Genomic DNA, 243,793 nt, shown 5'->3' on the forward strand with positions numbered 1-243,793 from the left:
AAATCCATACATAAGTTTTGGGGAGTTGCCTTTTCTCTGATCTATATAAGTACAGATGATTCACATCGTGATTTCGATTAAATACACAGAACAGATAATAAATAGTATTCCGATAGGCTATATACCAATACAGTAAATTTTGACACAGGGTTTTGTATGTGTGAGTGTCCTACGAAAATGAACCACTCATTATAAACGTGAAATAGTGTGTATAATATACCAATATTAAATTAGTGATAAACCGAGAGCATTTGTCAGTATTCGACGTATGACGTATTCTTGACACCTGTTTAAATTTATCCCGTATTGTTCCTTACTCGAGATCGGTTGCCTGCTTCTCCTTACCCGTTAGGTATTTTAGTTCCCATTATTTCTGAGTTTCCTGATCGAGTATAATTAAGTGGAGGGGTGGTTGGTAGGCATTATTTAATTTTTAATTATTGACGATTTTAGTAGTAAGTAATATGTATAAATACTCTTATTTTTTATTCATTATATTCGTCTGTGCGATGTTTGTCCGAAACGACTTCGTTCAACAAAAATTCACCTTACAAGGGAAACAACTCAAAATTTCAAGGTTTTGAGTTAATAATACCATTCGAAGTAGAAGTGTATTTTATTTATAGCTATTCAACAAAAAAAATAATCAAACTTTTTTTCAAAGGGTCATAAAATCGAATAACCTTTTCTGGGATTAATCATTAACCAATTATAAACGGGAATGCATGGGTTGATTATTTGTTAAACTGTACAGTTTCATTGTAAATTGCACAAGTTAATTTGAACAAAATAAAAAATAAACATATTTACCTCAAAAATTAAGGCTTTACTGAAATAAGAATTTGTGCAACATTTTCAAATGGCATTTTCAAAGGTATTTTGAATTGTTTCCCTATATAACTAAGATGTCGATTAATGTTTATTAAATTTACATAATTACATTAAAAAAACCTCTGAAACACATATATTAGAAAAATCCTAGAAAATATCTTGGACCGAACAAACAGAAACACATATATATCCCTCTACTAGATAAGTTCTCTTACCATCTACCTACATATCGACCCATATTCTCAATATATATATATATATATATTATATAGCTTAATAATTAATATTTTTTCACGTTTTTTTTATTATTTTAATAGATTGAATAAACCGGGAACTCAATTGACAATTTGTATTAAAAGTAATTTAATAATAAAACGTATACGTTTCACAACTATTTAGGTTAAAAGCTTTCAGTTAGTTTCTGAGTAAATTGTTATTAATATAAAATGAAATGGTCGCTCGTAATAACAATCCGTGACCATCGATCAATGAAAAGATAACGGTTCTTGAATATTGGATCCACTCTAGAATATTATTTTATATATGTAACGAAAGATACCTATAGGATGCCGTAACCGGGGAACTGTTTGCGAATCGTGATTGCCCAATTGAGGCCTATTTTCTTGTTACATTATGGCGACGAACAACTAAGGTGATAAATGAACTTTCAGAGTAATTCGTAACAAATGAAAACGCATGTTATACTATGATGACTATATTCAATTACGTCAAAAACAGTTAGCGAATAAAACTAGCATTTATATAAAAAAAATACTTATAATACAATGGAATACACTTAAGTGTAATGTGCCTAATAAATAATATTGATTAATTATTAGTTGTGTAATATTACGTACTTAACTGTATTCATTTTAAAACTGTAAGTTTATCTTTGAATCCAAAAACATAATTATTTATATTTTTAATATTTTAGATAGCTACGTATTGATAAATTGAAAAACTTTAAAATGTAAATAATTATCAGTTTTTAATATTCAATTGTATCTTTCGTATTGTATCAATAGATGTCTCTACTTTCACATCACGTTCCTTTAAAGTTTTGAAGTGGAATTTTATAGACTAGTTTTCTTCGAACGATCTGATAAAAATGGGAGTAATAAAACGAATAAAAAACTCATGTCGATAGAATCAGTGTTTTATAAAATGTATATATCCCTAAACTTTATCAGTTACAGCTATTACATACACAATTTTTATGTTTGAGTTTACATCAATGTCAATATTATTATTATGAGTGAGAAAATAATTATATAATGTGTTAAAGAGACAAATAAATCAGAAGACTTGACAGATCAGATGAAAATAATATGAGTGGGGGAGATTTAGGATTTCAAACGATATTTATTCGTGTGTTAATTTAATACCGTTAATAAATCATTTATTTAATTGAGCTAACTGTCAATTCATGGTAGAAATGCATTTTATTATTAATTGTAATAAAACCGCAAAATTTTTTATTAAATAATTGGACCGGTTTCGTCCGTGGAAATAGTAAAATAAAATTTGTGTTTTTATTAAAATTATATAGGTATATAATTTATTTATAGATATTCTTAACCGACAAAATTCGTGTGATGAAGGGTAGAAAAAATGTGTGAAATTTTTTTTTTATATATGTATATAGTGAGTGAAAGATTAGGTAATAGATCCATCTAATGAAGTTATTTTGAGCTAACGTAAATTAATTAAAAGTGAAACTATTAAAGTATCTACTCCAACTTCAGTGCATAATCTTAATATTGGCGTATATTTTCAATGCTCGTGATAAAATATCCGAATTTAATTATGTCTTTATCACGTTATTGATATAATAGTCACCGTTATATCACGTTGTATTTTCATCTTTATCACCAAAATTGAGTTGTTCACGTAATTCGGACCAAGGTTGGAGATAATTTAAATATTTTACAGGCATTTCAACGGCTAAGTCAAAAAATAAATTGACTCTACGTGTGATTTTCTCATTTTGCAAAGGCTAATCGTGCTTTTACATCAAGGTAAAATGCTTTTATTGTTAAAAAAATAAATAATGTAGAAGTGTCATTTATCAAATTTGAATAAGTGGGTAATATTACTTGTTATGGTTTGGTTTAAGCAAGGTTTAATTGAATTTTAAAAATTAGCACCATCTCCAATATTATATTCTTAGTTCAATGAAAGAAATAAGTAAGACTGACAAACTTTAGTATGCACTATGTATGTCGGATCTCCATAGACTATCTCCACCTTTCTCTACTGATTCAAAGTGAATTTATATTTTCAATACTGTCGCTATCTGTAACGCCTTTATGGTAAAGTTATATTTTATTTACTGTATATCCCTTTTTTCAGTTGGTTTGTACAAATTATTTAAAAAAAAAAACATCTTACTTAAGATATAGATTTAAGCGCATGGGAAAGAACGAAACCCAAATTCTTTTTCTCAATTTCATTATAGTTGCACTTAGGCACCCCACCATTAAATTTCAATAATGATTATGAAATAAGCTCCACTATATTATATAATATTTATTTAATACGTGGTTTGTGAAATATAAGGGAATAGCATAAACTATCCAGTGTTGCCAAGTCATTGGCAAAGTACCTACTTCATTTATAGATAATGTTATATTACCATCATAAAGCGTCCGGTATTCGATTTTAAACATTTTTTCATCTACGTACAACTTTATATTAAGTTTACCTACCAATCAATTTTACTTAGTGTTACAGTATGTGTATTAAATATATAAAAAGTAAGAAACACTCATAATAATTAATAACATAAAATATCCATGTTAAATAATAAATGTTTTTTAAAATGCGTAGTTTCTGAGGTAAAAAGGCAACGCTACATACTCAGATGAATGCGTAATAATTTGAAGAAAAAAAACCGTCATGAACAACGTCTACGACATAAATCAGCTCGGTCGAACGTGATTTTTGATTCATAGTATGTAGATATTATTATGAAATCTTTGCAATTTCAAGGTAAATAACCTCATTTAAAATTATGAAATGTTAAAGGCATTTAAGGGCTTCATAGCGGCAGAGAAGATTCCTTCAGAACACTTTAAGGTCCGCCAATGAATAATATTAAGTAAATTTATAATTAATAGGAATTGTATTACTGTTTTTTTATGTATTATGAGTCTTTAGAGATATTTCAAGTTTATGCAAATCGGCCTTATTTCATTTTCAAAACTATTGTTGGATCAATAAATAATATTTATACCTATATATCGAGTAAACAACCCCCGGAAAAATGCTGTCATATGTTGCTACCCGACGAGATTAGAACCTGTAACCACTGGATTCGTACAAATGTGCTTTTACAATAAAGCTACGGGCATCCTAATTAATTACGACGATTTTAACTAGTAGGTCTTACATGAAATGCTTATTTTAAATTTATATTTCTTCCCACCCACTTTTATTTGTAAATTTTTGACAGAAATTTCTTCATTATAATAATATATAAAATAAAACATGAAATAAGTGTGATATGTAATTAGCCATATTTAATAATGATAATGACTGCTTTCATCCATTTAGAAACATTTTTAACTGGTGATAATATCCATCCAAGCGGTGAAACTTTTTTAAGTACGGTAGATGAAAATTAAAAAGAGTGAATCTAGCTGACCTGTGATCAAAGATATAAGAAATAAAAGATAAAGGAGACTTTTTCATAGACCATAGACTTCTCAATTAGGATGCGCGTACGACAATGATTGCGCTATTCCGGCCATCGGACTTGTGATATAGTTAATACTCGTATTATAATAATATATAGAAAAAACCACAATTGTAGATGAAGGCAATTAAAATGTAATTTTTTAAAGTATTAATTAGTTTGTGTTTGCATTATTAGTTTGCAATATAACAATATGTAATATGTAACAGTACCTATAAATTCCAGTTCATTGACATTCCAGTATAAATTAGGTTAGCCGCACAACCCTACTCATTTTTAAATTTCGTGGGCACTGAGTTTTATTTTAATTAATCAAATATATTCAGCTAACTTTGAGTTATTTAATTAATTTCATTACTATTTATATCTCATGTATATTAACTCAACTGGCATTTACATCGTAGAATTTCATTGTAATGGTTTTGAAACAAAGTTATTTTTGTTAATTCTACTTTAATTGACTCATTAACGTTGGCAACTATTTCAGGCTATAAACCCATTTTTGAAACAGTAGTATAGTCGACCTTTTCAAAACCACTATATTTGTACCAACCGGGAATAAGTAGGTAACTACGTAACATGACAAGGAATTTTTCAAGGGAACGATTTAAGCTTTGTTAATTTATATTTAACTAGCTGAGCCAGCTGGCGGTCGCCAGTCTGTCTTGCTAGGTCTTGCAGACGGCTTGGCGGTGTTGGATTTTAATATAATTGTGAAGTATGCATAGATGGCGCCATATTTTCTCCTTCGGGATGGGCTACCACTGACATTTTAATTTTAATACAATATATTATGTGTAAGTATGTGCAGTTAATATGATAAACAATTATACATCTCAATCATTGGAATATAAAGCAATATATTATGTGATTATCATAAATAGCGATCCAATATAACGTGATATTATTCTCTTTCGGGTCCCATTGAGATAATAGAAGAAGGTTAGCAGTGTAAAAAATGAATTTAAACATTATTTTGTTTCATTGTCTATAAAAAATAAATGCTTGCAGCCTTAGAATAATATTTAAAAAAAACAAAATTTGAATTAAAAATTAACCTTAAACAATATAGTTTCCCGGTGCGGGACATTCATATCGAGACAAATGTTGATAAATAATGAAGCAATACATATTATATATCTGATAAGAATAGGAATTTATAAGACCTAAAGATGTGGAATCAGCTTAAAGAGGCCTTCATCCAGCAGTGGATTGATACAGGTTGATGACGATAATGACGATATAAATAGGTAGGTATAGAAAATCACAAATTTAAAAAAATATATCAATTTATTTGAACAAGAAGAGTAGAATTAGGTTGGGATAACCTTCATCCAGCAGTGGATTAATCTTGGTTGATGATGATAATGACGATATTATGAATGGGTAAATATAATATCAGCAATTTTGATAAATACAGCAATTTATATGACCGACAGAAATTCAAACAACTTAGAGAGGCCTTCATCCACCGGTGGATTGATTCAGGCTCATAATGATAATGGAAATATAAAGAGATATAAAATAATATCACCGATTTTGATAAATACAGCAATTAAAATGACAGAAAAGAGTATAATCAGGCATGGGAGGCCTTTATCCAGCAGTAGATGGGTTTAGGTCAATGATGATAAGGACGATAAAAATAGGTATAAAATAGTAGTAGAATCAGGTTGCGGAACCCTTCATCCAGCAGTGGATTGATCCTGGTTGATGATGATCACGATATGAATATGTAGATAAATGTAATATCACCGATTTTGATAAATACAGAAATTCATATCACAGAAAGGAGTAGAATCAGGCTAAGAAGGTCTTTATTAAGCAGTCGATTGGTTCAGGTCGATGATGATGATGATGACGATATGAATATGTATATAAATATAATATCACCGATTTTGATAAATACAGAAATTCATATGACAGAAAGGAGTAGAATCAGGCTAGCGAGGTCTTTATTAAGCAGTGGATTGGTTCAGGTCGATGATGACGATGATGATAATGACGATGATGATAATGACGATATGAATATGTAGATAAATATAATATCACAGATTTTGATAACTACAGCAATTCATATGACAGAAAGGAGTAGAATCAGGCTAGGGAGGTCTTTATTAAGCAGTGGATTGGTTCAAGTCGATAATGATGATGATGACGATATGAATATGTAGATTAATATAATATCACCGATTTTGATAAATAAAGCAATTCATATGACAGAAAGGAGTAGAATCAGGTTAGGGAGGTCTTTATTAAGCAGTGGATTAGTTCAGGTCGATGATGATGATAATGATAATGACGATATGAATATGTAGATAAATATTATATCACCGATTTTGATAAATACAGAAATTCATATGACAGAAAGGAGTAGAATCAGGCTAGGGAAGTCTTTATTAAGCAGTGGATTAATCATGGTTGATGATGATGATGATTTTGATATGAATATGCAGATAAATATAATATCACCGATTTTTATAAATATATGGATTCATATGAAAGAACGGAGTAAAATAAGGCTAGGTAGGTCTTTATTAAGCAGTGGATTGATCCTGGTTGATGATGATGATGATGACAATATGAATATGTAGATAAATATAATATCACCGATTTTGATAAATACAGCAATTCATACGATAGAAAGGAGTAGATTCGGGCTAGGGAGGCCATTATCCAGCAGTGGATTGGTTCAAGGATGATAAGATGGATAGAAATATGTATAATATCACAAATTCGTTAAACCAATAGTAGTAGAATCAGGTTGCGGAACTCTTCATCCAGCAGTGGATTGATCCTGGTTGATGATGATGATGATTATGATGACGATATGAACATGTAGATAAATAACATTAGAAATTCAATACGGTCAAGAATACAATCAACGTAGAGAGGCCTTCATCCAGCAGTGGGTTTATTGAGGCTCGTGATAATAATGGCATTATATATAGATAAATAGATAATAATATAATATCACTGATTTTGATAAATATAACAATTCATGTGTAAGTAAGGAGTCGAATAACGCTGAGTAGGCCTTCATCCAGCAGTGGATAGGTCAAGATTGATGATGATAGGGACGATAAAAATAGGTAGATATTATACAATATGACTCATTTTGATAACTATAACAATTCGTATTAATTTCTTTCATTGTTTGCAATGGCAACTTTGTTAGTTTAATATGACTATATTGTGATCTATGAAAATTAGTAGCCTAGGTAATTATCCAATAAAAAAAGTGCGTAACAGCCACAAAGAAGTATTTAAAAAAATCAAATTTGGAATATCATGTTATCTATGAAATGGCGGACAGTGGCGCACGCTGCTGTTAAAAGATATTATACGTAGTGAATTGTACCAAGATTATGGTTTTTTCATCGGAAAAAAGTGCGTCAATGCCTACATTACGATATTTGAATAAAAATAATCGAATTCGTTTGTCAAATAAAGGATTAGAAGGTCTTAAGCGACGAAGACGTCATTCTGTGAGGCGTAAACAGTAAATATGGCGATTGTATACGGTGTGTAAGAAAATATCGGATATAAACGTCACGTACATGTAAAATCATGGAAAATTTTTGAAATGTGTTCAATTCAATCGGTGGATGAATCGGTAGCGCACATTTTGAAGTGAAGATGTAAAAATAACAATAAAATGTCGCTCAAATGAGCTGTTAGTGCGTTTTCCAAAATTTCTTAGGATAATAATATATAGGAGATTATACAATAATCTATTTATTTAATTATACAAACAAACTATAACAAAATAATTTTATAATTTAGTTATATTTTCCCTATTTTGATACATAATTAATAACTTATTTAATTTAGAAGTTATGATTTATGAAAGTGTGAAAACAAAACTTACTTACTTATTCCCGGTTGGTACAGTTATTTTCTATACCTAATACTTTTTAACACATAAAAATTTATGTAAAGCTAGGTATATAATAAATATACTTATATGGAAATATTAAGGCTATACCTCAGTTGAGGCATGGTCTAAAAAGATCGTGGCTAGGCGATGCGCGGATTGCGGGTGCAAATGACGCATGCCGAACGAAATATAATTTGTCATATAAATCCAACATGCGTCCATTTAATGTTCTGTTTATTGTTCTATTAATAACAATAATAATATATTCATTGACATGTTTTCTTTTTCAAGTAAATGGGTGATGTTTTTAGTCATCTTTACACGATTTAAGAATTAATACCCCCGTCGCCATCACGAAACAAATTGACGTGTTCCCAGCTTGACGTTCTCTCTCCGAATGCCAGAGCGTCCAAAATTTCGTCGCGCCTATAGTTGAAAATTATTTGCCGTTTCACTGATGTATCGTCTTAATATAATGTATACTTATATAAAAGGTTTAAATATAATTAAGCTGAGTTAATCAATTATCTCAGTGTGAAAGCTCAGTTACCAGATATAACTAATTAAATTGCAGTAAATTTGTCTAGGGTTAAAAGGTGTTGAAGAGGTTGTACCAGGTAGCGATTGGTAGACGATGAACCGCGAACTACAGGCTCGAGAGCGTAGATGATGTCGGCGTGATAGGAAGGGATAATAATGTGAACATCTCCCGCGCGGTCCTTCGCAGGACGACAATAATCGTAAAATTTTACGATTTCCCAGCCGGCGCACTCTGTTCCGCGGCTTTCGCGCTAATGTTTAATGCTTTTACGTGAGTTTTCACTGCCAGCCCTTTGCCAGAGGGACGAATCGACCAAAGGCTGCCCGTAAAAAACATATATTTTATAATCGCTATAGTAACTTAAAATAAATTTATACTATAATAGGAGACAAATTGCTTATCCGTCACATCAGTTAAACTTATAAATTCAGTTATCTCCATAAATATGTATTCCAAGTTATAAATTGATTGTAAATGCGATTAAAATAATATAAAATACATTTCAATTATATTAGAAAACTATATTTTCATATCCATTAATATCGGTAAATAAATGTTACCGACTTTGCGACTAATTTTCAATTTATTAACGGAAGAAGCTATACTATACAAGTATTTTAATTAATAAAACAAATATTAAAAAAAAACATATTCCTAGAAGTAACTAACTTTAAAACTAAGTATTGTTTGAAACTAAGGATATTGTTTTAAAAAAATTTAATCCTTCATTTTTTTGAATTTCCCTAATATTTATTGATAAAAAATAATATTTAAGATTTAGTCAAAACTAATTTAATATGCTTACAAGTAGGTATTATGCGTACTGGTTATTATTGAAGTAGTAGTAGCTATATTAAACAGATGTCCTGATTGCAGGTTTATCTAAATATTGAATAAAATAAAACATACCAATTAGTAAATAATCCACGAAATCAGGACTGGGTTCAAGCGGACATTATCAATTGATATAAAATCGATTTATACATAAATAATAATAATACTAAGGTATTTAACAGTTTTTTTTACTAAGTTTTTACTAAATGCCAACTGGTTTTTAAATCAAAAATTTCACGTGTATTGTTTTGTTTTAATTGTTATTTACCATGTATACCTATTTTAATATACAAATATGATCTGGGTATTTTGTTTATTATGTTGATAATTAAATTATTGTATATGTAATATCGATTCAAAATACATTATATTTAAAAAAAAAAATGTATTATAAAATCTAATTTAGATTATTCTACTCTACTGAAAAATATTATTTATGAAGTTGAAACATGCAGTGAATGTATTTTTGTTGCAGATATATGTAAATTAATAACAAAATAATTGTAGAGTACGGTCTCTTATGTAATGTGCACTTTAGCAATGAAAATGGTCGTTAAAGATTACAATCTTAGAACCCAAACAGTTTTCACGATATTTAAAAGTAATGTCTTGCGTGCGTGCTGAAATGTATAACAATAAAATATTTAACGTAAATTGAATATGTGAGATTTTATTGCATTTACGCAAATGTTATCACAATATTAAATAATCGTTCTAGTTGTAAAGTCAGTTATCTTATAAACTTGGATTTAGAGTTATTCACATAAATCTCTTGTAGTGAAAAAGATTGTAAGTAATAAATAATATATACATGTAAATGGTAAAATATAGTCGCCCATCGCGCCCTATCGGCGCCAATTTGGCGCCGGTGTTACAGGATGCAGGACACGATGAAAATCAAAAAAAATTAATCATATTTTGATTTTTGTTGAAAAAGTTGAAATTACTTAATAATATATGTAGCTATAATTTTATGATGTTAGTTATATACAGTCCTATATATTTTTCAACAAATATTTGATTTATAAAATCTATTTTTATTTAAATTTATCAAAATAATGATCAGTTCGCTAGGTATGAGGTGTTTGAGACAGTAAAAAACATAAAATGGCCCTCCATCTTCTAAATATCTTGAAGAGTATTATATTTAGCTCCAGTTTTAGTATATTCTCCTTTTATTATTTACTTCTATCATGGACTTTTTATCCATGTCATTTTGTATAAAAAAAGGCTAAAAAAACCCAAAAAACTATATTTGACATGTTTTTTTCATTCCACTTATACACAAAGTTTACTTAGAATGTAAATATTTAATAGAAAAATTCAAAACCTATAAATATTTAAAAGATTTATTTGAATTGAACGAATAATACATGAGTTATATCAATTTTAGTAATCAGTGTGCCTTTTTAAGTGATCCTGAAAATTTAATTCTATCTGGAATGGGTTAAAGCACATTCAAAATATTAGAAGACCGTGATTTAATTTGATATCTCTATTAAATAATATATTATTACCGATCTGTGGACAAGTATTACTGACTTCTGGCTTGAACATTATTTTTATGGGAAAATGAGATGGATTAATTATCTCATTAAAACCGTTCGTAAATATACCAACTTATTAGCGCCTGTCCACGTGCATGGATTTATTTGCACCAATAGTGTGTATTTTAAACTATCGCGATAATAACTGTTTACACGTTAAAGTGCTGACTGTCTCGCTATTCTCATTTTTCAAGAGTTGTCATTTTATGGTATTATTTGACATGTCGTGAAAATTTGTTAACCTCAAAATGAGTCTCTGCGTGGTGTAGTTCATTTTGTTATCGGCAGGGTCGCTACTATTGTTAAAGGCATGTTAGTATAACCTCCATTCTGTGATTGAAGGCTACACTAACACACACACGTAAAGTTAATTATTACCTTAATTTAATCTATTTATTATAATAAATAATAATACTTTTTTTATAAATCAAATGCATTGTGAAAAATAATAAATCTTATTCCAAATAAATGTTTATTTGTGTTGAGTATATTTTTAAATCGTGAAATATAGATGTCAGTATATTATCAGTGTATTTGTCTATACAAAAGAAAAAACAGAAGCGAATGTTCATATATATTAGTAAAAATAATCTAATGCTGGTTTTAATATATTTCTTAAATTATTCTTTCAGCTCTTCACGGCCGGAGTCCTGCTATATTCGGCCCTCGCTGCCGTTTACTATGCAAAGTTCAACCCAATCCAACCAGATTACGACACCACATACGACGACTACTTCTTCGGCAGATCGTTGGAAGGAGATGCACCACAGGCCGACTCGACTACCGCTACTCCTGCTCCAGGATGGCTCAGTGGACTCACAGGAACGACATTTCAAAGGATCATGGATACTATTTCGTCAATGGAAGAGAAATATTCATCCAAAGAATGAACGAAATCATTATACGTATAATATGGTGTTCAGTATATTTTTTTTCAAGCATTATAAGTATTATTTTTTTAGGAACGTATAAATATATATACAAAAAACCATGCGCACTATGTGCTCGTTTTTATATATTTAAAAATATTTGACTTACGATATAACAGATTTTTGTACTTTGGTTAAAAGACTTGAAGTGAATATTTTAACTAGTAGTAGGAAGGATAATATTATAACCATTATTTAATTAATACTATCATCTGTTTTAACTAAGAGCACCTGTTAATTTACAATACCTATCGCATAGTATTGTAAATTAACAGTTTCAAAAAAAATATTTTTTAGCTTAAAATAATATTCTATTTAAAAATTAGTTTATAAAATACTACAGCTGTCGCTTATTTGCATTAAAATGATACACTTTGTTATGTATTGGGCATTTTTAATAACTATTTAATACGTTATCAGATTAGAATATTTATTGATTTTTCAATTGCATCTAATAAATAAATTTAGAATTTATTATTATACGTGTTCGAAAATGATGATGAATTAAATAGTTATTTGAATCACACACTATTTAAATATATGTAATGCTTAGAAACTGGTAGTTATCATTTTTTGAATTAAATTACACACAAGAATAATAATATTCTTACTTAAGTGTTACCAGTTAAAGTGCGCATGTTAGGTTTTTACCCAACGCAGCAAGTAGGCAGATAATGTATCTATTGTCTATGATCACAATCACCAACAGCGTTTAGATTACGCCTGTCGTATTGCCTTGTATCACTCGGCGCTTTTCTTACTCGTTCTTGTTTCCTGCCCAAACTATCGAAACTTAGATAGGTACATTAATACTTACGTACTATTTACCTACTTGCCTTATAAACTAAAGACATTTATTTTGTTAACGACTTGCTAAATACTATTTACTGTTTAATATATATGCTTAATTACTGACTATTAAAAATTATAATGATTTTTTTTTTTATATAAAACACATCTAAAACTCTAAGGTTTTTAAGGTTTCTATTGAAAAGTACATATTTCATTTGTGTAATGGTTTGATAAACAAAAAACATTAAAATGAAACAAAAATTTGAAAAAAAGTAATATACAAGTATTATTTTTATATGTTATATACAGAGCAAGGTTTATTGGTAAATTTTAAGAGATCATGGAAGTTATGTGAAGGATTTACCTAATTTAGATTTAATATAATGTTAAGCAATGTTATAAACTTGTACATTGTAAAATAATATGTCTTATTTCGTACCTATATTTATGACAAGGTTAGCGACAAGAGTCAGCGAGTAATTTATTTATTTTTCATATAATTAATATATTTAAAGAATAGAATTATAGAATACAAATTTCCTATATAACTTATATTATATTTATGTAGGTACTTATGTTCGACAAGGTTTTTCCTTTACGCCAGTATTTTTATGAAAACTTGGTACAGCAAGTAGAAAAGCTTTGTTGAACGTATTTTTCAAAAATAATTTAATTAAAAACTAATTTAAACATTGTACATAATTTATTATATGACGTATTAAGATATATTTATTTCCACACATTAAATTAGTAAGTTTTTGGAGAAATTATTATATTATGATGAATCTGACATAAAATTAAATTCAAAAATAAATTTATTTTTTACTTATTTTTTGCCCTTATTTTCCTTTTATATTTTATAATCCACAAAGAATTTTTTGAAGAATTTATTGTTCTTTTATATAATTTGATATAATATTTATTTAATTAAACGAGGAATCGATAATATATTAAGATGTGAAGTGGTGCCGATAGTAGGGTGCCTATCTCTAAAATGATTAGTGTGCCCTCAATTCACGCATCTGACAACAAAATCACATAACGTCACTGTCCAAGCCAATTGTCGTAACCCTCAAATATCAAATTGTTCGGAAAGTGAAAAACTCAGGGCATTGGATTTACTTTACTATTTATTTAATATTTTATATATATTATTTTATTGCAAATAAATAATTTACTTTATTGATTTTCCTTTTATTCACACTAGTGGCTTACATTTAGAAGGTTACAGCATTAGGCTGGAATATTTTTTGTCAAGTTACAAATGGCTTAAAAATAGTTTTGAAATATTTTATGGGATTTATGATACTTAGCCAGTTCGTGTAAGAGTTTGCAATAAGTCCATTGCCATCAAAATATCACTTCACTGGCCTGTACAGTGACGATAATATTATTTTTGCAATATGTGTTTGATCCAGAAAAAAATCTATGAATATGTTGCATAAATGGCTTACAATATTCGAATAAACAGTATTATTTTATATACATTTAGATAACTATATAAATACATATTGTGATAATTGTGTAACCTACAGTTCACTAATTAAAAATAATATAATAAAAAATATGGTATTAATTCCTTTTATTGTGTTAACTGTCAATTCATGGTGGAACTGCATTGTATTATTGATTAATTTAATGAAACGCATTTTTTTAGTACTTATTCCACTTTTAATAATAAAAGTGGAACAAGTACTATATTTTTTTATATTTTATTTAATGAATCAATAATATGGTATTATAGAAGAAATTTTCAATTTCAAACTGAGAGAAAATCTTAACAGAGAACGTTCTTATTGATTCAAAAAAAAAAACATAAACATGAATATAATCCTAACACACTAACTACAGATGTGGTGTGTTATTCTTCTTATATACGGTAGAAAGTTACAAAAAGCAAATACATACATCGAAAGAGTTTAATTTATTTTCTCAAATTCTGTAATCGTAGAATTGAAATTACATATCCGTCAACGGTTTAGTACTAATATAATAAATATAAACCGTATTCGTACAAAAGTTTAACGTATAAGTACAACAATATTCGTCTATCTATATAAAAACATTTTCATATGACTAATATAATATATTATATTATGTCACTTCATTTTAGCGCAGGTACTTGAGAAATCGAGTATATTACGACGTGAGTTAAGTAGAAAAACACAGCATGCGATGGTAAAAAGTTTATTTGACGATCGACAAAAAATGGGTGACCTCGAAAATTCGTCTCATATAAAAAAGGAAGATAACATTATTTCGACACAATGAAAACGTATGTCATTCGGATGATTTATTTTTTGGTCTAAATTTGAAGGCGATTTGTCTATTTTTGGAGGATTCTATCGGCACAAAAACTGTGCCATTTACATTTCGCGTGCAGGTTGGTAATTGACAGGAATACAATGCAAAGTAATATTGTGATATTTTTTAAAATATTATTTTTTGATAAAAAAAACCTCTCGCAGAATAACTATAATTAAAAAATATTTTATAATAATGGAATAACAATACTTTAATTTTAATATATTAGAAGATTTTTATGTTTATTTATAGTAAATATTTATATGTTACATATATTATAATATATTCTTTTTAATACTATAAAAGGCCATGAGGCCCAATGACATAAGTGTAGTGAAACAGTGGTATAATTAGTAATATAAGAGAAAAAAATAATTAAAAGAAAAACAATCACCGACGTTTTGACACAGTGGCGAAGGGTGGAGGTAGGCTGTTAATATGCGCTATAAATATGTTAGTCATACGTGTTTGATTTTAATGAACTAATACTACAATTAACAGATGGTGCTGGTTAGTTTTTAAAATTCACTTAAACCCTGCCTAACCAAACCATAATAGTTTTCGTATACTTTGGGCGATACGACAAAATTGTGCACACTTTTTCATTAATATTTATTGTATTAAAAATACATATTACACATATTGTTGGTTCAGGTTTTAAAGTCATTAAGCCCTGCCTAACCAAACTATAATAGATAAAAAAATATTATTCTATGTATAAAATATCCAATATTATGTATGATTTAATCCATTGTTTTAGATATTTTATAGATAGACGAGTAGTTTTTTTTACTATTATCTAATAATGGCTTGGTCTACGCAGGTTTTAATTAATTTTAAAAACTAATCAATACGATCTGTATATTGTAGTTTTAGTTCAATGAAAACAAATATGTATGACTAACAAAGTTTAGTATGCACTATTAATGGCGGATTTTAATAACCTACCTCCATCCTTGTATTGATATGTAATTTATATATATATAACACAATATAATATATACATATTTATTCTTAACAATATAACAGGTCATCAGGCCCAATGACATAAGTGTCGTGAAACAGTGGTGTAATTAGTAATATAAGTGAAAAAATCACAACACCTAGGCTTTGAGAAAATCACATAAATATTATGACCTCACGGTACTCGAACCCGGAGCCCCCGGATGAAAAGATATAATCTTTCGCACTAGACTACGATTAGCTGTTTATTGTGAAGCACAAATTAGAATGCGTGTATCTTGTTACATGGTTTAGGGGGTACTATTCAGTATTCGCTTATTGTCACGTAAAATACATTTAATTTGTTATATAAAAACCATAAATTTATAAAGCAACGCTTTACGCACTGGACTATGAGGGTTGATCGTAATATCATTGCATTTGATTAAATATATGAAACAAGGTTTATTATCATTAAGAACAGAAAAAAAGTCCAAAGAGTCAAACATATGAAGATGTTGAACTAAAAGTAACCAATGGTCATTAAATAAATTGGTACTTCAATAATTATTATAACCATATTATACTTTGAATTAAGATTAATATATATTTACAATGTAATCCATTATAAAAACATCATCGTCATGGATTATGGATTATTTTTATGCCATTCGTCAGTGTCACGTACCATAATAATAATATGAAGTTGTAAGATTTTTATTAAATTCAGAATTTATTAAAAGTGATCAATCGATAGCATGAATGTTTCTTTAGAAAAATGTTTTGTGTCTGAAGCACCAGACCACCTCCAATTTAAAATATCAACTGTCACAGAATTTACAACCGTGTACTCAATTATTTAATGTTTGTGTTTACGTGCAAATTATAATATATAACGTTCAAGTGAATACTCAGTCTACCAGAGACACCTAACGGAAAGTAAGAATTTTGCACTTTGAGATAATTTTCTTTTTATTGTTTCTGAAATATTCAAATGAAAAATATTATTTGTAAAGTAAAAAAGGTTATAAAATGTGAATTCATTAAAGGATCGCAGTCTTATTATTAGGTACCTACTTATAATTTTATGGTTATGTTCGTCATCAAAATTTAGTTTCTAAAGCTTTTTAATATTCTCGGTTGGAAGACATTATATTAAATAAAATGAAACACAATAATATAAAAGTATAATATACTTATTCCACATATTTTAATAATGATCAGGACCGTTTTTGTCTTATTAAATTTAGTGAAGAAGAAAAAACTGTGCTGGACAATAATTTGATACATTCGACTTGACATCATTGACAGATGTCGTTAGTTTTCACATGATTATTTCGATACATACGAACTATTTGTGGTAATAATTATAATATAATTATATAAAACATTAATAATAACTTATATTCCATACGCATCGATTTTTTTCTCATTATAATATATTGATTTGTATAATATATCAACATTGTTTATCTATACTCATCATTTTGCCTTCAACTATTACTGTTTTGTATTTATTTAATTTAAAAACAAAAAATTATGGACACAATAAAAAATCACGAGATGTACTGGTTCTAATCAAACAAGTTAAATAAAAATACATAGCAAATACAGACTCTTAGAAGAGAGAAGAAAATTAAAAACATAAATAATGTTAAACGATAAAATAAAATTTGAAAAACAAAATACACAGCATATCAATGAAAATGTCTATATCTTCGGGGTGCATACTGAATACATGAAAAAAAAGTTCTGATCTGATCCATAGCAGTCATGGCTGCAACCACGTAGGTAATGTACGTTATTATCATAATTAAAAGATACGTTTCGAGTCAAGCTACACGTTCAATAACCATTTAGTATCGCCTCTTCGCAACTGCTTGTAAGCACATGTATCTTATGGAGGATTATTGTCATATGTATAAATTAAAATCCAATTTTAAACGTAACGATGGAATAATGTACCTACGGCGAGAATGATGTATGAAATAAATAAATATGATTTTACTATTTATATTAGTATCGCATACCGAGTGGTCGAGCGAAGATCCCCCGCTGGGTAAGTAAATGTTACCATAGTAAATAGTATAATCATTCTCTGGCTAACTGGATAATCGAACCTTATTTCTTGCTAGACCCTACACAACACTTCAGCATCAGTTATTAATTTATTGAGATTCTGATTCAATCATAGTAACACGGATTTTTTAAAATTCGAATTTTTCTTTAATTATTCTTCGTGTCTGATCTATATAAATTCAATCTGTAACTGTGATCTATTTATTTATAATATTTTCTGATAAAACTACAAACATAATATATATAAACTTTTTCAATTCATATAAAGTGTATAATCACAAATTATCAATATATTAATTTAGTACCACAGAACAGAAATTGATTGATAAGATAGAAATCTAAATGCCATCGTCATGGACCGAGGTTTTGAAGTAAAATGGTTTATAACGGTGAGGCCATACAACTCAAATAAAATAAAGCGCGCCGATTTGCTTCAATTATTGAAAGCGCGTTACATTTATGTGACAAACCTTATTGCATAAATTATGTTTAAGTTTATCACACTCGAGATAGCATGTAATTTCTCGCTCAGTAGGGTAATGTTGTGGTCCCTGTTTAGTATTAATAGTAGCAGTGAGTACTTATTTTTCACAGGTAAATATGAATGGTATTTGAAGATACTGAAAGGCGAAAGTCAGGTAGCTAAAATGATTCTAATGAATGAGGAAAAAACTTAAAATAAAAAGGAATTAATATTTTATTTTTACTTTACCACTTATATGCGTCAGTCCAAATTTTCTAATGATTTCTTATACTAAAATACTAAACTTTTATGATCATTGCCATAGTAAATATATTATTGTTTAATACATTTTCGATTTGATTATCGAGACCCTGTCAGACAAGCAGTTAAGTTCGACTATACGATAGGCTTCGCTGAAATGAAAAGTAATATTTTTTGCTAAATACCTCAAATGGGAATGAATTGGACACATAGTTCAAATAAATATCAATCTCTGGATAATATAATCACATAGGACCGAGAGGAGTGTAATCAACTCGAAAAGACCTCTATATAGCAGTGGATAGATTCAGGCTGATGTTACCGAAATAATATTACACTTACATTTTTTTGAAACTTTGATTTATAAAAAAAATCGCATAATACGAGTATATTTATTTTCTGTTGACACAATCACTGTGATGAGAAATACTTAACTTTCAAATCTTGCTTATATTCAATTTTATTAAAAGATGGGTATTTTTAAAATATACATTTATATTAATTTCATTGAATTCAAGTATTGGTATACACTAAGGCCTGAACAAAATCAAACCATAAGTGCGAGTGAGTAAGCATTCGGCACGCTTACATCTCATCTCTATGCGTCAGAGTAAGATAGAATTTCTACGGCTGAATTAAATATTGTCAGTAAACGTAACCGGTAAATATGGATTTGACTGATTTGATTCATTTAAAAACTGCGAGCACGAGTTGCTGAAATTTATTGTTTTTGTGTTAAATATAAAGTTAGGTTAAAATATTGTTAACTAAGTTGTGTTTAAATTTGGTAGCCGTAGTGAGAAGCAACACGATGGTATTACATTTCATAATTAAGTTGATAATAATACACTTGAGGTTCTACTGTGCGTCATACGCAAGAAACACGGATTCATTTTGCCGGAAAACAGGCGCTCTCTATATATCACTACTCTGAGGTATACATACTTTTATAATGACTAGGGTCGGTTTAAAAAATAGTTTAAAATAAACATTATCGGTTGATTACATAGTATGTCAAAATAAATTAAGATTCTAACTCAGCGTAGAAGTCGACTCTGATTTTATTTTTAATTTATGTGAATGCCATACTATACAATTTGTTTTATAATAATCTAGGTACTTATACATGATTTTATGCTGAAGAAAATACGAATTATTGTACCGGATCAAGTTCATCAAAAAGTCTACTGTATGTAAAATGTATGTACTAAGAATATTGGTAGCTCGTAGCTAAGAATTAACATAAGGTACCCATCTGTGATTAAATAGGATTGTTAATGTAAGTAGAGTTTAGTGCTTGTGTTATTTAGCTCTAAGCACGAAAAGATAGTAATATTATTCTGCGAATAAATACAGGCTAGTAAGTATATTAAAGGAAACACTGTGCATATAGTACCTACCTAAGTAAGAATTCAAGTGGCCTGGTTTAAAATATGAGATTTCAATTGAAGCATTAATTACATTACGATTAGTAGGTTTCTAAACGTGCAACGTGTTCTGTTATATGCCCATGATGGCCGAGTGGCTCCAAGATCTGGCTCAAGTTCTAAATTTTTCAATTTCTGTTTGAAGTCAGAGTATGTACTTAATAGGTTCAATAAGTAGCTAACACACATTTTTCGTAAAAACTAAAAAAAATCTGCTAATAGGTACAAACCTCTACTTTGTAGAAGCCCATTATGATTTTATTATTAATAAAAACGTGCAACTATAGCGTAGTAGCTAGAATGGTTGTTATTGGTTTTAATGCCTTTGGTGGGTCTGGGTTAATATGGTGACCCTCGTGGTCCAGTGTGTAAAGCACTGGGCTCCCATCCGGAGACTCCCGGTGAGGTTATAATGGTTTATGTGAGTATTTCACTTTTACTATTGCACTACTGTTTGACTACTTATGTTGTTAAAAAGAATACATATTTAGGAATATATATTTCCAACAACTGCATGTTAATAGCTGAAAAGCGATAGTTCGCGACTTCGTAGTACTCGTAATAGACTGATTAAATTCATTTTTTTTTTTAATTCAATGTGATAGATCAAATGTACACAATATCATCTATATAAGAAGTATTATTTGGTGAAATTTATCATACGATTAAAAAATAAATACATGCCTACTATTATTATATACATATTATAATTTTATTTATTGAGTATTCAATATGCTCCGCATTTACAGCATATATATACCGTACGCCACTAGCGTGTAAGGAAATGGTGATGGAAGTAATTATTGAACCTGTAAATGTGCATGGATTTACTTACACTAATTGTGTGTATTGTCTTGCCAATCTCATTCTTCAAGAGTAAGCGAAACACGATGTTGTCATTTTATGGTACTATTTGACAGGTCATGAAAATCGGGTAACCTCAAAATGAGTCTCTGCGCGATGTAGTTCGTTTTTTCCCCGGCAGGTTCGCTACTACCGTTCTACTGCGCAGGCGCAAATATCCAAGAAATCCCAACTGTCGCGTGAAAATATAGAAGCATCCGAACTTTTTTGGTTCATGCATGCAATCTTGCAACTTGCAGATTAATAGAGTATCCGTTTTATAACACTGATACGCCTCTTTCCCTGATTACCTCGCATAAAATTAAATCAAATGATGTACATTTGTATCAATATAATTATGGAGTAATACAATAATAAATGTAAAAAAATATTTAAAAAATATAAACATCCAAACGATGCATAAGTGCGAATGAGAAAGTATTCGGTACCCTTATAATCTCTGCGACACGCGCTAGAGTAAGATAACAGATCTGGGAGATGGTTTGCTACGATGTAGCTGGCAAATCTTAGCTTATTGCATAACTAAGCGTCGATAACCGTGTTGCTAAAATTGCTATTTTTTGTGTTAAACATAAAATCAGTGGTAAATATTTTTAGTTAATTAAGTAGAAAAGATGGTTCTGTGTGTTGTATTAAAATATGGTAGCCGTACTGATAAGCATGAAGATGGTATTACGTTTCATAGGTAAGTTGATACATGTCCGTGATAATTTATTTGTATATTATTATATATTTTATTATCAGTGACCTAGTGTTTCTTTAAAATAACTTAAATTATGAATATTTTTACCTAATGGTTGCATTTTGATCGCATAAAAATACTATATAACGTAAAAAAATAGAAAATTATATTTAAATTTTGAGCGTCCAGTGCGAGCACTTTGGGCGAGCACTAGCGAAATGGTCTATGGTCTCGAACATTTGTAGACGAGTGCGTTCGCTCGCCCACAAACCAAACGCACGGCACGCGGCTTCATTTAACAATGCAACGGGTGGCGTCTAGATGTATCTATAGTCTATGATTACATCGTTTTCTATACATGTTTACAGATGCATTTTCTTATTATGGCCACGATAATACGTACTGTTAGCAGTAAATCCATGCACAGGTAAACGGGGTATTACACTAAAAATATATGTTACGTATGTGGATGGGTCAATAATAATATGATGCTAACCTTTATTATCTGATTTCAGTATCGTTAATAATAATAATAATTTTACTATATAGGTAAATATTATCCATCACACGGCTTTGACGGCTCTTGTAGTCCAATTTTAAAGGTACTTACTTTACTTTACCTACTTCACTTTTCATACCGGGTTTGTCTAAAGTCTGTGTATTTTTGTGATGTGTTTCACTGGGTACTGTAATTGGGTGTTGTGGCATGTTGTCATGTTAATAATAACAAAAAAACACGCCGAGAAGACGAAATCACCGCTCAGTCAACAGATAAGAAGTGTTCCAGAATCAATTGAGCTAATATGGTATCTCTTTGGCAAGTCATCCATCTGTTTTGAATAGATTTCTTATGATGATATACATTGTAAAGCAATTTATTCGGAGAGATGTAAATTGCTTTGCGATATTTGAGCTTGGGAGTGATTCCGGTTTTTTATCGGATTAGATCCGGTGTCATTTACCGAGAAAAAATATCCAGTGATGACATATCTATTCTGATACATCAATTACTTATCTGTATACGTATATATTAGTATTTTTTTTTAATTTTAAATCGATTTTGATCCAGACAGCGGTTAAAATAACATCTTATATTTATAGGTTTCCATAAATATGAAACCCGAAATATGCACAGGTCTTATGCACTGTTTTAATTAAAAAAAAAACATTTATAATTTGCTACTATCGACCGAAGGTATTTGAATTTAAATTCTAATGGATTTGAGTTTTGTACTATTCCATTTTAGTAATTTTTTCCGACCCAATACGTTGCCATTGTTTTCTCAATAGGTATTGACAATTTTACACATCTTGAATGTAGTATTATTATTGATTATTATTTAATGATATATTATTAGGGTTTTGACGATTTATACGCTTATTGATTATATTATTAGTGATAGGGATTTTTTTACAAACACTTCAACTATGTTTTGTTTATATCTTCTTGATTCTAATTCTCTAAGTACTTTTCTATCCTGCTATGTTTGTTAAATAAATAAGATTGAACCGAAAGTTGATTGCAACGTCATTTATATTATTTGTTCGCTATTAATTTTACTTTATGATTAAACTTGATTTCGTATTAATTTTAAGGGGGGACATGCTCAGCGTAGGTCAAAATGGAGCTTTTATTGCATTTTCAATGCATGATCCTGGACATTCTTTAAACGTTGTAGATAATCTATTTAAATAATTTTGAAGCCTTATTATCCTTTATATTTATTTTAAACATTTGATGACTGCATAAAGTATTTTTATTACTTACATAAAATAGTATTCTTTTAAACCTCTCGCTCTAATATTTTAGATTATAGTCATATTTCAGTACATGCATGTGCAGTGGTGTTAAGATTTTTGATATTTATTAATTTTAAAAAGCATTTATAAAACTATTAGTAAAATTTATGTTGAAAATATTATAGTGAAATATTCACAATAAAAAAATATATTAATCGATTATCTACAACGTTTAAGGAATGTCTAGGATCATGCTTTGAAAATACAATAAAGGCTCCATTTCGACCTACGTTGAGCATGTCCGCCCTTAATTGCGTAAAGGATATTTTAATGGTTTTTTGCGATTACCTTGACATGGCAGAAAATGGAGGCTACTGACTTTGAAACTAACAGCCTCATATGCAAGCGTGTGACATTACCTATAGACGAGACCTAGAGTGATTTTTAAATATTTTAGTAATAACACTCTTTTAAAAAAATATTGACCATTAAGACAAAGAATTACATCAAAACATTGGAAACAAAAGTGATTGGCTGTATAATTTTTATTATGATAATTTTGAAATTTTTATAACTTTTATCGAAATAAAAAAAACAACTATTTAAGTTAGTGTGTGTTTTGACCGTATCCATGAGTAAATAACCCTATTATGCATGCTGAATCAGAAAATTTGAGACGTGCTAAAAAAAAAACAAACAAATAAATAAATAAGGCTTTAGCGGTAAACCCAAAGGCTTTGGATGCAAGACCACCTTTTAAAGGTTAATGGATATAATGCTATTGCTATAAAAACACACATTAAAAAAATGAAACAAAAACACATTTGTAATGTTTACAAACACACTTCACGTATTTAGAGGAACATTAATATTATATTCCTTCAATATAATATTCTATCTGTTGTCAGCTCTTATTTATTAATATATTATAATATTCTCAATACCGTTTTAGGCTTGGGGATTCCGTATTTATTTCTACATATTCCAATTACCGTGATTTGATATCGCGTAAAATCAGGTTAATTGTTTTTTGGGGAATACTTAGAGATATAATGAAATGTTTTATCTTCATTTATCAAGTTATCAAGCAGATTAAGCAAGTGGCTAATATCCATGTATAGTTAACAAAATATTAAAATACTTTTTGTGAGGTGACCACGATACACATGATATTAACACGTAGAGTAAAAAAAACATTAGAAAGATCACAATATTGAAACACTATTATCTAAAAAATAAAAACTTTCAGTTAACAACGTATTGTCAGTGTATAACAATATTGTAGAATACCTTTTTATAATAAATTGTCACGAAGTTCAAAATATTTGGTATGATTTTTTTAAATTATTATGGTAATTATTAATACGAGAAATTAGGCTGTGAAGAAGAAAAAGATCCTATGGGACTAATTTATATTATCCTCCTTGCCCCCCCCCAATAATAAATTCTAGGTGCGCCACTGATCGCCACTATAGGATAGTCTAAGTTTTCATACATTTAGATTATTGCGTTATAATACGTTTTATTTATTCAATGGGGGAAGATCCCATTAGATTGAAAAAATGTAAAAACTATTTCTCATAATGTCTTTTAAGATACTCGTAATTACCACCCTGAAGCGGTGTGTCCATATGCTTTGCTTTGGAACAAAAATGGTATTTTATTTTAAAATTCTTTAAAGTACTTAATATACTAATGAATAAATTTCAACATGCAAAATTAATTATTTAACAAATTATCTGGGTGGGAAAATAAAAAAAAGTATTATTTCTATCATGTACAAAAGTGGAAAAAGTAGCAGTACATATTGTACCTAATTGTGTAATAAATGTCATAATTGACTATATTTCACTATACGTATATTATATTTCACTTATAAGTGATGAATGATAAAATAGCAAAGAACATGCATAATAAGAAACATTATTGGAATTTTATTTTTATTGAGTAGGTATTAATAGTTACTAATGATATAAAAGAAGAAGAATGGTTACTGTAATTTTAAATACAATAATTATTATCATAAAATATATAAACATCATTAATTTTTAATTACCTACTTGTATTAAACGTCATATCAATTTCATTTACCTACCTAAATGTAAAAATAATACAATTATTACTGAATCACGATAACTACCTATCTATTATATATGGAAGTATGTGATACTTCGACGTTGATCTGAAAATAGTATCTATCAGACATTTATAGCCATTTTTTTAGGGGGCTTAAAAAACTGTTTTTGTCGGTATCAGTGTTATTTTTATTTTTCAAGTAAAATGATTTAATATTAGTACTAAAACAGTCGTTTAAAGATGTACGGAAATTGTAATATCATAATAAAATAAATCAAGCAGATAGATAATATTTCTTTTTAGTTTCTAGACACTTCGATGCAGATAGACACCATTGTCCACGTCAAATTTGAGCATTTTAGGATTTTTTCCGTAGAACAATAATATTTCTATTTGATCCGTCACCATGTTGTACAAAATACACCAATAACCTAGAATTCGCCAAAACTGCAGATAGATACTATTGTCAGATCAACGTCGACTTACTATAATATTGAGAAGAGCGTAATATGTACCTATATAATGTAGTTTCTTATTTATTAAGTCTGAAATTATTCAATTTATTGATATAAGTATTACAATTATCTTCATCTTACAATAAATGTCTTGATTGAAATTGATTATTTATGGGTGCTAATAGAAATGTCACATTTTTTCGATTATTCCTGCATATTCTAAATTTGAATTCTGATACGTCAAATGAAAACGTTCGCAAAAGAAAACAAATGACAATCAATAGTGTATTAGTTTGACAGATAAAAAACAGTGACGTCGTTTTAGATTATAGTTTTGTAGTAATTAGTGAGGAAATATACATTTATTTTTTGTAGCACGCCAATGTGCCGTTTACAGATTTGAATAGTTTTGTGGAATATTAATTTAGATTTGTGAAATATCGATTACATAGAAAGTATTAAGCGACATTATAATCAATTTGCCGTAGATAGCCGGCAAGATGCGAAAATGTATGGTGACGGATATAAAACGCTATTTAAAAACGATTTTATCTGTGATTGTGTCGAGTTTTATCAGATTGTGCCGGATTCAAATGGAAGTAGATTCGGGACGCCAAAAATTGAAGTGAATTCCTTTAATAATCAACAAAATGGTATTTAAATAAAAAAGTTGGTGGTTTTCCAAAATCTCTTAGGATAATAAAATATAAGAGATTACATGCGCTCACGCTGTCCAAAATCGTGTCAAAGCGGCAGTCTTTGCATTCATTCAAAACGAGACTCGAGGTTTCGAAACCTCAGCTAGTATAAAAAATGTAGGTATGTTGTTTCTTCAATATGTATTCGATCCAGTGAACTGACTTAAAGAGTTGAGAAAATAGCTGACAACTATTCTTCTTAAAAACATTTTTTTCCATAACAACGTGTAAGCCCATAATATTTACTAACTACTTCATGAAAAAAGATGGTAATTTACCTTTTCTATAATATAAGTGAATGATTTACCACAACTCATAGAGCATAGGGTAATAGAACCTCATGTAAAAGGAGAATCTCTTGGCAACGCAACCTCCGTAAGTGGTTTAATTTCCAAGGCACAAAATAGATCAATACATATATGTAATTCAGATACGCTATACCCCCCAATACAGTACATTTTGAAGTTGAGGATTGAATGTATGTATGTCCTAAAAAAATGAAACACTACAATAGTGTGTTGCGACGTTCAAATACACCAATATTGAATGATCTCCAGTACATAAACCGAGTGTAGTTGTCAGAACGAAGGACGGAGAGGTATACTTACTGCAAGTTGGTCGCCAATTTTGAAGAGTTTTTCTGGAGTTAATCTAGAACTGCGCTAAAATACGAAGCGATTATGTTGAATAACACGCAAGTACATAATATTTAAATTTACGGAATTGAGTGATATTAATCTGTATCTTGAGTAAGCTAATACAGTACTATTATTATAACTTATTTTTATTATCGGATTACAAATTGAATAGTAAGCCACTTAAATATATGAAAAAATATGTGAAAAACAAAGAGAATGATTAAAATAACAATATTTTATTAAGAAACACTGCCAATCATAATGGTTGTTAATTTATTATTTATTCAAGTTCAAGAATGTTGTTAATTAGATTTTTAATCTATTTTAATCTCCGAAAATTAGTGTAACTTCGTAATATTGCAGTTGCGAAGACTTCATACTAGGCGATTATTTAAAGCCTACCTTCTTAAGAAAAATATTTTTTAATTGCATATTGACATATTTATATAATCATTTGATTATTCTATATTATATAACAAATGATTTAATTTGCCAGCAACATCTGTTGTATATGTAGGTATGAATAAATACAGATTATAGAACAATCTGTTAAAGGTTTTAAAAAAATATGCCACAGCGCGCCATCTGTCTTTAACGTATTTATCGGATTATTCGTCTACTAATGATGATGTTTTCTGTATGGATTTTACGTCACGTGACCTCAATCTGTCTATCGCATTATATGCAATATGGTAGGCTCTGAACCTAACCTAACCTGCGCATAATTTATATGGCATTTAATCACATATAAATAAATATAGCTATTTATAAATTAAAAATATTTTTATGATGTGTATAAAAATACGTAATTTTAACTCATCGATCAATTTTATGTCATCAATGAGCTATTGAATTAGTGTGTCGTTGTCATTATTATGTACCTATTCATTAGTAGTAATATCGTATTATCTTCTTATTTTCCGTAAGTATACCTGACAAGTGTGCTCTTTTTCGCAGATCTCCACAGACTACCTTTTTACAAAAGTCACCCTTCGCCACTACGAGTTAACTCGTCAAAGCATGTATGTCACGTCAGGTGAACTCTGAATAAACTGTTTGTGTATATTTTCTAAACAAAATTCATCATTTTAGGTTAAAATATTCACGAAAAACTCGAGAAACATGTTGATTTGGTAAGTTTTCACAAATATTTATCATTCTGTTCCTATTACATATTTTTTAAGGGATTTATTTTTATCCAACAATAGCTGGCAGACAATATTTTCTAGGTGGACACTTGTACCACCTATAAAATATTGTCTGGCAGTGATAAGGTTAGTAATTGAGTATTAAATTACAAAAAAATAACTTTAATGGAAGGATTCATAAATAATAGGGTTTCATTCATCACATTTTTCGTTTGGCGGGTTTGTTCTTAAAATGTAATTAAAATACCTACAAATGTCTATTAAAATTCCAACTTATTAAAAAGGTACTGCACTATTAAAGTTATATACATGTAATATCAACCTATATAATGCACCTACTAAATAGAACGAGTTTTAAATATTGCCAGCACAGGATTGATCGTATAGTGTTACCAGAGTAGAAACAGAATGTCACGGCATCGCATGGGTATGTAGAATATGTCATACGTAGATTACTGCATTTAAACTTGAGTTACTTACTTTGTGATCTCAATCGAAACAGAATAATTATTACAGCATATACTTAAACATTACATAATGTGGAACGTCAGATGTCATTTCCTATTAGTGAACACAATTACTATTATCTGTCTGCGTTTGTAGAACACTTTACAATCTCGGAGAACAATACCACAATATTCATAGTGCGTAAGTAAATATCTTATTATTTATTATATTTGTATATGCAATAACAACAGAGGTAGGCATATTGTGTGTATTTAACCATACTAGCTAAATGTTAAAGCAGTTTAAAACGATCAAAATACATAATATTATGTGCATATTCATCAAACATATTCAAAACTTCCATTTAAAAATCTCTTAAATCATTTAATTATTCTGTTTGAAAAAACGTGATTTCAATTAAACTTTTATTAACACATTAGATAATAATATGACGATATTTAAATACTATAATTATTGATGCAATAAACGTTATAATACTAATTCGAAAAAATTACATATTGAGTTAGTTATACCAAAATGTTCCTTATTTGAAACTTTACCGTCTGGAAACCTTCTTAATAAATAAACAGTCTTTATTTTAAAGTCATCCTTTTTACGGTTACTTAATAAACTCACATGATAGACCATTTCAAACATTTTAACAACTTCAAAGTCAAATTACTCAAATTAGTATTCTCCAGTTAGTGTGTTCTGCCAGAACAGGACGATATTAAGTACTAATAATTATTTTTTAAATAAGTAATTAAACTTTTTTGGTGTCAGCATCACCGTCTTTCTTGTTATCTATTTATGAATTGGTAAATATTGCATGCTACAAGTCCTGTATTTCGTACACCCAGAACGCATTCAGTCATATCATGCTTTGTGCTAGAATAAAAAAATAACAATATGACTTAATAATGTTTTTATTTTCAAAATTATACATCATATTACTTAATGCGTTTTTACCAGGACGTAGAGCGTAAAATTCTATATATTTTGGCAGTTAAAACAGACAACCATCAAAAACTGACTTAATGCGTTTTGTCAGTATACTATCGATATGCATACTCATTTTTTTCTTCCAAACACGTAGAAGTAGTTAGCCCACTGCACTTCTTATCGGTATGTCATAATATACACTTTCGATAGTTAAATAAAGTTTGTAAGTAGATTTCTTTAAATCAAACATATTCGTATGAGTATTAGTAAATCCAGGTTATAGGCTTGACCGACTGAATATTTGATACACAATAATTGTAAGAAGTATATTGAGATTATACAATCTACGCTGTTTAAAGCTGAATTATTTTAAATTGTACGTGGTGGAAATAGTGAGATTCTGGATGTAAAACCGAGTGTTACGGCTTTGAATCATGTGTATGACGAATTTACATGTTGATATTTTTACAAATTGTATTTTTTCTACTTTGGATTAAGAAGTTAAGCAATCATTTAATCAGTCGAGTAAATTATTAATAATAAATACTCGAAAACAGCCTGTTAATATAATATCCATTTTCTGGTCTATGTATACTCTGTAAAATGGTAATTTATATTATTTATATTATCCGATCAGATTCATCTTCTTTCCAATTATTTTCTGCGTAAAATGTATGACTAATCATTTGGCTAAAGATTATTGCTGGTAAAAACAATCACAGGTATAATGATATTAGTTGATAATTAATCTATTTAACAAACGGTTACGATAATACAGTTTGCGATTTATTTAAACAAAAAGAAAAATGATTATTACCATTCCTAGTCTACTAAAATACATGAAAATCTTCGTTTAATAATAACAGGTATTACAAACTAACACTTAATACAAGTTTTACATGCAGTAAGTTAGTAAACATTTATTGACTAAATTTAAATTAAATCAGAGCTTTCGTCCGGCAAGCGAAAAGCGTCTATTTGAATCACACTCGGTCGAATATTTCTTCTATTTTTTCACACTTTACTAAGTTTTATTTTATCATTCATTTGGTCATCACAAATATATATATATCAGGCTATGGATATCGAGTGTGGAAAAATGTGTGATAAATACACGTGTTAAAAAATATATTGTTATTTTCAATAGTTAAGGCCGTTTAATATTAATTTGCACTACGTAAATGTAACGTGTATTCAACATTGAGAGGGCAGTCGGTAAACCTTGGTACATAGCGATGGCTTTTATATGTATTTTTTTTATAAATCTCTTATGTGTTACAAAAATTGTGGTAGCTACTCTCCAACAAGAAGATTTAGGCAAAAGCCGGAAGGCGCTGTTGTCGACTAAATGGGAGGACGTTGTTAGTTTATAATGGAAATGCGGTTAAAAATGGGAGGAGCTTGTTAGTTCACAGTTTTAACACATAGCTAAGAAAATGTTGTTCGAGTATAGTGATAAAGTATTACAGAATAACACTGTATAATTAGTACGTCTTAATTTAATAATCCTCCAATTATTATAGTCTCTTTAATACATTTATTACCACCCTCGAGCCAGATTACTTTATGAGACAAAATAAATGTTAGATACGTGTTAAGTGGAGACGATAGATGTTGATGATAAAGTTTACGAGTTACTTTGATATAGCGAGTCTAGTTATACGGCGGGAAAAGTTCGATTACACAATTTTATTTCTTTCATGGCTAGTTGCACTTGCTCCGTAAACTTGAAAAGTCAACTGAACGTATTCTGTCGCGTAACTTCAGCGCAGCCGCGAGTTACATCCAGCTTTGAATTCAAAACAAAACAACTTCTACTTTAATCAAACACCTATTTTACAGTAGAGATGCCGTATTTATATCTCTGATATTTCGTCAAGTGTAAAACTGTAATTTTTCAGTAAACAGCTTAAACTTTTAATATCTCTCGGTAAACCGTTAAATTAAAATACAATTACTCAATTTAATGATATTAACCGTAAATTATTAGTGGAAGGACTATTGTATTAATTTAAATAAATGACAATATTACGTAAACCCAGCGATGATATTCTTTGATGCAGGTAACGCAATCTATCCGTCAGAAGATTCAAAATGGGGCTTCGAAACAGTTATTATTACCCAACGTATAATAAAATCCCTGCAACTAACATCAAAAGAGCATTATAACAAAACCGCACAAACGGATACGTACCTATTTAGACACAAAACAATAAATCTTTAATATTATTATGTGTTATTAATACTGTTATGTTTGATAATAACTGGATAGAAAAGAGATACATTGATATTTTATTTAGGTATGTTGGTAGTTGGAATTTATGGTTTTTATTTCATTTTTTTTATTGTGGGGACCTCAAAAGTCAGTCAGTGTTTCAGGCCTCCAAGTTCCTAAACCCACCACTTAAATGATATATTGTCAAGAGGCCAAAACTGATCCTGATCATTATTAAATTATATGGACTACATAAATTAATATTGTACTACTTTTATTAATAATAAAAATTGTAATGCTAAATTTTATGAAAATATCTATCGCATTAAAAAAAACTTTTATGTCAGAGACGAATTCATTTATCTGAAATCAAATATGGCCGTACACAAGCAACATATATAAATTGTATGTACATTATTGTGTAAATGAATGAAAACAATAAAATGAAAACTTTTTGTTAATTTTACAGTATACCAACCGTTTAATGACTGCTTTTTGTTGGAAAACATATTATGAATATTTGGTTGCAGTATAGTAAACAGCAGTTTCAATTGAATCTCTAAATGGCTATCTGTCAATAATTGTTACCTTAATTGTGTCTTATTTTGGGTTAGATAAGATAATGTAGATTCACAGCAATAAATAACTCAAAATCAGGAAAGCATTTTACGGGCATCTACGGGATTTTACATATTTCAATTGGATCTTTCTTAGCACCAAATAGTGACTAGATGCCTTAGATGGTTGCACTAATTCATGAGATCCACTGACTCATACTTTGAGTATTGTAGATTGTCAAAGAGAGAGGGGGCAACTCATTGAGAAAGCTGATTAACAGTCAAGTTATCCGGGTCACGATCCTCAGTTATCAGGTCCTGGCGAAGAAGAAAAAGTTATATTTCATTTAGCATATATACCGCACCTGTTTTAACTTAATAATTGTTAATTCTTTCGACTGTCATATTTGTCCATAGACAGAATAGTAAACTAATAAGACTTTTTTTTACAGAAGTCTTCTTTTATAACCAATTCACTTTTTTAGTTACTCGCAGATTTGTGACGAGTATTCCATCGTAACATGTTACGTATTCTACGGTCATTAAAATTTTATATTCATAGACATGTTTAGATAGTTTAATTATTTAATTACAACAATAAAATAAAGGATTATTAAGTTTAATTAATACAACATTATCAAGGAAACCAATATGATGATATCATAAATCTAAACTGGTCTTTGGATTGTATAAACTGTGGAAACGTTATAAAAAGTAAAAATAGTTACCTAACTCTAACATAATTAAATTGTATTTTATTTTTAATTATAATGTTTTTTCACTAAGAAATTACGGTAAATAGTATTTTCTAGGGAATATCCCATATATTATCAAAACTAATCAAGCGCTGTATTAAGTAATAAAATAGTTTCTTTTTTCCTTTATATGGATTAATAGAATATCATTAAACGTGAACTTTAAATAATGTAATAAACATTTTCTGAATATAAATAATATGATTGATTACTACCCTAAATCTCTTTTAAATTCACCAGCTGGTAAAATATGTGGAGATTAATTTAAAGTCACTAAAATAAAGATACTTATTGATTTATGTCGAATTTTTAGTTTGGTAGGGCAACATGTTCCATTGGGTTTTATCAAATTTGGCTTCCAAGTTCAAACTAACCGCTCAATCTTTTGTTTTATGGGTCGGTGGATGTAATCATTCCATTGTTCGGTTGTTGCGCTCGCGGCGAAGACGGCATCTTGGTCGTCATTCGCGCACGGCCTGGCCTGCGCAGCGGACGTAAGTCGAAGTCGAGCGTCCTCACCCAAGCCGGCGATTCGGTGCACCATTGATCGCGTAAAGTTGACACGAATTGCCCATCATCATCATCAGCTACGATGATTTCGCATCGGAAGTCGCGTACGAGTTATGTTGGACACCCGAATGTATTATGAACTGTTCGTGCGGAGTTTATTAATTTACGGCGATAGTGCGTTTCTTGGTTTAGTGGGTAACGAAAGACTTTTTATTTGTTATTATAAATGTGCAGTTAAATAATTATGTATTCGTTTATTTTTCTAGATTATTGATAAATTTATAGATTACTATTATTTAATAGAAATCGGTCGATACCTACGATGATACACTATATTTTAAATTTTTATTTAGTGATATTAGGAGTATTAGGGGCTATTTTTAGATATTTTCTATTCATTAAGTGCTTTCAGTATATATTCGATATTATAAAAATATCATAGTTATAAAGCTCTACTGAACTAAATCTAATTTGTCATAAAAATGAGTTAGTGGTAAATTAAAAAAATCATAGATTATTTACCTAAAGTAATGTAAAGTTTAATACGATTTTCGAAATATATATTTCATAGAAAGTTAATATTATTGAATATAATTACATTATAAATCAGCAAAAAAAATTAAACCAGGGAACACAATCTGTTTTCTGTTTAAATTTGAGAAAGCTCAAAATATCCGCAAATATAGTATCAATTGATATTTCTAACTTTTATAATATTATTTTATAAACAAATTAAAAATAACCATGAACTTTTTTCACTTATATTACGATTTATACTAGTTATTTTTTATGTCAGTTATAAAATAACAATTTCACTACCGTTTATATTTAATTCCATCTAATAGTGATTTCTGAATGACTCATAAATAAACTTGTAATAAAACATCTTGAACTGGATATTTTTTCTCACTATTACTTTGCAAAATATATTGTTGTTATCTCGACCATTGTTTGAACCATGATTATATATTTTAAAAACCTGATAATATGAATCATTTATTGCATTGTTGAACAGTAAAAAAACAATAAGACAAACATTAATGAAATTAACAAAATAAATAAATCATAATACTATTGATAGATTTGTTTATATTGTTCATTGAATTGAATATAAGTATCAGGCAACTAGCAAATTTAACGGAGCAAGGTGACATTGACTTTGATGCAGCATTTTCAGTTCAAGACGCTAACGTAACTCACATTCCATTTATTATTACGAAACCATCGTGGTGCTTCGCTTCGAGTTACCTTCGCTCTGATTAATTGGTCGCGAATAAAATTGAACACTGTATTAGGGATACAGAAAACGATTCAGGTAGATGAAACCTTTCGTTGAACCTTAGATAGTTAATTATTATTTTAACTGGTAACTTTCTTTTCATTTAATATGAAACCTAAATTTTAATTATTGTTATAATTATGATGGCAGTGTTTATATACTTTAAAGCTATTTTTCATTCAATTTGTTCAATAAGTAGATGGTTATATATGAAAAGATTATATATTTATATTTCTCAGTTTCCTGGCAATATGTTTTTTTAATGAATAACGTATTCTCTAGCGTTTTAGTACAGTAGTTATACTATATTTTTTCTTAAATATTATTCAAATATAAATTAATTAGACGTGGCATAATATTATTGGACAAACTGGAATAAAAAATTCACATAGATGTGTCTATAATATGGTAAATTGTTTTTTTTTGAGAGATTATGTTGCTATGTATTTATTAAATTTGACAAATTTAAGTAACCGATTGAAAATTACAAACAATATTTAGGACATAAACAAAATAAAACCTTCAATCTACAAAGAATGTTTCGTTTTCACTGTTAATCATATTTATAATTTTGTTTCAAATACATGATTTTTGCTTTTCTCCTATCAACATTAATATTACATTGATAATAACATTGTTTACTTTTATTTTTTGTATGTCATATTAAATGAAATGAGTCGATTCATATTTTTTTAACAATTGAGTATTTATTTAATTGCAGTAGGTAGATTTTTATCAATTATGTATATATATACGGATAAGTAGTGTTTAAAACGTAACCTATGCATATAATTAATTATAATACTGAGAATCGTTAGTGTTAAATCAAAATGATAATATATTGTTAATGTTTATTTATTCCACTAGAACCAGAAATACAGCAATAGTGAATTACGCGTGTACTGGAGATAACATTTGAGAAGACAATAAATATTGAGTACATTTGACTCATGACGTGAAAGTGCTTCAATTGCTATCGTGTTTACCGACCTTTGTGTTTGCTTGGATTCATTTTCAAATGTGCCTTTGACCTAATAAGATAGCCAGAGTGGATCGTGGATAATAAATTTAACAGTGACTACAAAATGAAGACAATGGAGTCGATTTGTGCGGGGCAAAAGAAATTTCGGCCGATGCTGACGAATAACAGCTTCTACCAGCCTCCTCTTCCGCATCATTCCAGAGGGGCAACATTAAGACCTCAGGTAAGAGAAGTTAACTTTATATCCAATATCTTACCGCCTTAGCGTTTTCCCTAGATACATACGTGCATCTATACAAAGGACATGCATATTATAAACCTAATAATTTAAGTATGAAAACCTTAGTGAAATAGCAGGTATCAAATTTTTTTATACTTTCGAAGTCATTTCGATTTTTTAGTTTTAAATCTTAATAAATGCATAAATATTTAAATGATACTTTAAACGTCAACAATGAAAAAATAAATAAAAACAATAATAATAGATTAAAATTAAAATACGGTTTATGTATCACTCTGTTTGTCTTCTTGATTAATGTGACACGTGTTTTTGGTATTTTCATTAACCAAATTATCTACATCAGTTTTAAGTCCTGAAGTACAAATTAAAGTATAAATATGTTTATCAGGCAGTCTAAAAGAAACTTTATTATTTCTTTACCTATATCTATTCTATAAGTAACTATTTTTATCTCTAAAAACGTGTGTTTGCAAATAGACGTGTATTAAAAATGCGACCATCACCATCTTTGCAAAACTAATTAATTTTTCAACTTATTTAGGTAATAATCGATGTCTTTCAATTAATATATCTAACTATACTTTTCATTTTTCTATAAAATTTATTATGTATATGAATATGTTATGTAGGTATGGTTAATTATTTATGGGCCGCAAAGATGCACGTCTGCATCAAAACGTAGATTTATCACTATTATGGAACAATGCACCAATCTATTTAAAATCAACTTTAATGTTGAAATTCCTAAAGGTTTGAGTCTGAGATTTATATTCTGATAGTGTGGGTAGACATTCTATTCTGCAATAATACTATTATAATATAGAAAATTTCATGTAATAAGTATAATGGGATGTCGGCGAAAAAGAAACATCAACGCACCGGCACACGCGAAACTCCGCAACAGTATAATACTAGCAATTTCTTTTACTGCCTGTTTTATTGACCGTCAATGATCGCAAACCTTAGAAAATATAATACGTATATAAAAATAACATTATTGTCTGAAAGCGATTATTTATAGTACCTATTTCTTGCTATCTCACGCTCATGTGAAAACCATACGTTTTAAGTTAGTGGTAATAATCGCTACCTGCTAGCGATGTAGCGAAATGTAAATTAACTTAGAACCCAAACATTCAAAAACATGATAAACAGATGCTTTGATAAATGAAAATAAGAGACTTAAATAAATAATTAAATCATATTAATTGAGTTTCCATTATTAACTATCATTGGTGTAAAAGATTGTAAGTAGGTACCTACCCAAACACTTGCATGAATAAATAACTACCAAACCCGGTTTACTTATAAGCTTATTATCTAATGAGTTAATGATATCTATCGTAGCTTATTAAATTATATGCATTAAGCACTATGTATTTGGATTGTGCGTTACTTTAAATAAACTTATTATAATAGAGTAAGGTATGTAAGATGTAAACTAAGAATAGAGTTAAGTATTAGTGTGATTATCTTGGTTATTGTCTTTTACAATCTAGCATTTAATTGAATCGAAGAAAGATCTATTAATTTGATTATAGTAACAATAAATACTTGCGTACTATAACATACTGTATTATCCAAGTAAACTTCAATAAATAAAAATAACATAGTTTTGAGATATTTGTAATAATATAATATTTCTAAATAAATAAGCAATATCATAACTTCTGAGAAATTAAATATTAAGATAGTTAGTGCATCATGTCATTTTAATAGTGAAAACAAAACTTAAAACCTTACTCAAGAATCCAGTCTATTAGTATGAAACTCGGTAACATCAGTTTTTGTGTGAAATGTTAACAAATCGAACTGAATCTAACCTAATAATGCTGATTTAAATAATTATGAAATTTAACAAATCGTACTTGTTACCATATAACTTGATTATTACAACGTTTTTATTAGCTCGTATTCTTGTTTGTCCGGTGGTTGTTTGTCCAGTGTATAAATCTTGCAATCGTTTTTTAACTAATTTCCCGACTAGCTAGACATTTGAAACTTTTAGAATATATCAGAACACGATGCCAATGCATTCTTTTAATACTTTTAGCCATCATTAAGTAGAATTGAATTCATTTTCAGTTAATTCTGTTTTGTATGGAAAGTTATTTCAGAAAAATTCATAAAAAGTAAAAGACTATTATTGGTTGCTAAGGGGGTGGTCCTAGCAACTAATTTATTAATATATACGTGCATTACCATGGAAATCATAATGACATTTCAGTATTCTATATTAAATATAGACGGGCCCTAGAAAAACGGTTGTAAGTCTGAAAATAGCGTTTTAGGTTTTATTCGCTTTTTATAATATTTAATTTTTTATGCATGTCCTGTAAAAATTTCAGGTCTCTAGCATAAAAATTGACGAAGTTAGGTTTTTGACAATGGTGCTCTATAGGTATCTACATATCGCATCGACCAAATTTGTGTTCACAGAAATATCCGAGGAGTATAGTCATACCTCGATAATAAAAGTGCACTGCGCTTTATTTTACGAATAAGAAGATTGTTATACTTACTTTAACATTCTTTTACGGAGATCTTAATATACTGCATGGTTTATATTGACGTATTACATTAATTTAAAAAAAACATATTGGTTTATCTCCGAAAAATATTGGTATTTGCAGTAAGTATTTGCATCATTAGTTTAAAAGTTAGTCAATATTATTGTGTCAGAATGTTAAATTACTATATTATTTAATATAAAACAAATACCGAAAAGAAACGGAATTAATTTTCACTTACATAGCTACGTTAAAAAACTACTCAGTAATTAATATTACCTTAAACTTACTTATATTAATTTTGATTCGCTTATTTAAATTGATTCACTGCATGATAAAGACCTCTTCAAGCGCTCTCTAACTCTTTTCGGTTGATTACTCTCCCACATAGATACCCAACAAAACAATGAAGTAAAGTTTAAATTTGAAAATATTATATTATTTAATAGAAAACAAATATCATATATAAAACGTTATTTATATATAATTATATTTAATTACTTTGCAGTTACTTACTTAATTTAAAATTACTTTGTAATATTCTAATATATAAATTTAATTTACATAAATACCCAGTAGAAAAAGACATTTTAAATTAAATATTACTATGACTATAAAAACAAATATTTTGCACCTAAAAAGGTAACTACCTACAATATTATGTTTTAACTACAAAATGTTATTTTATCATTAGTAGAAAATGACATTACATATTTTGGTTAAATTAATCTTGCACAAAGATAATAAAAAATCACTATTATCATGGTTCAGTTTGAAAACATTACTAATTGCAGACTAATTTTTTATGATCCAACCAAGTTAAACAATCGTTTTCATTGCACTTTGAAATGGAATTATTTATGAATGGCTTGCTTTGGAAATAGTATAATAATAATGAACTTCGTCTAAATATCATTAGCACGTATCTACGTGTTCTGAGTATTTTTGAAAATATAAAAGGGTACACATTAAGTATACTATGCATAATTTTGTATTTTGAATATTCCACAAAGATAGAAATTACCCAAGGAATTATATTATTTTATTAAATGCAGTTCGCCGAAAGGGATTAAGCGGCTGGGATTTTTGAAGACGTGAAGTTATCCATAATTGTTAACAATACAATTTGAAAGTAAAAATAAAATTTTAATGGTCAATAATTGCTAAAGCATTTTATGCTTATCTAAGTAGATATATTTTGGAAAAAGGATGAAATAAAGTAAACATAATGGTGTTTAGGTATTCAAACCCATTGCTGGTGATTGAGAATTTTTAATATTACCTACCAAATAAAGACATATATTATAATCTTAGCATTGGTGAGCATAATTTTTGATGTTAGTTAAATTTGTTCAAAATAAATATACAGTGTTGCTTTTAACTAACAATAACATTTCTATAATATTTTCATCACAATTTGACATGGCTAATTTGAGTTTTAACACTATATATACATAAATATTATGTATCTATAGTTTGTGAAAAACTCAAATAAACCATGTCAAATGGTGATATCGTACACGGTATTTCGTAGATTTTAATTAAAATATCAATTGGATTTGATAAGTCTGTAATGGTAAGTAGATACTTAAATTCATATGCTTACCTCCTATTCACCTATTGACTATGATTTTTATAAATTATGAAAACCACTTTAAATAGTAACTACCTAAGTATTTACTATTTCATCCAATTTAAATCGGTCTGAATTCTACATTTTGTAAAACTATCAAAATAAATAAAATAAATAGTTATGAATGGACAACTGATATAATAAACTGTGTTTCCTTGAGAAAATTTATATTAAAACTCTACGCAATCGATTAAATAACAATATAACATTTCAAGAATATGCTACTTGAATGCAAATTATTTAATTTTTTTCCGTATATAAAAAAAATGCAAATCCACACCAACAAAATAAATTTAATTAAGTATTTAAATTTGAGAGCGTTGGTACACATTTATTTAAACTTTTTAAATAAATAATAAAAATCATAAAACCTCACATTAATTAACGTAACTGAGCTCAATTAAGAAATATACTTACTGATGTTTCATGATTTATGTTGACAATAGAATATAATCAATCTATATTTAATTATAATTGGCAATAACATTCATATCAACGATAGAGATTAAAAAATACAAACGATAATTATTATGGTCGGAATTTATATGAAATTTGATAATCTAATAAGTAAGTGTCCCTACTTGTTTAATTATAGAAAGGTATTATAAAATTAGATGCACAAATAAGGATACTCTTAAAAAATAGAAGGTAGGTACTGACAAAAAAAATTTCTCTTGTTTATACAGATACTGTATGAATATCATTTTAGATAGGAACCTAATCATAATTATCGAATGGGCTTGTAACTTGTAATACAAGCCTAATAATAATATTGATTATATTTTTTTATAAAGATTTCTGATGATGAACAGTTGACTGCGGTCTCATCTGAGAACAAAGGTAATAAATCTCTCTTTTATTAATAATTGTTAGGTATACATAACATTAGTTATTTTGTTAATACGTAGTCATAATTTTCAAACTATAAAATTTATATTTTTGCAAATAGTATGATGCTTAGATAGGTATATCTGTGCCAATTGTTCAAGAATATATTCCAGTAGTTGTTTACTACCTACATTATTATGTTCAAATAAGCAAAGGGGTTAGTAATTTATATTATTGTATTAAACCGTACATATTATGTTTTTTTCTAAAATGGTAATTACTATTTAAATAAAATTCATTCCCTCAGAAATACAATGATGCAGTTAATATAATAAGTATATAAGTAATTATTTCCCTAGTTTTCATAATTAAGTCAATTACTATTTTTACATTAAAATTGCCTGTGTGACTGAAGTGATTTACATGGCGATTGACATTATGTTTTTTCAACAGTTTAAATGAAAATTGTGTTGTAAAGAATAAAAGAACATTTCATTTAGCTATTTTTTAAATCTAATAGTTACCAGTGTTATGTACTAATTTCTTATATAACTTCTTTATTATTCCATTATTAACATTTTTCCTGAATGTGTATTGTTTCGTAATGTACATGTTATCATTATTTATAAAAATATCAATAATAATTTACAAAAAAATAAAACAAATCATACTTAAATACTTTTAAATTATAAAAACTCAGTATAAAAAAATATATATGTCAATATATCCCCATACTCTTTGTTAAAACTTTATAGACACGCTGTATTATTTCGAGTTAAACATTGCGCAATGATGGTTCTTCCGTAGAAGAGCATTATAAATATAGGAGTACTGAATAAAATCGTATAGAGTAAGAAAAACGCGACGTAAAAGAAGGTTCAATCTCAGAGTATGAGTCTGTTATGCGGAGTCTGTAATCTATTTCGTCCGCGCAAAAGCATGTTGAATCAAGTCAAAACACCAAGCGCGTAATATTATTCCAAATAAAAACGATTTTTTGACATTATCTCAGCTGTTTATTAATTAATCACCATTAAATTTTGATAGTAATATAGACCATAAAATGTTCTATCTGATTTATTTAAATAAGATAAGAATAAACTCAATCATTTTATATGATGAATTTAATAGCGTAAATGTTTTAGTTTTTTCGCTCTCCTGAACAATTGTGATTTTAGACTTACACCGGTTTTTCCTGGGGCCGTCGATTAAAAAATGTTTGTTTGTTTTTATTTACTTCATATCAAGTACAAGTTTGAGCATATTGAGCATGATAATTCAACAGAAAATTTAAAAACGTTATATGTAAAAAGTTCTTTTTATCTTGTAATTATTTTATTTATTATTTTTATAATTTTAAATACTTTTAAAGCTATAAAAACATTGAATTGTATAATCTAGGTTGATGCTGTACTGATACTATGGTAACCTAATGAACACAAAATATATAATAGTTATAATAAAAAGATCAGACGTTATAAAACACTGTAAAACTGTTAATATATTAGATATTTTAAAAATTGTAATCTAAATTTAATTGTATTAAATAATCAATTACCTGCTATACATTGTATTAAAAAATTGATTTTGTACCAAACTGAAATCATTAGTCGTTTCGGTTAGAAAAATACACTGATGGATTAACTGCACACCATATTATTAACATATTATCTGTAAATCAAATATGAAATAAGTACTACATACTATATATGCCTAATAACTACATTGGCAATGGCAACATTTGGCGTATTGCGCTGCAAACAAGAAACAGTTATTTAATTAGACGGTTGGTTACAGGAGACGATATAAAAAAAGTTCTGCCACAATCACAAGTGGAAACGGGATTATCATAACTTCCGAGATTATTTCTCACAGATTTCGGCTTATGTGATGTACGCCATTGTTTTTGAACCATACAACAATGGTGCTTCATTTCAGGTGATGTCACTTTTAAAAGTTCAAAATGATAATGAAACGGAGTCAAGATTTGTTAACATCTCGAGTAAACTAAATATCTTCTAAGGTGTTGGAAGACTCATGCTCATTTTTTTAAGTTGTCACAAAAGTAGTTTATTAAGTTTTGTCGAATTTGTGTTTTACGCACACTTAAGTGAATTATTGTCAATTTTTTAAAATAAAAGTTAAATATACAGTTTTCATAAAAAGTTTCTTGGTTTCAGTAATAACATGAGACCGACATTCAAATGAAAATTTCAATTTTTTAAAAATTACTTTTTTACCATGTCCGATCTTAAGAATATGGACCTCCATAGAGTATAGGTTGTATTAACTGATTTTTTTAGGAGGAATGGATGAATAGCCACTTGTTTAACCTATTAAGTCTATAGTAAAGTTGACACGACAAGCTGACGTGGTCGGCCATCGTGGGTAAAAATAGTACACATCTATAAATCATCAATAAAAAAATATATGAAAAGTATACTTTCTTTGATATATTATTAAACATATCGTTTAGTATCTGCGTATTTCAATGAACAAATTAACTGACTCGTGAAGAAATAATTTTGATTTTAGTATTTTATTGAAAATAATATAATATATACCGACAAACTGTAAACGTTAATACAAACGAATATGTAGTATATATTTTGTTATTTATCGTGGTTTTAAATACATACAAAATTATTATTGAACGTGTTATTGGCAATGACATATTGGTCGTGTATGCGACTGAAAGCCTTTAGAACTAATATTTTTTATTTCGTTAGATTAGATGTGGACAAAAAATATGATACTGATGTGTAGGTTCTGCTAATAAACGTCATAAATGAAGCACATTTCAAAGTAAGGTTTAATAGCTCGGACAGGTGTAAGAGTAGAAGGGGCAAATCGAGAGTACTTATTGTATTTTTTTTCACAAATAAAGGTTTAATAATATTTCTAAATAATATATTCTTCTATTCAACCAATCGATCTGATTATTTAAAAATAGTATGTATTTATCTAAGTATCTAGTAGTATACGAGCAGAAATTATTTTTGAACGAATAACATTTATACATCGAGAATAATACTAGAAAATAATATGTCGTTAATAAACGCATTAAAAATAATTGATTGCTTGTTTGGTTTTCTCGTCTTGTAGAATTGATTTTTTGTTAAACCATATTGTTCTAACAGTAAGTAGTTGTATAAGGCGATTAAAAGTATAGGCGTATGATTCTCAAAGTAATTTAACGGAATTTAAACAAGAAATTACGACTTGCAAGAAAAAGAACGGATGTCGTTAGCGTTACAGTAACACAGAGTGTCTTTTTAAGAATAGAATGTATGAAATAATCAAAAGGTAGATATTATATTCTGCTCAAAAACTGACAACCCAAGAATTTTTATTAGCAAGCTAACAGAATTGACAGAGGATAATTAAATTACGTGAAATCTGTTATTAATTTACTAAGGCGCTAATAAAAAATATATCACCCAATTATTATAGTGAAGGACCTGGTAACTAACATAAATACTATATATATAAAACAATAAATTTATGTAATACAGGACACACTTCATAATCATTTTAATAATCTTATTTCCTTGATCAAGTAATTACAAAGGACGGGATTTGAAATACCTCGGCCAACGTTTTTGCATGGTAATTTAAATATTTAAAGGATATAGCACATACCTTGACAATATGTGAGTTCCAAGCCCACTGGATCCAACGAGTTTTAGTGGGTATTTTGTTGAGGTTTTTCAAATTGTATTTTTATAATATGTTCAGTTCATCATACGTTAATCATTTTGATTGTTATGATTATATTTTTAAAATCTTAACGTTGATTACATTTTGAATCTACCGTTATGTTATGATGATATAATATTACGATCACCCAACACGTAATTAAAAATATTATTATTTTATTTATCATATTAATTTAATAGGTAATCAATCAATAAAAATAACATTTACTTATTACGGCGGTTCTTATTATTGCCTATTTACCGTTATATTACGCATCATTAATATGAAAATCATTATCAATTTTGTCTATGGCTGATTTAATTGTTTTAATAATTTAAAAATTGTAATACAATAATATTTTCATTATAATATAATTATCTCACTACCTACCTCTATATAATTTATTGTGAAGTATGTGATAATGCTATCTTTAAGATGTTATGTATTATTATATAACCATTAGTACAATAGATAAAATCTAATTATGTGACTGATAAATTGAGCGAATACATGATAAAATAAATTCCAGAAATTAATAATATGGTGTCATCATTCATTACGGTAACAATTTATTTTTCTAAGCAATGCACAGAATTGTTTAATTAAAAATTTATCATCATTATCATCAGGGGCGCCACAGCCCGGTGTGGGTCTTGGCCTCCTCCAACAGCTCCCTCCACCTGTCCCTATCCAGTGTGGCCGCTTTCCAATTCGGTACCCCTAGGATACGGCAGTCACTGGCAGCTCCATCCAACCAGCGAATCTTTGGCCAGCCTCTTCTTCTACGCCCTATTGGATTGCTGGACATCACTCTTTTTACCGGTTCATTGTCATTCATACGGTGCACATGACCTAGCCATCGCAGTCTCCCAATCTTAATTGATTGAACTGCGCTGCAATCTTCGTACAGCCCGTAGAGCTCAGCATTATATCTTCCCCTCCAATTGGTGCCGTCCCTGATCGGTCCATATATACGGCGGAGATTTTTTCTTTCAAAAATGTTTAGGGCTCATTCATTTCGCAGAGTTAATGTCCAAGTTTCCGATGCGTAGGTGAGCACTGGCTTTACAAGTGTTTAAAAAAATGTATAATAACTGTTTATTATGAGCTAGCTACGTAATTTACGTATATTGATAAGGTTTTAATAGTAATTGGTTCATAATATTGATAATATTATTATTATATAATCAGCCGGGTTCCATCTACCACAAGACGAAGGCTGCTCAAGTTCTCTTTAATCATTCATCTTAATAATATGTACTTAGTTTTGCGTTTCAATATATTTCTTCAAACTTAATTATTCAATTTATTTATTATTTAATCCAGCAGTTTTTCGGACGAGTTTTTAGCCGTTGTTACCTCTTATGTATGACTCAATGATTACAATTGTACACGATCAATGTACCCATTCCATTTCAATATCTTGAATTAGATGACTTTTATTATATAATATAGTCTTTTAAGTTCTCTCACACATTTCGTACTTTTCCTATCCTCACCTGCTTTGCCAAACATATGCAACTATTCTCATTTGCACATATATTCTATACACAAGGCTGCTATGGGCGGGGTAGTTTATCATATTTATGTATTGAGGTATTACAATTAGTTAGCCGTCTAAACTGTCAAAATAGTCCACCTCGCTATAAAAGTTAACACAGCCAAGAGAAGTGTTTTGTGGTTTAATTTAATAAAACGATTTTTTTTTGTAGTACTTATTCCATTTTTAATCCATAAATTAGGACCGGTTTCGTCCGCCTCAGAGGGACATTTTCAACAGTTGAATAGTCCACCTTGTAATAGTCATTGCAATAGTCCACCTCGCTATAAAAGTTAACACAGTCAAGAAAGGTGTTTTGTGGTTTAATTTAATAAAACGCATTTTTTGTAGTACTTATTCCACTTTTAATCCATAAATTAGGACCGGTTTCGTCCGCCTCAGAGAGACATTTTCAACAGTTGAAAATGTCCCTCTGAGGCAGACAAAACCGGTCCTAATTTATGGATTATAAGTGGAATAAGTACTTTAAAAAAATTGCGTCTTATTGAATTAAACAACAATACAATGCAGTTCCATCATGAATTGACAGTTAACAAAATAAAAAAATATGGTGTTGTTAAAACATATAGGGATAACTTATTGTAACAATTAACTGCTTCAATACAAACATTTGATAAATTACCTTTGATAGCCGCCGATAGCAGTCGTGTGTATAAAAAAATATGCGTTGAGATGTATTGAGGATTCATGATGTATCGCATGGATTCGTAAAGCACAAGGTATCGTTTATATATTATTATCATTCAATATTATAGTTAAAATGTATTAAGCAAAAATAATTACCTATGTTATAAGTTATAATCACATATACACGAGTTCAAAAACATATATTATAATACATATTATATTATTCCTATGCGTACTAACTGATTGTTATGTCAGTAGGTGGACACTTAATTCTATGTACGTATTTCTTCCGTAAATATATCTAATTTCATGACAAAGTTTTTATTTGTTATTTTGTGTTTATACTCAACGTATCACTTAGCTAGTAGATAATTACAATGTTTTATGAGTTTAAAATCCAAAGACAAAGTAAACCTGCTTTTTATGACTCTATAAAATATATCGTCTATTATACAACATATTTATAATTATTAATGACAACGGCACATCTTTATCTACAATTTTGAATATAAACTATCGATTTACTAGAAAAATAATACAATATTTTAATGTGTTTTGAAGTATTTACTATTTAGATATATATATATATATATATATTTTGAATTTTATTTACACCATGTTTTTATACTTTAAAATTATTAATTAAATTCAAACTATAATTTGCAAGAGAGGTGGGTGAAATTAATTAATTGATTAGTTAATTAAAGTTACCCGTTCATGTTAATTAACTAATCGCTAGTTTCCTTGGTGAATAATGTAGTATTAAATTAATAAAACTCTTGAAAATGAATCGGGTCTTGTGTGAACCCATAAACCGGTTTTTTAATCTGATATATATATATATATATATATATATATATATATATAAATAAATGAGAAATATACATATGTCAAAATTTATTTTAATTTGTTATAAAAATCATTTTTATCCGAAATCGGTTTAATGTTATTTATTTACACACAGGTTCACAGGCTAATAACCTGAATTGTTTAACTAACCGCTTATCCCACTGTAAATTTTATTACATAAGCCATGTGGAGCGTACTTGTAAATCATATTTAATTTCAGATAATATACTGTATCTTGTAGTTTTTTTTATGAACCGAAATAAAACATATGAATTCTATAATAAAATTTGTAGATCGTTTAGCAAAAATACCGCCAATGAATTTCCCACTCAGACGGTGTGATGCTATTCAAATACCAAGGAACTCAGAAATAATGGAAACTGAAATACCTAACGGATAATGAGAACCGGGCAACCGATCTTGGGTAAGGAAGAGTCAAGAATACGTTATACGTCGAATACTGACAACTGCTCTTGGTTTATGCGTTGACGTTCATTTAATATTGGTATATTACACACACTATTACACGTCTATAATGCCTTGTTCACTTTCGCAGGACACTCACACTTACTGTATTAGTATTATAGCCTATAGAAATGCTATTTATTATCTGTTCTATGTCAAATACTAACATAAGAAATATTGAAAAATATTTACTGAAGTATTGAAGTTTTTCTCAATAATTGCCAAAAGGTTACTGCTGAGAATATTTTTAAGTATAGTTTATTTATACGGAAGTTGGTATGCTTAAATTTAACACAATTTCATGGTTATTTTTATTGGCGATTGGTTATAGGGTTGCCCACCTCAGGTTTAAATAATTCTTGAAGTACCTCCTTCTCTTTGTGTGTCACAGAAAAGCTAATGATTGTGCGATGTCGTGACTCGCGACCGGTCAGGCGCTAGTTACGTCGCGTGTGAAAACGGGACACGACCGCGAAAATTTTCTGTAAAATGCCAAATAAAATTAAAATAAACTTACCTACATACCTCATCATTGGTAGCACAACATTGACAATAGTCGCACGATATAACATTTTTTGTATCGTTTTTTCACCTTGTTAACAACAACATTGAGTTTATCAAATTAGCACGGAATATTTCATTTTTGTGATGGCAATACATTTAAAATACAATATGTCAATTTGTGAAATCTTTTTGTAATTCATTTATCAAGTTATAATACCAATTACACAGTTATCATAAAAGGTTAAAAAGTGACCTGTAACCATAATTCAACACGCACGGTGCACTGCTATATATTATATTATTCTATTTTGATCGTAAACGTCTTTACGCATGATACACAAAATTTCCCACTATTTTTTATATTCTAAAAACAAAAAATATATTTTAAGACAGTTTTATTCAATTTAAATTAGAAGAAATTATATATATATTATATACGGCGCTAGTGTCAAATTAATTTTGTTTCAAATGATCAATATTTAAAATATAATAGTTTTTAATATTAATATTAATATTATCGACCGAAGGTACTTGATGGAATATGAATTTCAATTCTAACGGATTTAAGTTTTGTACTATTTCATTTGAGCAGTTTTTTGCGACTCGGGTTTCGCCTTTCGGCATCTTCAGGCGCTGTGTACACTCACCAAAAGGCAAACAGACACCGTATATTGAGAAATGAGAAATACTTTTAATTAGTAGCGATATTTCAATCTCAAAGTATTTTAAATCAAATTTGAATAATATTATTTCAAATAGTAAGCAGAAATAATTGAATTAAAAAATATCAAGACTGTAAGTAGGTAAAGAATGCGATATTGACTGCATACTAAAAATAACCAACCAAATGAAATATTAAGCCCGGGTCAAATCACTGACGTAATACCGTAATGATTACACCAAAAGAACTGTGGGAACGTATTAAGTAAAAAGATACATATCTTAATTTCACTTGTCAGTTCATAGAAGACGGTATAAAACGGATAAAATACTGAAAAGAATTAATTACATTTTTTATGCTTGCCAAAATGACAAACAATAATTGCGTCTTTTCCCGTATCGTAAATATTCCCGTATCGTTCAAATAAGTGATGTGTAGTTATAATAAGTCTTTCAGCAAATTTGTATTCTTTTTGATTTATTTATAAATATTGATTGAATAAATTATGATTGTTTAATGACGGTATTACGGAAGGTAGGTATGTATCAAATACCGTTGTGAAGTCCAAAGTATTGTATTAAATGAGTTGAATTTGATTTAATTTTGAAGCGTAGTAGAGTTGCTACTTCATAACTTTGCACTTCGGCTCTAAGATGAAAATGATGTTATATATTCTAAAAAGATTTTTTTACATATAATTATTATCTATTTATTTTCTTATTACTACATATATTTATACAGGTGAATATTATTGATCTAATTTTATGCGAGACAATCAGGCAAAAAGGCGTATTAGTGTAGTAAAAAGTGCAAATAAAGTTTAAGTTATAAAACGTATACACTAACAGCAGATTTCTATGAGCTTATCTTGGAAAAACATTGTATCATTGATTAAATTCCAAATTCATAAAACATCATCTTCGGCACAATAAGCAGTAGGTATTTTAATAAAAATGTAATCATAAGACTTACTTAGTATATTTTTGAATATATTTTGTCATTATTGAACTAATTCATAAACTGTATAGAAAATTTAAATAAACAAGAATAATGTGATTTTAAAATACATAATAAAGACTTCAAAGTTCTTGGTCTAAACAAATGTGTAAAAATGAATTCGCTAGATTATTATAAAATGTAATTCTACCTAATCGTTGGTAAATTAATTAACACTTTTAAGGCACATAAGTGCATATATTCTTTTTTCATAAATTATTGTGGTCAATGGGTCCGTTAGTTTAGATCCAAAATCTCCTCTTGTGTGATAGGGTACTAATGAATCAGGAACTTCGGTGTTATGTACTTTACTAAAGTGCCTTCAAGTTGAATACCTAAATTAAACCATTCGTGATTAAATCTATAAAGCTATTAAAAAATACATAAGTAATCATGATATCACGCCTTACGCGTTCGCATTAATTTAAGTGTAATGTTTTTTACTTTGGGTGTTTTTTAAGTTCGCTAACCCCGTCGAGTTGTAGGCAGTTCGTTTGTAGGCTTTCCATTGGCACCTGTTGTCGTCTTCTCTACGAGCATCATTTTATGAACCGACTGACCGCGAAATGTTACTTAGTGGGTAAGCCATTACGCTGACAACTGCGTGAATCGTTATTAAGTAGCAGTAGTAAGTTTTTGCGGAAATACGTAATCATAAAAAAGAAGCCAAAAAAATATGCTGTATTTGTACGAAATCAAAAGTAGAGCATCGCGAATTTGAACAGTTCTGTACTAACTTTTTACTACGGACAACTCGCGTGCTATTTCTTGCGGATATACATAATTCAAAGCACGGAATTTAATTTTAAATAAATAATATGGTAGGTAAATAAATAGGTATTTACAGTTTTTACCGGGGCGATTGAGTTTTGCATGTCATTTTTCTTACATATGACTCCAAAGACCCTTCTCAGTATCTTCCTTTTTAAAATGTCCAGTTTCATCTTACCTTTTTCGATAACGCATAGTATTCCGATAAATAGGTTAATATTGGCTTGATGAAGATTTTTCTTGAGAAGAACTTTGACTTAATATGTCGTCGTAAGTAGGATTTGTTTGCCAAAGTATCAGATATTCTACTAATTTATTGGCACGTGTCATATTGAGTGATTATGCATGATTTCAGGTGTTTAATTTTTTAAATAAGCAGTACATACCTAAAAAACATCGCCTTACGCGGTTAAAGACGTGATATAGTTTAAAAAGAAAACATTGTACTTTGAATGGTGTCCGATAATGCCTTGAGGCATGCATTTTTGATCGCGTTAGATTTTGCATTTTATTTTAGATATGGTCACCATTATAGCTTAAGTCAATACGTAAACAAGATAATAACCAAAACTGTGGTAATGATATATTCTATCAGTAACCGTTATGGTAGTATTATTAAAACGATTAACTCTAAAATTAAGTAGGTAGGTAGCTAATTAGCCCATAACGAAGCTACTTAGTTTAGGTATACCTAATAATAATAATAATAATAATATGCACTATGTTAAATACGTGAATGTAAACAGAACTTATGAAGTATTTTAAATACCTAATATGAATAAAATAATATATATTATTTACCTATTTTCAAAATTCACAATAAATCCTTAAATAAGAATTTACATACAAAATAACACTTGCTAAGATAAAAATTAAAAGCAAATAACGCAATTAATAACGCAGCGTTGTGATATTAGACGGGTTGACATTCGGCAACCTGTCAAAAAATTAGGATGGCCTGACCGACAACAGACTAGTGCCTCTGATGGAAAAACGATCGAAGTTAGGAACCTCCGCTGCTATTAGAAGTGCATAAATTAAAGCAAAATTCTTATACATAACTGAAGCAAGAAGAATTTCTTCTACTTATATATATTTTAATATCTCAAAATTGGTGGCTCAGATATATGAATTTGTCGTATGGTGAGAAGATTGGTGGAGGCTTACTTGCATTCATATAAATATTATTTTTTCTTCAACGATCTGTGGTCCCATTCCTTTGGCAAGCCTTTTCAGTAAATGCTTCTTTTACGGCTGGATCTGATCTTGCCACTATATCTGCATCATCAACATGTCCAAGGCAATGACATTAATATGGAAGCATCTGGAAAAAAATGACACTCACTTTATTGTCGAGTCTGCCGAATGGCATAATCTGTTCTTAACGCTATTACAATAAAGGTGATATTGCTATAAATTCCCGATGCTTTTTGTCGGGTCTGCCGAATGGCATGACTCATATTTTAATATCAATATCGCTTGCTCAAATGAACATTGACACTAGACCTACTGTTCTAACGCCATTACAATAAAGGTGGTATTGCTATAAATTCCTGATGCATGATATCGCTTAATGGAAATTGCGAAATTTTGTCACGTGACTTCTACCTTTACATGTGCGAATTTACTTGCTAGCTACTGTATTGAGTGCGTTGTCCATTAATAATGTCATTGGTCCAAGGAGTTTCACGACTTTATTACAAGTAATTAATAAGTATTAGGAGAAAGAGCAGTATATTGTCTAAAACTATTATTTATGCGTACCATATTAGAGAGTTATACCCCGTTTACACCTGCATGGATTTAATGTTCACAGTAAGTAAATAGCCATAACAAGAAAATGTATGGGTAAACATGTATTCTGCAGTTGCAAGCTTGCATGTATGAATCAAAAAAGTGTGGAGGCTTCTGAATTTTCATGCGACAGTAGGGATTTTTTCGATCTGCACCTACGCAATAGAACGATAGTGGCGAACCTGCCGGCAAAAAAACGAAATATACCTACTCATTTTGAGGTTAACCAATTTTTACTATCTGTCAAATAGTACCATAAAATGACAACTCGCTTACTCTTAAAGAATAAGAATGGAGAGGCAGTCAGCACTTTTAAGTATAAACAGTTATTGTCACGATAGTTTAAAATACGCACTATTGCTGCCAGTAAATCCATGCACGTGTATAGGTGCTATTATTCTACATTCTACTTTCTACATAGTAATTTATAGTCATCAGTTTACTGGGGATCATCAATACTTTGAAATATAGTATAATTTTATGGTTTCAATGAAATAATATTTAGATCTATTTAAACATTAAAAATAAATGATTGCTAGATAACTATTAAATTAAAGAACGTATTATTACTATACAACTGTCAAAAAAACTCGGTAATACCTGTTTTGTATTATTTTATATTATTGAAGTCAACGCGTAGACTATTAATGAATGAATACCTAACAATTAATAAAAATATGTACTTATCTTAATAATGATATTTTATAATCTCTCTGTAGCAGTATAGCGATTTGCCGCGAAAAGCGACGACTTTGTAAACGGCCGCAGAAAAAAGCAATTGCTCTGAACGAAGTAATGTTGCAACGTAACTAGTAGGTACCAAGATCAAGGCTATGCTGCGCTTTGGTGCAAGTGAACTAACAAGTCTTCAAGTGAATAAACTCTTCAAGAAAGAGGCCAGGTGACATGGTGCTTTTTATCACTGATAAAATTAATATTTTATTTATCTTTTTATTATATTACTTGACAATATAATAATTTATTGTAACAATAATTTTTGTTACGTGCAAACTCTGAATATAATTTCTTTCCCAAATAAATGAAGTTATATATATTGAAATTTCATGCAGGCGTTTTAGTGTGAGTTTTAAGTTTTATTAAACAAAACAGCGCTTATGTGATCTGTTTAATAATATAATTAGAATGACCAAACAAACGGTAAAAAAATCCTTGGGAACAATGAAGACAATATGCGACGCGAATATATTTCTACTCTCACGAATATAACTGTAGCATTTTTAGCGCTTTATTAGTCAAAAATTAGCGTGAATGAGCAAATTGCATACAATAATAGTATAATTTTCTAAGTAAAGTATCCAGATTGTTAATTGTACACACTAACTGACTGTAAGTTGTATTCTTTAAATTTATTTGAGTTTTTTGAACTCATCACAGACTTCTGGAAATATGACAACATATGATTAATTATTGCGACATCAACGTTCAAATATATTAATAACTTTATCATAGATACGATAGTGATTTTTATCTACTATGATATGTTTTAAAATACCTTATTGAAGGATATGGAGATTTTCCAATTCAGATATATTTTTAGATAAGTATTACCGATATTTCTTTTAAATTTCAATAATGTTATTTTCTGTGCTTACAAAGTTTTGTTATAAAAACGCCTTCAAAACTTCAGCCAGTTCCAAAATTACTTTTCATTGGAAAAGGGTTTCCTTGTATATAATTATAATTAAAAGCTCTCCCTCCAAGACAGTTAAAAAATAGTTAATTTGCTTTATGAACCTCCTCGGCAAACAGTTTTACCAATGTATTTCATTAAGTTATGTGGATACTTTTTTCGTTTTCACAAAATAGATTCTAAAGTAATAAAATAATAACTTCAAATGCATTTAATAAAACATATTTTAAAAAGAGGATAGTATATAGTATATACGATATTACGATGCATCCCCGATTAACCCCAGAAAAGCACTGATTATAGAAAAAATATTAATAATATCATACATATTTTTAGATTGATTAATATCGAACCTTTTATAATTATTGTATAAGATTAATGTATTTTTTTATAACACGTTTTCTAGCACGCTTTAAAAAAACCGGCTAATCACAGTATTCACCACTTTGAAACTAAAATACACTTTAAAAGGAAAAATAACATAAAAGGTTGAACTGTATTTATCAATTTAATAAATCAAACTATTTTTACTACCGTTTTAGAATGATAATACTCCTTTTAAAAACATCGTATAATGATAAATTGTTACAGTACTACGTAGTAACATAACTATATCTAAGTATATTATAGACTCATTGGCGGATGACAGTTACAATAATTGGTATAGTTTATTTTGATATCAAAAGTTTATTAATAATGGTTACTCAGTGACAAAGCAAATATTTTTCAGGTTCATCTGATATCTAAGAACAATAGAAATACTGTCTCCGAGTTTATTTCTACATATTAAAGCAGTTGGTCAGGCACGTTTCGCGATAAAGCCAATGCTTGAAGCTTAAAAGCAACATCATCTTACAAACTATATGATATTATAAACTTCATACAAGTACACTGTTAAAAATATCTTTAATGCAATACTTCTAAGTTATCGAGATATAAATAATAAAAGAAAGTTAACGTTTACTATCGAGCTGGTTCTATTCCGAGAAATGAGATAATTTGCACGATATTTCCTTTGCCTAGTTCAAATCTAGATCATTTAAATTTATTTAAAATACGACTACGTGTAGTATTAATAAAACATATTTCAAACCAGTCATTAAGTTTTTATGAAAACTTTCTATAAATACTTGATGTGCATCCATTAAAACTTCAAACACTTGACATATTTACAAAAAAAAACAGAATAACCAAAAGAATGTTTTTAAAATACTATAAAATAATTTGTAGTTATTTACATAATTAAAAATATTAACCTAGTTATTTTATGTATTTATTATAGAAATCTTGTATCTTCATATTTCCATATTTATTTAACCGGCATAATATTATTAGACAGGTAATCGAACTTAATGTCCCTGTGTCAATTTCCGGCATAGTAAATAAATTGATTTATTTATTACCTGCTATTCCAAGAAACCAATCAATTAAATTAGCGTTACATATGCCAACGTTAATGCTGTGAACTTAATAATTTTAATATATTGTAATATACAGTAGATAATGCTTTACACTGTTTACTTAATAAATTGATTTTGTTTTACACGATTTTATTATTATGGTATTACAACCCTTGGTGGGACCTCCATCTTGGATCATCTGACGCCAACACTCTCCAGTTGCTTTTAGCGAGCATTCTCAAAACTTATGTGGCGCAGTCCAACGATCGCAGTTTCAGCCATCTACGTCTTTTCTTGCCCTCGGGGGTTACGTACATATCCCACTTTGCTGGTAACCCCTCCGGAATTTTATGCAAGTGGCCGATGTAACGCAGTCTCTGCATTTTCATATCTCACCTGATTTTTTCGCACCTATAAAGTATGTGCAGCTTCTCATTATATTTCAACCTCCAACCCCAAAGATTTTTTTAAGATTCTCATCTCAAATATATCCATATTTCTATCACCAGTTTTGCCTAGAATTCTGATACATACGTTAAACGCTGGTAGGAAAGTTTTATAATATAGATTTTTTTGTTTTTTTTCGAGTGTACCTTATTTTTCAGAAGCCTTTGGATACCAAAATAGTATCTATAAGCGAGGTTGATCCGGCGTTTTATTTTGTGATTTGTGATATGGATAAGAAATAAATTACAAATGAAAATATTGGTAGGTGGATCTTTTTGGTAAACGATTTGATCTATTGGTTTATAAACCTTCTGAAACTAAAGTACCTACTTACTCAAATGCGACCGCGTGCAGTTGAGACAATGATAGACAATACATTGGCACAAGAAATAACGAACAGTGATTCTTTTAATATAAGCCAGATCAACCGTTACATAGTCGATTACGTTACATTACTGACGATCTCAACAACAATTTCTTCTACCGGCGAATAATAATAATGATTGCAGATGTAATATTTGTCTTGAACAACGTCAATATTATTTCCTCGGATTTAACTGTCAACAGCCGCAGACAATGCTTGGAAAATATTTAAATTGTAGTTAACATATTGTTGTTTTGATGGCACTTCTTGCAATTAGGTTTGTTTACAGTTGACCGACATTGATAGACTTATAATAATGACACACATTTTATACTGTTTAAGTCATTTGGCAATTATATAACCATTTATTGTAACGGTTTAAGGACGAATCAACTTGAATGCACTTTCACTGATTGTTAATACATTTACTAAGAAATGGTAGTGTATATAATACTATATAGGTATACAAAACCAATAAATGAGAATTGGAGATGCTGAATATTGAAATAATATACGTGTACAGGTGACCAAGTTGAGTACATCGAATTCAAAGTTAAACATACGATTGTAAATTCTATATTTTCGTTTTCAAAAATCTGTAAATGAGACAACATTTTAAAATAATTACCAACTATTGGTTTGGGATGGCCACGCGGCTTAAGCGTCGACCTATGCCCTATAGCGTCGTGGGTCCCAGGTTCGAATCATGGGTCTGACAAGTATATATATTGTTTTTCAATTTATGTATGAGTCAGAGTATGGACCTAATAGATTGAGCAAGTGGCTGATACCCATTTCTCGTAAAAATAAAATCTGTTAATACAAACCTCCACTCTGTGGAGGCCCATATGATCCAATTAGGATCGGACATGGTCGGAAAAACGATATAACATGTTTTTAAGTCTCATTGAATTTATAATATAGGTATTGACTTTACACTTAATTAGTAGATATCTACTAGAAATTTTAAATTTTCAAAATTTCATGCATTATCATTCATTGGTTGATTGAGATTTGATAATAACACGATTCATATAATATATAGTAAAATAGTAGATATCATGAAATTAATAAAAGAAATAATATATTTTCCATGTTGGTAGATGTATAAATAATTAATTGATAAAAACAAAAATCTAAAAGCGTAGCTGGTACATATTTAGTTAAAATTAAAGATTATTAATGAAACGGTAATAAAAATAAACATATTAGGAACAAGATAATTTCAATAAAAATATCATTCAAAATTCTATAACCAAATAAAAATATTTAACACTTATATGTTAATTACATAAGTATATAAATTTGTATAAAAAAATAAGCTACTGGTGTGATTCTATTATCGGTAAACTGTACATTTGTTTATACTTGCAAATCGTATATCTAATCAAACATCATTGTTAGTATTAATTTATGCTAGATTATAAGTAGGTGGTTTATTCACATTCTATATTACCATTCTAGGCATGCTCTTATTTATTAGCCCAGACAAAATTCGCAGGGTTGGCAAGCAGTGTAAATTTAATTTAAAGATTTTTTTATGAAACATAATTTAACTGATTTCTAATGTTAATATAACATGTCTCTATTTCTCATTGTAAACTCCATGATCACTCTGGTATTATAGTACTTTGACAGCCTTCTTCAGTTTTCTTTATCTCTGCAAGCCGTGTGATGGATGCTATTGATTGTTTTCCTTCAATAATATTATTGATTCATCACTGCTATCATTAATAATAAATAATTTTGGTTGAAGGGTGTGAATCTTATTGTATTTTTTGTCATGGGGTCTTAAAATGAGTCAGTACATCTGGCATATACGTCGATAAGCTATTGTTTTTCAGATACATTACCCACAGCAATTAACCTTTCGAGGCTTTTTGGGTTACGGCAAATATTATGACTAAAGGAATGCAAAATACTATGCAGGTTCATATATATATAGATTTAATATATATAATTTACTATCCTAGGTTCAATCTATTGGGGCATATTTTTTTCCATTGACCAAACTAATTAATTTGCATTTACGTGGATTGAGACTAGACTGGTACCTCTCTAGTGATTATTGTTTCTTGAAAATATGATTGTCAACTGTGATTATGTTTGTATCTCTATTTTTCATATACACTAACGCCATACGAATAAATGATTGAAACTGCAATAGTATAATATGCTAATAATAAATACATAATATTAATATTAAAGTTCTAAAATAAAGTTTTTTTTAAATAAAAAGAAATTTTATCTAATGATTTTTGATGTGTATAAATGTTTTGAAAATATGTAATTTAAACTCTTCGCTCAATATTATGTCGTCAGTGAGTTTTTGAAATATCATCGTTATCATTAGTGAATAGGTACCTATTTATCAGTAGTAATATCGTATTATCTTCTTATTTCTCGTACATGATAAGTGTGTTTTTTTTCTCTCATCTCCACAGCCTTTCTAAAAGTCACCCTTCGCCATTGAAATATACGTAAGTATACAAAATTTTAGAATGTAGGTAACATTCCTAATACTCCTGACAGTCGTAGATTTTTTCTAGAATTATATTATAGGATTTATAATATATCGCAAAATAATGGAAGTTAACAACGAATTTACATTTAAAAAAATAATAGGATGAAAATATTAAAATTAATAAAGCAATATATTATGGTCATCCTTTATTGAAAACATAATGACATGGTAAGAATTTCGTAAAGTTGACACCCCTAACCCAGACGTGCATTGTCATTGAAAATCGCCAAAGATATGTTAAGTCGTCGAAAAGTACCGTACAGCTGCGTGTCCTTGACCGTCAATGGCCTACTTCCGATCCTCGCCTGCTTGCGCATTATTTTTTCACATACCGGTTTAATCCGAGCCTACACATGCCGCCTTTCCTTTTGGGATCGGGTTTTGGACGAAATAATAAAAAAAAAACCGTCGAATTTCATCTCGGAGTCTTATTACGTTTATCCTGGTGTTGAGATACTGTTATTTTTATGACGGACGTGTAGATGTTGCATCCATGTCGTGTGAACGACATTCCTAGAAAGATTTTAAGCTAAGGAGAAAGGTTGTAAAAGGTGTCTACACGTATTTGATTAACGGCTTATATCGTGGGCCTTAATATAAAAATGAGATAAAAAAAGTTCTATAATATTATTATTAACATGCTAACCGTTACTATAATATATGTGTACCTGAGACCATGAGAATTTGTCCAAAAAGAATACTTTCTGGAAAAAGCAATTTAATATTTTTTAAGTAAGGCTTTAGAATTTGTAGTTTTCTGTTATGACTATACTTAATATGTGAATTGGTTTTTAAAGCTATGATACTTTCGGTAAAAAATCTTCTGGAAACACAATTTAAGAATTTTTAAGACGGTTATATAAATTTTAGTTTTCTTTTATGAATGTATTTCTAATGTGAATAGTAGATAACATAGTTAGATGGTAGAAACAAAATCTCTTACAAAGTGAAGTTTAGGAGGCTATTTCTATTATTATGGCATGGTAACCAAATATCCTAATTATTGTTTATGGATAGTGGATTTAAATGTGTAAATACGTCCGTCTTACAATATATATTATTAAGAAAACACATATCTATCTACTAAGATATCATAATTTTATTTGAAACACAAAGTACTTCAACTATATTCTTTGAGCTGTCTCTATAGGTAATGCATATTTTAATTTTATGGTTATTAGTAAAGAAAAATATCTACTAAATAAAAATCAAAGGATCGGTATAAGTGTGCACTTTGCTACAAATTGATTTACTATTTTTAAAGATAAATGATTGAATTGAATAATTTAATGACTATCCTTAGTAACATTTTGATATTAAATTATGCTTTTTAGCATCAGGTTTAAAGGACGCAACAAGATGCTCAATGGCTTAGGTTTCTCCACACTCACATAAATTAGAGGGATTTAATTTACACGTATGCATGTTATATAATATATTATATATCGAGTATGTTGTTAGTATCTGCAGTTTAGGCATACGATATATTTGCGGAGGAGTTTGGCTCCAAGGAGCTCTTCCATTGACGAAGATAGATGTTGCTTTCCCCAGATTACTGCCATTTCGCCAAACCGCGATTATTTTAAACTGGGTTTTGGGATTACTGCGAAAAGTTTGTTAGTCTCAAAATCTTGTTTTGTAGTAATTCAAATTTGAACGTTTGATATGCCTTCTAAAATCAAGCATACTGCTCATTTCTTTGTGCTTATGTGCATGTTCTATATATCGGATGACTTTGACTTTTTTGAAACATACATATTTATATCTTCTTCTTCTTCCACCCTGTCACGTCCCAACATTGGGGCATAGGGCAAGCACAAGTTGGCGCCACTTCCCTCGGTCCATCGCCAACTCCTGCGCCTCCCGCCATGTCAGACCTGCAGCACGTAGGTCACTTTTTTAGCACCGCTAAACCACTCATCCGGTGAGGTATGGCCGGCCACGAGGCACATTGAGGCTATGCCACAAGGGTACGAAGTGCCGCACTCTTTGGCGGCATCCGGAATACGTGTCCCAGCCACGTAAATCGTCTCTTCGTGATAACTTCAATCACCGAAAGCTGTTGTGTCTGCTCACGAACGTAACGCGGTCGTACCAATGTACCCCTAAGATTCGGCGGAGACATCGATTCTCAAAGCTCAAAAGCCGAGACTCTTGAAGCTTAGTAAGATGCCATGTCTCACAGCCATACAGGAGCACAGGTAACACGCACGCGTTAAACAAACGACATTTAGTCCTCACAGAATACAGCTTTGACCTCCATGCGACTCCAACTTGGTTGAACGCAGAGCCCGCCACACCCATGCGGATTCCAAACTCACTAGAAATACCACCACATATTTATATATATATACATAATCCATTGTTAACTCTATACACCTAAATTATAGACTTAACAACTTTTGGCAGCAACCTCACAATACTAAAAGTGCTGTTTTACTTTCTTTTGTGCTGTGATGTTATAATATTTTTTTTAATTTTAGACATATTATGACAAGTTTGTACTTAATAATTAATCAATGAAAAATACGACTATGTATTAGTATCAGTGTGACATAATAATGTTTTAAGTATATTATGTGACTGAATTACTATAAACTAACCTTTTTTTTTAAATGAGTATGTTCTTAGTAAGCCTTGTGGACATCACGCTTCCAATAGACTCGTTGTTAAAATATACTAACTGACCTCAATATTTGTATCGTAACCTCACAGAAATTTACAGTTTTTTTTGTTATTCAGGTCTTACGACTATTACGACTTTTGTCAAGAATAAAGAATAAAATTGTCACGCAATAATGACTGTATAATTATTCGATTATTCAAGATGATTCAACAGAATTATGGACTTCACACCAAACACAGTTTTATTTTACGAATATGGCAAATCCGAAACGTCTGAATTATATTTTATTATCGCTGGAGGTTTTAAATTCTAACTGCCGTTTAAATATACTATTACTACAGGTAGAAAATAAATAATTTATTACATTCATCGTAAAATCGCTTTTTTGTTAGTGTATTTGGATGTGTACCAGGTTTGTTTGTAGTATACCCATAATTTCTTAACCTGGTCATGTGAAACAGAAACAAATCACTTGACAATACGTATAAGATTAACCCAGTGACCCTGGAACGCCTCCAATATTTGCAATGAGCACATAAGCTGCATGCAAATCCAGTCTTATTGTCAAAATCCCACATGTATTCCGAACACTACTTGTAACCATCCAAGCATATATTTTCCCGCATTAAACACAGTTGGCATTCGAGAATTTTTTGTTGCTCTGTTATATTCTTCGCCTTTCAATGCAAATTCGAATTTGTTAAGTTAAAAAAGCGTACATAAGTGATAAATTGCGAGGAAAGCAAAATGAAATAATTAAGGTAGGGACTGAGAAATAAATTAGTACAGTTGACATGTAAATAAAAAATGAGTGAGGATCAGTTTTCTCACCACAGTGCCACCACAGTGTCGTGTCACCATCATCACTAATACATAATTATTCATGAAACAAAATGTAAAAATGTAACTTCTTTGTATAAAAAGTTATCAACATTATTAATTCATAAAAATGGACTACATTTGATCGATATAGTGTATAAATTAATGTTGATATTGTTTTAACAGTAACATATATAATTGAAATGTTTTTGCCAGACTTGTCCTACTTCGAACTCTAAAGAGATTAACAAGCATAAAGAACAAACTATCATTTTTGTAATCTTATAAAACCATTTTTTTTACCACGTCCGAACCTAATAAGATCATATTATGGGCCTCCACAGAGTGGAGGTTTGTATTAACAGGTTTTGTTTTTGAGAGAAATTGATGTCAGCCACTTGCTCAACCTATTAGGTCCATACTCTGACTCATACACAAAGTGAAAAATAATATGTGTACTTGCCAGACCCTGAATTCGAACCTGAGACCCACGACGCTATAGGGCATAGGCCGACGCTTAAGCCGCGCGGCCATCCTAAACCAATAGTTGATAATTATTTTAAAATAGTGTCTCATTTACAGATTGTTGAAAACGAAAATATAGAATTTACAATCGTATATTTAATTTTGAATTCGATGTACTCAACTTTGTCACCTGTACACGTATATTATTTCAATATTCAGCATCTCCAATACTCATTTATTGGTTTTGTATACCTATATAATATTATATACACTACAATTTTTTTTTTAAATTTTATCAGTTGCTAATGTGACTTTTGGTATGATAAACAATTTAACGCTACAATTAAACCATTTTTTGTCCAGCTGTTTTTTCATTAGTATCGAAATTTATTGACTACTTCAGCACAAAAATCAAATAGGTGTGATCATTTTAATTAATTTTAATAAGAGTAAGATTTGTCATCAAACTATTAGCTGATAAATAGCTAGGCCATTTAATTTGATTTGCATGGCGATACACCATTCTCTTGAATAAAATAAGCTTGAACTCGTATTCAAAAAGTGTGCATAGCTGGACTCAAAAAATTTCTAAATATTATTATTGATTGTCAAAGGGTGGAGTAGGAAAATAGTTGGTATTCGATGTTTAATCCACCAACTTAATGATTAGTTAGATCATCGTGCATATCAGGATTGTCTGTCTCGCTTCACTCTAAAATCAAGAGAAAGATTTAGGTTACACGTAATGACATACCATATTTTCCTTATTGTGTTTCTAAGAAATATTGTAAAACTTAAACGATACTGTTATTTAAATTCCGGAGAACACGTTTAAAATTATTTAGGTTAAAAATATGAATTTATGTTTACCTACTTAACCGTTAGGTATTAATGAATAACGTAAGTATATTTTATAATCTTAACATCGTAATAATGCATGGGTGAAACGTGTGAACCGGTGCATTATTGTAATCATGATTAATTGACCAAAGCAGAGCCAGTTTGATTTTTGTTTAAATTTCACGCATTTTTGGTAATTTTGTAGATGTGCCATATTGTTAAAATGGGGAGCAAAAAAGGCGTAAGAGACATGATTTAAAGAACCCCATCTCCACCCGTTATATATACACGTGCGATTTGAGCACGGCCGTCTTCCATGATGCTATAAACGTTTAAAAATGAAAAGATGTTAGTGGCACATTTCCTTTTCCCGATACAAAGGTGCACGGGACTGATGTAGTAACTAGGCACCTTGATGAGCAAATTTACACGAAAACAAACGAGTTAATAATTTTATTGAAAGAATGTTTTATATCAAAATATTCCTGACGTCATTGAGGTACCGTAAGACAAGACCTTTTTGGGTATTTAAAAAAAAATACATTCCTAAATCAAAATAAATTTCCCGCGGTTTTTGTGGTTGAACAACAATTTTGATAGTTGCGCATTATTAATATCACCTCAGACAAAACACATTAACTAGCGAATAGTAACAACTTAAGGATAAGCGGGGGCGGACTTGTCCCGACTGTTTCTGCGAGCCGTGGGCGCACTCGGTCAACAGTCGTCGACATCTCTCATAGGCGTCTGACCGACGAATGGACACCTTGACCATTGCGGTCAAAGTCCTCGATTTGACCGCATTTCTGTATAATTTAAAAATAGATTTAACATAAATATTTTCATCGAGCTTTTTGATTGCAGTGTACACTATCAATGTTTTATTGACATTTCATTATGCAAAACTGAGCGTATTTAACTATGGTAAAATTAATTATGAATGTAACATGTCCAGTCACAGGCATGCTGTTTATTTATTGTTACAAACAAATTGTAAATGGTAATTTGAGTATGCAAAAATGTATGTTTATATCAATTACGTTGACGGCCCACATGCTCAGCGTAGATCAAAATGGAGCTTTTATTGTATTTACAGAGCATAACCCTCTGGACATTCCTTAAACGTTGTAGATAATATATTTATATAATTTTGAAGCCTTATTATCCTTTATATTTATTTTAAACATTTGATGACTGCATAAAGTATTTTTATTACATAAAATAGTATTCTTTTAAACCTCTCGCTCTAATGTTTTAGAATATAGTCATATTTCAGTACTTACATCCATGTGCAGTGGTGTTAAGATTTTTGTAAGATGTACCTAACCGATTTTTTTTTTTTTAAATGGTACATGTTTAAACACGCGCGTTACCATAATCTTACTCCCTTCTTAATTTATCATTTGTCAATTTATGGCTACGGCCGTATGTTGTAGCTTAACCACTGGGAAATTCCAATAGAAATGGCGTATTTCAAAAAAATACTACCTTATTCTGAAGTCAATAATTATTATAAAGCAATCATTATTCATAGGATGTTTATCACATTTGAATGGTCAAAGATATAACTTATAATCAGTATCTTTAGAATTATCTTCAAATGTGTTAGTCGTGCCCATTTTTTGAATAATAAAATGCCTAATTCTTATCAAATTTGGGATCACAGAGATTATAAAATATATTTTTTTGTCGTAAATATGTCACTATATAATGTTAACATTAATTTTACTTATGGTTTTGTAAATGCGTTTAAAAATTAATAAATCTAAAAAATCTTAACACCACTGCACATGGATGTACTGAAATATAACTATATTCTAAAACATTAGAGTGAGAGGTTTAAAAGAATACTATTTTATGTAATAAAAATACTTTATGTAGTCATCAAATGTTTAAAATAAGCATGTGGGCCCTTAAGGCAAAATGCTGTTACTGATAATAACGTTTAAATATAGAATATTATTGGTTTCGTTCAAATAATTTAATCTTTAAATAGAAGGAGCTTTAAATGTTATTTTGATGATATTTTAAATTAGAAATTTTTTTTAGAAAATGCATGAAGCACGGTTAAGTTGGTAAACTCTACAAATATTTAATATGTGAAACTTTAACGGTTGTTTGTTATCGTAATATAGTTTTGTGCTTCCGCCGCGTATTCTTCCTTCTTCTTTCCTCGAAGTTTAGTTGTCATTGCAGAGGCCATTCTCAAGAGATGAATCATCTTTCTTAAGAAGAGATTCATATTTTGGGAATTGACTAGCCCGAAACGTGGAGGAAAGGAGGAGGAAGAACACGTGGTGGAAGTCCAAAAATCTATAAATGTTAATATCACTCAGTTGCCATTCCGACTTTCTTATTCATATAGTGGCTTCCATTTGTATGTTTATTGTGATTGCTTACCTATTGCTTATTAAATAGCCCTATTTTAAACAAAAGTTATCAGTAAAATGCATTAAATTTTAGACTCTTGCCGTTAAAAGAATAATTTTATAATTGATAAATACCTTTTTTAAAATGCAATTTTTTTATTACTTATTCCATTTTTAATCAATAAATTAGGACCGGTTTCGTCCGCCTCAGAGGGAAATTTTCAACTGAAATTTAAACGGACAAAACCGGTCCTAATTTATTGATTAAAAGTGGAATAAGTACTACAAAAAAATGTGTTTTATTAAATTAATACTTTGGACGCTGAAAACGCACATGCGCGTAATGACCAGGCGGCCGATCGATGTAATTAACGTGCATTTTAAAGGTTCTAATTAAAAAATCATTATCTACTCAGCAGCGAATGCATGAATCAGCAGTGAATTGACAGTTAACAAAATAAATGATAAATACCTAATAATTAACGCGGCTGTTCTATAAAAATCCGTTATTATGTTTTTTTTTTTTTTTTTTTTAAATTAAGCAATTGAATGGAAAACAATATTATTAAGTAATTGTTAATTTATTCAATTATATATGCACACATTATATTCATACGTTTCAATGGTTTTTTATATACGTACATATATATCTAATATTATTATTCTGGATAAATCGTTATTTCAAAGAATAGGTTACATGATTATTTTTTCATGTGAAATATACAAAATAATTTATGGTTGGATTTTATTTTATAATCCGAATTGCGTGCCAAGCCATGATAACAGTTTGCAAGCACTGATCAAAATGTCTGTGCCCACCCAAGTTATAATAATATTATAATGTTAATAAACACAGTTAGGTACATGTAAATAGACATACTGAAAAGAAAAAAAAATGATTACATTTATACTCGTACCTATATTAGTAATCATTATCAAGTTGAATATCAATTTTAGTGCCTAAAGGTTTTTTAATGTTAACATCCCTCGTCATGTTATATCCTGTGATTACACAACATCAAAATAATACTATTATCCAAATATAATTAAGATTTTTTGCTTAATATTAAGTGTATTTACTTACATGCCACAAACTTCAATTAAGTAAATATTGCTTTTAATATTAACATCCGTATGAAAAAATTACCATCAATCTAATTCTATCAAAACGATATAGGTCTAACTATTGAAAGTCGATTGCAAATAAAATCTTATTTTAATGAGATATTCTCATACTGAGATCACAATAATTAATATTTTAACTTGAAAAATATTGCGTGCCTATATAGATTTGATTAGGAAACGCATTTCTGGATCAATGATGCCTGCTCAAATTGCTTTTTCTTTGTGATATTTTTTAACATCTAAGTATACATACAATATTTGTATAATATAATATGTGAATGGTTCTTATACATATACTAAACAAATATTTCAATTAAATTTAATATTCATAGCATAGCATAGCAAGTACTACTAGAAAATATAATACCGATTCAAAATGAAATGTTGATAATAATTATATTATACGTAGTGAATAAAATTAGTTTGACGTGAAAAAAATATTAATATATATATTACCACTCACTTATTATTATTTATTTTGTGCCAGCGATAGTTCACGTTATTTTTTTTCAAATCAATGTAACAATTGACGACATTGGTTGGATCCAGAATCATATATCTTTCCGATTTCTTCGCCTCAATTGAAGTATTTTTAAACTATTTCTTTTATTCAATTAGGCATTTTTTCTGTTGGGTATATGCATATAATCTTTTCAAATTATGTTTGTTCAAAAGTGTTGTTGAGTTGAGTACATACGTTTTACTACGATTTGCGTAAAATACTTTTAATGGTACGGTGCGATGTTTTTATGTTTGTATTCTCCCAAGGTGCAGAACCAACCTGCCATTGGTGATGCCAATTGGAAGAGTAATAACTGTGTTCGAACAAATCGCTTCGGTTATTGATATATTCCACCTATGAGATTAAGTGGATGTTGTTTTATAAGTTCTTAAAATAGGGTCTACTTAATTCCTTCAGTGTATTTCCATGTACTTGTACCTATCTATTCAATATACTTTTTTTTATATACTTACTGTTTTTTTATAATACTGTTTCTACTTATTTGTTTTTAATACTTATGTCTTTATTTTTTTTCACGTTATGTTGTGAACTCTTGAATTTGTAAAGATCACTATATATTAATATATTAAATTCTACAGGTTATTTTTTTAAGTCGATAATTATTTTGGATGTATGCACATATCATTCAATAGTTTTATACTATGATGAGCTTAGTTCTAAATTCTAACACTGAACGATTTATAGATAATGGTATTAACACCAGTCAATAGTGGTGACTTAGGCCATGGAAACGTACGGTCTACGCAAACAAAATAATTATTAAATAAACTGTGCAAAAAAAAAAAATCTGAAAATGAATACGGTTTCCATGGAAGTAGATTTTATTCTTGAATTATTCCAAGGTGAGAGAAAGATATCATAGCGTCTCACTCTATGAGTTTTATACTTAAGCGTATATAGGCTATAACTCTATAATATAAGAACTGAGCTAGATTTATAAAACTCCTTTAAAGGATCAGATTTTATGATCCACTACCATATAATATTTAAATTAGTTTCGAATATAACTTGAAATAATATTGAATTCATTCTTATACCATTTGAATAAGACTGAATTCAATTGATGTTCTACTATCATGCACCCACGTCATGTTGGAGCGGTACTCTTTGTATAAATATATAAATACGAACTTGTAGGTCCAGGCGTGTACACAAAAAGTGGTTTAGTGTGGGGGTCCATTTTGAAAAAATATCCATAATATTTTTTATTGATTTTTAAGATGGCGGTGGGGGGTTTCTACAGACTTCTCCATTTAACTCGTACAATACTTACAGCTTATCGTTACTTCAACCGAGGAATAACGTAATTTTCGGGTGCATTCCCCATACCCAGACACTCCTCACTTTGAAATAAACACCTGAACAGCAGTCCACCATCAGACCACTAATCAAATCGCTTCTGATATTGATGGTGATGGTGATTTAGGTGTATGTTGTTTTATAGGTTTTTAAGATAGGGTCGATCAACTTAGTTCACTCTGTGTGCCTCAATGAACTTTTATTTTTCTTATTTTATTAATTATATTATTTACTCAAATTATCCTGCAATTTATTTGAAAAATTGTTAACACTTACTTTATATTGTCATGTTGTGAACGCGTTGAATTTATAATTTGTTATGTTCATTATATGTGAAATAAATAAAATTGAATTTGAATAGTCGCGCGTATTTATTTTGGTATTATTTCGTTTTGTCAGGCTGTGAAAATGGCGGGAAATTTAAAATTCACAAAGTTAGTTTTGGTTCAATTTCAATTTCAACTACCTCAATGCATCCGGTTACAAACCCTGCCTATGGTTTTATTACGATGGTTACACTACCTACTAAATAACATTCTATATTATCAATTTATCAATGTAGAAATATTGTAAATTGCAGCCAAGTCTTCTTTATGGCCCATAGTTTTATGTAATTACATAATGACTATTATTTACTATCATCGGGATGGTTGCGGAGAAAATATACTGTTGCATTATTAAATGTGAGAGTTCTCATTGTTTCCTAGAAGAAATTAAAGCCACCCTTCGATCATTGAATATTCTCAGAAGATTTTTATGGTCTATAAAATATAATGCACTAAAACTTAATTTCAATTTGCCGGTATTACCTTGATGATCGCTAATAAAGACAGATTCCTTACAGTAACAATTTTATCTATCTAAGCTGTTTACTTTATGTAATTTAAATAATTGGATGTTTATTGAAATTAGAAGTCTAATATTACCAAAGATGTTGCATATATATATACCTACAAGAAGTGGCGGCTCAACGACTTTCTGGGTGGTAGGGTTTAATTATTAAATGTAAGCACCTACATACTCTCTCATATTACACATTATGTATTAAGCTACTTCTAAAAATCATTTTATTAATGGGAAATGAGTATTTTTTTTAGAATAAATAAGAAAAAAAAAATGTTTAAAGTATTAACTTAATTAATAATAATAATAAGTAGTGACTTACCATTATTGGTTTTGAAGAACGACATATAGCGAGCTTTTTTACTCACCTAGGGGTTATTTGATTTGCTCCTCAGATTCGTTCGCATCCTTTGTGGAAGGAGATTTGTACGGCGTCGACGGGATATGACATATTCAGCGAAAAATAGACGTTATAGCTTTTTTAATTTGTACATATGTGTCACGGTGAAATCGAGCGTATTTAATTAAATAATTATTTTAATACCTAATTTACAAAATTTACAATCATTGCTTTATTTATATAATATTAATACATATATCTATAAAATATAGACGGGTTTAGACGGATAAAATAAATAATTAGTAATTCATTTAATCATTATTTAATAAAATAAGTATAATATGTCCAATAATAAAAATATCTGACGTATATTTTTGACATGATGTGGATGTGGGGATGATGCCTTCGAACCCTTAAGTTAGAGCCGCCCTTGCCTAATATATAAAGCCTTCTGATGTATCTCTACCAATGAAGGGAATTCCAGTTTGTTATAAATATGCATGGTACTATGGGAATTAGCATGAAAAGTCAGAACGATATTTCAATTTTTCAATGAAAATTTATGACAAGCCGGAACTTACATAGTTTGTTTTGAGAAATACCTATCATCAATTCAGTCAGTTATCTTGAAAAATAAATTGACGATTCATTTATATCTGGAAACCGGTATATCTATCGATGAAGATTTTAGATTGATAGCATCATTAACACATTAAAAAAAACTGGAAGAAGGCTGTATGGGAACAAAAATAAAATTCTACTAAATAAGTACCAACTATTATAATCCATAAGCTGTGCGAGTTTCATTAATTCAGTAGTTTTTCAATAGTAATACCTGGTGGTGCTCTCCGTAAGGCGCTGGCCTTCATTCGGGAGCTCTGAGTTCAATTCCCGCTGAGGACACAATATGTTATGTAATTTTTGCAAAGCCTGGATGTTTTTGATTATTTATTACTAAATACACTACTGTTAAACTACACTACTAACATTGGGCCTCTAGGCCTATATTGTAGTGTTAATAAGAATGCATATATTATATATTACCTTAGAAGCCAGTCTAATTTTATTAAATTGTCTAGGTAATATTTTCATTTGAATTCACGAACATGGATCTTGACTTTATGACAGTATTTTGTAAGCCATTTACTCGACATATTAGGCAAATTATCTGGATCTAAACATACATTAGTAAAACAACTTATTGGTAAAATCAAGATTCAAACCCGTGACACATGACTTCAGAAGCAAAGATGCCGTCAGCTGTTCACGGCGGGCGATATTCACATTTATAATAATTATAATTATTAATATAAATTAATATAATTCAATGGTTTACATATTTGATACCATCATTCTATTCCGCTATATATACCAACATCACATATATTTTTATTTATTCTAATCAAAATTAATAAATATGAGACCCGCGTTAATTTAGAACTGGGGTGATAAAATAGTAACTTGGAATCGTAAACTGAAAGTTTCACCTATTGATCTAAAAATAAATACTCCTGAGGCTTGTCTGGCAGATGGATTTAAATTATGGGTGCTTATTAAGATTATATAACAACATACTCGGAGCTTAGATATTTAACTTAGGGTAGTTATGTTTAATAAACTAGGAATCGCGCATCTCTTAATAACCAGGATTATTTCTGTGATGTTGTGAAACTTTAAAGAGGGTTTAAAAATACTTAGGTGCTTTACTACCATATTCACAGAATTACGAAATGGTTATAATATCAAAATATGTATATGCAAATAATGATGAAAGACAACAGGGAAATTATTCTAATTTTTTTCATGAAATACAGTACTGGTACAAGGATTTTAGTTTAATTCAAATGATTATTCTTTGTTATACGAGTATTAATATGGTAACGTCACACAATAGAACAAAAGCACAATATGCATTTGGTAAATTAAGTCAAATGATGTCATTCTTAACAATTTATTCGAATTTTAGTCATAGAAATAAAACAATTTAAATTATTAAATTGTTATAACTATTTTTTATTCAACGAATATGACACAATATTTGAGAATATTAGAGAGAAATTATTATGTATATTCAATATATAGAATGTTACATTCTCAAATCTTTTGTCGAATAAAAAAAATAGTTTATTAAATTATTAGCAAGTCTAAGTACGTAAAAACTAAATAATGGAGTAATCCGCGACGTCGGTTAGTAATAATTAAGGAATTAATTGATACCAACCTTAATTTAATATACTAAAACCGATAGTCAACATTAGAATGCATATCGATAAATAGTTCACGTAACAACTACTAAGTTTAAATCGTCGTAATTTAATAAGATGCCCGTAGTTTAATTGGAAAAGCATACTGGCGCGAATCCAGCAGATACACGTTCAACTCCCGTTGGGTGTCGTATTTTTTTCTATAAAATGATTTTTTATAGTGTGTTTATTATGCATGAGATGTTTTCAAATTATATATATTCAATAACGTAAGATATTGTATTTTTTCTTGAATAACATTTTTTGTTATATATTATAACAGTATATATAGCAACCGCTGGTATGTATCGTCATTATTTAAGAACGAATGAAAACTTTCCTAAATACCAATATATTTTTGACAACTTCCTTATAATAAGAGTGTCCTCGTAAACATCACCTTGATGAAAATAGCTATCTGATTAAGTGTTTTTGACTGGTGCTGATGAGTGACAATCGTCATTTTGTTTTTTTGCAAACGCTAATGATATCATAAGTGTGAAAATTGAGATAAATTAACTTATTAACTAATCAAAAACATTTTATTTGAAGGCTGCGGTGTATTTTTTTGTGCAAGTACGTTTAAAAAATATTCATAATATAAAAGATTAACCCATGAATAATTAGTTCAAGAAATACTGCAGCAAAATGTATCAGGACTGAGAACGGACCCTGTACAGGCTGTATAAGGTGATGATTTGATCACTTGAAAACACCCACTAGTGGAAAGTAATTTTAATGCGATTTTTGCTAATTTACATGCATGATTCCTCGTGAATTAAATACAATAAATTATCCATACAGATAAGAAACCTAGGGTGTCGGTTCATATTATTCTTTGACCCCTCTGATATGCCTGGCGCCCCCATAGGTTGGCATTTTCACAGGTAAAATAAACCGTTGTAAAATATGCACTGGTTAGCGGATGTCACTTTATTATTACATGATTGTGTTTATCATTAAAATATAGTTTAGTGATCAGTTCTATCAAAGTTTACGAATAGATTGAATAATTAATTGATGTGTTCTGTTTTTTCATGTTCTGTTTTTTCATGTTCTGTTTTATCCGGTTACCATTGTGACCATACCGAAACCTGATTTGAAGTGGAGTTAACTGACTACAATAATTATTAATACCTTCAATAATTATAAGACATTACCAAAAATAGTATTTTTTTCTAATATATAATATATTTTGTTGCATATGAATAGTGAATGTAATCTTGTACGTATACGCAATAATATGTTGCTTACAAATGTTTAAAAATTAAACTGAAGGGTGGAGATAAGCTGTTAAGATCCGCCATAAATAGTATATATTAAACTTTTTCAGTCATTCGTATTTGTTTTTATTGAACTAAGACTACACTTTGCAAATGGCGTTGGTTATTTTTTAAAAATCAATTTAAACCTTGCCTAAACAAAATCATAATAGTTTTGGTATGTTATGAGCGATTCGACAAAATAATGCAAACTTTTTCATTCATACTTATTTGTTTTCAATGAATTAAGAATACATATTACAAATCTTGTTGATTAGTTTTTTGTTAAATTCAATAAACCCTACCTAACCAAACCGTAGATAAAAAATATTATTATATCTATAAAATACCCTACATTATGTATAGTTTAATGGCATAATTTTAGATGTTATATAGATAGACGAGTGTTTTTTGATTATTATCTATTATGGTCTGGTTTTCGCAGTGTATAATTGAATTTTACAAAACCAACACCATCTGTAAATAATTGTAGAGTTAGTTCAATGAAAACAAATACTTATGACTGACCAAGTTTATTGTAGACTATTTATGTCGAATCTTAACAGCCTACCTCCACCCTTCGCCACTGAGGTATACTATACACCAGGAATAGTCAACCTTTTTATACCCACCGCCCACTTTTGTATCTCTGTTAGTAGTAAAATTTTCTAACTGCCCACCGGTTCCACAGTATTGGTGATTTATAAAGTAGGGAAGTAACTTTACTTTATAAAATTTATAAAGCAGAGTTACAAGTTAAAGCATATTATGATAATTACTTACCAAATATGTAGTTACTTTATGTCAGACTTTCGCTAAGTTTGGCAGAATAAATCTTTATAAAACAACTTACTGTAGTTAAATCTATATATATATATATATTTAAATACTTTGCATATAAGTCTGATGAAATTAAATTTAATTAATTAAATATTTGGTAATAAGAGAGGCATTTTCTTATTTTGCCATAGGTTTTCAAACCCTTACCGCCCCCTATAAAAGTTGGAACGCCCACTAATGGACGATAGGGACCAAGTTGACTACCCCTGCTATATATACACTATACAGGTTTTCAGTAAGACATCATAGATTATGGTCACAAAGGTGTAAATTTATTCAACAAGTAATAGCGTTAGATAGTCCAAAGCCAATCACGGCAAACAATGCCACAAATGTTCACCGGATGCGCACTCGACAGTCAATTAAATCCCACCGATCGACGATGATTTGGCTGAAGTCAACTCTCATACCTATTACCTATTATTCGACTCACTGTTGTTTCGGAGATTTTTTTATATTTACTAACAACGTCTTCGGCCAGTTTAATAGACCTGTTGATTGGTCTAGCGGTTTTGGAGTGTCATTCTATCAGGTGTTTGACAATCGTAATTATTTTTCAGAGATCCTGATTATAGATAAAAATAATTTCTTCATATTGTCAGCATTTAGAAAGTGAAATAAAAATTGTTTTAATCAAAGATATACGTAAAACCTATCCGATAAAGCCTGATAACTTATCATGAAAATCAGAATCATCATATCTGATCTGCCTAGCTGCATAATTAACCTGTCATTGGTCATTGTTTCGGATTATTATATTCCACTTCCGTGAGTATAGAGTAGATGGACGTTGTTTTATAAATGAATAAAATGATATACTTATTATGCACGTTATCTATGATTTTTGTATTTAATCTTTTAGGTTTATAAATATACAATTTTTAATGTAAAATAAATATATATATTTATATATAATAAAAAAATCTGTGTGTGTATTTATGTACGCGCATTAGAAGTTACATTTCTTTGGCGTAACAAAACAAAAAATAACAAAACAAAATATTATTGCAGAATGTACCTACTTTGGAAGAAAAAAATCTCAAAATCTGTGTTTGAAAATTTGAGCAAACCTTTATTTCGCCCATCTTTACTTAAACAGATGACTGTACAACAATTTTCGTTAACAATAATAATAATTTATTACAAATCAAAAGTAAAACATAGCCTATTTAATGGTTTAACTGAAACGTGATATTGGCTTTTGTGATGAAATTATTATTGTCTTCAATTATTATAAACCGCTAATAAATAAATCGACATGGGATATACGATAAATATTATCCTAAACTTTAAAAATATGTAATTTTGTATATGAAGTGTCTAAATATTGTAAATTTACAATATACCATTGTTAGAATTATTTACCAACTCAACATTCACAAAATTTATTTATTTATTGATATATAATTTTACTCATACATAACAGTTGCAACATTCAGTCTTTACCCAACCATCCCAAGCCACAGCCCTCAATATCACAGCTGACAAACCGCCAGCATTTTAGAACACCCGAACATCGCCGCGCAAAAAAAAAATGTTGCATCGGCGGGCAAAACTTCCGTCTTACGCCAAATTAATGCGTTACATTTGCGCGCGCAACTTCGTTCCACCCAAACGCGCCCAAAGAAGTATATCTTAAAAAAAATGAATTTTTGATAGAGCCAACGTACATGAATACCAAACTAAGGTTATAATCAAAGTCATTCATTTCTATAGATCCACCAGTATAAGTTGTCCGCTGAGTGAGAGCGTCCCATGCTAACATTTGATATATCGTTCAAAACTTTTTATACTGTAATGAGATTAGATCTAAATTTGAACACCGGACGATTTATGATGGTGATATACTATGCGTCAAAAAGTATTTTGTACGCTGGGCCATAGATTTTTTTTGTTATATTATTTAGACAAACAATAATAATGAAACGTGAATTTAAAATATTTTATATTTCAGAAAACTAAATTGAACTAGTTGAAAATACATATAGTATAACTAATTAATTACTACTAAATTAATTCTGGATACGTGTTTGTAATCCAAAACACTAGTATATCAAAGCGAATTTCCCCATAATACAATGGAAACTAACCTAACCTAACTCGTGTGATGTTTTTCTGCAAAATTTTTTTCGTGTATAAAGTTAAAATCTATTTAAGTCTTACAAAACACTCGCAGACCAAGTTACTTGCGACCCAAAGTTTCATTGTATATTTATTTTTTTCCAGACTAGAGCCTTCTGTGATTTTCATATGAAACTCGCTGAAAGCAATTGCAGTATTCAAAATATATATATTAATTATTTCAATATGTTCAGAGTTTATATGAAAATTAGTTGTCCTAGCGATGATTTCATTGCAATCATTTTCATATTATGTTTACAATATATATATATAAGAAGGTTTTATTTAACATATTAACGAAACGAAAATTTTTAATACATACTCATAAACCACGTCACAACATATATTTCGATAATTTAAACTAAAATGTCCTTGCCACTTTGTGTAATTGATTTTTTTATTACCAAATAAGATCATCAGTTGTTTTTATGACCCTGAGAAATCAATTTAATGAAGGGTCTGTATTGTGCAGGTGTTGAGTACCTCTGTACTAAGATTCCCGAAGCCAGTTTGTATCTGTTCGCCAATAGACTTGCGCATCACGATTTTTTTTCTTTAGAAACAAATAAAGGATTTCGGTTCCGCGTTAGTACATTTTGTACCATCTTTCGTGAGGTCAACAGCACCAAATCGATATGTCCTAAAAACATTTCGGCATTCTTTTTAACTACAGACTATTGCGTCTAATAAATACTCAATGTATAAAAATATTTCTCTGTGGGCACTTACTATACTTAATTTACGTTTTACAAGGATAAAAAACACGGGGATGGATAATTGGATTTTTGTTCATTGGGTGTGGTTAATCGCGTAATTTAAATATCTACCAAACTAAAAATAATACCAAGTCTTTAATATAAAATATGTACTAGAGTATTAACTATGAACTATAATAAATTAGGTAAAATTAACTATGGACATAAGTATGTAAGTTTTTTTATTATAATAATATGTGTACCTAAATGTAAAGCTTACAACCTGGATACAGTCAAGATCTATTCTTCTTCATTTTTACTTAAGAATAATTTGCTATTATTATTTGAGATGGTTGTTTTTAATGTATTCTTGCATTTCGCTGTCTGCATAACTGAAGATATTGAGAAAAATATCTTTCATTTTGTCAAACAATCATATAGCATAGCAATAAGGCAAACTACTTGTTTCGTGACGATTCTTGGTGTTTCGCTAACGATTAACCTTTCCAAATTATTGTTTTCCTATATAGTCCTATCATAAAAGAATTGGACGTATTTTAGAGAGCCAGTCTTTTACGTATTGACCGGAACCGACTTCTAATGTTATAACTAGGTGTTGCTTACATTTAATTTGTAATAATATTTATTTTTTACTGTATTTTATGTATCTGTAAAAATTTGATTAGGCAGTAAGATAGACATATCTTTACCTGAATGTTCTGCCAGTTAGTTATTTCCGAAAAGGTTACACGGTGGTCAGCCAGCGACGGCTTCAAGAAATGAGAAAGTTATTAATGAAGCAGAAGGGGTAATGATTATATATTTATTTGGCGCAATGTAAGGTGACAGACTAAAGCAGTGGTCTCCAAACTCAATAAGGATGTGAGCTACTTAAACATATTCCTTCTTTATATTTTTTTATCATCGTCCTTTATCGTATCATACATAATATTATTATACTACTTAAAATAAATTAGGACATCGGACTTCCAATAAAACATAAAATGCGTAGATACTTTAATGAATATTTATTTATAAACAAAATAATAATTGAAAAATATCTTGAAATAAGTGTGAGTAAAAGTAAAAAAGAATGGCATTCATTTTCCTCCACATTTTTTTCAATTCTCTGTGAGTACCTTGCCACTCCCATCTGAATGCAATTATCAAGATGTACATCCGTGAGTATATTTACTTTTAACCATCTTCATAGTGGAAAACGTTGATTCACATAAATAGGTAGAACAAAACAATGCCTTCATTTCATTTCGAAGTCAAATGATAAAATTTGAGAGGCCAATTTATAAACATGATAAAATATCCTACGCGAGCGACCGTTTGGCGATCACTGAGCTAAAGGAAACAAACCGACATGATTTTCCCTACATACTCCTTAATTAATGTACTACAGAACAATCGTTATATTATTTAAATAAATATCTCTCCGAAGCAATTTATTGTACATTAGATTTTCCACTCCCCAAGTATTTACAGTATATTATTTACTTTATAATGAATATCACCAGTCATGGAATAGCATACGATTTTAATATCCCAAAACATCAATCTTACGTACTTCTTATTCTTTATCTGTGTTTGCTTTTTACGATACTATGTTTTCATAATTTGTTCAAACGCATCATTGATTAATGTTCACTATGCGATATCTACTCTGCAACGAAGCTCTGGTATGTGTACTGTCAGACCCAATATAAACAAAATCGTCAACTATGCATCTCCAATACTTAAAGAGCATCGTTGACGGTATTACCTATAGATACTTACTTGTATTTAAAATAATTCTGGATTCCGAACATCCATATTAATTTCGGTGGGGAAATCAATATATATTTACTTCTCTTATTAAATTTATACCACGCAATAAAGACTTGACAGAGTATCGCACTATGTAAATGGTCGTAGTTTAGATCAAAGTCAATATAACGAGAAATTTAAGAAACACAAAGATTTAATTTCAATATGTCAATGGATTAAAAAAAAAAAATCGGTGTGAGGTGACTAGACGACTAAACCTAAAGTATATACGTATAAAAATGATTATTCACACTATATTAATATATTAAATATTCAAAGAGTGGGTATTTATTATCTCAAAACAATGTTTATGTTGACGTTGACTTTTGCCTGAATGTCAACGGAATATGTATATGATTGTGAATTTTATGTTCAGATTTCCCCCGAATGCGATAATACAGTACCTAAATATAGGAAAGATATGCATATCACTATGATGCTGCATCTCACCACATAAAATATTTTTTTTTTGCCTCGAAATAGTAATATTTTTTTTTGTGTTCCACAATACAGAATAATACTATCCTTTGATTCATCGGATACCTATCTGTAGTTTTTAAACTGTTTCGTGTTATTATTTTGTCAATATTTGTATTAAACATCTAATGTTAATATTTAATAGACCAATTCTTTTATTCAACGAATAATTCACGAGATTTTGAGAATCTAACATTCCATATATTATATATAAAAATACGATGCTTGACTTTCAAATATGATTTATTCTAGTATATTATATATCTGAGGTGTTTTCAAGTTATATAATATGTTCAATTAATGCAAATATTTTTCAGTAAAATATGTTCGGCAAAACTTTCTATCGGTGTTTGTAATCGACTTATTAATTTAAAGAAATTTTGCGACTTATATTTACTATGATATTCATTTTCTACAATGTTTATGTATTTCTTATATCAAATTTAATAATAAATAGTAGCTTGCAATTATTTATTTTACAACAAACAAATTTATAATTAAATATCTTTTTCAATTATTTGTGATTAATATTCTATTATTACGTGCGTGTGTTTTTACTTAGGCGCCTGGCTAGTATATTTTTTTCCCGACACATTTTTATATACTTAAAGGTTTTTATACAAAAACATTTTAGATAATAGTATGCTTTGGTAAGTACGTACCAATTTGAATCAATTTGTCGACAAGTATGCATTATGACTGTCAGTTAGTTAAAAGAAAATCGTTTATTATATTATTACATAAAACGTAAAAAATACATTTTCACGAACAACGTGCAGCAAACTTGCGTTAAAATAAAATAAACGGATGCTTCACTTTAATAATTCATTGTAAAACCCTATGATACAGCATTGAAATCAATTTAAAAATCACGCTTCGAATAATATAATTGGCAAATTAATAATAGCCGGCCGTCGAAAAGATTCATAATTTTACAAACACTTTTTGGATACAATAATATTATGCGAGTGTGTAGTTTTTTTTTGACTCTTTAGTATATCAATCATATTATTATAATAACTTAAACAAATTCACTTAATGTATAAATTAATGTTTTTACGTAATACATAAAAATAGCAAAAAGATAATTGATAATTAATTGCAATGTTGCCACAAAAAAATGTATGTAAAATATGTTTATACTGGATCAAAATATTTATGTATGTTTTTTTTTGCATAGCAATACTAATAACTCGATTTTATGGTTGGTAATTTTATATAATTATTTAAACGGATGTGTGATTATGAAGTTTAACGCAAGAAAATTATTCTGTCCATCAACTAACTTACTGAGGTTTTGACAAATTATATCTCATTTCCTTTCTAAGTTCATGGTCACCGTATTGTCACTGATTTTAGCTGTAATAATTATACTATTATATTTGACAAGTTTTTCTATTTGTGTCAAAGCCAATGTTTATTAGTTTTCATATAATCTTTGTAAGAGTATTTTTTATTTCAATAGTTTGTTTTAGACATAAATCTTCCTTACTATTTGACACGTCATGTCAAATGATGATATTGGTGCTTTTTAACTATTGTAGAAAACTCTCGCTTTCACCTGACCATCACTGCAATAAACCAATGTACCTTTCCTCTCTTCTTGGTCGTGCACACATGGCTGAGGATCGTGACCACATTTAAATTTCGCCATCATTTGAGCGACCAAGACTTTCCATGCTTCTCCATCTTCCGCTTCTCTCAAGGCAGAATGGATGGTGCCCCCAGTCAGCTCTTTCACTTGGTCGCTCCATCACGCAGATGCTTTTCCTCTGCTTCGCTTTCCCTGGAGGCTACCCAAAACTACCAGTCACTCCAGGTTGTCCGGTCTGCGCCTGACAATATGTCCAAAAAACTGCAGAATTCTTCTCAGACATATCGTCGAGAGCCGTTCCTTTATCTTCATTATGTACCTCTGTACAATGTAATATATAACTAACCGAGGGGAATGGGACGACTGGCCTCTGGACAATTGGACGCCGCACTGTCGTAGACACGTCGCGAGCCTAATACTACAAGGTTCTAAGTGTTTGTCCTTGAAAAAACAAACCTAACAATGAAGTACTATTCTAAGCTGCCTCATTGTTACTTTTGTTTCTCCAAGGACAAACACTTAGAACCTTGTAGTTTTCCACTCGCGACGTGTAGACGAGGTATTTTTATCATTTTCTAACTACTACCTAGTAGTTTGAATTCATTTTACTCTTAACATAATGTATTCTTTATCGCGGATTGAGAATTACCATGCCTAAGGCTTTATATAAAATATAAAACTCTTTTTTCGTTGGAACTTAAACATATGCACGATTAAATCATTGTTTACGTCTGCATATTTACATTCTCACCAACTATTAAATCATAATATAATCATTGAAATATAAATAATAATACTGAATATTTTTTTTAAAGTACCTGTAAGTACCTAACGTCTATTTATTTTCGAATTCCATGGCGTCCAGTTGTCCGGTGCCAAATCGTCCTAGACCCCTAACCGAGGTAGCGTATATGCGGTTAACAATGTGCGCTGGAAGAATTCTAGTCGAATAATTGTTGACGAAAACTGTTTCTAGATCCTTTACTTATATATAATATCCATTATTTTAAGTCTTAAAATCATGTTATGGATTATTGCAATTTGATGTTTGTCATTCCCTCTAAAATTAGACATAATGCCAATTTCTTTGTGTTTTATGTGCACGTTCTATATATCGGATGACCTTGATTTTTTTGTAGCATACATGTTTATATAAAGACACATAATCCGTTGTTAACTCTAAATACTTAAATTATCGACATACCAACTTTTGGCAGCAAGACCATATTATTAATATTATTATTATCTATTTAAAAGTACTGAATAAAGCTCACTGGTGACTTGTTATTGTTAACCTCTCGACATCTCCATTATACACATTTTTAAAATGAGGTCTATCTATTGTATATCAATCAAAATTCAGAAATATATAATAATAAACTTTATGAATTCCTTAAAAAGATTTCTGTGTTTGATTCTTTGATGGAATACCTACATAATGCAGCGAGAGAAATCTCAAAGACGAGTTTGCTTATTGCAGCTGACCTCAAGTTGGTCAGATAAGGTTTCGGAAGTTCATGTTTTGTAGGCCATTTGCTATTTGATACGTTGTACAACGAGGTTTTTCAATTAGGTATTTCAAGGTGTTGTTTCGAGGGTAATTGCGCTAGTAGCGTCATTTGAAGTCCGTGTGTGTGGCATCACAAAATGTTGCACGTAACATGTTGCGTTATTGATTTTATCATTTTATTATGGAGTTTTCCATGACAGGTGAATGGTCAATGTTTTATCATAATTGCTAATACGTGCATAAGAGACGCCTTAAGAATGGACTGCAAATTATGCTGTTTGACGTATGTTCATGATATTTATTTTACACCTTATTTTAAGCAAACAAATATTGGTTAAAATATATTTAAAGATGGTAGATTTAATTATACGAGGGTGGGTCAATAAGTCCTTAGAAAAGCCGACAGGTGGCGCGACTAGTACTGTAAGCGGTTTGTTTTCATGCAGCGGCACTACCGATTCAGTATGCTGCGAAGTTTCAATCAGATTGGTCGGGTTGTTGTGTGTTTCTCGTACATTTAAAAAAAAAATTGCTTGTGGAAAATGGAAAAATGGAAAATGGAGAAAATTGAGTTTAGAGCTGTTATTAAACATTTTAATATAAAAGGGTTAACAGCAAAGGAAATAAAAAATGAGTTGGATTTAGTTCACGGCATATCTGCTCCTTCACTTGCAACTATTTATAACTGGTTAAATGATTTTAAACGTGGTCGTACATCAACAAAGGATGAACCACGCTCAGGACGTCCTGTAGAGGTGATTACACCAGAAATGATCTATAAAATCCACGATATGGTGTTAAGTGACCGAAGATTAAAGTTGAGTGAGATAATTGAGGTTACAAGGATCTCAAAAGGTAGCGTCATTTCTATTTTACATGACAAATTGGGCATGAAAAAAATTTCTGCAAGATGGGTGCCGCGTTTGCTCACAGTTGACAATAAACGCAATAGGGTGGTGGCCTCTAAAGCCCTGTTGTCGCTCATGCAACGCAATCCGGATGAATTTTTTCGTCGCTTTGTGACTGTAGATGAAACATGGATACACCACTATACTCCCGAGACGAAATAACAGTCAAAGCAGTGGATTGCGAAAGGCGAACCATGTCCAAAGAAGGCGAAAACCGTAAAATCAGCTGGTAAGGTTATGGCTACTGTATTTTAGGATGCACGTGGAATTATTTTCGTTGACTATTTGGAAAAAGGAAAAACAATAACAGGGGATTATTATGCATCTTTATTGGACCAGCTAAAAAACAAAATTGAAGAAAAACGGCCTCATTTAAACAGGAAAAAAATCCTCTTTCATCAGGACAATGCCCGTGTTCACACATGTTTACTATCAATGGCTAAAATTGAAGAATTGAAGTTCGAATTGGTCGACCACCCACCGTATTCGCCAGATTTAGCCCCCAGTGACTTTTTCCTTTTCCCAAACTTAAAAAAATGGCTAAGTGGACAACGTTTTTTTTCAAATGAAGAAGTCATCGATCGGACAAATGCTTATTTTGAGGACCTTCCGAAAACTTATTTTTCTGACGGTTTAAAAAAAATTGAGAAACGTCTAACCAAGTGTATTGAGCTCCAAGGAGATTATGTTGAGAAATAAAAAAAAAATACAAAAATAAAAACTGTTTTAATGCTTTTTTCTAAGGAATTATTGACCCACCCTCGTATGTACTAACCAAAGGAAGGCAGCAAACATCGTGACTAAAAAAGATTGGATTGAAATGAATACTAGGTGTCGATTAGATTTTTCGGAATGCTCTAATACCGAGATTTTAAAATTAAAATTCATTTTTTTAAAACATATAATGAACATTACAAATTATTAATTTAAGACGTCCACAACATGACATTCAGAAACAAATAAATAATTAAGTTTTTAAACAGTGGAAAAGTGTAAATATGACAAAATATAAATTATAATTTATAAAACAATGCCCACCTATACTCATCTTCATGCAGGTGAAATATGTCAATATCAGAAATGATTTGGTTGAACAGAGTTATTGCCCTCCCAATTGGCATTACCAATAGCAGGTTAGTTCTGCACCTTGGGACATCAAACAACTAATGCTCCCGATTTCTAAAATAGTTACCAGGGAGACACAGGTCAATACTACAAAGAATGGAAAGAGTTCTGATTTCCACCATACGTCGGAAAAATACGTGGCCAAATATAAATATAGTGTTTAAGCTACAGTATGTAAGCATACCTAAGAGGAAGCCAATTGGATAACGCCACGGATAGTATTCATACAACCTCAAGTAAAGGAGTATCAAAAATTTATTTTAAACTCGCTTCGTAGGTCGTACTTCAACTGATGCGGAGCCCAAACAATCGATCCACTCTCGGATGGAAAAAGATGAGTTTGTAAAGCTGATTACCAAATTTAATAGTACTGGAGTTGTACAAAATATTTCATTATAATTTAATCTATAACTAACAACTACTGTTAAATACTAATTTGAAGTAGTAAATTATACACAAGATTTAAGAATGTAGCACTATTTATTGAGATAAATTTGAGAAACTTCGAGCTTATAGTTATTGGTTACTTTTACATGATTATGTATGGTGCAGGTGGATAAATTAGCTAATATTTTTTCTAATCGTCACATTCCTGAGACATTCCAAATTATGAATACTGTTATGTAGGTTTTACATAGAAGACTCTATAGATAAGTAGTCAATTACCTTATTGATTATGTCATTAGAACTTATGATCATATTTATATAGCGACGTATTAGGCATAAGAAAATATGTAGGAATTAAATTAATAATTTAAAACAAATCTTGGTTGAAATAATTTCACGAAAACCTTCCAGATTGTCTTTTATATTTTTCTTTATCATGTCGAATATTTTCACAACACTTTTTAATTAATAAGTTTTCAAAGGATATTTATTTTGTATGTAGTATATTTTGTTGAGATTTGAAATTATGTCATCTCATATTATATTAACGTGAATAGTTTTCTATTTAGACAAATGAAACAGTAGTCAACAAAAAAACTGCAACCTTCGCAATGATAGAAAATAATTAAATTCAGTCAGAAGGTTGGAAGCTTCTTTATAATATTAATTAAAATAATTTAAAAAAAGCACACGTCATATATGTATTATTTTAACTATAAATAAAGAGGATAAATCTGAAATCGGGTAGACCATTGAAACATTATTATCTAATTCTTTTCTTCATGGCTATGCAGATACAGCCATTTATCCTTAGTTAATTAAACAACCAGTTATATTGAATCATTGCATGCTTTTCAATCATCAGCAGATTGAGAACTAATATTTACATGCCGATTGCTGCATTTTTAATTTAAAACAGTACACAGTTAATAAGTCTTGTTTCTAAAGCTGTTTTGCGTAATTTGTTGAGACGTCATTGCGCATCATGAGCCGGTGGAAGCCATGACCCATCTACTATCACGCGAGAAGACAAACCTAAAGTTAACCATATTATAATAATTATTCATATTGGTTATTGGGTTTTATGAGATTGGCGTGTCATTTTGTAATACTTTAATCAACCAAGGTTTTTCATGACTAGGCATTTAACTAAAACTTTGATAACATTAACATTATTCCGTAGACTTTTGAGTCGTATATCGATGCATGCAATTAACTGCCATGTAAATATAAATATTGTATTTGCGATGAGTTATTAAAAAATCGTGAATAAGTTAATATATGAGTTTCCCATATTTTATTAAAAACACGGTTTTAAGTAAGTATATTAAACATTATTTAACATTATTATATTTAACAAATAACGCACAATAACATGATATATATAATAATAATCCTCAAAATGTAATTCAGTATACAAGTCCATACAACAAATAACCATTTTAAACAGTTCTGTATATCAATCAATTATGTGTTCACATATCAAAACTTAACTTAAACACAAAAAAACGATACAAATGAATAAACAACTACAGTTGCTATTCCTTGAATTAATGATAAAAAAATTTAAAAGCAAGCAAAATAATTATTACAAAGTTTTATGCGACATTCTGCACATTTGGATGATTAATTAATTGTGGAAATAATACTATTGAACACGTAAAACAGGTTTTTATTGGCAGTGGTAAGAAAATGATGATCGGATTTGGATAATTTTAGCAATATTTTTATATTATTTTTAGTCCCTAAATTATAGATACTAGCATACATTTTCTAATATTTAAGACTAATTTTTAAATCTGTACATACATCGTTTGACAGGCTTTATATCTAGTTTTCTATATTTTTAACGATTGTAGGCCTTTGCTTAATCCCATAAGATTAATATTATTGATATAACCTATTAAATGTATTGACACATCGATATATGAATACTATTAATTAAATAGTTACCCCTAAACCATGTAACAAAGTGTATACATTCTAGTTTCTGTTTCACAATACACAGCTAATCGTAGTCCAGTTCTTACGGCACTGCCCTTTTACTCGTGGGCTCCGGGTTCAATCCCGGTAAGATCACAACGTATTAATTACGTGATTTTCTCAAAGTGTGTGTGTATGTGATTGTTTCACTTATATTACTAATTACACTACTGTTATTAGGCCTCATGGCCTGTTGTAGTATTAAAAAAAGAAAGAAAATAGAAAAGCATGTGCCTACAAATTTACCGATTTATTCTAATTAAACCCTGAATATCAAATTAATACATAGTACAATTGTAAGTAATAGAAAAATATAGCTACTTATATATTAAACAAAGTGATTAATAAATATTCTCACCAAACATTATAACCAATTCACTAGTCAGGTAATCCGTCATTAGCTGTCAATATTATATTCTTGGATTTAAAAAACAATATACACCTACTGTGGAATTTATCTAAAAATAATATTTATGTTAATAATTAATAAATATAGTGTATGTGCTTGACGTGTCAAGGCTTCTGTTACTCGTGTTACAAGTGCTTTTGGAGTTATGTAATTTGTTTTTAATTAATAAATACAATGAACTCAAAACCAAGGTAAACGAAGATACAATATTATTTATTTTGATATAAAACTTATTTTAGTAGTATGATGTATTGCACATGATTTGATTATGTATTATGATTTATAATAGTATATAAAACACATGACTTTTCATAACTTTAATAGTATGAACTACTGTACTTTTTGGTATATTAATAGAATGTCATGTTTAGTACCATATTTTCATCCATTTAAGCTGTTATTTAGTCATTGACGTTGGAAGGAATTAATTCATACCTAATTTTATACACGAATCTTTGTTAACACTAAATAAATTGTCATTATTAATTCTGTATAGTCGCTTTCACAGTTAATGTCCACAATTAAGTATTGATCGTTAAACGGTTATTATATATAAAACCGATTATGTGCAAATATTTTGATTTACTTACTTTAAATAATTCCTATTAATTCTTAAGTGTTCTTCCACAATCTTCATCAGTTTTCTCTGATTAAAATTTAATTAAACAGGGTTAAACATTCCAAAGTTTTATAAATGAAGTTATATGGAAGTGCGGATAAGAGATTTTAGCATTTGCCGCATTAGTAAAATAGTAGTTTACTTAGGAATAAATTATATTTAACTGTAATATATTATTCTACTATAAAATAACATTAATTATTTGATTAATACTCTGGACTTTTTAAAATTTAAAATACTTAAAAATATATTTTTAATATTAATAATTTTACATTTCTACATCTAGTTACATTCATACTGGAATGACAAAATTTGAATTTAATTGTAAGGACATCATAAATAAATTTAGACGCAGTATCCGAATAGTATTACTTTGATTTAATTACAACGCCGGCTGGCTTAATTTACACGAGTCATAGACGGATCGATAGCTCAAACCTGTCTGTCAACACACACTACCACACGCAGCGTTTGACCTCCGCACGCCTTCCCCTTCCGAAGTAGGAAATGTAGAAGCTAGTCGGCAGGGTACGGCTGCACGGGGCATAGATTAACTATCGCAATGTTCGCCGAAACTAAATGACAAGATTAGCCATCCAGACAGTGGAAGATAATAATATGGATTTGAATCCAACCCAATTCAACTTTTTTCTAATCTGTATGTTTCTGAGGCTTTATACATCTTTCACTATTTGGATATGAGCTAGTATCATTTGTGCTGTAGGTATATCATTTTATTATATATATTTATTTTTATTAACAAAACATATCGATTTGTTTGACAGTAATTTTTCATTAAGTAATTATTATTTCATTGCGTATTTCATAAATGCATTCATAATTATATGGTCCCAGTAGTATTAAACTCATCTAAAAGGCACAATAGGAAGTCTCTTAGAAAATAAAATAATATAATAATAGTATTCATTTCAATCATATTGTATTCCTTACAAAAGAGACTTTATAATCAGCTACCTTTAACGAATATTAAAAGTTTTTTTGACAGACTTGTCAATCAATACATTATACATTGAGAAGAATTATAGTTAAAAAATGCATATATAATAATCCATTTGGATGTGTGTGGTTGTATTCCAATTTCAAACGAAGAGCAATGGCTCTGGCCGTGTTCAGTTTTTCATGAGTAAATGTCAGAACATCTTAAGTAACCAGTTGAATTATGATTCTAATCGTACTAACAAAAACTTGTTTCATGCGTGGATTTTTTCTACTCCTAGTAACATAGAAGAAATCCAGCTGTGAGAGGCAATTATCAAACGGCAATCAATTAATTAGAAAAAAACGATTTAAAATGTACATAAACTCTTAATCGTTTTGAGACCTAATTAATAATGCAAAGTAACGGAAATTCAAAGACAAAAATGAGAAATAACCCATTTAAAGTCAACGACTTCTTATTTATGCATACATTAAGATAAAATTTTATGTTAATTTGAATGCGTTTAATAGCATTTATCTTATTAAAATAAACTAATTATTCACACACCTATCATCATTCGTGTGTCTAAAATTATTTTAAGTGTAAATATTATTTATACAGGTTTACGTGAAAATGGTGATTTTTAAAATTGATGATGTTCTTATATTTTATAAATATTTATGTGGAATTACAATTCGAACATTTTTTTATAACTCTCATTAAAAATGTGTACTACTTCTTCCACTAAATTTTATACTGATATGGAGTATTTTCATCCGCTTCAATGCGACATTGTCATCAGTTGACGATGTCTCACTGAAGCAGACGAAATCAGTCCTGATTATTATTTAACTATGTGGAATAAGTACTAAATATTGCGTTTTATTTAAATTGTTCATAGTGTACTTCGTAGGGTCTGGCAATAAAAATCACACATTGTTTTTATCAATGTGTTTGCACCCACAGTAGGTATGGGCCTTATATATTGAGCAAGTGACTAAAGTGGAACAACTTAACCTTGAAATTCCGCAGATTGCGATTTATTCTACTGCGCACGAATTATATAGGATAAATTCAATTATTGTTACCATTATTATTTTTGACTGTTCTTAACTTGACGTCTTTTGCATTGTTTTCTCTCTCTCTAGACGTCGCTTTAAATAGTCATATTTTTGTCAAAACTATCGAACTTCACGCTTATGTGGTATGTTTATAACATATATTTCTTGTAAAACCTGTTAAAAAAAACCTCTTCGTGAGGCGGTGTAGATCCATATAAGATTGTAGAGCCATTTTTAAAAAAAGGATGGGAGAACTAGTGACCAGAAAATGGAGGACGGAATAATTTCGATCCCTTCTTAGATGCATCACTTTCAAATCCTGACTACTCTGTTTCGGCAAAGTTTCAGTACACGGTTACAGAGGACACTTCATGTCATTAAAGATAAATGACGGCAGAGCAAGTCAAGATTCTTTTTATTTTCTAAAAACTATTTCTTTAAGCACTAAGGTGCATGGTTGCTACATTGGTCCCGTGCAGCATCGCTTCGGGACAAGGAAGTGTGGCACTAAAATCTTTTCATTATGACACGTTTATAGTGTCGTGGAAGGCGGCTGTGCACAAACCACGGTTACACATACATGGCGGGTGGAGATGGGGTAACTCAAATCATGTCCTGTACAAATTTATATTTACACCGTACCGTTTAATGTTTTTTGAACTGAGTATTTATTGCTCATGGCTTGCTATAGTGATATAGCGCACACTTTGAATACAACTGAATTAACCCAAAGAGTCAATGCTATGCAATAGATTCAAACACATATTAAAAAAATAACGCGTGTATTTGATTTTTTAAAAATTCAGAAATGGATATTTTGGCACTTGGCTGCCTATAATTTTGATCATATAATGGCTATTATATGATCAAAATGTATAATATTAATAAGAGATTCATACGGTAATCTTATTACATAGTGTTTCAATAGTACAATATCTTTACATGAAATTTCTCGCGCCTTTTTTGGAACGGAATTCTAAATATGCCTCTTGGATAGTTGAATAGATTTTGTGATAATTAATGATAAGAAGCCAGATGTCCGGTCGTCGGATCAAGTTATTACCTTCCTGTGTCCGTGGAGCAGCTAATTGGAAGACAGCTGCTGATGATGATATCACAATCACAGACATGCTCTTTTGCCCCGATTAGGGTAACCATTCTAAAAATAATTATATAAATATAATTATTCTAAAAATGTCGTTTTTTAAATATTTAAATATCATTCATTTATTATTTAATTTATTAATTTATCAAAATGTCTAGCTACCTGAAACTACTTATTATGGGATGAAATGTGATTTGGTGTGAGATTTTGCTATTTTGGCAGTGAAAAATAAAATTAACACAATGGGCATTATACATTTTGGTTTTAATATTACCTAAAAGTGGAGTAATATAATAATATTATATTAAAAAAAACTATTTGTAACTTTTATCTTGCCCATTCATAAGCAATAATTTTTAAATTTAAGCTTAATCTAAAATAATTACAAGATAAAAAGATTTTTTTATATACAACGTTTTTAAATTTTCTGTTCAATTATTATGCTCAATATGCTCAAACTTATACTTGATATGAAGTAAATAAAAAACAAACAAAGAAACAAATATAGAATACTGAAATGTCATTTTGATTTCCATAGTAACGCACGTATATATTAATAATTAAGTTTCTAGGACCACCCACTTAGCAACCAATAATAGTGGATTGGATTACGGATTTCTTCCAAAATAACTTTTCATACAAAACAGAATGAATTCAATGCTACTTAAAGATGGGTAAAAGTATTAAAAGAATGTATTGGCATCGTGTTCTGACATATTCTAAAAGTTTCAAATGTGTAGCTAGTCGGGAAGTTAGTTAAAAATCGATTGAAATATTTGTACTGTATAAACCGGACAAATAAGAATACGAGCTAATAAAAGCGTTGTAAAATAATGAAAATTTATCAAAATAAGACAGAACAAATATATTTAAAAAAAAATTCAGTGCACCAACCAAGTTTTTCTGATAGGTTTTGATGGGATATTCGTTTGTTTTTTTGATATTGTATATTAGAATACGCAGGTGAAATATAAAAGGTGAAAATCTTTTGAGTTTTTAATAATTCGTTTTGAATTTAGAATGGTTACATATAAACATAATAATTTATCGGAAAATACACCTTACCGAAATTATTCATAAATATTGTACGTATCGAAGCTCTTGAAAATTGTTGGATAATTCCTATCAATGGAATTTTTTTTTTATCCATAACTAAATAATGCTGCAATCATACAACGACAAAAAAAAACAAGTAAAACAATCTTGGAATGAAAACACAAATTCGTTTTTGATTGCAGTCAATATTGCCAATGTTTGTCATATGTCAATATTTTACATGCAAAAATTTACTCTTATTTAATGAATTTTATTTGTTTAGAAGTACCAGTTAAAATTCCATAAAAATACTGAAAAATAAAAATCATCATCGTCAAATTGGCGTTTTTATTTCCAAAATTGACATCTAGAGTATTTTGCAAATTTTTCATTTGGCAAATGGCATTAAATCTAGTGTTTTTCGATACATAAAACATGTTAAAACTTCTCACAAAAATTCTAGAAGATTACTTAATTAGACAGATTTGCTTAAATGTTTCATAATGTAAAATAACATTTTAGTGATGGCTTAAATTCGTATAATATGTATTAATTTTTTACTTATATGAACTATTTAATTTTTCTTAAAGCACTGTTCTTGTGAAAATAATGTTGATAATTACTGTGCTTTAAAAAAATACTATTTTTTAGACTGTTAGTGAATTGTAAATTGCCCTTCAATAATTTTGTACAAGCAATGCGTCGCGTTACGCACTTTCTACGTTTAAACATTGTAATGGACTAGTATGGCATTCACAGAGGTAAAGTGTGGTCATAATACACATCAAATACGATCATCATCATTGTTGGTTTCAGTCTTCTGTTTTGCTGATTGCCGCATTGTTTGCGGCATCCATCAAATGCGAAGAGAAATAAATACTTGAAGTTTTGTTTATTGCTTGTCAAATGCATGATTGGGAAGACCTCGTGTGTCGGTGATAGCTTATTTGATTACACTCACAATAATCGTATTCGGTTTGGGGACTATTAATAATATATCTACCATTGAATCATAGCGAACGACCACAGTGTTTTATTCTATTAGTGTTCTTCCAACTTGTAAACCAGAGACTACAAAAACGTTTTAAATTTAACGTTCGAACTTTGAAAAAAAAACATGAAAAATGACCAAAATTTCTGGTGTTTAGAAGGTTTGAAAAATTATCCGTTGTAGGAAGTTTTTGTGAATTGCTTGAAATGATTAGATGTTTTATGGATGCAAAATTCTACAGAGACGTAGATAGATTGTTTGATAATACTATCGCATTCAATAGTTTCATTTTTTTTTAGCAAATCGGGATTTATGAGATTTAAAACATATGTTATTAGATTTAGATAAATCTTTCATAGAAAGTCGTTTTGTTTATTTATTTAAGAAAACAAAACATTGTGGACATAACAAATATAAATTCAAGACTTACATAACATGAGATTTACATTATAACAAATATTACTCTCACATGAGAGAAGAAGATAATATGTAAAATAATAATAATAATAAAAAATAAATATACTTAAGTAGGTACAATTTTATACAGAAAAATAAAACTGTGAAAACAAAAAACATACAATTTTATACGGAAAATTAAAATTTCAAATACAAAATACATAGCACGTCACCGAAAATATCTACGTCTTTGGGGAGCGCATTGACTAGTCTTGCATCTCTCGCTAATGGTGCCTGACACGAGGAAACGGTTCCGATCCAGAATAAAGCATGGCTGCAACCACGTAGATAATTGATAGGCGCGTGAAAATTCAAATTCACTAGAACACCAGGGTTGAAAACCATCCCTTGCGATAACAGGCAAAATTGTTTCAAGAGCAGTAGAGACCGACGAGATTCAAGAGAGTTAAAAGCACAGAACAGATAATAAATAGAATAAAGATAGTCTATATTCAATACGCCGCACCTTGATTTGAGGGTTTTGAATGTGTGAGTGTCCTACGAAAATGAAGCACGCATGCGCGTGCAATAGTGTGTGTAATACACCAACATTAAATGAGCATAAATGCATAAATCGAGAGCAGTTTTTAGTATTTGACGTAAAACGTATTCTTAACACGTGTGTAAGTTTAACCCGGATTCTTCCTTACTCGAGTCGGTTACTTGCTTCGCCTTACCCATTATGTATTTCAGTTCCCATTATTTCTGAGTTTCCTGGTTAAAAGAAAGGATGCCTTTTAGAAATGTAGTCGGAAAATAATCATATGACGAATTATCGAAAGGAAAATTTGCCCATTTTTATTATTTATCGTCTCTTGTTACTGTATTATTTGTATTATTTATTCTACCTAATCTAGCCTCACCGCAAGAGATGCTTTCTTCAATTCTCCGGTTCGGTCTTCGGTGTTAAGACGAGAGAAAGGTGATCTCTGTTTGAGTCGCTGGAAGAAGGTACCAATGGCGTGCGCCTTATCGATGGGGGGACGCTATCGAGAAAGCGACTGGATTAACAATAACGGAAGTAATAGAATCAGCGCGGAATCGCTCTAAATGGAAGGAAATTATTGGCAACGCTTATAAATTCAGTGATAACCATCCTTAGCAATGAGGCACAGGATGTGAAGATTATTATTTATGAAAATAAATAAAAAATAAAAATGTCGGAGTACAATATCTTGGTATATTTAAGTTTATAAATTATAAAAAAAGACGCAATATATTGCATATTCTTTAATAATGATCAACGCATCTATTCTATACACAATACTACTATATTTTTGTATTGAGGTATTATAATTGTTACAATAACTTAGCCGTCTAAACAGTCAAAACTGTCTATCTCGCTCTAAATGTTAGCACACCCAAGAGGGGTGCTGTTAAAACATAGCACTTATTGTAACAATTACAACTAACTTTTTGTAACAGTTATAATAGCTCAATACAAACATATGAAAAACTATCATCGATAGTCGCCGATAGCGGGTGATAGCAGTCTTGTATATAGAATAGATGCGCAGGACCGGTTTTGCCTGATCAACTTTATTTATTGAATATATGCTGAATATATGTGAAAATATGCTATTAAAAAAAAATTCAATTCATTTTACATAGCTTCACATAATAGTAACAATACCTTGATATTATCTTTATTATAGAATGAATGATGGGGTGATTTGAAGTTAATAGTGTGTGAAATTGTGAGTAACATCGCATAGCTATCTACAGGAATGGATGTGAGAGTAACCAGCTCACGTCCGGCCTATAGTCTCGCCGACGAAGTGTCATTGACCATCAGTAGAAGTTAAATTACACCAAGTTGTGGAAATAGCATGCAAGAAAGTAAGAAGAGATTCTGTACAACACTAACTATCTAGTTTTATTATTGGAATATGTTTAAATAATCCAATCGTTTTTTAATTACAATCAATTATAATAAATGGAAATGTTTGTCTTCATAAGTTTAACTAGAAGTTTGACCATTGTGTATTAGTAGACATTAATAGCACCAACAGAAATTAGTATGCAAGGAAGTAGGGAAAGAATGATCTAAACAAAACTCTTTCCCCTTAGTTTATATCGTAACGTCAACCATTATTATCTTAGATGTTTGTGCTGACGTTACGCCTCGTAGGAGAAGTGGGGAGAATTTAATTAAGCCTAATACTTTGTACATGTCTTTGTACTTGTCGTCTATTGTACGTGAATTCCCCAGACGCTGATATTATTTTTTTGCATAAAAATCATAACTTATTTTTTGACGTAGGTACTTACATACGTATCTGTTTGCCATTTTTGGAAACATTGAATAAATTTAGTCAGTACGATTAACTACCAATTAATAATAAAACATATCTATGTTTAATATATATAAATATGTTTGTATGCCGCAAGGCTTCTGTACACTTTAAATTAATGTCATAGGGTTTAACAAAAATATGCAGTGTTTAAAAAATTTCAACTTCACACATAAATCGCAACTGATATAAGAAACGACAACGTATATAATGATGTGTTTAAATTGCCTTACGTACTGACAATCATACAATCTGATACATGCATATATAATTATATTGTATATAGGGATTGCAATATCGGTATTTTAAAACCGGTATCACAATATTTTTGAATACAAAAACACCGGTATTATACATCAGACAATACCGATATTATGCGGTATTGAAAGTTTAAACAAAATGTCGTAATTAACATAACGGTTTAATAGGATTGTAATTTTTGTCGGCTTAGGCGAAGTCTAGTTCACTTCCGTTGTCCTTCGATGTCCTTGGTGAACAGAAGTGACATGTGCAGATTTGCGAAACACATTTGCATTATAGACAGTTACATCCTTAATTTTAAATTTATCATAATGTGTCTCCAGTCGCTCGCGGGTTTTATAAGTATAAGTTGTCAGGTGTATTTTTAAATGTAGGTATCTGAAATCGCGGTAAAATACTATTCGTTTAACCACTAGTAATCTCTATTTATTGGTAGATACTCTTTTTTGACATATTTCACAACTACCGGTATTCAATAGGAAAAACCGAACTACCGGCATTGGTATTTTCATTCGGTATTGCAATCCCTAATTGTATAGCACGAATTTAATGAAAGCACATAATATTTATTTTATCAATTTATTAATTCATATTTTTATTTAATTTTCAGGTGAGTTTCCAAGTAAATATTCTAATGGCTGCATATTATTTCCAAGATACGTCTAATTAATGTAAGTTCATTTTATGTACCATTGTACACAATAATTAATGAAATCATTTCCACATTCTAAACGTATATTTAAAACATTGTCTTATCTAAGTATTTAGTTTCAAAAAATCGCTTAGCTAGTAATTTAAAATATTAATTCAAATAAAAAAAAACTCACCAACATCACATTATTTAAAAGCTACCATAAACAATATTGAATACTTAACTAAAAAATCATCTCGTCGATTAAAATGTGTTCCTAATGAAACGGTTTGAGTTGCCGCGCTAAAAGCTTTTTGATTCACCTTAGTTCAACAGCCTTAATTTAATTGTTATATTTTGATTGTTCTGTCAAGCCATGCAATATCCACAATAATGAATAGATGTATCATGATTTAATAGTAAAAAAAAACATTTTGGACTCTTCATTGCTAGTTCAGAAAGTCTTAGTTAACTTAAACAATATTGCGTTTACCAACTGCAAATTTTACAGTACCTGTGTATTTGGTTCAAAAGCTGGATTAATGTAATCTAATTCAACATAAATAACTATGCAAAATTATGCAAATACTTGTATGAGCTAACAATAAACTAAATTATCACAAGAGTTTTTTTTTAGAAAAAATTACTGGTTACTGATAACCAATATCCATATTTCATATTATGTGCCTAGTTTAACATGTAGTACGTACCAGTGGCGAATGGTGGAGGTAGGTTGTTAAGATCCGCCATAAATAATGCTCACTAAACATTGTCAGTCATACGTATTTGTTTTCATTGAAATAATATTACAATTGACAGATGGTGTTGGTTAGTTTTTAAAATTCAATTAAACCCTGCGAAAATCTAGTCTTAATACATAATAGTCAAAAAATACTCGTCTATATATAAAATATCTAAAATTATGCAATTATATTATTTAAAATAACTTAGGATATTTTATAGATAGAATAATATTTTTTATCAGTTATAGTTTGGTTTAGGCATGGATTAATGAATTAAAAAAATGAGCCAACAATAAATCTTAATCCAACGAAAATATGCATGAAAAAGTGTGCACAATTTTTTCGTATCGCCCAAAGTATACCAAAACTATTATGGTTTGGTTTAGGCAAGGTTTAATTGATTTTTAAAAACTAACCAACACCATCTGTAAATAATTGTAGCCTTAGTTCAATAAAAACAAATACGTATGACTAACAAAGTTTAATGCGCACTTTATATATCAAATCTTAACAGCCTACCTACACCCTTCATCACTGGTGTGTACATTACCAATTATAATATTAGTATACTGTATTTTTTGACAGTTATTAATACTGGAATGTGTTATGCGGTATTTGATATTCTACTTTTGGCATACGTCATTGATGGTTCCAATAAATTGGTTATTAACTGATTTGGGATACTCTCTCAGTCACGTATTATACCATTAATCAATCAGACTCCAATAAAATGTCTTTAATATGTCATTATGAAAACATTTTGATTATATCTGATTGCCGAATGTATATATTTACGGTTTGTTAATTAAGCTACGACTAGATAACTGTATACATTTTATCATCAGACACCATTAAACATTGATGCATATTATGTATAGTTAGTTTTAAAATTACATCATATTTATTACAATATTACTACTAGTATTAGCCAATTAAACCAAAAACAATTGATTATATACAAATTATTATCATGTATTTTAATTTATATTAAATTTGTATACGCAATATATTACGTAAATACCAATGAGGCGATTAAATTGAGAGGGAATAGAAAATAATAGTTATTTTGATTTTACTTTAAATAACTATTTTTTTATTCAACGAATAATTCACAAAAGAATGGAAACATTCTTTTTGTTGAACATACATAAATTGGAAAACACTTCTGAGAAAATATATAACCAATAGAAAAAAAATCTTTTTTTTTTTTTTAAATACGACATCCAGCAGGAATTGAACTTACGTCTCTCTCTCGTACTCTCTGAAGCACTTTCCAAATTTAGAGTTACTATCGGCGATTGGGTTTTGTATTTTTAATCAAAGTAGATATTACTTTAATTACTAACCGACGTCACGGATCACTCCAAGATTTTTTTGTAGTAACTCACTCTTGATAATAATTTAATTAACGAATAATCCACAAAATTTAAGAATATAACATTCGTTTTATTGAACATACATAATTTTGAAAAGACTTTTGCGCATCTATTCTATACACAAGACTGCTATCGTCCGCTATCGGCGGCTATCGAGGATAGATTATCATATGTTTGTATTGAGGTATTATAGATGTTACAATAAGTTAGCCGTCTAAACAGTCAACACTATCTATCTTACTCTGAAAGTTAGCACAGCCAAGAGAGGTGCTTTTAAACCATAGCACTTATTGTAACAATTTAAACTAACTTATTGTAAAAATTATAATACCTCAATACAAAAAAAAATATGAAAAACTACCCTCGATAGCCGCCGATGGCGGCTGATAGCAGTATTTTGTCCTTTTTTTAATACGTCACCCAGCAGGATTTTTCTATTGGTTATATATTTTCTCAGAAGTGTTTTCAAAATTATGTATTTTACATGAAATTAATATTTATGTTTTTTTTTACATTTGTATGTATTCATAAAAAGAATAATATCAACTGTCTGTCCATACCAATAAATAAATTAATTTACATAAAAAAACTCACATAATATCTACAAAAATGACTTTATTCTGATTTCCAACGTATGAAAATCAATAGGTAGGTATTTCAAAAAAATAATGTCTTCTGCATATTCATTCATTAATTTGTCACGAATTTAAAAACATTCTTTTTTAATTGGCGCAACAATCCGATGTGTATCTAAGGAGTTTTTTTTAGAGAAATAGATATTATTACTTTATTCCACCTATTTAATTCAAGCTCTGGGTTCAAACTCGTTCGAGAGACTCCAACTTGTGCAGACCACCTTTGCCTTGATGCGATTGGATATTCTTCAGCACACTCCTTCACACGCTCGGCTATGGTTTCGTTCCTAACTGAGTAAGGTGTGCCAGTTTGTGAAAGATCGCTTACTGAACATTGTTCCTCAAAATTACCAATCAAACTTTTATTCAATGCTTCTATTAGACAATCCCTCACGCTGTAATGGCGACGACAATATGGTCATTGAGTTAGAACTATTGATCCATGGTTTTGATAGTAAAATTCTACATTTTTTGTTCGCTGTTCGACCGTGAACTTTTAATTTCCAAGGTCTCCTCAAAAATATTTCAACCCCTTAGTAACTTTTGGCCCATTTTGTATAGTATATAATATATACATTATAAATTGTCATATTAATCACAACAAATTACCTATATTTAATCTCAATAATTTTATGAGAAATGTAATTTTAAACTGATTGCAAAAAATGTGTCGATCTATGATTAATAATGCAAATTAATATTTATTAGAATACTAACATCAAAACACATTTAGGCTAGTTCACTGTTTTGCTATATTTAACCTTATTTAAAGAACTTAACGGATGCACTATCAAAGTCATGCTGTGTCTGAGAACAAATTAAACCTCTGTTTTATCTTAAAAATTAAGCTTCAAATAACATTTTTTTACAACGATTTGTTCAATTCATTATAGATTCGCAAAATCGTGAGCATCGGTGAATGAGCTATGATTATAAAGAACTGTCGACATGGTTCGATTTATTATGTTGTTATCAAAGAATTTCAACAGATACCAATTGAATATTAAATTAGATTAGTTCTATGAAAATTTTAATTATTTTGAATAACGCAGATAACTGAGAAAGGATCGATATTTTTGGCCTCTTAAATATTATTTTTAAAAATAACCTCCCGTTATTTCCAAAATGCACATCAGTGTCCATAATGACACATGCGTAGTAAAAAAGAGAGAAATGGGATAGCGGATTAATACGCGAGGACAAACAAACAAAACAACTGAAAAATGAATTAAACATGACCACATGATGTTAGATATACGATAATGAAATTTGGTAGAATTTGGTAAAAGCCTAAAATTAAAATTCACAAGATACATAGTTCAAAGAAGAGAAAATCGCCAGACAAATATAATCATTAAGTGATCCCTGAGAAATCTTCAAACACAATAATAGATTATTAGTGCTTATAAACAATATAAATACTACACTCAAGAGGTGTAAAATCGACAATTATTATTATTTTTAGGTTTGACAATTTATTATAATATGCTTATCGAGTGTCGAGTGTAGTAAGATAGGGGATTTTTTACATCACTTACCACTTCAACTATTCATAATTTTTGTTTGTTATATTTTTTATTGTGACCCTTGACTTGATAGTTAGGTAATTGAGTTTTTACCTACTTTATTGTATTGATTTATTATATAATCTAGCCAAAGCATGTATGTCGCGTCAGGCCACGGACGAATATATTCGCGGGTTCTTGTAAACGTCATAACTTCTGAATAAACATTCTGTGTATATTTTCTAAACAATATTTATCATTTAAGTGTGAAAATATTCACAGTAAACTTGATAAACATGTTTTGTTGCTAAGTTTTCACAAATATTTATCATTCCATTCTTATTTCATATTTTTAAAGGATTTATTTGATTCCAAAAATAGCTGGCCTACAAGTGTCCACCTAGTAAAAATTGGCTGGCAGTGATAAGGTTAAGAGTGTTCGTGGTCAATGTGTGTTTGCCTATGGTGGTTATACACAGCGTCTGAAGATACCGAAAGACGAAACATGGGTAGCAAAAAACGACTCAAATGGAATAGAAAAAACCTAACTCCACTAGAATTTAAATTCAACTTTCATCAAGTATCTTCGGTTGATAGTATTAGTATTGATATAATTGATATACATTATTTGCTTTACATTAAATACGTTTGAACAGAGCTTTGGTTGAGCACGCGCTTTTGTGATGCCTAAAAATCTATGGATACATTTTATTAGAAACGATGATTATGAGGCCGATGCCCTGGGCATATTTGTTTTGGTGCCCACAGGTATCACATATGGGCATGGTCTAACTTAGGCAGGTGCTATGGAATCTTTTGCATTGCCCATCATACATGACGGTATTCGTTTCATCTATATAATATATCATTATACTCATATCGAATGCCCGACTCCACCCATTGGAAATATTTGAAACGTGTTGATATACAATACTTCTATTGGCATATATTATATAACTTAGCGAGTAAAAAAAAAATATATGTGATTTATAGAAAACAATTATATGTTCGGTAATACTCGATGAATATCATTCAACAATAAAATAGATAAAATCACAATTGAGGGTAGTAAATTAGCAAGTATGGATATTTTATTAATAGCGTAAGACAAGATAACATACAAAAATCACGGATTGCCCGACAGGAAATTCATGGGTAAATTACAATCTCGTCTTTCGATCAATTCCACGCGTGTGTGTATTTGGATTTACACTAACTATCATAAACCCACATAAATAAATTGTATACAATCCACCAGTGACAAAGAGTGGAGGTAGGCTGTTAAGATTCGATATAAATAATGCACACTAAATTTGTCATTCATATTTATTTATTTTCATTGGACTAAGAATATGGTGCTGGTTAGTTTTGAAAATTCAATTAAACCCTACTAAACCAAACCATAATAGTTTATGTATGATATGGGCGATCCGACAAAAATAGTGCACAAATTTTCAGTCATACGTATTTGTTTTCGTTATTAAGAATACATAATATTACAGTTGGTCTTGGTTAGTTTTTTGAAATTCATTAAGCCGTGCGATATCCCATAATCGATAACAAAATAATCTTTTATCTAAAATATCTAAAATTATGTATGGATTATATAATTTTATATATTTTATAGATAAACGAATGTTTTTTGACTATTATCTACTATGGCTTGGATGAGGCAGGGTTTAATTGATTTTTAAAAAATATCAAATACTATCTACGCATTGTTGTCTTAGTTCAATAAAAACAAATACGTTTGACTGATAGAGTTTAGTGTGCAGTATTTATTTCATATCTTAACAGTCTACCTCCATCCTTCGCCATACTTTATTATATTAATTTATTATATGAGTTAGAATTAATTGTATTCGTTGTCAGTGTGTATTTACCTATTGGTGAGTGCACAGAGTGCCCGAAGATGCCGAAAGGCGAAACCCGGGTCGCAAAAAACGACTCAACTGGAATAGTATGAAATTTAGATCCATTAGAATTTATAAATGTTCTAGATAGTCCACCTGAAAAATATTAAAAATTATTCTTCATCGACGAAAAATAGGTAGGTACCTGATTATATTATTTTGCAATGATCCGTTATGAATTTTGATTTCATGTGTGTATTTTCTGGATGAAAAATCAACTGTAATTTAGCTGAGGTTTGTGGTTAATAGATAGTGTAGCTAGCGTGTCGGGTCACCTTTATTTCAAATTGCAACCACAGGTGTGTATGACATGTCCAGAAAGAATAATATGTAGAGAAGAAGTTTTTCAAAACTTCAATCATTTTTTATGAGAGATTTTAAAATGTTATTTATTGCCAATTATTTTAACATTCAATGTATTAATATAACGCAAGCCTTGCTTTTTGCATCTATCAAAGTAGGTATCTCTATAAGTTTTTGTTCCAATTGGATTCGAGAAGTGATGTTTTTTCGACTACGTATAAAAACATAGAGAAAATATAAATCAGGCTTGTAGATAGTTTTTCTTGACTTCTATGTAGACTAAATATCTAGTGACTTTTTTCTAAATAAAATATTGGTTGTTTTTGTAGACAAATTTGGTACTTGATAAATACTAAAATTTATGAATAAGAAACACGTCAACTTTGAAATTTTTGTATTACCAATTTAAAACGATTGGGTATATTCTTAAACATATTTTTTTAAATGTCGATTTTCTTCACAGTTTAATGAGCGTAAAAACTAAACAGTTGATCATGATATAGCATTTTTTAAATTTACGTTTTTCGAGTAAGTAATTACATGCAAACACAACATAAAAACGATTTGCGTGATTCTGTAGTATAAACTACTGAATGCCAAAGCAGAGTAATTGCCCCATTGATGGTAATGGAAGACAACGGGTAAAGGATACCAATCGATACCTCAGAGTTATCGCCTGTTTTAATCATTGTGTGATTTGAAGTCACAAAGATTAACGTACACGTCATTTTATGTGTTTTAAAGTAGTAATGCATTATGCTTATACAAGAATAAACACCGCATCCAAAAAAGATAAATTAAAACTGTCGACCTGTCTTTTGTATACAATTTTGTATATCGATGTTTATATTCGTTTTACGTGATCTTTTTGTAATAAATATCATGCACCGCAATAAACATGACAACTAAATTGTCATTAGAATAGAAGATTCAATAAAAAAGTCGCCGTTATTTTTTTTTATAAAAAAGTAACGAAAAAGAAACAGACGTGATCGTTTTCCGATTGTCGTTAATATACAAATCATGTGATGGCTCAACTCTCCAATAATACGGGATTAACCGAAACGACTCCATGAAAAAAAAAACAACCATAACGAATTTTTGAACATCCCGTAACGTATCGTGTGAATGAACTCGTTTGAAATGATAATCCACCTTCTCCATTTTTTTTTTAATTGTTGTCATGTTCGAGTATAATACTATTTATAAATAAAAAAACAATACAGTTAACGCATTTTGAAATCATCTATGAATCAAAATTAAAGCTACTTATATTATCAAAATTGGACGATAAATCTTCGTCTGCTCGGCATTTTTGAAAATTGATGGATTGTGTAGATGATTACGTGACAACTGCCCAATAACAATTTTTATACGTATATAAATAAAATATTATTATGAATACATTTTTATTGAGAATGCAGTAGTATATTTACTACTATAATATTAGCATGGCCCCCATATCCTAAAGCGGGCCCACCTGCCTGTCCCTAAGGTTAAGACGATACTTCAGTGAAACGGCAAATAATTTTCAACTATAGGCGCGACGAAATTTTGGACTCGCTGGCATTCGGAGAGCGAACGTCGAGGTGTGAATACGTCAATTTGTTTCGAGATGGCGACGGGGGTATTGATTAAATTATTGTAAAGATGACTAAAAACGTTACCCATTAACTTGAAACAGAAAACATGTCGATGAATATATTATTATTGTTACTAATAGAAATATAAACAGACCATTAAATGGACGCATGTTGGATTTATGTGACAAATTATATTTCGTTCACCATGCGTCATTTGCACCCGCGACCCGCAATCCGCGCATCGCCTAGCCACGATCTTTTTAGACCATGCCTCAACGGAGTTATTTCGTTAAGGACAGTGTGATGGTCTACACTCTACAGTACTGTTTCTTAAATTATATACGAGAAATTCATTTAAGTATATCAATCATCTTATCATATTAAATTGCAACGCACAATTACATATTTAAAATATTTACTAGTCTTGAAGTAAAGTAGCGGCGCAGTCGATTTTTTTTATTATTAGAGTAAATTTGTGATGTGTATTAATTTCACTTAGCTGGTTGACCCGCCACTGGACCCAAGGCTAGTACCCTATCAGCTCTCTCCCTGCGGGGGCCATGTTCATAAGCCATTGTTTGCAATATTGACTCGATGTGTTTGTCGACATAAATATCACTTTAGTGATGTTAATAGTCAATTATTCTTGGTGAACAGATTCTAAGGCGTACATAAGTACCGAAAATGGCCGAAAATGATAGTTTATAGACTTTTTTGGAAAAGTTTTACATCATTATGATACGCTGACCCTTTGTCATCGGATAAATTAACATTTCACATCATATAAAATATATTATTAAATTCGTCATTTAAAATTGTGAATAAATCCATTATGAGATTATCGTGGTTATGTAATTTTAATTTTATTGTTAATAATATGAAATTATAATATATATATTTTGCAATCTATTTGTAATTTTTGAGAAATTGTAAAAGCTTGCGTTGTGTATTTTCCATGATATGTGTATTTTATAGTGGTTTATTTAATTATTATAATATTTTCTTTAATTAATTATGTATTAATAAATAATTGGAGAAAAATAATAAAGTAGGGTGATCTATCTTACAATCCCCCACGTGAGTTTATTATATAAATTAGGGATACTTACAGACTTTTTTTATTTAACTAATTTTGTGCAAGATTACATAACAACAAGATTTTATTACGATTCAATTAAAAACATTTAAATTTAACATCGTTATCCAAGAACGTGTTGGTCACCAGTTGCATTTTTCCACCACTTTTCATAGAAAGTAGTAAAATCTTATAAATATACCTACACATTTTTCATAATGTGATTGTAAAAATAAGTCAAGGGTATAAAAAATCTTGGAAACATAGTTATTGCTATATTTTTAAAACGCAATGGTAGCTTAACGGTCCGCATGCTCAGCGTAGGTCAAAATGGAGCTTATATGGAAATATGGAATTTTCAGAGCATAACTCTGGACATTCCTTAAACGTTGTAGATAATCTATTTATATAATTTTGAAGCCGTATTATCTTTTATATTTATTTTAAATATTTGATGACTGCATAAAGTATTTTTGTTACATAAAATAGTATTCTTTTAAACCTCTCGCTCTAACGTTTTAGAATATAGTCATAATTCAGTACGTCCATGTGAAGTGGTGTTACGATTTTTTAGATTTATTAATTTTTAAACGCATTTATAAAATCATTAGTAAAATAAATGTTAACATTATATTATGGTGACATATTTACGATAAAAATTATATTTTATAATCTTTTTGATCCTAAATTTGACAAGAATTAGGCATTTTATTGTTAAAAAATGAGCACAATTAACTCATTTGAAGACAATTCTATAGATACTGATTATAATCTATGTCTTTGACCATTCAAATGAGATGAACATCCTACGAATAATGTTTGCTTTATAATAATTATTGACCTAAGAATAAGGTAGTATTTTTTTTGAAATACGCCATTTCTATTGGAATTTCCCAGTGGCTAAGCTACAACATACGGCCGTAGCCATACATTGACAAACTATAACTGAAGTAGGGAGTAAGATCATGTTAACGCGCGTATTTGAACATGTACCTAACCGATAAAGATTTAAAACGGTAGAAACGTAGAAGGAATGTCCAGGGTTATGCTCTGAAAATTCCATAAAAGCTCCATTTAGACCTACGCTGAGTACGTGGGCCCTTAAGGCACCTTGCATAATATATAAAATATTGTTGAAACTAGTTTTGTACTATGGTTTAGATACGTCGATATTGACTGTCAGTGATTTTTGATGAACCTGGTTTCGTCGTTTTTTTGGGAAATGCGTTATCTTCTGGGTGCGGCTGTAAGAAGTTTTAAATCTCTAGTGGGAAGAATTATTCATATAAACATAAACTTAAAAACGTGTTAAAGAATGTTTTACTTTCAATATTTAGATATGTATCATTATTAGCAAAATCTGGCTTTAAACTCTTCATATATGGCAAATATTTTTTGCATTTCCATCTTATTGATCTGTTCTATGATCAAAATTAAATATCTCCTTAGCCACGTGACAAACTAAACTATCAATATATGGATATACATAAATCGTGAGGTGACTTAACATTGACTTTGTACGAGGATTGATTGTGAACTATTTGATCAGTTCTTAATTTTTATGATGTATGTACAGTAAAAAAGACGACCCTTGTAGCTTAATGCGTAAGATACTGGGTTTTATCCGAGGGCTCTGAGTTCATTTCTCGATGAAGTCACACGACTGAAGATATGTAATTTCCTCAACGCTTATTTTTATGTGATTTTTAACTGTTATTACTATACTATTGTTTCAATACCACTACACTATAATTATTACGATACGTGGTATATTGCAGTGTTGATATACATGTTCTTTCGTTGTCACTTTCTACCTTCTGCAATCCAGTGAGAATGTTACCAGCCGGTGAAGAGCTTTTCCAAAACTGTTTTCACGAGAAATGATTATTAGATACTCGCTCAACTCATAACTTTCATGCACTGTATCTAAACATACGTAGAAAAAAACAACATATAAATTTTCCAGTTCTAAGATTTGAGTTTGAGTTTGAGTTTTGAGATTTGACCTAAGACTAATAGATTTACAGATCGGCGCTATGTCACTACATCACCGTGGAAGCTAGTTACCATATTAAGTTTTTTACGTTTATTTAATGTTATTTAAAAAAAATATGGCCTCCAATCGTTTGAGATATTGACCGGATTGAATTGAATTATTTTTAATGTAAGTATAATATATAATATTTCTTCTACGTCAAATATTGACTGACATGTTATTAGTAAAATTCACTTTGTATTAAATTGACTATAACAATATCGTTTAAATACATGCATGGACACTGTATAAAAAAAATGCAAACCAAAACCGGCAACTATACGAGCTCTTAATTCAACATTTGCTAGTTTTGATACTAAATTCATTAGTTAGGCACGTTACACACGAGCGACTATCAGTGTTGAATATTTCCAAGGATGGTTCGTACAAAACTATGAAGCTTGACGACTATTTTGTAGTGTTATTTCACGAACGCCTGTTCGACAATGACACACAAAATGTTATTCAATTTATTCATGGATTTTTATGGCAGACAAGGGGGTTAAATAATAATATTCAAAAGGTATCGTGCAAGTGATTTTTAAAACCTATTATGTGTCTATTATAAAAATACGATTAGTGTAAATATAATTTGCGTCACGATATTATGAAGTTACTATGAGAAAATAATATTCTGCTATTGAATAAATACATATATTTTACACATTCAATTATTAATAAATAAAAAAATCGTGTCAATATTATATATGCGTTGTATTTTAAGGAGCATTGCTTTTCCTTTCATCAAAGTTTTAACAAAGGTTATGTACGGATTCTGAAATAAAAGACAAACGTTTTTAAAATAAAAATATAATTTAATGGACTATCTTCCAAAATAATAGGCGAATGATTACCATGTTGATTAGGGAAGGACTAAAGGGAAGGAACTCAACTCTAGTTAAATAGTAATTTAAAACTTATCTCCATTTTCCTTTATATACAGAATAAATGCGAACTTAGTAAAAATAATTACAAGATAAAAAGAACTTTTTATATAAAACGTTTTTAAATTTTCTGTTGAATCATATAAACTTGACTTGACTAACTTAAACGATCTAAAAAAATGTACTTGATAGAAATACTGAATAATGAAATGTCATTTCATATTGATTTCCATAGCAACGCACGTATATATTATTTAATAATTAGTTGCTAGGACCCCCTAGCAACCAATACTGGTATCGAAACAACTTTTCATACAAAACAGAATTAATGAATTCAATTCTATTTAAAGATGGCTAAAATTAATAAAAAAATGCATTGGCATCATGTTCTGATATATTCTAAAAGTTTCAAATGTCTAGCTAGTCGGGAAGTGAGTTAAAAATCGATTGCAAGATTTGTACCGGACAAATAAGAATACGACCTAAGAAAAACGTTATAAAAAATATAATAATATTTTATTCTTATCCGAATATCTTGACCGTAACCAATGTTAATATTATTAAATTGTTCTTATAACGTTATTAAGTGAATTTATTAGGTCAATCGGTATTATTTTTCACTTGAATGGATATCTATGTAGATTGACTAGCTGTTTTGCTTAATGTCTGGTGTTATATGGACATTTCTTTGAAGTTTACCATCATAGCTTACGATAAATCCGTGTCACTGGCCTTTATATTGCGCTTTTGTTGGTGTTTTGCGGTGGATGAATGCATAACTGCAGATTAATTGTTGACATTACCGCTTTAACCGTAACTAAAAACATATTATAAACTGATTGATTGTTAAATTAATAAGTGAATGAACTATAAAATATTGAATGTCAGTACAAGACTGGCCTAGTTCTACTTGTCCAGCATTCTACGATCATCTAATAATACCACGTAATATTGATTTTTTTCTTGGAAAGAAAAAAAATAGTTTCAAACTTTTATTTTATAATTTGATAATTATTGGCAATAATTTCGATGACTTGGTGCAACCTTAGCCGGCTCTTACATCTAAACTCGCTTCGTCTGTCACACAGCCATAAATCAAACCTTCTATTGTCGAACAAGATCTTCTTGTCAATGTGTTCAAAATGTGAAGTAATAAGCCTTTCCTATTTTTAGCAGCACTTCGACTGTAACGACTTCCGGTTATCGACGAGTTGTCCACGTGTTAAAACTGTGAACTGACAAACCCCTCCTATTTAGTTAATTGCATTTCGACTCCAGCGACTTTCCGTTATTGCCTAGGCCCTAGATCTTCTTGTCGGACAGTAGGAACATCGATCCAGTGTTGCATATTGAGACCACGCACATCTACCTAACGACAGTCGCACATATCCTCTCGAAATGTATAGATATTTGGATGCGGCGATCGGAGAGCCGGTATAGGAATGACCAATTTGTAGGTATTCATATGCGTTCTGGCGTCTTCGACTCGCAGTCCGGAAAGCATGCGATTTGTTGATTGCAGCACTAGATGTTTTTTTTTCAAACTAAAAAGTCGCATTCGACCAATCTGCGGAGCTCGTGTGTTTTGTGAATAACGATGACATCACATCGACGTATTCGATACGTTGCAGATAAGGCGAGCTTAGATGTGAGAGCCGGCTGACATCTCGTCAATAGTTGTAACTCATGTTATAATTATTGGAAATATTTGTTGAAAATTTTATCAGCAAGAATCATAACCAGGCTGCTTGTAATTCTTGTAATTCTTGTAATTAAATCTTTTTGCGAGTAACATTTTCTTGTTATTACTTATGTAGTAATGTGATACTTTATCAGCCTGATCTGATATTCAGTGGCTTAAATTTCACTATTATATTTCGATCGACCCGCAAGTACATATTGATCTGAGGCATTGTAAATATAATTAATTGAGGATGTGATTGATCGATTTCACCGAATTATAATACTCCGTTAATGCGAGCATAAAAAAATCTTCAAACACAGTTATTTTAAATGGAACTTTACTTGTTTAGTTACCAGGGTTACAGGTTAATTAAAGACTGTCAAAATTAGGTAGATACGTTAATAAATTTAAATTTTCTGTTCCATTTGTTTCTCTTGTACTTAATTGTATGACACTAATATAATATAGAAACTCAAATTTAGTTTAATATAGGTAATGAATAAACCCACACTATAAGATAATAATTAGAAGATAAAAAGAACTTTTAATATACCACGTTTTTAAATTTTCTGTTGAATCATATAAACTTGACAATTACTATGTATTAATAATTTAGGACAAATAAGGCAATTGTCAACAAATCATTTTTTTGCTATTTTGCAACAAACAAACAAACATAGAATACTGAAATGTCATTTTGATTTCCATAGTAACGCACATATATATATTCATAATTTAGTTGCTAGGACCACCCCCTTAGCACCCAATAATACTTGAAAAATACTTGCGTTCACGTAGAAATTGGCTAAGGTATCTTCTGTTTCAAAAATCTAGAGCTTGTAATTTGTTCTGCTTTATAATATAGAATTCGTTAACATATTATTACTAATCACAGTGGCCAGTAGGGGAGGTAAGACTTCACATAAATGGCGCACACTAAACTTTATCAGTCATACTTATTTGTTTTCATTGAACTAATAATATAGTTTGCTAATGGTGCTAGTTAGTTTTTAAAATTCAATTAAATCCTGCCTAAACATAACCATAATAGTTTGAGTAAGCTATAGGCGATCCGATAAAAATAGTACACAGTTTTTCAGTCATACTTATTTGTTTTCGTTGAATTAAGAATACATATTACAGATGGCCTTGGTTAGTATTTTTAAGCCTAAACCAAACCATAATATATGAAAAATATTCTATCTATAACATATATAAATCGATGTATGATTTAATGGTATAATTTTAGATATTTTATAGCTGGACGAATAGTTTTTACTATTATGGCTTAGTTTACGCAGGGCTTAATTTAATTAAAAAAAAGTAATTAACACAATCTGCAATACTTTGTAGTCTTAGTTCAATGAAAACAAATAAGTATGACTGACGCAGTTTAGTGTACACTATTTATGTCGGATCTTAACAGCCTACCTCCACCATTCGCCACTGATATAACATAGATACTGATGGAAGATTTAAATATTTTTAGAAATCAACACAATACCTATTTTTGTTTTTATCTTGCATTTTCTTTACTTTTTTATCCAAATTTACTTATAATTTATATAGGCAATAACCTTTATAAATACTCATAGTACAGTACTAAAAATACTGTGGTTGACATGTCACTCGACAAATGAACAACCGCTGGACAAATACCATCATACAGTGGTACCCGAGGAGTACTAAACGACCATAGGAATGCTCTAAAACCAACTGGATAAATTTTGATGGATGTAGAAGAATTATGGACAGAGAAAAGTGGAGAGAGCTAGGGGATGCCTTCATCTAACAGTAGATCAAATCCTGCTTATGACGGTGATGATGATTATGCTATTATTAATAATACATAAATGTTATTACTTTTTTTAGTTTATCTCAATGTATCTAGCAGGAAATTAATAAACGTAACAAATACACGATGTTAATATTTTAATAAGTACAAAACCAATACTTATTTTAAATATATAAGTGAGCTTATTTTTAAAACATAAGAACGTGATATTGGAAGCAAATGCAACAAAGTCCCATGTAGTCACATTGGACTGTGTCGCCTTTGCTTCCAATAGCCACGACTGTGTACTATTTTCCTTTATAAATGAATAATGGCATTGCGCGAAAGCATACTCGAGCATACACCGCGAGAGGCCGCTATTGCACAATACCCCCCGGATAAAAAATATAACAGTAATTTCAATGTACCTACCTATCTCGCGTGCGATGGCACGACTCATAGTCGGGCCGGGCCATTGCTGTGACACTTTTGTTTCATATCGACCAACCTTTTGATAGGCAAACTCCAATACGTGTGGAGGTTGAGTATTATATAACTAGGTACGTTTTATCATTTGTTTAAAACATTGCTCTCATTTTTCATTTTTATAATATCATCATCAGCTTGAATCTATCCACTGCTGAATGAAGGCCTCTCCAAGCTGATTCCACTTCTCTTGATCATGTGCGTTGTGTTACCACGTACTTCCATAGGCTTTAATCATTTCATTGATCTAGCGACCTCTAGGTCTAGCTTGAGGATGTTTTGTACCTCTTGGGTACCACTGGATGATTAGATTTGTCTAGCGATTGTCCAGCCCATTTCCATTTGAGGTTTTTAGCAAACTCTATTACACCGCAAACCCTTTTCTTTTTTCTTATCCAATCATTCCGATTTTTGTCCTTTCGCGTTATGCCCAGCATACACCTCTTTATACTACGCTGTGCTACTCTAAATTTCTGTATCTCTCTTTTACTTAGGGTCCATGTTTCACACGCGTAATATGTGATTACGGGAAGCATATATTAGTTGATCAATATTATATAGATCATGACGTCTCTGCATGACCAAACAGCCAAATTCCTCTTATAATTTTTCTGTTAATGCATATGATCTTTTTGTCGTATAGGGCAGCTGAGCTAGGCCCCTATCCCCTACGTGTGAATCGTTGTTGGGGGAAGTTTCTTTTCTCGTATGTGACGTGAGGGCATGTCTTGGTTGATTGTTTTAATAATGTTGAGAAGATAAATAAGTTTATATTGGTGGCGGAGTTAAGTCCGTTTCTTATCGGCATGTGATAAGCGGTTCTGGCTGTTATTGGTGATCTTCTCTAGGGTCGGATGACTACTTTAAGGGAGCCTGTGCTAATACACATTGACGGGGGCAGGAAAACAACATATTAAAACTTATTTTATAAAATGTTAAATATTTATAATAGTCTTCTCACTTTTTTCTGTATGATTCTTACGTCTTTCAACAACGTTTTATTTTTGGCTGATGAAAACCAAAGTTATGACTTTTACGTATCTGAGATACAAATTATTGTATAGCAAACATTTGATAATATTGTATTTCATTGAAAGCTACCTATTTTTATCAAGTTTTAATATGCTGAAAATAAATTTGTATGGAGGTAACTGCTTTATCGGCATCAGCAAAGCTATTCTATACACAAGGCGGCTATCGACGGTAGTTTATCATATTTATGTAATGAAGAGGTTATTTGTTACAATAAGTTAACCTTCTAAACTGTCAAAAAGCCCCTCTCTTGGCTGTGTTAACTTTTAGAGTGAGATATACAGTTTTTACAGTTTAGATGGCTAACTCATTGTAACAATTATAATACCTCAACACATAAATATGATAAATTAATAATATTATAAGTATATAGAATAGATTCTCGAGAGTGTTTTCAAATTTTATCTTTCTGACCTCGGAGGATCAGCGTTATAGCTATTTTAGACCTATGAAAAATCTACCCCTATCGGTGATGTAAAAGCTCATAAAGCAGGTTTTTGTCTCTTGTAATAAATTATTATAACATTTTGTCATATCGGAAGTTTTAACAGGTCAACACATAAATTTAATCTATTTTATAGGTTTAATGAACTTATCTTTATAGCGCACGTGGATTTACTGTCGGCAATAGTGCTTATTTTAAAATATCGTGACAATAACTGTTTACACGTAAAAGTGCTGACTGTCTCTTCAATCTCACTCTTCAAGAGTAAGCGAGACACGATGTTGTCATTTTATAGTACTATTTGACAAGACGTATTGAAAGTCGGTTAACCTCAAAATGAGTGGTTCGTTTTTTTACCGCCAGGTTCGCCATTATCGCTCTACTGCGCAGGCGCAGATCTTACTTGCGCATAAAAAATCAGAACAATTCAGAAGCTTCCAAACTTGTTTGATTCATGCACGCAATCTTGCCAACTGCAGGATAATACATGTTTCCCCATACACTTTCTTACTATGCACAGTAAATCCATGCACGTGTAAACGGGGTATAAGATATTAATTTGATTATTTTAACAGTATTCCTATAATTTATAATATTGGATAAATTTAATATTACGCACCGTTGTAAGTTGTCAGTAAATATATTTAGTTATATTCATATATGTATCTCGCACATGTCATGTATTATTTACGATAAAATAAACTGATTCCGGCTTCTTATTATAATGCAGTGTTATGAAACAGTTAAAATCTCATGCTGCCTCAAAATGATACGAGTAAGTAGCTGTTTACAGTCTATTGCACATTCACAATATGATAGTGAACCAGAGGGTAAAATAAAATGAACTTGTCTTGTTGTGTAATAATATGAAGGTTGTCAAACTATTCAAAATCAGCATTTCAAAAAACATTCCTATTATAACTTTATTAACCGATCAGTAGGAACCTCTTGAAATCCTCATGAATAACAGTAAATTTTTTTATCATAAAATAACACAATTTTACGGTTTTTAATGTTATTTTATTACTTTGAATGAACTGAATACTTACATATTTTAAAACTACGTAGAAAGTAGATTTTTTTGATTTACTTAGAATAAATTCTCTTCGGTGTTTCCTATTGTGAATTTGTGTACTTGCTCGCAATTTTCTACGAAATAAGTTATCGCACATACCTAGCTGTATCAAGTTAAACCCAAAATAAAATTTCTGAATACAAAATAAATTGTTAAGGTGAAGCCTTTACTGAGCCGTTTTTAAAGAAGCACCTAGCGGAAAAATACGAAGCTTGCTATTTTAGATTTTTTTTGATAATATACAATTTCAGCTGTATTAATTAATAAATATGTATCTGAAAACATTAAAAAGAAAAATATTTTTTGTTTTAAGTCAAAGATAAACTTACAATTGTAAAAAATGTAATAAAATGTTATTTTGCTGAATCGGACCGCATATTATTATTACATATATTTTATGGTCATATTTATTATTTAAATTTAGTTTATTAAGTTTTATAAGCATCGCTTAAGAGATTTTTGACTAATTCATAGTTTTAATATTTTTTATATCTATTTTAAAAAACATCGATTTTTATAAAAAATATAAATGTGTATAACTTGAAATATTTTTTATTTATATTAAATCAAACTTCAATATTGGAACCATACATAAATAAAATTTGATAAAAACCTTCACCTTAAGTATTATTTTTAACTGTATAAAACACTATTTGTAAATATATTGCTATAAATGACCTCATAGACGAAGTTCTTACATATATGTGCTAAAAGTGTATAATATAATTTTTGACCTTATTCCTCTTTGTTCACAACACACTTGATTTATACAAAAATACATTGATTTTAAAAAAATCATGTTTTAGAGGCAGGTTACAATGCCCTTGTCCACACTATTTTCCGTTATTCTGGAATATATCACAACGTATTTGAGAAACGAGGGTCATTGTTCAGGGAACAAATTATTATAGTACTATAGGCAGAGTTTTAACTTATTTTCAGTGAAAGTATTTAATATTATATCATATGTTAATAATTTATATTGTAAATTACTTAGTAGTCTCAATCGACAGTATTTATTTTATAACATTAAAGCTTAAATAGTTTAGGAAGCACGAAGTATAATGCAACAATTTTCAAGATCATGGGAAGTGATAGGCATTTGTTTGTATAAAACTCAGTTAGCTACAAGTTACAAGATACAGGTGTCAATGTTCTGTTTTAAAGATGTAGGCATAAAACAGGTTGCGTAACAAATTTCATCTAAACATTTAATTTTTTTAAATTTCCATTCAAGTATATCTGCTGTTGTACATGAATGGAAGCTTTTAATCATACTTGTATAAATATAATAACACAGCTTAGTAAATAAACAATGTTTTTCTTTATAAAATTAATACAACCGATTGAGGGTACTCCTATAATAATTTAAATTTGAATTCTAATTGATTTCCTAGGTGGTTCCAATACTAACGAAGAATGTTATATTTACGACTTTTTTATAAATAGTAAGGCTTTAAAAATTTTGTATTTACAATATGTCTAACATTTAAAATTATATTTTTATCAATATTTTAATATCTGTTCAGATTCAGTGTTTGCTTATTTATAATTTATAAAACTTGGTATTCACCACACAGATATTGTTTGTACACGTGTTTAACTCACTTGGTGAGCTTTTTAGAATATGGCAATTAAAAATTACATTTAAGTTTGTGAAAGCCTATAGTCAATATTGTGTTGTAGGGAGTAGATTGGGAGATTTTTCCAAGTGAGCAAAACACATGTCGTAGAAACACTATATAGATAAATGTAGATGTTAAAGATCTTTTAATACGTCAATTTAGTTTATGTATAAACAGTAAAAAAACTATAATATGTGTCAGTTGTATGTTCGATCAACATTTGTGAGTGTGAATAGTGCCTGAAGATGCCGAAAGATGAAAGCCGTGTCGCAAAAAAAAACGATTAAAATAGAAAAATCCAGGGAACTCGGAAATAATGGGAACTGAAATACCTAACGGGTCTGGAAGAATATGGGATAAACTTAAACACGTGTCGAGAATACGCTTGTTATTCTGACCACTGCTTTCGGTATATTCACGGACGCTCATTCAATATTGGTGTATTTGAAGGTTGCAACACACACTATTGAACGTCTATAATGTATAGTTCATTTTCGTTAGACACTGACACATTCAAAACCCTGCGTCAAAATGCAGTATATTGGAGTATAGTCTATCGGAATTCTATTTGTTAATCTGTTCTGTGGAAACAACGATTATATAAAATTATAGACATAATTTAATATTACGTATAAGATCAGATTATTTATTTGTTTAGATATTTCTTCGCATAATTTCGACCCTTACAATATGCCAGGTGATGTCACAGCTATTTTTTAGAAAGATTGATTGTAAATTGTTTACTTAACTCCTATTTAAGAAGGCAATAATATACGTAAGATTCGTTAGAATGTATATGTATAAAAAATACTATAGATTAAGGTATACATTATTTAAATTGAAATATTATTATAAACACGGCATATCGAAAACTGTGAATGAATGTACAAAAATAATATAAATTACCTTTTTATCTATTTGAAATATTATTAAATTTATCTTATCAAAAACTAGATTCTTGAAATTATAAAAAAACGGAAACACTTAGAAAACTCGCTGCGTATATATGAATTTGAATGTTATTATAAAACTTGTATTTACAAAAAATCTACAGTATAAAAACTGGACTTGCTCTGAGTTTTATGAATTACTTTGTTTATGGGGTTAAATTAATGAGAAAATCGAGCTAATGATGTCAGCCTACAAGGAAGATAGTATTGATTTATCACGATTCTTGTTTTTTTTATTATTAGCAGGAAGTTTAGTTTATTCAACTCAAAATTTATAAATATTTCCATACTATAAGTTTATTTCATTGTTGATAACTACATTAATTTATGCAATCTTTCTCAAACTGTCACGAAATTCGTACTACGAATTAATGTAACGTATTTTAGATTATCCGAATGATTTATATTATGTTATTAATTATACTATGTTATTGATTATACTATGTAATTTAATTATATATTTTTTTAATCAACACTGATTACACAAGGTTTAAGACATAACCTTATTTTTGTATTAAACAATTGATTTCTCATGATCTCACATATAAATCAAGTGATGATTTAAATTACAAATATGATTACCATTAATTGATGGAATTTGAAATACCTCAGATATTATACTTTTCTGCAAGAAAGATACTCGGGTTGGTAACTCAATTAGTTAAGACCACTCACCCGGAAAGTAATTATATATGTTCAAACTCCACTCGGTCCAAGATTTTTCTATATTTTTTTATGTTTATGAGGCTTTTCAAACTATGTTTTTGTAAATAAGATAAATATGTTATTTTTTATCTGTATTCTAGATTTCTATAGGAATGAATCTTTAAAAAATGTGTCAGACTATATTAACTATATAACAATTATGTGTACAAAATATACAATTTCGAAATACTTCTGATGATGGCCGACCACCGATATTTGAAGGCACGAGCAATAGAAGATTTTATTACAATTTTGTGTACATACTACTTTCACAATTGTTTTTTATTACTCTATGACTAGTTTCGTTTTTATGAAATCGTTTATCACTCGGTTGTTTTTACGATACGTGTTTCATTTACATGGTGATAATTACCAAGTACGAGTACTATACAGTCATTAACATGTCAAAAATATTATTTAATTAATGTTATTTAAAAAATTAAGTGATTCCAAATTATACAATAATACTTATAATAACCCCATAAACTCAATTTATAAATTATCATGTCATTCCAATAAGAAATAATTACAAAAAAATGCATCAGGCAAATATTTAACTCGGAAATACATATATTATTTAATAATATTAATACTATCGACCGTAGGTACTTGACCCGGGTTTCACCTTTCGGCATCTTCAGGCACTATGTACACTCACCAAAAGCAAACACACACTAACAACGAACACTATTAACTCTAACTTGTATAACAAATCAATACAATTACTATCAAAATGTTTTTTAAAAACTGCCAAATTGTCAATGAGTTTATTTTGATACAAAACACTTTATATAATATTTAATATTACACAACATCAAAACACAAAAGGCTGTATATAGTCAGTTGACTACATACTCATTCATATGCCATGAACGTTGCATTTGAATCATTTATTCAACCAATATTCCACATTAATTAGATAATCCTTCGCATATAAGGATATAAGATCACCTTTACCTTTTATATGTATAATAAAATTGTATTTATACAGCATATTTTATTAGTGAGGGTACCGAACCGCGTATGCAAAATATAAAAATTATGACGTTATGTGGTTAAAAATTATTACCACAGATAAAACCGTAGAGTATAATAGGGATAAAGACTATAATTTTGTTATATATATATATACCTATACTTGTTTATAACCTCAAACGTACGTGCCCCTTAGAATTTAATGCTTGTTCACGGAGTGATTCAATATAATATATAACATTATTATACAAATCGTATGGCTCGTAAAATGCCCTTGAATATTCAATGGAGGTATTGATTTTTTATGTAATTCGCTAAATAAAAATTAATATATCTATTATGTAATATGAAATCGATATAAACGTGATTGAACTGTTAAATTAGCCTCGGCTCAGTTGATATTAGATGGTCATGTTATTCAAAAATTGGTAGATAATTCACATTGGTTGTAGTGAAAATAGCTCTGGACTATTTTGTAAGGTGTCTATAATATGACCGAAAAAAAACAAAATGAATTTGCACTAAGAATACTTACAAAAAAATAATAATAATATTTCTTTTAAAGTTCTACAGTGTAATGATTTTCTTATGGGCATACAATGTGTGTAGTTTCTATAGTATTACTCCTAGAGCAACTACCTAATATGTATATTGCTACCTTTTTTGGACCATGTCCAATCCTAATAAGATCATATGGGCCTTCTATGGGATTTTTTTTACGAGAAATAGATGTTAGCCACTTGCTCAATCTATTAGGGCCATACTCTGACCCAAATACAAAACAATAACAATATCTATATTTTCTAGACCCAGGATTCGAACCTGGGACTCACGATGTTATAGGCCGACGCTTAAGCCGCTCAGCCATCGTGGGCGTGGGCGTACTATAGGTATAGATAACATTCCAATCATCACACCCACCAGGTGTCAATAAATTACTAAACGTATGCCTCTAATGACACCTTCCGTTATTCTCGGCCCCTAGTTTTTCACTATCATGTACTTTAACATACTTGTATACGAGGTAGTCATTTAGTGTGATTGTATGATTGCATTTGTCCAGTGGCTATACAATCGCTGAGCGACATGCCCAACTCATTGCCGTTTCATCCGCTTTGCATCCTGTATTAAAAATGCTTCCCGTTTGCCTCCTTATCCATTGATTTCTTTTATAGTCTTTCTGCCGTATTATAAACATAAATTTGTCTATACCACGTTGTTAGTGACAGTTTTAGATACAAGAATACCTCGAAAGAAAATTGAAGTTATGCGATAAACTGCTATTGGGTGGTAAAATAGGGCTATATAGGTTACATGTAAATAATTGTACGTAAAACGTGTCACAGTGGCACAGTTCGCCATGAGCTTTCTTATCGGAAAGAGATGATCGTATAGGTACTATACGGTCTCCAATTTTTTTAGATTCAATATGAACGTTAATTCAATTGTCATAGCTGATTTTGGCAAAATTCATGAATTCTAACCTAACCTAACTTAATTTAATCTAATCCAATCTAACCGTACCTAACCTAACCTAACCTAACAAATAATTCAGTATATCGGCTATTTTCAAAATTTGTTTGCTGATGGCTTCCTTTAAAGTGTAAGCCGACAAGATCAGTGTTTTATTTAGACATGAATTGTATGTCAGTACTATACGACCCAAAGAAGTTGGACAGTTTTCAATATACGACCATATATTTCCGACACAACATTTCACGGTGCAGTAGTGTGATAAGGCGATCTGCATATGTACAAGTTTCTAGATGCGATATTTTAATTCTTTAATTGATTGTTTATAATTAGTTTGGTGGTATAAGTAATATCATGGTAATATCTTTGGATTTTACTTACATTTTAGTAAGCAATAAATGTATTGATTTTATAATCAAGAAAACAGAAAATAACGTTAATAAATCATTAAGAGCACATTATTAATTTATAAAATAGTAGTAAAACTTCATCTGTGAGAAAAATTTACTTCTTCATCTTAACTTTTTATGAATAAAACGTACTTCACATTTTTTCTCTTTACAATATGTAAAAAATCTAACTCAGTAAATTGGACCCGAGCATCACGACAATTTCATTTCACGGCGAGATGACATTTTTTTTCCTCAGTTCAATTAACTCTCACAATAATTAGTCGAGCATTTTCGGCGACGGAAACTTTTCAGAAAAGATTCGTCGAAAAATGTTTCTAAGAAGTCAAAATCGAGAAAGCGTTTTGTCGAACATTCTCGGCTCCTGACTGACAAACGAGACATTTCGATCTCAATTTAATTACAATCTTGAATACTGTTGGAATTTTCTAGATTTTTGATGAAGGAAAAAAATGGCTTCTTCTCTAAGGATGCGAACATAACTGAAACACACAAATCAATATGTGTTACAAACCTTTAACCATATAGATCTATATAATATGAAATGTCAACGGTTTTTTCGCCTGTTCTACTGGACTTCATTTTACTTATTCAAATTTTGAACCAGTCCTGTCATTCAGACTAAACTTATATTTTCTTATGATATCAGCAGGGACGATGAACCCTTATTTTTTTTTTCTTATTCAAAGTAGCACATGATTCCAGACCATTGAGATCACGCAGCACGCTCTTTTCGAATGAGCCCAACACTCTTTCCATGCTTTCAGTCATGGACCCCATAAAAGCAGCTGACAGGGCTCTAGTCCTGAGGCTCGAGCTCAAGGAGAACCTGGCATATCAGGTAGACTAAATAAGTAAGATAAACACACATCAGAAATTTGCTCCAATAGTAAAACTAAGTCTATTTTACTTCACTATATTCACATTTGAAAATTACTCGTTCTGCGATACCTATATTTTTTTATTATTATGTGTCAATAATCAAAACAATCATAATTGAAGTGGTTGTATTCAAAAATATAAATAAAACGATACATATACCCTTAATTTTACTTCTAACACTATTTGGAAAACGTTTCTGTAGAGTGACTGTCTTTAATCTTAGCAATAGGTCTCTGAGCCATACATGGCAACTGGTCTTATTAATGTCAGTTATCCTTGTTATCCACCTTTAAAAACCAGCAACATTTGATAATCTTGAATATTCCATTCTTAGATACAATATAATATATATTATGGAATAATTCCCATGTACAGATATATAGAAGAGCTTTTTATGTAAAAAAAAAACGTTGAGACGTAAAATAATCAAAAACAGCTTTGGTAGTATTATCCTTTCTCTATCATAATAAGCTTTATCCCTACAATATTAAGAAAAGTTGTTTAATGGTATTACTATCATTACCAGAGGCTTGCATACGAGGGGCGCACGTTATTAAATTCAAAGAGTAAATTTTAGCATATCGATTGTTCATTTATATTTAAAAAAAGAGCTTTTAGAGTAGGCATTATATATTTTTGTGTATAACTTTTTTCATTTACCAAAACGTTCGAATCAAAATAATTTAGAGGTGTCTTGTCTTGCAAATATTTTAAATGTTAATTCATTGTTAGTCATCCATTCGATTCAGAAGGAAGGAATAGGCTTACTAAAAATCTCATTTTACAAAAAACCATATTAGCATTGGTTTAAATTTGCCTAAGTCCCAACAATTTTTGTTTCTAATTTTTGGGGTCCCGACAAAACCGCCTGGACATCGCCGCCCAGACATTGCCGCCAAAACAATTTAGGAATGAGCAGAATTTTTCTATAATCTAAGTGAATGAGACAATTTTTATTTTTAGATACACAAATAAAAAACATACGAATAAAGATATAAAAATATTTTGTATATAAGTAGACTAATTTTAACACTAAGAGTATCAGCATTTCTCGCGGGATTTCATAGATATGCCAGGTATTCCATTAGGGAACTCAGATATAAGCTATGTTGCTGCATCGGATTAAACACGTATTATCGCTGATGATTTTAAGTTAATACTCTACTACCAGCTGCAACGGATTAAATCTCAAATTACACTGATTATCGTAAGTATGTAAATTTCTTTCGATACGAAATTCGGAAAACCAAAAAAGCAGTTGTTTTATATCTTTTTGTATTTTTTGCGGGCGGTTTTGTCTAGGCGGATTTGTCCGGGTAGTATTGACGAGCAATGATACGGGCGGATTTGGCTTGGCGGCAATGTCTGGGCGGCAATGCCCGGGCGGTTTTGTCGGAATGCCGTAGGAAGTGAAATAGTAGAGTAATAGTAATACTAGTAGTAGTGAAACAATCACAGACACACCCAGGCTTCATAAAATCACAAAGATATATTGTGAATTCAGCGAGAATGAAACCCAAAAACTCACATATAAGAAGCCATTAATTTTTGTATTGGACTACAAGGGTCACCGGGAATATCAGATTGAGCTTTAATGGATTGTTTCACAATAATAAAAGGCATCACTAATATCAATGAAGTAATATTGTTACATTATTTTGTTCTATGATTCTCTGGTATAGATAATGATATTAATACAATTAATCATTTGGTTTTATAGGGGAGTATATGCGCCACTTTTGTATGAAACATAATCCCTACATGGCATTATAATGGCTATATAGTAATAAAGGTATCTATCTTATTGCTGGCTGTCTCGGAGGGCGAAGGGTTCTAATAGAGAGGTGCAAACAAACAGTTTGATGATCTTGGGTGGTCTTGGATACACGACGATTTTACAAACCATCCAGCCCCGATATATTGTCTGATTTTATATAACGTATGTACCATAAACGCTGTCTCCCAAATTTGTCTAAAATGCTAAAAAAATATCTACTTATGATCAAATTTATAGTATTTAATTTATTTTAATTACTACATTACTCATAAATAGATAAAACAGAAAGTAAACTTCATTAATAATTAGCAAAATACTTAATATAACTCATTTTTATTTACTTTACTATTCGTGTGGTTTTCATAATATTATTATATATATATATTGTAGCTGACACTAACCCGTTGATTGACCCACCGTCATAACGTCTTAAATATGAGGGTAACATACTTAATAATTGACAGAAAAGAAAATTACAAATAACGAACTCAAAACCTTCACTAAACGACATAACGTTATATTAAGAAAAATAAGTAAGTATAATGTAATAACATAATAATATAATGATGAAAAAACGTAGTAAGGAAAATGTATAATAAAATATGTTGTTACAAGGAAGTACTATATGTAAGCTATTTGAAAATTATCGTAAAAGAACGTCCACATACCTTACTCTCACTCAAGTGGAATACATAGGTATTCGAAGCAGTTAGAATTAAGTATGACCAAGAGAAAATCAGTTGGATAAATGGTATATACACATAATCAACATTATTGATTTAACTTAACATAGGGTGTTATGATATTCGTAAATTTAAGTATTACATAATAAATAGAAGTAAGTATATGTATTTTTATATAATAAAATATATAACCTCTCTCTGATTTAACATGTCTCCATCGATATAGAAAATTATTCACCTCCATATAGACAGTATGAGAAAACTGAAACAAAAATGTCATCGTCACTCACAAATTAATCTCACCACCACTTTGATTGGCTCTCCCGAATTATTTTCCACCAGTAGGAGGATGCAGTTGGCGTAATTGGTGGCCATGCCCCGTCAGTCTGCGACGGCATTCCTCGGGAGTTGCATGCTTGGCGGGCCAGCCTGGTCTTTAGCATTCAGGAGTGCATTTTTGTACCCTGTAATGCTGTTAAATTCGAAATAAAATCGACTGCGATGAAACGCACCAAATATTTCCGACATTTCTTCTTACTACATTTTGAAGAAACGAATTTAAAACAACAATGTTTAGGGGAGAATTTAATGGGCAATGACAATTCAAATGTATAGCTGACATATTTATATGGATATTATTTACTATATTTTTTTTTCCAAGAGATAATAATATTTATAATAAAACCTTTAAACCAAACAAACGATTAATTTTGTCGTGTCAACTGTCAATTATTCTTGATAGATTAGATAACTTAAAATAGTGCAAAATATTTAAATCTATATGGTAAACTAATTATCAGTTGGTATTATCCTTGAAATTGGACATTATTATTACTATCTTAGATTTACCATCTTTTCATTAGGTATAAAGATCAAAAAATAAATCCCGATTACAGATTTTCATTATTTTTGCATTATAACTTAATTTAAGCCACGTTTAATACAGTTTTTATAACATTACATTTTTGTTGTTAAGGAAATCTGGTATCTATATTAAAATAGGGTTATTAGAATTTTATTGGTTATTTTATTGTAATTAAAACGATGTGCCTCGTTGTAATTGACAAGTGACTCAAAGATTCGAATCAATCACTCGTTCCTCAGACGAATCGATCTAGTTATTGAAAGAGCAAACAAATTCCACTCAATGTCAGCATGCAATCAATGGCGAGGACCGGATGATAAGAGTTATCGACATTCTCGACCTCATTGACTCGAAAATAGATTCATGCAAAACACATTGAGCCAACGATCGCTCTTCGAAAATTCCTTTCACGTCGCTGCAATAAACAAGTAGCTTGACCCAAATGGGCTTGAGTCAAGTTCAATATCGGCCAACTGCTAGCCCGCGGAGATAGTAACATTGGCGTGCTCTCGGGATTTGGATGAAGTTGATCATATTTTTAAACATAGAGCAACGTACTACGTGCCCAACCGCTCGGTAATGATGTATTAAAAGGTGTTTCATTAGGATTGTTTATAACTTTTGAAGAAACAAAGTGAAATAAAAAATAAAACATTGTACAGAAATTGGTGGTATATATTGGACTAAACTCGGAAAAAAAGACCAATGACTACGCTCCGGCAGCCATTTTATGTGCAAAACTCTGTGAGATCTTAATTGCTTTTAACGAGTATGCTATATTTTGCAATACATTCATAGATATTTAATTTACACTGCTTTCGCTAATGTTACCGAGCACCGCCCTAACTGACAAACGTCTAGTCTAGTCATACATAGCTAGTAAACCATTGAAAGTTCTCTTAATACTATACAATTTTCATTCAAAAAATAAAAAATAAATATTACCATTTTAGGACAAAGAGACAGTTTCTTTTTACGACTTTAGGTTATTAGCTGTTCAACAACACGTTGAAAAATCAACATCTAAATTAATGAGTTATCACAAAAGATCAAATGCGGTATTTTCCTCAATTGTCCGTCGTAGGTTGCATTTTATTAAAGGGTGCATGTTAGAATACTGGGCACTTTATATAATTTCTCATATAACATTATATAATTGAGAGGAATATCTTGTGAAGAATCTTTGTGACTATTAAAGCGATATTTGAAGATCAAGATATACTAAGAAGCTATGGTGAATGGATGTGTAGAAATGTTTCATGAATTAAAGATGAGATTGCGTTGGATCAGCCATGTGTGTATACTATTGGAGGCGGTACCATCAAAACAGCCTATACACACATCCACTTATAGCAAGATAAGATAAAGGGTTGAAACTTAAATGTCAACCATGGATTTGGAAATACTTGCCCAAATTAATTGGAAAACAGTGGCTCTGGAACGTCAAAAAGTTTCTAAACCAAATCAAGACTCATTGTAGGTTGTAGAATCAAGAAATATGATAATTAACCCTCTTGTTTATTGCTATATTACAGTGGCGAAGGGTGGGATGTAGGCTGTTAATATCCGCCATAAATAGTGCACACTAAACTTTGTCAGTCATATGCATTTGTTTTCATTGAAATAAGACTACACTTTACAGATGGTGTTGGTTAGTTTTTAAAATCCAATTAAACCTTGCGAAAACCAAGTCATAATAATAATAGTCAAAAAATACTCGTCTATTTATAAAATATCTAAAATTATGCATTTAAATCATACATAACTTTGAATATTTTATAGATTGAATAATAATGTTTTTTATCTATTATAGTTTTGTTTATGCAGGGTTTAATGAATTTAAAAAAGGAACCAACAATATGTGTAATATGTATTCTTAATACAACGAAAACAAGTAAGTATGACTGAAGAACTGTGCACTATTTTTATCGGATCACCTAGTTTACTCAAACTATTATGGTTCGGTATAGGCAGGGTTTAATTGATTTTTAAAAAACTCACTAACACCATCTGTAAATTGTAGTAAAAACAATTACGTATGACCAACAAAGTTTAATGTGCACTATTTATGGTGGATCTTAACAGCCCACCTCAACTCTTCGCTACTGAATATATTATTATAAAATGTTGTCAAGAGATCGCTTTTTACGCCACTGGTGTAAATGCCTTATTGCTGAGCTTTGGCATCGGCAGTGCTGTATGATTAATGCATTGCTTTTTGCAGTGTTATGCCGGCACTACACTATTACAGCACACGACCCACTTTAACTTGAACTCAGAAATATTAAAATCAGAGGTCATCATGATACTAAAAAAATCATTATCTTTCATCTCGCAACAAGCGACAACACAACAAAACAATTTTTTGTACAGAACTATTTTTTATATTAGTTATTCTAAGAATTTTTTTTGCCTTTTCTTTTTTTAAATATTATTGATGATATATCAAAGAGTAATTTTAGATGACATAGATCTATTATTTTTTAAAGTTTAATGTCATACAAAGACGAAGTACAACAATAATTTATTATACACACATACATCTACATATACTCAAAGAGAATAAAAAAAATCAGGGTTGTTGAACAAAGCTATCATTCCTTTTTTATATAATAATTGAAAAATCCTCAAAACATACGTATTAGAAAAATTCCCAGAAATAGTTGTAGCGAGTGGGACTCAAACTCACATCTTTCACTTTCCGTGTGAGATCTCTCACTTTTAAGCTATCGATCCTTCTACAATTCAAGCGAATTCATCTCATAACTACGATTTAATTGAGGTATTTTTAATTTCAGTCTATTGAGGGCTTACTATGTTCGGTACTCGAGACTGGCTCCAAGCGGGAGATGCTCTGCTGGATTTGAACCTATTCTCAGAGGTCATACTCGGTCAGCTATGTCATGTTTTTGTCAACCAATAAAAAATATCACTTGTATTTCTTTAGTTAACAAAAACATGATTTAATATCTAATCTCTGGATCTCGGAGTCTTAAAGAATGAACGGTTCAAATCTGCCTGGTAAATATTTAAAAATAATATCACTTGACATTAAAAATATAATTTCAAATATGTTAAGTATAATTTATTGGTAAAAATACTAAATATATACTACAACGCTTCTATGGATTAAGTAGTTTATACTGATATTTATTATAATAATTATTAAACAAAATGAGAAGTATGTAAAAGTAAGGTTCCACCGAGACTTGAACTCGGATCGCTGGATTCAGAGTCCAGAGTGCTAACCATTACACCATGGAACCGTGATATTCGTATTAAATATATAGTAAATAATTAATATTATTTACTGTTGACGTATTTTATTACCAAGTTACAATTTCTGATTTATTGCTCTTTTAAACATAAATATTATGACGTTTTGTTATGATACATTGTGTACCATATCTTTGTTTATGTTATTATTAATTATATGCGTTATATCTACATATAATAATTATATTCGTATATATAAATACTAAATGCAGCGTACAGCATCAATGCCATTCTTTAAATAAAACGAGTTAAAATTAAATAGGTATACAGAGATTTTTTATCGCATCTATATATATGTTATTTAAATGATAGCACTATCTATGAGATATTATCCTTCTTCTGGTGCTATATTTTATCGAGAGTCAGTAACAAAATTGCAATATATCTCCACTTAACCATTGTAAAATTTTATTTTTGAGTTATTGATGTTAATATATAGGTATGTTCAATGTTGTGCAATAAAATATCTTTCACCAGAATATTAACATTAAAATGGATTAGTATTATACAAGGCATATGCGTATATACAAGTTATAGTTGGATCTCTCTGAAGATGCGTTCATAGCTAAATAGCTGAATTAACATAAACTTTGTATGTAAACCATTCCGAGGTCTATCATGTAAACACCAGTTTATTAATTATTCAACTATTTTTTAGAAGAAATCTACATTAACGTAAAGGTTTTGATCAAGGTTTTTCGAGAAATATGTTTTCAGAAATTTCGAGAATTCTCATTTCTCACGAAACCATCAATGAGAATTCGAGAAATTGTAAATGGGAAAAAATTAACAAAATAAATTTTAAATGAAAAAGAGCTGCTGAATTAAAATATCTCATTTTTTTGGCAAGAAGAACTAAAAAAAAGCTCTTGTCTTATAAAAGCTTAAAAACAATTTGGCCTCAATGGATTGAAAAGCAGATAATTTGGGACGAGTGAGTTAAAAAAAATAATGAAGATATTTATAGATATTTCTCGATATCTAAAAGAAATCAATAAACTAATTTCGAATTCTCGAGAAAAAAATCGAAAACTATCAAAATTTAATCTCGAGAAATGAAAAAACCGAGAAATCACAAGCTATTAAATATATACAAATATATTTTATAAAGACTGAATGAAAAGTATTATAATAAAAGTGTTTTCGTTAAATTATTGAAAGCCTCGATGCATTTAAGTTGCAATAAAGTCTAAGTGCATTTCTTGCACTTCCCTTTACCGTTATATAATTGCTGTGAAACCGTTTATCTTTGATATGCCTTTGAGAGATAATAATAGTAGTTCTTTGAAAATGATAACCACTCACACCACAGAAATTGAAAGATCGTCATCGCAACAGAATATAATATTAAATGTTCAAATGTAAGTATCAGAAAATATACGTACAATTTGCTGTAAGCGTAAAAATATTAACTTAATCTATAAATACAGGTTTTAATAACTGTTTGTGCATTATTACATATAAAAAAATTGATTCAAAACAATTTAATTTTAAAATAATATAAAAAATCGGGCAGTGATAGATTCCACAATTTGGTTTAATTTTAAATGTATGTATCTAAGTATTCAGTCATTATTATATATCATTATCTTCACGAGAGCTTAAAATGATGTTATTTATTGGATATTTTAATCATTAAATACGTAATGATATTTTATTAATTTTTGCTACAAACAATTTATTAAAATTTTCAGTGAAATAATTTTCTATGAAACACGCGAGTTTTTCCACGAGAAGTACAGACATATTTTCATTGCAAATAATTTGGTTAACAAATAATATTAGTTTGCATTATAAAAAAACTAGGTTCCACCGAGATTTGAACTCGGATCGCTGGATTCAAAGTCCAGAGTGCTAACCATTACACCATGGAACCTGTGTTATAGCTATAAAAAGATAGTGACAGAATGATATCGTATGCATGTTGTAATCATAATGAGTAAAATTATGCATCGTAATGATAACTTATTATTAGAATTTATTACTATCAATAATAATATAATATACAATTAAATACCATTTTAAAATAAATAAGTTTATTATGTTTATAAATAGTATTAATATTATTATAATAGTAGGGAACGCAGTAGACAATAGACATAATATAATATATTAGTTTAGTGAATTGTAATACATGCACCTATTCTAAATACGAGTGATGTCTTATATTTATGACTAACATAGTTTATTTTGTGAATGTGCATGTTGGGTATAATGTTAAAGGAAGATAAAATACAGTCATCTACATGACGTTTCAAGAAATTTACCAGTAGGTAAGACCAACAAAAATATAATAATAGTATTTATTTTTATTTATTTAAAAAAGACACTTTGAGTACATAACAAATAATTAATTCAGGACGTTAACAACATGACATTTAGAATAACAAGTACAAGCAATCAGTTAGAGAAAAAACAAGGTAGAGAAAAAAACAAAGCAAAAAATAGTTTTATACCAAAGAAATAAAAAAACCACAATAATTAAATTGAACAATAAAATAGAATTTAAAAAACAGAATATATAATCTATCGCTAAAAATATCTATATCTTTAGGGAGTGCATTGACCAGCCGCACAGCCCTCGCTATTGGTGCCTGGTGCGCCTGACATGAGGAAACAGCTTTCACCCTCTCTTTCTGCAACTCTCTCCCGCGCGTATATGCAAGACCATGGCAGGGTAGTGATGTCACGCGGCTAACCAAAACAAAAATGTAAAACCAGCTTCTGCACGTCCACCGATGCGACATTTTGCTATTCTGCATGCGTTCCTTGTCGAGTGAAATTTGTTACACGTAACAAGCAGCTATTTTTTTCTATGAAAAAGTACATTGAGATAGATGTATTTTGTGAATGACAACAAAACCACATCGAGAAATTAAACCTGTTGCTGTCAAGCAACGTTTTTATGTGCGACAGGGCTAGGAGTGATGTGAAAAAAAGTCTCGAAATAGTGAGAAAAAGAAACCGACAAGTAGATTTTAAAATGCTACGAAACGTATGATTACAAATTTACAATTGATTATTGTAGAACCTAAATACATCATAATTTTAACACCATTAAAACTATGGAGTATAGACTAATGTGAGCTTTGGCAATGTCCAGATCTATCCAGATCCGATCTCTACAGCCTACCATGAGCACCCCTCACTGTATTAGCCTCCAGAAGGTACAACCAACTAAATCAAAGCTTTTCTTTCCAGTCTATTGAAGAGAAACCTCTTGAACGGTTGTGGCGTATCAACGGAGTCACTTTCTCATATAATTCGACACTGGTTGTCAGGATGGATCACGTTCAGTTCGTGGCTATACCTTCCAAGCTAATAGTTTTTAAAAAATTGTGACTTCATACTGAAAACGTGAAGATCTCTTCATTTAAATCATTTAGCAGATTTATATTAGCGTTTCATTTATATTTTATTATTGTCTGTTCTCCTTGCTCGTCTCTCCCATGGGTACCCACAACTTGGAGCTATGTAAATTCAGTTTAGAGCATACTTGATTTCAGTCTTGGGTATCTGTTACTAAGACTTTCCCAACTGACGATGCCTCACATCCAAGTGTAGGGCCTCCTCATTAAGATCGGGTGTGGTTTCGGGGCGGCTTGATTTGGAGTGATGTTTAGTGTTGTACTTACCTAGCCACGACGATACCATCTTCATCGCATATAACGCTAGAGACCCTTGTAATAATGGTAGACGATAGACGAATTTATTCACACCTCACATCATCACTCCACCGCTGCTATCTGATCACTCGTGATGAAATATTGCAAGTACGTTATTTTCAAACATCTTTATCTTACAACAAAATGAAACTTTACTAAATTGGTACAAACAGTGTGATATAATATAATATTTTTCAGTTTCAATAATATTTGTACAGTAGTTTTTAAATAATTGTAACAATATAACAGGACAAAGAAAATTGAGAAATATATATACCTACTCGTAAATTATTGTAGGCTATCATGGACATAGTCAAATGCTTATTAAAATTAAAAGGCAAATATTTTGAAATCACAAATAGCAACATCAATTGTATTGTATAATATAGAATATATTATTATGGATTACCACAAAGCAATGGTCCAAGTTCAAGTGAATAAATATTACGTCAACGAATATTGTTATTTTTTTTTTAACAATTACTAGTTGCTCTTCCTGATCTACCGTCCGACCACCGCCAATTAAAATAGATTGATATTTCGCAGCAGACAAACGCACCGAAAATAATTAGATACATAATATTTCAAGTATCTCATTATCCAATCATCGCGGAACAATCTTCATTTCCACAATTAATCATTGTCAAATTACATAATTATAATGAAGCAAATAATATTTAAAGACATATCATTACTAATAACTAGACATTGTAAATTTTGCGTAAAAATAATCTACGCAAAAACATTCTACGCTCAATATATGTAAATAATAACAAATTGTTTATCTACAATTACTGTGTGATTTGTGAATGAAAAATTATAAAATAAACTTATTATATTTTGTTGAAAATTTTATATTTGAAAATACATCAGATTTATACCTACTAGAAAGCAGTGACGAATGTTGGAAGTAGACTGTTAAGATCCGACATAAATGGTAGACACTAAACTTTGTTAGTCATACGTATTTGTTTTCATTTAATTAAGACGATACATCAGTGAAACGGCAAATAATTTTCAACTATTGGCGCGACGAAATTTTGGACTCGCTGGCATTCGGAGAGTAAACGTCGAGGTGTCAATACGTCAATTTGTTTTGTGACGGCGATGGGGGTATTAATTCTTAAATCGTGTAAAAATGACTAAAAACGTTACCCATTTACTTGAAAAAGAAAACATGTCAAAGAATATATTATAATTGTTACTAATAGAACAATAAACAGAACATTAAATGGACGCATGTTGGATTTATATGACAAATTATATTTTGTTCGGCATGTGTGATTTGCAATCCGCGCATCGCCTAGCCACGATCTTTTTAGACCATGCCTCAACTGATGTATAGCATTAAGACTTATAGCGAAAGTCAACCCATAATAGATAGTATTCAAAAAAATATTCGTATAGGTATCTATAAACAATCTAAAATTATGCCATTAAATAATACATCATATTAGATATTTTATAGATAAAATAATGATTATTTATCGGTAATGGTTTGGTATAGGCAAGGGCTTAGTGAATTTAAAAAAATCTAACCATCATCATATTCTGCAAAATGTATTCTTAATTTAACGAAATAAATAAGTATGACTGAAAAGGTGTGCACAAGTTTGTCGGATCGCCCATAACATACAAAAATTATTATGGTTTGGTTATAATTATAATTTATTTTTAAAAACTAACCAAGACCATCTGTAAATTGTAGTTTTAGTTCGATAAAAACAAATACATATGACAGAGTTTTATGTGCATTATTTATATCGGATCTTGACCGCCTACCTCCACCCTTCGCCTCTGTTAGAAAGAATCTTTGAAAAACTACTAAAAAAGAAACTCGTATCTACTGAATTCGTGCCTATGCGATTTTGACGCGAATGTATTGAATACAGATTCAAATCTCCCTGGGCGTGGTATTTTTTTAGTGGGTCAGAACCTCACACCTCAGAATGTGTTTTTATATTATGTATGTTCAATATAAATTATGTTACATTCTCAAATCTTGTGAAGTATTCGTTGAATAAAAGATTTATTTAATTTTATGATAGTGGCCTAAAAAACCCACATTGGGTTTTAGACTCTGCAATCCGATGTGGATCTTGACCACTTCGCAAATAGGTTTAGTAATATTTTTTTTGTTTTTCGAGAAATCGGTATTAGTAATTTTACATGACCTGGGTCAAAACATACATTGAATAAAACAACATATCATTTTCACAGTGTTAGGATTTATACCTAATAGCCGACTTTATAAGCTCGGATGTTCCAATAAATAAATTAAAGAGCCTTAATATCTCGAAATACGCTGACAGATATAGTGTAATAACCATGGCCCCCACATGTTAAATCGGGCCCCCAGGCTATTATAATCTTCGGCGCTCCCCTACCTATTGCTAAGGTTAAAGGCAGTGTGACGATCTACAGTTATTTATTTCAAATAGTGTTGGAGGTAAAATTTAGGGTATTTTAGCGATTTTTTCTATTTTTTAATACCTAAACCCACTTGAATTATGGAGTTTTTTTTTTTTTAGAATTATTAATAACCATGTCCTTGCTTTTTCGTACAAGGTGGTTGTTAGTAATTTTGAACAATCACAAACACCCGGGCTTTGAGAAAAACACATAAATGTTTTTGTCATGACCGGGAATCGAACCCAGAACTCTCGGATGGAAGGCCAGCGCCTTAGCCACTGCACCACAAGAGCCGCCTTGAATTATGGAGTTGTCGAATATCGATAAACAATAATCAAAAATTGCATCACAAAACCACATATTTTTAAATGCTAGTAGTAAAATAGCACCGCAGGCGACATTTTTTTACTTATAGTACAATTTAATGATGTGTATTTATCTCGAGCCCCCTGGCTAGAGCCCCGTCAGTCCTCCCTTGTAGGGGCCTTGGTAATAAATCTCAGCAATAAAAATGTCTATTTAGTACAATATATTTATAATATAACAAGCAAATTTAAATATATTGTTGATTTTTTTTTAAAATATATATATTTAATTGTAAACAAATCATTGTTTAAAGATTATACGATTATTACATTAACTTATTAATAATAATTCCTATTACGCATTCAAATATTAATAAAATGTTTAGTTTTATCTGTTATTAATAAATAACTATCTACAGTTACTATGTCTTATTACTGGTAGGCATTATTTAACCATTATTAATGAAGTCTCGTATTTTCTTGTAAATGACACTCAATAATTTCCATTTACACATTTAGTGACACCGTTTTTTACGTATATTATTTATCAATAATTAATTCATGTGTAATATATTTTATTATTTATGCACCTACCATTGATGCTCGATAGACCGTTGCTATAAAACCAGGTGTGTTTGTTCTACTTCTCAAAGATGTATCACATATATGCTGATGAGGGTCACATAGACCTTCACCTTCTTGAGGTCAACTATAGATCTGTGGCCTCCTATCATCGGAGCACAAAAAACTGGTGATTGATGTTCATCTTTATTATTATGATGACGATGTACAAAGTATTTATTTATTTATTTATTGCAGGCTTATTATTTAAGCCATGTTTTGTAGTGCCTAAAACATTCTTCGATAACAACATTGTGCCCGTGTATATTTTGGATCAATAGCAATTTATAATATAAGACGTGTACGGTCGTGTCAAGCATATTATTATATGGCATCTCTTTATAAATTGGACCACTTATACAACTTTAGATAAAGCAATGCCTTTTTTAATCCCAAATAAAATCTTGGTATCTAAACTTGAAAAAGCTCACACGTGTCGTAGAAACAATTTATTTGCAAAATACCAATTAGTGATACATTTTAATCATGAATTGGGTACCACTAAATAAATGCTGAATTTTTAAAAATGAGCAAATAGTCGACATTGCCGTTTGATTTATCTTGAATATAATATAATATATAATTCGTGCATGAATGCATATTTTTTTAACTCTCTTAACATATAGGTACATAAAGTGAAGGGATTTAATCTAGAGCTCTGCAGTACCTATACCGGAGTGATCACGGTCCTCAGTCATGAGGATTACGACGAGGAATTATATGATCATGGATCTATATTTTTGTCTGATTTATCAAAGTTGTTGAAGAAGGTTCTTATGGTTTCCCTATCAAAATCACTGAAGTAAATTTCAGTTTGTCATAAGTGGCATTTTTATGTGCGACGAACAATAAATGTCTTTCAAATTCTTTAAGGTTCGTATTAAAATAAATTTAGTACATTAAGTGTCATTTTTTGCTACATTTTTATATTTTATATTATAGCATGGCTTTATTGAATATCTTTGTTTTTTTATAAGTGGATTTGAATGATATTTAACGTTTGATATACAAATACAATATAATCATGGCAATACGCGGTCTAATTGATGTCCAAATATTTTATAGAATCTTTAGAATATTACAAATTTTATTATTTAAATTTTCAATTACAAAGGCAATATAAAAATATTATGAGGATAGTTTTAATTATCGTTATGACTTATATTTAAAAAAGAGGGTAAATATAATATTGTATAATATGTACTAGTAAAAACATAGACAATAAAATTATAAAATAAAGCATATTATGAAATCTCATACAAAAGTAGTGATAGTGAGTGTAGTACAAGAGTAGTGTCTACCCGCTTTCGGTATAGTTTTCAGGCCGTGCGGTGCTAAACACGAAGGAAAATAATAATATATACATATCCAATTAATTGTAGGAATGAGATCTCTCTATATTTGGTTGATAATAAAATATTATTTATTATTTTGTTCAAAGTTTTTACAATTAAATATAAGTGTACATATTATTTCGTAACAGAATATTATTACACCAAATGAGACATAAATCAACATTCATCCTAATACACCATTCAGTGCACATGTTTTTATAAATAAAATACAATACGTTCCATAGATTGCTTTGAATAAAAACTGTTTATTTAAAAAGCATACGTATATGACATTGCTGAGATATTTTTATGAGTGAACTATATCATGATAAACATAAGTCAAAGGTGAAAGTAAGTTTATTTTCTTATAATCAGTTTTATTATACTAATATTTAAATTTAAAGTTTGCATGTAAAACATTGAAAATCTTTTTAATAATATTTACTCGCAGTTTTTGCGAAATATTTAATTATTAACTTCAATGTTAAACGGGTTTACTTTTTTTTGTATTGAATTTATACTTCACCAATGTAAGAAAATGATTCATTCACTCATACCGATGTTTATATTCAATCTTATTGCTAATATAATATTAACTTTAATAATTAACTTGAAATTTAGATAACTGATTATAATGAAAAAAATATGTTTTCGGTAGTATATATTGATTACATACAATTTAATTACATAGTATGTTATTTTTTTTGTAACGATGTATTTTTAAAGTGTGATAAATATGAATGCAATTAAATATGTTTTCGTATCAAATAAAAAAAACTACAATACACTCATTTCATAGTATACCCATCTACGTACATAATATTGTATTCAAAATTTTTATTCAATTATAAATGGGATCATTTTGAAATACATTTGCAAAGGATTATAATTTAATAGCATGACGATTGAATTGATAAAAAAATCATCGCGTGTCTAAATTAAGGAACATCAAATTTATACGCAGTGATTTAATATATTTTAAAGCAGCCTAGGGCTATATTGTTAGTCTGTTTTAAACTGCCTTTTTACTAATTATTCTTTTATTTTAATGAAATACACACTTCACAACTTGTGGCCATCAAATATTATGAATATTTTTTAATAGCAATAATAAGACGTATATATTTTAAGCTTCTTTAAAAAACTAAGTATAGACTACACAATTTATCAAAATTAATTATTATGTCACCTTTTTAAAATAATTCACACTTTACTTTCTTATTGACATAAGATGGCTATCTTCAAGATAGTCCATGCAATTGTTTGTTTGGATAATGCACATTCCTACATGCTTAACTGAGGTGGGATTAGTAGTGCAAGTATGTAATCTATTATCATTAAATTGAGGAAGGTCGAGTCTGTGTCCTTTTGACCTGTTGTATATATACATAAATATGAAGATATATATTACTATTTATGAATGAACGTTAATATTGAGCATACCTTTATTATTATTATGATTAAGATTTTTTAGATGTACTAAAATACAATAAGTTTCTATATAATTCAGAGACAGGAGATTTTTTAAATATATTATGATGAATGGCGATGATGTTTTATTGAAACAACATCATAACGAAGGACTGTATCTCAGACGTAAACAGAAAGTTCCGACAAGTAACGACCCTTATTAGAAACTCTTGAAGACGCACATGACATACACATACGTCAGGACCTACAATTACATTTCGTCATGTAATATTATGTTTTGTGTTAACTATAAATTTCAACAACTAAATTATAGCAAAATTAATCTCTCAAAGATCAAAATAGTATCATAAAAGAACACGTGCGATTATTATTAATAATAAAAATAATCGGAAAAATGAGGTGACTCATAAAAAGTGGTCGAAAACAACAAGTTTCACTTATTTAACATATTGTGATGGTCAATATATGAATCCTGTATACGCACGCTACTCAAAAACAAAGGTTTGAAAAATTCTCTCTATGACGCTCTCGGTACAATGTTTATGAAGGTCGATTGTTCTTAACACCACAGTATATGCCCCAATGGGATAATGTATTTGAAAGGTTTTTTTAATTCCGTCAAAATGGCTATTATATTTGTCAGTGGCGAAGGGTGTAGGCAGGTTGTTAAGATCCGCCATAAATAGTGTACACTAAACTTTGTCAGTCATACGTATTTGTTTTCATTGAAATAAGACTACAATTTACAGTTAATGTTTGTTAGTTTTTAAAATTCAGTTAAGCCCTGCGACAACCAAGCCATAATAGATAATAATTGAAAAATACTTGTATATCTATAAAATATCTAAAAGTATGCAATTAAATCATAAATGACTATTGTAGTATGGTTTAGGCAGGAATTATTTAATTTAAAAAATGAACCAACAATGTGAGTACCTAATATGTATCCTTAATCTAACGAAAACAAATAAGTATGAATGAAAAAGTGTGCACAATTTTGTCGTATCACCCAAAGTATACCAAAACCATTATGGTTTGGTTTAGGCAAAGTTTAATTGATTTTTAAAAACTTACCAACACCATCTGTAAATTGTAGTCTTACTTCAATAAAAACAAATACGTATGATTAACAAAGTTTAATGTGTACTATTTATGACGGATCTTCATGGCCTACCTCCACTCTTCACTACTGATATTTTTGACTGATAATTTAAGTTATCCGAAAGAAGGACACACTGGGCTACTAATTTAAAAGAGCATAATTCAGTGAAACGGCAAATAATTTTCAACTATTGGTGCGATGAAATTTTGGACTCGCTGGCAAACGGAGAATGAAAGTCGAGCTGTGAACACGTCAATTTGTTTCGTGATGGCGACGGGGGTATTAATTCTTAAATCATATAAATTATTATTATTAAACTGGCGCTAGGGGCCGTTCAGGTCCATGGCCGACTGCACAACGTTTCTCCAGGCATCTTTGTCCAGCGCTCTCTCTTCCCAGTTGACTATCCTCAGCCTTTCCGCATCCCTTTGAATGTTGTCCGCCCATCTCCGTCGAGGGCGGCCAAGAGGTCGAGTGCCAGCTGGTGTGCCTTTGTAAATCCTATAGAGAGTTCTAGATCTTTCAGATCGTACAACGTGGCCCGCCCATCTGAGCCTTCTTGACCTCAGAATATTAGTGATTCTAGGTTGGTATCGGTCGAAGAGCTCAGCGTTTGTGCGGATGCGCCACCGGTGGTTCTCATTGACGGGTCCAAGTATTCTCCGGAGGATTCTGTTTTCAAACACTTGGAGCGCCTTTTCTTGTTTTTCTGTTAAACCCCACGTTTCACATCCATACATGACGATTGGCTTGATGACCACGTTATACACCCGGAATTTCGTTTTGATGGACAGCATTTTGGACCTGAACAGACGACTCAGCGCGAAGTACGCTGCATTTCCACTTCTCAGTCGGTCAGAGAGCTCTAGGGACATTTCATTTTTAGAGGTAATGTTGGAGCCCAAGTACTTGAAGAGAGAGGTTCTCTCGAACGAGGAGTTTCTTATTCCAATGTTTCCAGAGGGTTCAATGCCTCTTGTCATTTTCAAATACTTGGTCTTTCCCACATTTACTCGTAGGTTCAACCTTTTCGCTGTGTCCTCCAGAGGAGTGAAAATATCTCTGACTTCTTCTTCAGATTCTCCGAGCACCACCAAATCATCTGCGTAGCCCAATCATGTAAAGATGACTAATAAACGTTACCCATTTACTTGAAAAAGAAAACATGTCAATGAATATATTATTATTGTTACTAATAGAACAATAAACAGAACATTAAATAGACGCATGTTTAATTTTTATGACAAATTATATTTCGTTCGAGCTCGAAGAAGAGACAATCGTTGGACAAATCTAGTCTTCCAGTCGTATCCAAGAAGTACAAAACGTCCGCAAGGTAGACCTAGAGGCCGTTGGATCGATGATACGATAAAGTTCTGCGGAAGTACGTGGCAACGCAATGCACAGGACCGAGAGAAGTGGAAGCAGCTTGAAGAGACCTTCATCCAGCAGTGGATAGATTCAGGCTGATGATAATGATGATATTTCGTTCGCCATGCGTCTCTTACACAATCCGCGCATCGCCTAGTCACGATCTTCTTAAGCGAAAATTTTGTTTTAGAATTCCACTCTGTCCAATAAAGATAATGCTTCTTCCCTTCGTGCATAATATTGATTATACTCGGTATAACATAAAGGTTGTGATTGAAAACTCTTGCGAAATAATGAACAAATGCAATTCTCATTTATTCAGATTTTTGTTAAAGGGAAAAACCGTTTGGACGTAATTTTTTAGCTTATAAAAGCTCTCCAATTTTTAATTCTGGACGTCAATAAATAAGTTAATCTCGACTCCTCCCAGTATTGGATGACAATATACATATATGGAAAATATTTAAAATCTTTTCTTGAATAAATACTATAATGTATATTGGATTTTTCAATGTGTACGTATATTGTAATGGCTTTATTTGCATAATAATTCTTTGGATGACTGATGCATGCAGTTTATGTCACGCTGCGCACGATTGAATTCATATTCTCACAGTAACACTGGTCATTATGCCCCATTACACCGATCAATGATTATCTTATATTCCATGAATAATTGTAATGAAAATAATAAACACAATCATTTCATTTATTGTTATGGATTGTTTGTATTATTGCCAGTAAATGGTTTCATTTTAGTATGCATACAGAAATATTATTTTATTATCATAGATTGAATAATATATGCACCTCCTTCTAAGAACTACACGATCAATACAATAATATAATATTATTACGATTTACTAAATTAAAAAGAAGCATTTGTTTATAAATTCATTTCCATGCGATATGTATATTATTTGTTTACGACACCCATCATAAATTGCGTCTCCTTAATGCATGTAAATATTATGTGAACGGTGAAAAATATAACAAAAATGCAACATATTATGCGTACCTATGGGTCTATTCTGTACTTATCGACCGCTAAAGCGATAAAGTGATAAATATTATCAAACTTGGGGTGGGTTTGTATCAAAGTATTAGCACTTTTTGTAACAATTACAATAAATTGGTTGTAATTGTTGCGATATGTGCTACATTTTAACAGCACCTCTCTTGGCTGTGATAAAATTTAGAGCGAGATAGACAGTTTTGACTGTTTAGGCGGCTAACTTATTGTAAGAATATTATAATACCTCAATACAAATATGTAATAAATACTATCACTTTAGTGGTCGATAGTCGCCTTGTGTATAAAATAGTCCCGCTAGTGTAGATAACACTATTATTATTATTATTATTATCTTAACAGTACCATTTTCATGTAATCATTAAAATTAAATAGGAGTTTAACAATATTTTCTGAAATTAATTAAAATAAACCCAAAAGTATTTTATTGTACACAATTTTATTTAATAATACTGAGGGAATAAAAAACGTTTTAGCCAAATATGATCAAAATAGATCCGCTACGCACCACCCCCGGGCTTTATCGGGAGTATGACGGAACGGACTGAGAATATCTCAGGAATAGTTACCCAACATTGAGATTACCCAATACAGAAGAGCATATGGAAGCAAAATGCAACATTTCCAATCACATTTTTTTAAACATAATATGGGTCAAAATTGCTATGTTGTGAGTTGTGATACTAGGATCCTTCGTAATTGATGAGTTGACAAAATGACTAACGACTAACCTTCGTCAAGTAATATATCTTCACGCCTAGAATATTTCTAGATTACAGTAAAACTTATGATATGCTCTTTTTACCATTGGTATATAGTCGATGTAATACTTTGTACACATTATTGACATGGAATATTCTATGGACATGACATGTATTAAGCATTATAAATATACCTAATACAGTATTTTATTTTAAATAATAGAACATCTCTTCAATAAAAATTAATAGCTAACGCCATTAGAGTGATGTTTACTAATGTCTTATTTTTCTTTCTTTGCAGGTATGGACTACTAACTATTCTATGGAGTTTTTTTTTCCTAAATCTTCAAATATCATGAACACAAGTTGACATATTGGTAAGTGAACGGTATTAAGGTTGTATATACCATTTAGAACTAAATGTTTAAAACATGTTATTAACTTTACTTACACCAGTAGCGAAGGGTGGACGTAGGCTGTTAAGATCCGCCATAAATAGTGCACATTAAACTTTGTTAGTCATACGTACATATTAGTTTTTATTGAACTAAGACTACAATTTACACATGGTGTTGGTTAGTTTAAAAAAAAATTAAACCCTGCCAAACCAAACCGTAATAGTTTTGGTATACTTTGGGCGATACGACGAAATTGGCACACCTTTTCATTCATACTTATTTGTTTTCGTTTGATTAAGAATACATGTTACACATATTGTTGATTCATTTTTTTTTATTTCATTAAGTCCTGGCTAAAACCAACTTTATTAGATAAAAAATATTATTCTATTTATAAAATATTCAAAGTAATGTATGATTTAATTGTATAATTTTAGATATCTTATAGAGAGAAGAGTATTTTAGACTTGTATCTATTATGACTTGGTTTTCGCAGGGTTTAATTGATTTTTAAAAACCAACCAACATCATCTGTAAATTATTGTAGTGTTATTCAATGAAAACAAACATGTTTGACTGACAAAGTTTAGTGTGCACTATTTATGGCTGATCTTAACAGCCTACCTCCACTCTTCGCCACTGGCTTATACCATTATAATATAAATATTCTGTATAATTTAAAACTAATGGGTTAATATTACTTATTTTCTATTATAATAATTACAAATTTAATTATTTATATTGAGACAGTCAGTGATTATTTAATTGTATTTTCCTTCAAATTGATTTGTGTTTTTTCATACGATTATTAGTAGGTATATTTAAGCAAGGCTTATGTTTAGGTCACGCAAACGAGCCCTTATATAATCGTATAAAAAACTCAAGGCGTAACCTTAAATCAACTTGTTTTCAACCTCGCATTATTATTTTTTAGTTTTTTTGTGGTTTCGCGAAATTATAGCAAGGTTATGTTGTTATGTATAATACTGCTCTAAATGAGAGTAGTAAAAAGTTAATAGTTCTTGTCTACAATATTTAATGTATAACAAATACATTTATATTTTGTAACTAATTTAGTAAAATGTAAATTATATTACAAACAACATAAATTCCGAATCAATGTTTTTACCAACTATATATTATTTACGAATCAATATTTTCACAATGACTTGTAAGCGATCTGCTTTCATTACGGTAACTAAATAAGACATCATTTAGTAAATTGTTTCATAATGGAAATTTCGTGAATCCGTTTGTATACCATCTTATTTTGGATTTCCTATAGCCACGTCATAATTCAATAATAATATTATAAGATGAGTAGATTGAGAGTTAATCAAGCAACATTTTTATAAAACTGTTTTTTTAATGTTGCCAAGGAATTCAGCATTTAATTGATAATAATTTATAATTGGATTATCTCTTGGTATTCAGCACATATAAATATTATTTGTAAGACACGTATTTTGCTCATTTGATTAGTTTTTTTAAGTATGAGTGCCGAAAATTATATTTGCATTTGTTGAGAGTTATACCTAATTATTGTCAATATTTTATGGTAAAGAGTAGAAAAGGAGGTAATATGTTATAGGAAAGCGGTAGTTGGTATAATCCAAATGACATTGAGTCAGTATTTCACACAATTAAATAACATATATAAAAAATAAACATTTAGTTACAGTTGACAGTTCTTTCAAATCATAACTATGACATGTTAGCTGTTGGATTTTATTATAATAATACATTTATTTGTGTACCCCTTCCTAAATAATGTATAAACCACAAAGTAGTTATATAAATAAATGGTAAATAAAATACATAACAGATAATGGAATATGTTTTGCGCCTTCCGCTACTTGGCCGTGGCTATGCTACAATTGAGTTGCATAGAGTCATAACTCACATATTCTAAAAAATCGAGTTTTGAGATAATCGCAAAAACCCACCAGAGAAGTGCCTTTTGTTATTATTCCCTTGAATATTAATGAGTGAGTGAGTCAATTTACATTATTTTTTTAAATATATATAATACTCCTAAGGCTGCAAGCACACAGCACATTATGATAAATAGAACTCCCCGATTGGTTACTAAGCCCTTGGTGACAGAACTTACAATTTTCATTGAAAAATGTGAGTTATGATACCAACAGTCAACTTTATCAACTATTTTTCTTTATATGGATTAATGCCTTGTATCTTTATATAGATTAATGCACTTGGTATATTTAACTAGAAAATGAGAAAATTTTTAAATGTGAGTTATGACTCTAGGCGACTTAATTTTATACTTTATTTTGTTTTGATATATTATTTATTTGAGCAATGAGTGCAATACAAATAAACAGATTTCTCGAGAATATGCAGCCTCCAAAAAGCCTTGATATGTTCGTGGACTAATAATGTCTAATGACGATCGTAGTGTAATTAATTGAGCATGACATAAGACTCGTTATAAGTTTCATTTTAACTATGCCATGTTGCTTTACTGTTTGACTGAGAAATCAATTGTTCCTACGCACGTCGCTCGCGAAGGTAATAAATAATTATTATCTTCAACCGTGGAATCATAGGCAATAGAATATCTCATAGATCTAGAAGAATAGCACTTAGGTAAAACGTCATCTGCATAATAATTGTGGAGCACTTTAGTGCCCATCCCTCTGTGAGAAACATAACCGTAAAAGCAAGGTATGCACATTTTGAAAAATATTCATTTTAATTTACATAAGTTGCATAAACAATAATAATTGACACATTTGACTTCTTGTAAATTTATTATTATTTCCTGACGCAAATTTTCATTATACATACACAGCGATGTATTAAACCATTTTTTTCTAATTATATAACCTTTAAAATAGAACTACAAAACAAAATAACCAAAAAACGAATTCGTTTAAAAAAAAGTTTAAACGGTAAGTAAGTACTTGTTATACGGCCCCACATTATATTGTCAAATGTGGAAGCATATTTACTATCTTGCCATGTCGTGTTTATACTGAAAATTAATATCTAAACAAATATCTATAATAACAATAAATTGTAAATGATTCTGCTTGTGTATATCTGGGCAGATACATTTAGATTGCAATAGTGGTGGTCATTTGAGTTTTTTTCTTTCATGTTTTCGATTCTACTAATGTGTCTACTTGAATATTGACATTTTATGGATGCATCATTTTTTTCAAATTACAATTTATCAATTCAACATTAATTAAACATTTTAACTAATAAATTTAACAGGTTCACAACATAAGTAAACGTTGTTAACAATATTTAAATAAAAAATATCATAATAAATGCAATACATACAAAATCATAAAAGTGCATTTTAAACTTTATAAAATAACGTTAACTTATAATACTCACCCTCAAAATGTGGAATATATATTTTTCAGTTGTTCAAATGTGGAATTTAATATTATTGTAAACAATACATTATTAATAATCTCGTATTCAATTGTTATTATGTTTATTGTATAATTACCTGTATAATTTAGTATTACATTGGTAGTATGAAGCGGTTGGCTGACTTACTTGTGACATTTCTCGTGCAAACAAGCAGTTATTTATCAAAGTTATAGATGTACCTGGCGACCACAAGTTAGTGACTTCATCCAGCTGAGAGCAACATACAGAGTGAATAGTCCCTGTTAAAGCATTACAATTTTTCTTGACCGCAGTATGCGGGAACTCTGACAATTTACATCTAATAAATCGTGTGGACTCATATATAAAAGTCACAGAGTACGCTTTGTCATATTATATTTCGTTACGCACTATAGTACAAACATAATTGTATGAGTATCTAATTAAAATAATGTTTAAAAAAGAATAAAAACAATATTTAAATTTTGGTTAGTGACATTGGCGGCTTAATCCGGAAAAACCTAGCAGGTCAATTTTGAATATATTATTTTAATTTGCCTTTTCGTTGTATACTGAAAAGACGTATTGCAAATTGACTTTTTATACATTATAGAATAAGTGCTAGAAATTGTTATAGGTCGGTACCTACTAACCCTTCAAAAAATGTCCGTTTTTCATAACGCCAACCCATCGTTAACCGAAATTGCACACAAAGCGTTATAATTTTTTGTAAATTAGGTCCACTTTTCTTTCTTTGCTTTTTGAAAAATCATCAATCACACGATTATAAAAATTGTCTATTTTTCCCACATATTTTTTTTCAATACTGAGCATTGCAAGAGCGGTCAGTCTATCCTGGCCCTATTGCGTAGAAAGGTTTTTATTCTTTTGAGAGTGGAAAAACATCTTTCACTTTCAACTGTTGTCATTGGTATGACGCAAATAAATTGGAGAACTTTGATCGACTCGGAAAATGTTTCGTTGAAATTATTGCTGAGTCAAAAATGTAGAAGAGAAACTGCACTAATAGCGCCATGCAAATCATCTCGTTGATAAAACACCAATAATTCATTTTTTAACTTGATTATGTTTATTTCTTCTAACAGTTTTACCAAATTTACTTGACGTGTGGGAAAATTATTTTTAAAATCAGTGTAATTTTCTTTATTGAACAAATCGGATATAATGAGATGATCGTTGGATGCAAATCGTGCTTCCATTTCCATTATAATTGTATCACAGACTTCAATTGCTACTGCGTGCGTACTAACTGCTTCACAAAAATGTTATAAATCACCAAAAACTCCTTATATATTATTAAAATAACCAAAGGCATTCGTCAAAACCTGTCAACGAATCCAAACCGCATACACAGTTGCGTCTTGAGACCAATTATCTAGTCAGTGTTATCATTCTGTTTCATTTAATTAGGTGAAAAAATCTTTTGTCTCACACTCGGGCATTGCCGATATTACAGTAATTCACGCACCGTTACAAGCTTTGATCTCGTATTTTGTGTTATATCGATCTCTGTCTTATGTATGAGAAACGAGAGAGAAAATTTTATAAAAATATTCAATTTGGGTCAATTTTCAGACTGCCGGCGAACACAATATTTTTGTTCGGGGAATTATCGCCCAAACAAAAAAAGCCCAATTGGGTTGACACAATATCGCGCGCCCTATAATTTCAAATCCACCGATTATTATTAATATTATTATATATGACATTGCACATATTATTAATATTATTATGTCGATTGTAAGGTATTTATTTTGGCAGGTCAATGACCGAATGACCTATAGAGGGAGCCGCCAGTGGTTAGTGATAAAACATTATAAATCAAACAATGATAATATAGAAATTTTTATTTGGTGTAACATTTATATTAAAATTGATTTGCTTTTATATTATTATGGAATCATAATATTATGTTAAGTTTTCTTGATTTAATAATTCATCTTAAAATCCCCTTATTGATGACCTGATCATATCAAAATATCCTCATAATTCGTTAAAATAGCCACACCTCTAAAGCCTTCAGTCTCGTGGTAGTATATTCCTTTACCGTCAAGATTTCGCCTTCATATGTATATCAAAACGGATGTAATATATGATCAGATTGTTTTCCATGACATGCCCAAGTCTATGATTTGATTATTGAAGAGTTATTTCATTTTACAAAAATGATTCGCGCCATTTCAATAAGGAGCATGGTCCCCAGAACCGCAAAAGTCTAAGAGATAACTGATTACAACTAATTCCATCAATGGTAAATGTAAGATAGGCGTGATTTTTTTTAAGCATGTACTAATAGATAATTTTTAAAAGTTTTTAATATCAATCAATGGTAAGAATTTTAATTGAATAATATCTATTTATTTCAAGGTATAAGTTCACCAGTTTTAATGTTAAATGTAAAATAATGGTTTAGCAAGTAATACTGTTAAAAATCAGTTGTACAAATAAATAACCATTATTTAATGACATGGGTTAATAGATAAAACACATATCCATTTTTATTTTGATAGTATGAGAAGTAAAAAGTATTCAATGGGGCGTACAGCATTTTAGGATTACCATTCTCGCAAATATTGTATATTAATCTATGCTTGCACACAAAATTCATGAATATTCGGTAAGAACAACTATTGATGATTAAATTTATTAAAAGAAGACCAAGTAAGAAGTTGCAAAGGTGAAAAAAATAGCTAGAAGAGCATTTGACACAGAAAAGGCGAATAACCTCAAACGTGTGGTGTTTAAACTCATGATACGAAAGCTGCTAAAAAAGTTATTTATGTTAAAAAAATCTGTCCAAATTAGATTTTATTCTGACAAACTGATATTTATACTTACATAGCGTTAATTATTAAAATAATTCCGTATGCTTATTTACATAGTTACATAGTGATTATTTTACTACTTACCAATCATCATTTTTTACATGCTGTTGATATTAAATGATTGCCACTATTTAATAAAATACTTGCTATTTTTGAATAAGATTCTTGCTGTTTTTGCATATATACTTACCGAATAATTTGAAGCCTTTAAAATTTAAAAGGTTAATTTTAACTTACATTATTATCCAGTTATCTAGTTAGTTTTTATTGCCTTACGTGTATACACTTTGAAAGTGTAGCAACGCACTTTGCTAGGAATGCAGAAAATTACCCGCGATAGTTATGTACCTATAACTAAAATTACAATGTTTGCAGCAGATGTGATAAATGATACGGTCTCATTGTCCAGCCAGTCGGGCTGTTTTGTGCATCTCGCGATCTCACGGTAAATAACTAGATAGGTAAGAAATCGATTCATAGATAATTTGATTTTGATTTCAGCATCGGGACAATTTTCATGTCTTAAGAATTGTGGAGAATTTCCCACGATGACAAAACAGCGATGAGTTAATCAATATTGTGCATTTTTAAATGATAAAACAACACAATAACTCACTAAAATGTAACAAATAGTTTAAAATATACTATTATTAATTATATTCTTGCAATTTATAACTTATATCTATCCACAATTGTGTAAAAGTTAATAAAATATATTATTGGATAATTTTAATACTATTTTACACTATTAAATAGGATATGCTATCGATATTTTTTTATCTATATATTGTGCTTTCCCATGGTGTAGTAAGGAAGTGACGTCAAACTGTTTCAAAGATAACAATCATGGGAAACATATTTTTGCTACCTACGTAATCAAATACATGTTTTTAAAGTAAAGTCATTTGAATAATTTATATTTTATTAGAAAAATACAATTTGATTTACTGAACTACTTCATGAATATTGTCTACGGTCACCTCCAGAATCCGGATCACAGAACTGATTTCTGCGTTTTATTATTGAGAGATATTTTTATTTTATAAATCAACCACTTTAATGCTCTGAACGGGTCTAGGACAATTTGGCACCGGACAACTGGACGTCACGGAATGCGAAAATAAATAGACGTTAGGTACTTATAGGTATTTAAAAAAAAATATTCATTTATATTTCAATGATTATATTATGATTTAATAGTTGGTGAGAATGTAAATATGCAGACGTAAACAATGATTTAATCGTGCATATGTGTAAGTTCCAACGAAAAAAGAGTTTTTTTTATTTTATATAAAGCCTTATGCATGGTAATTCTCAATCCGCGATAGATAATACATTATGTTAAGAGTAAAATGAATTCAAACTACTAAGTAGTAGATAGAAACTAATTAAAATATCTCGTCTACACGTGTCTACGACAGTGTGGCGTCCAATTGTCCGGAGGCCAGTCGTCCCATTCCCCTCTGAACTGTTAAATATTGGTGGACAGATTTTATCATTATTATAATTTTTGCCGTTCAACTTACATCGGGTCTTGTCTTCCTATAGTAGTAGATTCCAAGCTCGGCGGTCCGTATGCTGCCAAAGTCCTTCCAATCATGGATGCTCATACACGTCGGCGTCGGCGTCGGCGAGCATCGGCGCTGGCATTACCAACACACCAAAGTCTCGGACGCCCAACTCTTCAATGCCCTCTAAAAAAACCAAAAAATATATATATATCTATATTTGGAAGTTTAATAATTATCAAAACTGGCATCCTTAGCTTACATGTGGATCTTTTGATAAGTTAGAAATGTCCTTGAAAGGAGATAACATTGCTCCTGATTCTTCTTAAATAATGTGGATTTACCACCAGATACTTATTAATAACATACATATTATTATACATAATATAGTTTGAAAATACTTTTGAAAAAAAATATACCAATATAAAAAATCTTTTTGAAAAAAAAATACGACACCCAGCAGGATTTGAATTTTTGCCCCCGGGAATTTGCGCCTATATGCTCTGACCACTAAGAATTTAACGCTTTCGCTGCTGAAGAGATAATGAGATTTTAATTGCCCCGTTTAAAATGCACGTTAATTACATCGATCGGCCGCCTGGTCATTACGCGCCGTGTGCGTCTTCCGCGTCCAAAGTATTAAGTTATAGCAATAATTACTCTCTAGAGCGCTTTATTAAAAAAAATGAGGGACGATGACTGTTGTCCATGTGACGACTACACATTTTAAGCTATGTGGCATGTCATCAACGACTGCCCAACACTAGAAAAGGAACGATGAACTCTCAGAACTTCATGTAGACAGAATAAGCATGAAATTTACTTCCAAAAACCTCACTCTAAACAACAAAACAACACAAAACACTACATAAAATATTTAATTCTGGCCATAAAGAAAATTACAGACATAAATGAAGAAACATAATTAACTGCACATCAATGTTTTTAACCCTCTCAACCACCCCGTACGAAAAAACTGGGTTATGGTTATTAAAAAAAGCGCTTTCAAAATTGAGTTATTTATTAACAATCGGATTTTGTATTTTAAATCAAAGTATTGGATTATTTTAATTACTAATCGGTGTCAAGATTACTCCAAGTTTGACTATAACATAGTTTAACTTGCTAATAATAATATGTTATATTTTATTCTGTACTAGCTGAATTACCCGACTTTACGAGAGATCGTTTCGTTGATCGATATAAATATTATATTTAACTCACTTGAATCTATGGTAAAAATTCAAAATTGGAAGGAATAAACAAAGACACTTTGTGTTATATACATATAAAAAAGATACATAAAGCCGGATATTAAAAAAATGGTTTATGCGTTTATTCACTGCAATGGCAAATACCAATATTAGCGAATAAAGTTATACTATTGAATAAATATTGTTTTATTGCTAAAAGTTTCTCCAAAAATATTTAAAATTATGATGCAAGCTTAAATTCTCACGTATTGTCAATCTCACAATGCTGAGGTAACTATAACAAATTATCAAAGGAGCAACATAACTTTGGGTACGAATAAGCATGTACGGCGAGGCGTGGAACTAAATTACCGCATTTACGGCTTTCGTTGTAATGGCGACTTGGAAAATAATTTTACGGTCTATTCAACTTATGATTTTACGACTGAAGCATGTGAGGTAAACTGGACATTAAAATAAAACTTCCAGTGGCTTATGCACAACTTTGATATTTTACAAACGAGAATATAGAAATAAAACTATGCAAAATATTATGTAAATATAACAGATCAATATCGAAATACAGAACATGTTAAAAGTAGATAATATATAAAACACACAAAATAAAGCGGGAAACTAGACGGCTATCTCAGAAAAAATTATGAGGACCAACCAAAAATAAACAGGTGACGATAAAATAGAAGATGGGAGACGCATTGGAACTCGTAGATCTGTAATAACATATGGACAGACCGGAATTAGTGTAATATTCAGGATGTAGTAAAGTAGTTGATAAGAATACCTACATATTATAAGAAAATCCAAAAAAAGACAGTAACACCAAATGCGACTTGAACTTACATCCATTTAAGAAGCTACCTGTGTACATACTATCCATGCAAAAAATTCTAATAACTACACGTTTGGTGTAATATTTAAAATTAATATTTTTCCTTTAATTTAGAACTTTTTTGGTAGTTATCATAAGTAAAACGGTTAGCTAATAAGGAAAAAATAGTTTATTAAATTATTAGCTAGTGCAAGTACGTTATAACAAAAACTTTTTGAGACCCGTTAGTGATTAAGGTAATTAATAGTTTGATTGAAAATACAAAAGCCGACTACCGAACAATAACGTAATTTAAAAAGCGCTTCAGAAAGAATTGTAAAAACACTAGTTAATTTCGTCGCAACTAGATACGACATAAATATGTTAGTAACACGTAAAACCCCTCTAGGTGTCATATTTTTTAAAAAGATTTTTTCTAGTGGTTACATATTTCTCTGAGGTTACCACACTGTCAAATTATACATAAACAATATATTAATGATACCAATATAATTAAATTTATTTTTGTTCTCCTCTAAAGTGCCATATTGACTCTTATGTTATTTTCGCTTAGCACCTTTGCTATTTTTTTTTTTATATATTTTGTAATAATAATAATGTATTTTTATACTTTTAAAAATGTTACTAAATGAAGCAAATTACTTTTTTAACGACATTGTTCCTATCTGTATTTTTTCCTATTTAAATTTAATGAATGTGTTGGGTCACTACTGTGGTGTTCGATGTGTGGGCTGAGGATGATGAGGATGAAGTCTACGATGTAGCAGGGTGAAATTTATTAGCAGCGTATCGGTACAATCGTATATTATACAATGATAGTACATATAATCTACCGAGATAGTTACGAGCTAGGTACTTAGATTAGACTAATTATAGAATCAGCGTTTTAAATTGAGTAGCGAAATGAAATATTATTTGTTATTACAGTTGTAAGAAAATATGATACTATGAAAAATGATTATTCGACTAATACACCGTAATGGTATAATGTGCTGTGATGTGATGTAATAATATACCGTCTCTAATTTCGCCAACCGACTTGCTGATCTAGCTCAGTTGTTTACTGGAAATGGATTCGCTGGGAATATATTACTGCAGAGTAATTTGATATCTTAAACAATAGATATTTGATCGCTATTATTCTGCAGCTACAAATGTATATTGCATATAAATAATGTTATATCATCTTACGTTAAAATAACTTTTACTCTAACGTGCTTATAATATATTTTAAAATAAAACAATAGCGACAGAGTTTGGAGATTTAAAAAATCGGTGTGTGTACTTATGTACGCGCGTTAGAAGTTATACTTCTTTGGACTTACACTGGATTAAGTTGATGAAAACGTACGTGATTCATCTGTGTCTCATATAGCACATGATAATTGTAATTTAATTATTGTATTGGACCAAAACTCATATTTGCCATACAGCGGTTATAATCGATTCAGAAGTACCCATGTTGAATTAATAAAAAAATCAATTTTTAATATATTTTTTGAATTACTTACCAACTCAACATTCACAAAATGTATGTATTTATTGATATATAATTTTACTCATAAATAATACTAATATAAATATAGCCTCAAATCTTGATACATAATCTTTACAATAAAAAATAAATATACACTCCAATATAAATAAACTTTTATGAATATAAATTAACAGTATAGAATGTTAGTCTCCAGAAATTTGTTTATAAACATATATATTTATTATGACACAATATTGGTTATGTTTACAACACGTGCTCTTTACTTGGTTGTATTGAACGACTAACTAAATGACACTATGCGTATGTACCCTTGAGACCGAAATGAATATAATCATAATAATAAATTATGTGTTACATCGGCGCGCGCAACTTCGTCACACGCTAAAAATACACTCTGATTTGTTTTCTCAAACGCGCCAAAAGAATTATAACTTCAAAAACATAATATTTTATACAAAAAAAAAACGCCACTGCACTAAACAATGATGCACTATTTTCTCCGACCATCGTTTGTACATTAACGATTGGTAGACGTGGCATGAACAAAACGTCTTTCGTCAAGATTTCACTGTAGTATTGAATACCCTATAACATGATGGTTTTTAAGGAAAACAAAAAGATTTTTTTTCTTTATTCATGGGTAACGTTTTATTATTCATAGATACATAATTTTAGTTTAACGTCAATTTTTATGACTAGGTATTATTAGAAAATATAAGTGAAATTTAGATTTTTTTTGTCTATTCTTCTATAGATGACCACACAATACTCATTTTTACATGTAGGTATCGCATATAGAGAAAAATAAGATAATACAATAATATATGTATGGCGCCTTTATCTTACAATAGAACGAGGCCGAGTTTTAAAATTAAACGCAAATTTTTACTTCATAATAAATCAAACATTAGAAATTTATTTTCATAACCATTGTTAAAATGCAGGTATTATCTACGTGGGACCAATCCTTCTAATAATATATTATATAATATAATATATAAAGGCACCTCGTGGTGTCCATATGCTCCAACTAAGGGGTGGATATGGTCGAGGTAGAATAGTTAAAAATATACTTTAAATTATTTAAAGGTTATTTTATTAGTAGTAAACTAAATAATTGATGCATTGTGGATTCAGTATACCTATTAATTTTGATGTATACTTAATTCATTTTTTTGTTAATATGACTATAATATTATTATATTTCAAAATGGCTTCTTTTTATTTATGATATTCTTACAATTAAAATAATATAATATAACACGTATTTAATATACCTACTGCTAGTCGTTCGTATTGATGTATTTTTTAATCGATATAAATATTTCAAATGCTTGCCAGTATTTTTGATTATTTTGCTTCAATATTTGTTTCTACTACACCCATGGCCCCCACATCCTGAAGCGGCCACGATATTTGGCGGGCCCCCCAACCTATTTTCTATAGTAGTGTTTCCTAAATGATATTCCGTGGAACTCCAGGGTTACGCGTAAAATAAAGGGTATTCCGTGTATTTTTTAGCGATTTTTCGTATTTTTAAATAAATTAGCTTGAATTGTCAGCACTCAGCATCATATTATTATGAAGCACTGAGCGCGACCCTCTTTTGTGATAGCCAAGTTACATCTGGCCTTTCGCCATATTGGATAAATAGTCATTTTCATTAGTCAGGAAACACTAAAAAAAATTATAAAATAAAATTCTACTGGTTTCATAGCGCCGCAGTCGACTTTCTTACTATTAGAGCTTATAAATTTACGGTGTGTTCATCTCATTTAACTAGTTGATCTGCCACGTCGGGCCCCTCCTGAGCCCGGGCCCCCAGGCTAGAGCCATGTCAGCCCCCCCCTTTGTGGGGGCCATGACTACACCCGTCATTTTCTACTCACCACGTGCGTTGATTTCTCATTTTTTTTAAAAAAAAACCTCCCACCGTTGAATAAATATCTAATAACATTTCGTGACATTCTCTGCATCGGACTTTTAATTATATATTACCAACTTAACATCGACATCTCTGCCTTTGGCCATAAGTATGTAGGTATTAAATCAATCAAAGCTGAAATAAATACTCAAATCAAAATAACTTTATTGTACCATACAGTGTAATAGAATATTACTAATATTGTTGGATCAAGTTAAAGCAAACACTTCTTTATTATATCCTATGTCAGTGCCCTTTCCCATCTGCAAGTTAAGTTACTCGTTCACTGCTGATTAGAGAAGCAACAGCCCGAGGCATCTCTAAGACGGGTTCATTTCCATCCTCGCATCGTTTCTCCCGCTCCACTGGTCTCCCGGTCAACTTTTTTCTCATCATTTTGCGATCGCCATAAATTCCTCAAGGAATATACACTATACTGACTATACGTACAACGGCATGGTGAAATAAGGTTTCATCCAAGTTTTTTTTTTATATGTCGATGTAAATGCAGCAGTCTGCAACTGGATTATAATATAAAATAATATTTAATATTGACCGTACTGCTTCTGTGAGCAAATTTGACAACTGCAATGTTGGTATTAAATGTTATTGATTATATACATAAATAATAAACATAAATATCCAAAAACGTTAAAAAGATGTTTTTACTTGAAAAATAAACGTGCATATTTTGGAAGTCATTTTTTTATTAGTACATAACATTTAATGAAAAATCAATTTTAACAGTTTAACAGTAGTTTCTCAAAAAATGAGAAAATTATTTTTGAAAAATTCGTAGTTTTAACGTATTTGTTTCTAATTTGAAAAACAGAGATTTAAAAAAAAATATATAAATGAATATAATTTTCATTAAAATATACCCACTAAGATTTATGCAGTGTTATTAAATATATTTTCAAATATACTTAAAGTTGCAATTTTTTAATTAAAATAAGTATAATAATTAAACAGTTTTTATTAGGCGGCTCTCGTGGTGCAGTGCGTAAGGCGATGGCCTTCCACCCGAGAGTTTTGGGTTCGATTTCCGGTGAGAACACAATATTTATGTGTTTTTCTCAAAGCCCGGGTGTTTGTGGTTGTTCAAAATTACTAACAACCGCCTTGTCCGAAAAAACAAGGACATGGTTATTAATAATTAAAAAAAAAACAGTTTTTATTCAATAAATAATAGGTAAATTTTAAGAATGTAACATACGTTACTAAATGTATAATTTTAAATACCTCATTTATAAATATAGGTACCTATTATAAAATAATATTTAGAGACGTCGGAGGCACAAATTTTATTGGTTAGTATTGTACCGATTACGTAATTGGTAAAACATATAAGCCGGAATCCTATGTATTCTGGTCCAAGACCCAATCGCTTTTAGTAATATGTATATTTTTAGTACTTTTTAATGTAATAATGGGTAGTTCGATAATAAAAAAATACAATCCATGCAGAATCTCTCAAACATAAGTTAAAACATTTTTTTTGTTACAAAAAATGATTAGAAATTCACTCAACCAGCCCATTGGATTATTTGATGTGGATAAAAAAAATATAGATTACAAAAATGTGTGTGAATTTGATCCAGTTGCCGAATTCGAACTCCACATTTACGGTTTCGAAGAGGGCTTTCTCATACTATCTCTCGTGTAAATATTGTTTCCGTTCAAAAATAGGTAGGTACATAAATTAAAAAATAAGTCACTATCAAGTCGCATGGACATATGGACGCATATAGGTAGTATGGATTCACTATAACATACTTTATCTTACGACTACAAACATCGGATCGATATTAGGGCCACAGTCTCTTATTTTAAATAGGTACACCAAGATATTAAAAAAATATCACTAAAAATTGACATACCTAATTATTTTTATGAAGCAGATTTCTCTTTATTGGTGGGTGAGAAATCGAATTGACCCGGTGTCAACGGGATAAATTCCAGTAAGCTGGCGAGTCCGAACTGCATGTTTTTGCAAATTTTGTATACTTATATAAAAGTACGATAAATTAGAGACTGTTAATAAATGCTGATTGAATGAGATCATACGTAAGATTTTCAGACGGTTTTTACGGACTGTTTTTATCACATTCTAATCACTGATTTTTTTAAACTAATTATTGCGCACCAATTGTATCGTCTAAAATGTACGTCCACACAGGGGCCAATCGGCCACGCAGACTTGATATCAACCGAAGCCCACTCTGATGCATTTGAAAAATATTCAGCGTTGCACTGAGAGTATGTTAATCGGATTGATGTCAAGTGATCCATAAAATCATCATCACATTCAAATCTTGATATTCAATATGCGTAGAGTTGGGTATTTCCCGAGAAAACCTCAATCTCGAGATTCGGAATTTCCCGAAATGATGAAATTTTGAATTCTCGAGATTCGGGATTTCAAGAAAAGATTTCTCGAGAATTCTCGAGATATCATGAAATTTAAAAAAAACCTGTAAAATCCTAAAATCAGTGTAAAAACAGACAAATTCAAAAAAATATGATTTTTTTTTATTTATGTGAAAAGGCAAACAAAATAGAAGTAGGAAAACAAAAATAATTCAAAACATTATTTATTAAAATAGTATTTCAAAAAGACAGACAATCGCGTACGATTTCGAGACACAAAATTCCCTGATGTTGCGAAATGCGGGATTTCCCTAAATGTTATAAATTTCGATTGTCGAGATTCGGGATGGAAAATCTCGAAAATTTCTCGAGAATTCCCGTCGGGAAATTCCCGAAACCCAACTCTAACTATGAGGATACAGAGACGAGTGAGCACGTATAATATTTTCTTTCACGCACGTTTTTTCATATGACTGTACATACATGATGGGTAGAAATGGGAAACCTAAAATTATTATAATAGATGAACTATTTTCAAGTGACTGGATAAAGAACGAAAAACTATTAATTAGCTGTTGTTTCAATTAATGCTTGAACAAAAAACTAAATAGTACGTACAAAACCAACTGTAATACTGTAATTTTTTGTTTTTTAATTGATAAAAATATAATATATCCCTTATACGTTATTGTATCACAATATTAATCATAATCATCAAGCAAATTATACAGTTTACTTATTTTTACGCTAGAGGAAAATCATAGGTTTCACCATTGACTATGCGTTGATGTCTTCTGATGCTAAAGCTTATTCGTGATGGAAGCGAAAGCTTTGAACAAACGGTCGGAGCCGCATTCAATTTATTTCGCTATCGTCGTTGCGCTAGCGTGCGACTGACGGACAGCCCCATATGCAAAATATACACAAAAAGGATTACGTTAAACGGTCAAAGCCTTATTTGAATTTTCTTTGACGTATTTATGCGCACGAACGCAACAATGCTGCCATGTTGAAAAGGGATGCTGAGAATTGGACATGCACGTTCTATACAATCCTTAATAACACGCTGTATATCCTATATAAAATGTAGAAATGTAGAAAAATATGATATTATTATATTAAGAGGGATATTATACTAAAGTCATTATACCAACCGAATAATGTCGGATATATATCTATACCTCTATGTGCATAGATTATTAATTTGTATTGAAACAACGAAACGGAATTTTTGAATTTTTGCACTTTCATGAGGTATCCAAAAGTGTATGTCCTAGATACGTGAAACGTCTATGGGTGATCATACAAACACTTAATAATGTAATAAAAACTAGCTTCGATTTGAGTGTTATTTTTTTTTAACTATTAGGTGCAAGCAATTTTATATAATGTATTTAATTTAAATATGTGTTTTAAAATGATTAGATAATAATTAATGAATAAACTTTAAAAAATCAAAATTTCAGTAGAAGAAATAAAAATGAATTTCTTTAAATTTTAGTCGGAGTTCACACTCAAATTCGACTCAATACCAACATAGTTATATATCAGAACTATCAAACTTCACACGCATACAGGTGCAACATGTTGACACGCCAAAAAGTCGACCTGTTAAAACTGCTAAAGTAAACGTTACGGCGCCTATATCCGATAAAAAAACAGTGATTTTGTATTAGCGATTACCATGTAACGCCATTTTATTATAATCACCGCATTGTCATTTTTAACTGCACATAATCGACATTCATGCCCGGCCCTTCCAAATTAGTTGCATTCGAGATCAGAAGTTTTTTTGTTCAAAGAAAAATATTGCATGTATACCATGTGTGCGGCAGTTTATCAAGTTAAATATATTTTGTGAACGCCAACAAAATCACATAAAAATTCGACGTGTTGCAGTCGAGACAAGTTTGTATGTGTGACCCGGCTTAAAAAATAATTTAATAAAGCTAATTGATAAAATATACATCCACATACGCAAATCAACCAATTGTTTCTCATAACTCGACAAGGAAAACATGTATTTATTATTTCACATTATTGTTAAATACGATATAGAAATAAATAGCAGTAGACATTATGTCTACAAAAATTTGCTGTCTATAGTCTACTAATATTATACCACCATTTGTAATAACAAAATATATTTAAACTGTTTTCACTGGCATTGGTGCTTGAGGCGTTGATCGTCAGCTAATAATTCTCAGGTTGCCGGTAGATGAAACATCCATAATATATAATAATTATTATCACTCAAAGGTAGTTATATTCTAGTTTTGTATAATTGTATTCCAAGAACATGCCGTGATTGAAAACTACGCAGAAAATACCTAATAATTATCTTCGCGCTTGACTTTGTAACACTCAACACGAACTATATATTAAGTAGCTTTATCATTCAAAAATAATACTTATGAAAAACACTATCATGCATAACAATAACTAATATGTATGGAATTATAATTTTAAACGTTGAGTAGTTTAGTCATTGGCAAAGTCAAAAGAGCGAATATGATATAGAAGAATGCAAAATCGCTGTAATGATCACATGAAGGATCTTACAGTTGTCTTTCTACCCATATAGTTTTCAATGCTGTGGATTGCAAGAAAGAATCAAATCAAATCAAATCAAATCAAATCAAATCAAATTTATTTATTTTACATATAATGAACATAACAAATTACAAATTCAAAACGTTCACGACATGACATAAAATAAGTGTTAATACATAATTTTTAGCTAACCGGCAACCGTGGAGTTTCCACTCTCGACACCCATTCTTTTATGAATGAGTGAAGTGGCCAGTTATCCGCCCTCAAAACAGTGTCCGTGACATCAGAGGGGATACCTACCTTGAAGGATGCGTAGTCCCCCCTTGATTTAATTTTCACGACTGTGAAATCAGCGGTACATAACTTATTTAAATAGGTTAAAACATCAGCCGTTGTTGTATCTCTGTGAAGCGGGCAGATGTGATACTGGTTCACAACAGTTTTCGCTCGTCCAGCGAGGTTTCCCCGAATCGCGACACGCCGCTTCCGTGCAACGGTGGCCCATCCAATCTAAGGTAACTGTCAATTCATGGTAGAACTGCATTGTATTGTTATTTTTATTTAATAAAACGCAATTATTTTTGTAGAACTTATTCCACTTTTAATCAATAGATTAGGACCGGTTTCGTCCGCCTGCATCGACACTTTTTGACTATCATGTCAAAATCACGTTTTTTTTGTTTTCAGCGGTTGGCACTATGTATTTTCTATAAGAATTCTGTCTATTATCTATGGTCGGCAGGTTGGGTTCTGTTCAAAATATTATCTATGGATGTCATGTTAAAAGTAATTTTGCATTTAATTAAGCATGAATAATTAATAATAATTCAAATTACTATTACATTATAGTTGGCACTCTTCATGTGTCATTTTTTAGTGAATTCAGATGGTGCTCGTTCAAAATATTCGGTACTGTTCGGTTATCAGGAATACAGCGGAAAACACATTTTGAAAATACCCGATAAACTGGATTATTTGTTAGGTTAACCTAACCTAAACTAACCCAAACTAACAAATAATCCAGTATATCGGGTATTTTCAAAATGTTTTTTCCGCTGTATTCCTGATAACAGAACAGTACCAAATATTCTGCAAAATGACGAAACCATAGACAAAATTGGTCGCCGCGACGGCGTGACAGTGGCGACATGCAACTCAATTTGGTCGCGCTTAAGAGTATTCGCCATTAGCACCAACACGTCACCACTCTTTAAAATATATAATTACACATTATACCATTATAAGCGATGGTGCCCACAGACGCGTCGGGCGCGCGAAGTCGGCGAATGCAGTGTTTATTCATAACCATAATCACACGTCTCTTCCTGCGCATTACCCTTCACCTATGTTATAAGCGGCCCAAGCAGCACAAAATAAATATTATTACAGCGCCTCTCATAACAAAGCAATAAAAATATTATATTATTTCGGGGCTTGTAATTAAAATTTACGACGACATTCTTCAACCAGCGATAAACTGAACACGCAATAAAATAAAACAATGACTTCTCTGTAATTAAATAATTGCTTTCCGCCCGTCGATCGACAATGCCTCGCGCAGCGTGTTTTGGTCAATGAATGGACTCCATTGTATTTTCTTTCATTCGTATCGCCGAGAAGCGGTGATTCGCGAAAAAACGATGATTCATGCGGCGCGCGCGTATAATGCGTCGCCATATCCAGTGGGCGCTGGCGTATTTGATTACGTTGTATTTTCAATGATTTATGCGCCACTTGTAGAAATTTTGCGCGAGTGCGGCGCCTGACGCGTTCTGTGGGCACCATCGCTAAGTACACACCTAACAATATTTCATTGTTATTCTCTTAGATAATTTTATAACCAAGTACGACGCACGTGGTTATAACACAATAATGTATGGAGGCACCTATATAATTTTCTTGTTTTGACGTATAGGTAAATACTATTGTATTTGAGATTGGTCACGGTTTTTGCATGTTACAGAATCGGAATATACGACCAAGGACTCGCCTCATATTTTTTTATCAGAGCGCTTTTGGGAGCTTCGTTTTGATTAATTATACGTTAACATGGGAGCAGGTGCTTGATCAATGATCAAAGAGTACCTATATATATAACCCGAACTGAAATAATGACCTCATCAGTTCTTGTGTTATATTTTATGTATATATTATTGTTCATTATGATGAGTCAGTGGTGCCTCGTAGGGATGAATTTACCTACACTAGTGTGTTATACATTCGGTTATAATTATTTATGTACTTCAGGGCCGACCGAAGTCCGCTTTTTCCGAAAATATGATGTACTTACATTATCATAATATCAATTCACCTTTTAAGTCTATTCATAACCAAAATCTTAATTTTCTAAATCAACCCTTAAGTCTATGTAATTAATTGTTGGGAAAAATCTTAAATTTCGTTTTCCCAAAAGTATTTTTGACCGAACAGCTAACACGTCGGCTTATAATGTCGTGGGTCTCTAGTTCAAATCCCGGCTCTTTTGTTTTTCAATGTTTATCTGAATCCAGAGTATGTACCTAATAGGTTAAGCAAGTGACTAACATCCATTTCTCATAAAAATAAAAATCTTTTACTGCAACCTCCACTCTGTGGGGGGCATATGATATTCTTGGGATCATACATAATAATAATAAAAAAAATGCACTTAAGAGACACTGGCCTTGAGCTACAGATATATAAACTGATATAATAATAATATACGAGTATGTAATATTAAAATTTTTAAATTTTTGACGCCCACGATAGCCGAGCGGTATCATGTCGGCCTATAATATCGTGGGTCCCGAGTTCATATGTTTATCAATGTATATTAGGAGCTTGATGGGTTAAGAAATTGGCTAACAATCATTTCTCATAAAAACAAAAATCTTTTACTAGAACATCCACTTCGCTTGGGCCTATATGATTGATTTTCTTAGGATCAAACATGTTAAAAAAACAATATGTATTAAATGAATTCTAAAGTCAAAAAAATCACCGCACTTTAGGTCCACATTTCTCTCATAAACTACATGTATATCTTTATACAAATATATATGTAAAAAAATAATTCAATGATTAATTTTATAATTCTTTTAAATTATTACATTTTTGCAACATATCTTTTAAAAGAAACAACAAACATTAATGTAGGTTTTGGGGGTTTTCTATTAAATTAAATATAACCCTATAAAATATGTATTATAAGAACAAATCATATTCATTTCAGCCAGGAGTAATGATGATCCATTCTATATTTCTAAATATTAAAGATATAATGAAACAAGATTTTTATCAATATGTGGATTTTTCTATATAACTTAGCTAAGATAAGCATATAAGTGTGTATATAATTTGTAAACGCCTCAGAAACAAATCTTGAAAAAATATTGTCCTGGACAGGACTCGAACGTACATCCATCGGATTCTGATCAAGTGCTATATCAATTTTGCAATCTGCATCCCACCTAATTACGACAAAATTAACTAATAGTTGTGCAACTAAAGTGATTTTTAAATTTCTTTAGGTACGTAATATTGGCTTCCAGCTTTTGTAGTTTGAATCAATGTAGGTACTAATGGGAACTTAACTTAATTGCTAGCCGGCGACTGGAACTCTCCTAATTTTAGTTTTAACATACTTGCACTTGCTAATAATTCAATAAACTATTTATTTTATTCAATGATTGATTATTCACAAGATTTAGAAATGTAATAAATTTGTTACATCCTAAAATCTTGTGAAGAATGTATTGTTTTTTGTTGTACAATTATTTTACAATCAAAACTACCTTTTTGTGTTAAGAGTTTTAAGATATAGAGATGTTTTTATAATTTTAATCTCTAAAAAATAAAACTGTTTATTTCTGTCAATTTATTGATTTTTTAAGAATAAATAATATTATATTGTTACGCCATTGACTTTAAGACGATAACATGGGTGTGAAGTTGATGGTTGACCGTCCATCGATGTCGGTATTTTTTTATTATTTTTTGTCCATGTTCCTTTGTTGTTCCATATCCTCGTTCAATAACCGAGCTCAAAGCTCCCATGGTTTAATTAATATTCAAAAAATCTCTTATTATGTACCTGTTCTTCCTAATTGGAAGTCAAGATTTTTTAACGCTGTTCAATTCAGTTTAAAAAAATACACATGTAAGTTTTTAGTCATTCTTAGTCCCAATTACAATTTTTTTTGTAATGATTTTTTAAATCTGATTAATTTGTTGTGTTAACAGCTACTTAAGTATTAACAAATGTATTATTTTACAATCAATAGCATATTCATACAATACGTGTCACAAAATTACGCACGACTAATTATGTATTCTGTAATTTGTAAGTGTTCTTACTTTAATAAATGCAAAAGTAATAAATACTTTTAATACTCGTATATTAGTAAGACTACACTCAATTTTTGATAAATTATAGTAATTCAAAATGACAGAAAGGAAAGAGATATGAACCTATTAATTGCATATTGATGTACACACTGATATATAGATAGCCTTGTTGTTATTTTAAATTTTAAATTTTGATTTTTTGACAATTAATAACATATTTTTTTAATAAGTAAAAACTTGCAAATGACACAATATAAATAAGTTGAGTAATTATTATAAATTAACAGTTAGTATAATCTTTAAATAATTTAATGGTCGCTCTATCAGTGGTTAACTGAAATAATTCACACATTTTGCATACAGTATTTCTTGTAATATATACTGAATTCGTATATTTTAATTGACATGGCAATAAATCTAGAGTGTTTACGAAAGTTGTTGATAATACAATCTAACGTATTTAATACTGCTAATTGTTCTTATTTGTGTTTTTAATCTATATGTTAAATGTTTACAAAGTAAACCTAGATTTTTAGTTGTTGTTTCGTTAATATTTGCGAGACGTGACTGATGAATATCACCTGTCACTAATATATCACGCATTCTCTTACACGGACTACGTTTATTTACTTTAAGTACATTATTTCTTCCTTTAAACAATCGATAAACAGCAAAATAGCGTATAATGATTCATGACATTCAAGCATCATACCTGAGAGCTTACTAATAAAAGGAATATACCTAATCCTAGAATGTATTCAAATTTATTACATTACGTGTGATATTTTTTGTATATAGGTATTTACTTACCACATAATCAAATGACATGCGCTATTAGCAAATATTTATAAAAAAACACAGTTTTCGTGTGATACGTAATAATTCGATTGACGCTTCAACCCACAATGGAATAAATACTGATCGTAGTTATTTGATAAACATGACTCCGCAAGTAATGCGTTTCAATAATATAAACATAGTACATACCTAATTGCTATTGTATGAACCAATTCTCACTGACAAGTAATAATCCCAAATACAATGTGCTTGTCAAATTCCATTCCTCGGCTAATTGTTTTGTAGATCTTACAAACGATCTGAGAACAATTATTAAAAGGCAATCAATTTTTTTATATTAATTTAGTTTATATATATATATATTATTCAAATGTAGATTATATACGTGGAAACTTTATTACTACACTAAAAAAGGTGTTTTGTATTTTTTCCATTTAAAAAAAAATTACTATGATTGATTCATATTAATAATATGGTTAGTCACCACATTTACTCCACATAGGTTACAAAAACCAATTGCTACTTTATACATAATGAACTTGCTGTGTCCGCAATATTGATTTGCTGATGGAAGCACCATGTAAAGAATAAAATGGCCTCTCTTAGCGATATGTTCATGAATATAAACAGATGAAGGTTACTAAAAAAAATCTATATATATCGGAATTACGTCGGGGTCACCAATTTGGTAGTAAAGGAGAGGATAATAAATTAAATATACTTTTACATCATTATATTTTACCTAATTTCTTTTAATATTAATACTATCGACCTAGTACTTGATGGAATTTGAATTTAAATTCTAATGGATTCAAGCTCTGTACTATTCCATTTAAGTCGTTTTTTGCGACCCGGGTTTCGCCTTTCGGCCACCTTTAGGCGTCGTGTACATGAGTGTACACGACGCCTAAAGATGCCGAAAGGCGAAACCCGGGTCGCAAAAAACGACTTAAATGGAATAGTACAGAGCTTGAATCCATTAGAATTGTAATTTCTTTTAGTTACATAAATAATCACTGAGTTACTTTGCGCCAGCGCGTCACATCAGTGTTGCCATAATTTATGTATTTACTAATTAATTAAATAACAATTTCGTCCTGACAAAGCTATTATTGCAAATTTATCTCATGTCTTTACAGCATTGCTGTTCCATTATACTAACACATTTGTAGGTGTACCTACACATTTTGTATTATAAAATACATATTATTTTATGTAGTTGAAAGTTAGCACTTATTTAATAATTTAAGTATAATAATTTCAATGAGAATATGTCAAATACGTATTCATGTGATCATTGATATATTCTGATAAGACGTTTACTTGAATATTGCCATGTGAGGGAGTGTTCATGTGATTGGTCGTAAAGTGGATAAGTCTCTCACCAACTCCCATCACTCCATATATCTCATACTTTGTCTAATTCTTCTGTAACTAAATTATAAGTTACATGTACATTAAAAAGGTTCTGATGGGTTTGCGGTTTGCCAACTTTTAACCAAACATGTCCATCTGCTTGTCTTAAATTGTCATCAAGTTAACCGTAAATCCATCACGTAATACAAAGTACAAGGCAACATCGCTGGCTTGGACATTGTTTATCATTCGTAATAGTCTCTTCGTCGCCTTGAACGTGGAGTTAAATCTGAGCGCGCATTGTCGAGAGGTTATCCTGACTGAGAATCTCTGTTTAACCCAGAATAGTGCTTCTCAATATTGCCCGTCTTTCAATATTGTTATATTCACATTAATTCAATATTCTTTCTTAAGAGGGAGGCTTCTCCATACCAGAGGCACCTAGTGAAAAAATACGAAGCTTACAATTTGAGACATTTTTTTGATAATTTACAATTTCAGCTTTATTAAGTAATAAATATGTATCTGAAAACATTAAAAAGAAAAATATTTTTTGTAAGTCAAAGTTAAACTTACAATTGTAAAAAAAATCTGAATTTGTTACATATTTATGTCCACATATCACATTATATTTTATGGTCATATTTATTATTACAATTTAGTTTATTAAGTTTTCAGTTTTTCCTCGTACAGATTCTTTACTAATTCGTAGTTTTAATATTTTTTATATTTATTTAAAAAAAAACATCGATTTTTATTAAAATATAAATGTGTATAACTTGATATTCTTTTTATTTATATGAAATCTTATTGAGGCATGGTTCAAATATTTAAGCTTTGTTTGTTCAATGCCTGTTTTAAGTTTATTGTTTGGTTGATAATGTCCATTTGAAGAGGACGAAACCGGCACAACATTTAATTAATAAAGTGGAATAAGTACTATAAATTGTGTTTTATTTAATTAAACAAATAATTAATCAAATAATACAATGCAGTTCCACCATGAATTGACAGTTAACACTATAAAAAAATGTGAAAGGGTGAGACGCGTTCTTTAAAGCGGCTTCCAGAACACAGGTTTCCATTCATAAATTTATTTATGAAATATATTATATATTAAACAAATATATATTATTAAATATATATTATTTAATATATATTATTAAATAAATATTATTAAATATACATTATTAAATATATATTATTAAATATATATTAATAAATATTATATATTATTTCATAAATTCGAGTGATTTTATCGCGATCGTACAAGTGTATACCTCAGATTCGATGGAGCCATCGAATTAAACCTTGATAAAAATAAAATTATATAATATTTTTAAAATATGAAATTTTAAAGATAAATAACTTGTGACCAACATTAACATGAGCATTTGTTAATTAATGTTCACTGTTAATAAGTTTTATGTGATTACAAAAAAACATAAAGAAAACATTACAAAACTAAATGTTGTGATGTTGAGAGGCAGTGTTGCGGTGCATCGGATGCGAGTGCAGACTTCCCCGGACGTCCTTGAAGGGGACGTTTGCACCCTGCACTGCATCATCTCGCTTTTTGTCTTATTTATTATAACTCTCCGCGATAGAATCCTCTCGCGATCCTCCTCGCGTTGCCTAACCATCCGTTTTTTACATCGCTGCCTAGGGAAAGTGATAAACAATCTTTGATAATAATTGGCGTCAATTATTTTACCCTACGCAAAAATAAAACTACACTTGCTCTTGGCTACGCAGTGAATCTATTATACTGTTAAGGTTTAGATTAATTCTTGTTACAATTATTACGTCGTTGTATATATTACGCTTGTATGTAGGAGTATGAATATCATAGTTGGAAGAGACAAGACATGTATTTTTTAATTTATATACTACCGGTTCTTCTTCCTTTATATATTTGAATATCTGTAAGAGCCAGTGATAATGCATTAATAATAATATATAATACAGTGATTAAGAGGTGCGTACAATTCTGATGCTTTGACTTGGGAGCCCCCTTGTGTGCGCATATTGATGCAGTGCATCTTGAGTACCACTGTAAATTCAAACTTCAAAATTCTAATCTAAGTATTTATTATTACATAATATAGTGTACTTTACAAATTATAATTTCAAAACGTATTTACAATATTAATACAAAAACAGAGTAATTAGAAAAGTAAACAGAAACATCAAAAAAATTACATGGAAGTGCACCGAATATGTAGCTAAGTAGACCTTATTTAAAAAAATATATAAAACAACGCCCACCTTAACTCATTCTTACGCAAATGGAATATATCAATATTTGATGAGATTTTATTGAACACAGTTATTGTTCTAATGATTGAGATTATCAATGGCTGGTTAGTTCCAGACTATGTGAGAACAACAACTACTGATGCTTCCGAAATCTAAGGTAAAACGGAACTACCTGATCAAACTGTTGTCCACTTTATTCTTGTTGAATGGTTTTATTTTATGGTCTTTGCACTCGATACCCAATACGCACATTTTTATGCCACGTTGCGTTACTAGTAATTTTTAAATATCTTCAATTTATTTTCCATACCATAAATAATATATTTTTCCATATAGCATCTAGGTTCCAAGGCGGAGAAAATCTACCTGCATAGAATTTGGGTTATATTAAAATACTTTTTACTGACAATGATTACTAGCCATTAGTCCACTCATTTTCTGCATACTCTGAACTCACTTGTAATATTTTTTTATTAGATGTGAGATCAATCTCGTACCCATGGCCTTAGCGACCACCAAATACCGCAACGCCAGATACATATTATAACACACGACTTTTATTTTTCTTTAAAAACTAATCTTAAATACATTAACAGTAAGATATTGCATTATATTCATTAATACAACCTCTACTAGACCGGGTGCTGTGATCGAATTCGTATATATAATTAGCGAGATACACTTTATTTTTTGATTCATCTACTAAACTTAGTTAGACGATATTGTATAGTTTAATTGAACATGTATAAAAATACACTAAAAATTATTGGCATATCCTATTAAATTATTTTCAGTTACTGGGTGCCATTAAACTGTCGGTTAATTTAATTAACATTCTGTAAACATTGAAATATTATAATATCCAAAGCGTACAATAGGGTATAAATAAATATTACTTCTTCAAACACGAATATATGCATTGAAAGTAAAAAGCCACATATGAAGTATTTTCTCACCTTTAACGGAAAAAAATGTATGGTTGACAATCAATGAGAGGCTGAGATTCCCACAGATGAGCATTCTCGTATGGTCAGGTAACAGGTACGTTCTAACAACGTCTCACTGCGCATGCGCTAACTAAACGATAAAAGGATTAAATAAAATAAGTAATATTATTGTGACGCGGCCTCTTTGTATGTATGTGTATGTACAAATAGGGCCAAAGTGAATTATGACCAGCTAAGGATGATTTGTTATTCCGATTACTGGCAATAATTCGCTGTAATCACACTCAATGAAGGTGTAATCCATAATAACACATATGTAAATGTATATTTGTTACCTATATAAATTGATAACCTTATAAAAATGTCAGTAATAAATTGATAAAAATAAATATACACAGTTAAATAAATAGCAGACTACATAGGTTAGTCATATTATATATTGAAGTCAAGAACAAAATTTGTCGTTCTTTTGTAGACCTGTCAAACCAAAAATAATAATTACAAGATAAAAAGAACTTTTCATATACAACGTTTTTAAATTTTCTGTCGAATCTAATAAACTTGACTTGACTAGCTTAAACGATCAAAAAAATTGTATTTGATAGAAATAATACTGAAATGTCATTTTGACATGTCATATTGATTTCCATAGTAACGCACGTATATATTAATAATTTAGTTGCTAGGACCCCAGACCCCTAGCAACCAATAATGGTGTCGAAATAACATTTCATACAAAACAGAATTAACTGAAAATGAATTCAATTCTACTTAAAGATGGCTAAAAGGATTAAAAAATGCATTGGCATCGTGTTCTGATATATTCTAAAAGTTTCAAATGTCTAGCTAGTCGGGAAGTTAGTTAAAATCGATTACAAGATTTGTACCGGACAAAGAACCACTGAACAAATAAGAATACGAGCTAAGAAAAACGTTGTAAAAATAGGGTACTCTAGAGACCAGTGGCCAAGAGTAAGCTTAATTGCCTTGGTATAAGTAAGATAGCCTTTAGACATTCGACATAAATTGAGCACACTACACGTTGTCAGTCAGTCATGCTTATTTGTTTTTATTGAACTAAAAATACAAATTGGAGATCCTTTTTAAATTCGTTTAAACCCGGTGTAAGCCAAACCATCATAAATAAAAATATATTATTCTATCAATAAAATATTTAAAGTTATATATATGATTTAATGGTATAATTTTAGATATTTATAGATAATAGATAACATCAATTATCGTTTGCTTTAGGCAGGGTTTTATTTAATTTAAAAATATCAATACCATCTGCAATTTATATTCATAAGTGTGTCTGGCAGAGTTTAGTTTGCACTATTTATGTCGGCATAACCTACCGTCACCCTTTGCTACTGGTAGAAACTATCTAATTTTAGTTTTACATTTACTAATTTGCGCCTACAATGGCTGATCGGCTCAGGTTCAAATCTTGGGTCTAGCAAATAAACATATTGGTTTTTCAATTTATGTTTGGAGTCAGAGTATGGACCTAATAAGTTAAGCAAGTGGGTAACATCCGTTTCTCGTAAAAATAATAATTAATACAAACCTCCACCAGGCTCATATGGTCCAATTAGGATCGGATACAATCAAAAAAAGAAAGGAGGAATTTATATTCATAATTTAAAAAATGAAAACAATACACTCCATAAAAAATGTTTTTAAAATCTTAAATTCACGTATTATTGTGAAGCAAAAATGTACCTAGTAAAATTACGTTTTCCAGTAATATTACTCTATAAATATCAGAATTCCTAGAATAAGGTTGATGGTCCATTGTTGCTCCTCCGATGGAAAAGAAACTCCCAAGAAAATAGCGAGATCGTAAGATGCATTCACAAAACCTGTATGTTAACGCAAGTTAACACTGCCTTCGTATATTGTATATTTTATGATATTTTCAAAATTAGTACCTACGCAATATACCTAATAGAGTTTAAAAAACATGCTAATTAATTTATTATATTATGTACATTTCGCTTTATATCGTTTGTAAAACCGTGAGAATTAATTATATTAGGGACATTTATTATAATATATAAAATGTGGCTTAATGTATATATTTAATGTTGTATATAGCATGCTTTTGAAACTGTGGATTCATTTGTTTACCTAGTGTCCCTTGTCAAAAATACTAATAACACAAAATACAAAATAAATCGCCTGATCGATAAAAAATATTCTTTTATCTATAAAATATCTAAAGTTATGTATGGTGTAATGGCATAATTTTTGATATTTTATTGATAGACGAATATTTTTATACTATTATCTACTATGGCTTGGATAAGGTAGAGTTTAATTGAATTTTAAAAACCAACAAATACTATATACATTGTAGTCTTAGTTCAATGAAATCAAATACTTTTGGCTGACAAAGTTTAGTATGCAATATTTATTTCAGATCTTAACAGCCTACCTTCACCCTACGCCACTGATAAATATGCACGTTTAATACGGCTGCATTGTATGTTTGATGCTAGGGGCGGCAGGTTGTATAAAAGTATGGTGAAGCAGGCAAGTATGGGAAAAAAGTATGGTGAGGCAGGCTGGTAATCAATTTACGGCAAGATTTCCACATTAACATTATATCATATGATTACGTTATAATGACCAAAGTAAATCCTCCGTGATGCCCTGCATTTTTTTATCGGGTCGCTATTTCTCGTAAGTTGTCGGCTAATGTTGGCCTGCTTCATTCAGTTGTATGAGAAAGCCGATTGCTTGCCCCTCTTTATATTTAATACCTCTATGGTTTGATGTATACACATGCACTGAACGCACAAGCGAAGTCCAACCATAATGTCAAGCGTGTTAAAGGTAGTTCAATGTATCATGACAACAAAATTTAAAAAAAAAATACCGGCATAAAAAAATATTCTTATATTATAGTTAAGTTACACGGAAAACAAATTTCGAAATAGTAAAAAAACTACTCTCCAGTTAATTTACTTTTTATTAGTTATATCTTTATAACCATGTATACCACATAATTTAATGTGATAAATAAAATTTAAAAAAAAACTAGTGTGTCAGCTATAAAGGTAGCGTGATGTCGTATTATAATTTGGTATATCGTATAATTATAAAAACTCCTGTGATATGTTCATTTCTTCATTATTTTTTTTTAGCTTGTGGTATTATATTTTTCGGTGGAGAAAATGCGTTATCAGCATTACTTGCAAAAAAATATCACACGTTTTCAACAAGCGAATTTATCAACAAAAAATAGATCATTGATGTTCGGTCATATTTTTATAAAGTTATCTGGTTAAATCAATATCTAAGGATTCAAAGTAAGATGCCTTCTCAAACTTTTGAATAAAAATAATGTAAACATAATAAACAAGCCTTTTTCTAATCAACCATTTATTTTTATCCTGTCCGATCCCACGAATATCATATTATGGATCTTCATAGAGTAGAAGTTGTATTAACAGATTTTTTTTGATTTTACGACAAATATTTGTTAGCCAATTGCTCAACTTATTTGGTCCACATTCTGGGTCTAAACATTGAAAAACAACATGTGATCGACAACACAGGCCGACACGTTACGCGCTCGGCCATCGTTGTGCCGCTAAAATCAACCAATATCAGCAGTGAAACAATCACAGAAATTCTAATTGATTTAAGTGTTGTGCTCTCCCATTTGAGTCATTTTTTGCCTTTTGGCATCTTTAGACACAAATGGCAAATACACACTGACATAAATTCAAATTCCACCAAGTACCTTCGGTCAATAGTATCAATTTTTTTAATCACATAGACACTTAAAGCATAAGAAAATTACATAATATATTATATTGTGACCTCACCGGGAATCAAACTAGTAACACTTGATGTATAAAGCCAGTGATTTATTAATTTGACTCCGAGAGCGGCTAAAAATATAGTATTATTAAATAAAAATAAAAATGTTAAATATAATGAAACCAAAACATTAATTGAGCTACTTCAAAATTGTAGAATTATTATAACTTTTTTTCAAAGCCATTAAAAAGATGCATACAACAATATGTTATATACCAATCCAGATAAAAGTTATTGAAAAATGATATCTTAAAATTAAATAAATAACTATAATTTATATAGAAACCTAAAAGTTATATAAATATGTATAGAAAATATAATAATACACTAAATGCAATGTTTTCTTTTGTTTTAGGTATGCAATTGATATCAATCACTATGATGAAACACTGTAAGTATACATCTGATGCAGACAGTTAATATATCTATACTAGGAATAAATATAGCATATTATATTTTATTTTAGTTAATACAAAGTGTTTTAACTAATAATAAATTGACAGTTATCTTTATTAAAATTATCATATAATACGAGACCGAGGTAAGGTAGATAATTGGATCTAAACTACGGGTGGTGGTATTAATCTATACTTCTTTTCACCTTTCGATCTACCGAATATGATTTGAGTGAATGACAAGCAATGGACTGGAGTCAGTGGCATGTAGACAGATCATTCATGGTGAATATGCGGCACATTATATGCAGGATGTGATCACTACACATACGTTTTAAAAATGTAAGTTTAGTGAATAAAAAAAAAACATTTTTTTATTTAAGTTATAAATGTCGTTAATTCATCAGAATTTTAAAACCACAAATCGAAAAATTTTATTAAAAATAGTTGAAATTGATGCCGATTATTTCAATAACTTTATACGTTATGATTTATAAGTCACTTTTTAGGTTATTGTATTATTTTTTTAATCAAATAATTTCAACTAAAGTTTGTACCAATGGATGAATGTCAAAAAAAGATATAATGATGGGAAAATTTGCTGCTTCAGAAACTTTACCAAGAATTTCTTTAAATACTCGGTGAGTTATGCAAACACAAAACGGGCCTTTGCATAATATATTCAATAGGTAAATAAAGTAAATATTACAAAAGGGTTTGTCGCATGGGCTTTGGGATGGGTAGAAATACAAAACAAATCTCTTGACTGTTTTTAACAGCGCGGCGGTCAAACAGTTCGCCTATGTTTGTATGTTTACACAGAACTTGACGATTTATTTTCCAACTGGGCGGTAATATGTGTGATAAACAACATTTGAGATTGTCTAAAGATAAGCATAGCGGACAGTCTGTATTCATCTTTGCTATCCCATACATTATATTATTTATTAGAATACGAGCATAGATCCCACTATGAAATTGCAGTTTTTTTTATTCCACGGTGTTTAGAATCTGGTTTTAACTTATTTGATTCGTATTATAACTATGTTATTTATCTTTAGATGTGACTTCACCTTATTTTACTATGTGGTGGCATTTTGTATTATAATGAAAAATAATTACAAGATAAAAAGAACTTTTTATATACAACGCTTTTAAATTTTCTGTTGAATTATTATGCTCAATATTCTCAAACTTGTACTTGATATGAAGTAAATAAAAAACAAACATACAAACAAACAAATATAGAATACTGAAATGTCATTTGGACATTTCATTTTGATTTCTATAGTAACGCACATATATATTAATAATTTAGTTGCTAGGGTCACCTCCTTAGTAACCAATAATAGTCTTTTACTTTTTACGGATTTTTCTGAAATAACTTTCCATACAAAACAGAATTAACTGAAAATGAATTCAATTCTGCTTAAAGATGGCTAAACGTATTAAAAGAATGCATTGGCATCGTGTTCTGATATAGAAATAGATAATATATAAAATTTCATTGATAAGTCACTAATGACGCTTTTATTTTATCTTATATACATTTTCCAATTTCGCGCCGAAAATGCGTACGGGTCTTCTGTACAGTTTTAATTTAAAAAAAAAAACATATTGAAGTCAAATAATGACGTCATGACAGATTAAAATAGCTTTGCTGTCATTTGCATCACGGACTAAAAATAGTTATTAATTAAATTAAACGTGAATATTATATTTTTTAGTGACTTAATTAAAACAATGAATAATATTTTTCAAAGCATGAAAAGGATTTATTGGAAAATTTAAGAAGACATTTTTGTCATCATTCTGTATGACTTCGTTAATAAAATTATTAAATGTAAGAATAATACTTTTACACGGGTACACAAGACATTTTCCTTGGCAGTAATAAAATAATAATGATCGGATTAGGTTTTTACTACCTTTATAAAAGGATTTTAGACAATCTTTTTCTGTTATTTTACATACAGAATATTCTTTAATTATTGGTGACATATTCCTAATAATTAACAATTATTATTTTAATATTGTTTTCGTATATCCTTGATCATTCAAAAGTCTACACTTTTCTCCTAGTTTTAAATAAAGTCATTCATAGTTATATACTAGAAGTGTACATCACTCTCAAATGTGTAAAACTGATTAGACTAATTAAAATATGTTCAGTATATATACAAGATAGTAATATATTAAATAGAAAGTATAAAAACATACCGAAACCTTCCTATGTGATGCATATTCAAAGTGCATTGGTTGTGATAGCTTGAATAATATTATGTATGAATGTATATGTTTAATATTTCCACAATGCGGGCATTTTCTAATATAATTTACTGATAATATGTAAAACCCATGTGTATATATTATGATACCGATTATACATAATATGCAACATGCATGTCGAACGGAGAATATAATAGACAGAAAAAAATAAAAACATTAGGTAAGTACGTTGATTAAGAGGCAAAGATTTCTAAATGATATACAGATATTTTAATTGTTTTATTTGTATGTAATAAGACAAATAATACATTAGTATGTCTTATTTATCGAATTTTAATTAAGTATGGAATGCTAAAAGTTTTGGTTGGTATTACTATGTATAACCTCATAAAGTATAGCATTTCTCTCTAATATTACAGAAATACTCTCCTATTAGGTATCTACAGTTTAAAATTTGACAAACTTGATTTAGGTGGAGAATTATAACTACGTCGAATAAAACTCAGTTTTAGATTTAGTATGACAAAAACAAAACAACTACCTATGCGATGTAATCAAACAAAAAATAGACTCAAACCCAATTAAAAATAATCGTCTACCTCATCTAGGTGTCGCTTCGTGGTGGCCGAATTTGTCGTTTCTTTGATGTACAGCCGCAAAGCTGTACCAAGTAGTTAACAATTACAATATCTCGTGGAATAAGAAGAGGCATGCAGTATTTGCAAGAGCCAATGACCAAAATGGAATTCAAGAACATTTTTGTTACCCCTTTCAATAAACGCTGAATAGTTGACAGCGATAACATTGTGCGAACTCCGGCAATTGATCAACGCTGATTATACTCGTATATATAAATTTTAAATCAAAATATTATAATTATAATACATTGGAGACAATTGGCGTTAATTTGGCGACGGTAAAAATGTTTTATTTTTACATTTAGATATTTCTTCAAACTCTACAAGTTTACCTGCATATTTAAAAAAAAAAGTGAAGTGTAAAATAAAGCATTTTGATACCTGTATTAGTTAAAAAATATTGAAATTCTTCTTCTTCTTCTTCTTTCACCCTGTCACGTCCCAACATTGGGGCATAGGGCAAGCACAAATTGGCGCCTCTTCCCTCGGTCCATCGCCAACTCCTGCGCCTCCCGCCATGTCAGACCTGCAGCACGTAGGTCGCTTTTGTAGCATTGCCGCAGGGCGAGGAAGGGCTGGCCACGGCGACGGAACCCTTGAGGCTGTGCCACAAGGTTACGAAGTGCCGCACTCTTTGGCGGCATCCGAAATACTATTATATATTGAAATTAAACGTATAATAAAAAAGTTGCAACAGTAAACTCTTATCAAATTTACTACAAAATTTTATATGGCTTTTGGTGCACTTTTTTCTCCATTTATATCTGTCTTCAATGGGTTAAAAATGTTAAGATGAATTCTCTCCCTACCAAGCGGAAAATACGAAGCTTTCAATTGGAGACATTGGTAATTTACATTTTTAAGTAGGTATGTGATTTTAACCATAATCGTTGAATTTAATTATTTTTCTAATTTTGCATTTGTCTTTCTAATTTTAAATTCTAAAGTGAAGGTCAATATCAGTTTTTTTTTATTCATTTCTACCCTACAGCTCAGTAACTGTTGCAGAAAAGATAAAAAGGTACTGTTCGGTTAAAGCGGATACAGCGGAAAACGCATTTTGAAAATAGCCGATAAACTGGATTATTTGTTAGGTTAACCTAACCAAACCTAACCTAACCTAACCTAAACCAACCTAACCTAACCTAAACTAACCCAAACTAACAAATAATCCAGTAACCGAACAGTACCGATAAAAAATATTCCTATTCAATAATATGTATATTTTTTTAATTTTATAAAACTTTTATTTGATATGAGATATAGTTGAAAAACTGAAAATTATCCACAATTTTTCAAGATGAAGGTCTTACCACACTGCGCACGATTATTGATTTTTAGTATATTGTACTGGGCAATATATGCCCAGTACAATATACGTACTAATGTATGTACAATATACGTGTAATATATTATATAAGTACGGCATAATAAATGTAAAGTCTCCCCAGTTAAAACCCTATTATTTATGACTAGGATATACATTATCTCGAAAGCCTTCAGTCTTCTCCTGATGATTCGTTCTTTTACGTTCAGGTGTCTACTATGTACCTATGTACCAATACGATAATATGGATATAATGAAGCATCTGAACTCTTTTTATTGGATGTTTTTCACTTTTCAAAAGAGATTCTTACTATTTGAATTCTGATCTATACTGGGGCTCAAGTATTTGATGCCAAAAAGAAAAATTCGAATCCCAAGAGGCGACCAATGCTAGATTAAAAAAAAAATCAAATTCAATTTCCATCGATAATACTGAATCTATAAATATTAATTTTCAATTCATTGGTTTTAAATGTTCTTTTGTAACGTGCGCATATGACAGGTGTTTACTAAATAATTGACGGACAACAAGACAAAGAAGCTACATTACTACTATCAATTTTGAAGGTATTATTAAATTCAGGAAGGAAAATAATATGAAAAATTAATTCAAACAATTTATCCAACGTCAATGATAATGTACTAAGTATTAACAATTATTCAATTGGGTGACGATTATATTATATATTTACGTCCTGGTTATTTTATTAATGTGAAAAAATTCTATGTATCTAAATGCTCATCATTCGAATCAATCGGTTGTCAAGTATTTCCTTGCATTTAATTGTTACCTGTTAACACAAGCCATGATTTGTCATTGAATCCAAGGACTAATGAATATTATGATAAGTCTAATAAAATATACTTTTGCAAACTGTAGAAGTATCATCGCGAATCGTGATCACTTCCAAATGGGCAACCCGTACAATCTATTATATTTTAATTTGATATTAATTCCTGTTTAATTATTAATAATTTATTTTATCTATTGAAGCAACTAGTATAGGTTTATCCGAGTATAGTGATTTCCAACCTTTTAGTTTGACGGAACCTTTGGAACTTTTGGAAACCTTTACTTCTCTGACAGATATTACAGTGCAGAGCGACAAGCATAGGTAAAGTTTATCCCTTTAGCTGATATGACGCTCTTTACTATTTACACTCCCAAACACTCCAAATATGACGTGTATAAATTTGTTATAACATTCATTTTGTACTTTTTTGTGTGGCTTTTACCCGCGGCGTATAATATCGTGAAATTCCGGGTTTAGCAAATTCAGATATTATTTTTCAATATATGTTTGGATCTCTCTTTTACTTAGGGTCCATGTTTCACACGTATATGTGATCACGAGAAGCACACACTGGTTGAACACTTTACGCTATAGGCACAGTAGAAGGTAACTTTTGAAGACATTATTCAGGGGGCCAAAAGCACTCCAGCCTAGCTTTACTCTGCGAACAATTTCATCAAATATACATCCATCTATAGACACCTGTTGTCCCTGAGAGATGTAGTTTTTACCCTGTTAGAGCTAAGCAACATGGAATGGAGAGGTGCATGCTGGGCATAACGCGAAAGGACAAAAAGAGGAATGAGTGGATAAGGTGGCAGACAAGAATTTGCGATGTTATAGAATAGAGTTTATTAAAAGCCTTAAATGGAGATGGGCTGGACACATAGCTGGAAGAAGAGACAATCGTTGGACAAATCTAGTCATCCAGTGGTATCCAAGAAGTACAAAACGTCCGCAAGGTAGACCTAGAGGCCGCTGAATCGACGAAATGATAAAGTTCTGCGGAAGTACGTGGCAACGCAATGCACAGGACCGAGAGAAGTGGAAGCAGCTTGAAGAGGCCTTCATCCAGCAGTGGATAGATTTAGGCTGATGATGATGATATGTTTGGACCCCGAATGTGAATTTATGCATTTCTCGTAAAAATCCACGAATAGAACCTCCACACCGTGGAGGCCCATATTGTAATCCACTTAGGATCATAATGATATAATTGACTTAAGCTGACATCCAATATATGCAATGAAAAATTACAAATACACGTCTGCATAAATATAAGTATATATATTTTGATAGGTCTACGTAATCTACACGAAATTAACTGTCTAGTGTTGAATTTTATTATTTAAACACATTACCTACCTTACCGCATGAGATGACACTGACAGCAATGTTGGTAACTAATCATTAACGAGTTACTGTTACTGAAAAAATCCCCTACTAAATAAAAATACATTTTCTGTATAATATTTTAAATATTTATATCTGTATTAATCAACGAAACGTTATTAAAAATCCCAATTAATTGGAGAATGTTTCTTGAATTTCGAGAGTTGCAACGCACCAGTCAGTTAATGCTTGTTGAATTCACTTTAAATTGTTTGAATAATATAGTTAAGTCATGTTTAATACTGCTAGTCTTTCGTGTTTGCATAGATAATTAGTACTAAAAATATTTGTAAGTATATCCAATGTACTTTTAATCAACTATATGTATTTGATTTATATTTAGAACACGTAATTAAGTGACAGGTGTTTTATTAAGTGGTTTCAATTTTACCGCCACATTTACGGAAAGTGCTTTTAAAAAAGAATTATTTTGAACATTTAGTTTGGCCATATATCGTGTAGGTAATAGTTATTACTGAAGTGGCTAAAATTTACTTTGATGTGAATATTTGTGGCATTGTAGAACGGTGTAATAAAAAATATTAATGTATTCAGTTGTCAGTCAATGACGTCGATTACGCATAAATCATTGTGTTTTTTCAATGCTTTTAACTTTTTTTACCCTTATGTTGAAGTTACATTAAACCACAATATTGATATATTGCTAAACTATTTATTGATACATATATATTGTGTTTTATTAATAGTATCCTGATGCACCTTTATGAGTTTAAGAATTTTCTCAATCTGTATGGTATAGTTAGCTACAAATGAGTAGCCTAACCTTTGTTGACCCCAATGAAACCAACCCGCACTGACCCCCAGATGCTGCAAAAGCGTCCAGTAGCCAAACACGCCTCGGGTTGTGTTGTCGCATAGAAACGTGACCGACAGATATGAATCTCTCTCGACTAGTAGATAACCAACCAAGTTAGTAAAAATATTCATTCGATCCTTGGACTTGACCTTGCTCCTTGGTTATAATGACCTCTCTGAACCGAAGCCTTCACAAGAGGCAATTTTAATATTCCTTTAATGATGCTAAAATTATGTTCGACAACATGTTTTCAATAATACGAAAATTTACTTTTTCTTATATTATATACCTAAGTGCTTGAATAATACAAAAGTTATTTGCAATAATTTGGCGTAGAAGTGAATAAAAAAACGAACTCTGTACCTTTGAAGTGAAACTCGAACAATAAGTGTAATTGACATCCAGAATTAGCCAAAGTTGTTATTGACGTTTTTATACTTGCTTTAAGACCTTCAGTGGACATATAATTCCAGTATGGAAGTATCTTAAAATTATTTGAGTTCCAAGGACAAATTCGACTAACCCATTTAATCAATGCATTGAGTCGCAATATACGTCGTCACCCCATTTCTAACTTTGACTTTTTTGAATTGTCATCAGTTATCATATGTAACAGATGTATGTAATTTTGATTTCGATTAAAATTTAACAGTCATTAATAATATTTTATGAATTTACATCAGACTTTGCAAGTCAAAGCTAATAGACTAATAATATATTGATTAGATGCAATATTCTATATAAATTTACTCAAATAAATTGCAAATATTAGTCAGTTAGAACTAGTTAGCATAATTAATATACAACAATTATTCAACTAACTTCACAGTGGTATTATTATTGCAAGAACACCCATCTCTGGCGCTGAGAGTACGGATTCAATCCAGATTAAGGACCCAATAGATTGGTTAAATAACTAACTATCATTTTTCGTTTAAATTCCGTTAACATAATTTAAACTCTGCGCAGGTCCATATAGCCCATCTAGGAACAAATATGGTTATTTGAATTGAGAATTTTAGTAAATTCGTCATTTCTATAAACTTGATATTATTGACTTTTTAGTACTTATTAAACAAAAGGTAGCAGAGTTATCAGCTTCCAAAATAATTTCACAGACGCTTCATGAAAGCCTTATTATTCTTCTTGGTCATTCCTTCACGGCTCAGAATCGTGAACACCATGTAATTTTATCATCTTTTAAGCGACCAAGACATTCCACTCCTATCTGCTTCTCTCAGGACAGAGTGAATAGTCGGCTCCTTCACTTGGTTGCTGTACGCTCTTCCTCTGATTTGCCTTCCCTGAAGACTATCCAAAACCACCATTCTTTCCAAGCTATCCGGTCCACGCTGAACAGTATTTCCAAAAAGGCCTCTAAAAGTCGAACTCGGTTATTACGATCACGGATATAGTGAGATCTCGGATTTAACAAGGAAACATTCGTTAACATTTTAGTTTATGATTTTCTAAATACTTTTTTTCATTTTTATAATGAGCTACTTATCGGTTATACCGAACTAAAATATGGTCAAAAAATTTCTTAAAACTGTTAATGTGTCGATCGTTTAAAAACATTTCGACCCTAAGCAATAAAATCCGACCGGACAGGATGCCGCCGGAATCGGATTACGTTTATGACACTAGTTAAGTGTCTAAGCACCTACCTAATGGGTGTTTTCGCCGACAATATTGAAAAATTATGCTCGCATATGGTTGAAATTGGATGTAAAAATCTAAGGTTTGTGTAAAGATGTTGTTAAACAACTTCTTTTGGAGAAAAATTCTAGTTGTGTATTTTTGTTTGAATTGCGACTTTTTGTGTTATGTGACCGCTCATTTAAAAATACATATTCTCTGATATATCGAGCAAATTCAGTCGGCCCCATCTTCCTCGTAATTACCAAGTTTGACATATATATAGGTATATATATTGTTTTCTTTTTTGATTCGTGGACAAATAGGAAAATGTCATCTTATACAAATAGTTATATTATGTATCTAATTTTAAAAGTTATATCAATTTACATTCAATTAATACGGATATCGTCATATTAATAACAACCATTAAATGAACGAAGTTTTTTTTATAATATTAGTTAATTTAATCATAAAGATCCTAAAATAAAAGGCGTAACAGACGAGTGCAAGTTTAAAGTGTACTTATAAAAAGTGTAGGTAATAAATTATTTTTCCCGCGCATCTCGATATAAGCAAGCGCTTTACTCGAATAGCATTTAAACTATTATTATCATAACACTCTGAGTCGTTCATAATGACCGGAAATTATTATAAAATGCAGGTATGGTTACTAATGCACTTCATGTAAGTACTATACCTACTTTACCGTGCATAATTTGTTATTGATACTGTATACCCTCCATAAATTGTTCATTTCTTCACAAAAGTGCGTAAAGTTTCAATGTTTTAATAATATAGAATCGCAATAATTACATGTAAAGAACTCGCCAAGATTTATATTCAGTATTTTATATTAATTGAACTGGAATTTACGTGAAAGCTTATTCTACAGAAATGGAGGGGTCAACATGTGAAAATGAGACAAAAAAATATGTTGATAATTTTAATCGAACTTATCTCATTCGCTGCTGAGTAGATAATGATTTTTTAATTAGCACCTTTAAAATGCACGTTAATTACATCGATCGGCCGCCTGGTCATTACGCGCCGGGTGCGTCTTCCGCGTCCAAAGTATTAAGGTGATGCCTTTACTGAGCCTTTTTTAAAGAGGCACCTAGCGAAAAAATATGAAGCTTGCAATTTGAGACATTTTTTTGATAATTTACAATTTCAACTGTATTAATTAATAAATATGTATCTGAAAACATTAAAAAGAAAAATATTTTTATTTTAAGTCGAAGATAAACCTACAATTTAAGAAAAATGTTATAAAATGTGAATTTAGTGCAGGGTCCCACGTTATTATTACACATTATTTTATAGTCATATTTATTAGTAAATTTAGTTTATTAAGTTTTCTATTTTTTGACGTAGAGATTTTTGACTAATTCATAGTTTAAAATTTTTTATATTCAAAACATCGATTTTTATAAAAATATAAATGTGTATAACTTGAAATTCTTTTTATTTATATTATAAAAAATATTAAAACTATGAATTAGTAAAATTTCCCATAAGAATAAACTTCCATATTACAAATCCCTGTTTTATCATCGACCTTTACAATAGTGTATTTGAATTAACTATTTGTCGATGATTGGATTTGTAAACTTGCAACTTGTAAGAGTAAGTTTATAGCTAGACGATGACGTGACCTGATCCTTCTCAGCTTATCCGTTATCCGGATGTGCTGAGCCATATAATCTACGTAATAATAGGATGAAAGGGCACCAAGGATCTGTAATTTCATAGGACACACGCGAGCGGATCATTTCAATAATATTACAACGGATTAATTCACTTGTCAAACTGTAATATCATATTGTTACATAAAAAATCTTACAAAATGGTAATGTATAGTTGAGTCGAATACAGATCTAGAGAACAAATATTCTTTTATTATGAAACCTTGTAACACTAATATTTCATAAAAATTACAGATTATATCATCTTTTTTTTTTTTTTTGATACCTACCTTAATTTAATATACAAAATCGATAGCCAAAATTATAACGCAATTCGATAAGCATTTCATGTAACAACTACTACTAGTTAAAATCGTCGCAATTATCTAAGGCGTCCGTAGTTTAATGGTAAAACATAATGTCGCGAATCCAGCAGATATAGGTCCCGTCGGTCGTCGTATTTTTTTCTGAAAAAAAACGATTTTTCTAGTTTCTTTTCGAATTATGTATATTGATTATGCTAATCTACTACAAAGATTCCTTATTGCACAATTATTTAGATTCTTCTTTGATTAATTTTATATTATATTACATAAGTAACAGACTAATAGAGGCATTGGATATGCAATAATATAATGTAATATTTGTCACAATATATATACGTACGTATAAATGTGCTGCATTGTATATTCACTACCAATACCAGTGCGTTCAAAGGCTGTAATAATCCATACGTAAATTGATCATGTTTTTGTATCAGAATTTATTTATTATTTTTGTAACAGGTAAATTGCACTAGAGTTGAAATATTGTGATTATGAGCCTACAAAAGAAAATAAAAACTAGACATTTCAAGGAAAGGCTTTCAATGACGTTAAATCATATTAAAATTGAAATTTTATCTTTTATAGTTTATTGTATACATGATTTAATTAAATTTAAAAAAAATTAACATTATCTATTTTATTAATTCTGTGATATTATTTATTTTTTCGACCATGTCCGATCCTAATAATAGCATATAGGCCTCCACAGCGTTTATGTTTGCATTAACATATGTTATTTTTACGAGAAATGGATGTCAGCCACTTGTTCAACTTATTAGGTCCATACTCTAACTCATACACAAATTGAAAAACAATATGGTGTACTTGAAAGACCCAGGATTCGAACGTTGACATTTTAGTCAATTAATGTGTACCAGTTTATCAGTAGTAATATCGTATTATTAGGTATTATTATTATGTACCTACTTCCTAAGTTCACTCCTCATCACTGGTACTGGCTTGTGTTAAATCTAAAACAAAAAAAAACTCACATCAAAACTACAGAATCAGAAAATAAAAAGTCTCCAACAAAAGTGAAATCTTTGGCCATTGTATCAAACAATAGGTAGGATTACGATGTCAGAATATTAATACCCATTGTACATGTGTAATCGCATAGATCGACATTACTTCTTGGTTTATTTATCATTGCCGATTTATCATAAATAGGTTTTCTTTATTATTTACCAAATTTATCAAATATTACAATCAAAATATTATTATATTACAAAAAACTTCAAGAGTATGATCATGTTGGTATTCGTGACAGGCAGCCGCTCTGTGCACTGAGTGCCAGGCATCATGAGATGGTTTTATGAGAGATACTCAATTCCCTACATAGTTACAACGCAATATTCTACTAATGCACTCTGCATTTTGTATTTTCCACACGGCAATTGTATTGGTTGTATGATTAAAATCGTGTTTTTACTAAATTAAAATATTTTTTATAATCGCTACTGCATAAAATACTATACGTTAAAGGTCAAGAAAATCAATAATGAATATTAAAACTAGTCGTTAATAATGGAGAAAAGGTATACAGAAGGGAGTATGTACCAGTAGCGAAGGGTGGTGGTAGGCTATTAAGATCCGCCATAAATAGTGCACTTTAAACTTTGTTAGTCATACGTATTTATTTTTATTGAACTAAGACTACATTTTACAGATGGTGTTGGTTAGTTTTAAAAAATCAATAAAACCTTCCCTAAACCAAACCATAATAGTTTTGGTATATTTTGGGCGATACGACAGAATTGTGCACACCCTTTCAATCATACGTATTTGTTTTCGTTAGATTAAGATTACATATTATTACACATATTGTTACACACATCTGTATTTCTGGCACCCAACTCGAGCAAGTCAGCAGCTACATCTATCTCGGACAGCAGGTGTCCATAGACGGAAGCATGCACGATGAAATTGCTCGAAGAACAAAGCTGGGATGGAGTGCTTTCGGACGTCTGAATAGTATCTTCAAGAGTGACCTACCATTATCTCTTAAGCGTAAGGTGTTCAACCAATGTGTGCTACCCGTGCTCACGTATGGCTGCGAGACGTGGACCCTCAACACGAGAGATGTCCAAAAGCTAAGAGTCACACAGCGAGGCATGGAGAAGTGCATGTTGGGCATCACGCGAAAGGACCGCAAGAGAAACGAATGGGTTAGGAAGCAGACAAGAGTACGCGATGTAATAGACGTTGCCAAACAGCTGAAACGGAGATGGGCGGGGCACATTGCTCGCCGAAAGGACGGCCGCTGGACAAATGCCGTCATCCAATGGTACCCAAGGGGTACGAAACGGCCACAGGGTCGCCCTAAAAGCCGCTGGATTGACGAACTGGTAAAGTTCGGCGGAAATACGTGGCAGCGAACGACACAGGACCGAGAGAGTTGGAGAAAGCTTGGGGAGGCCTTCATCCAGCAGTGGATTGACCCCGGCTGATGATGATGACATATATTGTTGGTTCATTTTTTTAAAATTCATTATGCCCTACCTAAACCAAACTATAATAGATAATAAATACTATTCTATCCATCTAAAATATCCAAAGTTATGTTATTAATTGCATAATTTTCAATATTTAGTATTTTTTGACATCTATTATGGCTTGCTTTCCGCAGGGTTTAATTGAATATTAAAAACTTACCAACACCATCTGTAAATTGTAGTCTTACTTCAATGAAAACTAATACATATAACTGACAAAATTTAGTATGCACTGTGTATGGCTGATCCGAATAGCCTACCTCCACCCTTCGTCACTGGTATGTACTAATCTATAACATTGTAATAAATATATTTTTTACAAAATATACGACCACTACGTATTTAGAGCAAATTGTATTATTTCATTAAAAATCTCAATGTGGTTACGTCTGTACTAGTATTATAATATAAAATATTGATAAGATGTTATGTATATTTGCATTTACCTACTAAAATTATTGATATTGAGATCCAATAATAATAGCTTTATAATTTTAATATACCTACTGATTGTGATTATAATTTTTATATTTATACAGTTAATAATCTCATTGATTGTTCTACACCTGTTTATTTATATTATATTGTTCTGAATTATTCACATAAATTTAATAATACACTAGACATTCTTTATTTCTTTAATTCTTTTTAAAAACCGGTTTTGAATAAATTACATATTTGAGATATAAACATTCGAGTCAATGATCTGAAACCCGTATTATAATACTATGAAATTGCAAAAAATAACCATTGATTATTTTCACAACAATAGCGATTTTTTATTTATTTAAACATAGATTAATAACCAAACAAAATCATCGGCAAATAATTCTATGGATAAAATACTTTGAATAGGTACTTGCATGCTGCATTGTTTTTATTTATTATTTTCCTTGTGGGTGATTCTTTGCATTTTCTTTATACTTAGTTTTTTTATTGCTCTTACTAGTGATAGAAAAGCTCGTTTTAAATTGATTTACCATGAACTTACTTATGGCGTCTGCTGAAAGGCAATAATTATTGACGTGGAATCATGACCCTTCTTACATTACAATACTCTGTGGCATGTCAATTGGTTTGGTAAAAAATAACGAAAAACAAAAACATTGAACTACTCGTGATATAAGTATTAAGGATTGTTTTATATATTATGAAATAACCACAGAACAGATAATAAATAGAATACCAATAGGCTATATTCAATACGTCGCATGGTGAAGCAGGCCTTTGAATGTGTGAGTGTCCTACGAAAATGAAGCACGCATTATGCACATGCAATAGTGTGTGTAATACACCAACATTAAATGAGCGTAAATGCATAAACCGAGGGCAGTTTTCAGTATTCGAAGTTAAACGTATTCTAGACACGTGTGTAAGTTTAACCCGGATTCATCCTTACTCGAGTCGGTTACCTGCTATTGCCTTACCCATTTGTGTATTTCAGTTCCCATTATTTCTGAGTTGGAAAGGGTAGAAAATGTTAAGTTATAAAACTAAGAGACTATTATTTTCTCTGTGAATAAAATATTCCGTTTTCAATAAATTTATGTTTTGAAGAATGATAAGTTAAAAGGAAGAGTTAAAAAATGTGACGCAATTGAGACAGGGGGGTAAAATATTTTGTTATAATATTATATTATTATTTAATTATATAATATTATAATATAATATTATTTTATATTATAATATTATTATTTTGTTATAATATAATATTAACATATTGACGGGGTCAAGGGTCTGAAAGGTACCCAAAAACGTGTGAAGTCATTTATGGCCTAATACGATATTTTTTTGTTACATTTGAGAACCGTTGCAAAACGCTTTTAATATGGTTAAATTAGTAAGTAGCTATGTATATATTATATTCTGCATTGGCACTATAAACGTCTTTATAAAAAAAAGAAAAGGAAAATGGTGACTTGATGTTGATATTCTTATGCAAATCTTTTTCTAAAATCTAATAATGACAAACAATTTGTATAAGTGACATCGTTTAGGCTTGGAAATCTCGCAAATAAATCTGCAATCCGAAATGTCATGCACATAATGGTGGCCTAGGTATATTTTTCAGATTCGCCATCATATATAACGACTCTATGTTTATCTGTAGAATAAGATTTGTCGCCATCGCCAGTGAAGTAAAATGTTTAAATGTAATTCTCTTATCAATGAGGTGCTAGGCAAAGAAATAATATAACCCATATAAATACAAGTATTTATTTCAATACATTATTTTAGTCTTGATATCCTCGATACATGTGGAGACTATTATCAAGAGATAATTTTATGAAATATAAATGCTGCTCAAAGTTATGTGTGTAATAAATAATACACACGTGAAATCAAAAGTCGGAGAAAGAAGAATATGAAGAAAGAATATACACTAACACACCAAAAATATATTTACTGAAAATTTACTTGCAGAGTTTCATGTTTTCTTGTTCCCTGTTTGTAACCTTTAAATCCATCTTACTATAATATAACAATTACGTTTTATATGGTAATTTTACAGCAGACTGACTCATACGTCATAGTATTAAATCTTTGGTTGTTATGTTGCTTACCATAAACTTAAAATTCATTACTTATAATAAAGTCAAGTTCAAGGCACATGTTAATTGAATGCGGTCTAGCTAAGTCACATTACAAAACCGGTTCGTTTTTTCTCTCTATATAAAAGTTAATTGAATTAGATTATCGAGTTGGCCCCAATCTGTGGTATTGACATTATTTTTTTTCGTATGCTGATTTGCTGTTGATATTCGAGATTAAATCAAAATGGCGGCATAACTGTTATTATGACAAAAAAATATTCAAATTCAAATTGCGGTCATTTTTTGCATCGTGTATGAAGATATGTTTTGACAAAAACATGATTCTGACGATGAACATGATATTAAATACCTCACATCTTGAAAATTTAAATTATTCTATTTGTATCACCAACCCCGTTTTGTACCACCAATATTGTTTCTAAAGTCACCATAAATTTATTTGTTTTATTACTGCTTACTTATGTATATTATTTACTTTCTGATTACTTATATTAATTATTTAATTGTCAATTCCAAAATGGAATATCCTAACCAGAGCATTTAATTAAGCGAGGATTAGTCAGTTAGCGGTTTTTTTTACGAATATCTAACGGTTTAACCGGTTCAAACCATAACATTTAAAAAATATATTTCATGTTTAAATATTGACGCTCAATCGATAGTATTTCAGTTAAAATAATGGCTATCTATATGTATGTACTTTCTCCGTATATATTAACGATTGTCAGTTCGTTTCAGGGTAGTAAATAAATTTAGTAGGTATATTTTATTTATTAATGCAGCACTACACAGTTTGTGATGTGTCTTCTTACATAACTTTATTTATGAGAATTCGGTCGGTTAACCGCGTAAAATTACCTAGATTTCGGTTAAATAAGAACCGCGCGATTACCCGGTTTCGGTTTAAACCGATTTGGATGCTCTAATACTGAAATTACTATTTAGTATATACAATACCTACTGCATATAATACAATACTGTAACAATGTATTGTATTGTAACAGGTACGTTAAACAGATTTTTTGTTTGTTGTTCACATAAGCCTGGTCGCACATATAATAAAATCGTCGGCTATGTTTAGATACTTGGCAGTGGTATTCGTGGGTAGGTTCAAATCCGGAAACTTGTACGTATGCAATTCGCCGTATCACACCTCACCGTAAATGTTTATCGGAATATGGCCGTATCTTAAAAGCTGTCCAACCTCTTTGGGTCGTATAGTACTGATATAAAATTCATGTCTAAATAAAGCACGGTTCTTGTTGGTTTACACTTTACTGGAAGCCAGCAGCAAACAAATTTTGAAAATAGCCGATATACTGGATTATTTGTTAGGTTATGTTTTCATTCTTGAATTCATGAATTTTGCCACTATGAAAATTGAATTAATGTTCATATTTAATCTAATAAAATTATCGACCGTATAGTATACGGTCATCTCTTTCCGACAAGAAAGCTCACGACAAACTGTGCCACGGTGAAATGTTTTACGTACAAATTACAAGTAACCTCAAATCACGGGTCTGGCAAATTCACATGTTATTTTCATGTGTGTTTGGATCCAAAGCATCGCCCTTATCGTTTGAGAAAATGACTGACGTTCAAAGAAACCTTTTCATGAGTCGACCAAGATCCAAATCAAATTTCCAATGGAAAAAGTATACTTAAGCACGTTATTGAAAAGTCGTTAATATGTTCTCTGGATAATTAATGATCGGTTCAAATTTTATTTTTTTATAGACCTATAGACCACGTTTATAAAACTTGTACTGGAAGATATCTAAGTAGATATTCGATAATATGCTTGCACTATAAGTGATAATACGAGGCATATCGGAGCGGTTTTACATCATTTACAACTTTGCCACTATTACGTGTCTTCGGTATAACCAGAAGATCGAGTTATATTCATAAGAAGAGAGGTCATACATTTTTAATTACAACAATAATTAATATCAATTGCCTACTCAAATAATTTAGTATATGTTATCTTATCAAAAAGCTAGAATTTTCCGAAATATTTTAATCTAATATTGATTAGACTATAGTAACTATACCAACAGAGTGTATAATTAAAGAGCTCGGATGATAATGAGTACTTGTCACTCAAATATCATATAATATTCAGTCGATATCAAACCTTTAAATCAAACAGTTCAAAATTAACCTCTCAATTAACTAGTCGTTACTAGTATACCCTCGTTGTTCTAATATAAAATACTAAATTCACGTAGATGATTATATTAATATTATTTACATTATTGTAATAAATTTCCAAAATGTAATACAGTAACAATAAAATAGCCGATAAAAACAGTTCTGTCTCTCAATCAATTATGTATCCACATATCAAAAATCAAACTTGGTAGTTGAACAACTACAAATAATAGTAACCCCTTAAATGAATGAAAAGACAGGTACATACATTCATAATTAGAAACATAAAAACATACCTATTAACGTCTCTATCGTTTGGCTAGTAAAAAACAGCTATGCATCTAAGATGATATCTCGAAATCCATTTAATTGTATTATACTTTTCGTGCCATCCCCCATCCGAGATCGGCCATCATCAGGGCAATCTTTATTTTATTATATGCTAGACGGAATAGTTTGGTAGAGCTGCAATTGTACAAATCACGGAGTTTCTTAACCTTATCACTGCCAGCCAATTTTTACTAGGTGGACACTTGTAGGCCAGCTATTTTCGGAATAAAATAAATCCTAAAAAATATAAAATAGGAAAGGAAAACTTAGCAACAGAACATGTTTATCAAGTTTATCGTGAATAATCTCACACTTAAATGATACGTATTGCTTAGAAAATATACACAGAATATTTATTCAGAAGTTATGACGTTTACAAGAACCCGCGAATATATTCGTCCGTGGCCTGACGCGACATACATGATTTGGCGAGTTAATTCGTCCGTGGCACGGATCAGGTTAATTTATAAAATATGGCGTCGTAATGCGTGCTATCGTCATCTCATTATGTAGCCAAGGCATTGTAGTTATCTGGTTTTGAAAATATGAAAACTGGGAGTTACTTCAGAATGTTGATTCAGTTCACTCCAATTTTTATAGGTATACATACATCTTTATAGTCAAAATACATTACAATATGAATAAAAAAATCTTGCCTCACGAAACCGGTCATGTCCTTTATTAAAATTTTCGGATATAATTTTACACGTATAAATAGTGTTCGAAAATAATGTATTATTACAATTACGAGTATAATAACATATTGTTACATTGTTAATGAGTCTATTTTTATCTGAAAAAAAATACATTAGTTGACTACACTTTTTTTTAAAACAAATAGGGAAAAATACAATATAATTTAAAATCTATAGATTTAGTTTAGTGAATTGGACTAAAAATAAAGTAAAAAAATAATGCAACTCATTTGAGGTAACAAAATCACGTTCGTATCACCAGCGGACGATGATAATAAGACGAGATTAACTTGGACTCGATTCTGTACTCCGAGTGTACAAAGTGTGGCATTGACCGTAGAAAAAGAGGAGATGTGCACGCTTCTTTACTAAAGTACCGATTGCACTTACCAATGCATCATAATAATATCCATTCCACTATAAGGAGCTGGAAGGACAATCAGCCCAACAGCAAAATCACCATTTTGAATAAATTTATTAAAAAAAAAAAGAATATTTTCAATCATCTTTTCACAATTAAAACAACACTTAATAATTTGATATAAGTATGTGTTATTTTTAATATATTATATACGTTATATTAAACTTTTTTGAGTTATCAAATTTCCTATTTTTTGTAATATATTATTATAATCATTATTATTACTCCAGTGGGTCTATTCTGTACTTATCGACCGCTAAAGTGATAGATATTATCAAACTTAGGGTAGGTTTGTGTCAAAATATTGGCACTTATTGTAACAATTACAATACGTTGGTTGTAATTGCTGCAATAAGCGTTACATTTTAACAGCGCCTCTCTTGCTGCTGTTAAAATATAGCACTTATTGCAACAATACAACCAACTTATTGTAATTGTTACAATAAGTGCTAATACTTTGATACAAACCTACCCTAAGTTTGATAATATCTATCACTTTATCACTTTAGTGGTCGATAAGTATAGAGTAGACCCACTAGTGTAGGGAACCTGTGCCCTCATAGGCTATTATGCGCGAAATTTTGATTGAATGCATTTTTTTTTTTAATTTACTACCCGATTATTTTACAAATGTAAATTTTGAAGAGCTTCTAATGAAAGATTTTTTTTAGTATGGTCATATTATATAAATATATTATGATCGTATTTTCCTCTTTATAAAAAACGTGTATTTTTCATACACTAATAAAGGTAGTACAAAATATTTCATTAAAATATACATATGTACGTACATAAGTACTCTTGAAAACCATTATTCAAACTCGGTCAATCTCACTGAAAATAAAATGGCAAAAAAATCTTTATTATTCCAAATATCAAAAAGTACGGGGATTGATCAATTGGGCATATTATTTTCCATAATTCTTTCTTACAATAGATATTTCTAAAATAAATATTAAGCCTTGTGCAAGAGCTTTTATGGCCAAATTTTAAAACAGCTCGTTTGTCTGTCTTGTATAAGGTACCTACGTAGGTAATTTAAAAAAGGATAAATAAATTTAGAAGAGTACTACGTATACAATTTTAAAGAAAGTTTTTTTACTACCTAGTAACAAAGTGCCTTTAACAATGTAAAGAAAATATAAGTTTTTGTTAATTGAAACGAAAATACGCACCCAACGAGTCCAACGACCTTAACTTAATGCTGCCGTTTATTGTAAAAATGTTTCTCGGATTTTACTCGGGTTACTTAATTTCAACAATTAATTTGGCAATATAAATGAAAATTGTCTTGGGCCATTTTTCAGTTAATGCATTGGTTTATTTGAGTATAACTAAAAAAAATGCTATATGGGTACATGGGTACATTGTCATTTAATACTCTCAATATAGCTAGGATAAAAGTATTAATGCACTCTGGTATAGCATAATATTGTATTTGGTTAGGTTGAGTATCGAATTTGAAAGCCAAAACATTTTGGAAAAAAAATATATATTAATTTATAGATTTAATAAGATATCTTGAGTATCTTAAAAATTCACCAGTTAGTTATTACGTGAGAAATTTGCAGGTTTGCAGCTATATATGAAAACATATTTAAATTTTCCCTCAAAATTAATTAGTTGAAAATAATTGTCTTGCATAAACTTGGTATAAGAACTATTTCTCTTATTTGATGTTAGTAATTAGCATAGTAGGTATATAAAGCAATCCGAGAAAGTATTATAGATTTATTCAATATGGAAATTAATTGATTGATTTTATGGGGTGTGGTTTTAGATTCACTCAAAAAAATTGGGGCGTGGAAAGCAAACGAAGACAACATTTATCACTAACTTAACACTAAATATCCTACAAAACAGGTTCAAAAATCATATACAAAAGTGTTATGAATATTTTATTTTGATAGAAATTTATTTAATTTAAATATTAATCTAGTTCAACAATTTCACTAGAACTCTACAAAATATTGTTCAATCAATCGATTTCGCCGTTTCACGACACACTTAGTGTGTATATATTCTTTCACGTCGTCATTTATTTTTTAGCTTTCCTCCCCAAGAAGTCAAAATAATACAAAGTGACATATTTCATTCAAAATTTTGAGCTTTCTTTCTCACTTTTTACGGCTAGAATCTCAGTTCTGATTTTCTTCATTCCTTTCCTATTCCCCCCCCCCCTACCAATAATTGTCATTTCAAACAATATTGGCCAATAACTAATTGGCTAATAACCGTTTGGACTGTCAAAAAATGCTATGTTTTAACAGTACCACTCTTGGCTGTGTTAACTTTTAGAGCAAAATAGACAGTTTTGACAGTTTAGACGGTTTAACTTTTTGTAACAATTAATATAATAATAATAATACATGTACAATACACTCAATACATGAATATGATAAACTACCCTCTATAGCCGCCGATAGCAGCCCTGTGTATAAAAGATACGCTGGAGTGTAAACGGTGATTATATCTTTGTATTACTTCCATATTGTTTTATTTAAACTGTTTATCAAACAAAAGCTTAAATTTACTCATATTTATATTGTAGCTGAAGGAAACAGGAGCAAAAAAAAGGGTGGACAAGCGGGACAGAAGGCATGGGCACATTAAATGTAATAATATGTATAAGTTGTATATCGTAATTAAATTAGATAAGTGATATAATGCCGAGTTGCTAATACCAATTATTTAAATGGAATAGTAATATCAATTAGAAATTTATTTGTAAATCTTTAATTTATCTTTTGTGAAGACTGTTAAGCACATTTTTTACTTATTTTAATCAATTTAGAACATCGCTGTATTATTTAATAATCTTGCAACGTGAATGCCCTTAAATTAATACAAAGATACACATCTCCGCGAAGGCTTCATTAAACTGTGTATGAAGAACGACGTTTGAAACGAAGTCTATAAGTGTATATGGCATGACGTATCCGCTGGAAGTGGCGTTGCATAGCGCAGGTGTTGAGAGGTGAGAAGATGCTTCGATACGGCCTTGCAATTTTAACTCTAATCTCTTACGTCTGATAAGCGTATAGTATATTCATAATGATTGATACTGGTATTAGTTCAATATAAATATTTTATTTTTTACACGTTCATTACATCTGAAGGATATTAACTAGGGTAGTTTGGCACAATAATTCATGAAGTAAAACTAGCGCAGGCAATATTTCAATCAGGTCAAGTGCATAGTTAACGTTTGATAGCCATCTGCATGGCTTCCACATCCTGAAGCGGGCCCCTAGGCCAGGATGGTGGCCCTCTACCTATCTCTAATGTTAAGGGCAGTGTGATGTACTAAAATAGTGTTCCTCAAATGGTATTTTGCGGAACCCCACGGTTCCACGAGTAAAATAAAGAGTGTTTTTAGTGTTTTTTTTAATATTTTTAAATAAATTCACATGAATTATTGAGTGGTTGGCACTCGTCATCATATTATAAAGCATTGATTGCGACCCCCTTTTGTATAGTCAAGTAACATACGACCCTTCGCTATATTGGATAAATAGCCATTTTTACTAGTCGGGAAACACATTAAAAATAATAAAACTATAACATACAATTCTACACATGAATATCAATCATCACACACATCAAGTTACATTGCATATTTTTAAATATTAATATATTGTAAGTAAAATAGCGCCGCAGGCGACTTTTAGAGCAAATTTGTGGTGTTTCTATCTCACTTAACTGCTCGACCTGCAATGCCGGGCCCTCCTTAAGCCTGGGCCCCCAGGCCAGAGCCCTGGCACCCTGTCACCCTTGTGGCCATCTGAATCATACACTTTTGCGTTTGCTGCAGCTATAGAAAAAAAAAAACATAATGTCGTGCAGTCATACAATATTTTTTTAATTTAAAATATTAACATTCATATCAAAGCCAATATGGATTAAATTCACGGTTACTCTGCACTGGCGTTAAAGACTGTTTATTTTTCAATAAATTAGTTCAAATGACGTGAATGTATAAGCACTGAAGATCAATTTGGGCTCCAGACACCCAAATACGGTCACAACGGAGAAAATCATGGTTTTGTAATGGAATATTGTTGAGTGCTGTGAGGAGGCCTTCATCCAGCTGTGGAACGACCACATATATAATAATGATAAAAAATAATAAAAAGCGTTTTCAGTACATTAACATCCCCGTTTTATGACATTGCATTTTTTTTTAATTGTATTATCCCCATTCGTCTAAGACATATTTTAAACAAACTATAATAATTATGAATTTATACCGCCCTTCTATTTCATATAATGTAACATCCACTATGTAGAGATCCATATACACGGCTTATGAGCGAACATGAATATATTTTGTACTTTTTTTATATTTCATGGGAGGTACGCTGCTCATGAAACAATGGAAAATTAATGTTAATAGGCTATTTTTCTCATTACAAACATATAATTTAAATATTTTAACGCAAATAATGTAATTCTTCGCAAAAATAATAATAATTTGTTAAATAGAAGACTATAATATTATGCCATGTCGTCATGGGCCTCACATCCTGAAGTGGCCCCCCAGGCTAGGATCTTTAGCGACCCCCCTACCTATCGCTAAGGATAAAGGCAGTGTGGCGCTCTACAGTAGCGTTTTCCAAATGGTGTATGCAGTGAAATTAATGTGTATATTTAGTATTTTAATACATCCATATGAATTATGGAGTTGTCGAATATCGATATACAATTAACAATTGTATCGTACAACCACATAACATTATCGACGGAAAATAGCGCTTCTAGCGACTTTTTTTTGCTATTAAAGCAAATTTGTGATGTGTGTTTATCTCACTTATCTGGTCGACTCGCCACGTTGTGCCCCCACGCTAGAGCCCTGTCATCCCCCCCTTGTAGAGGCTATGCATGTCGTTATTTATTAATAATACTTTATGCGATATAAAAGAATCAGATTTCTCATCATATTCAATCATATTAAAATATAGGTATGAACGAAGGAATGCTTACATACTTTTTTAGATGGTATACATATTATAAAATATAATTATCTTATTTTTATTTGTATCTAATATTTAATGGCTGTAAGATTTCGCTTCAGAATTTGTGCAAGCAACACCACTTTTCTTAGTTTGTAATTTGTAATTAACGCGTGGAAATTGAATTTGATATATTTCATGCATCGAGGTATTAAATATTTCATGCTTTACATTTTGCCGCAGATACAGGTTTGGTTGTAAGGGATTCCACATTTCATTATATTTTCTTGAGTTGGTACGTCATATCATGCTTCGGTGTATGTCGGGGCTTGCTATATTTGGTACTTGAGACGAGTTCTGGGAGGAAATTCTCTGCTAGTTTTACACATTCTTCGAAACCCTCACAAGATAAATCCATTTCACATGCGTCCTCTTAATCAGAAACGTTTACATGTATGATGGGTTAAAGCTTCTCACAGAGTTAAGCTATGTTTTGTACATTTTGTAAACGTACTTGACGTGTTGCATATCCTTCTATTTTACAGTTTTGTCAATACGAGCTTTAATTTGGTGTCAGGTTTAGGTACTAATTAATATAAATATGAACGATACGATATTGTAATGGAACGGCGGGATCATTTTCATATAAACACCTTTTATATTTACTTAAGCTGATTTTATTAGAAGCTAATTATTATAATATATGTAGCAGATTACATTTAAACAATAACTTGTTACAGTATGGTTTGATACAGTTATTGCAGTCGATACGTCTTTTGCTAAGGTTGAATTGAAACTGAATTTTAAAGCTATTTTGATTAATTATATAAAACAAACATTGATATTACGTATGTAATTCTCAGACGACAATCATAAGAAAGAAGTCTGAAACAATGATAAATCTAATCTTTATCAAAGGCATTTCCAGACATTCATTGTACTGCTTACTTTGATTTAGAATAATACAAATATAAGCTCAAATTGCGGGCTATAACAATATTTGATAAAACAAAAATTGACGGATTTTAATCGAATGGCCAATTAACTAACCCTCACAAAAATTTGAATAATGCAGTGAAATGCCTTATATGCTCCGTCCAAAGCAAATAATGTCCAATGTCGATCCATTGTAGAATGAATGCCTCCCCTAATTCCTTCCATTCATCTCCTAGTTTTTTTTCTGTCAATTGACACCGAGCTTTATGAACGTGATGTTGAACCATACTTGGAGTCCATAAGATACGCGCTTAACTTTAGGTGGCCAATATCTGTAACTTAGATTGCATCGCTTACACTTTACAGTAGCAAACATAATAATACGTTAATTATAATAAGCTAATAAATACATTTACGTAAATAAAACAGTCGTCCAGAATAAAACCATTTAAAATACAGTCAAGATACCCAGTCAAGCTAAATTATCAACTCTGGGTTTGTTTGTTTATCTGTTTATTGCCAAGTTAATCCAAACGCTTCTGCATCACGCTATATGTATCCATCTATTCAGCGGGTCATTTATTTGTCGAGAAATATCCGGTAAATTGCAATACAATTTTATCAGCATAGTGACCTCTGGCACATCACATAATCTTGTCTTCCTAATAGTGGAGAATGTTGATGTAAAGTTTTATTAAAAATAATTTTGAAATTACCTTTGAATACCTACATTTGAATATGTTTAAGTGCGGTGATAAAATATTGTTTACGTATATAACAATAGTGATGAGACAAAATATCCCGCCCAATTGTTATATCCTTCACCTTTTATTAAAATTAGGATGTACGAATTACGAATGCTTATTATTTGTTTATTTTTACGTGGTCACATACATTTCAGTATAATCATTTTTTAAGTATTAAGTAGTTTCTGAATGCATCATAATTCATCACAATTTGTTTTTTAGTCCTTAGATGTCGTGACTTAACAAATAAGTATTAAAATGATCCACTGCTAACACTGCTGAGTCATATATACACCTAACAAAAGCAAATGAACTGCTTAACACGCCTTGCGATCTGCTAATTATTAATCGTTTACTGAATAAAAATATCTAGGTACTAATATTTGCAAGGATTGTCTTAGATCGTGCGTGATTGCATATTATTTTCGTCGAATATTCTCGATGTTGAACAAGAGTGCACGGAAAATCGACTCCCTTCAAGATTGTCAAACTACAATATATCGGGTACCCTTTTTACCATGTTTTTATTAGCTCGTATTCTTGTTTGTCAAGTACAGATTTTTTCTTGTTTTTCCATGATTTTTAACTATCTTCCCAACAAGCTAGACATTTGAAACTTTTATAATATATCAGAACACGACGGGAATGCATTTTTTTAATACTTTTGGCCATCTTTAAGGAGAATTGAATTCATTTTCAGTTAATTCTGTTTTGTATGTTTTGGAAAAAATTCGTTAAAAATAATATATATTACTCACTATTATTGGTTGCTAAGTGGGTCCTAGCAACTAAATTATTAATATATACGTGCGTTACTATGGAAATCAACATGAAATGTCATTTTAACTTTTCAGTATTCTTTATTAATACATAGAATTGTCAAGTTTATATGATTCAACAGAAAATTTAAAAACGTGGTATATAAAAAGTTCTTTTTATCTTGTAATTATTATTATTTTAAGCCTTGAAGATTATTTAAAATAAACACTAGCATCAATGGAGAAAAATTCTTTTTAGGTGAAGGTAAACGATGGATAAACGGTATGTACCTACTGATACCTCTCAGTCCCAGCACTCATAAAGAGTACGGAATAACGATACCCTATCGCCAAGGTGGTTATTATATAATGAAAACACGATATTTGGCAGCGTCGTCTTGGTTTATTGAGTAACTTTATATAATAAACGATAAAACAATTATTATTGATCTAAATAGATTCTAACTGTCAATTCGTGATGACAATATTTTGTAGTACTATAGTACTCTACTTAGTTTAATAATAGTAATTGATTATTATATTACGGTAGCTATATTATTCAGTGGGTCTATTATATACACAAGGCGGCTATCGACGGTAGTTAATTATATGCATGTATTGAGGTGGTTAATTGTTACAATAAGTTAACCGTCTAAACTTATTTAAAGTGCTATGTTTTAACAGCCCCTCTCTTGACTGTGTTAACTTTTAAATCGAGATAGACAGTTTAGATAGTTAACTTATTGAAACAATTATAGAGCCTCACTACATAAATATAATAAACTACTGTCAATAGCCACCGATAGCCGCCTAATGTATAGAATAGATCCACAGGAATAGATAAAAGAAACATTCTTTTAATTGACTGCAAAACTTCTTTCTGGACTTCTTCTTTATGGACACCACAATCCATATTACTTATCAAATAATATTATTTATGATGAAATAGTGTAAACAATAATATTATGTTGTAATGCTTTGTAAAAGTTATTATTCATATTCTTGAATACCACATTGAGGTGGTAATAGTTTTGTGAATCTGTTTCATGGCCCTCACAAGGGGGGGCTGACAGGGTTCAAGCCTGGGGGCCCGACGTGGCGGATCGACCTGATAAGTGAGATAAACACATATCACTATTTTGCCAAAACGTGGAAAAAAGTCACCTGCGGCGCTATTTCATTTATAAAGTCGTATAATTTTAAAATGTCTAGTTGTGTGATGTAATTTTTGATTACTGTGTATTGATATTCGACAACTCCATAATTCAAGTGGATTTATTCAACAATACAAAAAAATCGCTAAAAATACACCGAATACCCTTAATTTTACCTGAAACAACATTTAGAAAACAATTCTGTAAAAAGTCCCACTGCCTTTAACCCTGGCGATGGGCAGGGGGGCGCCAAAGATCCTGGCCTGGAGGCCCGCTTCAAGATGTGGAGGCCATGATCTGTTTGCTCGTGCACGGTCAATTACCGATTTATAAGGGCTCGTCCCGCGCCACCCTTTCAGAAACATTTGCCTACAATCAGACGATTACCTGCAAAGAATACACAATATTATTACGTCATTTGTTTATCAGGTACAGGTGGACATGACTAATTTATTTGTTGAGTTTAATGCACGACAGCTGATTTACTGGCGGTGGAATTTCACGAATTCACCTTGTCAATAATGCCCATTCATATGTCTTACAATCATATTTTTACAATTATCATTTTATTACTAATCGATCGATTACGTAGACAAAAGTTTTTTTTTTACAATGTGCTGCTGTGAGAAATGGATGTTCGGAGTTACATGAAAAATAACGTCATGCACCTCGAAGAGGCGTGGTCTAAAATTGGCTGATAAATTCACACGTTTATTAAAAAAACTATTATGCTAGAAACACATTACCATCACGTCACGTCAACTCACGTGCTTGAACCATCAGAAAGTTTGATAATAAAAACTGCCAATCTATAAAAATAGTAATTTATACCTCCCTTCCAAACCACTAAAAACAAAGATAAGTACCTAAGTAAAATCACTGACTCTAAAATATGTATATTTTCAAAAAATAAAATAAAACTTTCTATCATTCGTGACGTTGGTGATGTCGCGTGATACGCCTGAGGCAACTTTAGTGTGGTTTTGATACATTTTAAAACACTATTTATTTACGGCCCAAAATGTGCTACGGGATAGACAATAAAACCAACAGTGCACAGTTTTTCCCTTGACGTGGGGCTATTGTGAGCTCGCCTGCGCTCACATGACGTGATCACAATGTGTTTCTAGCATTAAACTATAAAAATGTACGATGTATTTTCAGTGTGTTTTTGATCCAGTGTTATGTTAATGTCTCCTTTTAGTCCAGTCATATTAGGGTTTTATCTGTAAATAATTTCCCAATAAGAGGCTATTCATTTGTATAGTGTTAGTGCCCAGTAATAACATCAATACTCGTGCATGCTGAGCTGCAGCCGCCATCTTGGGAAATGGCAGACGATTTTTAGTTTTTTTAGCTACGAGTATATTATATTATTATCATTAACGGCAAAAATAGACATAGATACTTCGAGTTTAAAGTCAATTTAGATGATTTACATTCATTTGTATCCTAATCCATTCGTATGTAATACAGAAACCATACACTGTAAACCACATCCGGGAGAAATAATGGCACTCTACGAGCGATGCCTCCAAGTATGTCTATGAAGAAGAAAGTCGCGCAACTCTCGAAGGTGCGACATACAAAATTACTGTAGTGTATACTAATAAATACTATTTTTAACTTAGGACGGAATTATTTTCTTTCATGCAGGCGACTAGACGCCTTGCGCTGGCTCTGTTTAGACAATTATTTTTCTAGTTTATATGTCGTCTCCACTGCTAGGTAGGAAACGAATAAAGAATTTTTATTTCTCATCGTTTATAGAAAATGCTAATGATAAAAAATATTATTTGCTGGACACAGGATAAGCACATCTTCCTAGGTCCAGCATCTAATCCCAAGCCCTCTTATCATGACCTGCAAAGCGTATTCCTTTCATGTAACAACGTTGCAGCAAGTGATCCAATGTAGGTTACCCGTCCGATTGTGCCACAAGAGTGTGTATTCCGGCACCACGTGGAGCGCCTCTTCATGATCAATGACTGACGCATCTGCGTGTGAGCTCGAGTGTTTGTTACGCGTTCGTACCAGTCAATCTCAGACACTTCGAGATTCTTTCCTTCACACGTTTCATACAAAAGATTACGCAGGCAACAAAAAAGTAGTTTATTGAAAATAAGTCTTAAAAATAATAATCTTCACTTAACTACGTGTTATAAAGTTTAATTCAAAGTGCATCTACATTTTTTTCATGTAAATTATCTATCTTTAATAAAATAAATTAATAATTCATTATAAAATAAGACAGAACATGTAAACAGATTAATTTCAAACAAGTATCTACAATGTAAATGTTTACTACCGTGTTAACGTCATCATATTAAAAAGTGCACACTTATTAAGAATAATTACGTAAACAATCGCTTGGATTGTCCGGAAGAAAAAATAAGCACTGCCAAAATCAATGTTAACCTCTTGGCACAATGAACTACGAAGATTTTTTTTGCAAAGGGAAATAAATTGTATCGAAGGTCAAAATCATTTCGCGAAAATCTATAAATAATAAACGGGGAATACCTCAGATATACGTTTTTTGTGTGGTTAATTATGTAATGTGATATAGCAAGGATAATTAATCATCTGATAATTAATTTAATTTTTTTCGACTTATATGATATCATTATGTTGATAATTTGTTGGTTTAATGTCATCGCGAGACTTCACAGCCGTCGATAATATATTTTTATTATCATTATTCAATGTCAAATTTGATTCTCAATAATGAAATTAAATAAATTTGTATTTTTGTAATCTATCACCTTTGATTGGCCAATTTTCTCATATTAATACGTTTTGATCATTCTTATGATATAATATATCTATCGGTGGCTTGACTATGAATCATCACTGTAATCCAATGGATCTGCTCTGTTCTCTTGCCTCTATTAAATTAAGTTGATCCAAAACTAACCATTCAATATAAATGGTGAACTCTTTTCAAATTCATATTTTTAAGGGGGGATAAGGGGTCCATGATTAGGACCATCACTAATTAATTTATTTTATATCTTAAACTAATCAATATTGTGTACTTTTTAATTGGTCCTAATATATAATAAATAAAAAAATATATTATTCTGTACAGGTTTTGTATTTAATCTTTAATTCTAAATTAAACTAATGCCATGAATAATAAAAGTTTCTAAATCTGTCGTTTAAAAGTACCAGTAGGTATTATAATAATATTATGTTAATTGAAATATTATTTTTGACAGTTACATTTTTTTACTATAATAAAAGGGAAAATTCTCGACGTCGATTACGATGGCTCAATCTGTCAGATCTAAATAATGATAATGAACATTTTAAATCAGCATATTGCATAGATCGTAACACAAAGCAATCAGTATGACGGGTTTGACTTTCTGATTGTTGTTTTGATTTTCTCTGTAGCTATTTTCACAGGTCATCGACTATATGTTTTGATTCATATTGATTTCAAAACGTCAATATGCTTAACAAATCTCTTAGAGGTTGAAGGAATTCATAAAATATATTGGAAAGAAAACCAAAAAATAATATTATATTTAAATAACTACTATTATTTTAAATTATTTTATCGTAAAATATCTATTGAAACGGAAACGATGCCAATTCACACTTCTTTAAGTTTGTTGATTTTCAATATCGCAATTTAAAATCTCTCATATAGCATAGTTATAAGAAATAATTTGCATGATTCAGTGTCAAATTGGTAGATTAACAGATAGAAAAAGATCAATCGGATGATGAAAGATGATAGTTCAAATCCGGCAGCGAATTTGGCAGTTGCATCCGTCTGCCAATGTGGTACAAATATATACCTACTTCAACTCAGGAGGAAATTGGTAATTAACTTATTTTTACTGTTATGATAATGATATTACATAGTCTCAACCAACGTAAATAAATTCAAAAATACAATAAATGGCATGAAAAAAGGATCCGAGAAATTGATTCAATATATTACGATAATGGTCGGAAGGTCATGTTGAATTTTACCATGGATAATTCATAATATAAATAATAATTTTTATCAGTATAAACACAATTTATTATACTAATATGTATTACTAATTAAGAAATTATGCGCGAGGTTTTCCTCGTTTCTACCCAATGCATTAAAACCCCAAAGATTACTGTTGTGATATAATAAAACAATCTTATACCTAATATTATATTTCTTGGCGTTTTGGTTTCAAGATCACGGATGATTTCGTATTTAATTGATTATTTACATCACCAATAAAATACTAAAAGAAATATAATTCATCAAAATCAAGGTGAAACATATTATTATTGTACGGACATCTTAAGAAGATTCCTCAAGGACGTGTAATTTTTAATTTATTATAATAATACTCAAGATTAGTGATATAATTAAATAGTTTGACGGAAGACGGTGGCTACTTTTATTTAAGTTTTTTTTAAATATGGTGTTTAATCGTCTCGGAAAAAATATACGTATAATAATATTTTAATCAAAGCCAGAAAATCATGTTAGTAGTATTATATCCGTGCGTGTAAATAAAAGCTTTCGCATAATCTTTGTACGAGCTTTTTGAGAATTATGTCACGTGTCTTCTTATGCATACACAGTGAAATTGTTGCGATATACTTACTTACCTGTAATTAATTGATATGGCTGCAACATTGCATACAATATCTAAACAGACAAAATATGGGTTATTGACATCTGACAAAAATCTGTAAGAATATCCCTTATTCAAATACTAGGTAGGGTTCAGTTTTGAGTAAGTACATACAATATTATTAATAACAAATCTCTTAAAATTTAATTAGGTATGTATTATTTTATTTTTATTAAAGTAACAATAAAATTAACGTATGCAAATTAACGCAGTTTGAAAAATGATCAACATTACGTTGCAGGTAGAATTTTCATCAGCTAGTTTATCACAAAAGAATACAAAAAATATGGAATAATTCTGGCAGGACTAAAATTTTGTAGTCATTTTGTTTTTCATACATACACTTAGTCCACATAATAATACGAAAATTCTAGAAACACTACCCTAATATCTATTAACATATTTTTAACATGGAACATGTTTTACTCATGATCTCCGACGCAAAAGCGTTACGAAAAATAGACGTAGAATAACTATAGACGTGCAGCCTGCCCGCGGCCCGCGCCCCGCCCCGATTACTTACGCGCGCTGATTATTTTCATTTTACGTTCAGTAGCCTACATTCTGTGCGACGTATTGTTCATCTGTTATTATTACTTCTTTAGTTTTATTATTGTAATTACATAATTTTCAGAAAAGTAAAATTGTTTGAATCCTTTGGATTCGGTTACTTTGACAATTAATAAATTTTCTTTCGAATTTGGACAACCAGCATTCAGAGAATCAGTAGGCAAAGCATGTTCCATGTTTAATAATTTTAGCCGTCAGGGCTTATTTTCTATAAGACTAGTTTTATTTTATAATGATATTTATTAATGTATGTTAATGTATTTACGTCAGTAGTTAAGTACTTCTTCCAAATGTTTTATTTTATGCAATAAATAAAGACTGGTAATAGTGTCTTTAGAAATAATTCCCAAAATAATCTCAACATAAGAATCAATTAAATTAAATAATTTAAAATAAATATTTTTAGATTTTTTAAACATTAAGAGTCGAATGTAAGGAAATTGTAGGAAAGGAATTGGTAATATAATCATATTTCTTGGCTGATCTAATTATATCAGCAGCTTTTGGAGTTTTTCAAAAATAAATGAACATATTAATGAGACCTTTACCATAATTAATAATCGCAAACGTCGAAAAAATATTTACTGGGAAAATTAAATAGGTACCTACGTAGTTAATATAATATGTGTATACATTAAAATACTGTTAATTGTATAACTAAACATGTTGATAATATTCGTTCCATTGTTGTGTTTAAAGTGGTATCCAGAAGATTATGACAATTATACAGGTACATCTTCTAAATTATATCGTCACCTCAATACTACAACTGTTTTTGAGATAGCTATTGAATATTATTCTACATTTCCTTCTCTACAAAATTATAAAACCAGGTAAGTCAGAAGTTAATGGGAACTTTATTAATTTTGTGTTTGAAAATATATGATAACTTTTAAAACCATAAATGCATTAAATAAATAAAATAATATCAATTTATTATTAAGTATTTAATTGTTCCCAATAAGACAAGCATAATTTTTCATTTTAATTTAAAACAATAATTATAGCCTAGATTTATGTTAATCAAGTAAAGTTTAATTTTCCCAATAATAACCAAATTAGAGTTATCTAGTTGTAGTATTGAGGTGACGATATAATAGTCCTGTTAGTAGACTTAGAATATCTCTATATTCATGAAGGAATCATTTATTTTAATATATTGTAATTATTAATAACATACCGTAAACAGTAGTTACCAACACGCAACCTATCGGCAACGTTAACAGTTTTATTTAATAATGAAAAAGACCTGAGTCCGGCAGAAAAAATATAAATTATTTCAGCTTCACAAATTGCCTTAATGACTCTTGCATTATAAAGAGCGATTCACACATATTATGCATTATGTAATAAATAAAAGATGATTTGTGCATTGTGTGCACGTGAGATTAAACAGTGGTGCGGAACGAATTTTACTCTTAAAGACAACATACAGTTTAATGATATTATGCATTAAAATGCATTATGAAGCAATAATTGTTACGTAATGCTGCACATCGTTCTTCCTGGTTTTAATATTCACTTATGCACTTTCTCATTAAAAAATATTTTTATGAGAAATTGTTGTGGGATTGTGTGAACGGTCAGCGGCGGAACATAGTGGCGTAACGAATTTTTTGTTTTTGAAATTTTTATGATTCTACAGGTGAATTTATAATCACAGAAATAAAAAAATATAACGTATTAACAAAGTCTATAATTTTTTGGTGAAAGCTATAAAATATTGTATGAATATATCTCGAAAATAATAAAATATATACTACGGTATATTAGTTAATGAGAATACATGTCACCCAAAGTCACATGCGGGCTGCGGGTCGCGAGTTGGACACATCTGCTCTATAGTATTATTTAACACAAATGATGCAAGAGAAATAAATATTACTTCGATAAGTACATAAAAATCCTAATGCTAAACGCATAGTGATAAGACGAAATAAGAATAATGATAATCATTATGGGTTAAAATGTATAGGTATTCAAATGTATGTATTTTTACATATACTTTATAAATTATAAATTTAAGACGTTCACAACAAGACATTTAAAAAAAATACTTTATCTCAAGGTTGTTTATCTTGTTCACTCCAGATGTAGCACATCGTCATTTCGAATATAAAACACAGTTCATTGCTATATTTTCTTGTATCTTTTATTACGGTTTCTGATGTAATACCCCGTATATACGTGCATGGATTTACTGCTGACAGTAGATAATATCACGACCATAACAAAAAATGCACGTGGATAAAAAAGTTCTGAATTTTCACAATTGGACTGTGCGATATCTGCGCCAGCGCAGTAGAATCATAGTGGCGAACCTGCCCGTAAAAAAACGAACAACACCGCGCAGAGACTTATTTTGAGGTTAACCGATTTTCACGACCTTTCAAATAGTACCATACAATGATAACATCGCGTTTCGATTACTCTTGAAAAATGATATTGGTGATACAGTCAGCACTTTTACGTGTAAACAGTTATTATCGCGATAGTTTAAAATATAAACTATTGGTGCAAGTAAATCCATTAACGTGTACAGGCGCTATAAGACTATGTCCCTAAGCACATTTTATTTCTGAAACTACAATAATAGTTCTACAATAATGCTAGTAGATCTTCGTTATTAGTCATTTTTTCAACCCCTATTTAAAGATGAAAGTTACATATTTGCGGTTATTATATATGTATAATAATCATTTAGGTATGTAATGTCAATAGAAAACATATTATATAAATGATACAATTATTAGCATTGAAATGAATATAATTTGTGACATGAAAATCAAGCATGTCTTTCATTCATTTACAAATAAAAATAAAATGTGAAAACAATTAATTATTATGTAGGTATGCAGTATTTGAATACCGCTATATTTGTTATTTTTATATGACAATAAAATCACGAGGTTATTTAAATTAGCAGTCTAGAACTTAAATCTGGTTATTTTCAGAAATCCGCTTTGTTTGAATACAAAAAAAAAATACCAACGGCACAAAACTTGTGAATACAACGTCAACAATGTCATTGACACTGATTTTTTTAACAATTAATTCTGTGATTTATCGAATGCACGAAAATTGATTATATTAAGCTTGTCTCGCCTCAGAATGACATTATAATAAAACGGCGTTGCGAATTAATTTGAAATATTCACGCGACGGACCGCCACTGCTAAGACATTGCTCTTGAAAACGGCAAGCAATGGAGAATAATTATTTTTGTATTGCGTCAAAATTCTTTAATAATAACACGTCCCACAGGCCATAAAAGCCTAAATAATGCCACCTTTAGTGTTGTTTAATGAATTTGTAATGATAATAATTAATGCTCGATAATGTAACCTTGATTTTGACGATAAAGCCTAGTCCTAGTTTTAAACCAGTGATTTCAAACATTTTATGGTTGACAGAATCCTGGCTTAATAGCTGACACATATTAAAGGCTAAAAGCGTAAGTTACAAAATATACGTGTAAAGAAATAGGCAGCAACATACTTAGGTGAAAGTTTTAAAAGACAATTTATCTTACATAATATGCCTACTTGTTAAAAACTAACTAACTAACAGACAAATCAAATTGATACTACATAACTCAACACTGTGCTGAAAAATAACGTACACTTTAATATTTATTTTTAATATTATTTTAATATTTAAATAGCCCAAATGATCTTCTTAGAATCGAACATGCTCAAAAAAAGAAGATACCTACTTCAATAATATCGACGACGCGATATCTAGATAATACACTTTCAAAATGCTTCATTGTTTAAAAATATGTCACGTGAAACCCATTGTTGCTGGGTCTAGGACGATTTGGCACCGGACAACTGGACGCCACGGAATTCGAAAATAAATAGACGTTATGTACCTATAGGTACTTAAAAAAAATATTCAATATTATTATTTATGCTTCAATGATTATATTATGATTTAATAGTTGGTAAGAATGTAAATATGCAGACGTAAACAATGATTTAATCGTGCATATGTTTAAGTTCCAACGAAAAAAGAGTTTTTTATTTTATATAAAGCCTTAGGCATGGTAATTCTCAATCCGTAATATAGAATACATTATGTTAAGAGTAAAATGAAGTCAAACTACTAAGTAGTAGATAGAAACTGATTAAAATATCTCGTCTACACGTGTTTACGACAGTGCGGCGTCCAATTGTCCGGAGGCCAGTCGTCCCATTCCCTTGTTTCTCTACTATTAAATTGATTTCAATATATGCTTTTTACGCTAGCTTTTGTGAATACTAGCTGAATCCGGTTGGTTGTACATCACTGTTATAAGCTAAACAGAAGTATTAATAATATTTTTCTAAAAGGTGACTCACTTTTTCTTGTGGTAGCCTCTATAATATTATTATAGTGTTGATTTTCGTGAATTAAGTTATGCCATACACGTTAACGATTTTTATCTAATTAACGGACCGTTACCTTACTACAGACTAATAGTTCCTTGATTAAATTATAAAAATCTGATTATATTATTATATTTAACTGTTTTGGTTAACTTAATACTAAAGTGCATTGTAATTTATTCACATTTACATTGTAATAACTATTTTGGATATTCCGGTTCGTATAAGCATAGTTATATCATAGTGGGAATTACACGGGTTAGATAATAAATGTAGCCTGCACTAAAATAGTGGACAGAATACCACATGCTTGCTCGAATCTCGAGGCTGGCTCAAATACACATGCTTCTTTTTCAATGTGTGCCTGAACCTGACGCTTTGAAAAAATTGATACAATAATTCAGTAGGGAAATAACTAAAAATTACAAGATAAAAAGAACTTTTTATATACAACGTTTTTAAATTTTCTGTTGAATCATATAAACTTGACTTGACTAGCTTAAACGATCAAAAAAAAATTGTACTTGGTAGAAATAATACTGAAATGTTATATTTATTTCCATAGTAACGCACGTATATATTATTATTGATAATTTAGTTGCTAGGACCTACTTAGCAACTAATAATAGTTTTACTTTTTACGGATTTCATCCGAAATAACTTTTCATACAAAACAGAATTAACTGAAAATGAATTCAAATCTTCTTAAAGATGGCTAAAAGGATTTTAAAAAATGGATTGGCATCGTGTACTGATATATTCTAAAAGTTTCAAATGTCTAGCTAGTCGGGAAGTTAGTCAAAATCGATTGCAAGATTTGTACCGGACAAATAAGAATACGAGCTAAGAAAAACGTTGTAATAATAATAATAAAAAAACCTTGTTCTTAGATAATGGCGTTAGAAATTGTAGACACAATTTTTCAATTCAATTTTACAGCCTTGATTTTTGAAGATTTTTTTAAATTTAGTCTAACGGAATTTAGCCACGATGAAAAATTTTTTTTTTGAAATTTTAGCAAAAAAATCAACCCAGACATTCCACTATATAATTGTATTAAAGATTACTCCCGAAAAGGGTTATTCGACTTTATCATTCATTGAAAACATTATTGACTAATTTTTTTCTGCATTATAAAGATAACAGTTTTCTACATCGGATGGTATTATTGACTAAATACTTTTTAATGTTGAGTTGTATTGTATCCGTATATAAAGAATTAAGGTACCGAAATGTAGAATAAGCAATCTTGGTAAAAAAAAGGTATGGCAAAAGAACCTCAGTTCTTCAGGAAGCAGACATAAAAATATTATAAAAGTGAAAAAAAAAATGGAAAAATATTACAATAATATATCTACTTAATGCTGTATTTCTAACACCCGTCTGTGATTAAACGCAAAATTTTCGCTATGTGGCCTCCATCCACTAGACCTTTCTCGAGTTTCCGCGTACCTTAAACCACTAAAACTAAGGCTCAAACGATAATTTTAAATTTCTTCTGATTTATACTTGGTATCACTGACTTCCTATATACGATAGGCCATTAGATAAATTCGCATAAGTTTAACATATACGCAAGATAATCGGAACCGTTTATTGATCGGATTACCTATTGTGATATAAGGCACTATGTACTGATTTTCAGCCAATTATGATGCAGGTAAACTCAAACTGAACGTGAACTTTCTTTCTACTTTCGCGATTTTCTTCTGTAAGAGCGTCTCCATAAGGAAAGAAAAAATCAAGCCGCATTGTTTGATAATAATTATTAGTCAAATTCTCTGTATTTACTGAAAGAACTTAATAATTTAACAAGTGTGGGCACCTTTTTTTCTTTAAATAAACAATTTATTTGGCATTGGTTAAGATTAAGATACTAAGCAACAAAATAATCTACCCTTGTTAGTTAAATCTTAACTTTTTATTAATAGATAATAATGTAAAGAAGATGCAAACTATTTTTTTAATTAGGTAACTGCTTGTAATAATAATATATCTATCTATGCTGCCTTTGTTTCAAAAAGCTTCAATATTTCATATGAACTTTGACAATTTAACAGCACCAACCTGATTACGAATAATTGTTTTTATTACTTAATAATATTTTTTTAAATTACGGAATATAAGTTAATTGAATCGTGTAATAGTCAGAGATCATATTGATACTTATTATTTATCAAAAAGTGATTTAATAATTGTATATTTTTCGTTATGGAAATTAACTTATTTGAGACCTGAGGAAAAGAAGGACATAAGTACTAACGTACCTACATGTATGAAAGAAAAGCAGTCAGACGAGTAAGTATGTTTACATGTTAACCTTAAACACACGTGTAATCTTCAGATTGAAAAATGATTTTTAGTAACATGGTGAAGATGGAATTAATAATTTATTCTAAAAGAGCTCTAACAGCAGAACGTTACGATGGTAGTGCTAGTTATTGATTATTTTTAATGCAATGAGGTAACCTGTTTGCAGTAAATGAAGATTTTTGTCCAAATACATTAAGGTATTACCATTTATTTAATCATTAGATAACTGGCAATACGATAAATTTACAGAATCACTTAACAGCATGATTATAGTGGGCCCAACAATTTTACGTATAGCTTTTCAATTGAACTTCAATATTATGAATCAGGAAGATGAAGTCTTGCGAAGTAATATCGTTTGTTAGGTATTGTTAAATCAATCAAAGAAATTTGACTATCAGATCATTGTACCCCAAAGCTGGGCACGTCACGTTATTAATAATTACCGTAACATATTATGCAAAACGTATAAATGAACTAAACTGAAAAGCATGCCATGCATATTCATACTCTCATCATAATCATGTATGTCAGAGATGAGTAACCTACGGCCCGCGGGTGGCATGATTCCTGGAAATTAAATATATTTTAATTGAATTGTCCGAATAAGAACATACTGCATCGTATACTTGTAACTAAATAAAACATATTGTGTTGTGATAAGTTGTTTGTTATTCAGACTATGGTTACATTTTCTCCGATTACGACAGATTGCCTGATGTACGTCGGGGATGGCACGCGGTGGTTTTCGCTTATAGGGATGCTAAAAAAATATTTACTTCCTTACTATTACTATCACTATTATATACCGTAAGATAATTAATCTATTGGTACTATAATTTTAGTCCTGCCATAATACTATGTTTTTGCATTTCCGTAGTAACTATATATACCTATATATATTTTTTTCTTGGGTGTACTATACTTTTGAAACTATACATAGAATTACAAAAATGTATATGTTCGGTAGGAAACGAAACAAATTGAGTGGCTCGATTCGCGAATTATTTTTATACGTAATATGCATAGGAAAGTTTTTCTTGACTAAATCCGTTTTCGGACAGGAATTTTGTTTTTAGGAAAATATTAAAAAAGGCTCTTGTTATGATTTTAGCGGGAGAGACATCTGTTTTTTTGTAGAATACTCCGTTTGGATAATAATTAATTATGAGAAAAATATATTTATATAAATACAAAGTTTTGGTATTAAATTTGGCTTTTTGTGAAGATAAATGTTGCGTATCACTGTAATATGGACCAATAAAAAACCCTATTCTGTTAGCTGCCTAATGCAACAACAGAAATTTTAAAAGTACGTTTAATATTCATTTTTCATTACCATCGTACAAGGCGAATGCTGTTTTCATTCATAGTACACCTACCTTGATTTAACTCACCTATCCAGAAGTTTGCAATGTTTTGCAGCGATTCATTCTCAGGAGGTGCACAGTCGCGACGATTTGTACGGTTATATTTTACATATTAATAAAGGAAGAATATTCCTTGCTGAATCCTGGAATAAGTTGTTTGCAATCTTGTTCACACTGATACATGGATAAAAATATATAAAATATATAATATAATATATATAATATAATTTAATATACACAAAAAAAACAAACAAAAGTACTTAAATACCGTGAACCCTGTTCAATAGACATCTTTTATTGATATTCGTGACTTCAAAAAACATATACTTAGGTACCTAAATATACAATACATTTCCACAGAAGAAATATTTTTTTTATATTTAAAATAATAAATTAAATTGGACATTTTTACAGGCGTGTAATATAATAATTTGTTGTAATTTATTAAAGTGCGGAAATCGCCAGATCATCGTTGTTGTTTTAAATGGTCTTAAATGCATCGTGATGATGGAGTCATTTCAATTCATCAATGTGTAACCCCTATACGGCAATCTTTCAACACACATGTCAACTTTGATGGATGCTCAAAACGAAAATGGATATCAGAATTAAAAATAATATTCTGTTATTGATAAGAATATTCTTTATGAACACTTCACAAGGTTGTAACATAGAGGTGTTTATTTTTAATATAAGATGTCATAAAACTCATTACTGTAATCGTTGTATACTATCTGTGACGTCACGTGTGGGTGGGCAGGTCATACATTGCTATGGGGCGGCAAATGAAGGAACAACTATTGAGTTCATCACATATTTTGAAATTTATGGCGGTTTTCGATAAAGCATAGAATACGGTATCTTTGTTAGAAACTACCGACACCACAGCTTTAAACAATCATGAAGTGGCCTTCAAACTTGTCAGCGCCTCATACATCATCTACGTTCCTAAAGCCACCGCTATTTCAGAGTAGATTTAGTGCAAATACTTTGTGTATGTCAAGTTTTTAAAGATTTTCGTTTACGTTTATCTATTTAAGATGGATAGATGAAAATGTAAAAGTATTTTTTGCATACAATTTGAAACTAAAAATAAAAGGGTACGGCATTCTAAGTGTTCCTAAGGGCGGCATTTTTCCTTGGGACGTCACTGCCCACTGCCCAGTATATACAGTGACATTTATCATCAGTAATCAATTACAAAATATCCACTCAGTGGCGGTTTTAAATACGCGGAGGACCGTTTAGAACCCCCTTACAACGATTTTTCTCATATTCTTCCTGAGTGTGATTCGAACTCAGATCTTTCACTGTGCGGGTGAGTGTATAATTTGAAACACTATATACATAGATGGATCGATAGGCTCAAGGATAAGAGCATTCATCCGAATAGTGATAAACGTGAGTTCGAATGTCGGTCCAACTTTTTTCTATGGTTTATTTATGAGGTTTTTCAAAATGACATAATTAAGTATGTATTTCCAAAAATAAGAATCTTACATTCTTAAATCTTATGTACCTATATGTTACGCCGAATGTGCGAAATTGACTATTACATGAAATGGGCAAAATTTTGCCTAAATCATGAAAAATGCAAGCCCGTTGCCTTATTCATGAATTAGGCAAAATATCTGCCGAATCGAAATATTCATTTACTATGCCCAAAAAAATCTAGAACTATAATATGATAACGGAAGAATTTTATTAAAAGGTATTTTCGCGATTTGATTCGTGCTTGGGTATCAATCGTGCAATGCTCGATTGTTTGTCTGTGATAGTATGATTTGATAGTTTGTTGACACTAAACTTATTAGCTAACCTCAAAATGGACATTCAATTGAATTCAGAATTACAAAACCTAACCTAATAATAATAATATTATATTATGTCCAATTATAACTAACAAAACCATCCGTATTAAATTTACCTTTTCTACCGTCATGTTGACAGTTTAAGAATTCCATACCCTGGCGAATTCAAGCACTCGGCAGTTAATTTACCTAATTCATGAATAAGGCAACGGGCTTGACTATTACATGAATTAGCCAAAATTTTGCTCATTTCATGTAATAGTCAATTTCGCACATTCGGCGTAACATATAAAAGTAATATTAAATTTAATAACTTACTGAATATTGCCTTGCTTGACGGATAATGGATGCAATGTCTAAGTGCATATTGTTAGTTTCATACCGGCAGTCTAATAGTATCAGAATTAATTATTATATTACCAATACTAAACTAGTCCTATTACACATTATGTATTTTCAAGTATATATACGTCATGTTGTGCGAAATTGGCCTGTGATATATGATAGTATAATTATTTTACAACTATTTACAGGTGGTATATTAGTACAATCCATGTTAATCTTAATCTACAGATATATTTCAAAAGCGATTAGTGGAAGGACACTATATACAGTTATACTGAACCAGTAACTCATAATAGTTGCACTTAATTTATAATAAAACTAAAAATATTTCTTCTATAATGGCTTCCGCTTATGTGGGAAAAATTAAGTAACAATAAATAATATGTCAGTCGTTATGATAGATATAACCGAAATAAAAAATAACATTAGGTTTCTATCTTTTATGTTAGAATTATCTTAAAATTCAAGGTATTAAAAATTTGGTGATATTGGGTGTTATTTTTAAAAATGACATTTTGTTATATTAATAATATTGGATAAAAAAATTAGATTAGGTATATTTACGCCCACAATGGCCGAGCGGCTTACGCATCGGCTTATAATGTCGTGTATCCCAGGTTCGAATTCTGGGTCTGGTAAATACACATATTATTTTTTTTAATTTGTGTTTGGAGTATTGGACCTAATAGGTTGAGCAAGTGCCTAACATCCATTTCTCGTATAAACAAAAATCTGTGGACCCAACCCTGTGGACGCCCATAATATTATCCAATTAGGATCGGACATGGTCAAAAGAAAAGAAGATTGAATTTCATCGACATAGCTTGTATCAACCGGGGAAAAGTAGGTAGGTAAGTCTTGTTTTTAGATTAGGTAAGTAATATAACTTCTAAATTTAAAAAGTTATTTAATTATTTAAGAGCGTACTTCAGTGAAACGGCAAATAATTGTCAAGAGTAGGTGCGTCGAAATTTCTCACTAGTCGCCAATCGGAGACCGACCGTAGAGGTGTCCGCACGTCCATTTGTTTTGTCATGGCGTCGGATGAAAATATTCTTAAATCGTGTAAAGATGACTAAAAAACTTTACGTATGTACTTAAAAAAGAAAACATGTCAATGAATATACTATTATTATTAGTAATATAACAATAAACATAACATTAAATGGACGTATGTTGGATTTTTATGACAAATTATATTTCATTCGGCACGCGTCATTTGCACAATCCGCGCATCGCCTAGCCACGATCTTTTTAGACCATGCCTCAACTGAAGTCTTAAGAAAAATAGGTAAAATTCAGCTGATTTATAAAACTATACAATTCAATTTGTTTTTAATAATAAATAAACAGATTATAACATAATTAAATAAAATTATAAAGTTTAAAATCGTTCCCTTGACAGGTTTACAGTATTATAGATAATTAATTTAGAAAATGGTTGTTATTTTTACATCATTTCGGGTACTAAGTATGTAATTTTTTTATTTTCGTGCCCACCACCAGGGGAATGTTTGCTGTATCGTAACACTCAAGGAGATTCTTAAACCACAAAATTATGCGTCGTTATGTGGCTATTATACTGTAGTTTTCTTGTATAATACGCAAAACCTTCTTGGTATTTTCCCATTCATTCTAGGACATCAATGTTTGTATCTCTCTCTCTAACCCCAATGAACTTTGAGGATACGTCTATACAGCCACATCTCGAGGGCTTCAATTCTCCGTGATATTTCCTCATTTAACGTTCATGTATGCATGCCATAGAAAAGTAATGGTAGGACATAGCAGCAAACCATACGCAATTCAGTTCGAGGTTGACGTATAGTTTACTAAGGAGACGTATCATTTTGCTATCTGAATAATTTTTGTTTTTTTTTTTCTTGAGACTATCCCCATTTCTCATTGCTAATTATTTATATTGTGTCGCGTATAAAGTATGTAGTCGATACTTACTTTGTACCAACTACACCCGTTATTCGTTTGATATCTGATAGGTTGCTCGTGAGTCGTGTGTATGACAAGTGTTCGGGCAGAGTTGAATAATACACGAGCTGGTGTTTTATAACTTTTATATTATGGCACACATTAACTTGTTTGGTATTACATGGTGTTAAATTATATTATATCGCTAAGGTTTAACATGAATCTTTTAACTTGATAATTCAGCCAAGGACTGGAGCGTCCTTATTACCTCTACACAGGAAAGAGGTCTCTAGACAACTGTCAGATTCTTATTTCCGCTTCGCCGCTGTCTATGCCCCAAACATGAGCATAGACAATGGCGTGACAGTTATAGAGTTGGATAAAACCTCTACAAGCGCTTTCAATTATTGGTTCGGTGTACTCATAATTACAAACCTTATGTTTTGTACTGGTAATAATAATTTCGTTTTATTGATGTTAATTTTTAACCCATTTATTGTACTATTTAATCAAGTTGTCATTTATTTTAGCCTTTTATTTATTATTAGATGTTTTTAAATAAGTATAAATGATATTAAAAACTTATAGTGTAGTCAATCACTGCATATATATTATATACCTACATTGTTTAACTGAATCCCATTAATGAAATGCGTTAATTTAAAACCACATAACAGAGACGGAAGTGAACAATCCAAGCAGTAAAAATATTATTTTATTTGTGTTTCGGCGATGAGGCATTTTTGATGCCACTTATTTTAAGTAAATTGTTACCAAAATTTAGTCATTGTCTTCAGATTTCAAGGCTCCGCACTACACACAATGCCGAATTAAAAAAAATTAAAACAAAAAATCGACAGATGACATAAAAAATGTGTTGATGATTCTTTTTCGTACCGTGGTCTTACATATACTATGCATTTATCTGTTTCCTGTAATGTGTGATCTAAAGCGAGTGATCTGAGTGATCCTAAGACCCAACTAAATGAGATTATTTAGGTTTTGATCAACGTAATGTTTACTATTCGTATACGTTTCTAGAAATACAGAATTACAGGACAGAAAGACGTACTGCAATTATTTAGTCACCGACCTTCTCTAAAAGAGAGCACTACCTATAAGAAGAATTAAACAATAAACCTACTAACAATTTAACAATAATAATATAATATATCTCTAGACATTTAAAAAAAATGGATCTACACTCCTAATAAATCAAACTTCATTCAAACTCGGTTTATTTCTAATCTAGTTATTTGTTATTAAAAGTACTTTTTCTGCTATATTTTTGTTTTTATTTTATTTTACAAAAAATTGTTTGAAAAAATCAATCCCATAAGTTTCGGAATTATGTTTACCGATCCCGGGATTCATAGGTATCGAAAATAGTTCAGGATCCCGGTATTGGAATCCCTACTCTCCACTACTCTACTATAGAAAATAGAATCCGCATCATCATTATTGGCTCTACAATAGCATGTGGGTCATAGCTACATACCTACATTTTTAAAGGGTGGAGGTAGTAGCTATGAATGAGTAATGTAAATTTTATATTTGTTTGGATCCATGACATGAAAAAAATTAATAACAATTTCTCGTTAAAAGTCTTTTAAGAAACCTCTAGGATGCATTTGCGAAACGTGAAGGTAGTATGTGACGATTCGACGTCCACACTGCACACTGAACTTTGACAGTCATACTTATTAATTGTTTTCACTGAACTTAGGTTTATCAGCGTTGCCAGATAATTATTTTACCAAATCGGAATTTTTACCGGGTGCAATAAAAAAATCTGGATTTAGGAGCAAAAATCGGGAAAACCTAAAAAACGCATAGTTCAATATTTATAATGTTTATTTCTATAATATCAATCATAAATAACACAACACAAACTACGAGGGTGGGTCAATAATTCCTTGGAAAAAAGCATTAAAACAGTTTTTATTTTTGTATTTTTTTTTTATTTCTCAACATAATCTCCTTGGAGCTCAATACACTTGGTTAGACGTTTCTCAATTTTTTTTAAACCGTCAGAAAAATAAGTTTTCGGAAGGTCCTCAAAATAAGCATTTTTCCGATCGATGACTTCTTCAGTTGAAAAAAAAACGTTGTCCACTTAGCCATTTTTTTAAGTTTGGGAAAAGGAAAAAGTCACTGGGGGCTAAATCTGGCGAATACGGTGGGTGGTCGACCAATTCGAACTTCAATTCTTCAATTTTAGCCATTGATCGTAAACATGTGTGAACACGGGCATTGTCCTGATGAAAGAGGATTTTTTTCCTGTTTAAATGAGGCCGTTTTTCTTCAATTTCGTTTTTTAGCTGGTCCAATAAAGATGCATAATAATCCCCTGTTATTGTTTTTCCTTTTTCCAAATAGTCAACGAAAATAATTCCATGTGCATCCCAAAATACAGTAGCCATAACCTTACCAGCTGATTTTACGGTTTTCGCCTTCTTTGGACATGGTTCGCCTTTCGCAATCCACTGCTTTGACTGTTCTTTCGTCTCGGGAGTATAGTGGTGTATCCATGTTTCATCTACAGTCACAAAGCGACGAAAAAATTCATCCGGATTGCGTTGCATGAGCGACAACAGGGCTTTAGAGGCCACCACCCTATTGCGTTTATTGTCGACTGTGAGCAAACGCGGCACCCATCTTGCAGAAACTTTTTTCATGCCCAATTTGTCATGTAAAATAGAAATGACGCTACCTTTTGAGATCCCTGTAACCTCAATTATCTCACTCAACTTTAATCTTCGGTCACTTAACACCATATCGTGGATTTTATTGATCATTTCTGGTGTAGTCACCTCTACAGGACGTCCTGAGCGTGGTTCATCCTTTGTTGATGTACGACCACGTTTAAATTCATTTAACCAGTTATAAATAGTTGCAAGTGAAGGAGCAGATATGCCGTGAACTAAATCCAACTCATTTTTTATTTCCTTTGCTGTTAACCCTTTTATATTAAAATGTTTAATAACAGCTCTAAACTCAATTTTCTCCATTTTTGTAAACAAGCAAATTTTTTTTTTAAATGTACGAAAATAAAAAACAACAACCCGACCAATCTGATTGAAACTTCGCAGCATACTGAATCGGTAGTGCCGCTGCATGAAAACAAACCGCTTACAGTACTAGTCGCGCCACCTGTCGGTTTTTCTAAGGACTTATTGACCCACCCTCGTACAAAACTATTTAACTATCAAAATAATAATATTAAACAATATTTTTTCATGACACTCGCCTATTTGTAGCTACTTAACTGAAAATTTTACTTCCTCAAGAGTTTATTTCTGTTTCTTAATATATTGGTAAAATTCAGCAAACGAGTATATTATGTTGAATTGAACAAGTGATTCTGATTTTATGAACTCAATAGAATATCTATTTTCATCCGACCATTTTAAATTCATTTGAGAAAATACCTGTTCAGTAAAGCAATTAGACGTTGGTATCCTTCCAATAAATGAAATTAGCTTGAAAATACTTCATGCGTTCTTAACTTAAACGTCTTATTTGTATTTTGTTGAATAGGTAATCGCCAATTTAGCTGTCCCGCACAGGACAATCTATTATTGCTTAAAAAGCGGGACGTCCCGCAAAAATCGGAACGTGTGGCAACGCTGCTAAGAATACAATTTGTATATCAGTAGTGGTTAGGTTAGGTTAGGTTAGATTTAATTAAACACTGCCTAAAGCAAACCAATACATTTTAAAATTTGTATTCTTAATTCGAATGTCGAATTTCCATAGACTACCGTCACCTTTCGCCAATGCCTTCTAAAGAGGTTTTCTAAAAGGTTTTTAACGGGAATTTGTTATTAATTTCTCGCATGCTACGGATCTAAATAAATGTGAAATTATTAAACAGGGGATTCGGAATTGGATATTTTGCCATTCGTCCATCGCAGGCACTGATAAAATTATACATCATAATTATACAGAACGAGTAAATCTGTAATGGCACGATTTTAGCATAATGTTAACAGTCTCATCAGTGATCACTATTATATCGCTTCCTCTAATAAAGTTCAAGCATGCAGAATTTGCATAATATTTCAGGCGATGTGGTAAGTTATTCCTCTTCTTCCTTGTATAAATAATAACAACGCGATGTGCCGTTGCATCTTCACGGTCAACGCGAACGCTGCGGTCCGCAAGTTCCATCAAATTCCACGACATGATGGAAAAAATTACCAATGTTTCCACTCGGGAATCTAATCATACTGAGATTGAAGATATCGCTCTCACTAATTGCCTTAACTAGCCATCATAGGAATAACAACGTACCATAAAACGGTCATCGATTTGCACAGATACACAGATTTGTACAGATAGACTATTTTTTCATAACTTTGGCGCGCTCTTTTATAGTCAATAGACAAAACAATAGTGTAATAACCATAAATAACAATAATCATTGTGGAGGTTTTTGCTATTTTAGGTAGGTAAAATCAATTATTTTTAGTAGGTTTTTACATTCCTCGAAGTCTCAGAAATATACATAATAATTTTATATTATTTTAAAATATACTACAACCAGTGACGTCCCTCGGCCGCCGCCTTTAAGCAGACGTGTTAATGCTCTCTCTTTTCATTTTTAGTTTCAAATTATCTGAAAATTCGTTAGGTATCTACACTTACACATTCACATACTTACTCAGCGACATTTAAACAGACCAATAAACCAAACTTCTTTAAATTGACATACACACCATCTACTGAGAGTAGAGCATTTTCATGAAACTTTTAAACTCTAAAAAAGTGGTGGTGTTAGGTACGTGGAGGTCTGTGGCGCAGTCAGGTTTGGAGGCGCTCTTGTGAATTGTTTTCCTGTGCGATAAACCGCTATTATTAGTATTTAAAAATAAGTATGAATGCTGTAAGTAAGGTTAAATGTGATTTGCCATACAATTACACAATAAATACCTACAAAATATAGTACTTTACCGATTAATTTTGCAGATACTCCATATCTACAGCATCTGTGAGCTACTACACGCCACTGCACAGACTTTTTTTTTAATAATCTTGAAAATCTATCCATAGTGCCAATAATCGCGATCAACAGTAAATTATTAGTACCTACGTCTTAATAATAATTTATTTTTCTTTTATTCACAGAGCGACTATGGATTCACAGCCGCCCACTCGGTGGGATACTCGCGCGGTGGGAGCAGTGGCAGCGGCGAGTGGCCTTCATGGGGGAGTCCTCCCCCGCGAGTCAGACCCCCTTACCCGCCGCCACTGCCCACTTTCATCCCTCAGAAACCATCGCGGACGAGGCCTTGCTCCGCACTCCTCGTTGCAGCAGCTCTCCTGGCACTCCTCGCAGTTTTGGCTGCAGCGGGACTAGCGCTCTATATGGGTGCTTTTAGAACGGATACAGCAGAACGTGAGTATTTCTCATAATATCAATTACGTTACAATATGAGTCCACTGTATACAGACTGTAATTAATCTAATCATCTCTAATTCATTGAACATGCCTTATAACTAATAATCATGCTACTATTATTCATTGTTCGAGGAAGAATACATAAATGGCGTATGTTGTATTTTTTATAGATCAAATGAAATTTTCGCGAAACCAATATAATAATTTTTAAAGTTTTCTCTTTTTGCTATAAATGCGAAACCGCTACATCTCGAGAAATTTCGAGATTATTGTTACTCGAGAGATAATGAGATTTTGTTCGGGTTCCTCGAGAATTTGTGAGATTTGATAAATGTTTTTTATGTCTTCCGGTGAATACGATTAACGATAATTTGCTGAAAAATTAACCTTTTTTAGATCTTTCGAACTGTATTATAACATGCATCTCGGAATTAGCTTAGTGTAATAGCGCCTGTACACGTGTATGGATTTACTGGCAGCAATAGTGCGTATTTTAAACTATCATGACAATAACTGTTTACACGTAAAAGTGCTGACTGTCTCTCCAATCTCATTCTTCAAGAGTAAGCGAGGCGCGATGTTGTCATGTTATGGTACTATTTGACAGGTAGTGAAAATCGGTTAACCTCAAAATGAGTATAGTTCGTTTTTTTTACCGGCAGATTCGCCACTATCGTTCTACTGCGCAGGCGCGGATCGAAAAAATCCCTACTACAGCATGAAAATTCAGAAGTTTCCAAACTTTTTTGATTCATGCATGCAAGCTTGCAACTGAAGGATACATGTTTACCCTTACATTTTCTTGTAATGGCCCCGATAATACCCACTATCAACAGTAAATCCATGCACGTGTAAACGGTACACTTTATTTTTAGATTCCCCGGACATATCTAATTATTTTCATATTAAAGTATATTTAATAGCTTTTTACGGATCAAGTTATTTTTAGTAGGTCGTACATTTACGTTAATTAAAGCGGATGGACAGTTAGTTACATACTTAGTAAGTTGGTACGTCATGTCATTTTTTCGATTTTTCATCTGTGTAATGTATACAGCTCCTTATCATTCAAGTCGACCTCCAAATGCATTTTTTGACATTAAAATTAAATACTTATATAATTGTTTTCTCATTCTGCCCAGCATTCTGATCCATACGTTAAATACACTGATAAGTAGTAGGTAGTTATAAATATATATATATATATATATATATATATATATATATCAGTGGCGAAAGGTAGAGGTAGGCTGTTGAGATCCGCCATAAATAGTGCACACTAAACTTTGTCAGTACAATTTACAGATGGTGTTGGTTAGTTTTTAAAATTCTATTAAACCCTGCAAAACCAAGTCATAATACAATATAATAGTCAAAAAATATTCGTCCATCTATAAAATATCTAAAATTGATCAATTAAATCATACATAACATTGGATATTATTTTATAGATTATAGGTATAGAATATTTTTGATGTATTATAGTTTGGCTTAGAATTTAAATAAAGTGAACCAACAATATGTGTAATATAATCCAACGAAAACAAATAAGTGTGAATGAAAAAGTGTGCACAATTTTATCGTATTGCCCAAAATATACTAAAACTATTATGGTTTGGTTTAGGCAGGGTTTAATTGATTTTTAAAAACTAACCAACACCATCTATAAATTGTAGTATCAGTTCAATAAAAACAAAATAAATACTTATGACTAATAAAGTTTAATGTGTACTATTATTTATGGCGGATTTTAAGAGCATACCTCCCCTTCACCCTTCGCTACTGATATAAGTATATTATGCATTAGGTATAGACAATATGAATAAATTAAAAATCTTCTTTTTCAGCCATTATCGCATTCGAGGGTCGTCTAAGGGTCCGGAGAGGAGTTGGAGTAGGGCTGGGAGCCGGTGCGCCAGGAGCCGCCCGACTCACGCAAGCTCTTCGGAGAGCCTACGCGGCTGGACCTGTCGCGCCAGCCATCGCCGCCCTCGACGTTCACACCATCGACGCTGATAGACTTCTTGCTTTCTTCAGAATATACCTCGACAGGAGAAAGGTTCCAAAGTAAGGATATTGTTTAAATTTTAAATACTAGTGAATGTGTCAACAAACTTTACAAGACATTCGGTTTTTCTGTGTAGTGATCAATAAAAGAAACTACTGCCACGCTGAATTTTCTGCATTCATGATAAAAACAAATTCTAGACCACACGCCATCTTGAAAAAAATGCCTTGTCACATAAATTTACACTACCTACCCCATGTGTGTGAATTTATGAATACAATAATTTTCACATACCTACATAATATTGGGTCTTGGACGAATCGGCACCGGGACAACTGGGCGCTACGTAATCGAATGAAATTCGAAAATAGATAGACGTTCGTGAATAATTATAGGTATTTTCAAATATATATTTAATACTTATATATTGTTATATCATTCAATACTTTGTGAGAATTTAAATATGCACACGTAAATAATGATTTAATTGTGGATATGTTTATCTTCCAACGAGAAGAGAGTTCTTTTATTTTTACCACGTTTTTATTAGATCGTATTTATGCTTGTCCGGTACAGATTTTTTCTTGTGCAGTACAAATTTTCATTGTGCATTTTTACTTGCGCAGTCAAGATTTTTAACTAACATCCCGACTATCTAGACATTTGAAACTTTTAGAATATATCAGAACACGGCGACAATGCATTCTTTTAATACTTTTGGCCATCTTTAAGCAGAATTGAATTCATTTTCAGTTAATTCTGTTTTGCATGTTTCGGAAAAAAATCGTTTAAAGTAATATTTACTACTCACAATTATTGATTGCGAAGGGGGTCCTAGCAACTAAATTATTAATATATACGTGCGTTACTATGGAAATCAATATGAAATGTCAAAATGATATTTCTGTATTGTATAATATTTATTCAGTATTTCTATCAAGTACAATAAAAGGTTTTTATTAATACATAGAATAATTATTATCAAGTTCATATGATTCAACAGAAAATTTAAAAACGTGGTATATAAAAAATCTTTTTATCTTGTAATTATTATATGAATGTCACGCATATTAATTCTCAATCCGCAGTAAAAAAACATTATGTTAAGAGTAAAATGAATTAAACTCGTTTACTCTCTGCATCAAATCGTAACGAACGTATTTTTAATTTAATTAATGAACGTTATTTTATCCGACAGCGCGGCGCCCACTTGTCTTGGCGTCCAGTTGTCCCTGTGCTATAATATTTACTATAATCGGTGATAATTTTCAGATACTTCATTAACTTAGTAACATTAAAAACTTCTCAGATTCCTCGATGATTTGTTTAAGACATTTTTATTAAAGTAGGTAGGTATATAATATAATGCATTTATTTTCAATTTTCATTATAATAGATGACTCAAGTGGAGATATATCCGACAATTTCCCAATAAAATAGGTACTGATTGAAACATTTTATTTTCAGCACAATCACGAATCTTGAAGAACTCATCAGAAACACACTAGTAGAAAATTCTATGATGAAAAACTCAGCGTTACGTCAAATGAATGTAGACCCTGCATCAATATCAATCAAGAGAGATGCCGACCACACGTATAGGGCAGATTCAATGAAGGGGACACAGACAGAAAGCAAAGCTCCTCTACAGGTTTCTCCGCAGAATACCAAAGAAAAAGTTCTCCAGACACGGATGGGAGTAATAAGAAAAACAGCTATCACCCAAAACAACCAAACAGGATTCAATAAACCGAAACCTACAGTTGCCAATGACGAACCAGAAATAAATCTTGATGAGCTGCCAGTGATACAAGGATCGTTTCAAATTACTAAAACTGAGGCCGATATTACAGAAAACAAAAAGAAAACAGAACCAATAAACAAAGAAACTACTAAAATTACTCCACGACCTACGACTACTAAAGAAACCCCAACAGAAATCCCAACCAAATCAACACGACAGCAAACCACAAATTATAGGAAAACATACTCATCAACAATAAAAAGTTTCGTCACCAACAACAGAGTTCTTTCTTCAACTGACACACCAAAATCTTCAACGCACGCTGTAACACCACGAACAACAGGAACAACTGTACCTTATATTAAAAAAGTGACAACCACAACAACAGAAAAACCTGTTATCATTAAAGATATTGTTTCGGATATTCCAAAACTAGACACACTTTTTGCTGTACCAAGTTATGTCGATCAAGAACCGTGGCGTCCCATACGACCCGGAGAAGCTTTTAGCACAGATAAAGAAAATGATGAACCATTTAGCTCGCTACTGGATTCAGAGGCTGAGGTTCAAGAAAGAAATGGTGAAGTGGAACTCATTGACGATATAACATCTTATGATGGAGTTTTAAATCCGGATGGATCATCAATTAATAACTTTGATGTATCCAATACAACAGAGAATGCGTATAAAAAATTCCAAGAAAAGTTCCTTAACACTGCTGACTACAAGTCTCAGAACATTTGGCCAGCATATACAGAATATCCTCCTGAACCAGTTTATACAAGTTTCACTGATCCAGCCTTTTCATCTACCTTTAAGGAAACAGAGACACTTGGGTCAAGTTATCCAAAACCTCACCCTATCCCAGTCAATAAATTATTATCAGTCATGCCACACGAAGATGCTGAAACTACAACTAAAGCGGTGGAAACCAGTTATGAAAGTTTCTTTTCTGATGCTGTCAGCGAATCAAATAAACCTAATGGATCTTCCTATATTACACCAAAAGACAGACTGTCCACAGTCGCCATAAATGTTGAACCTTACGGCAATTCCGATAATACTGAATACATCAATTTAAATGGTGGAGTTATCATTAAAAAGCACAACACTTCAGTTGGCAGTGATTCAAAGAATATGTCTCAAGAAGAAAATAAAACTGAATCAAGTTCAACAGAATATGTAAAAGTAGAAACTGTGCCTGGATCAGAAGTACCCCCTACTAAGAAACATGAAGAACCGACACTCTTTACAAATCAAATGATGTGGGAATTCATCAATGGAACTCACAACGAACAGTCTCATTTGAAAAAATATCCAAACAAATCTTTTAATGAGACGTTACAGGCAGTTATAACAAGAAATGAAGAACTACCTTTGGTTAACGGATCAAATACCTCACACCAGTCAAATATTCTAAAAAACATTTCAAGTATATTTGACAAGTTAGCATCGACACTGAGTGATCCTCCTCCTTTTAAGCAATTGCCGAGTATGAATAAAGCAACAATTGAAAGAGTCGATGGAGCAGAATTAGCAAAAGAAAATGTTTTACCGAGTAAAGTATCAGTAAAGCCTGATCAATCAGAAGAGCCGGGTTCCTTCTATGGGCACGGATCAATTGAAGCAGTGCCGGATGTCTCCATTCAAGAAATGCTCATGAAACCTATTCTTGATGCGAAAACAAGTTCGACAACTGCTCTACCTACATTACCGGTGAAGTCTAATTCTGGTATCGGACGTCCTCTCCGACCCAGGCCAAAGGTTCCACCAAATGTTGGAGAAGACAGAAGTTTTGCTGAAACCAAACGTTTCCCATTTCTAAGTGAAGTCAAGAGCTTCATAAATAATTTACATTCCGACAAACTGATGTCTATACTACTCAATACGACATCAGATAAAAAGAACCAATCGTTGGCTTTTTTAGAAAATCAAATTAGTGCCATCACTACAGAAACTATACCGATCTATCCGACGACATCTATAAAAACAGATATTGTCACATCAATCAGTTATTCAAGTGTCAATAAAAATAAACCAAGTGAAAATGCTTCCATTAGTAATACAGTTGAAAATAAAACAATTACCAACGATATCGTAATGCCTCTAACTGTTGTCAATAATCAGTATGGACAGACAAGAAATTACAACCGTGATCAGATGAAAAAAATAGATATTAATGAAAAATTTAGATTACCAAAAACACATCCGTCAGAAGATATCAATGAATCAGAAAATATTGATAGATCAGATGATGATTTGGAGCCTGGTATAACCTATGTTTTGCCAACAGCAACTGAGTTTTTTCTGACACATCCGTCAACCCAAGCTATAGAGTTGACAGAAAAGGTTAAATCATTGTTGAGAGATTTTGACAATCATTCCGGTGATCTGTCGACTGCTGCTCCTGATTTTGTAGCACCAATCGCAAACGAACAACCATTTAAACTTTTAAATGACAGTCTTAACTTTATAAATAAAACTCAGTCGAATCATTTTTTAGTTAATGCCACCAGTGATTTTGCTCAAAGCTCAAGCAATATCAGTGACAAAACTGATAGTCCAATCGACCAGATTGAGCAAAATTTCACTGGTGATGATATCCGTATTAAGGTTCACGTTGAAAGCAGCGTCAGCTCATCCGCCAGCGCCAAAGAGAACAAGACAAACAACATGCTGTCAGACGAAGAAGTTTTAGACATTATAAAAAATATGTCATTGACAACAAAAAGACCGCCGATGAACGGTACGCAATTCGAATTGGATGCAGAGAAATTAAAACACTTGGCTAACATAGCGACAATAACCGACTCTCACAACAATACTTTTTTTGGAGATGAAAAAGTCCCGGACGAAACTGTAATATCGACAAAGGCTGTGTCATCGAGCTACACGGTGAACAATGCAGGTTTCAAAATTCTCACGAAAACATTTAATAAGATACCAGGAAACTTCAAAGACGATGAAAAAAAGCCCAATAAATACTATGATGACTCAACATCAAAAATTAATTATGACAATTCACCGCAAACAATAGAATCAGGTAAGCATTCCCAAACCACTATCAGAATATCTTAATTAGGTACCGGTTCATAATAATAATATTGTAATAAAACCGAGACATGGCTGTGAAAAACTAGTAATACATAAATAGCTATGCTGTGATAGCAGACCTTTGTCACAAAGATCGAAGGGATATTTAAAAATGGTCACAGTGTATCCCAAAATATGTTGGTTACATGTAAATAATTGTACGTATTACATTTCACCATAGCACAGTTCGCCATGAGCTTTCTTATCGAAAAGAGATGACCGTATCCTATACAGTCATTTCTATTTTCCATTTTGGCAAAATTCATGAATTCAAGAATGAAAACCTAACCTAACCTAAAAAATAATCCAGTAAGTATATCGGCTTTTAATTTTAATTCAAATTAATAATGAGAAAGTATGTTTTCTCTGTATTGCTTATTCATATTTGTGAATCTTTTAACAGTTAATTGCCATGTTTCTATTAACCAAGTTCTATTAACACATTTTTAAAATGATTAAAATAAAAGATTATATAATAATTGTAATAATTATTACAATATGGCACACAAAAAAATATTTCTAGGTTACTCATCTCAAGAGTTTACCATCACTGCTGTATAATAGTTATGATAAGCACTCATATATGAATAATAATGAGTAAGTAATTATTTTAGATGACTGTCAAAATAAGAATTATACTCTGAAGTGTTCGAACGGGATGTGTTTACCGGAAACCGCTCGCTGTAACCGATTGCTGGATTGCCCCAACGGAGAAGATGAGACAGGATGCACTTGCGCCGATTATTTGAGATCACAGTTCTTGTTGAGGAAAATCTGTGATGGAGTACTTGACTGCTGGGATTTCTCTGATGAAAATAATTGCGGTTAGTATATTCACTAGGTTCAGCACTTATTAATGACAGAAAATTTAGTCACTATTCCAGGTCACATTAGAATAAATGTTTATTATTATAACCCAGAGACAATATCTATATTACAAGCAAATCCGATCCGTCATAATCGTCACAGGATGGATTTTGGTTGATCACATCATAGTGTACGTGTACGTTTAGCTGTGAAACAACATAATTATTTCATCGCGATTTCTAAAGGGAGGCATTAATTAGAAAATTAATATTTTTTTTGCAATAGTGAAGACAAGTGTTTAATTTTTAACACCTTCCTGTCATGAACCAAATACATAATAAGATTATTTAAATTTAAGATTGACAATGGGAAAGTGTGATAGATTACTAGTAGTTTTGATACTATTCAGATCACAGCCTACTTGAAGTTGGACTGTCAGTGATATTGATTTATCTATAATAAATCGTTCATGAACTTCTATAAACAATCTACGACATAATACAAACATAATACGACATTTGAGACTACTATTTGCAAACACAGATCGTTCCCAAAAACATATTTTGCGACAAAATGCAATAAACTGTTTTGCAGACCAATAAAAAACTAATTTGTATGATTTTTTAATTCATTAATTTGTAGTGTAGTATATTTAAAACAGAAAACAAAAGAAAACTAATTCATTTTAATATCAATAAAGAATCTATTTACATTTAAGCTAGGCTACTTTGAAAGTGAAAATTGGATTGAACCGCTCTGCAACTTAACAATCTGAATCAATCCGCATATGCAAGTATTCATCCAATCACATACCGCTAAAATGTTAGTCACATGATCCAAACACTGAGCTCCTCTTGGCTAACGTGGAATGAGCCATCTTTAAACTAAATATTATGGAATAAGCCACATTTGAAAGTTTCCATTATTTTGTCATGATATTTTGTATGTAATAAAACCGGGTTTGATGCTACTGTCTAAAAATTTCTGTAAAGTGTATTTTTCTTTACAAAATATCATTCAAAGTTAATTTTTCAACAATTTTGGAACGAGCCGTGTTTGCAAATAGTAGCCTCATTTATAGACTTCAAATTGCTGATGTGAAAATTAGTGTGTCATATCAATAACATCTTTTAGCAGTCGTTAACATGTTAACATACTTTTAAAAGCATCGATTATATTAATATTATGTAGAATTTTAAAAAGTTATTAAGTATATAGGTAAATTACGTGTAGATAAAAATTGTAAAATGATAATGAACACACCAAACATTGTGAATAATCATATATTACTAAAGACAGTCTCTCAAATAAAGATATATTTTGTATTTGCAGAATGGTGCACGCCCGACCAATACGTCTGCTCCAATTCTCGGCAATGTATCGACAAGCAGAAAGTGTGTGATGGCCAAAAAGATTGTCCACTGGGTGACGACGAAAGACAGTGCGTCACGGTTGCCATGTCTCAAGAAGATGCCAAGTCTTATCCCTACAGCAAAGAAGGTATGAAGACATTATTTTATCTGCTTATATTCATCATGAAATCTCAATAATTATCGATTGTTTTTTCTAAACCGATATTTTTGACTCGATTAATGGTTACCTAATGATTTTTTGTTTTCAGGTTACATAATGGTTCAAAAGCAAGGAAGATGGGGCAGACTCTGTGTTCAAAACTTTGACAAAGTAATCGCTCGTTCTCATAGCTCACTACAAATATCTGATCTCGGAAGGGCTGTTTGCAGGGCAATGACTTATGTGTAAGAAACACTCACTAATACTTTACTAATGATTTTAATATAAAAGGTATTTTTTTGATAATTATTCATTTTGAATATTTTGAATATACCAATGATTCTGGGATAACTAGATAACTAGAGATAGGTATTCATAATATGAATTTTTTGCATAAAAAGACTTAATAACAATTCCAATACGTTTTTTGTGTGGTTGAATTGGTAGCCATAGAAAAATGTACATTCTGTACGTTGGCACATTTTAAAATGACAGGTTCAAAGAAAATGGTGGCATGTTTTGACATTTGCCTATAATATACATATATTTATTATAATGTTACTGCTGTTTAAAGTTTTGTGTTTGTTCATCTAAATATTCTGATGATGATGTTGTATTGTATTGTATAAAAAACCAGTTTTCGCTAGCAACTAGATGTTTTTATGCAGCTAAGAGAAATAAATTTCTTTGCACTTCGATCGTGTGTGATTTTTGCTACAATTTGCTTTGAATCTGAATTGAAAAATGACTTAAGTACAGCTAATTTAATCATTTGTCTTAGTGGTTTTTAAAACATCATTCTTTATAGCTAAGGTGCGAGAGATATTAATTGATAAAAATTTTGAATAGTTTTTAAAAATCACTGAAAAATATTTAAGAAAAAAATGACACTGGATGGAAAATGTAACAAAGTGTTATATTTTGACAGGGATTATCAAAACATAGACAGGGTAATCGAAGACACTCCTGAGAAAGAGCATCAATACTTTTCTCTTCACTACGGCAACCGAGGGTCTAGCGGGCGAGGCGGTCTAGCGTTCCGGAAGTCAGGTTGCAGCCGCGGGCACGTGGCACGTGTTGTCTGTTCGCAACTCCAGTGCGGAGCCCGACCACAAGCTGCTGCTCAGCAAGCCAGGTAAATTTATCAATTCATATCAACTGAAAAATATTCTTCAGGTATTAACAAATTCATGAAAATCATTCATACGATAATACAAGATTTCATCGATTATAAAATACATTTTTTCTCCATATTTCGGTGTCTTACAATCGTTACTTTGATGGTACAGAACACAATATTTGATGGGGGAACACAGTCATCAACAACTCAACAAAATCAGACACTAAATCTGAAGAAGTTTCAAATTTTGTTCCACTTGAGAGTACACATGCATGGATTTACTGGCAGCAAACTGTGGCACTGTGTATTTTAAACTATGGTGATAATACCTGTTTACACGTAAAAGTCCTGACTGTCTCTCCAATCTCATTCTACAAGAGTGAGCGAGACGCGATATGGTCATTTTATTACTATTTGACCGGTAGTGAAAATCGATTAACCTGAAAATTCGTTCGTAATTCGTTTTTTTACTGACAGGTTCACCATTATCATTCTACTGCGCAGGCGCAAATCGAAAAATTCTAAACTGTCGCATGAAAATTCAGAAGCTTCCTAACTTTTTTGATTCATGCATGCAATCTTGCAACTGCAGGATTATACATGTTTAAACGTACACTTTCTTTTTATGGCCGCGATAATACATAGTGTCAGCAGTAAATCCATGCACGTGTAAACGGGTTAATTATATTAGGAAGAGCCTAATGGCACAATATGACAAAATTGTCAATTTTTGTACCTACTGTTACATTTAAATTATGCAACCACTTTACGATACAAAAGTATACATTACAATAAAATTATTTTTATATTTAGTATCTTTGATGTGTTATGGCAATATTTGTATGTAGTAGGTAACTCATCATATTAAAGAATTAATATGAGATAATGTACCAATCTATATAGAATAGATTGTGAGGTGTCAGCAAGTTCTAGAGCATTTAAAATGAAGTTTTAAAATTAGTCCGCATTCGCGCCATTCCAGGATCGTTGGCGGAGGAAATGCTGGAGCAGGCGCGTGGCCGTGGCAAGCGGCGCTCTACAAAGAGGGAGACTTTCAATGTGGAGCCACGCTCATTTCCGACAGATGGCTCGTTTCGGCTGGACACTGCTTCTACCAGTAAGGATTCATTTACAATATTAACATAACCTATTATCTATACAATTTATATCATAATAAAATACCTATTAATATGATAATACTGTTTCCGGTAAACACAAGTATGGAGCACAGCCGATTTTAATTTAAAGATTGTTTAATATGCCAGTTTGTGCATTTCTCATATGACTCACTTTCAGCTACCATCAGCTGTTGGTCAACTGGTAACGTGTGATTTACCCTAATACAGACTATGAGAAACTAAAAAAATGCTGTTTTGTGTTGTGAAAACACGCAAAAACAATGTTATGTAGCTAAAAAAAAGTCAAGCAGACTAGTTACCATGTGGAAGTCTGACAAACAATATTTATTCTATATTTAATCGGATGTATATTCTCTTTGAATGATCTGACATTTGTCGCGTGTCGAGTTGATCTGTAAGCTAACCTGTGATTGGCTAATATTATTCGTTAAAAATTATTCTGAGTCTCTTTTTGTTTATTTATAGCGCCCAAGAAGACTTCTGGGTTGCCAGGTTGGGAGCATTGCGGAGAGGAACGACGTTCCCATCACCGTACGAGCAACTTCAACCGATATCATCAGTCATTCTACATCCAGGCTACATTGACAGCGGTTTCATAAATGACATAGCCCTCCTGAAGACATCAAGTCCTGTGGCTTTCAGCGACTATGTTCGACCCATCTGTTTACCACCACCAGGATCTGAAGTGGATGACAGCAGAAGATGTACTGTTGTGGGATGGGGACAGCTGTTTGAAGTTGGCAGAATATTCCGTAAGACACATACTAAAATATCTGAACTTCTCAATACATAGTCCAGTCATAATGTCAAAATAACCCCTTATCTGGAAATAATTTACCATAAAGGAGACTTTGCATATTATATCTTTTAAGGTTGATGAATTGGGATGAGAAGTCGAGATTTGGTGGTGTTTGCTCCGAGGGATGCAAAAGCGAGTTTTATTTGTAGCATAAACAGTTGGTACAAGAGTATGTTACAAGAGTATTATGTTACAATACTTATGATAATGTTCCGAGGTCCGAACTCGGTGGAATCGAATGCTGAGCAGGGCAACTGACATGAAGCTTACTGACCGGACGGAGATTATGATTGATACTAGTAGGTATTTAGACTGACTAACTCATCAACTATGACTTGCTAATTATATGCATGAATATTCGGTAAATTGCGAGTCATTGTTGATAAAAAATCTGATGGCCTCTCCATTGTTGAACTTCGAACGTTTCGATCCCATCGAATAATGTCACGCGTGTAGAATATGCTGACTGTAGCTACAACGATTGTGCGATAGTTTAAATAACTTGCTAATTCGTACATTGTCGAAATAATGCTGACAAGGCTCGAAGTCATTGACCTCTACATATCTATTGCTAGTGCCTAGTAATGACAACCGTAAACAATCAATAATCGTAAATACTGTATAACGACGGCCATCTTAAAAAATGGTGGACGATGTTTAGTTTTTCAACCATATTTCATTAGATATAACATTAATGGAAAAAAATTGTTCATCAACCAAACAACTCATCTTCGACCCAAGTAGTTAATGTGGAAATTATAATCACAGTAAAGCAATTATAATGATTTAACTTTATTTTGATTGTTTCGTTTTCAGCGGATACTTTACAAGAGGTGGAGCTACCGGTAATTTCAACGAGTGAATGCAGAAAGAGAACTCTATTTTTGCCACTTTACCGCATCACAGACGATATGTTCTGCGCTGGCTTCGATAGAGGAGGAAGAGACGCATGTTTAGGAGATTCTGGTGGACCTCTGATGTGTCAGGTAGAAACACCATTATATTATTCAGAACTATTAAACATAGTGGAACTAGTTTGTTGAGCGCCCAACTCTGAAGCCATTGCTCTGGGTTTGATCCCCCATCTAGCAAAAATTACATGTTGTTTGATCCAGAGCATGGATCCAATGGGTTGGACGAATAGAAAACAACCAATATCTGTAAAAATCTATTCTTAGTGGAGATGATTATGTACCTGCACTCCTTTAGGTGTTTAACTAATGTGTGCTAGTAGTGCTTGTGTATGATTATTCGAAAAATTTGCTTAAGGTGAAGCCTTTACTGAGCCTTTTTTAAAGAAGCACCTAGCGGAAAAATACGAAGCTTGCAATTAGAATAATAATTATTAATAATTTAAGTAAGAATGAATAAATAAAAAGGATTTCAAGTTATACACATTTATATTTTTTATAAATATCGATGTTTTTTAAAATAGATATAAAAAATATTAAAACTATGAATTAGTCAAAAATCTATCAGGCGATGCTTAGAAAACTTAATAAACTAAATTTTAATAATAAATATAACCATAAAATATATGTAATAAGATGCGGTCCGATTCAACAAATTCACATTTTATTACATTTTTTACAATTGTAAGTTTATCTTTGACTTAAAATAAAAAATGTTTTCTTTTTAATGTTTTCAGATACATATTTATTAATTAATACAGTTGAAATTGTAAATTATCAAAAAAAAATCTCAAATTGCAAGCTTCGTATTTTTCCGCTCGGTGCCTCTTTAAAAACGGCTCAGTAAAGGCTTCACCTTAATTAAACTTTTCTATGCCTCACGATATTACTATGGCAGTATCTGACAGGTCGCAGATTTTTAACGATACGTTAAATGTAGAGCGAAGCTCTTACTACAATCGCTGTAATACAGATAATTTTTGGTTTAGTATTTCATAATTATTAAAACAGATGTCACTGTATATTTATTTTTTTAGATTATGCAAATCAATCAACAGTGGCTAGTAATTTGAGTTTAAAGTTGGATGAGATAACTTGCAAAATTCATATGTGCGGCCTGTCAATCACGGTCCCATAGAACGAGATAACTTGCTGAAGGCATAAAACCGGTTAAAAAAACAATTTTATCAACTCAAACTATTTGTTTCAGGAACAAGACAATCAATGGTACCTTTACGGAGTAACGAGCAATGGTTACGGTTGCGCTCGAGCGAATCGGCCCGGAGTTTACACAAAAGTCACCAACTACGTAAACTGGATTCAAACCACTATGCAGATTTACGATGACAGATCCTATGACCACTTCGACAACCTCCACAACGGAAACAGGTCCTCGTATATAGATTTGGATGTGTCAGAAAGCAGGAGCTCTCACCGCCACGTCAACAAATGCAGGGGGCACCGGTGTCCACTCGGAGAGTGCCTTCCTCCAACGAGGGTCTGCAACGGTTTTATGGAGTGCTCTGATGGAAGCGATGAAAAAGACTGCAACTGAACCAAAATGAAATTTCCTCGTAATATCTTTGATGAAACATATCAAATTAATTTTATAGTGCTCAATTTATTGCATTTACAAAAAGAAAATAATAATATACTTTACAATTTTTATTAACATGTCCTTCTAAGATCACAATTTAATGAATTTCAACTATTGTTGAAAACAGGTAATTTAAAAGCTGGTATATCAGTGAAAGAATTTTAAATGGTCAATGTCTATTAACTATCTGTTAAGAAAAGGTATGAAAACAATAATTTTTTTCTTTACAATAACATTTGTTCCATTCCTTCAATGGTAATTAGAAGTTGATTGTAAAGGACTTACTCTTGCCGTCTATATTATTAAATGAAAACTTACCAGTAGGTACTTATTAGTTTATACTTTTAGTCCTTTTTTCGTATGTATGAAGATTTTATATAAATAAGGGCCGAAGCACCAAATTAATTATTTGGAGAAAACCTGTTTACAAAAATACATAATATTATTATCATGTCTTATTATGTAAATAATAACATATTTTTTAATAATTGATCACAGACGTTTACAAAGTTATTTGCCTATTTCTACAATATGTATTCGGGTTATTTCTGCTTTTTCGTGACATATTATGTTTTAATTAATATTTTTACATTATATATTCATAAAAAAGTAAAAAAATGCTTTATGTATATATTTAAAATTTAATGTTAAGCATTGTTTGAGGAAGGGCCTCAGTGTCAGTGAAGTAAAGTTGATTTAACCTATTGACATCATTCATACTGTAAAAAAGGGCCTAACACAATGGTATCTCTCACTGTTAAAACCATTTTCTTGTGACATAAGCCTTTATTAATGTTAACGGTACTTACATTAAAAACAAAATTTCAAGCTTGTGCAGTTTTTGACGGTATTGGTTTTTAGAATAAGTGACCTAATACCTCAGTTTTGAATTTTGTGGTGTTCGGGCCTTTATTTAATTCAACTCTTCGTGTAAACCTGTCAACGTCAAGTTTTACACGGTCAGTTTTAAAACAAAATGACTCAAGTCAAATTGTTGCAAAAGGCACATAATACGATTTCTCTTGGTGTGTATGTCACACCAGTGTTTTGCGAAACCAAAAATTTATCATCTCCTGTACACACAATTAAATTTAATCACACTGTGACACTTGTAAAAATTGTATTTTCGCATTTCCATTTTGCATTCTAATTAAAAGTAGTTTTCAAATCTTTTAATACTAGCGATGTTACAAACTATGGGAGTAGCAACCATTTAGAGCAGTGATGAGCAACCAGCTATCTTAGTGTTACACTGTATGATACTGGTAATTAAAAGTTTCATCAAAGAATTGTTTTTATTTTCATTTTATACAATATTATTACTTAATTATAAAAATACAGAATTAACATGTACCTACTTAGCCAGTTTTTATTAATTTTCTGACACACAAAATATAGAATCTCTAAAAATGGTGCTTGTAATTATCCAGCCTCTTGGATATGTTACATATGTTCCGAAATTTGCTTATCACTGCTCTTGATGACATAGCATAGATAATACATATTCTTTTATAATTAATTTTATAACAATCTGGCATATTATTCATAATAATTATTATTAGTTAAGTAGATAAAAACGAAAAAAATTATAAAAAAATAAAGCTTTATTGCCAGTGGTGATTTTTAAGTTTAAATGAAAGATAGATAAAT

The 243,793-nt window shown here is 30.6% G+C and overlaps 1 protein-coding gene and 2 non-coding genes across 3 annotated transcripts; 1 reads left to right on the plus strand and 2 right to left on the minus strand.

Moving 5' to 3' along the window:
- The first annotated feature begins 36,618 nt into the window (after positions 1 to 36,618).
- Positions 36,619 to 242,180, plus strand: LOC147072374 (uncharacterized). Its single transcript, XM_085946351.1, has 16 exons — positions 36,619 to 36,738; positions 227,140 to 227,238; positions 227,284 to 227,410; positions 229,261 to 229,480; positions 230,889 to 232,657; positions 232,730 to 233,078; positions 233,208 to 233,558; positions 233,628 to 234,208; positions 234,873 to 235,082; positions 236,398 to 236,565; positions 236,687 to 236,822; positions 237,506 to 237,712; positions 238,680 to 238,814; positions 239,302 to 239,588; positions 240,452 to 240,621; positions 241,757 to 242,180. Exons 1-16 carry the CDS (start codon positions 36,619 to 36,621, stop codon positions 242,099 to 242,101), a joined length of 5,274 nt encoding a protein of 1,757 aa, XP_085802477.1. The 3' UTR covers positions 242,102 to 242,180.
- TRNAQ-CUG (transfer RNA glutamine (anticodon CUG)) lies at positions 130,139 to 130,210 on the minus strand. The gene has a single exon. It is a non-coding gene; the product is annotated as a tRNA-Gln (tRNA).
- TRNAQ-UUG (transfer RNA glutamine (anticodon UUG)) lies at positions 132,025 to 132,096 on the minus strand. Its single transcript has one exon. It is a non-coding gene; the product is annotated as a tRNA-Gln (tRNA).
- Positions 242,181 to 243,793: the final 1,613 nt, after the last annotated feature.

The sequence above is a fragment of the Rhyacophila brunnea genome, unplaced genomic scaffold, assembly GCF_057557595.1.
Source record: "Rhyacophila brunnea isolate RB1 unplaced genomic scaffold, BYU_Rbru_1.0 scaffold_2, whole genome shotgun sequence".
NCBI lineage: Eukaryota > Metazoa > Arthropoda > Insecta > Trichoptera > Rhyacophilidae > Rhyacophila > Rhyacophila brunnea.

Coding starts and splice junctions, on each gene's coding strand:
- LOC147072374 (XM_085946351.1), top strand. CDS start 36,619: ATGAAGACAATGGAGTCGATTTGTGCGGGGCAAAAGAAATTTCGGCCG. Junction 229,481..230,888: donor GACAGGAGAAAGGTTCCAAA/GTAAGGATATTG, acceptor TTTTATTTTCAG/CACAATCACGAATCTTGAAG. Junction 233,559..233,627: donor GACAATCATTCCGGTGATCT/GTCGACTGCTGC, acceptor TTTAAATGACAG/TCTTAACTTTATAAATAAAA.